This window comes from Thamnophis elegans, chromosome 3, assembly GCF_009769535.1.
Source record: "Thamnophis elegans isolate rThaEle1 chromosome 3, rThaEle1.pri, whole genome shotgun sequence".
In the NCBI taxonomy this organism is placed as follows: Eukaryota; Metazoa; Chordata; class Lepidosauria; order Squamata; family Colubridae; genus Thamnophis; species Thamnophis elegans.
Window position 1 is genome coordinate 130,100,807 of NC_045543.1, and position 244,254 is coordinate 130,345,060.

The 244,254-nt window shown below is 42.1% G+C and overlaps 2 protein-coding genes across 3 annotated transcripts; one reads left to right on the forward strand and one right to left on the reverse strand.

The window, feature by feature from the left end:
- Window positions 1-288: 288 nt before the first annotated feature.
- RAI14 (retinoic acid induced 14) lies at window positions 289-123,080 on the reverse strand. Of its 2 annotated transcripts, XM_032213562.1 has the most exons (19): window positions 122,344-123,080; window positions 107,002-107,072; window positions 50,177-50,307; window positions 27,569-27,657; window positions 25,020-25,084; window positions 23,328-23,385; window positions 21,960-22,030; window positions 19,932-20,038; window positions 17,613-17,791; window positions 15,722-15,750; window positions 14,394-14,483; window positions 13,760-13,843; window positions 11,827-11,884; window positions 10,392-10,510; window positions 6,759-8,300; window positions 5,620-5,769; window positions 4,015-4,080; window positions 2,531-2,606; window positions 289-2,200 (listed from the first exon to the last, which is right to left on the reverse strand). In XM_032213562.1, exons 2-19 carry the CDS (start codon window positions 107,035-107,037, stop codon window positions 2,175-2,177), a joined length of 2,976 nt encoding a protein of 991 aa, XP_032069453.1. In that variant the 5' UTR covers window positions 107,038-107,072; window positions 122,344-123,080; the 3' UTR covers window positions 289-2,174. The 2 variants fall into 2 exon arrangements, with proteins under 2 accessions (XP_032069453.1, XP_032069454.1); XM_032213563.1 differs by lacking the exon at window positions 14,394-14,483 and having other exon boundaries at window positions 289-2,606; window positions 122,344-123,079.
- An 86,457-nt stretch (window positions 123,081-209,537) lies between these two features.
- Window positions 209,538-234,843, forward strand: C1QTNF3 (C1q and TNF related 3). The gene is made up of 6 exons (XM_032213345.1): window positions 209,538-210,285; window positions 215,003-215,111; window positions 221,154-221,308; window positions 224,331-224,460; window positions 229,894-229,993; window positions 234,567-234,843. The coding sequence occupies exons 1-6, from the start codon at window positions 209,971-209,973 to the stop codon at window positions 234,724-234,726; spliced, it is 969 nt and encodes a 322-aa protein (XP_032069236.1). The 5' UTR covers window positions 209,538-209,970; the 3' UTR covers window positions 234,727-234,843.
- Window positions 234,844-244,254: the final 9,411 nt, after the last annotated feature.

A 244,254-nucleotide genomic window follows, 5' to 3' on the forward strand; every position in this document is an offset into this window, starting at 1 on the left:
GAAATTTCCCCTTGGTTCTTCTGAAGTATAGTAATATAAAGCATTACACAAAAGATCTAGAAATGAAAAACATGGACCAAAAAAAACTTTTTTATTTGCTGAATAAGGAAACTTCTGTAAATGTACAAAGGACTATTACTATGCTATAGCATACAATTTCAAAATGTGTCCACAAGGATAATCGTAATAAATACATGTAACAAAATAAAAATGTTAGGCAAACCTACAAAACTGTTCCCCAAGTGTTACACCTGGCAGTGTTTATTGGCCTCTGTTAAGAGTTATTGTGTTTTGTTTGTTTTGCTGGTAAATGCTGCAAAAATTTCCCCACCCCCCTTGAAGTATTAAAACAGGTGCTGTGTGAAGAAATATTGTCTCAAATTAATTATCCAAATACTGAGAAAGACAGAAGAAAAAAAAAAGATTCAGGAGTTCAAAATTCTGCTCATTGTTCAAAACAACAACAACCAGAAAAATAAAAAGTAAAGGAGAGAACTATGTAAGTGCCTGGTGAATGTGGTAGCCCTGAGACACTGAACAATTACTTGCCACTTATTACAGGCCACTGAGGATCTTTGTAGGGGTGAGGCTGTTTATAATTAGTAAGTTATTCCATACACCAAAGACACAAAATGGTTCTTTGCTTTAGGGAAAATATACATTGTTTAGATTTTGGGGTATTTATGATTAACCCAGAGAGAGCTGGAGTGATGCATTTATTCATTTTACAAATTCTGCTTAAAAACTTTAATCAGTGCGGTCTAGTTTTCAAAAATGTGGTATCCACTCTCTGTTTTTGAAATACAAGTGCTCGTGTTTACACTAGATGTGTACATTTGTTTAATCAACTTAATTCTGCAAGTTATACCATTCATCAATTGAATCCTGGGAATCTTATATTGATGTGATATTCTGCCATAAAATGACATCCTTAGCAAGCTCACACTAGTTTGAAATTTGATCACACTATTTTGAAACTGATTCCAGAAACCAATTAGCAGTGTAAACATGTCCTTAAAATAGAAGACAAAAAAGTATCACATATTCCTTCTTGCTATCCCAAAATGATATTCTAATACGGTGTTTCTCAACAAGGCATTTTGAAGACTTGTGTGGACTTCCACACTCCCAGAATTCCCCAACCAGCTTTGCAAATTATGGTTGAAGTCCGTACATCTTCAAGTGCCAAGGCTGAGTAACGCTGCTCTAATACTACCAGTTATCATCATTCACGTTGCTATTAACCTGGATATCTATTACAACTATTACTCATTTTTACTAAAATTTAGCAGCCAAACAATTTTTAGGCACCATTGCAATTTGTAGAATCATCCCTATACCATATTCATTTAATGCAACAAACATTTCTGGGAAACAGGTTTTTCTCTGCTTTAATTGTTACAGCATTTTGGAAAAGAAAACAATGACATATCTAAAATACATGGACAGTTCTACTTCAGTACAAGTTTTCTAGAGAGAGTAGACTACTTCCACCTATTTTATTAGGGGGGAGGGTTAAAGGGAGAAAACGAAGAAAGCAATTGCGTAAATTCTTATTAAAGTCTATCGCAAAAAAGTATTACATAGCAAACACATTTCATTATAAAGGCTTTTCTAAATTCGAGGGCCAGTAAAAATATATCATAGAGAAGATTTTTTTATTTTCTTTACAAAAGTGAGGTTTGGAACTGTGAGATAAGATAACTCACTGTAAACATCATGAATTCAATCAGATCCCTTGCTTGCAATTTGAAATACCCTTTTCCCTCTTCTAAGTTCTATTTCCAATAGAACTGCAAAATTTTGCATAGATAGTTTGATTTCCTGCCTGATAATGAAACTGAGGTTTTAGCAATCAGCTGTTTCAGAAGTATTTACTTGTTTTAGTACAGGGATGGGGAACCATGGCCCTTTTATGACTTGTGGACTTCAACTTCCAGAATTCCTGAGCCAGCCATGCTGGCTCAGGAATTCTGGGTGTTGCAGTCCACAAGTCATAAAAGGACAATGGTTCCCCATTCCTGTTTGGTATATGGCTATATTTTATGTTATCTATTTAATACATATGACAAATCTGGTGCTCTCGCAGTCCATAAATTACTTGATAAATAAAAAGAAAACACTGCAGCTGGCTTTACACAACAAGGTGAAGATGTCTTCCTTACGATTAGCTTCTAGGTTATATTGGACATCTGAAGGCCTAAAAATATAAAGAAGGTAATTTTATCCATTTAAAAATAACCAGGAATTGAACAATTCATTTCTGCCTCCAACCTCAAATGATGCAGCTGCTTTATAATCAAAATGGTGAAAGTTTGCCTCAACTCATCATAATCCAAGAAAATACACAATCACTTTCTAATACTGAAGGTCAGAGGTTGATCATCCCTGATTTATAGTAAACTGTATATCTCTGGAGAATTCTGCATTTATGTCCAAGATGCAAAATTAGCACTTTGGAAATCTTTCTAAGGTGAGCTTCAAATTCTGTATCAGCAGCAAAATCAGGGATCCACAAAAACAGTTTCACCTTTTTTTTGTGATGGGTTTTTACACATTGTTAAAATCTGTTTCAGCACTTTCTGGACATCTTCATCCATCTGGCCCTAGAGAGGGGAGGAAAAACAGTAAAGGCAAACAATATTAATAATATTTGAGCAAAGAGCATTAAGCCAAATTCTTAATTATTGTATTATAATATTACAATCATTACTGCACTGTTATAATAAAACAAGTACTCATTTTATATTAGGATCATCATGCTCTAAGGCAGTGTTTCTCAACCTTGGTGACTTTAAGTGACTGGCTGGGGGATTCTGGGAGTTGAAGTCCACAGGGCTTAAAGTCACCAAGGTTGAGAAACACTGCTCTAAGGTCTCAATTATAAACATTTGTCACTCTGTTACGCAGGTCAAAATGTTGTCCTTTGTAAACACATGCGTTGAGATGGCAATCTTTACTCAATCATTCCAGGTAAAATGATTACGTATATTTCTTTAGTCAAATTACAGTTACCCCTCATTAACAACAATTTGGCCAGACCAACTTAGAAGAGACATTCATTCTCACAAAACAGCTCTGCGCAATGTGTCTTCCTGAAGCATTTATTAGTATTAATAAACCTTAGTAAGACCACACCTGGAATACTGCATCCAGTTTTGGTCACATTGCGAAAAAGATGTTGAGACTTTGGAAAAAGTGCAGAGAAGAGCAACTAGGATGATTAAAGGCCTGGAGACTAAAATCTATGAAGAATGATTGCATGAACTGGGTATGGCTAGTGGAGACTAAGAGTGACATGATAACAGTATTCCAGCATTTGAGGGGCTGCCACAAAGAAGAGGGGATCAACTTATTTTTCCAAAGCACCAGAAGACAAGATACAATGGATGAAAACTAACCGAAGAGAGAAGCAACCTGGAATTAAGGAGAAACTTCCTAACAGTGAGAACAATTCATCAGTGGAATAGCTTGCCTTCAGATGTTGTGGGTGTTTCATCACTGGAGGTTTTTAAGAAAAGAGTACTTATCTGATTTAGTATAGGGTCTCCTGCTTGAGCAGGGGGCTGGACTAGAAGACCTCCAAGGTCCCTTCCAGCTCTATTCAGATTGATTTCCATTTCCTGTACTATCCATTGTTAACAATCGTATGCAAATATAATCAACACCAGACAATATTTATAACTCAGGGTTGAAGTGTGGAGTCCTGGGTGCTCTGTGAGCTTGGTTGTTTTCTTTGCAGATGCTTCACTACCCAACTAGGTAACACCTTCAGTGCAACGGGGCTTGCTGTTGTAGGCATTCATGTAGAAAGGATAACTGTACCCTGATGGAGGTTTACCTACATAAACTGAATATGTTACCTAGTTGGGTAATGAAATGTCTGCGAAAAGAAAACCAACCAAACTCATAGAGCACCAACAACTCTACAAATACAAATCCACAGCTTTCTTTAACCAACTGATGATGGTCCTGAAAGAAATACAAGGAGAACTGAAGGAAAGAGCCTCTCACCTGCACTGCATAAAGCAGGTGTGTTCTGTAGACAGAAACTATCTCCTGATGTTGCTTCTTTGTTTCCTGTAATAATAAAAAAAAGATGATCAATCAACAAATGAACAAGCATGCACTAGAATTCTAATGGAACATGGATGTAGTTGTCTAAGAAGATAATGTAAAACGGAAAGTGATACTAATTCACACGAGCCATAATCTGCCACAGGTACATTGAGGATAGCAATGCAAGGGCATAGTTGCCTCTGTCCATATCCCAGATATTCCCAGCTTCTACCCTAGGGAAAGAATCCCAGACTTGTTTGAGCAAAATGGAAAATAGTTTGGATTACAGCAGGGGTATCAAACTGGATTTCTTCGAGGGCTGGATCAGCACTGTACTTCTCCTCCACAGGTTGGCCGGAAGGGGGAAGAGAAGGGATGAACACCTCCTGCAGCACTTTGCCAGTCAAAATGGGCTGCGGGGAAGGCTGCATGCAGCCCACCCCCTGCAGTGACCTATTTTGGCCAGCAGGGTGCTAGAGGACATCCAAGTTGAAAAGAGGGAGGTGGGGGATGCACACGGGGCCCTTCACGCCCTGTTTTGGTTTCCTGCAAAAAAGGTCCATTGCGGACAATGGATTCATTTAATGACTATGTTGTTTATTTAACAACCACTGAACAATCACACCGATTCACTTAATGACTGCCGCAAGAAAAATCGGATCTGCTTAACAACCAGCACAGCTTACAACTGTAATTCCAGACTCAATTAAAGGTAGTCCTTGACTGACAAGAGTTCATTTAGTGACCATTCAAAATTACAATGGCAATGAAAAAAGGGACATGACCATTTTTCACAGTTATGACCTTTGCAGCATCCCCAAGATGAAATCAAATTGCAGATACGTGGCAATACTTCTGACCTTTGCAGTGTCCTCGGCGTATACGATCCCCTTTTTGCCCCCTTCTGAGAAGCAAAGTGAAGGGCGAAACCAGCTTCACTTAACAACGATGTTACTAACTTAACAACTGAAGGGCTTTGCTTAACAACTGTGGCATAAAAGGTCATAAAATGAAGCAAAGTTCACTTAGCAAATGTCTCACTTAACGACATAAATTTTGAGCTCAGTTGTGGTCATAAGTCAAGGACTACCTATACAATAAAAAAACAAGGAGTATTTGTATTCACTTTCATCCAGGGGTGAAATGCTACTGGTTTGGACCAGTTCGCCCAAACCAATAGTAAAAAAAAAACCTAGTTCAGGCAAGCCAGTATTTCCAACGATCAGCTGTGAAGCACAGAATTTCCTGTTTTCTAGCTAATCTAAATCAATGGCACAGCGGATTCCCCCCCCCCTCTGTTCTGCTTACCTTTGCAGGCGCCCTTGGTAGCAGGCTCTGCCCACCCACCCGGACGTCACCACCTCCGTTTTTGGCACCGTGGATGCCTGGAAAGTCCTGCACATATGCGAAGGTGGTGCGTTTGAGCAAGGCGCACACGTTCACATTTGCCAACGGGTAGCGAAGGTAAGTAGATTTGACCCTTGGTTTCATCCCAAGGAGAATCCTGGTCCCCAACTACAAAAATATGCAATTGTGTACATAAGGAAGTTATAAACTTACAGCCAGTTGGTTCTGTAACTGCTTCACTTGCTGCTGTAACAGCTCCAGCTGCTGACTTTGTCGTTTAGGTGTACCAGTTGAGTAAGACAGCTGGGAAAGACTGTTCAATGCTTCCTTTAACTTGGTAACTTCCTTAGACATGTCTGTTATCTATAAAAGGATAAAAGGAAAAAAAAACCCCTTCATTATTCCAGAGTACATCCAAGTCCTGACACTGGTGAGTTTTTGCTTTAAAGGTGGGAAAACAGCCTTCGTCATCACCATCATTTTGATTCAGGTGGTACGTTTAATCATAATGCAAAGGTAGCCCTCGACTTACAACCATTTGTTTAATGACTGTCTGAAGTTACAGCAGCACTGAAAAAAGTGACAACGGGTCCTTATGCTTATAGACATTACTGCATCCATCCCCACCTGGGTCACATGATAAGGAGAGCTTGGCAACTGGCATGTATTGATGATGGTTGCACCAATCACCTTTTGCAGCCTGATTTTTCTATTAAAAAAAAAAACCCACACAGGGAGATGAAGGACTATTTCTTCAAACTCCCTAAAATAACTTCATGCAAGAGATACTGTACAAAAACCATCTTGGAACATAGGAAACCATTTCTGCATTTACATCATGATTCTGTTATTGGGAACAGATAAAAAAGCCAAAGGAATTGAGCCTAGGCCAGGATTCTGCAATGACAAGGGGTGGGATTCAGCCGGTTTGGACCAGTTTGGGCGAAATGGCAGCTCCGACAATCAGCTGAGAGGGAACCAGTTCGCTCCAACGATCAGGTGGGCCCACCCACTTTCCCCTGCTTTATACTGACCTATATTCCCTTTGTTTGAAACCCAGTTGATAGGCGCAGCAGAGCGGATTCCTGCGCCTCAGCTGTTTTACTCACCAGGGCTGCAGTAGAAGGTAAGTTTTTGAACTGTTTTCAAAGGCACTGCACACGCGGGGAACGTGTGTTTGGCGTGCATGCTCAGCGAATGAGCTGTTACACCGGTTGAATCCCACCACGGGCAATGACGAATCTAGCGCAGTAATATCTTTCAAGTAATCAGTGGATGAAGATGCTTTCGGGGGGCGCATTTGGACCACGGGAAACCCAGCCAATCCCGATAGGGATATCAGAACAACTAACCTTTTTATCTTTGTCTTCATCCATTTTTAAGGCACTCTCAGAAGCTTTTTTCATTTTGAGGAGTTCTTCTTGAGACTTGTGATATTGATGAAGTAGTCCTTTGATTTCTTCTTCCTTGGCTTGGAGAAGAGCTTGGAGGTTCTCCTTCTCCCCCTTCACCTGGGTGATCTCCTTCCTCAACTGGGCAAGATCAGCAGACAAAGTGTCCTTCTCCTTCAACAGATCCTTCAGTTTGGATGACAAGGAGTTGACCTCATTTTCTGAAGAAGTCCGAAGCTCTTCGTACAATACTCTAGGCACCATGGCTTCACACACCGCAGCTTCTTCTTCTAACAACTCCTTCTGCAGACGCTGCACTTCACTCTCTTTTTGAAGGATCTGCTCTTTGAGTGCATTTATTTCTTCTTCCACTTCATTCACTGAGGCCTGGAGAGCAGTAACTACTTGAAGATGTTCTGTGAGGGAGACAGAATTCTTCTTTTGAGTGTCAACCAAGTTCTGGAGTTGTGTCATTTCACTCAGCACGTTGGTGTACTGTGTCTTCATTTCCAACAAAGCCTGTTCTGCTTGCTCTCTCTGTGAGACGGTGGCCTCCATTAGCTTCTCATATTCCTCCAGAGGTATGTATCCTGAACTCAGATCTTCTGGAGTGCTTTTCTTCCTGCAATCTTCAAGTTCTGCCTGGGCTTCTTTGTACATTTGAGAAAGTTCACTAACCTGCCTGTTGAGTTCGTTGATCATTTGGTTCTTGGCATCCTTCACCTCTTCAGCTTCATCACTCTGCCCTAATTCCATCTGAGCCTTCAGCCTGTCTTGAAGCTTTTTGATTTTGTCCTGTCCTTCCTTATATTTCTCAATCAGCAACATCTTTTCCTGGTTGATATTTTCAATGACTGAACAATAAGACTTCTTCATCTCCTCACATTCCTCCACAGACACGATACCAGCTGCATTTCTCTCCCTTTCTTCCAGCTTTACTTCTAGTTCCTTCACCTTCACTTTCAGCATTTCATCATCTTCTTGAGCTTTCTTCAGCTTCTCCTTCAGGAGCTCAACTTCTTCACAGGTCGTTTTGACCTCCTGCAGGTTGGGCTCTTTGCTTTCTGAAGTTACCAGGTCCAGTTTCATTTGTCTCTGGACATGCAGCATCTCCTTCACCGCTTCTTCGTATTTGAGTTGAGATTCTTTGAGTTTCTGGCTGAGGTCGGTGCCATTCTCTGAAATTTCGGAGCTGTTTAACAAAGGACTCCCCTCCTCCAGCACAGTAGACTGAAGCTGTGACTCCAAGTGCAATCTCTTTGCTTCCGAACTATCTAGTCTCTTCTGGACTTCTTCTAAACTTTCTTGTAACTGTTTAATTTTTAATTCATTAAGGCCTGCTTCTTCCCGAGCCTGTGCCAGAATCAGAGGAGATGTGCTTATCTCCTCGGCTGCTACTGTTGAGTCTTCACTCAGCCTATTAGTCAAAGCACCAAATTCTGTGTTTGTGGAACAAGAAGACTCCATTGTAGTGTCGGTATCTTCTGTTTTGAAGGTCCTTGCCTGCAGAGACAGAAGAGGGCAGTATTTCACAATCTAATTTCAATGTAATCCAAGAATTCCTTCCCCATCCAGAAGACAAGGAGCTACATTTTTCCCTCCCCTCTTTGATCATTACTGGGTCAACATTGGATTTCCATTCAACCAGCAAACCTCTCCCTTCACCCCTCTGCTTCTGCCAGAAGGATGATGTTGTGGTGTGGCTGGTCCCAAGAGTTCCCATTTCCAATGCAGTCTGGATTGTATTTCTGATTTCAGAATCAGACTGACGATAACGATACTGACTGCCTAAACCACAAACATGAGGACACAGAAGAGGGGATGGAATCTGAATGTGTTCCAGGTGATGTCATGGTGGGCTTTTAATAAGGCTAAGTCACCTACCCCAAGACACAAAAACACATGCCGTATTTTTCGGAGTATAAGATGCACTTTCTCCCCTCTACAAAAGTGGGTGAAAATTTAGGTGCGTCTTATAGACCGAATATGGGCATTTTTGGCCTCCCGAACCCTCTGCGTGTTGCAGTTTCACCCTACCCAGCCCCTAGAAGCCCTCTGCAGTGTTCCTCATGGCCCGTTTTTGCCAAAATGGGTCCATTTTTGGGCTCCCAAACCCGCGACAGCCTTCTGTGCATCTCGTTTTCACCCTCCCCGGCCCCCAGAAGCATTCTGAAGGCCAAAAACGAGTGCGTTTTGGCAAAAATGGGCCTGGTTTTTTTGTTGAAAACAGGCCACGTGGAGCACTGCAGAGTGCTTCTGGGGGCCAGGGAGGGCAAAAACATGAACACGTGGAGGCCACAAACTATTTTTTTCTTGTTTTTGTCCTGTAAATCTAGGTGTGTCTTATAGGTCTGAAAAATACAGTATATCCGCCCTGTGTTTCTCCATGAAGTAGTAGAGAGAAGCAATATATCTGCTAGTGCATAGAAAGGAAACGAACATGTGGATGCCAAAGTAGAGGACCTAGTTTCTCCCACCGGATCTTGCATGGAGCACTTATCTCCATGTTGCTAAAAGGAAAGAGATGCTGCTTCTGCTTGGTCTAACAGAGGAAAATGAATTTCTCTTTGCAGGGCGGGGCGGAAAAGGATGATTTTCAAGCTACTTGCTTCATGGAGAAAAATGCTTCCTCTCTGTAGGAGCAAGTAAGCATCCATTTGCTTTCCACTTGCAGTTGCACAGAGAATGGAGAAGAGTTGCCCCAGTGTGGGTAGTAGTAAAGGTGTCAATATGGACTGGAGAGATCCAAGTTCAAGCCCATGCCCAACCTCAGCCAAGGAAGCTCACTGGATGATTTTTGAGCCAAACAGTCTCTCTCTCTCTCAGCTCTTTGTTGTTGTAAGGGCAATATGAAAGGAGATTCTCACCCAAGCTACCTTCTGCTTTTCAGAAAGAAAAGGGTGACATGAATCATATACACCAGCTCAAGGCCTGGGGGCTGGATCCAGCCCACGGGTGCTTAAATCTGGCCCATGGGGTCACCCTGGAAAGAGCAAGAGACCGGCCGATAGTGCCTCTGCCAGCAAAAATGGAACTCGGGAGGGCCATGCGCGGCCCTCCCAGGCTCCGTTTTCAGCCACGACAGCCTTCTGTAGCCCTCTGCCACTGAAAAGGAAGTTCAGGGGGACCGCTGCAGGAGGCCATCGCAGCCAAAAATGGAGCTTGGGAGCCCGTTTTGGCTGACAGAGTGCTCAGGCCACCACAGGCACCATCGCCCCCGACAGGAGTGATATCAAGCTGGCCATGCCCCTCCCACCCACCCCCACCCCCCAAGGTCAAACACAACCCTGATGTGGCCCTCAATGAAATTGAATTTGACACCCCTGATATACACAAATAATCCATAATTGTGGGTTATTTGTCAGGGAGGGAATGGGGGCTTTACTAGAGGAACTCTGATTTGGCTTCCATTTGTTGTATGGACCAACTGATGGATCAGAATTTTTTTCCAATCCCATATAATTTCTTAAATCAGCTGCACAAATTCATTTTGTATCCTTCAGATTTCAGTTTAATATTTTTTGATTGCAGCACTGACATCCTTTGTTGAAGACACCAGTTTTGTGCCACTAGAAGCTATTGCTGAACAAATACCTGAAGTTTTTCTTGCAATTTCTTATTTTGTAATGTTAAAGAAGCAACTTTTCCTTGCAACATCATGAGTAAATCTTGCTGTTCTATTCCTGAACTCACATCCAATATACTATTAGCACCTTTAAAAAAAGAAAAGGGGAAAAAAGCACATATATGATTTGAATATTCAATGCGGCTACAATTCTATAACATCTACTTAGCAAACCTTTAAAGTGAAAATAGACAATTATCTTTTACTAGCTAATCAATTTTTGCAAAGTCTCACAAAACTGTTTGGCAGTTAGAGCTTCTGGAAAGTATTTTAATGAACTATATGAATCTGGAAATCTATAAATCTGAAATCTATGACTTTGAGACACCACCACCACCAAAAAATTCTAGAAAAGTAAACTCGGGTAAAACAACAGGTTGTTGTTGGAGTTGAAGCTAAGCTAAGAGAGAGCATACTAAATTGGAATTTAGTTTTAGTGTCAAATTATAACATAAAATTATGACAGGAGCAAATTATGAGTGCACTCATATTAATGGCATTCAGTCTACTTAATTTTAATTTAAGCTAAATGATATAAATTAAAAATCAAAACAATTTCAGTTTTAGTACTTTGACTCCAGGACCTCTATTCTTTCTTCTACAAGCTCAATTGTTTAATGGTCCTTGGTTTGTTGTTCTCAGTTGTGAAGTTGTGTCCAACCTATCGCAACCCCATGGACAACGTTGCTCCAGGGCTTTCTGTCCTCTACCATCCTCCTGAGTCCATTCAAGCTCACGTTGACTGCTTTGGTGACTACATCCAACCACCTCATTCTCTGTCATCCCCCCTCTTCTTTTGCCCTCAATCGTTCCCAGCATTAGGCTCTTCTCCAGTGAGTCCTTCCTTCTCATTAGGTGGCCAAAGTATTTGAATTTCATCTTCAGGATGTGGCTTTCTAAAGAGCAATCAGTTTTGATCTCCTCTTGGACTGACTGGTTTGATTGCCTTGCAGTCCAAGGGACTTGCAGGAGTCTTCTCCAGCATCATAGTTCAAAGGCTTCAATTCTTTGGCCCTCAGCCTTCCTTATGGTCCAACTTTCATAGCCGTACATTGCAACTGGGAAAACCATCGCCTAGACTATACCCACTTTTGTTGGCAATCCTTGGTTGGGAAGGCACACTCAGTGACATTTAGGAATTCAAACAGGGGAGAGTCCAAGAACCAAACCAACTTAAATCAATAAAGTCTATGGGGAAATAATGGAATCCTTCCATAGAGTTGTCATGACAAAAGGAGTCAACACAAACAGTGCCTACTTGCAGAGAAATGGCAAAGGTTAATTCTACTATGGCCATAGCACATGATGTACAGTAACAATATTAAGAGTTTGGTTTTTAGAAGGAAACTTTAACCATAGAAAGAAATGGAGAAAATCACCCTCACACCTTTCCTTCCACTTTACCTGCAGTGCTCTCACTTAACCCATCTTTGCAATCAGAGTGAATAGCACTGGTGTCTTCCTGTTGAAAGACAAATAAACCATGATTGGATTAAAAACAAGAAGCAAGTCCCACCAAACTACTCATTAATAAGCTCAAATATCTTTCAAGTGGAATGCTCCACTTGAAATAAACAACCATAAAACCATCTTTTCAACAATAATTGGTAAAGTGGCAGATGTTTGACTGATTACATGTACACATATCTACACATCATAAATTGTTTGCTATAATTTAGTTGCTGTTTTTTTATTTAAAGTTTATGTACCATTTCAGTCTTGAGACGTCTCTAAGAAGCTCACATTTCAATATCATAAGAAAAGATTAAATAACTATAAATGGACTCAAAACAAACAATTATTACAACAATAATCACTTTCATCTTGCTGAGTAACAACTCTCAGTTAATAACCAATCACCTACTACGGGATGGGGATTCACCGTTCTACCACTCCTAAACTTTCCAAAATAGCCAGAGATTTAGCAAGTGCTCAGCAGGGTTGGTGCTAATCTGATGTTGACAGAAACACAGTTCCAAAGGAGGGAGGCAGCAGTGCAAAGAATATACAGTATCTTGGTGGTCTCTGATGCTAAGACTCTGCAGAGATGAGGCTCAAAGAATAACCTCCCTACTAGATCTTATTGGGCCTTAGCCGGGTCCTGGGCCATTTAGAGGTTTAAAGATGACAACCAGCGCCCCAATTTACATCTAGAACCAAAGCAGTGACCAATGGAGTTCTTTGCATTGCATTGGTGAATGGGTTGGACGGGCCGTTCTTATGTACTTCAGCTAAATATCTTGGATATTTAGTAGACAAAGTTGGGGTAGAAGTGCTTTCAATAAATAACGACAAAATTGGCAAGGAAAAGTGTAGAAGAAAACGAAGAAAGTGTAAAATTCATTGCTTAGTAAGCAACATTATTTAGACAAAATGTCACTTTAATTTTTTTTTTTTTTTTTCACTGCCGGAGGAAATATGCTAGCCAAAGTAATCTTAAAAGCCAGCTGATTAAAAATACTTGGGATGCTTCTTGCTCTTAGCTAAGCCACATGTTGTGAATTCACATGGATTTGTGCAGTGGATGTTGTCATTAGTGCCCCTTTGAAGGAAATTCCATTAGCCCATTTGATGTGTGGCCATCCTCCCACAGGTAATGTCCCATTGTAGCCTTAAGTGACTCATTTAACTTCATGGACAGGTAACATTTCAGAGTCTACTGGAGACTAGAATTCTCTACTTTTATCTATTTCTGTGCAGGCGCCTTGCACAACAGCAAACGTCTCCCCAACTTGAGCTAATTACTGTATTTTTTGGAGTATAAAACACACCAGGATTTTGAAGAGGCAAATTAAAAAAAAGTTTTTGCACTCTGCAGACCCCCCCCCCCAAAAAAAAAACGGCCTGGGTTTTTTTTTTTTAAAAAGGGCATGCATAGCTTTTAGGAGGCTTATAGAGTGCTCCTGGGAACTTGGGGGGGAACTGAGCAAAAAATGGTCCATTTCTCGCTCATTTCTGCCCTCCCCAGCACCCAGGAGCACTCTGAAAGCCTCCTAAAGGCTATGCACGGCCATTTTGGTGAAGGGGGCGGGGTTTCTGGAGGCAAAAAATGCTGTATTCCGTGTATAAGACACACCCAGATTTTCAGCCTCTTTTTTTGAGGGAAAAGGGTGTGTCCTATATACCGAAAAATATGGTAAATACTCTTTCACATCGCTCAATCCTCTACAACAGCATTCCACAATCAGGTGTTCCTCAAATATGCTGAGCACACAACTCACTCCTAGGGGGCAACCAATATATCTGGAAAGCCCAATAGGAGAGGCCGCCCTACAAACAGGGCAATGTTCATATTTCCTTCTCAAGCAAGACTGAAAAAATAACCAGCCAGTTATACCTTGGATCCTTGTTGGGCGAAGAGCTGGCTTTTCCCAGATGCTGGGGTTGAAGTTGTTGCCTGCGATGAAGAACGGTCAGCAAGCTGGAAGAGATGGATGCATTTTAGGGACACAAACTTCCTCTGGCTCACAGAAGTCATCATTCTCTGTTAGTTGGAGATAAGCAGGACTAGACAGCCCTCATTGTTTGTCGGTAGCAGGCATGCAGTCAAACAATCGCCTGAGCAACCACTCGGTTTAATATTAAACTTTTGGTTAAAATGCCATGGGCTCCCATGTGCAAAGCTGCTTATGCATGTCTAAGAGCAAACTTCAGCTGATGGTTAAAAGGCAAGCCAATAGCACTCTTATAAGCTCCCGTAGTCTAAACTTAGATTCCTGTCCCATCTCAACTGCTCTCTCTCTCTGCAAAGTACCAATTAATGTGTGATTCCCCCCCCCCCACAACAACAGGCCGTCCTATTTCTATTCTGATGAGAATTCACTCATGATACATGAGACTCACATATTTAAAAGAGAGAGAGGGATTTGCACCAAGCAAATTTAACCAGATCAATCCCCAACAGGACATTCCTCCACCACCCCTCCCTCTCTATACATAGCAACCCGTTCAAGCTGGACTTGGTTGTTTACCTGGATAGGGCTGATGGGAGGAGGTGGAGGGGCTTTGCGTTTTTTTGGAGTTCCACTTCTTTCTGAACTTAATTTAGAGGCTTGATCATGCTGGAAGTTTCACAGGCCAGAAAAGGGAGGTCTGTTAGTTTGTTAGTAAGGATTGTGTTAACAAGTTATTCAACGACATTAAAAACGCACACACATTCACGCCTTGCCTTACTGCTGTGAGGATGTGACACATGCTTGAGCATGAGCTCATCCTGCTTCCTTTTTAAATTCAGGCCTCTGTGCATTTCGATGAAGTCAATAAAGGCACACCCCTCCCTACTGGGCCATGTTTTCAGAGGCTATTCACAGCTTCAAGCCATTTGTCAAACCTCCTGATCCCTGCCTTGTCTGTCCAGGACAGATAGAAAGAGACAGACAGACTATATCCTTTCAATTCTGTTCCTGAGCCTTTTTAAAAAAAAAATTTGTGGAGTCTCTTGGATCATTCTGCTTTTATTTATATCTATATCTATGCAAAATATATAACTGGAACATTCTGCAGTCCAAATCATCAGTATCACCCACCATCTTCTTCCATTTCTGCCTACCTGCCTTCCAAGCCTTTTGTAAATTTGGAATTCATGAAATAGGAATGGAGGAACTCAACATAGCAAACCAATAATTTATAAATGCCACAATTGGATGTAACTGATACCAGCCCAATTTTAGAAGCTGTACCTGACTTTCAAAGCAAACAAGACCATTTCCTGCAACTTTTTACAATTGTTCAAATACGTCCCTGAAAGCCAATAAAGCTTGAGGAGGTGCTTCAGGACTTTAGGCTTGTTACATTGAAATGGTTTCTAAGCATCATTAAGCCAAGTGGATTATAGTTTATTTGTTATGTGAACAAGTGTGAAACTCCCATTCTGCTTCCTCCTCCAGCTTGACTGCAAGGAGATTAGAATATGGTTTTTTTCCCCAACTTTATTACAAATGGGTAATAAAGTCCAAATGGGTTAAAACAGCCTTCTTCAAAAGGATGACTTCTACATATCCCAAGTCTTCCACAAAACTTTCACAGCGTGGAAAATCTACAATAAGGATCTTCCAGCCGCAAAAGATGGTTAAATGCCTAGGCTGCTTCTTTTGCCAGTTCCAGTGAAACTGTCCCATTTTGACTGAGAGATGGGAGACTCACACAATCATTTAACACACACGTTGGGTAAATTTCCCAAAGCTCTATAAAGCTACAAATAATTTTTCAGCATAATTTTAATTCTTAGGCATTTGTTTATGCTAAACGTAAAATTTATCTTTATTAAGCCACTCTCTTTCTTTCTTTCTTTCTTTTTTACCTGCTTTGACTTGATTGGTGACTTGGCATCTGTGGAAAAGAAAGACTCCATTTAAATTGATTGAGATAGCTAAGACACATAAACCAACACCCTAAGCCGCTGATGGCGAACCTTTGCGGCACAGAGTGGCCAAACTGGAATGTGCATGCATGTGTGTGCGCCAGAGCCCCGAAGACCAGCTGGCTGGCATGTGCATGCCTGTTTTTTGGCTGGTTTTGGCCGTTGTCAGGCCGTTTTTTGGGCCATTTTGGGGTCAAAAAGGAAAAAAACCAAAGAACAGCCTGAAAACTGCCCCCAAAATGGCCTCAAAACTGCCCAACAAACAGCCTGAAAATGCCCCCCAAAATGGCCTGAAAACAGTCCAAAACTGGCCTGAAAACAGTCTGAAAAACAGCCTGAAAATGCCCCCCCCCAAAATAGCCCCCAAACTGCTTGAAAATGGTCCCCAAAAGGCCAGACAGTGGCCTGAAAAACAGCTTAAAAATGGCCTGAAAACTGCCCCAAATGGTTCAAAAACAGCCTGAAAACAACCCCCCAAATGGCCCAAAAAACAGCCTGAAAACGGCCGGAAAAACAGCCTGAAAATGGCCCCAAAAATGACCCCGAAAAATGGCTGGAAAACGGCCGGAAAAACAGCCTGAAAACTGCCCGAAAAAGGCCCGGAACTACTGCCTGAAAATGACCCCAAAACAGCCTCAAAATAATCCGGAACAATGGCCCCGAAAAACAGCCTGAAAATGACCCAAAAAACAGCCCTAAAGCCTAAAAACGGCCTGAAAACGGGCTTTTGCCACACATGCCATAGTTCACAATCACAGCCCTAAGCTTAGCATTATTTTAGTCAATTTCCTGATTTCAGTATAACTTGAGGTGCAAATGGAGACGTTTGGAGTTGGGGGTCCACAGGATATGTTAAAAAAAAAAAGTCAAGATAGAAGCTACAGAGGTGCAATGCACATATGAGACAGGTAGAACTTTAACTTTATGGTTTCTCTTTGACTATTTTTTTTAACCATATCATATAGACACCTGTTTGGAATCACATCGATAATTTACACCAGATGTGTAAAAAAATCCTACTTACATTTATATTTTCAAGCCTTGACTATTTTATTATGCACACTGAGAGTGTGAAGGAAGAAGCAATCCAAGTATAACACTAGAGACACACCGTACTCCATGGCATTTAATTACTCCACTGTACAACAAAGAAGATTTATGTAGATACATAAGATGGCTGAGTCAGCATCTTTTCTTCTGTCAGACAGACTAACAAGGTTTTTTTTTCTTTTGAAAAAAAAAAGACAGCTTAAGTTTATCTGCAGATGCAGAGCTACCTCAGCTTAAACAGACTTTAAAAGCACAGTACAAAAAAGAAAATTTAACAAGAGACATTCTTAATGGGCCTATTAAATATTTAAAATATTGAATTTTTTGGGGGGGTGGGAGGGGGAGAAGAACCCCTCTGCAACAGGAAGGAAGAGGAATTGGTCAGAAGAATTAGAAAAGGGTGGAGGAACGAAGAGGCAGACAGATTAAAAGCTAAAAGAGCCATCTTCCAGACAAAGGGGAGGGGGGAAGATACATAACTAAGTATGTTCACTAGACATAAAATCTTCATAGTTGTAACCATCATTTTCACAGTCATTAGATTACAATTTGGGTGCTTGGCAACTGACTTGCAATTACAACATTGCAAGCGGCATCCTGTGGTCAAGGGTTTGCCATTTGTGACCTTCAATGCTAGTCTTTGACTAGTAATCAGTGGAGAAGCCAGCAGAAGTTCATAAGTGGTGATCACATGACAGTGGGACAATGGGACTGCACTCTATACACTACCTATATGGCCTCATTGTATATTTTAGGAAGTATTTAAGAAGCATCCACATACCAGCATCTTGAACCATTTTGGATTGAAGGAGACGCTGAATTCCTGTATTTTCAGAAAGCATGGAGTAATGTAGGGCATTGTGTCCAAGGGCATCTGCCAAATTTATTTCTGCCCCCTTTTGGATTAGGATTTCGGCAATGCTCAGGTTTCCAGCTTCACAGGCCAGCATCAAAGCAGTTCTACAGAAATTAAGAAAACTAACCATGAAGGGGAGCGTGAGCCTATGGCAAGGTGATACAGCCCCAGAGTAACTGAAGATATGTGATACCACCCCAGATCAGCCTAAGATACGTGTAGGCTGATATTATATACTAGCCTATAACCTGGTATTGCCCGGGTATTTATTCATAGGGGGAAAATGTCTAGCTAAACATAATTTCAGAGGGAGCACCCTTGTGGAGTACTGTGAAACTGTTACCATGGCAACTCCATTGTGCTGCACAGTAGAAACCATTTTATGATAGTACAGTAGAATCCATTTTAAGGCACAACAGGCTGTATCTTAACAGAACACACACACACTGAGGGGTTTTAGGGGTGTCTTATCCGCACAATATTTTTTTTCCAGAGAGTAAGTCAACTGTGTACCAAGTTGTTATATATATAGTTATATATATATTCCTGTATTTTTGATGTTTTTGATGAAAGATCATTAGGAAATCTCATGGCTCCTATAGAATAATCGGGGAAACCAAAATAAGCAAACAAACTCTTTTTCAGAAGGAGAACATGGCAAAAGATTTCCATTTTGTTGCAAAAAGAATAAAAATAAAAATGACTTGGATGAAGTCACAAGTTCAAGTGAAGGAGATTTTGCTTGGAATACATGTAGTTTTAAAATGTGCAGTGCCAATATTGCCTTCCTCATGTAATCCTTTCCCAATTTGGAACTCTCCTGATGTGTTGGACTACAATTCTTACAACATGCTGTGTACAGCTAATGAAAACTGCAATTCAAAACATCTATACAGGGAAAGGTTGCCCATTTCATGCCCACAACCGTGCCCGGCTGGACAAGATATCTCTAAAGGACAGGATCCCATACCAATCATATGTAATATCACACAACATATTTTGACATTGGCCTACTAGGTCAGGAAAAGTCCTGTCTATCTACCATGGCCAACGAGATGCCTTTCAGAAACTCAGAGGAGAGCAAGTGAGAACCAACACTTCCCATTAACATGCCTCAACAACTACTATCTAGATGCATGCCAGAACAGGGGATTATACTGTATGTGCCATGATTATCGGCAATTAACAAACTTTATCCTCTGTCTATAGATTTTTGGCACTGTGTACCTTTGTATACTTTGTGTCTGATGATAGAAAGACCATGGATAGCTACGACAAGCTGAAACATTTCCCACACACAGGTTATGAGAAAATGTTTCTTGTGTATTTCACTAGGGAAGTTTTGCCTTTTATAAAACATGATGTACTACTTCATGTGTCTTTAATATGTATAAATATACGTTGTTTAATTACATTGAAGCCTCAGGAGAAGCTTCAATGGGCGAACTGAGGGAATATCGGTATTTTTCTCATAGCAAAAGAGTAAGATTCCCTTCCTACTTGATTGAGGAAATCGGCAAATATTTGGAAAGGATATAAATGTATCTCTTAAGTTTGATTCTCATGTAAATCTTATATGTTAGGAATATAATTCTAACGGTTGGGTTGGCAATATATAAATCATGTAACAATGTTGTACCTGTTTCTTTAAAGCATACTGTAAAATGTGATTGGGTGCTGTATTTCCTCAATCGGCCATAAGAGGGAGCCAGAATGTCTGTTAGCTCTCTCTCTATTTGTTAGATGCTGGGCTGATCTGGAAGTGCCATGAGCTATTGTAAGTTTTGCAACTGTTAGCAAACTTTGATTACTGGACTGATTATATGATACTGGACTATGTTATTTGGATTATCCCTTAACTGAAAGACATTGATGACTGACTGTCTTATCTGTGTATGACTTGGACTGTTTGATAGACTATGATACCTCTATTTCCACGAAAGTAAAAGCCTATTTAAACTGCAGTGTCTCTGTATGCTGGTTTGTGTGTTCTCCAACACAACTCTAACAACGTTTCTCTGAACGTACTCGCTCTCCCAATGGGGAGCTTACTTAACATTATAAAGTCCTTCGGGATTGGGCGGCATATAAATCCCATTAATAAAATAAATAAATAAATAAATAAATACTATTTGTCTTTTGATTTCAATCCTACTCTAGAAAAAATATTCTGATGGAGTGACTAGGAGTGACAGACTTCTAGTTACTGCTAAAGAAGATTGGGAACATGCCATTTCATCCTACCTTCCATTTTTGTCCCGGGAGTTGACATCTGCCCCATGGTCTAGAAGGTATTTGCATACTTCAGAGTGGCCATTTTGTACTGTCAGGAAGAAAGGCGTATTTCCATCCTGGAGAAAACATTGAAACAAAATTATAACCTATTAATTATTCAATTGAACCCAAAGAATTCCAACACATTTATAACAAGATGTGCACCACAGAAGTTATAGAGCCGAGGTAGCGCAGTGGTTAGGGTGCAATACTGCAGGCCACTTCAGCTGACTGTTATCTGCAGTTCAGCGGTTCAAATCTCACCGGCTCAAGGTTGATTCAGCCTTCCATCCTTCCGAGGTGGGTGAAATGAGGACCCAGACTGTGGGGGCAATATGCTGACTCTGTAAACCGCTTAGAGAGGGCTGAAAGCCCTATGAAGCGGTATATAAGTCTAACTGCTATTGCTATTGCTAAGTTGGAAACATCCAGAAACTGGAAACAATGGAATAATCCTTATTTAGAAGCTAGCTGTGTAGAAACTCTATACACTTCATCAGTTATCAAAAGTCTAGTGTAGAAGTGGTTCTGCTACCGCATGCCATGAGCAACCTTCAGTCCTAGGGTTACATGTGATCCTGAACCCTTCACTTGCTATCTTCAGAAAGCCTCGACTGCAGAAAAAAAATGGATAGGTTTTTTTTGTCATTTTGAGTACATGTTACAACTGTAGCCTAACCCCTAAAATAGATGTATTACTTTAAAAAACAAACCAACAAGAAGCATTCCAATAAAAAACCCAGAGCTCAATTAAAAATCTTATCCATGATATGCAGCTTTATAATCTTATCTCAATGACCTTTTGTACCCAAACGTTACATATCTTTCTTGAATGAAATCTATCCTACCCATTGTCATAGAATTGTCACCCATCCTACAGTAATACACATGGAAACATGAGGTCATTTCAGGTGTTGTGTATATTTATTGTTATTTTTGGAGACCATGGGTGGTCAGAAGAGGGTCTCTGGTCTTATCTGATAAGTGTCTTGTCCAGGTACTAACCAGGTGTGCTCCTGCTTATCTTCAAACCAGATAAGTTGACTTAATATTGTCATCTACCAACCTAAGCAGAACCTCCAAACTGGTCCTGCTGCTCTCATGCTCAGGGGACTGGTGTATATAACTTGAAACTCAACAAAACAACCACCTAGTTACTGGGTTGAAAAGTAATACTAAAGCAAGGGTGTCAAACTCGCCATGACACATTGCAGTCACATGAAGTTTCCCAGCATTTTTCCTATTCGCGGAGCTGGGGTGGGTGTGGCCTGCATGTAATGTATCCGGCCCGCAGGCCACCAGTTTGATACCCCTGAACTAAACAAAAAGTTTTGTGAGATTGTCATCATTGCTGCTCTTTATGCATAAAGGTATTGTTAAAAGAACTGGCAGTCCAGCTTTGCTGGAAAGCTAATTTCAATCTTCTTTCTCTGAATAGAGTTGAATGGATTGCTTTATATAAAACAAGTAAGAAAAATGAACCAAGAAGTTTAATGAAGTTAAGATAGCTCAGACATGGAATAAGAACACCATAAATAAAGAAGTTACAATGGCAATAGTCATCAGATGGAAATAAATATGACCCACAACTGCCAGTTGTTATACACCATCAAACTTGCCTCTAATTATGAAACTTATTGCAATGTTATCCTTTTAATACTTAGATGAACATTTCTCATTTATGCCTTCTGAATTTCTGATCCTGGGACAGAACCAGATATCAAAGTAAAAGCTAGCTGATACTTTATATAGCAGATGGCTTAACAATGCTTTCTTGTTAATAACAGCAGTTCTGAAAGTGCAATTAGTAACTATAAATATCTATGTTGGGATATCTTCAACTGGACATACCTCTTTGCTGCAAAATTATTAAAAAATAGTAGAATAAAGAACACCAAACAAAATTGCTGACTAGGTTTTAATAATATTTCAGGAACTGAAAGGCAATTAAAAGCTTAATAGGATAAAATAATTGCCAGTGAAATCATAATTACATACCTGATCTTTGATGTTAAGTGGACACTTGTGTTCACACAGGTGCTGAGTTATTTGAAGGCAGCCTTGGGCAGCTTAAGTGGGGGGGGAAGAATTGTAATATTAGATCTGCAGTATATACTCTTAAAATTCACCTGTTTGTTAGTTTGTAACATTCAACTGAGCAAAACAGTGTAACAGGCAACAATTTTTGAACCAACACACCTCAAATGGGCTAACTTAAAGAATGTGTTCAAAACCCAAAACCTGTAACTCCTATATTAGGATTAAAATTTGGAGAGGTTTTGGCTGTTTTAGCATCGTTGCATTCCAGCTATCAGTTACAGATCCACGATCATCATTTCCCCGGCAGGTCTGGGGTTGATGAGTTCCCCTCCCCTCTCGACTTGTATGGCTGTATGACTCTTGTGTATTTTAATTACGTGTATTGTGTTTGTATCCCCTTTCCCCTTTTGAGTTGTTCGCTGCCCTGAGTCCCTCCTGGAGAAGGGCGGCATACAAATAAATTAAATCTTAAATCTTAAATTTCCAACGTCCCCTCTCAGCTTCTCCTAAGGAAATTCAATGGGGAAGCCAGCAGAAATTTGGAAGTCGCTCCCATTTCCACAGCTTTTTTGCCCATCTCTTGTCATTCTGCTTGTCTGTTTAGGTCAGGGGTCTCAAACTGACAGTGGTGTCACATGATGTATCACGACTTCCCCCCCTTTCACTAAAACAGGCATAGGCGTGGCCAGCAAGTGATGAATCCGGTCCGTGGGCCGCGAGTTTTGACACCCCTGGTTTAGGTAAAGAAGTATCTCTGAAACAATGACCCAATGGGCCATGGGTTGTCTAGTTCTTTTTTAAAGTCCTTTTAGAAGGTCACTCAGTGTGGAGCTGCACCAGGTGACTACATTTCTCACATTTTCATGGGCTAGACCATAATTTGTTGCTAGAACTATGCAGTACTTCAGATTTGAAGTCAAAAGGATGTTTCAGAGCATATAGCACATTAATGTAGCAGCCTGATGTTTTCCCAGGATAGTGCAACTATAACAGCAATCACGTGATTGAAGGACACTGCAAAGGTTGTAATTTAATAAATAAATAACATTATCTTTTCAGCACCATTGTTATTTCAGTCCTTCACAAATAGTGAGTAAGTGAGGACTACCTCTATCAGGTTCCATTGGAAATTTACTCACTAAACCTCATTCAATCATGTCTTTACTTTGGGAATATAATGAAAGTAATTAAGATAATTAGTGACCTGATGTACTCAATTTGGTCTTGTCCTTCTTGTTTGTCAAAGTTCTTACTGAACTTTAAGCAGAAGGCACAAATTATACTAGATTTATGTTAATGAATGGAAGCAAGATGATTATGTAATACCTGAATAGTGTAAAGCGGTTTTTCCCGAGCTATCTGTGTTCTCCGCTGGACATTTGGACTGTAGAATAAGAAAAAAGAAGTTTTAGTAAAATACAGAACACAAAGGATTTTGAAAGTTAGACTGCTACACTGTACGGGAGTAAAGTTTTTGGTGTGAATATCAAACTACTTTTGAGAGTTATCCAGGATTAACTCGATGTTCAGGACAAAATTAAACTGAACGTTTTTAGAAAGGGATTAAATCCATTTTCCAAGCTTGATCATCCAACACCACTTAGTTGCAAGACTGCAATAGGTGAAGCAATTTGCTTTTGATTGGTTGAAACTAAGAAAGGACATGTCAAAAACAGATGTGAGCAATTAAGATAGCAATAGCAATAGCAGTTAGACTTATATACCGCTTCATAGGGCTTTCAGCCCTCTCTAAGCGGTTTACAGAGTCAGCATATTGCCCCCAACAACAATCCGAGTCCTCATTTTACCCACCTCGGAAGGATGGAAGGCTGAGTCAACTCTGAGCCGGTTAGATTTGAACCGCTGAACTGCAGAACTGCAGTCAGCTGAAGTAGCCTGCAGTGCTGCATTTAACCACTGCGCCACCTCGGCTGTCGATGTTACTAAATGTTTAATAAAAGAAAAAGGTCTATCTTTGACTGAAAAAACCATTTAGATTTCTAGCAAAAGAAAAATACATGGACAAATGGTGCTGTCAGAGATTTCGGTTCTCTTACTGTAGGAAGTCTACAGTGTTTCTAATGTAACTGGTCTGTTCCAGCATGCTTTCAGATTGGACTGGCTACAAGTGTTGGAATTTCCTAAAGATTTCTTATTTGAGTGCTAACCAAGTTCATGCCTGCTTAACTTCTGAGTACAATGTCAGTTCTGAACTTAGTAGGTGGTTTTATGCCCTCTGTATATCAGTCCTATCCAAAAATGCTAATTAAAGACTATGGTGAGTTTACTGAATTAGAAAGGAGGGCAGATATTACAACATTAGACAGAGGACTGAACTCCATTCACAGGAGCCAATATATTGGATTTTAGAGAGTGCCTTTGTCTCCATCTCATTCTGTAGTGTACCACTTTGGGAAAAGTAGAAAACTGTAGATAAATCTGATACCAACTTCTAATTGTGTGAGTCTATACTAGAATCCAGCCAAGAAGATTTTCCCACCCTATTGTAAAAATGAAGAGCTTGATCCATGGCTTAAGCTTTTTGCTATCAAATGTGAAGAAACTGGACAACCGCTACTTTTAACTAACAAATCTAGCACTTCTCACAACAAACAATTTATTTAGGCAATTGCAGCTCTTCTTATTCTCTAGCCTGACATCAAATAATTCTCGTCAGATGTTAAAAGTCAACATTTACCACTCCCAGTACATGCAATTATATGGCATTTTATGTGAATTTACCTACCAGCTCATACAAACAGGAAGAAAATGTAGAGTAGGCATCTTAGTGAGAGCACCATTAAACTGCGGTGCAAAAGAAAGCAGCAAACAACCACATAATCTAAGGATTTATTCACAAGCCCTGGACTTAAAATAATTCATTGATTTAGATAGACCCTGTTGGAAACTCTTAAATTCATTTAATTGGCTACTTACAGAGAAGCTTAATGTAGACTGGCATTTAATCAGAAAACCAGAAGGGTTGGGCCCAGAGGGAGGGGATATAAAGCACCTTACCTGAAGAAGTCTCTTGACGCAGTCAACATGGTTATTCTTGGCCGCAAGATGCAAAGCATTGTGCCCTATGTAAATATTTCATAATTATTTCAGGCCCATTGAAAACAGTACCAAAAATGAAATGAATATTGTTCAAAACCTTAGCTTGAAGTATTAAGTGGGTATGTCTTTATATTAAAAATCTGAAGCATACTGATGAAATATAATAGAATGGTCCCAATCTTAGAGCCTTGATGACTTGGTTCTGTGCTTGAACCCCTGGATTTCTGGTAGAGCGCATTGTGTCGACTGTATGATGTTTCTGGTTGTGTCGACTGTATGATGTTTTTGTAGTTTTTTCTTGGCTGGCTATATACTTTATGTGGCTTTTTAAAAATTGTGGCTTTATTATCTTTAATATTGTGAGCCACCAAGAATCATGTGGTTGAGATGGATGTCCATATACATCTAATGAACAAACTAAATGCAGCTATGATTACTGTGACTGGACCCAACATATCTGTTAGCCAACCCACATTGTACAAATACTGAAATCTGAGGGCAGATTTTCTGCAGACAAATTATAGCCTGCTCTTAGGTTTCCTTCAGATTCTCTGAAGCCCATCTCTTTCTGTAAGATGTCTACGTAGCATTTAAACAAGGTTTAAACCAAGTACAAATGGATGAAGCCAGATGTTTTTTGTTCTCATTTAATGGTAACATGTACTTATTTTTGGAGGTAGGGAAGAGAATATTAGTACATTTGTTGATTATGTCTGGGTCTGCTTATGTCACTCGTATAACTCTGGGAGGAAGGTGGGCTGTTTAAAAGTGAGATGGATGGATGGCTAGATAGATAAGTAGAATCTCCAGAAAGGTAATGTTCCTTAAGATGGATATGTGTCATGGCACAAATAGTTCATCTGCTGGGCCCTGCTAAATGATGCTTTCTAGCAGATGGGACCTGGAGCAAGCCTCTCTCTCCTGTCATACCAAATAGTACTGAAAGAACCAACCAAGGAAAGATAAATTGGCCAAAGCCCTAAAAATTATGGTATATCCCAAAGAAAACAAAATAAACAAAACAAAATAGGGTTGTGGGGCAGAGCAGATACAGATGTAGAACTCATGAGCAGGATGCAATAACAACAACAACAACAACAACAACAACAACAACAGAGTATAGTTCATGCCATTTCTGGTTAAGTCAACTGGGGAGCTTAATTTGAGATACTGGAAAGCTGCTATTAATCAGAAAACAAATATTTACCAGAAAAGGAATAATGCTTTAGCACAAGGCAGCCTTTCTCATTCTTGCAGTCTCCAGAAGTGTTGGCTGCAACTCAAATGTTCAATTAACTGCTCTAGTCTAACATACCTGTGCAGCACTAGATATGGGAATGCTGAACTTATCTCCATACATCCGTATATATCCATGTGTCAATTCAACCACATCCACAGACTTGCTTAATTTTGGAGTATTCAGATGTATTTAAGTAACATGGGATGGGCGGGCAGGTTGGCTGGAAATGAATGTACCTGGAGGGTACTAGACTAAAGTAGGTAGAAGTCAACCTTTCAAGGTAGACCAGACTAAGGAAGCTAAGGAACCAAACTAAGCCTAATACTACTTTCAATGTAAATTTATAGTACATTTTATTATACAAAATCTAGCAAGTCAGAATGTGCCTCTCTCTCCTTCTTTGTGTTGTGGCCCGCCAGCAAAAGAGCATGGCTGTCTAAACTCCTGATCAACAGATGATACTGTTGTGGCCCGCCAGCAACCAGCAAAGCTGGCAGCAGATTCGGACAGTGAGGAGGTTGGGGCCAGTCCTTGAGTGTGGAGAAGGTTCTGATGAGGGCTCTGTGTTGGAGGCAGAGAGGGGGCCCAGAGCTGTATGCCAGTTATCAGCTGCCTTCAGAGTCACACATCAATGAGGCAGATGAACAGCTGGAGCCTGTTCCCAGTGTGCGCATGTGCAGAGCTACCAGACGAAGGGAACAGCTAAAGAACAGGGGTCGACTTGGGAGTAAAGCCACAGGTGGACGATGAATGGCCCCTCCCAGAGGAAATAAAAGAGGAGTGAAAGGGGAGGGGAGTTTGCAGGAGACAATTAGTTCGCTTAATTGGTTCGTGACTCTCAGAGACTCCTTGCCAAGTTTTGCAGATAAGGTCCTGGCAGCTCTCCAAGCCATATAAGGTCTGTGACTGTAAATCCTCCCTTGAAAGACTGAGCAGAATTCACAGAAAATTAATAAAAGGTTTTTTTTGTCAGGACAAGGAGTTTGCTTCATGCTCTTAGGAAGCCTGGGTCAGAACACTTCATGTGAACTCAGAGAAACTTGTCTGAGATGTTTGCATACATAACAGTTTGGCCTGGGCTCAGATTTTCTTTATCCAACTGTTGCCTTGGCAGTGATTCTTCCTTCTGTTCCTAAAAACCATTCCCTCTGCTTCTACAAAAGCTATGTGCCGCGAAATCAAAGAATGTCGGAGGAATATGCCCATCCGCGCACATGCATGCATACAAACGTCATATCTTTTCACATTAAACAGATAATTTGAGTACCTGTTCCATCCAGGATTGTAACCTCTGCACCATGTGAAATCATAAGCCTGAGACATTCACTATATCCTTTAGAGGCAGCAAGATGGAAGCTGAAAGAAAGAATGATAATGTCTTTAGCCAGTTCCATAATAAGTGAAAAGGAAATGTTGTTGGTGGATCACATTGATCTTTGCCTTAGAAAGAGTTTGCTTGAATAATATATGCATCTCAGGGATGGAATCAAACAGGTTCTGACAGGTCCTGAAGAACTGGTAGCGGAAATTTTGAGTAGTTCAGAGAACCGGCAAATGCCACCTCTGGCTGGCCCCAGAGTGGGTGGGAAAGGAGATTTTGCAGTATCCTTCCCCTGAAATAGAGTGGGAATGGAGATTTTGCAGTATCCTTTCCCTGCCACACCCACCAAGCCACACCACACCCACCAAGCCAGGCCCACAGAACCGGTAGTAAAAAAGAATGAATTTCACCACTGATGTTATCTCCTACTTTAATTCTAGGAACTCAAGGAATTGTGCTCACAGTGAAGATGGAAATTAAACTGCAAGACAGTACTGAATGCCTCAGGGTCACCCAATACAATTCAGAGCCAAGGAAGGACGTACATTTAGGTTTCCCCAGGCCCAGTTTGACCCACTTAACAGAATGATGCTCATAAAAAATCATAATTAAAAAGCTTAGAGCAGATGCCTCTCAAAAACGTTCTTAGTACCTTATAATAAGCACTTTTGGAAGCTTTTAGGAATAATGGCAAGCAGCTAAAGGTTTCATTAATAAAATCAGTAAAAATAAATAAACCAGTTAGTAATTTTCAGTATAACAAAGATCTGAAACTTCACTCCGATGATCTGTTACGACCACCAACTTTGTTTATAGCCAAGGAGAGAAATTAACTCTAGGGTGAGTTAAAAGTCTTCCACATTAAAACATTTCAAACAGGAAGAAAAAAAAGATTATAGTCCTACAAAAGTCTAAGGGGAGGGGAGGCTTTCAGAATAACTTAGTTAAAACTTTTTTAAAAAACCAGGATGTTTATGATTGTGAAATGCCTATTCTGACCCTAGTTATAACTGCACATTAAAAATACTTGACATTTCAACATTACAAAAACTCCCAATCAAAAAGATCCATTGATTACAGACCTCTGGAATCTTATGGAAAAAGGATACTTACCTCTCCTTCCTAAAGAAATACACAATTCTCTGCAGAATTTTGGTATAAATCAGAAATAAAATGTTCACATAACCGGAACACCCCCTCATCTGGCAATCAACACCCAGATAAGCAAGGGTTAACTCAAAGATTAACACCAGGCAATCAGTCAAGCAGTAAACATTACATTAATCAAGGAACTTACCAACTCAGATAAACAAAAGCCTAATCAAGGAACTATCAAGGAGAAAACATCAGTCCCGCCAATACTGGCAGGTCAAGCTACTGTATATAAAACAGAAAGCAAGCCCCACTCCCCACTTTCTTGCAGATGTTCTCCAGTGCAAACAGAGTGCAAGCAAAGTACTAAAGACAACTACAAGGAAATAACCAAGTTCAGAGAGCACCACTGATCTAAGTCTATATACAAATATAACCAGGATGCTGAAACTGTATGGCACTACATCCTGAGTTCCAATGAAACGTATCATTCTGAATATCATCATCGTCATTGAACGATCCCATAATCCCTTGCGAGGTGGGAGTCTTGGTAATTGAATGGAGCTAGCAGAGTGTTTTAATGGCCGGATGACCTCCCCAACACCAGTGAGGAGTTTTGTTCAGCAGACATAGAATGATAGGTTTGGAGTGGTGCGGTGGCCTAGAGGTGGCGCTCTCACCTCACAATCAGGAGGCTGTGAGTTTGATTGTAGGTAGAGGCAGGTTTTTCTCTCTCTGTGCACACTGGGAATATATCCACGGTGATGCAGTGGTTAGAGTGTAGTTCTGCAGGCTACTACTGCTGCCTGCCGGCTGTCTGCAATTTGGCAACAATTGGAAGGGACCTTTAAAGTCATCTAGTCCAACCCCCTGCTCACGAAGGAGACCTATACTAGGGATTTGAACCACCGAACTGCCGACCTTTCTGATCAACAAGCTCAGCGTCTTAGCCACTGAGCCACCTAGCTGAGACAATCTCATCAGGCTCAAGGTTGACTTAGTCTTCCATCCTTTCGAGGTTGGTAAAAAGGGGGTTCCAGATTGTTGGGGCCAATAGGCTGATTCTGTAAACCGCCTAGAGAGGGCTGCAAAGCACTGTGAAGCGGTATACAAGTCTAAATGCTATTCTGAACACCACTCCAAACATATCATTCTGAATATCCTGTTGCCAAACCAATTCTATTCTCCAAACAGATATCACTATGATTTCTACGTTATCTTATATGCCGAATGGTTTATGTACACAAGTAAATAAACATTAAAACATTAAACTCCAATAAAAATTGCAAGCTAAAATCTGGTTTATTTTAAAATATATGCTTGCCTGCGATCTCCGCTACCGGTTGAACCGGTCCGAACTGGCTGAATACCACCTTTGATTCCTAGTGCACACAACATGACAAACCTGGGCTTGTGAGAACCTTTGATTTTTATAGTAGTGTGTTTTCAAACATGAACACAATTCACCCAAGCAACTTCGTGCTACACACAAACAAAGGAATTTATGAAATAAATTAGAACTCACTGAAAAGAATGTTTTTACTGTAAATGAGAAATAAGTACCAAGAATACAAACTTGTTTATCAAGACACCAACAGGATGAATTTTTAAAACAGTTTGTTTCCAAGAAATGTTCCCTAAAGTATTTAAACATGGATGGTGAGGGGGGAAAAAGACCACGTTCTCACCAACAGCCCAGCTTGCTAAGACAGAACACAATATAAATCTCCAAACAAACTAAAATATATTAGAATCAAAAGACATATGTAAGACAGAAATATCTTGTCGTAGAAACGTGAAAACCACACTTCAGGAGAGTTTATATTTCAGCCGTATCTGCCTTAATTAAAATACTTGCATAGCAACAGTTTGGCTAAAGCTGTGACAGATTTAATCTTCATGCCAACTTCTCTGTTTGTGAAAGAAACTGTGCCAAGTGTAACACATTTCACTGTAATGAATTTTAGAGACAAACAAAAAGGTTGCTGGTAAAATGTGCATAATATACATGAACTTCCCTTTCTGGAATTTAAAAGACCAGGTAAAAGGTACTTTACTTGTTCATAATGCAAAAATTATTTGGAGGGCCGCATAATGGATAATGAAATCTATTTTCGCACCATAGAGTAGGTGGTCTAAAGACCTCCTAACCAGATTTATCAGTGGAGTCAAATTACTGATGAGAGCTGCCAGAGATTGAGTTATAGAATGCTTTGCTGCAGATGCTAGGAAGGGCAACCTCTTAATACAGTGTTTCTCAACCTTGGGGACTTTAAGTCCTGTGGACCTCAACTCCCAGAATCCCCCAGCCAGCATAGCTGGCTGGGGAATTCTGGGAGTTGAAGTCCACAGGACTTAAAAGTCACCAAGGTTGAGAAACACTGTCTTAATAAAATATTAAAATAAAATCTCACATCATCACCCAATCTTATTCCTCAAATAAGAATTTTTATTTTTTTACATAAGATCTCAGTCAGGATGAGACTCTCAAACTCTATGAGATTTGAGGATCTGAGGGGTTCTTGGTGCTATCTGAGCCTGGTTGTTTTCTTGCACAAGTTTCATTACCCAAAGTAGGTAACATCATCAGTGCTGATTACTTCGTTTGGGTAATGAAATGTCTGCAAGGAAACAACCAAGCCCAGAGATCAACAAGGATCCCTCATTTCAACCCTGAGCTACAAATATTTTCCTTTATTTGTGTTTTAGGAACTTTTTCAGCTCATGGATGATACTAGTCTCTAGACTAGTGTCATCTAGACACTAGCAGAGGAGGTGATCAAAAGCCATCAAATCAACTGCTCCTCATATCCTTGGCAAATGAACTTTTGTGGCCGGAACTCTGCTACACAGATAGTAGTTGCTACAAGGACCCCCAAAACAGTGATGGGTTCCTACCGGTTCAGACCGATTTGTGCCGAACCGGTAGTGCTGCCTTCAAACAGAGAACGAACCAGTTCTAAGTTCCTTTGAAAGTGAGCCCTCCCGCCTGTCCTGTGGGCCCTCCCACTTGCCCCGTGGGCCCTCCTGCTCGCACGTTTAGCGAACTCACCACTGCCCCAAAAGTCTATTCCAAGCTACCAAGCACACCACTAGCTTCACATAAACTACTGATTCAGATATATTTGTTTGCAATAGCTTCATATGAAGCTTAACTAAAGTATTAATTACAGCACTGTTATTTTAACGTTGGCTGCTTGAAGATTTGTGGATTTTGACTCCCAGAATGCCCCATTGGCTAGGGCATTCTGGAAGTTGAAATCCACACACTGGACTAGAGGCTTGAAAACGGCATTATTTCTTCCCTCTTTCTTTGACTTTTCATGATGCAATGCTTCGGACTCTTTCAAGAAATCAGGATTAATTTGCCAACAAGTTAATGATCTAAGCTTCCTGATGGACCCTTCTCTGCACAGACAAATGAAATTGCAGAAATAAAGATGCAATGATGTCAGCGCCTCTCCAGCAGCAGTGATAAAACTCGAGAGACCAAGACCCCCACAAGCATTTCTTTACATGGCTTATCGCTCCTAAAACCATAACAAACCATTTATCAAAGCAGAGGCCCCTTTGACAGCTGCCATGGAGACGGATCTGTTTTATGTGCTCGTGTCATTTCAAGAGAGGTGAATGTCTTTCACTTCCTCTCTCGTTTAAAGTCTCCATTTGTCCCATAACTTCAGAAAAGTCAACAGATTCTGCTGGGCTTCTAATGCAATTATGACTCAACCAGGAGATGCAATAACATGGGACTGATCTTTCTTAGGATCCGTTTACGTAAGTATCTTCCCCCATTCCTTGATCTTGGTGTGAAGAGTTGTCTCACTCATATAAGAGAGTAAATTAACTACAGGTAATCCTCGATTTACAACAGTTTGTTTAGTCACCATTCAAAGTTGCAACAGCATTGAAAAAAGTAACTTACGACTCTTTTTCATAGTTATGATCTTTGCAGCATCCCCATGATCACATGATCAAAATTCAGAAACTTGGCAACTGATTCATATTTATGACGATTACTGTGTCCCAGTGCCTTTCGTGATCTTCTGTCAAGCAAAGTCAATGGGGAAGCCAGATTCACTTAACAACTGGGCTACTAACTTAACAATTGCAGTGATTCACTTAACAACTGTGGCAAGAAATGTTGTAAAATGGGGCAAAACTCACTTAACAAATGTCTCACTTAGCAACAGAAATTTTGATCTCAACTGTAGTCATAAGTCTGAGACTACCTGTAGAGCTAAGAGACTCCAGTTCAATTCAACGTTTTTCACTGAAAACTATCTGGATAGAAAAGAAGGACTAGGGGTGACATGATAGGCAGTATTCCAGCATTTGAGGGGCTGCCACGAAGAAGGGGAGGTCAACTTATTTTCCAAAGCACCAGAAGGCAAAACAAGAAACAATGGATGGGAACTAATCAAGGAGGGAAGCAACCTGGAATTAAGAAGAAACTTCCCAACAGCCAGGACAATTAACCAGTGGAACAGCTTTGTCTTCAGAAGTGAGTGCTTCATCACTGGAGGTTTTTAATGAAAGACTGGACAACACCTATCTGAAATGGCATAGGGCCTCTGATTGAGCAAAGGATTGGACTAGACAATGATGGTGAACCTTTTCGTCACTGAGTGCCCAAACCAGAACACGCGTGTATGTGCGCGTGCCGGAAACCTGAAGACCAGCTGGCCAGCATGTGCATGCCTCTTTTTTGACCATTTTTGGGGCTGTTTTCAGCCTGAAAAAATGGCCTGTTTTGGAGCAGTTTGGAGGCCTTTTTCCAGGTTGTCTTTCACACCGTTTTCCGATGCTCTGGCACCTGCGAAGACCAGTTGACTGGTGTGCCGGAAACCAGAAGAGCAGCTGGTGATGAAACGCGAGCCCACAGAGAGGGCTCTGCTTGCCACCTCTGGCATGAGTGCCATAAGTTCTCCATCATGGAACTAGGAGACCTCCAAGGTCCCTTTTCTAGCTCTATTCTGATTGATTGATTGATTAAAGGGCCTTTCCAATTCTATGATTCCAAGCAAATTACATCAGATTTTTAGGTGATCATCTGGCAGAGACCCAAGCTTCTGCATTGCAAATTGGAATGAGGGCAAGAAAGCTCCGTTTAGATTGACAGGGGGAAAAAATCAAAGCACCAGTTAAAAATAACAACAATCCCAATTAAGATCAAGCCAAAATGCAACATGACTCAGGACCAGTTTGTTCCTATAGTTCCGCCATAACTATAGCATGAATAATTCTGAAATTCAAAAAAATCTACTTCTTTACAGACACAAGTAAGACATCAGAATGTCTCCTTTTCCACTAATCACCATTGTCTACATTTCAATAAATCATGACTGCCTATTCACAGAAATACTGTATTTCATGAAAACCTCAGGCTCTCCGGCTTCCTTCAATGCACCTGAGAAGTTTAAAATGTTTTATTACCAATTGCCTGTGGTTTATGTTACCCAAAGAGAATAAACTGCAGTTAATATGAACTAAAGTTCATCTGAAACACAACTTGCTTTATGGGGCTCTGAAGCTGGCTTGTTTAAAACCAGTTGTTTATCCCTAATGTATAATGGGTAACATTTTTCCACATCTGGAAAAAGACACTCTGCAACTGGGACAATGAACTGTTCTTCAGAGTTAGACCAAGACATGATATGGGCACTAAGATTGAAAATATGTATATGTGCAGGGACGTGCAGTCACTAGAGACAAGGGAGGCGGGGCCTCACCAGTCTCCCCAGGAAAAGGAAAGAATTTTAAAGAATTTTAAAAAAATAATTAAAGCCAAGATAGTTGCTACCAGATTCCAAGTCACAGTGGCTTGGTGTCTGCTTAGTGTTAACCAAAGCAGGAGGCGAGAGAACTCGGGGCCTCCTTTGCATAAGGAATTTTCCCCCTTTTAAAAGTTAAGAAAGAGTTAAAAAGCAAAAAATTTCATATGCAAAGGAGGCACTGAGTCTCCCACTTCCTGATCTGGGAGCAGCGAATCATGCCTTGTTGTTGCAGTTGAGCAAGCTTACGTTGGGCGGGTTATTTAGGAGGGCGCGCTTCAGAGGAGAGAGGGGTGGGGAAGAAGGAGGAGGCTCGCTCTTCACCCCTCCCCAACCTTCCCAGGGTCCAGATTCCCTTTGCTGCAAGCCTTGCGGTCTCTTGCATCCCAAAGGTGGGTGGGTGTGGGAGCTTTGGTGGCCCCAATTCTTCTCTGGAGGGAGTGTCTCCTGGGGCTGCTGCTAGATAGACTCCGGAGGAGCGACCCCTTCCCTCCTAGTCCCCCTGTGGGTGGCTGGAAACGTCCGCGCATTTCAGCCAGCCATAAAACGCTTAGCTAGGGGTTTCCTTGCAAGAGCCAGGCGGGAGAAGCCCTCGCTTCTTTCTTGTGGAGATGGGCATCGCGGGAACTGCCAAGCGCCTTTGCTTCTTGCTCAGCCTTCCCTCAGAGGCGATCCGGGACTTCCAGCGGCAGAGCCTGGAGAAGCCGTGGCCGCAGGCCGAGGCAGTGGGCGGGCGGCGGCACCGGGGGCGGCGGGGCACTTTGCATCACGGGAGCCACCAAGCACCTTTGCTGCAGACCTGGGCACTTGGCGGCTCCCATGATGCAAATTCCCCCCCCCGCCGCTGAGGCCGACCGCTGCCCCGCTGAGCTGCTTCGCCAAAGGCTGGGAAGGAACTCCACTGGAGCTGGCGAGTCTTTGAAGAGATGCCCAGCTGAGCCTCACCAGGCATAAACCTCACCGCACATCACTGTATATGTGCAAGCAAGTGGAAAACTTCCAGAGTTAAAATGGGTTCTATAATCATGGCCTTAAGAAAAGCTGCAGGAAAGGGGAAGAGGAAGGGGAGGGAAAGGGAAAGGGAAAGGAAAGGGGAGGAGAGGAGAGAGAAAGGGAAAGGTGACTTTGGAATTAAGATATTCCTTCCTCCAGGAGGAGGAGCAGGAAGGAAAAACACATTTCTCTACTTCCAAATAATAAATTCCCTGTTAATATATTAACAAATTAATTCACTCTGTTAAAGATAAATCATGGGGGGTGGGAAGAAGGAGAACGTTTAGATAAAAGCAAACCTCTCTGTGCAGTCACATGAACTTAAGTATATATTATTTTAGTTACGAGGCACACAACTAACCTGAGAACATGTTCCACTTTGATTTACAAAAAGATGTTTTTTTAAAAAATCAGCATAATGAGCACATGGAACATCTCCAGAAACTTGATCCCTAACTACAGGTTTAAAACAAAAAAGAGAGGCAACAATTAGCACTAATCCTGACAGATCCAGACAAACAGGTAGGGATGCTGCCCAGCTAATCCTGTGTAGTTTTCCCTAGTAGGATTTTCTTAGCTATCTCAATTTACTTTTTCTTTTAACCTGAACATGTGGAACTATTTTTTTTTCTTTTACTAATGACCTGGGAGGCAGCCAACTATTTTCTAAAAGAACCTATGGAGCTCAGAAACATTCCTGGAAATAAAAGGATGCTGCACTGAGATTGATGTTTTGTTATGTACCCTGCCAACTTCCAATACATTTTTAATTAAGTTTCTTATATTCTTAAATGTACACCAATCTCTTGGACACCAAGTGAGGTGCAAATGGAGACACTGCTGCCCTATGAGTTAAAAATAGTTAACCTACTTGCAAATCAAAACTAAACACAATAATGATACTAAATTATATGACATCGAAATGGAACCACATGAATTGGATAAAATAATTCAAAGCTCAGATAGAAAGATGATAGGGAGAATATATAAATTTCTCTTGAAGTATAAAATGGAAGAGGAAATCGTGAAAGAACCAATGATAAAATGGGCACAGAACTTTGGCTATAATATTGAATTAGATAAATGGGAAAAATTTGGGGGAACAAACTTAAAAACGACACTATCAGTTGCATACAAGGAAAACCAGTACAAAATGTTTTATAGATGGCACCTGGCACCAACAAGGTTAGCTAAAATCTCAGCAAATACTTCCCCAAAATGTTGGAAATGTGAATCAATACACGGAACATATTGCCACTTATGGTGGTCCTGTGAGGAGGCTAAATTTTTTTGGAAAAGGATCAAAAATTGGCTAGAGGCAATAACAGGCATCAAAATAGAATGGAAACCCGAAGTTTTTTTTTACTAGGAATAATGACTGTGAAATACAAAAAATAAATCCAATATTTAATTTTACATATAATTACGGCGGCGAGGATTGCCTTTGCCCAGAAATGCAAAAACAAATTAATTCCAAGCGAAGATGAAATAATAAGAAAGGTTATGGACTGTGCTGAAATGGACAAATTAACAAAAGAAATCCAGGGAAAAGAAGAATCAGAATACTATCAGATATGGGATAAATGGTATAGGTGGATGGAGGAAAGAAACAAGGATCAATGAAGGAAGACAATAAAACCCCAAAATAGTCGTTAAGGAGAATTAACACATATATATGTACCCAAGAGGTTTAAATTTACTAGAGGTAATCAGCCAATATAGCAGACAGATGAGTAAAATAAGAGGGTTAAGAATGGTGAAATGCAAATGAAATATACTAAAGGGGAAATAATATAAGGAGAGCGGTATCGATTGGCAATTGCTATTAGAAAGAACAGGAAGCTCCTGTTCGTATTGTACTGTGTAAATGTGGTGTACGTCTAAGTTTTGTGTGTGTGTGTGTGTGTGTGTGTATTTTACATGTTTGCAAATAAATAAAAAATTATTTTAAAAAATCCTTTCAGTATTATCAATACACAGAAATAAGCTATTTCTTGTTCCTGAAATAACTGGAAATTCTAAGGAAGAGATGCATTGTATTGCAATATCTAAGCCTGACAAAAGATGCAATTATTATGATTTGGTGCTTTGCAGGTAACAAATATTTCCTTTCAGAGGAATTGCTCCAATTCTGTCAGCCCTACAAGGTAGACAAGATTAAGAAACAGACACCACTTAGGCCTAAAACATTTATGAGAGTAAGAGAATTTCGCATGTCTCAATGTGTGTGCTTCCCTTCTTTTTGAGAATGAGACGTTTGCCCCAGATATTTTCGTGTGTGTGTGTGTGTGTGTGTGTGTGTGTGTGTGTGTGCGGGCAACGGATCTTCCCTCTTTCCATCCAGGCTCATCTTCCTTATCTTTCAAATATTTTTACAATCTTGAAATGGATTCTAATTGCAAAATACATAAAACACAAGTCTAATTTTATCAATCTGCAACGTGAGACTTCAAGTGTTGGCCTTATGCTGGGTGAGTTTGGTCATTTCCAGTACCAACATTTACGACTCCGTTTGAAAAAGAAACTTGTAGCACAAATTTCTCTTCCTACTCTATTCTATTTATGATTACTATGATCGTGATTCATCACTTATATATTTTATATACACTGAGAGCATATGCATAGAAAACAGATTCCTTGGGTGTCCAATCACACTTGGCCACTAAAGAATTCTATTCTATTCTATTCTATTTATATTTATATTCTTTTCTTAAAGGTAGTTTAGGAATCAATGATGATTACAGATAGTCCTCAACTTATGACCAGTCACTTTATGATTGTTTGAAGTTACAATGAAGTTTTAAAAAGCTACTTATGGCCCATTGTCAAAATTCTGTCTGTTGCACCCCTCCTAGCACAGTTATATTAATTAGATTTCAGGCCCTTGGCAACCGCTGTGCATTTAGGACTGGTTGTAGCATCCTTACAACCGAAATTCTGGGCTTCACAGTGGTTGCAAGTCAAAGACTAGCTGTAAGTGGTTGAAAACTGGACTGTGGGTACCCAGTCACAAAAACTTACTTGGTAGCTCTGAATCAAACATTTTCATCCTAAATTATCTCACAGGTTTTGTTGTTGAGAAAACTGAAGGAGAACTGCTATCTATGCCATCCTCACATTCTGGAGAAAAGGTGGGATATATTGTAAAGCCAAGAAATAAATCATTAACACCAAGTCCATTCAATGCATTCCACACTGAATTCCCTTCCAGCTTCCAATGAAGTTTTTTTTTAAAAAAAAATACTTCGTATGTGATAAATAATTGGTCCCTTTACAATACTTTCAGGCAATAATTTTAAAAACTCTTAAAGATATTCAACTTCCTAGAAAGAGCCATGTTTGGGCTTCATCTACACGGGAGCTGCTGAGCTGTTGATCTGTATGTGAATCACATTTGTCCACCTTCCTATTTTAATTTACTTTAAAAAGTACATGTAAAGGGCTAGTTCACATGTGGTAAACATAATTTAATTTTAAATGGAGCCAGAACATCCCTCTGAATAATATGAATTACAACACTTTCTGCCCACTTTTCATAGAAGCCAGCCAGTTTAGTTTAGCATAGCATACTTAAAACTGTTATTACATGTTAGCAACAATTTACAATAAACTGAAATCAAACCAGAAAAAAAGCACAAGGTTTGAACCTTGTTTGTTTAGACATTGGCTGAAGGGCTTTTTTTTTAAATGTGATCTGTGGTTCATATATAACAAGCTATGAATCCATCAAATCTAAACTCTGACTTATGCTTTGTAAAATAACCTTAATGCCATTTCTAATTTGTAGAGCAGCTGTGCTACTCTCTACGCCGAAGGAGAGAAATGGATTAATCAGTTTACAGCCTAACAAAAATTTATAGATTTGATCATTGTTGCTTTAACAAAAATTACATCAGAACATGAACCTCTAGTCTCAAATTGCCTTAGGAAAGGAAAAAATTGACTCCCCCGCCCCTTCCAGTTTAACAATCAACCAACCATGTTTGGCAACTGTTTGCCAAAAAAGGACAAGGGCAATTAATTGAAAGCCCACTAACAAATGTTTTTTGTTTGAAAAGTGATTCAAGAATAGAATGAAAAAAGAACACCCTATTTAAGGTATTCTGAAGCTTAATACAACTTTTCCAAATTGCAACTTAAACCATGTGCTGGGTTACACCTCCACCACCAGCATGTTTGATGCCAAGATTGGTTGGAGCTTAAAAACATCATGTTGGAGAAGACTAAGTTAATTTAGAGCAGGGATGTCAAACGTGTGTCATCATGGCATTGTCACATGACGTATCGTGGCTTCCCCCCCCTTTCGTGGGCAGCATGTGACGCATCTGACCTGCGGTCCCCAAGTTTGACAGCCCCGATTTAGAGCTACAATATATATATACCAAGACATTCTTGGTGTAATTTTTAGAGGTAGATCTTGGATGAAGTAGGAACTTCAGTATTATCTGATGTTTGGTCCTAGAAAGTCCTCTCTTGGTGATATCTGTTTACATATAACTAGTCTTCAGAGAGATTCAGAAATGACTCACAGGTTTGCTGGAGTTCTGAATATCTCTAAAGTTCAGGAGAAAGTGAGAAACTAAGGGCTTCATCTCTCTTCCTTTTCAATTCTCTGTGCATACTAGAGAATTGGGGGAACAAATGGTCACAAAACACACACACACATACACATAAAAAGCTGCTGAGAACTAAGATTAACCATAACAGACAAGCTTCTTGTAAACTCATCTCCATGAGTAGAAAGCCATGAAAGAGGTTAGGACACTACACAAAGTTTTTCAGCATCCATGTGAGGAGTGACGTCAGACTCAATATGGCTTCTACTGATCAACCCTGACTGAGACCAATTATTCTTCAAATTAAGAACCTGTTATTCAGGAAAATCTATGATAATTCTATGAAAAAAAAAATTACTGTCATCAGATAACCAGATGCAATGCTTTTACATCATTGAATGGACTATTATTATCAAGTAAATTTATTGCTCACTTTTCTTTTAAGACAATGTATTTCCGTTTCTCTGAATTTCCCCTCACCTGTGTAGCTCAGGTCTTGAATAATCCTATCTGCAATGAATGCTGTTTATTAGAGGGAAAACTTTTCTGGCTATAAATTGGACGGTTTGTATTGTCTGATTCAGCAGCCTCTCTTCCATCCTAAATTTCCAACTCAGTGACCTTGCAAATGTACTGGCACCAGCTACAGAATTTATTGCCAGTGTGTCTTCTTTTTTTGCCTGGCACTAGCAGCTGTGTAAAAAGACTCAGCCCCTGAGATTATGACCATTTTATGGGCACCAGTCGAGGCACCAGGGGAGAATCTGGATGGACATCACTGGATTGATTTTCAAGCTGTTACCCCTGAGGAAGTGGACAAGGCCATGGGAGCTGTAAGTGCCTCCACATGTGTACTGGACCCATGCCCCTCCTGGCTGGTCGCTAACAGCAGGGAGGTGACACGGGGCTGGATCCAGGCGGTTGTTACTGCCTCCCTTCGGGAGGGGTTCTTTCCCCCCGCTTTAAAGACGGCGGTGGTGAGACCCCTTCTGAAGAAGCCATCTTTGGATCCAGCCGTTTTAAACAACTATCGTCCAGTCTCCAACCTACCCTTCGTGGGGAAGGTTGTTGAGAAAGTGGTGGCCTTTCAGCTCCGGTGGTCCTTGGAGGAAACCGATTATCTAGATCCCTTTCAGTCGGGATTTAGGCCTGGCTACAGCACGGAAACCGCTTTGGTCGCGCTGACCGATGATCTCTGGAGAGCCAGGGATGGAGGTCATGCCTCCGTCCTAGTGCTCCTTGACCTCTCAGCGGCCTTCGATACCATCGACCATGGTATCCTTCTGCGACGACTGCGGGAGGTGGGGGTGGGAGGCACTGTCCTACGGTGGTTCTCCTCTTACCTCTCGGACAGGTCGCAGTCGATGTTGGTCGGAGGGCAGAGATCGACCCCTAGGCGCCTGAATTATGGGGTGCCGCAGGGTTCGGTCCTGTCCCCCCTCCTGTTTAATATTTACATGAAGCCGCTGGGTGAGATCATTCGACGGCACGGGATAAAATACCATCAGTATGCGGATGATACACAGTTGTATCTGTCCGCCCCATGCCAACTCAGTGAAGCGGTTGACGTGATGTGCCAGTGCCTTGAGGCTGTTAGGGTCTGGATGGGGGATAACAAGCTTGCACTCAATCCGGACAAGACCGAGTGGCTGGTGTGTTTCCCTCCCACTAATTGGCCAAGTTTTCCATCTCTCAGGCTGGGGGGGTCAAACAGTACGCCCCTCAGACAGGGTCCACAATTTGGGAGTCCTCCTGGACCCACAGCTGACTTTCGAACACCACTTGTCGGCTGTGACCAGGGGGGCATTTGCCCAGGTTCGCCTGGTGCACCAATTGCGCCCCTACCTGAACCGGGAGGCCCTCACAACAGTCACTCACGCCCTTGTGACCTCTAGACTGGACTACTGCAATGTGCTCTACATGGGGCAGCCCTTGAAGAGCATTCGGAGACTTCAGCTTGTCCAGAATGCAGCCGCGCGAGCGATCGTGGGTGCACCTCGGTTCACCCACGCAACTCCGCGAGCTGCACTGGCTGCCTATTGGTCTTCGGATACGCTTCAAGGCGCTAGTCGTCACTTATAAAGCCCTTCATGGTATTGGACCTGGGTACTTGAGAGACCGCCTGCTGCCAATTACCTCCAATAGACCGATTAGATCCCACAGATTAGGCCTCCTCCGAATTCCATCCGCCGGCCAATGCCGGCTGGCGACCACCCGGAGGAGAGCCTTCTCTGTGGCTGCTCCGACCCTCTGGAACGAGCTCCCCGTGGAGATTCGAACCCTCACCACCCTCCAGGCCTTCCGCAAAGCCCTTAAAACCTGGCTGTTCCGATAGGCCTGGGGCTAAAGAGTTTTTGCCCCCCTTCTCGAATGGTATGGTTGTTGTGTGTTTTTAAATTTTGTATTGTTATGTCTTGTCTTTTTTATCCCCCTGTCTGTACCCCCTTCCCTGATTGAATTGTGAGCCACCCTGAGTCCCCTTTGGGGAAAAGGGCGGCATATAAATGTAATAAATCAATCAATCAAATCAATCACCTTTTCTGCAGAATTCAGTCTGATAAAAGTGGCATTTCTGCAGTACCAATAACTTATGAATTATTCTTATTTAACCTGGTGGCGAAGTCCAGGAGAGAAGGACTTTGATCCTCATAATCCCAAAGCAGCATACCTACGCTGGCTGGGAATAATGGAACTGAAATCCAATGCATTTAAAAACTTTTCGGCTGAAGAAAGCTGTATTAATACTTCTCTCTCTGTAACTCCAGGTAGACTTAGAACCATTGAAATTATGGAATGTCTGTTCCCGAACTTCCAGTTTGCATTTTGGGCTGTTTTTGCCCTCCGGAAGCCTGCAGAGGATGAAAATGGGCCATTTCCAGCCTCCAGAGGTCCTCCAGGGGAGGGGGGGCAGGGAGGTTCCCCCCCAGGTTCCAGAGGCTTTCTAGGGTGAAAAATGGGTCCACCATGCCATTGCGCGCCAAAAGCGAGGGGAGGGAGAGTTGCACACAGATGCATGGAGGGGGTTGTGCACATGCACAGGGGAGGAGGGTGCGTATCATTGGTGGGCTGCAGGCGGTACACCCCAGTACAGGCATACCGGAGCCTGCCTGGAGCACTGGGTACCATTCCAGTATGGTGCTCTGGAGGGCCTGCCCACCTGCTCTCCTTACCTGTCTTTAAGCTCTTTTGCACTTCCGCTCACGCCGCGTACAGCACCTGTGCAATGCACCGCCAAGCAACTGGAGCATCGCAGAAGCATCACTGGATGGTAAGATACATGCACGCACTGTGCGCATTCATGTGGAGGACGCTGGGTCCCTTTACAACAGTACCGGTTGCAACAGGATCCGGAACCCACCACTGGCATGCATTAACGGGCATCACATGCACATGCATGGAAGGGGGCGCATGCGCTGGGGGAAGGTGCATAGAATTATAGATGTGGGCACATGCGCGCACGACCCCCCTCCGTTCGCCTGTTTTTAGCATGCGATGGCAAAAAGGTTAGTCATCACTGCTATAGATATACTGTGTTTTCCCCAAAATAAGACCTAACTGGAAAATTCCACCCTTTGGAACAAAAATCAATATAAGACCTGGTCTTATTTTGGGGGAAACATGGGTAATTATACTATGGAAAAGAAAAATAATAATAATAAAAAAATATACACAAAGATATGTATGCAAGTGACCATTCATTCTTCTTAGTCCCATTCCAGTGGAGATTGAATTTGATAAAAAGCAGATGACTTAAAATTACAATACAAGTAGTCCTTCAGTATGACCATCACACAGCCTGTTCATTATGGTCATATGTCATAATGGTTGTAAAATGAGCCTGTCATGTGACCAACCTGATTCTATAACCTTTTTTTGCGGTGGTAGTTAAACCAATCACCACAGTGATTAAATAAATCCAGGGTCATTAAGTGAACACTGCAGTCATTAAGCAAACTAATGGTTCACTATGGGTGTGGTTTTCCAAAACCTGAAAGTGCTGGTTTTTGGGAAAACTATCAAACTATTATTAAAAAAACCCCAGTTTTTATGGGATGCTGCAAACGGCCATATATGCCGCCGTGCTGCTCTGCATCCAAAGTTTGGTCGTGTGACCATAAGGTGGCCTGACTGTCAGAACTTTGAATCTGGGTCCTAAGTCCCCTTGCTGTTTAAGATAGAGGAGAAAATGGAGGCTCTCCTCCATCTGACACAAGATTTATAACAAACAGCATCACTACTCTGGAAAATGAGTCACAAAATCACATAAAATGTTCTTTCCCATTTTGGACTCTAAAATATCTGTACATTATATAACTCAAGAACCTACTGTGTTTTCATGACAACCAAAATCTATTGTCTAAGATGTTTGCTTCACTGTTGATGGCAAGCAGCAACACCCACTGTCTTCAAAACACATTTAGCCTAACCCTGCAGATATTTGGGACTATCACTCCCATCAATAGTAATAGCAATAGCAATTAGACTTATATACCACTTCATAGGGCTTTCAGCCCTCTCTAAGTGGTTTACAGAGTCAGCATATTGCCCCACAGTCTGGGTCCTCATTTCACCCACCTCGGAAGGATGGAAGGCTGAGTCAACCTTGAGCCCGTGAGATCTGAACCGTCGAACTGCAGTTAGCAATCAGCTGAAGTGGCCTGCAGTGCTGCACTCTACCCACTGCGCCACCTCGGCTCTTACATCATTCCCAACCTGCAGTCCAATACATGACGCGGATACATTTAAAGGAAGCTATTACAAGGTCTAGGACAACTTGCCACAAGTAACTCATCACGGTCAACTCACTTGCAGGATAGCTCATCAGGCCAAACTGCGACAGGTCAACTCACCATGGGACAAAAGTTACGCTAATATCAAAGAAACAGTGGAATACAATCTTTAAAGATGAAGCGCCGAAGGAGACGCCTAGAGCACCTTTGGAGGTCCAGCAAATCCGAATCAAGCCGAGCATTTTTGACAACCTGCACCAGAGATTACGTTCGGGCAATCAGGACGGCTAAGAAAACACACATTGCCTCTCTGGTTGCGTCTGCTGAGTCGCGCCCAGCCGCCCTGTTTAGGATAACCCGTTCCCTCCTAAATAGGAGGGATACGGGCGATCCGCTGCAGGGCAGGGCTGAGGACTACGTCCAATTTCTCGCAGACAAGGTTGCTCGGCTCCGGGTGGACCTGGACTCCAATCCCGCAGTACCAGCCGAGGCACTAAGGGATGATCTGGTAAGTCATCGCTGGATTGAGTTTCAGGCGGTTGCCCCTGAGGATGTGGACAAGGCCATGAGAGCTGTAGGTGCCTCCACATGTGCGCTGGACCCGTGCCCTTCCTGGCTGATTGTAAACAGCAGGGAGGTGACACGAGGCTGGATCCAGGCGGTTGTTACTGCCTCACTTCGGGAGGGGATCTTTCCCCCCGCTTTAAAGACGGCGGTGGTGAGACCCCTCCTGAAGAAACCATCCTTGGATCCAGCTGTTTTAAATAACTACCGTCCAGTCTCCAACCTCCCCTTTGTGGGGAAGGTTGTTGAGAAGGTGGTGGCCTTTCAGCTCCAGCGGTCCTTGGAGGAAGCCAACTATCTCGATCCGTTCCAGTCTGGCTTCAGACCTGGCTGCAGCACAGAAACCACTTTGGTCGCGTTGACCGATGATCTCTGGAGAGCCAGGGATGGAGGCCATGCCTCCATCCTAGTGCTCCTTGACCTCTCGGCGGCTTTCGATACCATCGACCATGGTATCCTTCTGCGACGACTGCGGGAGGTGGGGGTGGGAGGCGCTGTTTTACAGTGGTTCTCCTCTTACCTCTCGGACAGGTCGCAGTCGGTGTTAGTTGGGGAGCAGAGATCGACCCCTAGGCCCCTAACGTGTGGGGTGCCGCAGGGTTCGGTCCTGTCCCCCCTTCTTTTCAACATCTACATGAAACCGCTGGGTGAGATCATTCGACGGCACGGGATAAAGTACCATCAATATACGGACGATACTCAATTGTATCTGTCCGCCCCGTGCCAACTCAACAAAGCGATGGATGTGATGAGCCAGGGGCTGGATGCTGTTAAAGACTGGATGGGGGGTCAACAAGCTTGTCCTCAATCCAGAAAAGACCGAGTGGCTGTTGTGTTTCCCTCCCAAGAATTGGCCAAGTACTCCATCTCTCAGGCTAGGGGGTCAAATTATACGCCCCTCAGACAGGGTTCGCAACTTGGGAGTCCTCCTGGACCCACAGCTGACCTTCGAACATCACTTGTCAGCTATGACCAGGGGGGCATTTGCCCAGGTTCGCCTGGTACACCAGTTGCGTCCCTACCTGAACTGGGAGGCCCTCACAACAGTCACTCGTGCCCTTGTGACCTCTAGGCTGGAATATTGCAATGTGCTCTACATGGGGCTGCCCTTGAAGAGCATTCGGCGACTCCAGCTAGTCCAGAACGCGGCCGCGCGAGCGATAGTGGGTGCACCTCGGTTCACCCACGTAACACCTATCCTCCGCGAGCTGCGCTGGCTACCTGTTGATATCCGGGTGCACTTCAAGGTGCTACTTATCACCTATAAAGCCCTTCATGGTAGTGGGCCTGGGTACTTGAGAGACCGCCTACTGCCAATCACCTCCACCAGACCGATTCGATCGCATCGATTAGGCCTCCTCCGAATCCCATCTTCTAGCCAGTGCAAACTGGCAACTACCCGGAGGAGGGCCTTCTCGGTGGCTGCTCCGTCCCTTTGGAACGAACTCCCCGTGGAGATTCGGACCCTCACCACCCTCCAATCCTTCCGCGCTGCTGTAAAGATCTGGCTGTCCCGGCTGGCCTGGGGTTAAGATTATAGCCCCACTCGAATGGTGTGATTGTTGCGTTTTTTCTCTTTTAATATGCTGTATTGTTTACTGTTTGTTGTTTCCCCCCTCCCTTTTGAATTGTGAGCCGCCCTGAGTCCCTTCGGGGAAAAGGGCGGCATACAAATAAAGGTAAAAGTAAAAAAAAAAGTAAAAAAGTAAAAGTAAAGAGCCGAGGTGGCGCAATGGTTAGGGTGCAGTACTGCAGGCCACTTCAGCTGACTGTTATCTGCAGTTCAGCGGTTCTAATCTCACTGGCTCAAGGTTGACTCAGCCTTCCATCCTTCCGAGGTGGATGAAATGAGGACCCAGACTGTGGGGGCAATATGCTGACTCTGTAAACCGCTTAGAGAGGGCTGAAAGCCCTATGAAGCGGTATATAAGTCTAACTGCTATTGCTATTGCTAAAGAAAGGATGCAAAAGGGAGGACAAAACGAAATGCGAATGGCAAAAAATAAAATAATTTTAAAATTAGTTTAAATCATTAAACTGAATTGTTGGAATTGCACTGCAGCAAATTGGCCATGGCGAGTTGGCTAGGGTTCGTTGTCTGTGGCGAGTTGTCCCATTCTGGCTGTTACAGACACTCAATCCATTTCCCATTTTCTCTCCTCTTAAACATAACAAAGGGATAAGTAGGTCCTGTCATGCCATATTATGATGTGGAAGAAGCCTTATTTGGGAAATTTGAAGCTATATGAGAGCTTTCAAGTTCAGGTCACTCAAAGATGTAATTTCATTTCTTCATCCAAACAGAAACTGGACAACGCAGCAAAAGCAAATCCAGAGCAAGTGAGAATTAGCCAAGAACATGGTTCTGTAAACAAAGCGAGCACGCTCCGTTTTTCAGCCTCAGACGGTTCCATAAATTGCCCAAAGTCATTTGGTCTTGGCTGCTTCTTTCTTTCCAACCCACACATTTAATTCAGAGGGCTTTTCTTTTATCAAGGGACTTGAAACCGTAAGCTATTTTTGAAGAGCCCAGTGAAATCAATTACCAGTATTTCTGTAGCTTTCAGCATTAGAACCGTTTATATTATTTTTGTCTTTAAAAAAGGAAGGAAGAAAAACACAACACGCTCTGCACGAGCGATCAGAATTCAAACTGGAACACAAGCAGCTATCAAGGTGATGAGGATGAAGCTCCAGACAGACACAAGTATGTTTTTTTTTTAAAAAAAGCAAAATTAATTTTAATGCTATTTAATACAGACACAGAATGACACATTCCCCATCCTACACATATCTAAAAGTGAATTAGCCTCAAGGCAAAAAGAGTGGGCTCTATTTATTAAGGCAGTGCAGAGATATAGATCTGAAGGCAAAACATGATTTGGAAGATACATGTTGAAAATATCTTAAACCAAATGCATATTTTCCTAGGCCTGTATTGTCAGCTGCAGAGGGAGCTGTAGGAGCCCAGGAATAAATACATAAGTTGAAGATATTTCTGGTAGGTGCTACATGTGTTCCTATGCATACTCCATATCACTTATGTTTTTGCACTTATGCCTATTAAATTAGGCCTTTTGCATAAGCCTAGTTTGAATGCATAAAGAGGAAATGCTAATGGAAGAACGCTCCCCTTTCTAACCATCAAGATTTCATCTCTATGCCTCTATAACTCAGTGTTTCTCAACCTTAGCAACTTTAAAATGAGTGGACTTCAGCTTCCAGAATTCCCCTAGCCAATCATGCTAGGTATGCGGATATGAGCTCCACATATCTTAAAGTTGTCAAAGGTTGAGAAACATTGCTCCAGCAACTTTATCTCCGTGGCTCCATTGTGTTATTAGGTAGATAAGGAGAAAAGTAATATTGGAAAATACCTTGGAGGTGGGGAAGGAACAAAAAATGCCAGAAGATCATCTCATTTCAAAACATGTGTCTCATTTGTTCTTTCAACAATACTCCTTTTCACTTTGCAAGCTATTGTTCCAACTTACTTTTTACAGAATCCAATCTAAGTATTTTCACACATATAACCCGCGGGCAATGTGCGTTTTTACCTACCCCGCATGCCCCCCCCCCGCGGGGTATAAAAGTGGGTGGGGTATACGGAAAATATTTTACACGAATATTTTCACATCAATATAAAACGTTGTCCAATTGTTGTGTGCGCTTAGAAACCCATCTTCATGAATGGAACTTCCCCTCCTCCTCCCTTGTGTGGGCGAGCTCATTCCGCTCATCACCGGGGTCCTTTTTCTCATCGGTGGGGGGGGGGGGCGGCGCAAAATGGTTTCTTCTCCACGGCGCAGTGTTGTTTTTCCTGGAACTGCACCGGCCGTGTAAAAGGGCTGCGCACGGCCGGCGCGCCTCGGGTTCCGCTTGAGATCATCTCAAAGCAACGCTCCCTTCGCGCCGCTTCTCCTCCTCCTCCTTTTCCTGGGGTGGGCGGGAGCGGCGAGAAAACGGGGGCCGCTGTGGAGTTTGCAGCAATGGCAGAGCTAGAGGAGGGGGAGGGACGCAGCTCGGGTCAGAACGGGCTCCCTTCGCTTCGCCTCCAGCAGATGGTCGTCGTTCCTCGCTAGCCGGCCAGACCACCGCTGCGGGTTATATAAGAAGGCGGGGTGTATAAAAACTTTTTTACATAAATCTTGAAAACCTGCGGGTTATTTGCGTGGGCGGGATATATGCGTAAAAATACGGTATCTAGTTTGGCTAACCAAAAACTGAAGTTAAATATAAATGGGATCCAGTCTGGGTTGATCAATGGGACCAGAGGTTTAGATCTTCTGAGCTTACGGACTCATCCTGCAGCTCGTCCTCAGGGACATTCCTTGATAATGGGTTCCAGCACAAGTCCAAAAGATCGGAAAACTAAATCTCTGTTCCCGGTGACTGACCCAGATTGGATCCTGCAACATTATCCTGGGACATGTATGTTTGCTTTCATTTGTAAAAATAAATGATCTGTTCAACTGTAAGTGGGTCATCTTTTGATGGCCAAGTACTCTAATGCAGTTAGGGGGAAAGTTAAGGACTGTAGCAGATGCATCATAGGTCAAAGGGAGTAGCATTAATTCCAGAATTTTCATCCCCCCTCCTTCACAAACTTTTTCCACCAGCAGGGATCTCTTTTTTGTTGCAGTTGCTATGTTTAATTGTCCTATGACTATTTCTCCTTATATTTCAAGCGGCAAAGTGATGGGAAATGAAGCTAGCCAGTTTTCATCAATTTTGTCATAAAAGTTTAGTAGCAGTAAAGTAGAGAATCTGGAGGTCTGGTTCAACCAAATAGCCTTCCCTGGACTCAAACGTGGTTATTCAACTGAGAAGGTGAAGTCAACTTACGCAGTCTTTCCCTCACTGTCATGCTTGGTTGCGTTGGCTCCCTTTTTGCCCAAAAGAGAAGCCACTTTCTCCAGATCTGCGTTCTCCACAGCCTGGAGGAGTCGGTCATCATTCTTATTCCACTCATGAGTCTGTAAAAGAAAAAGAAAAAGTTTAAGGGGATTAAGGAGGTGAATAAAGTATTCCTTATATGGTACTTGTTGGCTTTATAGCAATAGCAGTTAGACTTATATACCGCTTCATAGGGCTTTCAGTTCTCTCTAAGCGGTTTACAGAGTCAGCATATTGCCCCCAACAACAATCCGGGTCCTCATTTTACCCACCTCGGGAGGATGGAAGGCTGAGTCAACCCTGAGCCAGTGAGATTTGAACAGCCGAACTGCAGAACTGCAGTCAGCTGAAGTAGCCTGCAGTGCTGCATTTAACCACTGCGCCACCTCGGCTCACCCTCAGTGCTTACCCTCAGTGGAAAGAAAGTTCCCCACCCAAAAGAAAGTTCAAGTCCCTGCTCAGCTTTCCTGAAGCCTGGGGAGGCTGAAAATGGCATCCCCCTCCGGAAGGCCGAAAATCAACTGGCCAGCACGCACATGTGCACCAGAGCTGATGACTTGCCTGCTAGCAAATATGGCCTCCGCGTGCCATAGGTTTGTCTTCACGGCCCTAAATAATACTTCTGGCTCATACATGTCCTTGTATGGGACAGAATCATGATGAGAATGACAACAATGGTCCCTCTTTCACATTTATCTCTGGTTATACTAATCACAGTGGTTGGAAGTTTATTATAATGAATCTTGGATTGATTAATAAAGCTTGGCTTTGGGAACATTTTGCTTCCCCTTTATGTCCTTAACAGGATACCTTATTATAAAGGTACTTATTTTAATCTGTAGGAGTTTTTATTGGGGAGAGAGACAAAAATCTCCAAAAATTGATAGGAGTTGACGGGTCCTGGATCACCAAGTATGCAACCCAAACACTGATTTTTCTCTTTCTTTAAATCCATTTCTCGTTTAAGCTTTCTTGACTGACGATAGCAATGGGACATCAACTTAATTTTATGTCATCTTCTTGGGTAATTGCAGAAAATTGCACCACAGTTATTGTTAGTGGAGCACTGAACTTCAGTGTAGCAATTTCGAGAATCATAAAGTATCATAAAAAAGGTTTTCGAGCTAATTAGTTGTACATTCCTATCTTAAGGTTACATGGAATTAAATCATAATAAAGAAAATTACTTCTCTACAAATTGTTTGAAGGCCGTATTTGGAAAGTCATAGTAGTGTGTTTTTGAAAGCTGAATCTTGCAGTAAATCTGATATTTTTTTTATCTTGTTGACCTAGAAAAATCCACGGGAAGTGGACTGCCAAAACATGTTAGAGAAGAAACTTCCCATGTACTCTGGCCTTTTGCAAGTTGGTCCACGTTGAAAAGTTAAGGTTGGAGATGCCTTTGTTTGAAAGCATCTTCAATTCACAAAAACAAACACCAAGCCTACATTAAACTCAGCCTTCAGAAAGAAATGTGCCCTTTGGTCGCCTTGATCCAAGTTGGGTTTTCTATAAACAGAAGGCAATGCCAATCTTTCATATGCAGAGACGTTGTAAATATTTATACTAATATTTCCACCATCGCAACATTCAGTGAGACAATGCTGTTTGACAGCTTGGCTTGACTTTAATCCATAAGGGAGTTTCCATCACTACTAACGAACTACAGATTCTGTTGCAGTTGGAAGCCAATCCTGCGGCTTAAACACAAAAGCCAAAACCTGAAAATGAGAAAGTTTTTTGGAACAAGCTACTATGACCCAGATGCTGAGGTTCAACTTGGCCGTTACCTCCAACTATTAAAATGTGGAGCAATTAATGAGCCTTTGGCTGGAATTTGGGAACCTATGAGAGGAAGGCACCCTAGCAGTGCCCAAACCTGCTTCATTCATTAACTTATCTGTTGCAAGACTACCTAATTCCATTTAGCTTATTGAGCACTTTTGCAACTCCTCAACCTCCATCAATGATTCTGCCATCTCTAAAACATGCTCTATATTCTGGAACAAGTTGCCACTTGTAGTAAAAGTTGGCCCTCTTTTTTACAGCCAGTTTAAAAAAATATCTTTTGCTCCAGGGGTTTTCTTTTTCTAAATGCTTCCAGAATTAGTACACTATTTTCAAATGTTTTATGTGTTAAATAGAGCTTTGCTTTTAAACTATCTAAGTCACCTGGATTAGGGGTCACATAAACTCGCCAGATATATTACCCCTGACACAAAGATTGTTGTTTTCTTTTATAAGGCAGGGTGTCAAACTCAATTTCACTGAGGGCTGCATCAGGATTGTGTTTGACCTCGCCGGGGGGGGGGGGGGGCGCAGCCTGCTCGATGTCACTAGTGTTGGGGGCACCTGTGGTGGCCCAAGTGCTCTGCCAGTGAAAAAGGGCTTCCAAGCTCCGTTTTAAGCTGCAACAACCTCCTGCAAATCTCCGTTTTCACTGTCAGAGGGTTGCAGAATACCATCACAGCCAAAAACAGAGCTTGGGAGCCCGTTTTCACTGGCATAGCACTTGGGCTACCACAGGTGCCCCCGACACAAGTGACGTTGAGCTGGCCACACCCCCTCCCCGCCAGGTCAAACACAATCCTGATACGGCCCTTAATGAAATTGGGTTTGATACCCATAAGTTAAACAAGGAAACAAAATCCAGGACCCGTTACTCCCCTGGAATTGAAATTTCAAGGATCTTCAGAGACCAGTTGCATTTGCCACTGTGGTCAATATCAATCATGTGATCCCGATTTCTGGCTTTCCCTGTCATTTTCCTACACGCAAAGTTACTGGAGAAGCAGCAGGAAGTCAGACATCACTCCTAGGCTATTTCTCTATTTACATCTAAATAAATAAAATTTGAATTTTCCTCTTTGGAAGCTGTTCCCAGTCCCTACAAAATCCCAGCAGATTGAATCTATTTGGTCTTCAATGAGCTGGTTGAATGTCATAAATAGGTTCAGCTACAGAATCTTCAAGGAATGATTGTTGAAATATCCTCAAGATTCTGGATAGGTAACCAATTCAGGTACATTTGTTTTAGTTAGCAACGTGTAGTTTTGATTTTTTTTTCATAAAATCATTTTTATTAAATGTTTTCAAGTTTAAAAACAAAACAAGAAAAAATATAAAAGCAAATACAAAACAGATTAAAAACACAAACAACGTAACAATATAATATACTTTTACAGCTTTCCGTATCAGCATATATATTCTGCTTTTGTGGTTTACTATTCAATAATTGCCTTTTCATAGTTTTTAACAATTCTAATAATAATGTGATAATTATATTATAATCTAGTAGTATAGGGAATATAATCAAAATTTACATATATACATTTTTCTTCATAATATATTCAATACTTTTCAAAACTTTTAGTTCTTGTTTTGGCTTCTATTCTCTAGCCATTTGTACAGTTTACTCCAAATTTTATAATAGTCCGACTCTCCTCTTTCTTTTAATTCCATGTAGTTTTGATTTATTTTAAAGTGCAACTAACCATTTCTGACCAGATACTCTAATAAATGTACAAAACTGGAAATTGGAGTTGATTTTCCCAGCCTAGGGTGTAGCCTTATTCATATACCCGTCTGCCAAGTATATGGGCTTATTATTTTTTTCAAGGAAAAAAAATGAAAAGGTCTCAAGGAGAACTTTGTCCTCAAGAGAGAAGCACAGAATCAGGGCAGAATGTATTCACATCAAAATTTAGTCATTGTAAATGACTCACCTTGGAAGTGCATTACAAAAGGTTGACTGCCTGTTTAACTTCTGCCTTGTCGCCCTCCCCATCTAATCTTTCGTCTAGCAGTTCCATATTGAATCATTCAATCTTCTATAGAATATCTTGAAATTAAAATTATGGAGGAACTTATTGGTCAAGATGGCAACTCGTGGCATTAGGATCGCCTTCTGTTGTTTTTTTGAAAAAAGCTGGAAGTTTCAAAACTTTTTGTGATATAAAATATATGAAAAGGCATCGTAAACCTTAAAAGGATGCATTGTACATGGTCCTCGGCTTAGGAGCGCAAATCAGTGGTGGGATTAGATTTTTTTTACTACCAGTTTTGTGGACATGGATTGGTGGGCATGGCAGGGGAAGGATACTGCAAAATCGCCATTCCCTCCCCATCAGCTGGGACTCGGGAGGCAGAGAATAGGTGAGGGTGGGGCCAGTCAGAGGTGGTATTTACTGGTTCTCCAAACTACTCAAAATTTCTGCTACCGGTTCTCCAGAACTGGTCAGAACCTGCTGAATCCCACCTCTGGAGCAATTGGGATCTGAATTGCCATTATTAAGCAAGTCTGTTATTAATTTTTAAACTTTTTTTTGCCATGGTTGTTAAGTGAAAGTCACCATTGACTTTATTTGTCAAAAGCTGGATGAGAAGGTTGCAAATGGTGAAGACATGTTTCCGGAAAGTAGGAACTACTGTAAATACAAGTCAGTTGCCAAGCTGGTGAATTTTGATAATGTGACCATGGGGATGCTGCGATGGTCATAAGTGTGAGGACCAGTGGTAAGTCATTTTTTTCAGTGCTGTTGTAACTTTGAATGATTGCTAAACAAATAATTGTAAGTTGAGGACTACCTGTAGTTGTCTTTAGAAAAGCACAAAAAAGCTACCGTACTCATTTCACACCAAATGAGAAAAACACAAAAAAGCTACTCATTTCACACCAACTGTACTTCCCTTCTCATTGCAGCAACAAACTATAACTATCAGACATGAAAAAGTTATTGATTTAAAGAACAGCCTCCTTTTTTCATGGTCTTTTGAACCCTGACAAAATATTATTAGCTAGATAATAATTTCAGTGTCTAGCTGAAGACTAGTAGTTCCACTTTCCATGTTTCAGCAAGAAGAAAAATCAAGAATTTCAAAACTGGAGGTTATAAAGATTTTAGACAAGATATCACAAGCCAGGGCTATTTACTGAACCGGCAGTAAATGTATTATTTTAGTTCATAGTCAAATTATCATTTGATAAGCACTTATCAATGGACTTTGCTCCCTTTCTTGTTAATTGTCTTCAAGAATCTCAAGAACGCAACTGTTGTAAATGCCAGCTTTCCAAACTTGATTAGCAATGCCTCCCGGAAGTCAGCAAGGGTCAACAAATTTTTCAGTACTCTGTGTGTGCCTGTGTATGGGCAAGCACACAAAAGCACTTACCCATGAACTTGTAAAACCCAGTGACGTGTGGTGAGGTTTATGGCTGGTGAGGCACTGACACAATTTTTTTTAGACTTCTGGACTTCAACTCCCAGAATTCCACAGTCAGGCATGCTCAGTTCCGATTTAAAGTAACAGCATTTGTTTTTCTCCTTTGAGAAATAAGTTTCCTTCTTTCTTTTTCTTCTCCCTTCCCCTCCTTCATCCCTCTCTCCCTTCCTCCCCCCCTCTCAAACACACAAACACACAAACACACACACACACAAAGTTGGATTGGAGGGAATCAGGGAGATCACAGGAGGAGGCAGGAAGCCAGTCAAAGAGCCATACTGGAGCACACACACTTTCCCCCAGCCCCGGAAGGATCCAGCCCAGCTTCACTGATTACAGGTTTGAAAAGACAATGTGGCTCTGCCTGCAATCAAACTACACTTGGGGAGGGAGAGCACTTCCCTCCAGCCTTTGCCCAAAGCCCCACACCAGGAGGATGAAGTTTTAATTCCTCCCCCTCCCTCCGACCCACACGTACCTTTTCCAGCTGTTTCAGAGAGGATTTCAACTCTGCTCTTGCCTGCCATCATGAAAAGAAAAAAAATGTAAAAGGAAAAAGGCAAGAGCTGAGGTCAGGCTGAGCTAGTTGCTGCCAGAGTCACCGTGGATGACTCTGCTTAACTGTTTAAAAAAGCCTCTAAAAAAACGCCCTCTACAGGAGGAGGCAGGAGAACGACATGCCTCATCTACATCAGGAATTTTTCGGCTTTTAACCCTTGCTTAACTCTGCTCAAGTGATCATAAAACGCCTAAAGTCAGACTAGATGAGGCACGTCGTTCTCCTGCCTTCTCCTGTAGAGGGCACTTTTTTAGAGGCTTTTTTAAACAGTTAAGCACTAAGCAGAGTCATCCACTGTGACTCTGGCAGCAACTAGCTCAGCCTACCTCAGCTCTTGCCTTTTTCCTTTTACATTTTTTTCTTTTCATGACGACAGTGGTGAGGCTGTGCCTCCCCTGCCTCCCCTGACTGCACGTCACTGGTAAAACCTCATATAAATTCACTGGGACCTTATGGAATCTGTCTACAGCTTAGTATTATGGATATTTTATTTCATTCTTATTTAATAGAGATCAAAAGCCACTTTTTAAGTCGGTCCCACTTTAGAGTATACCACGTTGAAGAATCTTGCTATAAATAAACAGCAGTGACAAGGCCATTATCATTTTACATTATCACTTTACAGGACAGGTAGACTTCATGATGGAAAAAGTTCAAAAACATTCAATTATCTGCTGGCAGTGTTAATTCATTACTAAACAAATAACTTGGTAAATTGACAGCCCAAAAACCTCACAGAACTAATTAGATAGTAACTTAGCTAAACAAGACAGGCCACAACCCCACAATTTTGCCCCAGTAACCAATTTCCAGTGACTGAACATCACTTGAACCAATTATTCTTACATCCAAATGAGGTGATCAATATTTTATATGAGTATTTAGTGTGCAATATACTTATTATTTGTCCCTAGAGTTGCTTGATATTAAAATGGCAGAAGTCACCCACATGACCATCACATGGTCCAATCACATGGTCCAAAGCTGGAGATGCTGCCCAGACACACCATCGCGGCTGCAGGGCAAGGTGGCCTTGACTCTCTGTGAAAAGAATGTTATTTTGACTATATCGCACCCATACTCCATATTATCCCTCCATCCATTTTCCTACAGTAAAAAATGCGGCAGGTCTGAAGGCCCAAATGTAAAAGATGGCTTCCAGCTCTGACAGCCTGTGCGGTTCAGGAATGGGAGAACCATGGAGTTCTTGGGTCCCATCTGCTCATCTTTCAAGATTTTCAGTCACTTGGAAATGTGCATATACACACCGTTAAATATATTCATAACCCTTCAAGACAGAGTTTCTAACTTTGGCCAATTTGGCCTGAGAATTTTGGGAGGTTTTTCAGAGGCTCCAGAGGGCATGTGAGGACATGGTTTTATCACATGACTTGGGGGGGGGGAATATCCCATTCTACCGTAGCCTCCGCAGTCTCCAAAAATTGAACGAGAATGGGACATACATTCTAGAATAGTTATTGGATGTTGAATACTGGCATGTCACCCAAAACATGGTGTGGCATCTTTGACATGGGTGTCATAGGATCACTATCAAAGGCTTAAGGACACCCTTCAAGTCTGACACTGAGTATTGCAAAAAGGGACTGCAATTACCCCAGTTAAAAAACTCCAACAAAACCTGCCTTGGTATATGCCAATTATTAGTTTGATCTTCCCGTTTTAGATTTGTATATTGAATGATGGTTTTAATCCTAAAGGATTTGCACTGGGATTTCTCATTCAGTATGTTTTTATAGTTCTTTGCTGATCATTATTCTCGTTCAAGCATTAAGATTTCTATTTTTTGTTATGCTTGTAACACTATGTAGTAATTACAGAAGGCTCAGAGATTTATTTTATAAGGCATTAATTTTATTTATCAAATCTCTTAAAAAGTTAAACATAAACCATGCAAGACCTCTCCCCCCCCCCCCCACCTGTTGTACAATTCATCTTAAGCGGGATACTGCAAATGCTTTATTCTGTTATATCCTAAAAGACTGGAATAAGAAGGAATGTGTTTATAAAATAAGACTTCCTCCAAAGTTGAATTATGGAAGCTGAATTACACTAAAACAAACAATTTGGCATGTACTCCAAGTTCTCTTCAAGCTGCTGTTGAGAGCTTATGTTTGTGGAGGCTCATTATACAAGCTTAAGTTGTATCTTTAGAAGGTGCTATAGACATTAACTTAGCAGCATGGAAAAGGTCAGAACATTCTATGAATAATTAACTGTTTTCAACAAAGTGTGAGTGTGCAGAGACTGGGAAATATTTATCTCTTCTAGTTGCCCCAAAGCCAAAAAATATTTGTTTATAAATACACATAGTCTAGATATTAGTCTTCTTAGTATCCTAGTAGCTGGTCTAGAAATCTAATCCTCCATTTTAAAACTCAACCTGTCAACATAAAAATAAAATGACAGGATTAATAATTATTAGACAACCTGTGAGCCAGGGGGTCATGTCAGAGACATTTCATTACCTAAACAGGGAAACAGAATGACCAAAGGGCAAAAATGGAGTAGGAATAACCTCCAACTCTTCCTGCCAACTTGTTGTAGCTGACGGTGTGACCACTGTAATCTGGCCTGTAAGAGGACTATAATGGGACCAGCCAATATGACCTCTGGGGGGGCTGAAGGATCGGTCAGTCTACCTAGTCCTTGCAGGATTGGGTCTACTGAACCTCCAGCTAGTGCCATGGCAGCACTGAAGCAGCCACAAATTTGCCAATTTCAATCCCATGAAAATCAGTGTCTCAGATTTTGGATCGCCCAACTGAAGTTGCAGATGAGAACTAGAGTTTTAGTAACACATAGATAGATAATAGATATGTCAGGCAATCCGATGTCTAAATGAGAGTTTCCCAGGATACTGGAAGACCTCAAAAAGATGGCATTCTGGTTAGAATCAGGAGGATTTAGTTTTAAAGAGGACAATCCTAAATGCCATAAAGACAAATGTAATTAATATCTCTTATCAGAGTACAAAGGAACAATGCTGTATAACTATGCTAAAGTCAGACTGAGGTTCTTTTCTCAATTCAAAGGTCTTGTTGTGACCAATCTGCCCCTTGGTTAGTAAAAGAGAGGCACGAGGAGAATCCTCCTGCCCTCAGTTGTTGCTTCCTTTAGGTGCACTCCGATCAAAAGGACAGGGCTTCTAATATTTGTTATGACTTTCCAAAGTGATTAATGAATTGGAGTGACTTCTGCAAAGATTTTTATAATCATCAACATATTACCATTTAACAACTCAATTCTTCTTAATCACCATGGCTGCAGAATAGGTGCTTTCATAACATAGCCCATAAAGCACTTCCAGCCACCATGAAACTCCCCAACAGTCACATAATTGCATTTCAGGCATTTGCCAACCAATTGCATTCACAACGTTGCCAAGTGTCCTCTGATCACTATTGAGATCTTCTGTCGGCTTCCCCAGAAAGTCAATGGGAAAACCAGCATGGAAGGTTTCAAGCGGAAGGGACATTGAATTTGAGGTCTGTTTCTTTGGCGCGCAAAGGGATTTCCTCCCATCTCCCACAAAAATGCTAACAAATTTCATTGTTCTCACTAGTGAGGCAGTGAGAAGCTCCAGGCCTTAGTCCTCTCTCCAGGGCTCCAGTAACTGCATCTTGGGAGTCTTGGAATTGGGGCAGTTGAGTTAAGCTGTCATATGGCATCTCACTTAAAGACTGCTTTACTCAATGTTTGAGATTCCAAGTCCAACTGTGATCCTAAGCGGGGGATGTGATGTGCATATTAAAAGGAGATCTTCAGACTTAAGAAAGTAAAGGAAGCATGGAGTAATGGAAAGGGTATTAAGATAAATCCAAAAGTGCCCAATTTACTTAAAAATATTTTCCTGTTCAGTTCCTGCCCTAGTTCTTCATCCACCAATAAGTAATTTTGTTGAAAAAAAAGAAAGGAAGTTGAGTATATTACTTTCACATATTCAATATAAATGAGAAAAAAATAACTTCAGAATGTGGTTTATATCTCTGAGCAAAACCCTTTCCCATCTAATATGATTTAGAATTTTTCATTAGGGTTTTAGAAAGGGAGCACCAACAGATAATATGGTAGAATAGAGTAGAATAACAGAGTTGGAAGGGACCTTGGAGGTCTTCTAGTCCAACCCTCTGCTCAGGCAGGAAACCCTATACCAATTCAGACAAATGGTTGCCCAATCTCTTCTTTAAACGTCCAGTGTTGGAACATTCACAACTTCTGCAGGCAAGGTGTTCCACTGATTAATTGTCCTACTTGTCGGGAAATTTATCCTTAGTTCTAGGTTGGTTTGTTCCTTGACTAGTTTATAGCAATAGCAGTAGACTTATATACCGCTTCATAGGGCTTTCAGCCCTCTCTAAGCGGTTTACAGAGAGTCAGCATATTGCCCCCAACAATCTGGGTCCTCATTTTACCCACCTCGGAAGGATGGAAGGCTGAGTCAACCCTGAGCCGGTGAGATTTGAACCGCTGAACTGCTGATCTAGCAGTAGCCTGCAGTGCTGCATTTAACCACTGCGCCACCTTGACAAGAAGCACATCCATTGCTTCTTGTCTTGGTAGTAGTATATTGTTTTTATCGTAGAAAATGAGAGCAAAAGTATGGAAGCTGATGGGAGCTAGAAATCTAGTAAGAGATTTTCCACCTGTACTATAACTGAGATGAGTGAACCACAATTATGCCATTTTAAAAAATGCATAAAAGAAGAAAAAAAACCATGAAAAAGATAAAAGTGTGCTCTTTCTTGCCTTTCCCACATGCTGAAGTTGAGATCGCGTAGTTGATTTGTGAAGGGACCCATGGTTTTAGGATTATTGTAAATGTGAACAATTAAGACAATGCTTTTGTAACACAATTTTCGGTTTCAAAACTATTCTTGCTGGTTAGAACTTGTTCCCTCCAAGGGAAAAAATCAGATGGCTCAGAGATTTATGTGACAACTTCTCCATGTTCCCACATGTACACAGCAGAAAAGATCCTGCAAAGGCAAAAACAACAACAACCCACCAGAAACTGCAGTCCAAATCACAGGTTTTATGCAACTTGAAGATTGCAGAAGCAGCTAGACAGGTTGCTGAAACTGCGAGTTCAGCAACAAAATGATTGGTGATTTATCTCCAATGCTTCTCAAGAAAGGACAGGCGCAATTACTGTCATCACATGCAATTTATCTTTCTCAGCGCATTGGGAAGTAATTAACCTCCCCCCGTTTTATTACTTAGTGTAGGGTACATCATACAAGGACTGGCAATATATATTAACAATTCACTTAGATTAGTAAAACACAGTAAAATATAAATGTTTAAAAAGATATATGTTCAAATACTAGTGTCTACTCTAGGCCATGTAATGATTGATGCGCAGTATCATTTAAATTTTAAAAAAATCAGATATTGCCCTCAGCTTATAGCCCATCATGAGGTGATCTACAATTTATGTAGACCCTGCAATCACACCAGAGGTGGGTTCCTACCAGTTCGCACCTATTTGGTAGAACCGGTTCATCAAATCTACTGAACCGGTTAGAAGAGGTTCCACCAGTGGACCCGGAAAGCAGGCCACACCTACAGAAGAGTTCCAAAAATTTTTGTTACCCACCACTGACACACACACACACAGAGAGAGAGAGAGAGACAGACAGACAGAGACAGAGAGAGAGAGACAGACAGACAAAGACAGAGAGACAGAGAGAGACAGAGACAGAGAGAGACAGAGACAGACAGACAGACACAGAGAGAGAGAGAGAGAAAGAGAAAGAAAGAAAGAAAGAAAGAAGAAAGAAAAAGAGTGAGAGAGATATGAAAGAAAAAAAAGAAAAAAGGGACAGAGAGACAAAAGGAAGGGGGGAGAGAGAGAGAGAGGGAGAGAGAGAGGGAGAGAGAGAGAGAGAGAGAATGGCCGGCAAGCCACTCCCACCAGGTCACATGGCTGGCAAGCCACTCCCACAAAGGAGGCCACACCCACAGAGTAGGTTCCAAAATTTTTTGAAGCCCACCACTGAATCACACTGAGCGGAGGATATTATGCCTGATTTATACAGAGAAGGGTGAGGTGCACATCCTATTCAGGATTGCCCATTGTTAACATGGTACAGGTGGGCCTAGGACTGTTCGCCTCATACCCTTCTCCGCCCCTTGTTCACCTCCAGGGTTCCGCCCCCAACGGTCTCCTGAGCCCAAAAGGCTGGGGTGAGCAGTATTTCGGCGAATGGCCTATGACGAAGGTTCTGGGACGGAAGAGGCTGGATCCCATTTGCCAGGGCTGGGGTTGTTTCAGCGGAGGAGAAATGGTAGGGGTTAATGGCTGGGGGTGAAACCCTGGGGGCGAACAAAGGGGCAACGAAGGGTACAAGGCAAACAGGCCCATTCCGGTACAGGTAGTCCTCAATTTACAACCACAATTGAGGCCCAAAATTTATATTGTTAAGTGAAACTTTTTAAATGAGTTCTGCCACATTTCACGACCTTTCATGCCACATCTGTTAAGTGAATCACTGCTGATGATAAATTAGTCATCCAGTTGTTGAGTGAATCTGGCTTCCCCATTGACTTTGCTTGTCAGAAGGTCACAAAAGGTGAACACATGACCTTGGGACACAGCAACATTCATACATATGCACCAGTTCCCAAGCTTCCAAATTTTGATCACATAATCATAGGGAATGCTGCAAAGGTCATAACTTTGAAAAACAGTGCTGTTGTAACTTTGAACAGTCACTAAATGAACTGTTGCAAGTCGAGGACTACCTGTAGTTCAAAGCCTGGCATCTTTTTTGTGGGCTTATTTATATGTCTTAGTGTGCAATGACCCATTTGGCTTTCCACTAGGAATCAATGTTAAATTTGTCCAAGTGCCAATCGAGGGAGTCCTGGATTCGAGTCTTCTGGCTGATAAATAAGGAAGTCCGGCAGCCACAAACACCCCCAAAACATGTACAGGTAGTCCTCGACTTACAATGTTTCACATAGTGACCATTCGTAGTTAAAATGTCAGTAAAAATGACTTATGACCAGTTTCACACTTATGGCCATTTCACCACCTCCATAGTTCACGTAGTTTACATTTGGATGCTTGGCAACTGATTCACATTTATGACCGTTGCAATGTCCCAGGGTCATGTGATCACCTTTTGCACCCTTCTGACAAGTGAAGTCAATGGGGAAACCAGATTCACTTAACAACCATGTTAGTAATTTAACAACTGCAGTGATTCCTTTAAAAACTGTGACAATACAGTCATATACTGGGGCAAAATTGACGTAACAACATACATTTGGGGCTCATTTGTGGTCGTAAGTTGAAGACTGCCTATACTTTCATGAAACACTATTCAAACAGACGTGTTTGTATTCTATTTTATAGGGGCTCATCAATAATCATTTCCCAAATCTATTCTATGCCCCCCCAACATATGACTTTATTCTCTCTACAAATCTTTGGAGAAGATACTGAAAATTTAACTATCTGTTTAGTAAATGCTGTTTAAAGTTAGCATAATTTTTTGCAGCTGAACAGGAAACACAGAAGAAACTGGAATTGTGCCCCAGGCCTGGCAAGACATCCTCTAATTTTAATAAAATAAAATAAAACTTGTCAGTTCTTTAGTACTCCTACAATACTGCTTAAACCTTATTCTGGATTTTGTAGTTATGGGGTTTCCCGTTACAAAAATCAACAACCACATATTTGCAAATCCTACCCAATTAGCCTCTCAGTAGGAGTGGAAATTGCTGGTAAGTAAGGAAGCAAAAAAGAAAGAGAGAGAGAGAGAGAGAGAGAAAGAGAGAGACAGAGAAAGAAAGAAAGAAAGAAAGAAAGAAAGAAAGAAAGAAAGAAAGAAAGAAAGAAAGAAAATTTCAAACAAATACAGGACAACAGGCATCACACTGGACCACCACATGACTTTCTAAAGGCTGAGTTTTTCATCATCCAATTCCACTGGGCAAGATTTCAAAACCACAAATATTTACATGTTTATTTCTTTATCCCTTTCTGGACTTCAGAATGGGATATTTGGCTTAAGTGATTTTGCAGAGCATGCAGCTAGCCTTGGCAGAAGATGCCAAAGATCACATTTAAATTATATCATCAGTCAGACTGCTTTGATATACTCTGGTTATAAAAAGACCACCAAAGTATTACAAGGTCAACCAATTAAAAATATGCAGATGAGAGATATTAAAGCTTAATTGTATTCCTCAGCATTATAACCTAGAAGTAAACTTGCAGAAATTTTGAAGCAAGAATCATAAATTATTGCTCACTGTGAATAGCTTTGAAATGAGATGAGTGGCAAATAAATGTAATAAATAAAAAAATAATAAATCTACTTCCAAAAATAACTGAAGTCTACAGATCTCCTTCATAAAATGACCTATTTGCCTTTTTTAGTAGTCCCTAGTCAACAACCTCAGTGTAACAATAAATTGATTTTTTTCTGTCAAGGATAGGTAGTCCATTAACAGCCCAGGAATTCCAATTAGATTCACAGAGTCTCCCACTTTAATCTTAATACAGGTAGTCCTCCACTTACTAACACAATGGAGGCCAAAATATCTGTTGTTGAGACATCTGTTAAATAAGTTTTGCCCAATTTTATGACCTTTCTTACCATAGTTGTTAAGCGAATCATTACAATTGATAAGTTAGTTAAGTGACTCTAGTTTCCCCATTGACTTTGCTTGTCAGAAGGTCACAAAAGGGGATCACATGACCTTGGAACACAGCAACAGTCATAAATATGAACCAGTTGCCAAGTACCTGAATTTTGATCATATGATTATGGGGATGTGCAAAGGTCATAACTTTGAAAAACGGTCATAAGTTACATTTTTTCAGTGTCATAACTTTGAATGGTCACTAAACAACCTCCTGTAAGTTGAGGACTACCTCTAGTTCAAAGCCTGGCATATTTTTGTTGGGTTATTTATATGTCTGCCTGACCCACAATTCAATGGTATAGTGTATGTTTTGCACATTGAAGATGTCAGATTCAATTTCTGAAAACTGGAAATACTGAGTAGCAATTAAAGAGAAAAGCCCTCTGCTTTAGAATCTATTGGTTAAAATTTGATACTGCTGGCTAGTAAGTGGATAAATATCCAGCAATTATATTCCCTCCACTGTTTAATTCAGTATGATATAAGGCATGCTTATGATGGTATTAGAGATCTGTTAGTTGGAAATGTGATGATTTGCAAAAAAAAAAACAAAAACCCAGAGAGATGGCATAAGAAGTCTATGTGGCCAAACAAAAAGATACTCTCCGGATTATGCTGATGTGGTTTTGTCGTATAAAATGGGATGAATGAGACCTAAACTACACAATCGATTGAGTTTAGAGGAAGAAGAGTGAAAAAGTTGTAGTTGAAGTTGGTGAGATCTTCAAAGGTAAGAATTTAAAGAACAAAAGCCATTATATGAAGATATGGTAGAAGAAAGGATGATTTGCAAGGACAGAAAGTTACAATACAATACAATACAATAGCAGAGTTGAAAGAGATCTTGGAGGTTTTTTAGTCCAACCCCCTGCCTAGGCAGGAAACCCTATACCGTTTCAGACAAATGGCTATCCAACATCTTCTTAAAGACTTCCAGTGTTGGGGCATTCACAACTTCTGGAGGCAAGCTGTTCCACTGATTAATTGTTCTAACTGTCAGGAAATTTCACCTCAGTTCTAAGTTGCTTCTCTCTTTGATTAGTTTCCACCCATTGCTTCTTGTCCTGCTTGTCCTGTCCTCAAGTGCTTTGGAAAATAGTTTGACTCCCTCTTCTTTGTGGCAACCTCTGAGATATTGGAACACTGCTATCATGTCTCCCCTAGTCCTTCTTTCTATTAAACTGGACATACCCAGTTCCTACAACTGTTCTTCATATGTTTTAGTCTCCAGTCCCCTAATCATCTTTGTTGCTCTCCTCTGCACTCTTTCTAGAGTCTCCACATCTTTTCTATATTGTGGTGACCAAAACTGAATGCAGAATTCCAAGTGTGGCCTTACCAAGGCATTATAAAGTGGTATTAACACTTCACGTGTTCTTGATTCTATCCCTCTGTTTATGCAGCCTAGAACTGTGTTGGCTTTTTTGGCAGCTGCTGCACACTGCTGGCTCATATTTAAATGGTTGTCCACTAGGACTCCAAGATCCCTTTCACACTTACTACTGTTGAGCAAGGTACCACTTATACTGTACCTGTGTATTTTGTTTTTGTTGCCTAAATGTAGAACCTTACTCTTTTCACCATTGAATTTCATTTTATTAGATAGTGCCCAATGTTCAAGTTTGTCAAGATCCTTCTGTATCTTTAGCCTATCTTCCGGAGTGTTGGCTATTCCTGCCAGCTTGGTGTCATCTGCAAATTTGATGAGTTCCCCATGTATTCCCTCATCCAAATCATTGATGAAGATGTTGAAGAGTACTGGGCCTAAAACAGAGCCTTGGGATACCCCACTGCATACTTCCCTCCATGAAGATGCAGTTCCATTGAGGACTTCACATTGAGTGCGGTTGGTCAGCCAGTTACAAATCCATCTGGTGGTGATGCTGTCTAACCCACATTCTTCTACTTTATCTAGTAGTAGGTTATGGTCTACCTTATCAAATGCCTTACTGAAGTCCAAGTAAACTATATCGACGGCATTCCTCTGGTCCACTAATTTTGTCACATTATCAAAGAATGCAATAAGATTAGTCTGGCATGATCTGTTTTTGACAAACCCATGTTGGCTTTTGGCTATTACTTTGTTTGCTTCTAGGTGCTCGCTAATTCGTTGCTTGATTATCATTTTCAGAATCTTTCCTGGTAATGAGGTCAGGCTGATAGGTCTGTAGTTTCCTGGATCTGTTTTTTTCCCTTTTTTGAAGATGGGGCCCACATCAGCTCTTTTCCACTCCTCTGGTAGCTCCCCGGTGCTCCAGAATCTCTGAAAGATATAGTTCAGTGGTTCTAAGATCTCGTCTGCCAGTTCCTTCAGAACCCTGGGGTGTAATCCATCCGGTCCTGGTGATTTGAACTCGTCTAGGGTAGACAGGTGCTCACTTACCATTTTCTTCCTATTTCAACTTGTGTTCCTAATCTGATTTTTGTGGTGCTGTTTTTGATAGGTTGGACTGTTTTATCCCTTTGTGTAAAGACAGATGCAAAACATGAGTTAAATAGTTCTGCTTTCTCCCTGTTGCTTGTCACCTTCTTGCCACTTTCTCCCAGCAATGGACCAATTGTTTCCCTAACCCTTTTCTTGTTTTTAACATGTTGGAAGAAGCTTTTTTTTTGTATTTTTTACTTTTGTGGCAAGCCTTTCTTCATTGTGAGCCTTAGCTTTCCTCACTTCATCTTTACAGGCTCGGGCTATTTGCTGATATTCTGCCTTAGTTATGTCCCGTCCCCCCCCCCCCCCGTTTCCACTTTTTATTCTTTTCTTTTTTGTCATAGGGAACCTAGGGAACATTTTTGTCATAGGGAACATTACATAGGGAACTGTGTTGTTGTTAACTAGATTTTGTTAGACTTCCTTTTCTCTTCTTTTTTGTGCCTTTATTTCTTTAGCTTGCTATTTCTTATTGCCTTTCTATGCTTTGAAAAACATCCAAAGAGATATTCTTGTTTGTTTCAAAGAAATCTTAAAAATTATAATTTTATGATTAAAAGCAAAGCATGGCGGGCTCTATGCACAACAAGCTTATTATGAACAATTCTTCAAAGTCTGTGCATACTTATTCCGCTCCTCAAAGCTACTGGAAAGGTTTTCCAGTTGAGATACCTATCAGGAGTTCCCTCTCAAAGCAACTAAATCTATTTAATCAGGGATGCAAAAAACCCTGATTTAAACATTGAAGCTATGATAATAATATATTATAATACAGACATGATACAACTAGCTGAAAAATTATGAAAGCATGTGTGTCTCCATGGGTTTAAAAACTGGTGTCATAAATAGAAACTTTGCATTGTACACTCATCCAAACACAATAAACTAAGGGCCTCTTTTGAGGTGGAAGAAGCAGAAATGCCAAAGGGTGTGATAGGGTGTGGAGGGAGCACACAAGCAGAGCAACAAAAATCAAGACAATTCCCTCCAACCCCCCCCCCCCAAAAAAAAACAATAGCAACCGGAAAGCTTTCTAAACACTACATTTTGTTCAAGCAGGGTAACAATAATAATAAGCAAGCAAAGGTTGTACCAGTAGTAATAGACATGTTGGGTCGCAAAACAACTGGAGCACCACTTGAATACCATCGGCATTGACAAAATCACCATCAATCAATTGCAAATGGCAGCTTTGCTCAGAACAGTCTATAGATAGCTTTAAGACTACCAAACAACCACATCTGCCTATCCTAGGACCTTAAGAAAGACTCAACAGGTGGATAAAAATGTCAAATCCAGTTTGAACATCTGGCTGTCTGTGGGATGAACAATAACAACAAAGAAACATGAAAAGTGCTATGTAGCATGAATGGGCTCCCAACCTTGTGTCCCTTCTTGATAGAACATTTATAAAATGAAACAGCTGGAAAATGGGAACAATTTCCTTTCCCTCATGAGATAGAGAGAAGATGTTTTCCTAAAATAGCAGCAAGGATGGATAGTCATAGAACTGCTTATTGCACATGATTGCTCATTAAATGCCAAGAGAGATGAGCTTAATACTTCTTAATCCAATATTCTCCATTGGTAGAATCAGTTAACTTGTTTCCTCACATCTATTAAGATTTAATGATAAAAGCAGCCTGAAGCCACTACAAAATTTAAGTCATCTATTTTTACCCTTAAGCTCTCTCACTGGAAAAGAAATATACAGACGAATGCAGAGCTAGCCCTAAAAGATACCAATTTATTTGGGAAAACCTTCCTACAACTATCTTCTCCAATCTAGTGCCCTTTTTATTGTGTTAATGTACCAGGTGTTGATACAGGATGTTGTGAGTATATCTGGAATACAACCTCACAACTCAACAAGATCTTTCTCTACTTTCAGATCCAGTTTAATGCAGAAAGAATAAGAGATCATTTGTAAACTAGGAACAAACTGCTTTGGATAAAGGAAATAAGAGTCACAATATATAATTTGAACTATGAAAAAGTAACACTACCTTAAAAAGGGCATAGAAAAGTAATTTTGAAATGTTAAATTCCCTGTCTTAGAATCTGTGGTATTCTCCAGCGCAACCATTCAGCATTATAACCACTCCAATTTAGCAATTAATTCTCATTTCATTCAGTTATTCTCCATTGGAAAAAGCTAAAAAAAAGGGTGTATCATTTGAGGTTCTTTCCAAACCAAAACTTGAAATGCTGTTAATTTTACCATGTCTGTATAAGCTTAAGACAATAATACAGTCTGATTAATGCAAAAGTTTGGACTCTTTTGTCCTCTAAGGATTTCCTTTCCTACTCCCACCCCAACTGTTTCATAACCATTGGAAGGTTCCACATATAATCCTCCCAAAACCAGGGCCGGAGCAAATGACTCAGCCATATGGCACAGATCCATTTAAAAGCTCTACTCTAATCATAAAATATGCAATGTAGTGTGGCCTCAAGAGACAAGAAAGGCGTCAGATATATGTGACATGGACAAGTATTCCTGGAAGCCAGCTGCTTAGCTATTTTTATAAAAATTTTTGCAAAAGACACACGCTACATTGTAAAGACACACTAAACCCAAAACAAACATTTTTGAAGACTGTTCTTGGAGTATTTATAAATGGCTTGTCTTTAAAGCAAAATTAAAAGCAATTCTGCCTCAAATACTAATATTGCAAATGAATGAGTTAGCGTTGTATACAACATCTGTCATTTTATTGTTCTTTGGCAGCATTCTGCCCATATTGAGAAAGTACTTTCTCCAAAGTACCTCACAACAGTCAAAATGTTACCTCAAAATGCATTAGAATCTGCAGGAGGAAACTTTTTTAAATTGCACATAAAAGTCCTTCCACACAGGCATATCCTGCCTTTAGCCAACAATTATACACACCCTCAAAATGGTACTGTGAGAAGGCTTGAGTACACCTTAGAAGAAAAATGCTAAGTTACTCTGAAAATGCTAACAATTCATTTCTTGTTTTGCCCAGCCAATACATTAACTCCAATGTGAAAATGATTTCAAGAATGAAAGAGTAGCAGGCCATCTGAAATGCTTTGTCAGTAAGGTGGGGTGAAAAATTCTGAGCTGTTATTTGAATTAGGCAAAAATATGCCAGTTTTTATTGGGAAAAGCTGCAATGAAAATGTTTTCTGATGAATGACATACATTTCCTTTACCCACTTGTTATAAAATAACCACCTAAAAACCACTAACAATTCAAGAGCTGTGAAATTTGTGTAATATTTTCTTTATTCCACTATTGCTAACGATTTTATGAAAGAGGAGATTTCCCATAGGGGGGGGAATCAATTTTTCTCCCCTTTCAATTTTTTATATGGACAACTTTCTACAACACACTGATCTTTTTCTGTGTACATGTTCCATATAGCTACATTAATAATCTCAGTTAGCATCCAAGATGAAAGTAAACAATATTTTCTATTTATCCTTTCTTACATTATCTAAATCATTATTTTGATTGTGTTTAAAATTAGCACAAAGGCCCAATACTGATACGAAATCACATCATTAGTTAAATCTTGGAAAGCAACATGGTTATTGTAGTAAAATTCTGATTGTCCCATAATCTAATGCAGAGCACAAAGTACAAGAATGAGCAGCAGAGGGAATAACATGTTCCTCACACAATACTTTTTATCTATTTCTAATCCCAATCAGATCGCAGAAAGTAATAACACTTTTTGCTGGCTTCCTTGAAAAGTAAAACCACTACAGGTGCAAAGGGACACCTTAGTTCGGTGTTTGTTGACCTTTGCATTTTTAAAATATATGGACTTTGTTGGCTGGGGAATTCTGAGAGTTGAAGTCCAGACATCTTAAAATTGCTAAGGTTGAAAAATGCTGCCTTTATTCAGTTTGACAACCATTTCCCATCACCTTCAGTTAGTGCAGCTATTGGCCGGCAGATATGATAGGAAGTCCAACCCATTGTGCCCTGAGGTTAACATAACTGGCATGGAAAAAATGCATGATGTGATAGTATGATAATCAGTTTGAACATCTTTAACAAGTAGATGTACAAGATGGAGGTATTCTTATCCAGGCAGACATAATTTTGAGACAGGAATAAATGTCACATTCTCAATATTTCTTACTTTAAGGTACACCTGCCAGGTGAATGCCACTGTAAAAAGGGGGCATGTGTCAAGACATTAAGCTTGACTACAGTTCTGGGTTAGATCCAGAATTAACCGTACATTAAAGCATGACTATAATTCTGGTTGAATCCAGATGTCATCATGCTTTAAAACTGATCTACTTATAATCATCATGTTTAAGCAGACTCATTCAAACCACAGGAGCAAGGTAATACAATTTAATGTAAATCACTTTAATTTCACTGGTCTACTCTGCACGTGAGCAAGTTTGATACCAAGCCACAACAGTAAAATGAAAAGTTTATTTGAAATGAGAATGCAGTGCCATAAGATCCAGTGCATAATTTTTGTTTAGCGTGAGACACTATGATTTTTTAAAAAGAATAGCAAGACTTTACTACAGCTGTAACCCACAGCACAACCCCATCCTATCTTATCTGTCTTAATAATGAGCCATCTCTCCCTAACTCGCTCCAGCTTGGTACATCATCAAAAAATAAAACCCAAGGAAAGGAGAAACCAAGATTCGGGAAAGGAGAAAGAAGCAGAAGACTATACTAGAGCTATAGTTTAGAAGGTAAAATTTCTTAATAAATTCCAGTTATGTGGTTTCCTCCCCTTACCGAACCTTGAATCCATCCTTTTGAACACATAGTAACCACAAGGTTGGAGTTAGAACGTTGAAATATTTTGCAGCTGATTCCTCCATATTCTCATAATTGAAATTCAATTATATTCATCTCTTCTTCAGGCAGAGGCTGTTCCACCTGGTTCATATAAAGTGGCGCTGAAGATAAATTATATCTATGTAGTGAGAGAACCAGTAACCCCAAAGTACCATATTTTTGGGAATATAAGACGCTCCGGAGTATAAGACGCACCAAGATTTTAAAGAGGCAAATTAAAAAAAAGGTTTTGCACTCTGCAGACCTCCCAAAAACGGGCTGTTTTTCGCAAAAATGGACCAGTGTTTGTCAAAAAAAAAGGGCATGCATAGCCTTTAGGAGGCTTGTAGAGTGCTCCTGGGGGCTGGGAGGCAAAAACAGCCTGTTTTCATTTATTTTTGCCCTCCCCAACCCCCAGGGGCACTCTACAAGCCTCCTAAAGGCTATGCACAGCCATTTTTGCAAAGGGGATGGGTTTCAGGAGGCAAAAAACGCTGTATTTAGTGTATAAGTCACACCCAGATTTTCAGCCTCTTTTTTGAGGCAAAAATGTGGGTCTTATACTCTGAAAAATACGGTATATCCAGCAGACAGCATTTTCCAGATGTATTGAATGAGAGCTTCCATAATGCCAACCTTCTTTTGCTCAATGCTGAAGCAAATATTGTCAACTTCATAAATCACACAAGCATAAACCCTGCTTTAGCTAATAAACCACAAGCGGCTGGGTTTGTTCGCTAGGTGGTTAACCGCAAACTGGTTTTTAGCCACAATGATTTAGTTCACACATCACACTAAGCAGAACCAAACAAACCACATCACGACTTGAATTGATGTGTGAAGCCAGCCACTTAATGAAAAGTTCCATCAATGTTTATTTACCCTTGAGTTAATGCCGGTGACAACTGTACCACATCATTAATAACCACCTCCACACATAGCCACTATTACCTGTAAGCAGAGCCAAGAAATTCTTTGAAAAAGTTTACCTACTGAAAGGGATAAAAAGCATCTCACTAGCAGAATAGACCTGGTTTATGTTATCTGTTTACAAGATGCCCTGAGGATACTCTAGAAGATACCAACATTGTGGATATACTAATAACTGAAATATAGTGACATTTATCTTGCAGCATATCTAAGCATTTAATGAAATGAGCTGCAGTTTATGAAAACTTATGCATTTAAATAACTTTTTAAATTGAAAAAAGAGCTACCAGACTCCTTAATTTTTGCCATCATGCCATTAATTTAGTTCTATTGGTGCATTCTGTAGTAGCCATTTTAGCTTCATCTAGTCTAGGGGTTGAGGCATCAGGCTAAAAATTGGGAGATTCTGAGTGCTAGTGCCATAATAGCATGAAAGCTGTCTAAGTGACTTTGGGTCAATCTCTCAGCCCAACTTACCTCACCTCACCAGGTTGTTACTTTGGGGGGGAAAAGAGGAGGACGGATATTAGATATGTTCGCTAGCTTGAACTGAAGTTCAAGTTGAGCTTCAAGTACACTAGCCTAGGGGTTTGCCATGCTGAACTGGGAATTCATTACCATAAAACTTTGCAGGGAAAGTCTTCAGACATTCTCCACAGTGGCATTTCCAATTGTGTTTCTCTGTCATGTGACAAAATGCCGGATTACTGCAAAACATAGCTTCCCATATACCACTTTTCTTAAAAGAAGGAATAGGATACAGGTAGTCCTCAACTTAAAGCCACAACTGACCCCCAAAATTTATGTTGCTAAGTGAGAAATTTATTAAGTGAGTTTTGCCCCATTTTATGACTTTTCTTGCCACATTTGTTAAGTGAATCACTGCAATTGTGACACAGTTGTTAAGTGAATCTGGTTTCCCCGTTGACTTTGCTTGTCAGAAGGAAGCAAAAGTGGATCCCATGACTTTGGGACACTGAAACTGTCATAAATGTGAGTCAGTTGTAAAGCATCCGAATGTAAATCATGTGATCATGGGGCTGCTGGAATGGTCGTAAGTGAGAAAAATGGTCATGTCACTTTTTCAGTGCTGCTGTAATTTCGAACAGTCACTAAACAAACTGTTGTAAATCAAGAGCCAATATCTCAGGGGTTGCCACAAAGAAGAGGGAGTCAAACTATTTTCCAAGGCACCTGAGGGTAGAACAAGAAGCAATGGGTGGAAACTAATCAAGGAGAGAAGCAACTTAGAACTGAGGAGAAATTTCCTGACAGTTAGAACAATTAATCAGTGGAACAGCTTGTCTCCAGAAGTTGTGAATCCTCCAACACTGGAAGTTTTAAAGAAGATGTTGGAGAGCCATTTGTCTGAAATGGTATAGGGTTTCCTGCCTAGGCAGGAGGTTGGACTAGAAGACCTCCAAGGTCCCTTCCAATTCTGCTATTGTATTGTACTGTAAGATCTATCTGTGTATGATTATTTTCTAACATGGTTTTGCCCACTTTCTTGACCCACTAGATATCTCAAATGTTCCATGCAGCGGAAAGATGCCACAATCTGTCAAATGTTTTTAAGTAAACTTAAAATTGCAAAAAACAAAAACAAAACCACAACAACTAAGCAAAGTTATAAATACAGTAAGAAACATTTTCTGGGAACCAGATAGCTCATTAACAACTTCTTTTAGTTTTCTTTTATGTTATAAACAACACATGCATACTCCTTTGAAGACGATTTCCCCATTTAATGTCAAAACAGGAAGATTCAAATGGAAGATGGATGTGAGCCAGCCTAAGAGAGCTTTATCAACTCTTAGCATACATCCTGACATTTTGCAAGATGATATTCCTGAAAATACAACAGCAAACTCAATGGCAGCTAGATGTTTAAGTGAGGATGTAAGGGGGAATGATGGTCCAGATCAAATAAACCACAGAGTTAAAATAATGCGCTTGAAAACAACATCTGGGGTAAAAAGACGTTCAAGAAAAGCATCAAATAACCTAACCTCATAAATTAAAACAGGCGTTACAGGCTGCTTTTCCTTCACCAGGCCATAACAATTTTGTTTGTGTTTGCAAATAAACCACAGTTATTCCTTGGCTTACGAGCACAATTGAGCCCAAAATTTCTGTTGCTAAATGGGACAGTTGATAAGTGAGTTTTGCCCCATTTTACAACCTATCTTGCCATGATTTTTAAGTGAATCATTGCAGTTAAGTTAGTAACATGGCTGTTAAGTGAACCTGGCTTCCCCATTGACTTTTGCTTGCCAGGAAAAAGTGAACACCTGACCCTGGAACACTGCAACTGTCATAAATATGAGTCAGTTACCAATGTTTTGATCACGTGACCTACAATGATCAAATGGTCGTGTGAAAAATCGCCTTAGTTTGATACTCATTTCATTGCAGTTGTTAACTTTGAACAGTCGGTAAACAAACTGTTGTAAATCGAAAACTACTGTATATTTTCCCCTAAATTAGTAGAAAAGTGCCATACTGAGTTGGTTTTTTTTTTTTAATAAACAAGCTTAGACATAAGACGTTACTGGTTCATGGGGATTTGTTTTAAAAAGTACAAATTGTTAACACACTATGAAGCTATATAAGTTTATTCTCCTACCAGACAAAAAGAAAAGAAATGAGATTTAAAATTTTATTTTATTGTAATTAACAATAGGTCCATAATCCTCCTGGTTTGATTAACTGTTTATAATGAGCAGAATGAATAATCTTAAAAGAGGAGCCAGCAAACAAGGCATTAATCAGATAAAAAAGATATCTGAGTCTGGGTCAGAATTGTAACCTGAGAAAGAAAAAGCTTTTCAGATAAGATTCTCCTAGTTCTCAGGAAGAGAAAGGGAGGGAGGAGGGAAACACATTCAGATTTGCAAGATTCTGTTATTATAGCCTAATAATAAAAATAGTATTAGCATCCATGACTTTGATTTCCTAGTCTAGTCTATGTTGAAAGGCTGGCCCTGTTTAATGCTATTTCTCCCTTGGGTAGTTTTGGAGCAGAAGTCAACACTTAAGGATTTACATGCATAAATTACTATTCAAAGAGAGCTGCAGGAACTTAAATACAACTTGCTTCTTAGTACGATCTTCTCAGTCCCATTAGAGAGATAATAGCTACAGGCCAAAACCAGTTATGGATTTTTTTACAGGAGTAAATTGTTCCTATCTTCTAAAATTTAGGCTCATGTGTTTCCTCTGGCTTTCATACATTCAAAGACCCTCAAATTAGAGAAAATGTAATTAAAACACTTATATGTTAGGGAAAATTGTATGGAATTGCTGCATTACCAGGGAAAATTGCAGATGATATGGATGCAGGTTATTTCTTAGTTCTAGTTTGATTCTCTCTTTAAGTAGTTTCCAATCACTGTTTCTTGTCCTACCTTAAAATGCTGAATGGGTTGACTTCCTCTTCTTTGTGGCAGCCCCCCCCCCAAATATTAGAACATTGCTATCATAGTCCTTCTTTTCACTTTACTTAGACATGCCCAATCCTGCAATTGTTCTTCAATGTTTTAGTCTCCAGTCTCCTAAGCATCTTTGTTGCTCTTCTCTGCACACTTTCTAGAAAATAGTATTTAAAAAAAAATCTATAGCATTTTTCAACTTGGGAGTGTTCTCTGAGTAGCTTACATGACATTAACAGCAAACCTGTCAACAAAACTTTAAAAAATTGTGATAATCAAGGACTGAAAAAGTACTTTGAGAGAACACTGCCAAAAGCCAAATTTCTGGGTGGACATCATTAGCTTAATCTGACAGGTATAAGCTTTTCCCAAAAAAATTCTACCTTATGTCAAGGAGGGAGGAACGGTTATGAGAATAAATTCCGAATGAATTCGGGATGGAAGAAAAAAAATAAAACAGGAATGCTTTTTTGACACATACCTGTGTTATCCACAATGCTATTGTAAGAACAGAAGTGGTCATGTTCTTCTTATAAGAAAAGGGTGAATTGTGACAAAAACTAAAAATGAAAACTCTGTTTATTCTTCTACTCCTCACAGAAGTGAGGACTGGAACATTAAGTTCCACCAGGGAGTATATGGGCAAGCTCAGAAATTATGTGCTGTTGAAAATTCTCTTGGGGGCAAGTAACATAAATCTCGACCAGTGTTCATAAATCCTTCCATTCCCCAGTTGAGGATCAATAAGCCAGAGGTCATGGGGTCATGAAGAGCTAAATGGTGCTCTACATAAAAGGTCACATATGTCCTTCATTCCACATGCATAAACAACCAACCGAGCAAAGATAAGAGCCAAGGGCATAGACCAGTGCTGGCTGGTTTATAAAACAAGTATTAATTTCAGGGTCCTTGCTTTCCACAGGCTATAATGGGGCCTTCTTAGACATGTCACTGGATTATGGCCAAAGTACTTAATGCTTTTCAATTAAAAGACAAACATCGTTGTTGAAAATTGCAAAAGGATAATAATAAAACAGGGATCGTTTGTCATTATGTAGACAATTGTAGATTCTTATTAGAACCATACTAAATGCTTCTAAGATTTTTGTAATGGAATCTATGCCATCAATTCATACTTCCTGCCAGAAGCACATTCCTGCATATAAGGAATTCAAGAACAGACCTGACCACAATACATAGTCAGCAGTATAATGCATTACTTAGGGCCCTACTCTCCCCACCACAAATCCCCCAAGATTTCCTTTAGTGAAACAAAAGTCCATTCAAAATGCTCCAGACAACTGGAAACATCATTCCCATTCAGACATTTGTGTTTGACCAAATCCTTGGAAGTGTGAATGGAAGCAATGGATGGAAACTAATCAAGGAGAGAAGCAACCTAGAACTATGGAGAAATTTTCCGGTATTTGGAAAAATGAATCAGTGGAACGGTTTGCCTTCAGAAGCTGTGGGTGCGCCATCACTGGAGGTTTTAAAGAAGAGATTGGACAACATTTATCTGAAATGGTACAGGATTTTCTGCTTGAGCAGGGGGTTGGACTAGAAAACCTCCAAGATCTTTCCAACTCTGTTATTCTGTATGGGGCAGGAGACTTGCCCTGCCCAAGTTTCTTATCCATTTGCTGTTAGTTAAAGACTAACTAAGGATTATGGTGAGATGCCAAACAGACATCATCACCAGTTGCAAGTTTGTTTAACAAACTTCTAAATTTTACAAAATGTTCATTTCATAAAATCATGCAGTTGAAAGAGGGCTAATTTAGGCTGTCAAGTCCAACTCCTTGCTCAGTTGAAGGATCCAAATGAAAGCATTACATTTATGGTCCCAATTACTCAGTGGAGAACTAAATTTACAGTTTCTTCTAATATTCATTTGAAATCTGCTTCCTTGTACCTTAACTCCATTATTTTCTGGAACAAAAGAGAACAGACCCTGAACCTCTGAACCACTTTAGTATTTAAAGAGTGTGATATCATCTATCAATCTTATCTTTTTAGGATTAAATATTTAAGCATTTTCAATCTGTCTTGCTTGGTCTTAGTTTCTAATCCCCTGCTCATCCTCGGTCCCTTTCCTGAATCCGTTTTAGTTTTTCTGAGTCCTTCTTAAGATATAATGTTCCAGACTGACTCAATATTCAAGGTGGAACTGACTGCAGATCATTCTTGACTTATGACTATAATTAGCGCAAAATTTCTGTTGCTAAGCAAGACAATTGTTAAGTAAATTTTGCCCCTTTTTGCCACAGTTGTTAAGTGAACCAGTGGAACTGTTAAGTGAATGATGTGGTCATTAAGCAAATCTGGCTTCTCCCATTGACTTTGCTTTTCAGAAGCTGGTTGGGCAGGTTACAAATGGTGTAACAAGATAGTGCAACTGTCATAAATAAATGCCAGTTGTCAAGTGCTAGAATTTTGATCACATGACTATGGGGAGGCTTCAACAGTCTTAAGTGTGAAAAATGGTCATAAGTCACTTTTTTCAATGCCGTGATAACTTCAAGTGGTTGTAAGTCGAGGACTACCTGTGTTACAGAATAAAGTGAAAGCATGACATGTTATGATTTGGAAATTGTACTTCTGATGAGCCTAAAATGCGGCCACATTAAAAATTGAATTTAGCAGTGTAAACAACTACTAATCCAAGATTTTATTTTACCAATATAATTACCAGGGTCATTCCATACTTGTTTACTTTAAATGTGTACAATTGCTTATACAGATTAGATCCAACTGCTTAACCAATACATAACTAAGCCTTCACCAACAATGTTTTCTTTTGTTCTCTTAGAACAAAGCCATGTTGTGGCTTTTGCAACAACGAAGAACTCCTCAACTGGTCATAAAACATCCATCTGTATTTTCACCCACCATAGCAAATAGAGGTAGTTACAACCATTTGTTTAACGATTGTTTGAAGTTACAACAGCCCTGAAGAAAGTGACTTAAGGCTATTTTTCGCACTTATGATCTTTGCAGCATCCCTATGATAACTTGACCAAAATTCAGACACTTGGCAACTGACTCATAGTTATGACAATTGCAGTATATCCTCATGTTTTTGTCACCTTCTGTCACACAAAGTCAATGGGAAGCCACTTAACAGTCATGTTACTAACTTACCAACTGCAATTATTTGCTTAACAATTGTGGTAAGAAAGATCGTAAGATGGAACAAAACTCATTTAACACTTAGCAACAGAAATTTTGGGGTGAATTGTGGTCATAAATCAAATACTAACTGTATGTTACTACATTTCAGTGACTATGAGAAGCCAAAGTCATCCATCCAGTACTAGAATTGCAAAGACAAACAATTTACAGTAACAGAGTTGGAAGTGACCTTGGAGGACATCTAGTCCAACTTCCTGCTCATGCAGGAGATCTATAGCAGGGGTCTCCAACGTTGGCAACTTTAAGACTTGTGGACTTCAACTTCCTGAATTCCTCAGCCAAAGCTGGTTGAGGAATTCAGGAAGTTGAAGTCCACAAGTCTTAAAGTTGCCAACGTTGAAGATCCCAGATCTATAGTATTTCTGATAAATGGCTGTCCAGTCTCATCTTAAAAGCCTTCAGTGACGGCACAGGTTTAGGGGTGCTGATCTCTAAGCTCTCCATTCCAAGACTAGGGAAAATTTCCAGAATTTGTTCAACTGTTGATCCGCCTCCCCAGCCAACAAGTAACACAAAAATAGGGATACACTTCACTGAAAAACTTTTTAATCTGGTAGTCTGTGAAGCCGAATGCACCAAATGTGCGTGACAATTCCCATTCCAGTGATGGGATGTTCCCGTTCTGATGTTCTGGTTTTCTCTTGGATCACGCCAATACAAATTTAATGTAAATCATTTGGAACAGAAAGCGCTTTGTAACATTGTGGACATGAAATTGCTTGCACTTGTATGCACCAAAGAATCTGCAGAACTATTCTACAAAATTCCAAAAGATTATATTCATTCATTGCTTCTTCTGACAAAAGAGTTGCTGACCGAACTGCAAGTGATTTCTGACACGCACAAAAGCTCAGCTTTGTAAATAAAGCCGTTTCCACCTGCACAGAAGGCCATTTACGAAAATCTAAAGCCTTCCAGGCTCACTACAAACTGTCCCAATCTTTGGCTCCTGGCCAGAGTCCCACTGCCAAAGACTTTTGCAAATTTGAAAGTAAATGGAGCAATTATCGGATTGTCCTCAAATTGCCTATCTCCTGCCATGACCCTCAAGTTCTTCCTTCCCAGTCAATCCCTGTGAACTGGTCCTGAATTCTTCCAGCTGCCTTCTTCTCATTTCAGCTTTTCTCAATTAGTAATATTAAAACAACTTAAGGTTCCATGATGTCATGAAGGAAGCATCTCAATTGCAGTCTCCCCAAAGTATCACATGATACTAAACGCCAAGCAATCTTGAGTCCTTTTAAGTGTTGGATTTCAAGTTTCCCCCTACCCATAATCTCTGTATCCAAGCTGTTTTTTTCTGTAAACACATTTGTTTGACTTGCTCAATGATCTTCCCCATACCATTTTCCCCTCAAATACTAGAAACAAATAGAGGCAAAGCTGTTCCCAAGACTAAATATTAGTATTTTAGTTCTCACAATCTAACCTACATCACTGTCAATGCTTCACAGTATTTCTTTAGATACTGGTCAGATTTCTACCTCCTGATGAGATATAATACAGTTAGCCTGGTTTGGGCCTAAGAGTGCTGTATTTAAAAGTATTGATAAATAAAACCTTGTTTTACAGCAATAAATCGCAATTGGAAACCATGACTGATTATTGGCTTATTAACTGCTATTGAGACATAGAATGATATAGAAATGTGTGCATGTTGATTAGTCATGTTACTTAGTGTTTGCAATTTGCTTTTTGTGCCCCAAATTTATAAAGAAGCGAAAAGGGTGTTGGTACTTACCTGATACGCCTCTTCTCATAGTGGAGGAGGAGTATCCAGGATGGGTTGACCTTATCCTCTCATTGATTGGACTGAGTCAGATAAGCTCTTGGGATACGCCCCTGGTCCACCAGACCCCGCCCGGCTATCGGCAAAGAACTCTATCCGACTTGTTGTGCCATCCACTCCAGACCTTTGATATGGTTTCAAACTTTTTATTGAGTTATAACTTTAACTTATTAGTGTAACATCTATCATAACACATGTTACATTACCATGTCAGTGAGGGTCTGGATACTCCTCCCCCACTATGAGAATACCATGAGATACTCCTCTCGGCTTCAAGATGGCGCCCTTGCCAGGAGACAAAGTGTACCTCTTTTAAATCTCCTGTTCTGGCGGCTTGTGCTCCGAGGAGCTGCCGCGCGCCTCTGCTGCCGGTTTTCCCTTCTTCTGCCTCTTTCACAATGGCGTGGGCACTCCGCGGCATTTGGGAAGCTGCGGTTCGCTGCTCGACCCAGTGGGGAGCAGCGGAATGCTCCGGCGCCCGGCAGAGGTTTCTGTGGCGAGGCTCACCTTCTGGGTGGGGACCCAGCGCCGCCCTCGCTTGCTGGAGACCCGATTTGTGCCCCACGATGCTTGAGGAAGCCGTGGCTCGCCGCTCGACCCTGTGGGGAGCGGCGGAATGCTCCGGCGTCGCTGGCGCCTATGCGGCAGGGCTTGCCTTTGGAAGGCTTGTGCCCTTTGTTTCCTGCTTGCCTGGCAGATTTCCTTTTCTGAATGATAATTGTCTCAGATGCCTGGGCAGCGTGCCGCCCCCAAGGGGGCTTTTGGAATAGCTTTCTTCCGCTTGGGGAGCTGTCCAGCTCGCATGCGGTTGCTGCTATAGGGAGATGATTATCCTTTTCTTTCTTTAAAATTCATCAAAATTATTGGAGATCCAGAATGGCAAACCGTCCAGTTGAGGGACTGAGTCGATAACTGGGCGGGGCCAGATGGACCAGGGGCATATCCCAAGAGCTTATCTGACTCAGTCCAATCAACGAGAGGATATGGTCAACCCATTCTGGATACTCCTCCCCTCACTATGGAGAATAAGGATAACAATCACCCAGAGAAATTAGAATTTGTCCAAACTAACCATGCCTGCTTTGCTTGTCTATAAGTTTAACACTTATTGGTTTGCTCAATAATTAAAACAAAAAATTATCTTTATTTAGCAAGTTTGCAAATCTTTCAAATGTTGAATTCTTTAGTTTCAGAACCTTTGCCACATGTGAGACTTATTTCCTGAATTGGCTGAAATAACTAGAGAAGCCTAGTGTTTTGTCTCACCTAATCAATATAACCTATCTTCTTTTTCTTATGTTTTGAGCTAACTTTCTTAAATCAAATGACTCTCCAAGTAATATTGAAGACCTAAGTAAAGATTCATCTAAGGAGCTCAAGGACCAAATGCAACTGATTAGTCATTGCTCTAATATACCCATCATAAAGATCAATATTCATGAATTGGCTTATTCAAGACTTTGTAGCCAAAAGCTGTACTAACCAGGATTGACAAAAGTTTATGATGTGACACATCTGAAAGGCAACCTGTAAGGGATGACTTACAGGTAGACCTTAACAACAGCTTAGCTACTGTTAAAGTTACAACAGACCTCTCAGACCAACTTAGGCCCCGTTTTCGGAGTTTCAGCAGCCACACTCATGCATTGCAAATAATCTTTTGGGTACTTCACAAATAGCTCATATTTACAACTGTTTGCAGCATTCTGTGCTTATGTGATCACCATTTTCCACAGTTTCCAGTGTTTATTTCCAGTTTATGGCAAAAAAGGCCTATGGGGGAAATTGACTGATTTAACATCATGATGTTTGCTAAAATGAAGCTGAAGAGTTTGTAAAATTGGGTGTGCTCATGTAGTGAATCTGTCTTTTGGCTGTAATTCTGGGCTCAATTAATTATTGAGGGCTGCTTGTATCCTAAAAGGTTGGCAAAAGTGAAAAGCCCAATTCAACAGCCTCCAACAGAATAGGTTTGCTGTAAGAAGCTAGAAGACATGAACAATAAAATATCTTGGTGCTACCACTTTTAAAGCAAAAATTTTGAAGAAACTTAAGTGCCTCCTTACCAGAAACCCAACTCTAACAGTTTACAGATTACAGAGCCTATCTACCTACAAGCTCCAGGTGCAGCCTTAGACCAACAAAGCATTTACCCTAGAAAAAAATCATTACTTTTTCATGCCAGATCTATTCATAGTTCATATTTTCGCTCTCACAGCGGCAGTCAGGATTTCAAATTTCTTGAATTTGGATAACTTTTTCCCACAAGAATGTTTCCTTTCATGATATTTGAAAATCCTGAGGAAAAACCATAATACTGGACCACGGGCTGTGTATTAATAGAATCCTGACACTGAACAAAAATATTTTAATTTAAAACACACCCTATAAACCAAAACCTGTTGCACAATTCCTGTAATTTTTAGCCTCTCCGTTTTGGCAAGCAAATGTGCAAGTGGCTTTTCAAATTCCCAGAATTTAAAGTTTAGTTTCCCTTTTGCGTTAGAAGTTTTGTACAAAGTTTTGTGTTGTCCTTTTGTACAAATTCTCTGGTTATTCTTTGAAGAGGCCCATTGCATTTACTTTTTAAAAGGCAGAGAAAAAATGAAACTGAAATATAAACCACTGGCTCTGCTACATAAATGTGACTCCAGGAAATGTGTCAAAATAAATACAGTTTAATTCTAAATTCTGATTAGTAATGTATTTGGGTTAATACCATGTTCTACTAATAAATTCGGAACAAAAAAAAAAAACCTTACAATTCTGTTCACACAATTACTTTGAAAAGCCACTTAACATTTTCCCTAAAAGTGGAGTTCACAAAATTGCTAATGTAATGTTTTTGTTTTGTCAAGCAACACCTTTCAGTCCTCACAATATTAAAGATGGTCAGTTCCTGCTTTGCATACTATAATATTCTCAGGACTAAGTGGGCCAGAGTACTTGATATATAGATAGTGTCAGGCACCACTCCATTCCATAATTAGGAAAGAAGACTAAGAGACTCCATGGTTGGAAATCAAAAGTACTTTTACTAATTATAAATGGTAAGCGAGCAGTAGCAAAGCAAAGCCTGCTTAATTTGGCGCGAAAGCAATTGATATATAGAATAGCCCGTTCCCCCCCCCCTTAGGATCAAAGCTCCAGTCCAATCATAAGTCCTTCAAGTGTCAGGTGTGAGATAACTTCAAAAAGACAGGCCGAAAGATGGAATGTCGAGGCCGTTGATGCAGGCGGGAAACACACACGCATGCGCAATCCCAACGTCTGGTACATCCTAGAACATTCCTCCAGCACATCAATTAACCCCTCCCAAATACAAGCCCCCCCCTTCCCGTTTCATGGCAGCTGAAGCAACAGCAAGGCAGAAGCTGACAGATAGTCTTTAACTTAGGAGCACAGCTGGGACCAGAATTTCCATTGCCAAGCAAGACAGGTATTACATGAGACATGCCCAACTTTTTCACCTTTCTGCCCTGGGTTGTTAAGCACATCACTGCTGTTAAGTGAATCATGCATTTGTTCAGCAAATCTGACTCCCCCCATTGACTTTGTCAGAGATCTGCTGGGATGGCTGCAAATGACACTGGTTGCCAAGCATCTGAATTTTGATCACATAACCATGGGGATGCTGTGATAATTGTAAGTGCAAGGACCAGTGGTAAATCATTTTTTTAGTGCTGATGTAACTCTAAACAGTCACTAAATGAATGGTTCTAAATAAACAACTATGTATATACACAGTTAGATATATGTTTCAATGTTTGCCTTTACTTAAGAAGCAGGGGGGGGAGGTGATAATTCTTGGTGAATAATTCCACTAATGTACTGTTATTGAGATGTATGTTTTAAAAAATCCCAAAGCCACACACTTAACCTACTGACTTTATTGCCCTGATGAATGAAAGACAGGATACAAAATCAAATAAATAAGGACTGTTTTAAAAATCTTGCTGCTCCTTGCTGAATAATTTCTAATTTGAGGTCCATTTGTTTGCTTGTAAGATGTAGTTCACTTCTCCTGTTGCAGGCGTACTAACTTACAGACAGTATCTTACATCTGACTTTTTTTTTCCCAGCCAAGGGGACTGATCTCCTTGAGGTGAAGAGGGGGAGTTAATAGAAGTTTTCATTTCCCCCCAGGGACCAGGTCACAGGCTAGGTCATTTCCTGTCTGCGGTAAGGCTATACACATCTGTAGACATGTGTCTTCTGAAAAAGAATTGATTCCTGTCAAAGATAGGGGTCACCGCAATTGCTAGACCACAGTCAGACAACATACTTCCCTTCCACTTTTGGTCTGATCGTTACAGCATTGATTATTTAGAAAATTTATCTTCTGAAGGAGAGTTTTCAGCTGTTGAGGACTTACTCTACCAGATGCTGAAAAGACTAAATTTTGCAAGTTTGGGGCCAGCTTTGACCAGGCAGCAACGCAAAGTAAATTTCAGCATTCCAAATTGCTTTGAACGCATTATATGCTTTTTCTACACAAAGAACCAAGATGTGTTCATCTTGCATAGTATCTTTGGCCTTGAATAATGTAAGCAAGTTATTGCAAGGACAAAGCACATTCCTTGAATATGAAAGATGGTCGGCCACAAGAATTTCTACTCTAGTCTGCCAGTTTCATTCTGAAGGCAACCTCTGAGTAGCAAGCACCAAAAGTGGCTATTTAAGGAAGGCTCATATTGAGGAGTTAATATTGTAGGTACATGAATTCCTTGTTGGAGAAGACAAAGATCACTCCCAAAGCAATTAACTGTAAGACAGTTCCTGTTTCTGAACAGAGGAAGTCTTGCTGGGATGTAGGTCAACAAAATCTTAACAATATCTTGGTGTGGATCTCTGAAGCAGGGAGTACCTGATTACTAAGTCGGTAGTGTGCGGGTGTCAAACCCGTGGCGTCACGTGGCGTAACATGTTTCCCCCCTTTCATGGAGCTGGGATGGGCGTGGCCTACACGGGCCGCCAGTTTGACACCCGTGGTGTAGAGCAGTTCTCTCTCAACCCCACAGAAATTCCAGGAAGCTTGTGAAAATATCAAGTCTAATACTACAAATTTCAGATTAGACCTTTAATCGCAGGCCAATAGTGCTATTTGCAATATTAAGGCTTTAAAAAAGTTTCAACACTAAAATTTAGCTAAACGTTACAAAGGAACATATGTTGCACGTGCTCATATATATCCTGGAAGCACTTGCAGACCTATTCGGAAATATTATACAGGTAGTCAACTTATGACCATAATCGGGATCAGAATTTCTGTTGTTAAGTAAGGTGATTGTTGAGTGAGTTATGCCTGATTTTAAAACCTTTTGCCTTGGTTAAGTAAATCATATGGTCATTAAGTGAATCCAGATCCCCACACTGATTTTGCTTGTCAGAAGTCAAGTTGCAAATGGCGACCACATGACTCTAGGAAGCTACAACCATCATAAATAGATGCTGGTTGCCAAGTGTCCAAATTTTGATTATGTCACCATGGTGTGCTACCTCCGGTCCTTCCGACGCGCCCTAAAAAGTTGGCTTTTCCAGCAAGCCAACCTGGCCGGAACAAAAGAAAATAAATTATTGATCATTGTTCATTTTAATTGAATTTTCTTAAAAATGTCATTGTTAATTCTAATTGGGTTTGTTTGGGATATTCTATTTAATTCTTTTTAACTTTTAAAATATGTATTTTTTTAATGTTGTACGCCGCCCTGAGTCCTTGGGAGAAGGCCGGCATATAAATCTAATTAAAATTTAAAAAAATAAAATAAACATTGTCCTAAGTGCAAGGACTGGTTGTAAGTTACTTTTTTCAGTGCTGTTGTAAATTTGAACAGTTGCCAAACAAATGACTATAATACCAAATTTCTAATCTAGTTGGAGGGCAGGATTATAAAAATGAATGGAAGGAGCTTGATGCATGTATAAAATGGAAACTGAAATTGAAAAAGTGAAAGATGCAGTTGAGAATTAGAAAAATAACAAGTTCTATACAGAGAAGGGCTGTATTTGTATATTTTATTAGCAATTATTTATTAACACATGGTTTATTAAATAAACACAACTGGCTAACTTCCCCATCGTGCTAAATATTAAACCAAATGGCTGGGTCCAACAAGAGGTATTTTTGCAACTATGCAAAAAATTAAATGTATATTATGGGGTATGAAGCCAATCTATTTCACCTCCTTTTATACACTGACTGGGCAAGTATCATCCTATCAACAATTGATAAAACATACATTTATGCAACACTTTATAATCTGCTCCCAAATCAGAATTTTATTAAGAATATTCCAAGTTTTGGTCTAGCTGTTATTAAATAACAACTGGAAGCTCACATAAAAAATACAGGACAGGATAAACTGTGCAGTATGCTCATTCTGGCTTTTAGAAAATAGAGCAAAATTTGCACTTGCATGGCAAATGAGAAAACTGCCATGGGAGAGCTTTCATAAAACACAGTAACTATTAGAACCCGTTTTCAACCTTTGAATGGAAACTCAAGTTTATCTAGAGTTCACTGCAGAAGTTTCCTATAGAAGTAAATCAGTCTCTAAGTAAGAAACAGAACATTCAGTTGCCGCTTCCAAAGACAAAATCTTTCTGAAGACATTTTTTTGGGGATGGGTGGGGAGGAAAGACAACTAATGTTTCAAGGATAACTATAAGGCAAGGTCAAGTAGTAGGATTCATTGTTAAGGCTGAGACACACAGAGAGATGCAATATGAAACTATTCTTAAGCTTCCTTCCATGGAAATTGCCTGGTATGCAGAGGAAAAATACACAATGGCTGAACAATTGCGTTCTAATGTTACAAAAAAAGGGGGGACAAGAGACAAATGCCAAAATTTCCAGGCAAGCGAACTTTAAAAAAATAAATAAATCTGAAAACATTTGTGTGTATGTATGGCTACCAGTGACTGCAAAATGATGCTTTGTTCAGAAGTGTCTCCAGCCCAAGTAAAAAAGCACAGATAAGTTAAAGCGATAGGGGGCAGAGGTGATATTCAGCCGGTTCTGACCAGTTCTGGCTGGCCCCGCCCCCAATCTATTCGCTGCCTCCCAAGTCCCAACTGATCAGCTGTGTCTTCTTTTGTTGCCCTGCACAGGAGAACAGAGCTGGAAAGCAGGTTTGTGGGGTGGGGAAGGAATGGGGATTTTGCAGTAACCCTCCCCTGGAGTGGGAAGTGTAGGAAGTTATCACCCAGCCCTCTCCCAGAAAAATGAAATATCCTAGGAAAAATAGAAAAGATAGAATGTTTCTCTGGATGTGAAAAGAAAGAAACATGTTTTAAAAGACATAATAGCTCCCTGTAGCTTCCTGCCCATCCCCACTTTGTCAATGGGCCATTAAGAAGGCCAAGCTAGTCCCTTTACATAATAAAGAGTTCTCCACTTCAGCTCCAGGGGATGGGATTAAGGCATGATAATACTGGCACTTTACCCAACTCACCACATGGCATCTGAGAACTCAGCCAAACCTGGATTCAAAACGCAGCCTAGAGAGTTGCCCCTGCATGGCCCCATGGGAGTCTGACAACCAATCAGAAAACAAGATCAAGATCAAAGGCAAGAGAGGGCATAAAATCAGGGACTCGGCATCTCAGTCTTCCCTTCTCTTTTCTCCACCAACATTGAAGCATGTGATCACCTTTTCTGTTCAGGGCTCAAGCCATGTGGTCCTGTCCACCAATAAACCATCTTTCCAAGCAGTCTCCATGTCTCCAGTGTCTTTTTCCCCACTTGGAGCCGAACCCAGAAGGACATTTCTTTCATCAGAAGGGAATGGGGATTTTGTAGTATTTTCCCCCTGCCATGCCCACCAAGCCATGCCCACCAAGCCACATCCACAGAACCAGTAGTAAAAAATTTTGAATCCCACTGCTGGATAGCGGGCTGGAAGGTATGCTCAAGAAGTGTTCTAACCAAGAGGTTAAACTGGTATTTTGTGATTACTTGTGTTTGCAATTGCTATCTAGGCCTCCAAATTCCATCCCTCTTGTGACAACATTCAGAACAATTGTCTCCATTAGATCTCCAAGACATGTTCTTGGGATAGATCATGCTAGCTGGGCAATTCTGGAAGTCCAGGTCCACATATCCTATAGTTGCCATTTTTGAAAAACACTGAGATACTGTAGATGGTAGCAAGATTTTTTTAAAAGGAAGTATAGTATTTTTCGGAGTATAAGACACACCTTTTTCCCTCAAAAAAGAGGCTGAAAATCTGGTGCGTCTTATACACTGAATACAGCATTTTTTGCCTCCCCAAACCCTGTTCCCATCACCAAAATTTCCGTGCATAGATTTTAGAAGGCTTTCAGAGTGCTCCTGGGGGCTGGGGAGGGCAGAAATGAGCAAAAAACAGGCCATTTTTTGCCCAGTTTTGCCCCCCCCCCAGCCCCCAGCAGCACTCTATAAGCCTCCTAAAGGCTATCCATGCCCTTTAAAAAAACAACGGTCCGTTTTCCTGAAAAATGGGCCATTTTGGGGAGGTTTGCAGAGTGCAATTTTTTTTTATTTGCCTCTTCAAAACCTTGGTGCATCTTATATTCTTGTGCGTCTTATACTCCGAAGAATACAGTAGTATACAAAAAAGACAGAAAAAATAAGGATAGTTGAAGAGCATAACTAGAATGAATATGCCAGTGTCTCCAATTTACAGTTCTCCAGATGTTTTGATTACAATTTTCATCACCCCCAACCAGTGGTGTGATGCAACCGGCTTAACAACTGGTTGGTGAGCGCACACATGCATGCTTTGTACACAAACGTTTAATGTGCACTTTACGCATGCGCATATTCAAAAACCGCCCATTTTAAGCTTAAAAACTTACCTTCTATGTCAGCGCCAGCGAGTAAAACAGCTGACGTGCGGCAATCTGCAGGGAAATATAGGACAGGAAAGGATAGGGGCAGGTAGGCGGGGCTACCAGAATACCGGTTCTCCTGAACAGGTCTGAACTGGCTAAATCCCACCCCTGTCCCAACTCAATGTTAAAAATGTCTGTTAAAATACATATGGAAGGAAAAGTTTGGGGAGATGGAATTGTACCCAGGAAAAGAATGGAAGATCAATCAGGAGTGACGAATGTCAGATCTGAAATGACTTAAAGGTATTTCTCCTACCATTGTCCTTCAAACCCAAGATCCACTTAGAATGGAGTTGTATGACAAAGATATGAGGAGGTTTAGTGTAAATCTCTCTTTTGGTATACAATTTAACCAGAGCAAACCCCCACCCATCTAGTCTACCCTTTCCCCAACCAGTTGCTTCCAGATATATTGGATTAACTTTGGGCAGCGTGTCTAATGACTACGTTGATTGAAGCTGTGGTCCAAATAAACTGGAGAATAATTATATAAGGAAGGCTCAGTCATTGCAGCATTTGAAGTTAGAATTCTGAACCAGGAACCAAGAATAAGCTAAACGCTTTTGAAATGAAAGGGACTTCCAAAGCTATTTCAGATACAACATATGAATCAACAGCTCAGTCCCAGCATTCTATTAAATTACCCCATGTCCCAGGAGAGAGTCCCAGGTGAGTCAGGAATCTTACCCATTAAACACTGACTCAGGAACCCAAAATAGAAATCTCCTGCTTAGATACTTCAGCATGAAACTGCATCATCTGAAGCACAGCTGCTCTCCCTTGGCATGAACAGGTCGGTAAAGATATATGTGAGAATGGAAAGGAGTAACTGAACATAAAGTTAAACCTGAAGCTATTGCATAATTCTGTAAATCTTTTTAATTGTTGCTAAATAGCACCTTATCCCTTTTTGAAAAGGTTTATGAATGGCTTATTCTTTGTTGAAACAAGGTACCATGAATAAAAATGGTAATATAGAACAGAGAAATGGTCTTACTTAGAATTTCTCTGAATTCATAATAAATGATAATCCTTACTTGTTCAACAACTGAAATTATGAGGGTGCTGAAAAAGGAAATGTATGTCTGGTCCTTGAACTTACGACATCTGGCCAGAAGATTGTAATTCATGTGATTGGCTACCAGTGTGCATTTACAATGGTTGCAGTGTTCTGTGGTCAAGTGATTGCCATTTGAAAACTTCACGGTCAAGTAGTCAATGGGGAAGCTGGCAGGAAATCACAAGTTGCAGTCACATGACATTACACTAAACAATCCGTAGTGATTCACTTAACATCTGGAACTGATGATGTAAGTCAAGCACAGTCGTGTGATCTTTCACTTCACAACTATGTTGCTTAGTGACGGAGCTGCTAGTCCCCATTGCTATTGGGTTTTTTTTATATAAAGCTTTTTATTTTTTCATTTTCATAACATATCACATGTATACTATTACATAGCCAACATCGTACTGTATTATTAAATGTTTACATCAATTCATCTTACCATCAACTCAGAGTTGGGGGGAAGAGAGGAGGAGGAGGAGGACCCATTGCTATTGTTAAGTGACAAATACCCTGTACTAGTTGTTTAATAGAAAGAATAAAAAGGAACATATTTTGTGTAGAGGAGGAGTGCCTTAATGCTAAACCATCTTTATTATTTTTGCATGCTAAGAAACTATTAACTTAATAATCCTGTCTTCTTCACCTTTTTTTTCAATGGTTGTTCTTTTGGAATCTCTACCACTTTACTTCTCAGCTTCTGGCCTCCCGCCATCTGCATGAACTTTAGGAAGAAAAAAATTTAAAAAGCAAAGATGTTGCCTCTCCAAATGCTGAACCTTGCAGCTAAACCCAAACAAAAGGCTTTTCAGGAACAATCACATGCTTGTTCAATGCTACCTGTCATACGCGAGAATTCTAGTAGTGAAGAAATGATATAGGTTTCTATTTAAAGGCACGACTGTAAATAACTTAGCAATCCAGATATCTATACACAAGCTGTGTTTTAAAACTGTGGGGACTAAAGGAAAAACTAAAGAAATATGCTTTCTGGCTATGCTGTTTTTGAGAAGGAAAACATCACATTGCAACTAGGTGTTTCACAGCTATAAACTGCCAGAAAGTTGTCCCTGTGCAACTTGCCACAAATAAATAGTACCAAAAACTCAGCTGTAATGACTTCTTGACAAGCCCAGCATGCAAAATACACACTCAACAATGAAGGCTAAAGGGCCACTTCAGAGGAAATTAAAACTGAAGGGAATATATGTAATTTTAAAAAAAAAACCTGCTACAGCAGATGCATTCCAACCTGGTATTTGTATGTAATTTTCTGCCAATCAGTCAAAGTATAATTATGGCAAATGAATGTATATTTTCCAAGGCCAAAGCATGGCTGGTTCAGTGTTCACTCCCACATCCCAACTCTACATCCCTTTAGCCTATCAACAAAGTGCAATGGATTCCTTTTATGTTGGCTGATATACTTGGTTAAGAAAAAGGTAAAACATAGGCTTAGCACATAGAGAAAGTAGGTTAAATGAAAAAAACCAAACCATTTTAAAGTGATCCAGTTCCTTACAAGGAAAATGTTAGAGGCAGGACATATTTATTTGTAATAAGTGTCTAGCATACACTATTCAAAATGTTAGCAATGTACATTGCTGCTATTCATAAAAACAAACAGGTTGCATGGACATGAAGTAAGTGTGCTCCAGCAATTCCTTGCCCATCACATCAGGCTGCACAAATGACTGTGCAGCGTGGACAGAAGAACATACCAAACATTATCTTCTCAATTAGTTTTTTTCAACCTTGGCAACTTTAAAATGAGTGGACTTCAATTCCCAGAATTCTTTGGCTTGCAGGGAGAATTCTGGGAGTTGAAGTCCATGCGTCTTAAAGTTGCCAAGGTTGAAAAATCAGGGTGGATAAAAATCTTTGATTTAAAAAATAATAATTAAAAAAATGGATTTTTTAAAATTTAAATTGGATATTTTTATTAAATTTATTTTAATAAAATGCTTTTAGTGCAAAAATCTATCTAAAGAAAGCTTTCTATTTAAGATACATTAATAATTTAGTTTATTCAGCATGAAATGGAGCTTAGTTATGTAGCATGAGGCTGTATATTCTGCAATATTGGGACTGTCGGTGAGTCAACAGTGGGCCAAGAGGAGCCACCACTGCAGGCCAGTGATGACAGTTGCTCTTTAAAAATTATGATTTAAATTGATTTGATTTAAATCAAGCCTTTTTACTAGGGATTTAAATGATTTAAATCGTGACTTAAATTGACTTGATTTAAATCAAATCCACCCTTTGAGAAATACTGCTTAAGTGTTCAGAACTAAACAGCTAGATTCTTTCAAGTGATCTCACTTCTATTGTCCCATTTCTGGATGCCCATTGAAAAAAACAGATTGGTGAATTTCTACTCTAATCCAAGACACATTTCAAACCTTGGCTGCTTCCCCCTAGTAACTGCTTATTAATTGCTTACAGCAGTTATTAATTGATACTTACCACCACCTCCTAGAGTTTGCATCACCAGAGAAAAGCATATTGGAAAATGTGTTGCTGATATACAGCATATTTTTAGACAAAGACGGACAATATTTCACATCTGTGAGCTGTGTTCAGACTGCTTTATCTCTAAGCAATAGACTTGTGGATGAGTCAGCACATAGCTGTAGACAAAGATAATAATGCTTCAATAGATATTCTCCTTGGACTTTACACTGCTGACTATCATTTTATTGAGAAGTGAAAACTTTATTGAGAAGTGAAAACTCTACAGAATTTCATCAATCTCAACTAATGATGCCAACTGTTGGCCTAATACAGGTAGCCCTTGTCTTACAACAGTTTGTTTAGTGCAGTGTTTCTCAACCTTGGCAACTTGAAGATGTCTGGACTTCAACTCCCAGAATTCCCCAGCCAGAGAATGCTGGCTGGGGAATTCTGGGAGTTGAAGTCCAGATATCTTCAAGTTGCCAAGGTTGAGAAACACTGATTTAGTGACTGTTCAAAGTTACAACGGCACTGAAAAAAGTGACTGATTACCGTTTTTCACGCTTAAGAATCTTTGCAGCATCCCATGATCAAAATTTGGATGCTTGGCAACTGACTCATATTTATGATAGTTACAGTGTCCCGGGGTCATATGATCATGTTTGCGACTTTCTGACTAAGTCAAAGGGGAAGCCCGATTCACTTAACAACTGTGTTACTAACTTACAATGGAAATTCCAGTCCCAATTGTGATTGGAAATCAAGGACTACATGAAGAAATAGGGAGTTGTTCAATTTCCTATCTATCTTTTGGACTCAACCCGTCCCTTTGTGAAAAAATTAAGTTCGAAAAACCAGTTAGATATAAATTGTAAGTGCTAATCAAGCTAATCAACAATGGTATGATGGTATCTTGCTCTTCTAAATCTTCTAAATCAGGAAGCAAAATGCTTTGGGCTAACTCTGCGCTGCAGCTTTCAGCATTTAGCTTTCTAGTTTAAGGCCTTTAAGTTTAAGGCAGCAGTGCATTTTGGTTGATCCCATGTCGCAAACCTTTGCCTCTAATAGCAACAGAAAGCTACATATTTATATGAATTCCACTGTATTTTTAGAAAGGAATTATGTTCCTTTTGGAAATTCATACACAAAGTTACAATAGCACTGGCTTTTAACTTGTTTCTGAAGGAGTTTTTATAACACTGCTTTAGATGCTGCAGTAGCAGCCTCAAAGAGATAAATGATGAACGCAAGGTTGCCCCAATGCAACCTTTTGTACGTGAGTCACAATGTGGAATACATGTATAAAGCAAGAGAGGACCTGGCATCCTGATGCTGCTTTCATCAGGTTCATGGAAGTGATGGTTCCTACTTCTGCTCAGATAACTTTGAAGTGAGATTTCACAAAACAGATCCAGGAGCCTTGAAATTTTACTAGCAGCCCCATTTCATATGCCTCTTCTACCAACCTGGCCACTGTCCCTCTTGAGAGACATCAGGAGACACTGACGTGACAAGAAACATATTGTCATTGCCCAGAGTCCCTTTCCGAGGGTGACAGGTAGTTCAGAAATGTGAACTATAAATAAATCATAAAAGATTAGCCAAATCCCCATCAGTATTTCCCACTCTTGGTTTCATTTGCTTTTCTCTATCTCACCTAACCATCACATATATGAAGCTATGTCCAAAATGAGTTGCTTCCAAATGACAGTATTAACCACAATCATTCCAATCCAACATCACAAAGCACAGGAAAAAGCCCATTATGAATTGCTAGTTATTTTCTGAAGGAAAGGCTCCTTTGAATGCTTAAAAGGTCCAAACACAACTATGATGGCTATAGTATTTTGCATCAATTCACCTACACCAATATTATCAGAGGTGGGTTGTTCCCAGTTCAGCCTGGATCAGGTGACCCGTTAGTAGCGGTGGCGGGAGGTTCCGCCCAGACCCTTCTGCGCATGCGCACGAGCAAACCAGTAGTAAAAAAAATTGGAAACCCACCACTGAATATGATGGTATGGAATTTGCTTACTATTAATGTATTTTCTTTACTATCATATATTTTACCTATCTAATTATATCTTCAGAGGCCACCAAGTCTCCTGCCATCACCTCTAGGACAATTAGATCATTCAGGTCAAGTTTATAGCGGAAGAATGAATGGTGGGAGGCTCAGCTTTGCAACAGTGATGGAAGATGAGCAATCTCCAACTTTTGAGTAAATAGCTCTTAAGAGCCATTAAGAGAACCCACTCCCCAGCTTGAGTTTTCTAATAGTTTTGACAGAAGGGGTTGGTGTGTTACCCCCAAATTATTCCACATGATTCCAACTGGAATTTCCATACTCTATGTATCTATCATTCATAAAGTATTATATTATGTTCTATGGCAGTGATGGCACCTTTTTGGTGCTGAGTGTCCAAAGCGTGCGCATGCACGCACCCCTCAAATGCAATGTTAGTGTCACCCATGCATATGCGCATGTCCCCCCACACATACATGCACATCCCCCATGCCTTTGCCCCCACCCATTTTTTGCTTCCAGGTTGGTGGTCTTCCAGGCCCAAAACGGGACATGGAGGGGGGGGCTCATGCAGCACTCCTGCACTCCATTTTGGCTTCCAGGTTGATGCAGGAAGCCTTCCAGGTCCAAAACGGGGCACAGAGGTGCATGCATGTGCGCACACCCCCAAAATGCAACACAAGGACCCCCCCATGCTTGCACATGTCTCCGATGTGTGCCCTTTTTCCCGCACATGCGCTGCATAGACCCAAAGATCAGCTGGTCAGTGGGAGGCATGCGCATACGCGGTGGAGCTGGGCTGGGACGATGGCTGGCGTGCCCGCAGAGAGGGCTCTGGGTGCCACCTGTGGCATATGTGGTTCTATGGTAATATGATATAGCAGTGATAACATTCAAAGATTCTCAAAAATAACTACAACAATCCAAATTTTGGGGGAATCTGTGTACTTTAAAATATGATTTATGCTTAGGGCAACTGAGCCGAAAAGTCTATAGTGGTCCCCAACCCCCGGTCCGCGGACCGGTGCCGGGCCATGGAGTACCTGGCACCGGGCCGCGCAGTGGCCGGGGGCCATGCAACGGCCGACTCTTCACTCATGCAGCGCCGTCGCCGGAGGGGGGGAGCTGCGCGGAAGCACAGGAGCAAGTGAGGCGAGGAGGAAGAATCCCCCGCTACTACACCACCTCCGCCCCCTCCCCGAGTCAGCCGTCCCCTCAGTGAACGCCTCCGCCTCTTTCTCCTTTCTCGCCTCAGTCGGCTCGCCTGGAAGCGAGGCGAGGAGGGGGCGGACCATGCGCTGGAAGCGGAGCCCTTGGAGGCCACTCTCTTTCTTTTTTCGGTCTCGGGAGCCTCGGGCGCCTCTCGGCTCTCCGCAGGGCCTTCCCTCCGCCGAGGGCGCCCGTGGCAGGCGGGGCTGGACGGCGTCCTCCCCCCTCTCGCCGCTTCCCCCGCCACAACACGCCCCTTCTCCGCGAGGAGTTTCTGCCTCGTCGCCTCCCTCTCCCTCCCTCCCTCTCCCCGGGCTTCCACGCCGCCTCCTGTTAAGTTTCATCAGCGGAGACTTTGCTCGGCTCTCTCCCGTGGAAATTAAAGGGAAGTAGCGTCAACACGACCAAGTTGGTGCGGGCGACGAGATAATGTGCTTTTATACCCATAAATCCGAGTTCCCTTCGGTTTCCTCCACTGTGGGCTGTCCTTGAATATATATATACACTTTTTGCAGTTCAAGACCTCCCCCCCCCCCGCCCAATCTGTAATATATTTCTATCTTTTGTATATTTTGTACATGCTGATATGTTGCATATGTTGCAACCCTTTTTGCAGCCCACGAGAATGCCTGGTTCTGAGCCTCAAAAAACGAGAGTTCTCTTAAGGCTGCAAAAAAGGAATATACTTTGGTCCTTGAAGCGCTTTTCCTGTTATTTGGACATTATATATATACGTACGTACATACGTACGGTATGTATATATGCATGTATGTATGTATGTATGTGTATGTATGTATGTATGTATGTATGTATGTATGTGTATATATATATATATATATATATATATATATATATATATATATATATATATATATATATGTTTTTTATTTGTGCTGATAAATAAATAAAGGAAGCACAAATAAAAAACACAAATATAACAAAGGCAACAGTAAAAATATTGGGTTTCTGTCTGGATGGTCTCTTGTGACGAGCCTAATGACAGAGAGTGGAAGTGTGACCTTCCTCCCACACTTGGGCATACCAGGGGTTGTGACTTTAAGTATATATATATATATATATATATATATATATATATATATATATATATATATATATATGTCTGTAGTCCATAATATAGTGATGATTTAAAAAAAAATTAGTTGAGCACATGGAATCTTTTTTCTTTTAGTATATTTTGGAGGTGGGGGCTCACTTTGTTATTTAAGATAGTATCTCCTTTTATATATGGTAGTGAAGATACCTAATACTCCCACCCCCTATTTCCCCCACGACAACCTTGTGAGGTGGGGGGGCTTAGATAGAGTGAATGGGCTTAATACTGTATTCTTTTTACATTGCTATCCTCTGGCTTATTTAATTTTGCCCTTGCTCTTTTTATCTTTGACCTTGATTAATTCAGCTGTTTATTCCTTAAAATCTACATACAAAATGGAAGGTGGGATATGATTCAGGTGTTGAATTGGGAAGGTGGATTTAAAAATTATGTTTGTATTCCCCCATTTTTGCCCCCCCTACCCCTGCGCGCGCTCAGCGGGCCACGGTAAAATTATCAAAGGCTGACTGGTCCGCGGCGATAAAAAGGTTGGGGACCACTGGTCTATACTACATGTTTCAATGAAAGCTTTTTACAACCACTTGACTAATGACTTGTTTTTCTTATATTTTCTCATTTTCCTTCCACCACCAGAACTTTGAATTTCTGATACGTAATCAGCTTCCTTTCTATACCAGATTGAGGGACTACAGATTTATTTCGCCTCCACATAACATTGGAATCTTTTAAGGCCAGGAGCTGTTTTAATAAATCAAGTCCAATCTTCAGTAAATAAAAACCAAGAAATTTATTCTGGCTGGATTAAAAGGAAGTCTTTTATAAGAGGTGTCGATAAGATCAGAGCCAGCTGTCCTTCAGACTCTTGCTCTCAAATCAAGCAGGGGGTGGGAGGCGAAATTTGTTTCTCCTATTAAACAGAGAACATTTTTCTTCTTTTTTTTCCCCCTCCTACTCTTCAGTTAAGACTGCTCATTGAAAATTACATACTAGAAACAGATTTCCATGTTCTTGGCCTGAGCATGATTCTTTTTTCTCTGTTATTTTTCTGAAAGTTTCCTGTAGAACAAAATAGGCTCTGTGATTACATTTGGCCCTTCGAATGTAGTACTTACTTCAAAGGGATATGAGAATGATGTGAAAATAAAAATAACCACTACTGCTGGATTCAACATGTTCAGTATCTACTGCTAGTCCTCGATTTTTAATCACAACTGGAATGGGAATTTCCATTGTAAGTCACTACATCTGTTAAGTCAAGTTGAACTTGATTTTGCAACAATTATGGTGGTTGTTAAGCAAATCGTTCCTAATGTGTATGTTTTGTTCGAAATCAGCAAAAAAGGTCACAAACTGTAATCATGTGACTGCAGATTCTGCAATCAGTTGTAAATGCAAGCCAGTTGCCAAGTATTTGAATTAAGATCACATGACCAAGAGCGTGGTGTGACAGTCATAAATATGAGTAAGTCATTTTTTTTCAAGACCATCATAATTTTGAATTGTAGTAAAATCAATGGTTTTATGTCAAGGATTACTTTGCTCATTGCTCACACAGTAGAGCAAGATACATTATTCTTCTCTGAACCATGTAGGTACCACGAAACTGGCTAAGTTCACCCATAATATTTAGCATACTATTAGTATATGTTAAAGCAGCATTGTATATTTCTGAGTTGATCTTGAAGTGTAGTACTGCATTGGTACACTAGACAGAGTAGTTCATAGATTTTCTCCAACCATATTTATTAATATCCATAAAATGCAGAGCGATGCAATTAACCCAACCATCCTTAATCTTGCCCAATTTCCATCTTTATGTTCATATTTTTCAGGAAAAGATCAGAATAATTTACTTTGCAATCATCTAATCCAATGCCATCCATTGCAGGATCTGCTAAAATAGTTTGGATGGATATCTATCCTGTTTCCCTGAAAATAAGACCTCCCTGGATAATAAGCCCAATCGGGCTTTTGAGCGCATGTGTTAAAATAAGTCCTCCCCCAAAAATAAGCCCTCCCAAAAATATTGCAATGCAGCAGCAGCCATGAGGTGACCAGGCTCACTGCCTCCTGCACCTCAAAAATAATAAGACCTCCCAAAAAATAAGGCTAAGTGCTCATTTCAGGGGTCAAAAAAATAAGACCCTGTCTTATTTTTGGGGAAATACGGTATCCAGTCTCTCTTCATGAGTTCCAATGAAGAAGAATGTACTAAAGCAAGCTATTCCACTGGTTGGCAGCTTTTATTATCAGGAAATTCCTCCTAATACCTATCTTGAATGTACTTCCCTATGGTTTGGGTTTATTAGTTCTGGCTCTGTCCTTTTCCATATGAGTGTACAAGTTCACTTCCTCATTTAAATAACAATCCTTGCCATAATAATAAACAATTCACTGGTCAAGAACATTCATCAGTAGGAACCTCTTGAATACAAAGGGACTAGAAGCAATCGGATCTCCTGTTCAACTAAATTCCATACTGTAATATTCATAATTGTACTTCCTACATACAGTTTTCCTTTGGTGTAATATTATATACTTCTGCTTGTACAATGGTATGTTGGAATGATCTTAGAAGTCTAGATCCAGAGATGCTTTGTAGGGAACATGTCAAGCTTATCAGGTGGACTAAACATTTTTGGGAAATTAGAGGGTCTTTTTGAGCCCTTACCTCACACATTATCCAGCTGCAAACTATGCTGCCTCTTATATGACCATTCTATAAAACAGTCTCATTGGCCAGTCTTCAGCCCAGCATCCCAAGGTCATTCCTGCATACCATTACAACTTAGCAAAGTTTGTGGCCTCAAAAGTTGCTAACAGCATCTGAGATTTGTTCATAAATGTTTTTAGAATTTCAGTAACACACCCACATTGCTATCCATATAATCAAATGTATGTGGCTATGGTTTTCTCTGTTGCAATGTATGGCTGTTTAACTTGGACCATAAGAAAGACTGAGCGCTAAAGAATTGAGGCCTTTGAACTATGGTGCTGGAGAAGACTCCTGCAAGTCCCTTGGACTGCAAGGTGATCAAACAGGTCAGTCCTAGGGGAGATCAACCCTGACTGCTCTTTAGAAGGCCAGATCCTGAAGATGAAATTCAAATACTTTGGCCATCTAATGAGAAGGAAGGACTCCCTGGAGAAGAGCCTAATGCTGGGAAAAATTGAGTGCAAAAGAAGAAGGGGACGACAGAGAATGAAGTGGCTGGATGGAGTCACTGAAGCAGTAGGAATGAGCTTAAATGGACTCCAGAGGATGGTAGAGGATAGGAAGGCCTGGAGGAACATTGTCCATGGGGTCGGACACAACTTTGCAACTAACAACATGTGTCAATGTACATGTTTTCAGCCACTGATCTATTTTCCTGAATCATTACCAACAATTGCAGACTTTCTTCTGTCCAGCTGATAGATATGAGAAAGAGGGGAGTTGAGTTGTTGAATGATTTTGTCCAGCCAGATCATACATTTCGGTAAGAGGGAGAAATGAGCAGATCATTTAGCTGATGCAGGTAGAGAGACTGCAGCAGACAACATGGTGGTCTCAAATCACAGTGCGACTAACACTGCTGTAGAGCAACAAATTATAGTTAACTCAATTCCAAATGAAAAAAAATCACTGTTTTTATTCTCAAGTTAATGGATAAGAAAGACCACACATGTGGATGACTCAACCTCTTACTGAGCTAGAAAACATGTGAAACTCCAAAAAAAGACTATTTTATAGCTATTTTTTATCACTCTCCAGACTAATATGTCTGACTACCTCCCTTCAGAAGAGTGATTTTGTCTAGCAGAGACAGATGACACCCTCCAACAAAAGAAAAACAAGCTTTATATAGAAATATGACCAGAACACAAGAAAATTTCACAAGTGAGTATCTATTAAAACAATATTTGAACCTTTGGGATTCTCTCAAAGACAAAGCAACCCAACTTCTATAAATTCATCACCCAGAATGAACTTAACAGAATTTGAACTAACACGTTTAATGACAAAGCAGTACATGGTGAATGAAATATATAAATGTTTTCCCACTGCTTAAAAGCAATAGCACTACCTCCATTCAAAGATAGCTGAAAGAAGCTCAAATATTTGCTATGGGCATTATTCCAAGTCTACAATATATCACAGAATTTAAAAGCCAATGATAATAAGCTAGTCACTATTATCTAAGTTCAAAAGCGTCTCAAGTATTTAAAAACCAGAGTTTGGACTAGCTTCAGAGTCTGCTTGGATAGCTCTGTGGTTAACCTCAAAGATATGCAGCTTTCTCTGGCTATTCCTTGGAACAATGTCGGGATGTTTATGCAAAAGCACAAGCTTGCTCTTTAGATAATACCACTAAGGAGTGAACAAATGAGTGCAAGGAAAAATTGGCCTGAATGTTCATCAGTATAATTTTTGTCTTCTCTGTCCTATTTCATATCAGTACTGATAGATATAAAGTGGTTGTTGGGGTACCTGAAGCATCTGGTTGGACATAGATGGAGTAAAATGCTAATAAGGCATTCTTCTCCAAGCTCTTGATTGTGAGATGAATTAAAGCAGGCCACAATTCTTCTTCTATATTTGCCTGGAATTTGGAATTTATAGTCCTAGCACATCTTGAGGGCACCACACTGAAGAGGGTTAAGATAAGACTATTTACCTGATCTGGTATTCTTAATTTCTATCTGATTGGGTTCCTGTATAGCAAAAGTCACCATTTGCCTAAGTAAGGTTACTGAATTACGGTAACCACAACAGGGTTAGTATACTCAACCCAAACAAGCTAATTTTATTACGATTTAAAAGACTGAACTCAGTCTTTCCCACTCCTCTCAATTTCAGTCCAAATGATTTTCAATGAAATTAATCCTGTTTCATGCCAATCCAAGTAAACAATCAGAACTCAACTCGATCCTAATAATGCCACTGCAGATTTTGTAGAAAATCTGTAACATTGATTTAATTTTATTTACAACTTTTAAGTCTTTTAATCAAAAGGGTAAATGTAACAAAATAAAGATATTTTCTCAAAATGCTTGTTGATAAAGCCACAACTGGATTTGCCTTTACCGATGTGTCTGACATTTTCACTAAGCTTCGTTTGGAAAGATTCCTTTTAAATGAAAATGTCAGGGAATGAGACATCACATTATTATTTTTTCAAGATGTTTATACATAGAGTAGGCAAACTTATGAATTATAGTAGATTAGGAATTTTGTTAGCCTACTGAGAGCACAGTCACAAAGGGTTGTCATGGAGATGGGCCTACTCACAAATTGGGAGCCATTACAAGCATGTGTGTAAATATGAGGAAATTATTTTTGGAGATGGAGGGAAGAGCCCAGAGGCTGGACAACAACCTTTTAAAAAACAGGGACTCTCCCTAGTTTTGTGGAAAGCAAAAGGAAAGGAGGAGAGAAATATTTTCAGTCTTGCAAGAATCTGTTAACTGAACCTTGCAATAAAGTTAAGAATTAGTGAGGATTTCTGGGGGAGGAAAATTGAGGATTAAAACGCCTCCAAATGAGGGACATGGTGGTTCAGTGGCTAAGACGCTGAGCTTGTCAACCACAAAGCTTGGCAGTTCAGCGGTTCGAATCTCTACCGCTGCATAACGGAGTGAGCTCCCGTTACTTGTCTCAGCTTCTGCCAACCTAGCAGTTCGAAAGCATGTAAAAATGCAAGTAGAAAAATAGGAGCCACCTTTGGTGGGAAGGTAACAGCATTCCATGCGCCTTTAGTGTTTAGTCATGCCGGCCACATGACCAGTGAGATGTCTTCGGACAGTGCTGGCTCTTCGGCTTTGAAATGGAGATGAGCATCGCCCCCTAGAGTCGGGAACGACTAGCACATATATGTGAGAGGAACCTTTACCTTTACCTTAAATGAGCAAAGATGGCATTGTGGCAGTCACAGCAGCTGGGTGACAAGACCCTCCGGATAAAAGGGTCCTTTGTGAAATTTTTCCCAAGGTCATTCCTACATACCATTTACACCATGGCCAGTTCCAAAACAGGAAGGTCACATGCATTTTATTCACCAGAGGGAAAATAGTCCTAGATGCTTTCTTCTATCCCAGTGAAAGCTCTGTGGAATCCTGAGGCATTTGTGCAAATAAAGTTGCTGCAGATAGCCAGCATGCAACATGCTTCTATTCAATACTTTTTTTCCCCATTTTAGTTTAGTTTCCTTTAGTTGAAAGAAAGTAAAGGTGGAATAAGAATCCATTGAGATTTGGAGATTTGGGGGGGGGGAACGGGACCCTGGGGTCTGGGTGCCAATTTACTATGCTAACATATGCTAATTTTGTTCATTTCTATAATGCATGTTATCTACTTTCTTTATGGCCAGAGATAAGGAGAAAGAACTCTTTTTCAAGGACTTTACAATCAGAAAACAAAAAACCAACAACAACCAGGGGAAACGGAAAAGTGGAGGAAAGAGTCAACTTGGAAACTATATGCAGATGTTTCAGTTTAGGGCAGATTACAAACAGATATGAAAAGGAACAGGTTATATGCCAGGGGCTTCAGGAAAAGAACTAAGAAGAAGAATTAGAAAGAAGCTGGAAAAATAGCAACAGATAGCTGTAGGGAATATCTTTTATAGGATATTAAAATGCTTTATTTAACAAAAATAAACCAGACTACATTACCCAGACTGATATAATTCCCTATTTCTTTCTCTTTTAACTTAGAAACCGCAAAATTTTACAAATACCAGGCATGGGAACAGACCAGAAAATATCCTTTTTGTTTGTTAGAAGCCTTCTTCTCCAGACATTTCAAAGAAAGCAAACAATCAATCAAGTTAATTTAACGGAATCAGCAGGTTTTGACTTTTCCTTCAACCAAGAAAATAGCATCCCAAAAATTATTTACAAAAAGTTGGTGCCAGAACCTCATCCCAACCAGCCTGAGATACTTTGAAGAAGCAAATGTGCTTGGCTCCATGGTTTTATCATGCACATTACTCAGCAGGAATAACAAACAATAGGGATCTCTATTCATTGGTTGTTTAGCATTGCACCCAAGCTGGACTCACTGGATTACAGCTTTTTTAATAAGCCAACAAGAAAAGAAGCCTTTTGAAGAACTTTGGCTGATTCTTAAGAGCTAGACAATGTTTGGCAGGGACAAATGCCAAAGATCTGCAAGGAAGCATCAATCTGTGACACAAGGGAAAAAACAGCCTGTATTATCACTAAACAGTCTTCCTGCAGACCGAAGGCATTCTCTTTTCCCTTCAGCTATAAAAAAGAACCCTGTCATTCAGAGACAGTTCACATGAATGAATGCAAAAGTGTTGCTCATACTCAAAATAAAAAAGCTAAAATTTACAGAATGCCTGAGATGCATAGCAACAATTTGGAAAGCAACTTTTGTCATATATGGCTCATCAGTTTCCTTTTACAAAGGACCACCCAATAAACTACAGTAATAGCCATCTAAAGGAATCTGATGAGTGAAATTTCAACACAACCCCCCCCCCCTTTAGTCAATGCTTGACCTAAGAGGATGGCTGCTTCCTGACAAGCTGAGGCAGATGGCTAGGACCAAGGCATGAATAGGATAATGTGTTGAGGTACAATGCAGAAGAATCAATATGCCCAGGTCTTCCTCAATAGTCTTATGACTTGTAGAGGATGAAACACCAGCAATTGTCAAAACTAAGTCTTCCAGATACAAAAGGCAGCCAATCGTGAACATTATCAGCTTCTGCAACAAGAATAACTGAGTGTTCTTAAAAGGATAAACACAAGAAAAATCCTGACCAACAGAAACATAGTCTTCTACCAATGTAGTTTTTTCTGCATAACTTTTAAATATGTAACTCCTGCTCTTCATTTAAGATAATCCAGAGAAGTCTAAGTGACTCTGATGCAAATGAATTCAGAAACTAAGCTAAGCTATTGCATGTTGCACTTGGCTTGGACCGAGTCAGCCATTATGATCTCTATACCATGAGTTAAGAGTAAGCAGGATGTGGAGACCTAACCTATTGTGGGCTGCTGAAATGCAGCAGTTTTTCAGGGATTCAAGTAGAAGACTTTCTCCCTGGTTAAAGGTATCACACTGATTATTGGTGTTACCTTTAAGTCCCTAGTTAAAGGTATGCACATGCATTATACAATATATACACCTGTTGTTGTTGTCATGTTCGACCCATCACAACCCCATGGATTGCATTCCTCCAGGTCTTCCTGTCCTCTACCATCTCCCGGAATCCATTTAAGCTCATGCCTACTGCTTCAGTGACTCCATCCAGCCACCTCATTCTCCGCCGTCCCTGTCTTCTTTTGCCCTCAATCTTTCCCAGCATTAGGCTCTACTCCAGTGAGCCCTTCCTTCTATAGTCCATCCTATTTATATACTGTAGACTGTATATAGGGAAGAACTATATAATCCTTCCTCAAACATGCAGTCCTCAATAGTTAAGATTATATCCATATATGATGGATAGCAAAGTTCAGTTGAGCAATAGTAGCTTTTTTCAGATTAATTAATAAAGTGGATTAGTTTAAAAGGAAGGCCTAGTTTGCTGAGTTGTTCAAACCAACAGAAATTATCTTTTTCACACCTCAAGAGGAATGCAACTTATGCACTTGCCAATAAAACTCTCATTAGTGTCAAGTTTAATTCTTGGTGGATACAGATTTTTTTTTGAAACAATATAGAAACAGTTTACTGCCAGTTTCTTCAAGGAAATTTTCTAATCTTGCTCAGTTCTGTGTTTCTTTGGTTGCTTGCTTAGCATGTCAGCTAAATCTCCTATTCAAATAATTAACCAGGTCTGATGCAGCTAAGCTTTTTAAGACCAACTAAAGTTGGCTAGGTGGCCCATGATTTCATCCTAACAATTATTTCATAATATTTGTCTAGAACAGAAGCAATTTGTCATCCTATTACTTCTTCCAGTCTCCTTTTACAAGCTTTGCCACTCCTGCCCTTGTAGTTTATTAACCTTCAGTTTTATCATCTTGGAAGCAAAAGAATGTGGAATGGAAGTGAAAACAGATGAGAGTTAGCCAAACTGAGCCACTGAATACTTACATCACTCTTCCTGAACTTGGCTTTCAAACTCTTCATGTTTTTTCCATTCAAATCTTACACACTTTCAGCACCTATGTAGGGAGAAAAGACAAAAGTGTAAAGAATATGTATGTTTCCAGCTACATTTGGTTGAAATTTAATGAGCAACAGTTTCATTTTCTTATATGGAGTATAGTTAAGTTTTGGCAAAAAACGATACCCAAATCTATTGTTCAATTTCACCTATTACATTAAACAACAAAGAGAATTTATGTGAGCTGGCTTTTCTGTACAACAATGGAGAAAAGGATCTACTTTTACATGTGCATTTTCAAACTACTTATAGCAAAGCTGAATAAGTATGACATAATCTCTCACCTTTTGTTCTAACCATTTTTTTTAACCCAGAAAGAAAAATGCACAATCCTCTTTTGTGATTACAATACCTTGGCATTGTTCTCCAAAGCAGTAAAGAATATATTGTCTGTGTAAAATAATGAAACCTCTAAAAGAATGGTTTTCTATATCCCCATCAAGGTGTAATGCGTTTAATAACATGCTTGGTAAAGTAGTCATTGGTTTTACAGGCCACGCTATAGAGGGTTAGTTGCCTTTTTCTTATCTTGTTCAATTGAAGCAGAATGTACTGTACAACACCCAGTGGCTGCTTCCTTGTCAGCTAAGTGTATGTCATTTGCAGCCACAACTTAGCATGGCCAAGGCTTTTCTCCCACAATAGTATCTCCTGGGTACCATATCACATGATCATAATGAACCTTTCTTATTTAAGCAAAACCTCCAGCATACGTTTGCTCAATCTAATGCCTTCTACAAATACTAGCATTACCAGCTCCCAGAATTCCCCAGCAAGGCTCATATTCTGCATATATTCTAACGGCTGCTGAGATTGCCAAGTTAGGAAAGCTGTTCCAGTAAAGAAGGAAAAGTAATAAGGGAAAGTAATAAGTAACTGTTCCATATATAACCGAAGAATGTACCGTATGTCCACTTAGGCCAGGGGTGTCAAACTCAAGGGCTGCGGGACTACCCTGGAAAATGTAAGGAGCCATCCCATATCATTTCAACCCAGTCTACCTGTGTCGCTTCAGCCCGCTATAACGAATGCGAAGAGGAAACATCGGATCAGTGTGGCTTCGTCCTGGTCTACCCAACGTGAAGAGGAAACATGCCAGCAGTTTGGGGAGTGGTGTCAACCTGCCCATGCCCACCAAATTGGCCATGCCCACCTGCCCCCCCCCCCCCCCCGAGGTCAACCATGGCCCTGATGGGCCCCTCAATGAAATTGAGTTTGATACCCCTGACTTAGCCAGTTTCATCTATGAATATGTCACCTGTGCTGGATGGAATTGCAACGCCTTCAAGAGCTCTAGGGCTGAAATGGATGAGATTTATGACTTGAGAAACATGAAGAGGGTATTTTATAAAAGATCAGGAGGTATCTGGTATTCTAAAGATAAGACTCTCAAAATGGAAACTTAGGCCCTAGGTGCCCACTAAACAATAATTGTTGTTGAAAGGTTTGTTGCTCAGAAATGCATAGCTCTCAAAAATGAATCCCTTTTCCCAATCATTTTTCATTTTAGAGTATAAGAAATAACACAGTATCTGTACCTTTAGAAAGATTAACTTCTGCTTACATTGGCAGTTTAATTCATCTAGACATTTTATATTTGGGTTTTCTTAGCTGATTTTAATGCATAGGGACTTGACTTTACATAGCCTTTTTGAACTAAATGTCTCATTTTTAAATATACTACCCTGAAACTTCCCTTTGAACCAAGGCAAGATCTTTAAATCTTTACAACTGCAACTCCAAAACCAAGGAGTATACTGCAGAACAGTAGCCTTGTGCTGTCTATTCACCAACAGGAATAAAATCTGGAGAGCACGGTGCACTTTTGCAGAGCTGAATGTATACAGGCAAGCTGCAAAAATTGCAAATAGAAGTAACATGACACAAGCTGTGTGTCAAAAGAACTGATTTGTTCATTGCACAATCATTGCAAATGCCTTTAGCTAGAGGTTAGTCCTGTTCCTCTCTCAAAAACAAAAAATAAAAATCCTGCATTGTTAAACACACCAAACCAGTCAAGTGCTACTTGGCAAGGATAACATTTATTCATGAGTTGCAAAACCAACAAGGATAATTCAGTGAAACTAAAAACCTTGTAAGCTTTTGTGTGTGTGGGCGCCAATTGACCTCTAAGAGAAGGAAAAAGCACTTGGAAAGTGGTCCTGGAACTTTCTGGATTTTTAATACATCAAAAAATGAATATTTGCAAGCAGATTCAGCTGTTTTGCAGAGCAAATACATACTATATTCTCAAGTTTGTTTTTATATTTAAAACAGTCTGCACTTTATGAGTGGTACCTCAATACAGGTAGTTCTTGACTTACAAACATAATGGAGTCTACCCATCGTGGTTGTAAGCGGGTCACCTACACGACTAACCCAATTTATTATCTTTTTTTGTGGTCGTTAAATAAAGCAAAAGTCATTAAGAAAACCAACGGTTTGCTATAGGCTGGTTTTGCTGAATAGCTTGATTCCCTCTTCTTTGGGGCAACCCCTGAGATATTGGAATACTGTTACCATATCACCCCTAGTCCTTCTTTTCATCAAACTGGACATACAGCAACCGTTCTTCAAATGCTTTAGCCTGCAGTCCCCTAATCATCTTTGTTGCTCTTCTCTGTACTCTTTCTAGAGTTTCAACATATTTCTTTACATCATGGCAACCAGAACTAGATGCAGTATTCCAAGTGTGGCCTTACCAAGGTATTAACACTTCAGGTAGTCTTGATTCTATCCCTCTGTTAAGGCAGCCTAGAACTGTGTTGGCTTTTTTGGCAGCTGCTGCACACGGCTGGTTCATATTTAAGTGGTTGTCCACTAGGATTCCAAGATCCTTCTCACAGTTACTATTATTGGGCCAGGTACCACCTATATTGTACCTGTGTGTTTGGTTTTCTTGCCTAAATTTAGAACCTTAGTTTTTTCACCACTGAATTTCATTTTGTTAAGATAGCGCCCAATGATCCTTCTGTATCTTAAGCCTATCTTCTGGAGTGCTGGCTATCCCTGCCAGCTTGGTGTCATCTACAAATTTGATGAGTTCCCCATCTATCACATCATCCAAATCATTGATGAAGATATTGAAGAGTACTGGTTGTATCCTGGAGAGTTGGGGTAACCTGGGGAGTACTCTGGGGTATCCTGGGGAGTTGTGTTGCAACTTTGAATAGTTGCCAACTAAGCAAGAACTATCTGTATGGAAGAAATGATAGTGAAAGTAGTGGAATACCTGTGATGTTCAATTCTGCAGATCCTTATTAGCCGACACCAAACAGTAAACATGCATCCAGTGCAGCACAGGGTGTCTCAATCTTGGCCAGCAAAGGAATTCTGGGAGTTGAAGTCCATGCAAGTTGCCAAGACTGAGGAACACTGATGCAGTGACTTTCATGTAGAGATCCTTCTATACCTCCCATGAAGCTCCTCTTTGTTATAATGCTGGATGCTAAGAAGGAATCTGCCCTAAAGCACTTCTAATTATTTACCTATGTGGTCTGATATTGTACTTGGGCAGACAGGACTCTCTATAGAGATCTTTTTTTGACCTGTTTGCAGAGAGCTTTTCTAATCGAGAACAGTAGTGGATTCAAGGAGGCAGGCAGAAAAACATGTTCTGCAACTAAAACAACAGATTGTGGAACCAAAACATGACTTCCCTCCTTAGCAGAAGGGAAAAAGCAAATGCTTCTTAATGGGTTTATTGCAAAGTTAGACATTTGTATGGATCAGCATGTCTGGCCAATGGAAGGCGAAAAAAATAAATCTGGCTGGAGATCTTTCCCCATTCTTTGGATATTTTATTTAGCCATAGGCAAAAGCCTGCACTTAGCATTCAGAGCTCCCATGAAGTAGGGTGCCAATCATGAGCTATCCCAAAAAGGGTAACCAGGGAGAAAAGAAAAAGTTCTTCTCAAGATTTTGAAGAAAGACATGGGGTTCTCCCAACGAGGAATATGCAAAATGTTGAGTTCTGCACATTTCAAGTTTAACAAAGTTGCTTTCCTTTGAAATAAAAATCCAACCATGCTGCAAGTGTTTTAAACTTCAACAGGCTATGCTGAGGTCAAAACATTTCCAAAACGCTGGAAGGAAGAAATTTAAAAACAGTTGCTATTTTAGGTGATGCAATTGTAGAGTATGCAAAAAAAGGGGGCTTGGGAGGCATATGCAGTTGGGGTGAGCTGTTCCAGAAAAAAAAAAAAGAACAATAAAGTAAGGAGCTTTTTAGTAGCTTAATAGCCTTAAGACATAGGAACCAGATTTACACAACACCTCCTTCATCTTCTCCATATAAATTAATTGTTACTATTCTGACAAGTAAAATAATTGTTACTATTCTGACAAGTAAAATTGAGGTTCGAAAGATCTGCAGGAATGGTAAAACTAAAATCCAACAATATGTAATTGTCCCTTCGAGGGCTTGCAGCCCTTTTCGGTATACAGGTCCTCAAGTTACACTTATAATGGACCCTGCCGGTTATGTTATAATTTTAAAATTATAACACACACACTTTTATGTTTTTTTTTGTGTTCATTAAACGAACATGGGAGCTGTAGAATAGAATTATTTATTGGCCAAGTGTGATTGGACACACAAGGAATTTGTCTTTGGTGCATACAGCGTATGTAAGTGCAAATAGTAAGTGCAAATTTGTTGTTGTTAGTTGCAAAGTCCGACCCATCGCGACCCCATGGACAATGTTCCTCCAGGCCTTCCTCTTGAATCCATTTAGGTTCACGCCTACTGCTTCACTGACTCCATCCAGCCACCTCATTCTCAATAGTAAGTGCAAATAACAGGCTTAAGTGAACCCATTGTGGATTATGACATGGTTTTACCGAAAACTGGAAGTGCTAGTTTTCAACAAAACCATCGTAAAATGCAATTTGCGTGACTATGAGATGCTGTAAACAGCCTTAAGTGCAGCTGTGTTACTCAGCACCTGAAGTGTAGTCAGAGACCGCAGGGGTGGGGATGGTGCAACAACTGTCGGAACTTCAGATCCAGGTGGTAAGTCTCTCTTTTCAGGTAGGTCGTAAGTCAAGAATCTGTACAGATGGAGGACACACCCTGAGTGCACACCCAAACCTGTGTTTTTGCAATGCATGTTACTTGGCCATCATAAGAGTGATTTCTTAATCAACTGGAAGAACATCAGATTTCCAAGCTGGTGGCATTATACAGTAGTCCTTGCCTTTCATTCAGTGACCACTCAAAATTACAATAGCATGGGGAAAAAGTGACTTCTGACTGGTTTTCACACTTCTGACTATTGTAGCATCTCTGCAGTCTTTTGGGCAAAACTCATTTAACAACTGCCTTGCTTAGCAACAGATATTTTGGCACAACTGTGGTCATAAGTCGAGGACAATCTGTATAACCAAGACTGACCTGCATAATTTCCATACCTTCCCACTGCAGAGACAAGAAAATTAGTGCTTCACCATTCCCATGATCCTCTTGCTATAGAAAAAGCCTTTTTAAAACAATAAGAGGATGGATTTTTCTGCTCTACATTAGGGAGAGGCTTTTAAAGAATTCAATTCTGGCAGTATTTGTGGAGATGGGATCAGGCTATGAGTTGTGCTGAAGCAGGGCATGTGCACTTGCCAAAGAAAATGAAATATTGTAATCCTTAGCATTCGAGAACAATCAAGCATGAAAAAAACTGATTACATTAGAACAACTCATCAATGGGTACTTCTATAGAGTTGAGCTCTTAAGAACCTAGCACCAGTATCATTACAGTAGAGAAAATACAAGATTGTTTTCAGTTAAAGAGAAAAGCAAGCTATCCTTATCATTTACTCAAATTCAAATACATTTTCTTTTAAAATGAAGTAAAACAGCCAATCTGGAAATAGGTTCCATTAAAGTAGATAAAATCAATCTTTCCGAACCAGTGGTGAAAGTCCAAAATATTCAGAAAACGCCAAGTTGGAAATGGTCAGAGTAAGATTATCACACCTCCAAACAATATTAGTCAATTCCTAAATGATCATACAGTTATTGTGCTTTCAGAAAGAAAATTCCTCCCACAGAAAAATCTATCAGCATCCCATAACGTTGTCAGACAACTGACAGGTTACAACTCATGCAAATGACATAATTCACATCATTTGAGCTATTATGTGACATCACTGTGACTTATCCTGGATACCTATGTGCACTGACTCAGAAGTCTATTAAACACACATCATAAAGTTGCTGCACATCATTCCTTCACAGAAATGCAAATGAGGCATAAGAAGTACATAAAGAAATTAAGGAAACGGGAACTTAGTAACAAATCAACATTTTTAAATTCAGATCCAAAATATGAAACAGCCTCGTGAACCATGGAAATGGAGAACTGGGAAAGATATATTAAAATTAAAACATAACCACACAACCAGGAACAAGAACAAATATCCAGTGAGGCTCTGATGCAATTGTTCCTCTATTTGAGAAAAGCACACACAGTCATAAAATCACATTTTTTATTTCTCAGTGATTTACACAAAAATTCCACAGCATTATTGCTGAGGCAAAACAGGAATTCAGATTCCACATGATTCATCTGATATACATGGGGACATGACATAAAATTGTATTTCCTTGATTTCAGTGTACCGGTAGTCTTTGACTTACAACCACTTGTTTAGCAAGTGTTTGAAGTTACAACAGCAATGAAAAAAGTGACTTCTGCCCATCCTGTGGTCAAAATTTGGATGCAACTGGAATGCATTTACGTTTGCAGTGTCCCAGGATCACATGATTGCCATTTGTGGTCGTAAGTCAAGGACTATCTGTATATGTGTATCAAGGCTTTCTATATATAGGGTAGGACAAGAAGCAATGGGTGGAAACTAATCAAGGAGAGAAGCAACCTAGAACTAAGGAGAAATTTCCTGACAGTGAGAACAATCAGTGGAACAACTTGCCTCCAGAAGTTGTGAATGCTCGAACAACTGAATTTTTTAAGATGTGGGATAACCATTTGTCTGAAGTAATGTAGGGTTTCCTGCATAAGCAGTGGGTTGGACTAGAAGACCTTCAAGTTCCTTCCAACTGTTATTCTGTTCCTCTATTCTACATTTTCTCCTGCAAATACAGGGCCTAAATAGCTTCGAAAGCTAATGTGCTGTTTTTTGTCATTTAAAATGCAACCATCTGTGAGTTCAATTCCCAGGAGAGGGTTTGAATCCATAGAATAGCATCTGGCTACTGACATCTGATGAATCCCGAAGAGGATGAACCTGGTCACATGATGCCTGCCTCTGGTGATCAACATTACATTTTCCCCTAATGTGATCCATATATATATACATGCATGCATGCATGCATGCATGCATGCATACATACATAATTGCTGCACATAGGATAACCAGTGGCACTAAGTTGAGGAAGGTTATTATTAAACATTTTATCTTCCTCATCAGCCACAAAAAGAGGAAGAATTCCAAGAGCTTTACAAGGTCAATAACAAGTCTATAAACCCAAGAGTAGGGATTATCTGGAAGACAAAACACAAAAGGTAAAGAACTCAGTGGGAGGAAAAAGCAGATTAATTGCAGAAGTCTTATGATCTGCTGGAATATTCCAGAAGAGGAGGAGCTGAAGTCTGATGACTCTGCAATAAAATCGCCCCAGTTTTCTCTGCTATATTATTGGAACTATATTTTGAAACCAACAGGAAATGCTTTCCTGGCCATCTATAAATGGGTTAATATCTCAAGGCCATTGTTTAGAAAAGTTACAGAATATATTGTAAATTCCCATTACAGCTAGCTCATTCAATCATGTAGAAGTCATGTGCTTTCATCCATTAATGACAGAGGCAGCATCATGGCAGACCCGTCTTCAAATCTCCATTTCTCAGCCTAACTTTCCTCACAAGATTGTTGCAAGAATAAAGTGAATTGGGCAAAGCCACTTCACAGAACCACAGCTCCTGGTGGGTTCAAGGTACAGTGCATATGGTATCAGTCTAAGAAATACATTCTGAACAAGCAACTTAACTTCCATGTATGCAAACAGGAATACAACGATTACCTGTATAAAAGATCTGAATATAGAATATACCAAAATATTTTCATTACCTCCAACGCTGCTTTCATTTTGAGTTGATATTAAAGGATAATTCTTGTAATGAGTCTTAAACTCTGCTGCCAGTGGGTGGCTCCATCAATTTGCTCTGGGCTTAGTCTTGCGCTAACACAGCTCTCTTGCCAACCTAAATTTCCAAGCTTATCAAATGTAACATGCAGCACCAAATTCTCTTACACGCCTACTCTTCATGTGGGCCATATAAGTTGGGCAGTGTTCATTTTCAATTACATCAGATGGTTCCCTATTTAAGGGAGGGTAGGGAAGAGATCCTTAACCTAGAATTCTGCAATCTCGAAATGTACTGGATTTTAATTCCCAGCATGAGAGATGAATATCCAATCCTCTGGAAAGCAGAAACTCACAGGAAGCAACTATGACCATTTCTATATTTTTCTATATTCAGATATTGTTATTGTAAGAGTAAGTTTGGTGTAATGGTTAAGGCAGGAGACTAGAAAATAGGAGACCATGAGTTCTAGTCCTGTTTTAGGCACACATCAGCTGGGTACCTTGATCCAGCCACTTTTTCTTAGCCTTAGGAAGGAGGCAATGGCAAATCACTTCTGAAAAACCTTGCCAAGAAAACTGCTGGGATTTGTACATGAATCAGACATGACAGAAGTTGAACAGAACAAAAAAAAAATATTTTGTATTTTATTGTAAGTTTAAGATTTAAGATTTAGTTTATTTGTATGCTATGAAGTCATCCAATCTATGACTTATATAATTTAATGTAGTGTGATTATTTGATATTGTAAGTTTTAAGACCCCACTAATGATTGTCCACAAAAAGGGGAATAAAAAGTTAAATAAATCTGGTTCAACTCTGGCCATTATAAAGTATTATACACCAAATATGTTGACATTATACTCTGATACAGCTGAAATTACCTTTTCTTGATCACTTATACTATAGTTCCTCCATCCCCAATCCAATTCTCCTAAAATGCCAGATTTCAACTTTTAGGATTACTAACCATCACAAGAATACAGTATTTTCAGAGGGCACAAAATGCCGTAACTGTATAATAGTGAACAACTAAAAGTGCCATAAACTGTTACAGATTCTCCATTCTGGAAACATTATCACATGTTACAAGCACATGCACAACTTTGATGATGACTGAATGTGTGGACTGGCTACAGAAAAACAGCTGTTGCCAGAAGATGACAATGCTGTAATATAAATTGTAGACAAGCAATATCTGTAAGACAGATATAATCCTTGTTATTAATAATCCTTGTTATTAATCAAAACAATTGGGCTTCTGATGCTCTTCTCAATACACAGTATAAACCCAGTCAAGGTTAATGAACAAACTTTAATTATCTTGCCCATTAGATTAAAAAGCCTGCAAGTCCTATAGGTAAAATTTCTACTGAATTTAAGTCATCTCCAAAGAATACATGAATGTAGCGTATTCTCGATAATAAAAACACAATTTGCTGCTATCCTCTTCCAGAATGTATTTTCTTCAATCTCCTAGTCCAGGGGTGTCAAACTCAATTTCATTGAGGGCCGCATCAGGGCTGTGGTTGACCTGAGGGGAGGGGGGCTGTGTGTGTACGTCAAGCTTGACACCATTCCCCAAACTGCTGGCATGTTTCCTCTTCACATTGGGTAGACCAGGCTGAAGCCACACTGGCCCAATGTTTCCTTTTTGCATTGGGCAGACCAGGCCAAAGCCGCATTGGGTAGACTGAGTTAAAGCGACACGGGCTGGCTCCTTACATTTTCCAGGACGGCCCTGCGGGCCGAATCCAACTACATAGTAGGCCACATTTGGCCCAAGGGCCTTGAGTTTGACACCCCTGTCCTAGTCTAATCTCCACTTTTAGTTTGTCATTCAAGTACTAACAAGGTCTATTCCTGCTTAACATTTTGACATCAACTAAATCTGATAAATCTGATGGAGGGACATAGTGGCTCAGTGACTAAGACGCTGAAGTTGTCAATCGGAATGGTCGGCAGTTTGGTGGTTTGAATCCCTGGCACCACGTAATGGAGTGAGCTCCCGTTATTTGTCCCAGCTTCTGCCAACCCAGCAGTTCGAAAGCATGTAAAAATGCAAGTAGAAAAATAGGGACCACCTTTGGTGGGAAGGTAACAGTATCTGTGCGCCTTCGGCATTTAGTCATGCCGGCCACATGACCACAGAGACATCTTCGGATAGTACTGGCTCTTCAGCTTTGAAACAGAGATGAGCATCGCCCCCTACAGTCGGGAACGACTAGCACATATGTGCGAGGGGAACCTTTACCTAAATCTGATAAGTAAATAACTATAAATAAATAAAAATATATTAACAATCAGTAAAAAGCCCATTCATTCTTTGAACAGGACAATTGGGACTAATCGCCTGGGAAAGGGAAATGATTCCAGCTGAGCGATTTCTTTTTTGTAGAACTTGTAGGCTACTTTCTTTCAATCAGAGAAAAAGAAATATTCATAGTCTGGAAATAAAAGAATTGTCCAAGGGATTTCTTCTACATCAGCACTGTCAAAATGAACAAAATTCTTTTCTAAGTTCAGAAGCCCCACTGATACCTACTCAACAACATTATAAGGGCCCTTTGCTTTGTGTAATTTAGAGAAATATGAAAATAAGTTTTATGGAAGATCAGGTATTAAATTGGAACTAGGAAACCCAGGTCTAGTCCACATGTGACAGTGTAGCTAAGCCACAATTTTCAAAATTGTGGTCTTCTGATAAAATCATAATTGATTACATTTACACACCGTGCAAAGCAACAACCACAGAAACCACACATTGGTTTAGACGCTATCTCTTGTACAACCTATCTCAAAAACTGTTCTTGTGAGGAATAATATTAGAAGAGGCAAACTATCCTGAACCTCTGGGAGGAAAAACAGGTTGTTTATCTAGTGAATAAATGAAATATAACCAAATAAGATAAAGCTGCACCAACTTAAAATGGTTAGGTTTAACAGGTTCATGCAAATACTATATTTCTGTAATTTCTTTAGAGTCAATTTGCATTTGTTATAAAACCACAGGTTACAATTTTTGAATGAATTAATGGTTGACTCACAGGGCAGCAAAAGAAGAGACATTTAAGCTAACTCCTATAATTTCAACCCCTCTCTTAAAAAAAATAATATTCCCGAATCTATTCATTTACAAAGTTTGTATGCCATTTCACAGAGACACTATATAGGTAGTCCTCACTTAATGGCTAGTTGCTTAATGATGTTCAAAGTTGCAACACCTCTCCCCTAAAGGTTCTTATGACATGGTTCCAGAATGGCACCCCACTAGTCACATGACTGCATTTTGGCTAGTTACAGCATTCCACAGTTACATAATGTAAATTACATTGCTTTTGAACAGAAATGCCCATAGGAGTCAACTGGCTCACTTAATAACAGAAGTATTCGCTTCACGGCTGCTGCAAAAATTGGATCAGTCATGTGGGTGCCTTGATTTATAACCGTCATGACTTATGTTGAACAAGCCGGGCTTCATTACAGTGTTAAATCAATAATTACCTGTAGTTTCCAAAGCAATTAAAAATGCTTTGCCAATTACAGAGTAGCAGCAATAGTAGAAAAACTGCTTTTTATACACAATGAATCATCTTTCCAACCACCTTTTCGCATTCACAGATGTAGATTTTTTTAATCAGAAAAACTTAGTTTATTACCATGTTTCCTCAAAAATAAGACAGGGTCTTATTTTCTTTTGACCCCCCCCCCCGAAATAAGCACTTGGCCTTATTTTGGGGGAGGTCTTATTAATTTTGAGGTGCAGGAGGCGGTGAATGTAGTCACCTCATGGCTGCTGCTGTGTTGCAATATTTTTGGGGAGAGCTTATTCTTGGGGAAACAGGGTAGAAGGTTCAACACACATTAAAATTTAGAATACTCCAGCCACTTGAGGAATAATTCAATCAAATCATTGGAAAGGAAATACAAGCTGGGGAGAAAAGCACCCCTTCTCCTCAAAATGAATGAAGCCTACTTTAAAGAAGAAGAAAAAACAAGTGAGAATAAATACAATCACCAATTGTCCTCTGGTCCACTATGGACGGGTGTGTTTCAACTTCAACAGTTACCATCAGAAGCTCTGTATTTTGAACAACACTCTTCCAAAACAAGCTCCCTTTTAGTTTCGCTGTCACTTTGAGCTACTGTATTTGCCAACCATGAAATGCACAATGAAAGGATGGTTGAAAGCGATGCAATTGTGTCCTCAATTAACACAGCAGCCTTCAAGAATTTGCTTTGCAAAAACGTACCAGCAGCACCTCCACTGGCATTTAATAGCAATGGGGAAAAACCGGAGAGAATTTCTCCTGCCTCAATAGACTTGGAATCAAAGAAATTGGTTGAATTTACACATCACTCCTAGCGTGGCTTCCAGGTTTTGTGAATCCAGCTGTTGTGGTTTATTCCACAAACCAAACTCTACATGTACTCAGGCTATGGATACATCTCAGCTTCTGACTGGTTGCTTAGCAACCATTCAACATTCTGGTCCCCGGTACCCACCCACCCCCCCCCCCGCAAGGAATTTAAGACTTGGTTTCAAAGTTGCAACATTGCCCTCCCAGTCACATGGCCAAATTTTGGGTGCTCAGCCTGCATTTATGCCCATTTGTAGTAGTGGCCACATGATTGCAATTTACAACACCATTTTGCCAGAAACTAGTATATTTACTTCCAGTTTCTGGCAAAAAAACTGCACATAGTGAACACTTGGTTCAGTTAATGACAAGGTCTTAATAACAGGTCCGGTCACATGGTAGCCCACTTTATGATCATAATTGTTATGCTCAATTGCTATTTTAAGTCAAGAACTATGTATAAGGAATCACCTTAAACATTGGGACCTAGCAAAGGAATGTGAAAAGTATTCTGAAAAGATATATGCACATCATACAAAACATGATTACATAGGTTATGACTCTCCTGCTCACAAACCAAGATTGCTTCTGTGTAGGGTAAGTAAATAGGAACTCCCCAAGATTAGTGTCATTCTCAGTCATCCAGGTCATGTCCCCAAGATTAGAGATTACAGCTGCTCCTATAAGTCACCAAAGTTTTAATGAAATGAGGATCCGTTTGAAAGCCTGAATCAGCACACATCTCTCTTGCAATCATTGCTGGTTTATAAGAACATATCAGAGAGAGACAAAGGTATCTCCCCTCCACCAACAATTTGCACAAAGCCTGCATTTCTTATTTTAAGATTTCTAATGCTCAAGGACTAGAAGGAAAGCTGGAGGATTCTGCTTTATTAGAACAGAAACTCTGTAGGGCTTACGGATATTTTTTTCATCATGGCAAATATTTTCCTAGTTTCGATAAGCAGAATCAATTAAAAACCAGCAACAAAAGAAACACCATGAAAAAAAAGTTTGCATAGGAGTCATTAAAATGGCAGGAATTTAGAATCTGGGATCGATAAATCATCCACTTAGGCTGAGCAGACGCCTACACTGGAATGGGCTGCCCCACATATTAAATCAAAAGTCGGAGGCTACCTTGGCCCATCTTGAGATGCCAAATCTCAAGAGTGAGCCAGTGTTGGTCACATTACAAAAAGATGTTGAGACTTTGGAAAAAGTGCAGAGAAAAGCAATTAGGATGATTAAAGGCCCGGAGACAAAAACAGATGAAAAATGGTTGCAGGGTATGGCTACTCTAGAGAAAAGAAGGGCTAAGAGTGACAGTATTCCAGCATTTGAGGGGCTGCCACAAAGAAGTCAACTTATTTTCCAAAGTACCAGAAGGTAAGACAAGAAACAATGGATGAGAACAATGGAGAGAAGCAACCTGGAATCAAGGAGAAACTTCTTAACAGTGAGGACAATTAACCAGTGGAACAGCTTTGCCTTCAGAAGTTGTGGTTGTTTCATCACTGGAGGTTTTTAAGAAGAGGCTGGACAGGCACTTGTCTGAAATGGTAGAGAGTCTCCTGCTTAAGCAGGGGGCTGGACTAGAAGATCTCGAAGGTCCCTTCCAGCTCTATTCTGATCCATCTGAATTTCCCTGGAGCTCTCAAAGCTTCCCCAGGAATTATGATTCATGTAGGAAGCTGCGGAGCTGTCAAACTTTTCCAAGAGCCCCCGGCTCGCATTCTCTAGGGCAGTGTTTCTCAACCTTGACAACTTGAAGTCCACAGGACTTCAAGTTGCCAAGGTTGAGAAACACTGCTCTAGGGGAAGGCCGGGCGGGAGGTTAAAAAACAAAAACCTCAAAGGTTGGCCAGAGTCACCCGGGAGGCTTTCTGAGGCGAGGTTCCCCCTTTGGTGGGTCGGGGAGCCAGGAGGTGGGTGGAAGCGGCGGCCAGTCTCTTCCTCGCGACCTCCCTTCCCGCCGAGCAACTTTCCCCGCTCCCACCGGACTTCCAGAGGTGGTTCGCCTCGACTGCCACAGAACAAAAGGGCGAGAGAGAGCGCCTTTCAAGCCGAGGCGCTGGCGGGGGGCTCCTTCGCCCATCCAGACGTCGCCCCCTCCTGTTCAAATTGAAGGAGCCCCCCCCCCGCCCAAAGGGAAAAAGCTCCCTCTCCGCGGGCTCCCATTGCACTACCCTTCCCTAGCTAACACGAAGAGTATCCCGTTCGCTCGGTTTTTTATAATAATAATAGTAGTAATAGTAGTAGCAGTAATAATAGTAATAATAATAATTTGTCAGTGCACAACATATGTACAATTGGTTCCCCTACGAACTCTGCGCCTACCCATATGCGCTGGACCGCAATCGCCATCGTTGCTTTCCAGGATTCCCGGGGATAATGGAAGTTGTAGTCCGAGCTAAAGCAAAGAGCATCTCTCCCCATCTCATATTCCCGGTTCAAAGCCAATGTCTGGAACCGGCTCCGCCTAATTGCACAAATCGCACCGGCGGCTCGGGCATCTTCCCTCTCCTTTTCTGCCCCTCCGGTTCTAGCCACCTTCGGTCTTTTTCTCGAGGACTTGCGAGACAATGCAGCCATTCATAGGCTGGATCGCTCCTTCTCGGGCCGTCAAGGTCTCCCACCCTTTCCCTCTCCCAAATAAGAATCCCAACTACAAAAGAAGGAACGGGATAGGGGTGGGGGGGGGGGAGGTTGAAGGAAAGCTGGCGGGAAAGGACGAAGACTTGTGAAAATCCTCCAAGCCAGGCATTGGAAGCTCGCCCCAAAAGTTCCGGCAAACGCTACTCACCCCATAAAAAGATTTGCTGCACCCTGTTGCTAGTGGATGCCGGTTCCGGCTGCAGAGCCCCGAGCTGCCGAGCGGCGCTTTCGGACACAGGAGGCGGATTTGGTCGCTTCGCAAAATGTAGGAATCGCGTTTGCTTCTTCCTCCCTCCCCCCCCGCGGCGCTCGGTTCTGCTACGGGGCGGTTGTTACTCCTCGCTCGCTTGCAAACTGCTGGCTTGTTCGCTTCTGCAAGCCACGCGCGCGCTCCCATATGCTGAGCCTCGAAAATTACTTCACGGCGTTGTAAATGCCCCGGAGTGGGCGGGGGGATGACGTCACGGCGGAGCCCACGTGACGCGGCGAAAGGCGCCTCCGCCACCGCTGCTGCTGCTGCTCCGCCTCGGGGGACCGGCGTGGCGCCGGGTCTGGGGGCGCTGGCTTGACGGGCGGGAGGCCGGTCACGTGCTTCGCGCGGCCTCTCAACCTCTCGCGCCTCCCCCCCCCCCCACACCGCTTCTTCGTTCCTTTGATGAACTTCGTGGGTTGCTGGGGCCGCCCCGGGATTGGACTTCAGCGCCTCCGGCGGCGGCGGCGGCGGCGGCACCGGGTCCTTAGAATTCGTTTCTGCTGGTAGGGAGAAAGAACCCCTCAAAAACCCCGTTCCTCTGCTTTGGACCCCAGCCGATGAAAACGCCCAGGAGCGCCTGGATTGGTGCTCCTGTAAGGCTATAGCGAAGCAGGTCGTCATGCACCGAAGTTGCCTTAAATCCTTATGTGCCCAATAAAGTATTGTTCGCTCTTGGCCAATAAAGACTTCTGTTCCATTCTCTTGGGTATGTTCGATAGCCATTTGTCTGAAGTGGTGTAAGGTTTCCTGCCTAAGCTGGGGTTGGACTAGAAGACCTCTCAAGGTCCCTTCCAGCTCTGTTATTCTATTCTATCTATTCTACTCTTCCATTCTCCTGTTCCCTTCCATCCCATTTCCATGGCCCATGTTCTGTTCTATCCTATCTTATCCTATCCTATCCTATCCTATCCTATCCTATTCTTTCCCTATTCTTTCCCTATTCCAGTGATGGGTGAACCTTTTTGGCATCCAGTGCCCAAACCAGAACGTGTGTGCATGCACACGCTGGAAACAAGAAGACCAGCTGGCCAGCATGCACATGCCTGTTTTTTGTCCGATTTTTTGGCCATTTTCCAGCTGTTTTCTGTGCCGTTTTCAGGCTGTTTTCCGGGGCTCCAGCATCTGCGAAGACCATTAGCCAGTGCACATGTGCCTGCCAGAAACCAGAAGAGCAGCTGGCAACGGTGTTCGTGCCCACAGCGAGGGCTCTGCATGCCACCTCTGGCACACGTGCCATAGGTTCGCCATCATAGTCCTTTCTCTCCTATCCTTTCCTTATTCTATTCTTATTCTGTTCTATTCCATTCCATTCCATTCCAATTTTCTTTTCTATTCTTATTTTCTGTCTATTTTATTTTATATTCTATTCCATTCCCCTTCTGTTCTATTCTATCCTATCATTCGATTCCCATTCAGCATGTTCTACTCTACTCCATTCTATTCTACTCTACTCTACTTATTTTGCCTAATCTGATGCTGTTCAAACGATTGATTAATCATGTGTCATTAAGTCATTTTCAACTCCTGGTAAGCATACAGATTTTTTCCCCAAGGTGGTCTACCCCTAATGTGCCCCTCAACAGTACAACTGTCATCGTTATAATTGAAGCCATCCACCATGACGGTGGTCATTTTCTCTTTCCTTCCACCTTTCCCAACATTGGAGTCTTCTCCAGAGAACTGGGTCCTTGGATATGTCTGAACTTTGAGTGAGAACTCGGTCAATGTGTTCAATGATTCGTTGGTTTGTTTTCTTGGTTCTTCTGGGCATTCTCAGGAGTCTCCTCCAACATCAATGATCAAAAACAGCAATGCTTTTTCTATCCTGTTTCCTTAAACTCCCAACTTTTGCTTCTAGAAAGCGTCATGGGGTATACCATAGCTTGCAGATTATGATCTTTGTGGGGTTGGAATTCAAGGCATTTAAATATCTTCTCCGACACCTTCATGGCTGCTCTACCAAGTGTTATCTGTAAAGCATTTATTGACTGCTTGTTCCTTTGTTGTTGATAGGTAAAAGGTAAAGGTTCCGCTTACATATATGTGCTAGCCATTCGCTACTCTAGGGGGCGGTACTCATTTCTGTTTCAAAGCCGAAGAACCAGCACTGTCCAAAGACGTCTCTGTGGTCATGTGACCTGCATGACTAAACGCCGAAGGCGCATAGAACACTGTTACCTTCCCACCAAGGGAAGGTAAGGCTGTTACCTACCTTACCTTGACTTCCTCTTCTTTGTGGCAGCTTCTTAAATATTGGAACACTGCTATCATGTCTCCCCTAGTTCTTCTTTTCACTAAACTTGATGTACCCAATTCCTGCAAACGTACTTCGTATGTTTTAGTGTCCAATCTATATTTTTAGAGCTTCCAGTTTTGAAGATCCTACTGGGCCATTTTCCCACTACTCATTTAAAGGACAAGCAAACCACTTCCCTTGTATCAGCAAAAGGGATGGCCTTCATCAATTTCTTCATCCAAGTCATAAGCTCCAACCTGATTCAGTAGTTTTTTATGGTGGTTCAGTGGCAAGGTACTGGTGGATGTGCTAAAGTACAGCCCAGTTCCCAGCCCCTCTGAAATTGACTGCCTTCCCTTTTGTTACTGTCACCAAGTTACACCTTGGGTATAATCACATCTCTGGCAACACCCAGATGGTGCTATCTAGTCTACAATAAAAGGTAACAGTAAAGGTTCCCCTCGCACATATGTGCTAGCCTTTCCCGACTCTAGGGGGCAGTGCTCATCTCCTTTCAAAGCCGAAGAGCCAGCGCTGTCCAAAGACGTCTCTGTGGTCATGTGACCTGCATGACTAAACGCCGAAGGCGCATAGAACGCTGTTACCTTCCCACCAAAGTGGTCCCTTTTTTTCTACTTGCATTTTTACTTGCTTTTGAACTGCTTGGTTGGCAGAAGCTGGGACAAGTAACAGGAGTTTACTAAAAGGCAAAATATGCCCACCACTTTGATACAATCACTATCATTTCTAAGGCTACATATTCTTCCTGTTCAGGTGCATTGGAATTAGTTTTCTGCCTAATTCCTCTTCTGAGTCTACCCTGATTGATACATTTCAGTTTGAAGGAACTGGCATGAGACAACTAGTTCAGGTTGCCTTAAGATGCTGCACCAGAATCCTGGCTTTCCAGATTCAAGTCCATGCTCAGTTGTGGAAGTTCCCCAGATGAGTTTAGGTCAAGCACACCTTAGTTCTACTTACCTCACAGGATTGTTATGAGAATAACATTGAATAGAGTACCCCTATGCACTCCACTCTCCTGCTTTGAAGGAAAGCTCGGATTGAAACTAATGAATGATTAAGCCAAAATAACAAATGGCTGCAAATAAATTACAAGCCTTCGTTGGTAGTACTTCCTATTTAAATCAGTAGGGATTAATTCTAAGTAAACATACATAAGACCAGGCTGCAGAATAACAAAGGCGTCTGAGGCGGTGATAAACATTGAAATAAGAGTTCTTTGGAATTGTTTGGAATGACACACACAAGTGCTGATTCATCTGCAAAAATTTGTATTTTAAATCTGATTTATAAGTTAGTTGGGAATTAGAGTTGCAGAAGATGGATGGATTTAGATCAGTGCAGAGGTGGTATTCAGCAGGTTCTGACCAGTTTTGGAGAACTGGTAGCGGAAATTTGGAGTAGTCCCGAAAACTGGTAAATACCACCTCTGACTGGCCCCGCCCCATCTATTCTGTGCTTCACAAGTTGCAGCTATGTAATCAGAAGGGAAAGGAAATTTTGCAGTAACCTTCCCCTGCCACGATCACCAAGCCATGCCCACGAAGCCATACCATGCCCACCAAGCCACACCCACAGAACTGGTAGTAAAAACAAATTAATGTGCTCTACATGGGGCAGCCCTTGAAGAGCATTCGGTGACTTCAGCTTGTCCAGAATGCAGCCGCGCGAGCGATCGTGGGTGCACCTCGGTTCACCCACGTAACACCTATCCTCTACGAGCTGCACTGACTGCCTATTGGTCTTCGGATACGCTTCAAGGCGCTAGTCGTCACTTATAAAGCCCTTCATGGTATTGGACCTGGGTACTTGAGAGACCGCCTGCTGCCAATTACCTCCACTAGACCGATTAGTTCCCACAGATTAGGCCTCCTCCGAATTCCATCCGCTGGCCAGTGTTGACTGGCGACTACCTGGAGGAGAGCCTTCTCTGTGGCTGCTCCGACCCTCTGGAACGAACTCCCCGTGGAGATTCGCACCCTCACCACCCTCCAGGCCTTCCGCAAAGCCCTTAAAACCTGGCTGTTCCGACAGGCCTGGGGCTAAAGAACCGTGCCCCTATCTCGAATGGTATGATTGTTGCGCTTTTAAATTATGTATTGTTTTGTGTTGTTGTCAAATTGTTTGTATCCCCCCCTTCCCTTGTTTTGAGTTGTGAGCCGCCCTGAGTCCCCCTCGGGGGAAAAGGGCGGCATACAAATGAAATAAACACACACAATCCCACTCAGTGTACCAATAAAGTAGAATATTTGCAGCTCAAGATTGAAGTGAGGGATGGGTCCTTGGTGTTCCTTGAACTTGATTATTTTCTTGGAGAGCACTGATAGTGTTTCCTAGTTTGGATAATGAAATGTCTGCAAGAAAACAGCCACGGTCGGAGTACAGCATGGACCCCTCAGTATTTTCAAACTTGGCAACTTTTAAGATTTCAACTCCCAGAGTCCCTCAGTCTGCATGTATTTAGATTAACATGCTTGTGGGGTAGTCCTATTTGGCTGGATTCACACATTGTGCAAAGCTTCTTGTGAATTATATTCACAGTTCAATCCCCCCAAAAGCTGAAGAACATTTCAGCGGAGTGGCTTTTGTGACTCCAGCCTGTTTCTTTCTCAAAATTGTTGGGTAGTCATTGTTGGCTCTGTGTGAAATTTGTTTTCAGGTTTGTGGTGTATCTTTGCATTCATGGTTGTTTTTATAATGCTGCTACAACTGGTCATTGGCCGGAAAATGTAATTTATGAGCATATGAATAGATATTTTATAACGTATTTTTGGAGTATAAGACTCACCTTTTTCCCTCAAAAAAGAGGCTGAAAATCTGAGTGCATCTTATACACTGAATACAGCATTTTTGCCTCCCCAAACCCCACCCCCTTCACCAAAATGGCCTTTCATAGCCTTTAGGAGGCTTACTGGATGCTCCTGGGGGCTGGGGAGGGCAGAAATGTGCAAAAAAGGGCTAATTTTTTGCTCAATTTTGCCTGCCCCAGCCCCCAGGAGCACTCTACAACCCTCCTAAAGGTTATTCATGTCTTTTTTTGATGAAAATGGGCCATTTTTTGTTCATTTTGGGGGGGGCACCCCCCAGGAACACTCTACAAGTCTTCTAAAGGCTATTCATGCCCTTTAAAAAACAGGCCTGTTTTTGTGAAAAATTGGTCTTTTTTGGGAGGTCTGCAAAGTGCAAAAACTGTTTTTTTTATTTGCCTCTTCAAAATCTTGGTGCATCTTATATTCCGGTGTGTCTTATACTCCAAAAAATACGGTACGTATTGGGCTGCAATGGCCCAAATCTCTCTGAAATCAGTGTGTGGAATTAGTCAGGATAAACCATATGGAATTGTTCTTAGAAATTTTAGGATTAATGTTTCATTACATTGCCCTACATACAATAGCTTCTACATTGTTACATCCGGCCATTAAATTTAATTGTTTTCATATATGCTAATGTTATTCATTTTGTTATGGATGGAAAAGACTGAACCCTGCCATTCCTGATAAGGTAATATTTTTCTATTTCATTTTAGAGCAAGTGACATTTTCTCAAGTACCCTGTTTTCCCCAAAATAAGACCTCCCCAGATAATAAGCCCAGACTTTTGAGTGCATGCGCTAAAATAAGCCATCCCCCAAAATAAGCCTTCCCAAAAATATTGCAACACAGAAGCAGCCATGAGGTGACCATGCTCGCCGCCTCCTGCATCTCAAAAATAATAAGACTTCCCCTAAAATAAGGCCAAGTGCTTATTTCGGGAGGTCAAAAGGGGAAACACGGTAGTTCAAGCCACTAAATCTTCTTAAACCATTGTTTGCAAGTGAAACGATTTCCCAAATACTTAGTAAAATGAAATCTATACTTTCTTTTTTTAACCCAGTTCTTGTTCAATGAAGATCATACAGAGGCTGGCTATCACAGGCTAACTACATAGGCTAGAAGAGATTAACATGATTCTGCTTTTACTTGATTAGAAAAAATGTCTGGTTTGATTTTTTTTCTTTTATTTTCCTCTCAAGAAAGATTCCTAAGATTAGTTCACACACTGTGCTGAACCATCAATTAGTTAGCCACATCTTAGCTAATTTTTCTTCTTAGCAGGCAATTAAGAGACCAGATGGGTATTTTTAAGGCTTAATGGAGCTATCCTCCAACACCTGCTTAACATTTGGTCTCTCCCAATCCGATGACCTCATGGGCAAGCTTTCTGTAGTCTTCAGAGACCACATTGAAGAAGAAAGGGTGGGGCCCACCACAAGAAAGTTGCCCATTGCTTTATCTCAGCAGTAGCTGAGTCCACTGTTCCTTCAAGACAGAAATTCAAAGCTATTGTGAAAAATCAGATGCAAGCAGAAGAATGAAATTTAAGTGCAAACTTTTTCATATAGGAAACAAAAATCAAAGGCTCAGATAGTTGAATGGCCGACAGTAATAGCAATAGCATCTTATATATAACTTATATATCATTGCACAATACTCTACAGCACTCTCTAAGCAGATTGGCAGAATTAGCCTACAATACTGCATTCTAACCACTGTACTACCACAGCTTTTCAATAGAAATAGTCCTCAAGTTACAACAATTCAACAGTTCAAAGCAGAGATGGTATTCAGCAGATTCTGACCAGTTCTGGAGAACCGGTAGCGGAAATTTTGAGTAGTTCGGAGAACTGGTAAATACCACCTTTGACTGGCCCTGCCCCCATCTATTCTGTGCCTTCCGAGTCCCAGCTGATTGGGAGGAAATGGGGATTTTGCAGTAACCTTCCCCTGGAATGGGGAGAGAATGGAGGTTTTACAGTATCCTTCCACTGCCATGCCCATAAAACCATACCATGCCCACCAAGCCACGCCGACAAAACCAGTAGTAAAAAGTTTTGAATCCCACCACTGGTTCAAAGTTACAACAACACTGAAAAGGTGATTTATGACCATTTTTTACACTTGCTACTGTTGCAGCACGTGATCAAAATCCAGACATTTGGCAACTGACTGATATTTATGATGATTACGATGTCCGGGGGGGTCATACGATCACCTTTTGCGCCCTTCTGACAAGCAAAGTCAATGGGGAAGCCAGATTCACTTAACAACTGTGTTACTAATTTAACAACTGCAGTGATTTGCTTAACAACTGTGGCAAGAAAGGTTGTAAAATGGAGCAAAATTCACTTAACAAATGTTTCAGGAACATACATTTTGGGCTCAATTGTTGTCGTAAGTCGAGGACTGCCTGTAATTCTTGTAAAACAGGGTTTGAGATAGTGATTGCTGACTGTATACATATCAACAGTGTGATGTAGTTGCAAAGTTTGCAGTTACCTAAACAATAATAAAGGATATGGAAAGTAATCAAGTATTTTGCTGCGGTGAAAACCTCTCTTAAATACTGTGTCTAGGTCGGGATACAGTGGTGGGTTGCTCATCCCGTTCCAACTGGTTCGGTTGGAACGGGGCCGGCGGCGTCCTCGTGCACGCGCGCAGTTCACACATGCATCTTAGCGCCTGCACGATGCTCCAGCTGCTCGCGGAGAATCACGCAGGTGCTGTATGTGCCATGCGCCTGCGTGGAAGCACAGAAGCCTTCAAAGACCGGTAAGGAGCGCGGGCGGGCGGGTGGGCCCTTCGCCGTTCCCGGAAGTTACTTATTTCCGGGTTCGCTGACCAACCGGTTCGCGGGGACCGCCGCGAACCAGTTGAAACCCACCCCTGTCGGGATACCACACTTTATTAAGGAGTCAGTGAAATAGGAATCGGTTCAGAGAAGGGTAGCAAAGATAATCACGGGACTGAAAACAAAGGCCTATAAAAGTATGAAGGGGGGAAATCTCTTTAGCCTTGAGAAAGGCAACCGAGGAATCATGTTGTTGTTGCTTTTCAGATATATGAACAAATGTCATACAGAATCTCTTATTCTAGAACAGGAGTGTCAAACTGGATTTCTTCGAGAGCCAGAGTAGAGTTCTCTGTGGCCTGGCGGAGGGAATGGGGAGCGGGGGGGGGGGAGATGAGATAGATGCCTCCTGCAGCACCTTGCCGGCCAAAATGGTGCGCACAGAGGTCCCGTGAGGCCTGAAAACAGGCCTGAACAGTCTCCTGGAGCACTTTGCCAGCCAAACGTGGGGTGCAGATTCCCCGTGTGGCCCCTGCATGGCCCGTTTTCAGTTTCCGTGGCGTCCTGCAGCACTCTGCAGTCGTTTTTGGTCGTTCAGGCCAAAGACGGGCTGGCAGGGGCACGGTGGGCCAGTCCTTTGATATTTCCAGGCCGGCCTTGCGGGCCTGATTTAAGCACCCAGCCCACGAGCCTTGAGTTTGTCACCCCTGTTCTAGGATATAAAACACTGGGATTTTGATCTTATCATTCCTCTGTTTCCAGATCCACCAGAAATGTTTCACACTAGATGCATATGCATAAAACAACCTTCTCTCAACCTGCTTCCTTCCAGACCTGTTGGACTTCAGTCCCCATAATCCCAATCCACTATGGCCAACACTTCTGGAAGTCATCAGGTCGGGAAAAGTTGCCCCATACATATTGCGCCATCCTCCTGGTTTCACAGCATGCCTTCCTTTATTCCTTGTTTACTTGGAAGCCCTAAGCTTGTCAACACACTGCACCACGAGCCTTGATGCCTCTCCATTTATGTCTCTAGTCTGCTTTCAGCCTAATCAGAGGAAGTGAGAACTTCCTCCAGACACCCATATGTCATTTAGAAGAACCACAGCCATTTCACAACTACAACCACACTGTGGTACAAGGGGAAATGCATCTACTACACAGACAATTTCGGTATTGCACAGCAACTTTTTTTCCAAGATCACAGGAATGTCATCCGCTAATTGTAGTCTGCCGTTTTATGGCTGATGGGTGTGGGGTGTTCCTTTAAATAAAATCAACTCGTTTAATTTTTATTCTGATGCCTCAGCAGTATTAATGCCCCCATTATGTTATTTTCTATCCACTAACTCATACAAGATCAGTCCAGCCAAGAAACAAATTAACTGGGTGGGGCTGATGTAATATTAAACAGTCATTAAGCAGCAGATGCTAGAAAATATTGGCGGAAAGAACTACTGTGCAGGCAGATATCATGTCCCACAGTTCCTAACTTAACTGTTGCCTTTATATGGAGATAACATTAGAACAGTGGGGAAAGTCATGAAATCTCAGTCCAAACCAGTGGTGGGTTTCAAAAATTGTTCGAACCTACTCTGTGGGTGTGGCCTCCTTTGTGGGAGTGGCTTGCCGCCCATGTGACCGGATGGGAGTGGCTTGCTGCCCATGTGACCGGATATGAAGATGCCGACGACACTTGTCAGAACCACCTTAAATTACCTCACACACAGCACTGGCGTGCATAAGAATATGATGTAAACTTGTTTTTTAAAAGGCATCTTTGGTTTGCGTTAAAACAACTTCAACACACGCAATGTTCTGATTGCACCACAAACGCAGTAGTCATCCTTACCTTTCACAGAGGCACTGAGTTTTATAAATATGAGCATGATAGTGTAGCATAATCATATCCAAGGACCAGTGGTGGGTTTCAAAATTTTTTGGAACCTCTTCTGAAGGAGTGGCCTGCTTTCCGGATCCACTGGTGGAACCTCTTCTAACCGGTTCGGTAGTTTTGACGAACCGGTTCTACCTAATAGGTGCGAACTGGTAGGAACCCACCTCTGGTCCAATCTGAGACTACTGTTCAATGGCCTTGCTGTGGCTTTACCTCATGGCAAGTGTCCAATGCAGGGGTGTTTTTTTTTTAGTATTGACTCTGTGGGTGTGGCTAGATGGGGGTCATGTGACTGAGTGGGCATGGCCAACCTGACATCACTCACGCACACTCAATCACATGACCCACTCTCCAAGCCATGCCCTCTGAAACGGTGGCAAAAAGTTTTGACATGGGAGAGGGGGAGCTCCAGCCTCACTGGAGCTAAGGGAGCACCTGCAAATTACCCAGTAAGAAAAAAAAAGTTTTTGTCCTCCCCACCCCCCAGGAACACAAAAATGCCTCCGTTTCTGCGCAAAACGGCCCATCTCTAGGACCTCTCTGGGACTGGCATGCGCACACCATTTAAAAAGGAAAAAAATCATTTTTTCAATGAAGATTGTTCTGCACATGTGCAAAAGGAGAAAATAAAGATGGTGGTGCCCAGAATAGAATTGGTACGGTCACGTGTCTGGAAGAGTTACTACCTATTCGGCTGAACCAGTCCAAACCAGTAGGAACCCACCTCTGGTCCAATGGTGGAATGGTTTCCTCCTTATCCTGTTCCCAAACTCTTCTGTTAACCCTCTAGATTTTTAGTCTATTCTTCACATGCTTAGGATCAATTGTCCAGCTCATTGTAATGTCTGCAACCATCCACTCTGCTATTGTTCAGGCAGCTCAGCAGATTTGCCCATCAGTAAGTGCTACTGTATGTTGAGTCTGAGTATCATCAGTAATTGTATCTAATCTTCTTGTCTAATGTTGGCTTCTTTTTCAGTTGCCTTGATTTTTTTCCAAGCAACAGTGACCCTTACCTTCACTTTATGTGTTTAAAATGTTCAAGCTGTAGTTTTGCGATTAACAGTTCTGATGACTGTCTGGTTTTACTTCTTCGGGTTTGAGACCTGAGCATTGTGCAACAGGGTGAGCTCCTGTTCCTTGCCCCAGCTCCTGCCCACCTAGCAATAGCAATAGCACTTAGACTTACAGTATATACCACTTCACAGTACTTTACAGCCCTTTCTAAGCAGTGTCATAATCACTATTTGTGACCTTTCCAAATGGCTTCTGGCAACGTCAATGGAAGAAGACAAATTTACTTAACAACTGCATGAGTCACTCAACAAACAGCAGTGATTCACTTAATAACCAAAGCAAGAAAGATCGTAAAATCAGGCATGACATATTTAACAATTGCCTTGCTAACCAACAGAATGTCTGGTCCCAATTGTTGTCATAAATTGAGGACTTCCTGCATTGTTAGCAATAGCAATAGCACTTAGACTTATATACTGCTTCACAGTGCTTTTTCAGCCTTCTCTAAGCGGTTTACAGAGTCAGCCTAATGCCCCCAACAATCTGGGTCCTCATTTTACCCACCTTGGAAGGATGGAAGTCTGAGTCAACCTTCAGCCTGGTGAGATTTGAACTGCCGAATTGCAATCAGCTGGCAGTCAGCAGAAGTAGCCTGCAGTACTCTACTGCGCCACCATGGCTCATTTTGAACCTAGCAGTTCAAAAGCGTACAAATGCAAGTAGATTAATAAGTACCACTTTGGTGGGAAGGTAACAGCATTATTTACGTTTTGGTGTATAGCCATGCTGGCTACATAACCACAGAAAATGTATTTGGACAATGCTGGGTCTCTTGGTCAAGAAATAGAGATGAGCACCATGCCCGAGAGTCAGACATGACTGGATAGGGAAATCTTACATTAGTATTAAACTATATTTTTTTCTTCTGGTGATCCAAGCAAATATATCCAGCAACACAATTAAACGGCATCGGTTTGCTTAATTCAGGCTTTCTGGTGGTATAATTTTCTTAATCAGATAACTGGGAAAACTATCCATGGCCTTGACAATATATATATATTTGTTGTCAGTCATCTAAGCTTTTTTTGCAGCCAATTAAATTCTACAATTCTCTGATGCTTCGCCTGAGTTCAGCCTGATCTGAAGAAATCCCAAGATTCTCAACTGAAAAGTATACCTTCTAGGCATCATCTAGCCCAGGGATTTCAAACTCAAGGTCCACAGGCCACATTCGGCCTGCAGAGTGCTTAGATCTGGCCCATGGGCAGGGGGTGGGGTGCTACGGGTTCACCTGGGTTCGGGAGAACCTGCAGGTAATGTTATGGCCGTTCGGAGAACCTCCAAATTCCACCCCTGGCTGGCTCTCCCCCTCCCACCCATCCCCTCCATAAGTCTCCATGTGGCCCATTTTGGATGCGAGGTAAGTGCAGGGTTCGCGCAGAGGTTCAAGGATAGGGATAAACGGGTCTCCTGGAAGGCCTCCAGAGCCTGGGGGAGACAGTTTTCACCCTCCCACAGGCTCGAGGAAAGCTTCCGGAGCCTGGAGAAGGTGAAAAGCCCCACCCCACCCACAGTGGTGCGGGAGGCTGACCAAGCCACGCCCACCCAGTAACCGGGTAGAGAACCTGTTGATGAAATTTTTGAAGCCCACCCCTGCCTACGGGGACCCCCTGGAAAGAAGTGAAGGGCTGGTCTGCAGTGCTTCTGTCAACGAAAATGGAGCTCCATTTTCACTGGCAGAGGCACTAAGGCTGATCTTTCGCTGTTTCCAGGGCAGTCCTGCAGGCCAGATCTAAGCACCCCGCTAGCCGGATCCAACCTGTGGGCCAGGGGGCGTGGCCAGGCAGCACAGCCCACCAAAGCTCTTTTCGCTGACAGGGCTGCAGGAAGCTGTTGTGACTGAAAATAGAACTCTGACCATGCCCCTTGGCCATGCCCCCTTGCTCCCCCCGACATCCAACACAACCCTGACGCAGCCCTCAATGAAATTGAGTTTGACACCCCTGATCTAGCTAACAAAAATAGCTGAAAATAACATTTTTTAAATGATTTTGTTTAGCATCTCCTCCCATCAGAACTTCCTTTGAGCTAAAAAGATCTCTGTTTGCATTTCTACAGGATGGTGAGTCAATTCCCTTTACCTTGATCTTGCTATGAAACAACAAGCTGCCTCTTGAATGGGAGTTCAGATATGCTCTCTTAAGAGCAGGATCCTTCTTGATTTTATTTTCTGGATAATACTAGACAGATAAGGACAGTTTTCTCGTATGTACATTCCAATGGGGAGAAGGCAAGAAGACATGCTCTGTGAGTGAGATTGGGCAGTTTCTAAATTTGATATATAAATAAAATAATAAATACACAAATCCTATTGCACAAGCAGATTTCCATTTGGTATGTTTACCCCATCACTTCTCAAATGTTTAAACATGAAAAACCATCCCTTGCCTCATTATCTTTTTCAGTAAGACTCTGCACAGAAATCTAGAAATTCCAACTATTTAAATTTTGCCACAAAATCCAGGTTTAGCATCCTGGGATCTTAAGAATATAAGCAGTGCAGGGGTGGGTTTCTCGCCCCGTTCCAACCGGATCGGTTGGAACGAGGCCGGCGGCGTCCTCACGCACTCACGCGGCGCGTGCGTGCATGCACGCGGCGTCCTCGCGCACGCACGCGGCGTGCACGTGCACGCATGTGGCGCGCGCATGCGTACTAGCGTCTGCGCGATGCTCCAGCTGCTCCTGGAGGATCGCGCAGGCGTTCTGCGCATGCGTGGAAAGCGCGAAATTCGAAAAAACCGGGTAAGGAGCGGGCGCGGGTGTGCGGGCACGCGCGGGCACGGGGGGGGGGGGGCTTCGCCGTTCCAGGAAGTTACTTACTTCCGGGTTCGGCGACCAACCGGATCGCAGGGACCGGTGCGAACTGATCGAAACCCAGCCCTGAAGCAGTGCCTTGCTGGATCAGAGCCCTGGCCTAGCTCATCCAGCAGTGGTCAATCAATGAGAGGTCTTGGTGAGCTCTAAACCTGCTGGGTGCGCGTGGCCATGGTGTATGTGGCCTTGTTGGCCTCCTGCACCACAGCGGTGGTGGTGGTGGTGGTGTTGCTCCTGGGAGAACTTCCGGTAGGTTTTAGGTTTAGGTTTTATTAGGATTTGTATGCCGCCCACTCCCTAGAGACTCTGGGCGGCTTACAGATAAAAAAAAAGTGGGGGGACATATAAAAATTAAAAGAACAAACATTAAAATTTCACAACATACATGCAGCTTAGAGTGGGGCTGGATAAACTCAACAGCCCCAGGCTTGCCGGAACAGCCAGGTCTTAATCGCTTTGCAGAAGGCCGGAAGAGTAGTAAGGGTCCGGATCTCCACAGGGAGATCGTTCCATAGGGCTGGAGCAGCTACAGAGAAGGCCCTCCCCCGGGGAGTCGCCAGCCGACATTGACCGGCAGATGGAATCCGGAGGAGGCCTAATCTGTGAGATCTTATTGGTCTCTGGGAGGTAAATGGCAGGAGGCGGTCTCTCAGGTACCTCAGGTAGGCCTATTTTTCACCCTCCCCAAGCTTCTGTGTGTGACCTGCACGTATCTACATCCAAAACGGATTGCGTGGGAACTCCTGGGAAGGGAGGGGAGGGGAGGGCTGGGCGGGGCCAACCAGGAGTGGGATTTGGGGGTTCTCCGAACTGCACAGAATCTTAGCTAGAGGTTCTCTGGAACCTCTGCGAATCCCCAGCAGCTCACTTAATGCCTTTAAATTAAATTAAATTAATTAAATTAATTTAAAGCCCATTTAATGCCTGTGAAAAAACAACCAAGCTCAGAGAGGACCAAGGACCCTTCATTTCAACCCTGTTTTTTTTTTTGGGGGGGGGGTGATCATTCAATGGTCCACCGAAGCCCACCAGTTTGCCAGCACATGGCCCTCAGCGGTAGGCATACTGCCAGTAAGACTGTTACCTATTCATCCTCATGACTTCCATGAATTGGTCCAATCCTTTAAAAAAAAAAAAAGCCAGCACATCTTGTGGTACCAAATTCCAAAGTTTAATTACGGTACACATTGTGCAAAAAAGAATAAAAAAATCTTTTTTAAAAAAAGACTCACACAATAGTGATAGCTCTGCACTTTGGGTAACAAAAAGAGTGCAGGGGCCATACTTTAGTGAAAATGTGGAAGCAGAATCCCCCCCCCATCTCAGCTGACAACAACATGATACACACATCTTTTGTTCCCTTCCTACAATCCTCAGAAGCAGGTTTAGCCCCCTGAATCAAATGGGACTAGTTCTGTAAAGAGTCCTAAGGTCACATTCCATATTTTTATAAATGCTAGAGAATCAGCACATTTGTGAAAATATGCTTTATTTGTACAATAGTCCCATTTGGGTGGGAGGGTAGCTATTCTAAGCACAGAATTTGGGTTACTCCGGTGCAGAATACTGGGGATATACTTAGCTGTGACAGACCCGGCTGTTACCTTCAGTGAAGAAAACAATCCAGGATGCAGAAGAATCCATATGAATTTCTATGGAAAGAATTTGCTAATGTCTACAATTTCTTTAAAATACCTAGTTTTGTATTGGGTATTTCACAGACTCTGTTCATAGACTCTGATACCAACTGGCCAATTTATGAGATGAATAGGAATGTCAACAAATCAATTTACCCTTGGACTTCTTTGAGAAAAGGGAAATTTGATAGTTGGTTGGTTTTTAAATATTGCATGGGGAAATGCCTTTGAATATTAGTAGTTTGGGTTGTTGGTTATGTTGTTTGTTTGAGCTCCGCTTGTGACAATTTGGTTGCAAACATTTCATCCCCATTTGATGAGACAGCTTCACTGTGCTTTGGATCCAAAGTGAACTGAAGATGTCACTGCAAATGAGGACAAAATGTTTGCAACCAAATCGCCAAGCTCGGGGCTCAAACCAACAGCATAATTACATGGGAAATGCTCCCAGGAAGACAGAAAATTAAGGGACACTGAATCACAGAATGAAGGAGGCCAAAGGAAGAGTGCAGTAAAACAACAGAGAAAAAACTGAATCTAAATGAAAAATAGGAAATGAGGCTTAAGCAGGGGTGAAATCCAGCAGTTCTCCCAGGTTCTGGAGAACCAATAGCGGAAATTTTGAGCAGTTCGGAGAACCGGCAAATACCACCTCTGATTGGGCCCAGACTGGGGTGGGAATGGAGATTTTGCAATATTCTTCCCCTGGATATTGGGATGGAAATAGAGATTTTTCAGTTTCCTTCCTCTGGAGTGGGGTGGAAATGAAGATTTTGAAGTATCCTTCCCCTGCCACACTGACCAAGTCATGCCCACAGAACCAGTAGTAAATAATTTTGAATTTCAGCACAGGGCTTAAGTTATCCTACTTGTCAGAGGAGATTCATCAGAGAGCATGCTCTTAAGGTCCTTAGGTGTACTGGAGGTCAAGAGACAGTTGTTGTGAGCAGGGATGGGTTCCTACCGGTTTAACAACTGGTTCACTGAGTGCGTGTGTGCAATTTAGAGAATACTTATAGTATCTTCCAGATTGCTGCTTGGGAAGGAGAACAGCTGAGGCGCGGCAATCCACTCCGACATGTGACTCAGCTGAGAAGATAAAGGTAGGTAAAGTGCAGGGGCGGGCAGGGGGGGGGGCAATTGCTAGTGGGAGCGAACTGGTTTGCTCCCAGCTGATCTTCGGAGCTACCGGTTCGTCTGAACCGGTCCGAATCGGTAGAATCCCACCCTTGATTGTGAGCCACCCAGAATCATATATGAGATAGATGTTCTTAGGAGGGGGGGGGGAAGGAGGGAGGGAGGAAGTTTTACGAGATTACCTGCAAACCCAAAACTCCAAAAAGGGGGTGAAAGCCATATTCAGGCATTTCCCACTATTTATATTTTCCTTTTCTCCAAAAACTCAAAAGTAGCACCTTTTCTTCCATTGTTCTCCACAACAAAAGCTTTTTGAGGCAGGTTGAGTTGAAAGAGAATGGCCCAGAAGTCATCTGCTAAAATGTTTGAGGATGGACTTGAATTTGGGCTCTCCCCCATCCTTGTCTAATCTTTCAACCACTACAGCACAATAGCTCCCTTAAGCCAGTAGAGTGAGAGAGACAAGTCTCCCATTTAATAATGTCAACTCCATGTATACACAAAGACATCATTTATTATAATCATCCTACATTAATTGAACTGAGGAACCACAACATTACCTTTCAATATATTTTGGCAGTTTCTTGAACAATTGCAATTAGTAGAAGAAATTATTGTCAGATTGTCTCTCATGATATCTGAACTAGTTCCCTCAAAGGATGGAAGTCCCAGGGAAGAATGTTTGGTGATTTTAGTCCATTCAAGCAGCAATGGAAAGGCTGAAGATTGAGGCATATTTTAAAACTTCTTTTTATCATTTCTTGTGTCCAGAAAACAAACCTCAAAAACCAGAGTACTTCACCATAAAAAGACAATCGCTTATTTCTGCATGAAGAACCACGTCAGCTTATTTGTGTAAAACTAATAATTAAAGACGACATTTAAAGAAAATGGGTATTATTTTTAACCAATGGTATATTTGAACATTAAAGAATTGCCTGTGGATCCCTTTGAAAAAACAATGCAATCCAAGAATTCTTTTGTGTTGTTTTCTGGACATTCTGTACAAATGCTGGATAATTATTATTTTTTCTTTTTTAATGAGTAGGGCCTGTTGCCAGCCTCAGATTTGCCTTCTTGCTCTTCTAGGGTATAAGCCTTAATTAAGCTTTTTGACTGAGATTTTTTTGGCATGGTAACATCTTTACAACTGTGTCCTCGGAACAGTGGCTCAGACAAATATCTTACTGAGGTCAGTATGAATAAACAATACGCTTGACACTGTCATGTCTTCTTGCAGATTTATCCATGGTCATTTGGCTTTGTCATTGTTTTAAAAATAACAATTTTGAGTGTTATTAGCATGGTATTTATAATAAAAATTGTATACCTAAAGCAGGAAAGAACAATTGTGTAAATGTTAGTTTATTTTAAATTCAGTTTATTTGCTCACTTAGATCATATGGAATGTTATTTTCAGATCTTGCCTCACTTAAAATGAGTTAAAAGACTGAGAGATGACAATTTTAATTTAGCCAAACATTGATAATTACACATTTTTTACAAGAATATCTTATCACTTTTCCCACAACGGTTTAAACACAACACTCTATAGGTAGTCTGTGATTAATAACAGCAATTGGACCTGCAATTTCTATCAGTAAGCTATGTAAATTGAAACATCGCATGTCCATGCTGCTTAGCAACAGAAATTCTATCACTTCCAGTTGTTAAGTGAATCCCGCCTTCATTAGAGTGACCTCATATAGTTGTCATTTGCGATCTCCTGCAGCTTTCCCATTGATTTTGATTGTCAGGGGCAAAATCACATGACCATGGGGATACCGTGAGAGCTAGAGTTTCAAAAACCAGTCATAATTCTCATTCATTCAGAGTTGTCATAAGTTCAAACAGTTATTGAACAAGTGAATAATAAGTGAGGACCACTTGTATATCCAAGGTTTTTAGGTTGACAAATTCCTGTTTGGGGAATATGATTTAACAACAAGTTAATATGTTTAAATCTTACATTCCACTCACAAATTTGGTGGACAAATATAATTGGATCCCGTCAAAATGGAAGTACCAGTGGACATGACCAAAGCACTATGGTGGCACAGTGGTTAGAATGCAGTATTGCAGGCTACTTCTGCTGATTGTCAACTGCCAGCAGTTTGCCAGTTCGAGTCTCACTGGCTCAAGGTTGACTCAGCCTTCCATCCTTCTGAGGTGGGTAAAATGAGGACCCAGATTATTGGGAGCAATATGCTGACTCTGTAAATCAATTAGAGAGGGCTGTAAAGCAATGTGAAACGGTGTATAAGTCTAAGTGCTAAGTACTATTGCTATTTGAAGTGGGATTTGTTCAAATGTGGTACATTTCCAACATACAAAGGTAAATAGCGAACCTTTCTTAAACATTTACTATTCAGTCCAATGACCTGAAAAAAATTGCTGGACTAATCTGATTTGTAAGTCATAGGGGACATGCTGGACATTGTGTCCAATGATCCCACTGATTTTATATTATAGGATATTCCAAAGCAGTGAAAGAAAACTAAACTGTAAAGCTAAAAGAAAAAACAATCGGGGGGAAAAAGGAAAGAAAGAAAAAAGGATAATACAATATGACATCTAATTATCTGTTCAATGTTTTGGTACATCATTCAAACCCAGTTCTTTTAAATGGTTGAGAGAGTATTGAATTGTACATTTTTTCTCTGTAGAAACCCTCTCCAATACATTTAAAGCCACAGAGGTGGCTAAAGCACCCTAACCAAACGCAGAACATGTTTTTGAATTTTATCTACAGTTTAGCGTAGATAAACGAAATCTATGAAATGGTTGCTTTATTCAAATTTGTGCTGTTCAAAGTGATATTTCTATGGGGAATAGAGTAATTGGTTCCATCTCAATGGGAATAGGAAATTAAAAATTTGAAATGTAATTTTATACATTTTTGTGTGACAGTAAAAGAGAGTAAATTCCTATCCAAAGCGTATCTGCTATTTCTTGTATTTTGCTATAGTTCTTCAGAATGAACCTCTCCTTTTTTTTGAGCTTTTCTCAAATGAAATCTTTCTCTTCTCCATTTTGCATAAATGATGATTAGTGCACACGCTACCTTTTCACTCCCTGAATTTTGGATCGCATTAAATGTGACCTGGTACTCAACTTATAAATCACACTGTATCAAATTTCAGACTATGAGTATTCCTCAAATTATGACCACAATTGGAATTGAAACTTCCATTGCTTAGCAAGGTGGTTGCTAAGTAACATGCCTCTGTTTCTTACCATGGTTGTTGAGTGAATCACTGCAATTGTTAAGTGAATCACATGGACGTTAAGCAAATCCAACTTCCCCCATTGACTTTGCTTGTTGGAAGTTGTCTGGGAAGGGCGCAAATGATGATCACGTGACCCCATGATGCTCCAACTACCAGTGTTTCCCTGAAAATAAGACTGGGTTTTATTTCCTTTTGGGTTCCAAAATAAGCACCAGGGCTTATTTTCAGGGGAGGTCTTATTTTTGTCCATGTATATGAGCCCTACTTGTGTTTGCTTGGGTGGGTGGGGCTGTGTGGTGTGCTGGTGCCGCCGCCACGAGGCAGGGGGTAGAGCTGCGTCACGTGGCCTGCATCATCATACCTCAGGGCTCCTGCAACCAGGCCACCAATACCCCGACACCTGCCTCGTTTTGCAGAGTCAGCTCCAGTAGCCCCATCCAGCAAGACCCTGTGTGGTCACCCGCCCACTTCCTCTGCTGGCTTACAGCTACAATGGAGCAGGAGCCCAGGCGGTGCTGTGACCACGAGGCAAGGCAGTGGGTGGAGCCACGCACTGTCTTACCTCAGGATATCCTCAGCCAGGCCATCCCAACACATGCCTCACCTCGCGGCCGTGGCACTAACACCAGCATACCACTTGGCCTCCTGCTCTGTTGCGGCTGCAAGCAAGCAGAAGAAGTGAACCTGCGGCCACGTGGATTCCTGCTGCACATGGTTTTTGGTGCTGCGGCCATGTGGCAGGTGTTGGGGTGTGGATGGCCTGGCTGCGGAGGCCCTGAGGTAAGCCAGTACGAAGTGAGCTCCACCACCACCACCCGGTTCCACCACAAAACCGTGCTCGACTAAACCGCGTCTGACTAAACCACATAGCTGATGTCATCAACAGGGCGACAACAGCGCGGAGACAGAAGCACGCTGTAAACCCTAAACCTAAAATTAACCCCTAAACCTAAACCTAACCACCCTAAACCTAATCCTAATCCTAATCCTAAACCTAAACCTAAACCTAAACCTAACCCTTAACCTAACCCTAACCCTAACCCTAACCCTTAACCTAACCCTAAACCTAATCCTAACCCTTAACCTAACCCTAAACTTAACCCTAACCCTTAACCTAACCCTAAACCTAAACCTAACCCTTAACCTAACCCTAAACCTAACCCTAACCCTTAACCTAACCCTAAACCTAACCCTAAAGCTAACCCTAAACCCTTACCTTAAGTTGAATCGGCTTGCTTTCAAAACGCTATTTAAAGCGCCCTTCTTTCTCCGCGCTGGCTGTTGTCGCCCTGTTGATGACATCAGCGACGCGGTTTAATCAGGTGCGGCTTAGTCAAGCACGGTTTTGATGGGTCACACCACCACCCTGCCTCACGGCCACAGCACTGCAAGCAACCAGATGGAATGGGCGGCCAGGCAGCCGCACAAGCTCTTAAGTATGGCTTATTTGGGGGGATAGGGCTTATATTATGTACACATGTAAAAACATGCTAGGTCTTATTTTCAGGGAAACAGGCATCATACTTCATGTTGGTTGCCAGGAGTCTGAATTCTGATCACATAATTGTGGGGATGCTATAATGGTCATAAGGACCAATTATAAGTCAGTTATTTTCAATGCCCTAGTATTCTGACCCCCTCCTCCGTCCAGTAACAAAAGCCGAGACAAGCTTAATTAGAATGTCCTTTAATAGCATTGTTCTTGACGCCGAGTAGCTCTTTGATGGCGTGCATCCAGGAACAACTCACTGCTGGTTTCTGGATCACTCTCCCTTGTCTCCTCCCCACTGGTCCAAGGCTCAGGTGCCACCTGGTGGCCAAGCAGTCTCTCTTGCGCCCTGCTCGGAGTTGGAACCCTGTCCAGGCTCCTCCAGATCCTCCAGGGCCGACTCATAGGGCCCCTCGCTGTCAGAGTCTGGTGGCAGCTCCAACGGATCCTGCTGGGCCACAACACCCTAGTAACTTTACATGGTTACTAAACAAATGGTTTAAGTCTAGGGCTACCTGTATTTGAACTTGCACTAATTATGATGGACTTGCATTGCTTTCCATCTTTCTGTATTGTACTTCTTTTCTGTTCAAGAGGAAGAGTGATTGGATTTTTAAAATATCTTCTTAGACATATTACAAATTCTTGCAGATAGAAAATCTAGACCTATTATCACATATGGTGGACCTGCCCGGAAACACAAAAATATTGCACAAAAATTTGGAAATGGGTGCAAGAAATTACAGGAGAACAGATAAAATACAAACCCGAAATCTTTCTCCTGGGAATAATACCCCCTCGGACGAATTAGTGATAAAAAAAACCTTTGGATTGTGCAGAGATGGACAAATTAACACTGAAATTAAAAGTTAAAGAAGAGTCGGAATATTATGAAATTTGGAACAATTGGTACAAATGGCTGCAAAACAGGAATAAAATTAATTAAGCCAAAAAACAATATATATAAATATATATAGAACTGTGTATAAAGTGTGTAAATATAGAAGCGAAATATTATACATATTATATACATGTACAGGTATGATGACATAACAATGTTGATGTAATGACTGTAATGTGTTGTAGAAGGGAAAAAATAATTTTAAAAAATCTGCAAAAAAAAAAAAAAAAGAAAAGAAAGAAAATCTAGTCCACTTTTCTGATTCCATTATAAAACCAAGAGTAGATATATTGTCTTGCTGTTATGATTGACATTGGGTTTTTATTTTTGTTTTGCAATTGCTCTGAAGACAAAAAAGTGACCTTGATTAGTATCCCCAAAGCATCACTGCATAATTTGAAATTTTTTTTTTTTCCTCTGCAGTTTCTATCTAGCTCTTGAGCCTTGGTAACCTAATATCTTTTCTTTGCAGCGGCTGACCTAATGATACATATTTCTAAGTATTTCATTCCTAAATTAGTTTCAGAGCAGATCCATCTGTAGGGAAATATAAGATAATAGCAGGCATTCTCCTAGAAATACCTTAAATCTAAATCATCATTAGATCCATCTTGAGAGAAGGGGGGGAGGAAATGAAAAGTGTGTATGTGTATGTGTGTGTGTGTCCCCTTATGTATTAAAAAATGTCCTACATATTGGGTTCACGCACTGTAGTTATCTTAGCATGGGTTCACTCAACAAGAGACTTCAAGATAAATTAAATATAGAAACATGCATAAACTCATTACACTCTGATATATCAAGAACCTCTAGTCAAATCTTTATAGCCCAAATACTATTATCCCAAACAGGATTTAAAGCAGTAAAATGCTGATTTGGATCCAGAAAAAGAGATGAACTCTTCAGAACTATTGTATAAGTAACCATAAAGAATGATCTTCCCTCCTTGCAGTATAAATCTTTCTGTGATTGTAAAAGCATGCCATCTTCATTTCTACACATAGTTCTCAACTTACATTTAGGGACCATTCAAAGTTACAATGGTACAGGGGTGGGCTTCAAAAATTTCAGCAACGGGTTCTCTGCTCAGTTGCTGGGTGGGCATGGCCATGGTGGGTGTGGCCTAGTTGGCCTCCTGCACCATGGTGGGGGTGAGGGCGTTTTCGCCTTCCCCAGGCTCCAGAGGCTTTCCTTGATCCTCTGGGAGTGTGAAAATTGCCTCTCCCGGGCTCCAGAGGCCTTCTGGGAGGCCCGTTTTTCCCCCTCCCCAAGCCTCCACGCAGGCCCTGCACTTACCTCGCATCCAAGGACGTGTGGAGACTAATGGGAGGGGCGTGGTGGGGTGGCAGTGGCAGGGTGTGATAGGTGGGGCCAGCCAGGGGTAGGGTTTGGAGGTTCTCCAAAGTGGCCATAGCATTAGCTACAGGTTCTCCCGAACCCAGACGAACCTGTAGCAGCCCACCCCTGCATGATAGTGAAAAAAGTGACTTATGACTTTTTCATACTTACAACTGTGGTGGTCCCGTGATCCAAATTCAGATGCCTGGCAACTGAATCATATTTATGACAATTACAGTGTCTGGGGCGACGTGATCATCTTTTAGGACCTTCTGTCATGCAAAGCCAATGGGCAAGCCAGATTCTCTTAACAAATGTGCTACAAACTTAGTAACTGCAGTGATTCATTTAACAACTGTGGCAAGATAAGTCATAAAATAGGGCAAAATTCACTTAACAAATGTCTCACTCAGCAACAGAAATGTTGGGCTCAATTGTGGTCGTAGGTTGACTGCCAGTATTGTTGTCAGGCTCCAGAAACCAAGAAAGACACATTGTGACCCTTGCAAGCAGATTTCTTTATTGTTGATTGCCCATATAGACAAAACCTTGCCATAGTACCAACCCTATAAATGATATGCAAATTACCACCTCTATAAAACATATACTTGGGAACTATTAGGGAGGAGCTGTCTTCATCCTCTTTCTCTCACACAAAGTATCTGAACTGAATTGTCTCTCATTCCTCTGGAATGCTCTCCCTCCTTCCTGGGAAACCAGACTACATTCCATCACAATTGTCTTCCTCCTCCTCCTCCTTTTTATTTTATTTTGTTGGTATACACTTAGATATGAAACATTAATGTGAACATTCCAGGGTCAAATTGCTTGCAAGATTCAAAGCTATCATAACTTCCGGAAACATTTTTTGGAGGGTTGCACTCAACCAGGAAGTTGTGCTAGATATGAAGATCCCACAAAAGCCAAGATGCCATTGACTTCACAAGTAGTTACACCTTCTCTAGATCATATCCTCCACAACCATATCATTTTCCATGCATACCGTATTTTTCAGAGTATAAGACGCACCGGAGTAAAAGACGCACCAATATTTTGAAGAGGCAAATAAAAAGAAAAGTTTTTGCATTCTGCAGACCTTCCAAAAATGGACAGTTTTTCATGAAAATGGACCCGTTTTTTGTCAAAACAAAGGGCATGCATAGCCTGTAGGAGACTTATAGAGTGCTCCTAGGGTGGGGTGGGGGGCAAAAACGAGCAAAAAACAGCCCATCTTTCGCTCATTTTTGCCCTCCCCAGCCCCCAGGAGCACTATGGAAGCTTCCTAAAGGCTATGCACAGTCCTTTTTGCAAAGGGGGTAGCGTTTCGGGAGGCCAAAAATGGTGTATTCAGTGTATAAGACACACCCAGATTTTCACCCTCTTTTTTGAGGGAAAAGGTGCATCTTATACTCCAAAAAATATGGTAGTTCATTTAGTGTCAACAGAATATCATAATCAAATGGAGCATCAATGGCTGTGATTGTGAGATTCTCCTGGCTCAAACATTATGTAGAAATAGACTTATGATCATGTTACAAATGCTCAGAAATAAATTAAATTTCTTTGGATTTCCAACATCATCCTCACGAATCCATATCTAAGCTGGATATAATCTTGATTAAAACCAAATCTAACAAAAATGCAGACCAGTGAGAAAAAGGGAATCAAAAATAGCGATGGTAATAATTAGAACATATACTAAGAAGGAAGAGCTTGGAAGAATCTATTGTGATGTAAAAACAACCCACAATTATGTAACATGGGTAAAGGTAAAGGTTCCCCTCGCACATATGTGCTAGTTGTTCCTGACTCTAGCGGGCAGTGCTCATCTCCGTTTCAAAGCCAAAGAGCCAGCACTGTCCGAAGACGTCTCCGTGGTCATATGGCCGGCATGACTAAACACCGAAGGCGCACGGAACGCTGTTACCTTCCCACCAAAGTGGTCCCTATTTTTCTACTCGCATTTTTACATGCTTTCGAACTGCTAGGTTGGCAGAAGCTGGGACAAGTAACAGGAGCTCACTCCGTTACATGGCGCTAGGGATTTGAACCGCTGAACTGCTGACCTTTCTGAACAACTTGGCCACTGAGCCACTGCATCTTCTTCTATGTAACATACAGTATCATAAACCTGGAAAATGAAAGGGAGCACAAGAAATTCGAGGGGGGAGCCCACTACCTTCTCACATATTATGATCTATTAATCATACATTCAGTCTTATTTCCTGTGAGTTATCCAGCTTGCTGGAAAAGGATAAATGAATAGAACTGAACATCTTACAGACCATGGAACGTTCTTTCAGTTGTCTACATAACCAGAGTTTTATAAATGACTTGTGGTGCAAGTCATTTATAATATCTATTTCGTTTGAATTCTTAAGCAAAATGTTCCTCATCCTTTTTTTTTTAAAAAAAAACCCCAACTCCTCCAAAATAAAGTTTTAAAATAAATCAAATATGCCTTTTAATTTGTTTCAGTCTTTGCAATACCAGGATTTTGCATTTAAACACCCCCTCCATACCTCAGCATTAAGAGCTTATCCAAATAATTAAAAAAAAAACAACAACGCCCAGGTCCCCCCCCACCCCCTATTGTAGATCGTATTGCTTCTTTTCATTATAAGACAAAGAGATGTAAAGAAGCTGGTTTTTGTTTCAGCCGAACTGAGAATCGCATTCTTTTTATTTTCTGGGAAGAGATAATGTATATCGCATGTCCCAAAGCATTAGAGGGAAATATCAAAGGGATGGAAAGCAGGATGCTGTCCAAGATTTAGTTTTTGTGATTTAAAGTAGGACCTGGGGGATATCTGCCCTTTGGGTGAGGACAGATATAAACCTTGTGTAATCCTTCTCCATCCAAGAGGCATTAGGACGGATGTAATTACATACAGTTGCCCTGAAAGGAAGACAAAAGTTTTGGGTATGCTTCTCTTATAGACCGAGCACGCCTGATTGCGTAGTAAAAAAATTAGCAACCCACTTCTGATCCTGGGATTCTTTTTTATGCATGATAGTTTTCTAAAATGAGCCACGGTGGTGCAGTACTGCAGCTACTTCTGCTGACTGCCGGCTGACTGCAATTTGGCAGTTCAAATCTCAGTAACAGTAACAGAGTTGGAAGGCACCTTGGAAGTCATCTAGTCCCAACCCTACTGCTCACGCAGGAGACCTATACTAGGGATTTGAACCACCAAACTGCGGACCTTTTTGATCGACAAGCTCAGCGTCTTACCCACTGAGCCACCTAGCTGAGCCAATCTCACCAGACTCAAGGTTGACTCAGCCTTCCATCCTTCCGAGGTGGGTGAAATGAGGACCCAGATTGTTGGGGGCTCTGACTTGTAAGAGCTAAGAAAGGACTGTAAAAGCACTATGGAGCATATATAGGTGCTATTGCTATTACTACCAATCAGTGATGTGCAGTCAGGGGAGGCAGGGGAGGCAGAGCCTCACCACTGTCATCATGAAAAGGAAAAAAAATGTAAAAGGAAAAAGGCTGAGGTAGTTTCTGCCAGAGTCACAGTGGATGACTCTGCTTAGTGCTTAACTGTTTAAAAAAGCCTCTAAAACAGTGCCCCCTACAGGAGGAGGCGGGAGAACCACGGGCCTCATTTAATCTGACTTTATGATAACTCAAGCAGAGTTAAGCAAGGGTTAAAAGCCAAAAAATTCCTTATGTAGATGAGGCAGGTGGTTCTCTCGCCTCCTCCTGTAGAGGGCGCTTTTTTTAGAGGCTTGTTTTTAAAGAGTTAAGCAGAGTCATCCATTGGAGGCTCTGGCAGCAGCTAACCCGGCCTGACCTCAGTAGCTCTTGCCTTTTTCCTTTTACATTTTTACATTCTCATCATGGCAGGCAAGAGCAGAGTTGAAATCCTCTGTGAAACAGCTGGAAAAGGTATGTGGGTCGGAGGAAGGGGGGAGGAATTCAAAATTAATGTCATTTGTAAGTAATTGTAAGTAATTTGTGTGTGTGTGTGTGTGTGTGTGTGCGTGCGTGCGTTTGTTTCTTCACTCAGAGGAAAGGGGGTAGGAGAGGCGGGGGGGCAGCCCGCCAGCTTTCTTTCTCTGTGTCGGGGCAGCCCGCCAGCAGAGGCAGGTCTTTTACCCACCTTTGCTGGCAGGCTGGCGCTTTCTTTCTTTTTGCCCACCCCGCCTCTGTGTTGGACATAGTGACGGGGCGGGCAAAAGCCGCTTTCTTTCTTTTTGCCTCACCAGCCATAAACCTCACCGCACGTCACTGCTACCAATACAGGTAGTCCTCAATTTATGACAATTGGGACCAGACTTTCTGTTGGTTAGAAGGCGGTTGTTAAATATGTCATGCACGATTTTACGATCTTTCTTGCTTTGGTTGTTAAGGGAATCACTTCAGTTTCTTGAGTAACTCATGCAGTTGTTAAGTAAATTTGTCTTCTTCCATTGACCTTGCCAGAAGCCAATTGGAAAGCTCACAAATAGTGATTAGGACACTGCAACTGTCGTAAATACATACTGGGTGCTAAGTCTTGAATTTCACTCATGCGACTGTGGGATGCTGGCCATAAGTGCAAGGACTGGTTGTAAGTAACTTTTTTCAGTGCTGTTGTAACTTTGAATAGTTGCTAAGGAGATGATTGTAAATCAGGGACCACCTGTAAGGGGTAATATCCTCTGAATTTATAATCTGAGTGCAAAATCTAGGTGCTAGAAAAACACACAAATGTTTCCAATAACCTTCTACAACTTTCGGTTGTTGAATCCAGCCTCATAAATGTGAGTCAGTTGTCAACCGTCTGAATTTTGATCATGGGGACGCTGCAATGGTTGTAAGTGTAAAAAATGGTCATTAGACCCTTTTCCAGTGCGGCTGTTTCTTCGAACCTTCACAAAATGAACTGTTGTAAGCCGAGGACTACCTGTATGGCAGTAGATTTTGAAAACAGAGGTTATGCATGTGGTATCATACTTTCACATTAAACTCATGGAGATATTGAATCACAGATTGGGCGAGATGCGGAGTTCAACTGGGCTGCATGGCCGGTGTGATAGGCCATGGTGACGGCAGGCAAGCAGGTGAGGTGCGGAGATCAGTTGGGCCGTGTGGTCTGGGCGAGCAAGCCAGAGAGTAGCTGGGCGTGACTCTAGACACCAGCCAAGGTGCGTGAGGTGAGATAGGGTGGGGTAGGGCAGAGCGGGGTGAGGTGGGTGGGGCCAGCCAGTGGTGGGATTTGCCAGTTCGCCGAACTACACAGAATCATAACAACGGGTGTGCACGCATGTGTGCTGTGTCAAAAATGAGGCTACATAGGATGTTCTGGAGCCAGGGCTGGTGGAGTGGGGTGGGGGTGGGGTTTAGAACTGGTCTGAACTGGCAGCAGCCCACCTCTACATGTACAGCAGGCCAGCTACAAATTTGACAGAGGTCAGAAGAGGTAGACATTGCAAGACATTGTGATTCCAGCAAAACAGAGGCAACCAGGGATATAAAAAAAAACACATTCAGTGGATTTAGATAAGAACCCACTTAGTTAAGTGGATTGCTCTGCAGATATGCCTATGTCACATGTACTCACTTCTCCTGTGGGATCTGGAAACCTCGTTTTTTCTTCCTGGGTGTGGGCAATCTTCATTGGCTTTAAGCTAAACTATAACAAGCTCCAAAACACGGCACAGATATGAAAGATACGCTAATCCCTGTTAGAATGATTTTCCTCCAATATTTCAAACTTGGGAACCTCAAGAAAACTTTAAATGTCAACCTGAATATTTAAAATATTTGGCAGTGGTCATGAACTAACAGAACTATAAATAGTTCTGCAGAACATTCGTATGCTTTGGCTGCCCACTTAACTGGCAAGCATTCACCTTCCTGAGAAGTTCCAAGATACCAAATAGCATTAACAGCGCAGCTCAAGGGCGCCGTTTGGAAGGGTTGGGCGGCAAACAAGGCCTTGCGGGCTCCTTCGTCGTAGATGACCTGACGAAAAAAGCGCTGGGAACCCTTGGAACCAGCTTCTTACCGCCTTTGCCGGGGTCCTCCGGGATGACAGAGATTCGGTTGACGTGTGCGGGCCAGAAGTTGAGGGAGGCCGATGCCTTCTGTCGATCTGGGGCTTCGGATTCTCCGACGTGGCTGGGCGTTCTTGGCGGCGGGTGCAGCGGCCCTATGGTGGCGGTGGAAGCGGAGGCGATTGAGGGCGTTTTGCGGCGGCTTCAGCAGCGGTGGGGTTTTTTAACCCCTTCTTTACAAGTACTGAAGCTTGGTGAACAGCTCGGTGAGCCTAGGGAGCTTATAGTGACTGTGACTGTGTCAACTGTCTATTGCTATCTTCTGGAACCGGGAAATTCGAACGGGGGCTTTACTCGGACTAGGCGAAGCGGGCGGCTGACTGTGTGTGCCGTGGCTGGAGCCTTTTCCGGATGCCTCCCCCCCCTCCATATTTAGCTCAGCTTTTACAGCGATGCTACTGCCCTCAACAGCGCTGCTCCTCTCACCAATGCTGTCCCCTTTACCAACGCTGCCACTGGTATTACTATTGCTCTTTTCAGCAACATAGCCCCCTGCTCCAGCACTGTTTCCTTCACCAACGCTGCCTTTTTCTCCAACGCTGCCTTTTCTACCAACGCTACCTTTTTTACCAACATTGGTTTCCTGCCACTCTGGACTTTGACTGTCTGACTTCCCTCACCCATATATTTAGGGCCTGTGATCCTGTCTTTCTTAGCCCTGACTGTTACCATCATTATTATACTGGTTTTACCCCCAAAAGGAAACTTTGGACCTGGGCTGCGGGTGGACAGTCGATGGCAGCAATCTGAACTCGCACTTTAAATTTTAATCAACTGCGCAACTATTTTAGTTTCTTTCTTTTCTTTCATCTTTCTCTTCTCTCTTTGTATGGGATATGCATGAGATACGTATGAGATGAATGAATGTCCCACTTTTTATTATTATATTGTTGTAAATTTTTGTGTTTTTAACTCTTACGTGGGGATTGTCTGGGGGAGTGCATGGGTATGTATGATTCGGAGGACCTGCCGGGAGATGCGGGGGCCATGGGGGTGGTTGAGGGGACCAGAGACACGGGAGAGGGTCGGGGTATTACGGTCGTAACAGGGAGGGGCAGATACGGCGGGGACTTTAGGGCAGGCCATTACCGGGGAAGGAGGGTTCGCTACATTACAGAGATCCCTCCTTCCGGCCCTATGAGTCCCACTCCGAGACCAGATGGCGCAAGTAATCAGGACCCTGGACTCAGGCTGCTGTCGCTAAATGCCAGGTCTGTGGTACATAAAGCTCCTCTCGTCCGGGACTTAATTTTAGACAAGAGGGCAGACCTGGCATGTATTACTGAAACCTGGCTGGGCCCAGAGGGAGGAGTCCCCCTTGTAGAACTGTGCCCAGAAGGATTTCAGGTGCTGCACCAGCCGAGAGCCCAGGGAAGGGGTGGGGGTGTGGCCGTTGTTATCCGGGAGTCGTTAGTTCCTCGTAGGGTCCCTGCTCCGGAGCTTGTCGGGTGTGAGTCTCTGCTGATAAAGTTGGACCTCAAGGGTCAAGTGGGTTTGCTGTTAACGTACCTGCTTCCCAACAGCGTTGCAGCAGCCCTCCCCTCGCTCCTCGAGTCGGTAGCCGAGCTGGCAATTGAGTTCCCTAGGTTGATGGTCCTGGGGGACTTTAATTTGCCGTCGCTCGGTGAAAACTCTGATGGGGCACAGGAGTTCATGGCTTCCATGACAGCCATGGGCTTGACCCAAGTAATTCGGGGCCCAACCCATTCGGCGGGTCACATGCTCGACCTCGTATTCCTCTCGGAGCAGTGGATTTGTGATCTTGGTCTGAGGGGTAATGACATCATACCCCTGTCGTGGTCAGACCACTGCCTACTGAGGCTCGACTTCCGGAAACCAAACCCCCACTGTAGGGAGGAGGAACCAACCAGGTGGTTCCGCCCCAGGTGACTTATGGAACCGTTAAGGTTCCAGACAGAGCTTGGGGTCATTCCTGATACTTTCGCCCACAGTCCGGTAGAGACTCTGGTTGCTGCTTGGCACTCGGCAGCATCGGAGGCCCTCGACCGGATTGCGCCACTACGGCCCCTCCGTGGCGGCGGATCCCGGAGACCTCCTTGGTTCACCGAGGAACTCCGGGAGATGAAGCGCCGGAGGAGATGCCTAGAGCACCGATGGAGGTCCGATAAGTCCGAATCGAACCGAGCAATGGTAACCACCTGCACCAAGGAATACACCAGGGCACTTAGGGCAGCGAAAAGATCTCACATAGCCACCTTGGTTGCGTCCGCTGAGTCCCGCCCAGCCGCCCTGTTTAAGATAATCCGCTCCCTATTAAATAAAAGGGAAGCGGGGGAACCCTTGCAGGGCAGAGCTGAGGATTATGCCCAATTCTTAGCGGACAAAATTGCTCGGTTTCGGTCGGACTTGGACTCCATCCCCGCAGTTCCAGCCGAGGCACAAGAGGATCAAGTAGAACATCTCTGGGTTGAGTTTCAGGATGTTACCCCCGGGGATGTGGACAAGGCCATGAGGGCTGTAAGTGCCTCCTCCTGCGTACTGGACCCGTGTCCCTCATGGCTGGTTACTAACAGCAGTGAGGTGACACGAGGCTGGATCCAGGCGGTTGTGACCGACTCTCTTCGGGAGGGGAACTTCCCCGCCGCACTGAAAGCGGCGGTGGTGAGACCCCTCCTAAAGAAGCCATCTCTGGATCCAGCTGTTCTTAATAACTATCGCCCAGTCTCCAACCTTCCCTTCCTTGGGAAGGTTGTTGAGAAGGTGGTGGCCTTCCAGCTCCAACGGTCCTTGGGGGAAGCAAATTATCTCGACCCCTTCCAGTCAGGCTTCAGACCCGGTTACAGCACAGAAACCGCTTTGGTCGCATTGACCGATGATCTCTGGAGAGCCAGAGATGGAGGACATTCCTCCATCCTGGTCCTCCTTGACCTCTCAGCGGCTTTCGATACCATCGACCATGGTATCCTTCTGCGACGACTGCGGGAGGTGGGAGTGGGAGGCACCGTGTTGCGGTGGTTCTCCTCCTACCTCTCGGACAGGTCGCAGTCGGTGTTAGTGGGGGGGCAGAGATCGTCCCCTAGGCCCCTAACATATGGGGTGCCTCAGGGCTCGGTCTTATCCCCCCTACTATTCAACATCTACATGAAACCGCTGGGAGAGATCATCCGTAGGCACGGGATCAGATACCATCAATATGCGGACGATACCCAGTTGTATCTGTCCGCCCCGTGCCAACTCAATGAAGCGGCAGACGTGATGAACCGAGGCCTTGAGGCCGTTATGGACTGGATGAGGGTTAACAAGCTTGTGCTCAACCCAGAAAAGACCGAGTGGCTGTTGTGTTTCCCTCCCAAAGATTCGACCAATATTCCATCACTCAGGCTGGGGGGTCAAATTTTATACCCCTCAGAGAGGGTCCGCAACTTGGGAGTCCTCCTGGATCCACAGCTATCGTTTGACCACCACCTGACGGCTGTGACCAGGGGGGCATTCGCCCAGGTTCGCCTGGTGCGCCAGTTGCGACCCTACCTGAATCGGGAGGCACTCACAACAGTCACTCGGGCCCTTGTGACCTCTAGGCTGGAATACTGCAATGTGCTCTACATGGGGCTGCCCTTGAAGAGCATCCGGCGACTTCAGCTAGTACAGAACGCGGCCGCGCGAGTGATTGTGGGTGCACCTTGGTTCACCCACATAACACCTATCCTCCGCGAGCTGCGCTGGTACCTGACGATCTCCGGATGCGCTTCAAGGTGCTATTAGTCACCCATAAAGCCCTGCATGGTAGTGGATCTGGATACTTGAGAGACCGCCTTCTGCCAATTACCTCCCTGCGACCAATTAGATCTCACAGATTGGGCCTCCTCCGCATTCCATCGGCCAGCCAGTGCCGGCTGGCAACTACAAGGAGGAGGGCCTTCTCAGTAGTAGGCCCGACCCTTTGGAACGAACTCCCCATGGAGATTCGTACCCTCACCACCGTCCAGGCCTTCCGCACAGCCCTTAAGAACTGGCTAGCCCGTCAGGCCTGGGGACAAGGATAGCCGCCCCTCCCGAATGATGAATGTATGTTGCTTATTACTTTTATTATATGTGTCTACGTCATTGTTTGTATTCCCCCTCCCTGATTTTATGTGAGCCGCCCTGAGTCCCCTCAGGGAAAAGGGCGGCCTACAAATGTTAATAAACATCTAAACATCTAAACATTGTGTTGACAGTTCTTTTTACCCTTATTGCAATCATAGGTGGGGTATGTTTGAGATGAAAAGGGGTGAGACATTGGGGGGTGGGGGCTTTGGCCCTGTGGCAGAGATGCCAGCCACCTTTGTGGCAAAGTTGATCAAAAATTATTCTCCCAGGCATCTTATAGGGATTGGACTAGATCAGGAGTCTCCACCATTGGCCACTTGAACACTTGTAGACTTCAACTCCCAGAATTCTTCAGGCAACTTAGTTGGGTGATGAACAGAGATGGCATTCAGCCGGTTCGGACTGGTTTGCTTGAACTGGTAGTGATGAACTGCGGGTGGGCCCACCAGCCCCAGCTCCGGCTTCAACTCCACTCCAAAATGTCCTATGCAGGCTCATTTTCTTTTCTTTTCTTTTTTTTTCTATTTTCATTTTCGTACAGTCACATATATACTGTGCATAACCGGGGTCATATAACATTAAACAATAAACACAGCCATTCCTCTTGTCAACAAAACCCCCCAAAATAGAGACCCAATGTACCTCTTCGACCCTCCATACACCCTTTCTTTCGCCCCCCTCTAACTTTCCATCTTCCCTCCATCATTCCCCTCTACCCTACTTCCCCTCCCCCTCTACCACTCCCCTCTCCCGGTACACTCCCTCCCTTCCTTCTCACCCTCCCTCCAGTCCTTTCTCCCACCCTCTCTACCCCTCTTTCTTCTATCCCTCTACTCCTCCCTTCGGTGTATTTCTACTATCTATTAATATATTCAGCTTATCCTATTTTTACAGTGGGATTAAAGAGCAACAGTATACAAGTGCAGTCACGTTACTTTAAAATCTAACACATACTATATATCCCCCCTCCCCCCTAACACCCCACCTCCCTCCCCCCCCCGACTTCCCAGAGCCCGTACACGGTATAGATTTTTAACAAACACAGTCTAAAATATATTAAGACAAAGGAAATTAAAAAAAAAGAAGTTAATAACATCTCTGCATTGAACTCAGCTTCTTCCTGTTACACTAACTTTGAGCAGTTTAGATTGTTCCTAATCTTAAGCATAGGCTATCTGTAATTTCTTAGTCCCATATTTGTTTTGCAGGCTCATTTTCGACACAGCACGCATACGTGCATGCCCCATCTGCGAGCAAAGTGCAGGTGTGGAAGGCTGAAGGCATGCATGGAAGGCCCACGCACATGACATGAGCGTGCGCGCACACAGGCTCACAGTTGCGAACCAATGGTAAACCTAAGTGAATCCCACCATTGGTGAGAGGTTCTGGAAGTTGAAGTCCACAAGTCTTCAGGTGGTAAAGATTGGAGACCCCTTGACTAGATGACCTCCAAGGCATCTTCCAACTGCACGATACCATGATTCATGTTCTGTAGGGCAGCCCGGGATGTTTCCTTTGAGGTAATGGCTGCCAGTTGTTTTGTCTGAGCACAGCTGATAAATCAGATTATACAAGCCACATTATGGGTATGTTTATTCAACGTATTTAGCAATGCAAAGTTACATCTAAAGGTTTAGGCTTAATTATGTGCTCCGAACTCAAATTACCCACCATCTTGAATGTTTTTAATCCTGATGCTGTGTCCAAAATTTCCTAAAAGGAGGCATGAAGGCAGCTGTTTTAAATTTGCAGGGCATGCTCCATCTAAAAGCTTCTGAAAAATACAAAGTCCCCTTGGGGAGGGAGGAAATGGCACTTGCTAAACTCATACCCTCTGAAGGTCATGCTTTAGTTGAGATTCATTATAACATTTTCATCATCTAAAACAGGAGTGGAGAATTATGGCCCCTTTATGTGGGCTCCAATTCCTAGAATTCCTAAGGCCGGCCTGGCTGGCTAAAGAATTCTGGGAGTTGAAGTCCACAGTCATAAAGAGGCCATAGTTCCCTACCCCTGATCTAAACCCATGAAAACGCATTTCTTCTATGATTTCAACCATTTCCACCCTCCCCTCAAGCTATTAAAATTTCGTTGTATCAGGTGTAATGACAATAAAGTAAGCTGAAATAAGTTAAAAGATAGACGGACCACAGAACTTTGCCGGTTGTCACCCACAGCTCAATCATCCACAGCTCAAACTACTTAAGCACATTATTAATAAAGTATAATCCATAATGGACAATAACCTTTTGTCCTCTTACACATTAACAACACCTCAGCTTGAAGCAGATTCTCATAAACCAGAGGAAACAACAGGTCAAGGATGCCTACATGAAAACCAGACCCTGCCACAAACCCAGAGCTCTACTTTGTTCTAACAACAAGCACACACACATGATTAGAGGTGCCCAGTGTTGGGATATTACCAGTTTAACAACCGGTTTGGTGATCGCTGCACGTGGGTACGCAGTTTTGAGAAAAAGTATCTTCCGGATTACTGCTGGGGAGGAAAACAGCTGAGGCGCAGCAATCTGCTCAGCTGAGAAGATATAGGTGAGTTAAGTGCAGGGGTGGGCAGCAGTGGTGGGTTGCAGGCGGTACGCCCCGGTATGGGCGTACCGGAGCCTGCCTGGAGCACCGGATACCGTTCTGGTACGGTGCTTCAGAGGGCCCATCCAAGCTCCTTACCGGTTTTTTAAGTCTTTGGTGCTTCCGCGCACATGCAAGGCCCATACAGTGCCTGCGCAACGCTCCGCTGAGCAGCTGGAGCATCGTGGAGGCTCGCAGAGGCGCTAAGATGCATGCGCACACTGCGCCAGTCCATGTGGATGCCGCCAGGTCCGTTCCAACCGTACCGGATGAAATGGGATCCGGAACCCACCACTGGCAGGCGGGTAGGCACACTTCATCGTTGGAGCAAACCAGTTCATTCCCAGCTGATGGTCGGAGCTACTATTTTGCCTGAAATGGTCCAAACTGATAAAATCCCACCAGGGGTGGGTTCCTGCTGGCATTACTGCCGGTTTGGCGTACAATTTGTTTTGCAATTTTTGCAATGGAGATTGTTCTGCGCATGCGCAGAACCAAAAATCAAGATGGCAGTGCTGATGATAGAACCAGTTCAGGGGCATGGCTAAGGTGACCAGATTTTCAGATTGGTAAAGAGGGACACCTTTGACCGGGGGAGGGGGGGAGGGGGGTTGATTAAAAATTTTATACGGAGCAACAAAAAATTTCATACAACACAAACATAGTATTGTAATGTTTTTTTATTTGAACATAACTACAATTTACAAATATAAATTGTAACTGTTGCCAAACATCCGAATTTTGATCACGTGACCATGGGATGCTGCAACGGTCGCTAAGTGAAAATGGTCGCTAAGTGTGAAAAATGGTCATCAGTCACTTTTTTCAATGCCATTGTAACTTTGGTCATTATATCACCTTTCTTGCCACAGTTCTTAAGTGAATAAATGCAGCTGCTAAGTTAGTAACATAAGTGAATCTGGTTTCCCCATTTGACTTTGTCAAAAGGTGATTATATGACCCCAGGACATTGAAACCATCATAAATACGAATCTGTTGCCTAACATCAAAATTTTGATCGCGTGACCATGAGGATGCTGCAACGGTCGCTAAGTGTGAAAATGGTCGCTAAGTGTGAAAAATGGTTATCAGTCACTTTTTTCAATGCCATTGTAACTTTGGTCACAATACCACCTTTCTTGCCATAGTTCTTAAGTGAATCTTAAGTGAAGATGTTATATCTTAAGTGAATCTTAAGTCTTAAGTGAAGATGTTATACAGTAGAACCTCTGGTCACGAACGCTTCTGACCAAAATATTCACATTCTCCCCCCTCCTCCCCCACTGCTGATTTCCCCTTCTGCATCATTTTTTTTGTAAGCGCCAAATTTCCAAAATTAGGTTTGATTCATGACCAAATCAGTTTGCGACCAATGTTATGGAACAAATTATGGTTGTGACCAGAGGTTCTACTGTATTCATGCCTTTACATACTCTATATCACCTCAAAATGTTGCACAGCCGTCATAAGTTTCTAATACAGATAAAATTAAATACAACATCAAAACCATAAAAAAATAAAATTAACCTGGCTGGAAAATCCTATGCCTGTCTTGCTATTATTACTGACACACTTGCTGCAGTATTTGATGGCTAAAAGAAAAAAAATATTGTTAAAGTGTGTATTATGTTCACTCCCATGTCTTGTCTGCTGCGTTGATTTTGAATTCATTAAAAGAGCTTATTTTACATCAAATCCCTCTCATATTATTCTCCTATGTTCAATAAACCCTAAGAGACAGCATACTATACATGAAATTCCTGTAACTGTATATTTAGTAAATTGTGGAGCTGAGTTTATCCAATTAACTCAGTTTTTGGACTTGAGTAATCACATACAATAAAGGAAATAAAACTATTTAGAATGAAGTGTAGTTGGCTATTTGTGATTAAGGGTGTCATGTAGAAACAATTATAGTTTTGATCAGGAAAATACCCTAAAAAAAACCTTTTGTTCTTTCAGGGTTTTTTTTTAATGATTTTTCCATGGCACATCACATATTGTTTTGAATAAAAAAACAGCAGCTGCACATTTTAAAAAACCTACATTATTTTAAAATGCACTAAAAATAAAAGAAAAAAACCCAGCACACTTACCAGCAGGCAGAAACTCCAAGTCAATATTTTTCAAAGAAACTTTCCCACCATTTTGGAGTCCTCCAACCTCCGTGCCCCTCACCTCCAGAAAATCCAGGAAGTAACACTGGTGACCTCTCTAGCCATTTCCTGCAGCTCTATGGTACTAGATCATTTTTTTCTTATAAAATGAGGTAAACGCGGGGGGGGGGGAGAGGTCCATTTTGTTGCTTTAATGTTTTAATATCTTCAATGAAAGTACTGAGACACAGAGAGAGAGGGATTAGGCAGGGTGTCTTTTGTCTTGCCCCGGTTAGGATTTCTTAAGCAAATCCACTGGGCTTTCAACATGAAGCCAGAAAATCGGGACTTTTTTTAAAGGCGGAGGGACACAGGAAAAATTGTTATAAAGTGTGCTTGTCACGCTGAAATCGGTACATCTGGTCACCCTAGGCATGGCAGGCCAAGTTATTATCTACTCAGCTGAACCAGTCCGAACCGGTAGGAATTCCACCCCTAGAGTAACATCATATGTTATTTCTCCAGTGTGATATGCAAGAAGTCCTTGACTTATAACCGTAGTGGAGCCTGCTCATCAAGGTTGTATGTCAGGATGATCGTAAAGTGGATCACCCATATGACCAACCTTATTTTACATCCTTTTTTGTGGCAATGATTAAACAAATACTATGGAATCAATAATTTACTATGGAACGGTTTGGGCTGAAAACCAGAAGTAAATGCCAGGTTTTGGGGCTGACTGCAGGATGCAGCAAATGATCATAAATGCCAATAAATTTCACAAACAAATAAAAAGTGGGCTGGTTGCCAAGCACCCAAAATGCGGTCATGAGGCCGTGCTGCCACCAGCTGTTGTAAGTTCAGAACCAGGTTGTAAGCACTTCCGGGTAAGTCCGCTATAACTTCAACTGGTCACAAAGTGAGTGATCATAAATCAAGGACTACCTGTATCCTGTCATCTTCCAGCAATGGCCCTTAGTAGTCAGTACTGGAGAAATGGAACAAATGTTGCAGACACAAAAATTATGGACTCTAGAACTCAAATTAAGAACAAAGTAGTATTAGACCATTCCAGGTTTCAGGACATTCTATGGCAGACTTCAAAGTGATTGTTTTGGAAAAACAGGACTTCAAAAGCAACATCCAGGAGAAATGGATGAATCCACCCATACCATAAGGTTTCAGGCAATGTCAGAAGGAGTCAACAAACACAATGGGAATTTTACACACTCCAATTGCTGACTGATGAGATACTTGTAATCTGCTCATTGCATCTGCATAGCCAATCAGTCTCCTCCTCCTCCCTGTCCATCCACAGGACAGGTCATCCAATGGTGGGATTCAAAATATTTAACTACCAGTTCTGTGGGCGTGGCTTGACGGGCCTGGCCTGGCTGTCTGGGCGTGGCTTTGTGGCAGTGGTGAGTTTCAAATTTTTTTAGAACCTCTTCTGTGGGTGTGGCCTGGCTTGTGGGAATGGCTTGCCAGCCATGTGACCGGGTGGGAGTGGCTTGCCAGCATATGACTGGGTGAGCGTGGCCAACTTGTAAAATGTGGTGAAATTCACTTAACAACGCTGTTACTTAGCAACCAAAATGTTGGCTCAGAAACTGGCATTTGAAGCATGCAAGTCTTAAATCTGTCAAATTACAAGACCCTTGCACCCCTAACCCTTTAGAAAAAAAATACCCCAGGGGTGTTCAGACGACAGCTTTAAGACTTGTGGACTTCAACTCCCAGAATTCCTCCTCCTGTAATGTTGGCTCAGGAACTCTGACATTGAAGCACGCAAGTCTTAAAGCTGTCAAGTTACAAGACCTTTGCACCCCTAACCCTTTAGAAAAAAACCCCAGGGGTGTTCAAACTTGATAGCTTTAAGACTTGTGGACTTCAAATCCCAGAATTCCTCCTCTCGCTCTTCATCTTGATGATATGCAGACGGGCGGGGGGAGGGAGCTGGAACCAGTTCTAAATGGCACTGTAGATTTGTGGAACCTCTTCTATAGAAGAGGTTAGAACTGGCAGGAACCCACCCCTTCTTTGTGGGCATGGCAGGGGAAGATTACTGCAAAATCCCCATTCCCTCCCGACCAGCTGGGACTCGGGAGGCATAGAAGAGATGGGGAGGGGGCCAATCAGAGGTGATATTTACCGGTTCTCCGAACTACTCAAAATTTCCACTACTGGTTCTCCAGGACTGGTCAGAACCTGCTGAATACCACCTCTGAGGTCATCCCATCTGAAATCCTACATCAGTCTAGCAACTCGGTGTTTCTCAACCTTCACAACTTTAAGATGTGTGGACTTCGAATCCCAGAATTCCCCAGCCAGCATTTAAGGCAGCTTTGAGGCAGCAATTCTACGAGTTGGAGTCCGTACATCCTGGTCAAACCGTTCTATACATCTGATACAGGTAAAGGTTCCCCTCGCACATATGTGCTAGACGTTCCCAACTCTAGGGAGCAGTGCTCATCTCTGTTTCAAAGCCAAAGATGGTCATGTGGCCAGCATGACTGGAACGCTGTTACCTTCCCACCAAAGGTGGTCCCTATTTTTCTACTTGCAGTTTTACATGCTTTCGAACTGCTAGATTGGCAGAAGCTGGGACAAGTAATGGGAGCTCCGTTACGTGGTGCTAGGGATTCAAACTGCTGAACTGCCAACTTTTTTCTGATTGACAAGCTCAGTATCTTAGCCACTGATTCACCACGTCCCTGATAAAGCTTCACCACCATGATAAAGCTGCAATTCACAAAAGCTGATATCTTTTAATAAAATTTGTTACATAGAAAAAGTGCTCTCAGATTCCTGTGATACGTTTATTACCACTCCCCACACATATCTGAAGAAAGGGAGAGCAAAATGCTGACTGAAGGGAAGTAGAAAGCCTAAGCATATTTTTCACTGAATGCAATGGGACCCAACAGTAAATTTCCTTGGGCTTGCAAATCAGTGTCACTTAGAATAAACAGCTCAATACTCTTAAATTTCCCCCCAGGTTTTACCCTAGCTCACATGGAGTAAGACATGCTGAACAGAATAGCAGCTTATGCATACAGATCAGTGGTGGGTTGCAAGCGGTACGCCAGGAGCACCGGATACCCTTCCGATACGGTGCTCCGGAGGGCCCATCTGCCCGCCCGAGCTACTTACCTGTGCTTTAAGCCTTTGGCGCTACTGCGCACATGCATGGTGCATATACCGAGCAGCTGGAGCTTCGCAGAGGCTTGCAGAAGCGTTGTAGGCAAGTATGTGTGGGTGATGCCAGGGCCATTCCAACCGTACTGGTTGGAACAGAATCCGGAAGCCACCATTGATACAGATAGTCCTTGACTTGACAACCATTGATTTAGTGGTGGGTTCCTAACGGTTTGAACTGGTTCAGCCGAACCAGTAGTGGTTTGGCAGCCTGGGATGCTGGAACCGGCAGTGACCCAGGCCTGCCATGGCCCCGAACCAATTTTCCCGGCAGCGCCATAGGGGCCTCCATCTTGTTTGTTGCTTCTGCATATGCGCAGAGCAGTTTTTATTGCAATGCGCATACGCAGCGCGGCCACGAGCAAACCAGCAGTATTCAAAGTTACAATGATACTGAAAAAAGTGACTTCTAACCATTTTTCACACTTATGACCATTGAAGCACCTCCTTGGTAACGTGATCATAATTCAGATGCTTGGCATATGTTTGACTCATATTTATGACGGTTTCAATGCCTTGGGGGGTCCTATGATCACTTTCTGCAATCTTGTCAGTGAGGAAATCAGATTCACTTAACAACCGTGTTACTATAACTTACCAACTGTAGTGATTCACTAAACAACTGGGGTAAGAAAAGTCGTAAAATGGGGCAAAATTCATTGAACAAATGTTTCACTTAGCCACAGAAATTTTGGGCTCATAAGTCGAGGGTTACCTGTACTCACCTGGAAGTAACTGACATGAACTCAGTGAGCCTTACTACTTAATCGAGGCACCTATAGCTTTTTGTTTGTTGAGCCCAGATATAGTATTCAGCCTTTCACTGTGTGCGCAGGGCTGTATGCACAAGGGAGCTTAAGTTTTAAATTGGTAAAGAGGAGAATGTTTTGTTTACTTTACAGATGGCAGACCAATTAAGCTTGCAAATGAAATGACTTATTTTTACAGGTAATTAACTTTAATCAGTTTTCATTATTTCAGTTAATATTAATGTATTTTTTGTCCTCGCCTTTCCTCCTTTTCTCTGTCTGTCTTTTAGAATATGGCCTCAGGCCTGGTAAATATTCATCTACATGGAGATGAATATGTTCTAGGACAGTGCAACAACTTTGAAGCAGATGTTCCAGAATGTGCGGGAACATGAATGAAACATCTCTTTTGGAAACAATAGAACAGCTACTTGTTTTTCCAGGACAGCTTCCAAAGCAGCCAATAATTACAGAAGACACGGCTGCTTTAATTATTATTCGAGGAGAGGTGTTTTGTTCATGCTGTAACACATCACAGAGAACTCTTTCTGGGAAGTTTTGCACAACTCCAAATATATGTATGTGTACGCACTCAATTGTGGCTGTTGGAGGAAATATCTCTCTGGTTCAGTTCCAAGTGGGGAGAAAGACACTGGAAACATGGAAGCTGATTGGACAGATGGTTTAATGGAGCAGAACCATCAAGCGCATAGTCCTGGTGCAGCTGACCACATGGAGTTGAGAGAGAGAGAGAAGTATTTATACCCTCTCTTAACCTTTGCACTTGAATATCCTGTTCCTGTGCAAGAATATGTATTCTATTGGTTGTTGTAGGGGGTCACAGCTAACCTTGAAAGCTGCCTAATCAAGCTTGCTTGAAGCTTGGGCTGATGCAATGAAGGGGCTTTTTTGTGCAATTCCTATTGTGGCTGAAGGCTAATCCTGCCTTTGTTCAGAGCCTGACCTTGTTGCAGGCAGTAATAAGTTACCAAATCTGCATTTCTAAAGCTGCCCCAGCTCAGTATCTGCTTGGGATGGGTGGGTGGGGCAGGGAACTGAGGTTCTGAGTTTCTGTCTCCAAGAGCATGTTTCTCAATTTCTCATCCAGGGAAATATAATATTCTCCCTTTTAAATATTTCACTCTTCCAGGAGAGGGGTGTGTCTGTGTGCTAACTTTCTGCGAGGCGAACGCAGACACTTTTTTGAAAGTGGGGCAGTCTCCAGGACTAAATTCAATATGAGTTGACAACTCTACTCAGCAAGCTGATCATGATAGGTTGTTTGTTTGAATATAATATTTAGCAGACAAAAATGTTATAAAGATATTGTTGGAAGAAATGGCCATCTGGGTTCAGTTACAAGTGGGGGGGAAAGACACTGGAAACATGGAGGCTGCTTGGAAAGATGGTTTAATGGTGGACAGGATCACGTGGCTTGAGTTCCTGAACAGAAAAGGAGGATCACATGCTTCCCGGTGTTGGGTGAAAAAGGAAAGAGAATGAGATGCTGAAAGTTCCTGGCCTTTGATCTTGATCTTGTATTCTGATTGGTTGTCAGACTCCCATGGGGCCATGCAGTGGCAACTCTTTAGGTTGTGCTTAGAGTCCAAGTTTGGTTGAGCATTGCTTCTTCCCAGGTGCCTTGTGGTGAGTTTCTGTAGAAGGCTAATCCTGCCTTTGTTATGTAGAGTAGACTAGCTCAGGCTTTTTATAATGGCCCATTGACAAAGTTGGGGGCTATTAAGAGTGAGTCTGTTTCCTGCCTAAAAACATGTTTCTCCGTTTCTTATCCAGGGAAATATAATATTCTGCCTTTTCAATATTTCCCAGGATATTTCATTTTTCTAGGAGAGAGGCTGGGTTTTAACTTCCTACAATATTTCAGAGCGCTGCCTTAAATTCAGGCCTATCATTCCTTTCAATTAATTAGGACGACTGCACCAATCCCATTACATGTAGCATTTTATTCTGTAAATACCAGCTATAGTAATGAATTTAACTGTACGCCTCACGGCCCTGATCCTTCAGCCGCTTTACAGTGAAGAAAAGTGGATGGTCAAATTGAATGGAGCCAGTTTCCATTGGCAAAGAAGGTATGTGATTCCTTTACAACGGTTTGTTACAGGCAATGGCAGATGATCCAAAACAAGCATGCAAGTGGGTCACGTATCACCCCAGGGCTACATAAGCCCCTTTCCAATCGCCTGCATGTCACTTTATGAAAGCAAATGCACCAATACACACACACTAAGTTGGAACACATTAAGATGAAGACAACTGAATCAGCCCTTGGAAACAACCTTCTCGCTGTTCCCTGCTGGCTCTTGTAATTCCAGGCTGTAAGCAAAATTAGGACATTTATTATCTTCCTAGCGAGCCATCACACATGCCAGATAGCGCACTTGCTATTTATTTGGTAGCTGTACATTGTGCATGCCTGTTTTAATAGGTTGGCTGGTTTTGTTTTTAAAATTATTTGTCTTAAAGAAATGTCTTCTCTCTCTGCGTGACCCGACAAGAGCGTGCACGACAAAAGCGCGCCGACAAAACCGTGTCGCTAAAACTGCGACGTCATCAACGCACCGACAACAGCGCGCCGACAACAGCGCGGCAACAGAAGGGCGCTTTACAGCAGCGCGTCGACAGAAAGCCAATTTAAGTTAAGGTAAGGGTTACGTTTAGGGTTAGGTTTAGGGTTACGTTTAGGGTTACGTTTAGGGTTAGGTTTAGGGTTAGGTTTAGGGTTAGCGTTACATTTAGGGTTAGGGTTAGCGTTATGTTTAGGGTTATGTTTAGGGTTAGGTTTAGTTTTACAGCGCGCTTCTATCGCCGCGCTGTTGTCGCCGCGATTCAGCGCTCATTCATCGGAGCGCTTTAGAACTCACGGTTTTGTCACCGCGGTTTAGTCGGGCACGGTTTTGTCGTTCGCCCTTTTGTCGGTGAACCCTCTCTCTGTTACGGTGAAAAGAAACGATCTTATGCATGCAGATTGCAGAAGTATAGCTATTATCTCTCAAATTCTTCAAGATTGCTTTTAATCAAAAACACCCTTCCTTTGTAACTCCAGGAGACCTTCCATAAAATAGGGACCAGACAAGGAATTCACAACACGACAACTGATGGTATAGGACAATCCCTAATAAAGCAGGAAGAAAGTCTCTAAAATCCATTTGTCGTAGACAATCCTTTTGCCTTCATGGTTGTAAATCTAATGGGATAGAAATCCATTTTAATGACAAATTAAATGAACCAGACTAAATTATGCCGATAGTTTGCTTCGCTGGTCCGACCATATCTGGGGGTATTCAGCAGAAAAAAACCCCTGAACGAAAGCTTCTCTTTGCAAATCCAGATTGAATAAATTCATTTGAGTCAATTAACATATTCATTTAATGGGATGTGGGGGAAAGGAGGAATAATGGGTTTTTGCAGGATTTGAAATAATAGCCTTATCCTCGTTGTTATCCTGTGGTTTCTATTTTTCTCTTCCCTTTCACCGATCTTACATATTTTTGGTAAAGGGGGAATCAGACTGGAGCAGGAAAAAAACCAGGGCAGCTATTAAGTACCTGGGTACTTGAGAGACCGCCTGCTGCCAATTATCTCCCAAAGACCCGTTAGATCACACAGGGTCGGCCTCCTCCGGGTTCTGTCCACCAGCCAATGTCACCTGGCTACTATCCGGGGGAGGGCCTTCTCTGTGGCAGCTCCGGCCCTCTGGAACGAACTCCCCGTGGAGATTCGGACCCTCACCTCTCTCCAGGCCTTCCGGAAAGCCGTCAAAACCTGGCTGTGCTGGCAGGCCTGGGGTTGATGAGTTCCCCTCCCCTCTCGACTTGTATGGTTGTATGATTCTTGTTTATTTTAATCACGTGTATTGTGTTTTATGTTCCCTTTTTCCCCCTTGAGTTGTTCGCCGCCCTGAGTCCCTCCTGGAGAAGGGCGGCATACAAATAAACTAAATCTTAAATCTTAAATGGCAGCCGTCAGATGCAGAAAATTAAGGCACCAGGTAGAAATCAGGAGATGGTGAGTTCTAATCCCATCTTAGGGATGAAAGCCAGCTAGGTGACTTTAAGGCTGACACTCTCTTTCTCAGCCCAACCTACTTCAGAATGTTGTCATGGTTGTTGTTGCTGTTGTTGAAGGGAAAATAAGAGGAAGAAGGGGTATTAGGTATGTTTCACCACCTTAAGTTACTTATAACAATAATATAGGCTGGTGTTGGAAGCTCCAAGCGGGGAAAAAGACACTGGAGACATGGAGGCTGCTTGGAAAGATGGTTTAATGATGGACAGGATCACATGGCTTGAGCTCCTGAACAGAAAAGGGAGCTCAAGCCATGTGATCCTGTCCATCATTAAATGGTTCCAGATGTTGGCTGAAGAAGAGAAAGAGGGAGAAGGGCTGAAAGTTCGACCCCACCTCTCTGCTTCCTGTTCCTGTGTAAGAAATGTATTCTGATTGGTTGTCAGATTCCCATGGGGCCATCCAGGGGCAACTCTCTAGGCTGTGTTTTGAGTCCAAGTTTGAGTTTCCAGATGCCATGCGTTTCTGTGGAAGGCTAATCATTCCTTTATTATGTAAAGTAGACTAGCTCAGGCTTTAATGGCTCATTGACAAAAGTGGGGGGGGGGAGCTGCAGGGTCTTTAAAAACACGTTTCTCCCTTTTCACATCCAGGGAAATATAATATTCTGCCTTTTCAATATTTCCCAGGATATTTCAGTTTTCTAACAGAGGGGTAGGTTTTAACTACCTACACTGGAAATTAATACATTTTAAAAAGTTTTAAAAAAGTAACCCTATTGTGCACTTTCGGCTTCTGTCTGTCTTTCATTTCCCACCTTTCTTTTCCTTTGTTCGTCTTTCTCAGGAGAGGAACATATGCTGTTTTTCTCTGGCTAGCCCAAAAACATTACTCAATTAACTCTAGTGATTAACTAGTTAATGATGAATTTAATCAATGTCCCTTTGTCTTCTTCTGACAAGTCCATTAATATCAATCTTCTTCTTTTTTTCCAGCTCTCCTTTTGGGCCTCAAAATGCTAACCTTCATCTTAATAATTTTTCTTTTTCTTTCTTTTTTTCGTTTCCGCTATAATTTTGCAACCAGTGAGGCTAAAACCAATTTTGTTGTATTTATTTTATACAATGACAATAAAGACTATACTATACTACTATATTAATATAATTATGTCATGATTTTTCCAGGGGCTCAATTAAGCAAGCTAAAAGTGATAATGGCATGTTGGTCAATGGCTGTGATGGTCAGGTCAGCTGTTGAAAAGGCCCTCATATATTGATATCGGGCCAGGTTTCACCTAATCTGTACCCGAACAGTTGGTTTTTCTTGCCCAAGTGTAAAACCTTACTTTTTGCTCCACTATCTGACAAAATGAATTTGAGGCCCAGTGTTCAGGTCTGTCAAGATTCATCTGGGTTTTGAGTCTTATCTTCTGGGGTATTGGCTCTTCCTGTCAGTTTAGTGTCATCTGTTAATTTGATGAGCTACCCTTCTATTCCCTTATCTAAATTGTTTATGAAGATGTTGAAGAGTATTGGGCCTAAAAGGAAACATTGGAGTACCCCACGCCTTCCTTCCTTCCATGCAAATGTAGTTCCATTGAGGACCTAGGTTTGAGTCAGAGGTAGGTTCCAGTGATGGGTTCGGATCTCATTGCAACCAGTACGGTGCAACAGGGCCCAGCGTCCACCACATGAACGTGCGCAGCGCACGCATGCATACTTACCACCTGCTATGCTCTGCGATACCTCCGCAATGCTCCAGCTGCTCGGCGGAGCATCAAGCAGGTGCCGTGTGCTCTGAGCGCGTGCGTGGAAGCCCAGAACAGCTCAAATCCCAGTAAGGAGCGTGGGTGGGCAGGAGGGCTCTCCGGGGCACCGTACCGGAACAGTATCTGGTGCTCTTGGCAGGCACCGGTACACCCGTACCGGGACGTACGGTAGTAACCAACCACTGGTAAGTTCCTACCGGTTTGCAATTGTTCGGTGGAACTGTTAGTGGAAATGGTGACTGGGTCATTGAACTGGTAGGAACAGCATGCTCGCCACGACCCCGAACCGGTTCCCCAGTCGCCGCGACATCTTTTTTTGACCCTTTTAAATGTTCTGCGCATGCGCAGACCTATTTACAGGCAACTGCTCGCACACACTGAACTAGCAGTAATGCCGGCAGAAATCCACCCCTGGTTTGAGTGCACTTAGTCAACCAGTTACAAATCCATCTAGTGGTCATACTGTCGACAGTACAGTACTACATTTTTTTTAGCTTACCAAGAAGTCGGCTGCTGGGTCCATATGTGAAGCTATTTATTTATACATTTATAAATCATGACTTAGGGCATAGCAGGTTGTGTGAACCCAAATACAAGTTTGTTCTATAAAGCATCATTAAATATACCATGATTGTGTGAACTGTCATTTTTCACAAGTTAGGTTAAGCTATTATTTGCTTCAGTAAGATTTGTGGAACAAACCATTATAGTCTGGTTCAAATATAAGTCTATCATGTCTTGGTTTTGGTATTAAAGTATCTTAACTGTTTGTTGAAAATCCTTCTGAGTAAACTTGCCTGGAATAGAGCTACAAGTGAGGAATTATTTAAGACGACTAAGAAGTAAGTCAAATCTGAATACATTTTTAATTAAGGCTGAGCATCTTACCCGGAAAAACTTTCTTGTGCAATATTCAAAAGGCCATGTTACATAAAATAAGATCAAAGGGAAATATAACTAGCTTGGCATTCAATTTTGTATCCTGAATTTCTTATATAACTAGCACACAAGGCTTTTAAGAGAGTTACAGTTTGGAGCATTCGTTTATTTAGGCCAAAAATATTTCTTTTCTTAAGCACTGGGATTAATTTTCAAAAGTTTACTTTTAAAAAAACTCTTAAACAAACATGCTGGCAGAATTTTGAATTGTAATCCAGAATGTTTTTTTTTAAAATAGGTTTGTAAGGCATTGTTATGTCATTTCTAATTCTGTACTAACTTCATAAGATTTTTTAGAAAAATAATATATACAAAACAGTACCATTAAATCTTCAGTCATCCTTCTTTTTGGATCCTGGAAAATCAATTGAGAGGGAGAGACATTTTCCTTGTGGAGTTAATAAACCAGCAGTCAAGAAATTCCTGTCCCATCTGCATCCTTCATAAATAATAAATCTACCATGATAATGTTACATTTATGTACTTACCCTTTGAGTACCGAAGCTGATAAATAGAACCGATGACAAATTCAGCTGTTATTGTCATTGTTGCTTTCTGACATGCATACAGATTCATGGTTTTAAATGCCTCTTTCTCCCTTTCAGTGTATTAAATAAACCCAGATCCAGCGATATAGAAGTATGTTTTTGTTATTTATATATACATATATCCAAATATATATATGTATATATATAGAAATAACAAAAACATACTTCTATATCGGTCACTCACTTTTGTATTCATCCCACAACCTTTGTTAATTCAGTCTCTTTGTGAGTTTTACCATACATTATTCTTTTTTTTCCTCAAATAACTGTGAGTTTCAAAAGAATAATAAAATACAAAACAGAACAAAGGGGAAAATTTGGTGGTGGTGGGGAGGTAAAAGAGGGAAAAATTTAAAAGATGACAAAATAAGTGAATAGAAAACAACTTCCTACTGTGATCAGTACAGATACATATATAAAACAGCAATCTCTTGGTCTAGACCTAGGCACCCAATTCTAAAATACCTCATTCCTACAAGGTGTACCTTATGTTTCTGTCAAATTCAACTTTCATTTTCATATAATAAAGTGGGCAGAAACACAGCCACATAACACTTTTCATATACAATTTTGTCTATTATCCTTCCACAAGCATTTGTGCTCCTTAAAATCTCCTCTATTTTAATGAAAAGAAGGACTGGGATGACACGATAGCAGTGTTCCAATATTTGAGGGGTTGCCACAAAGAAAGGGGTGGATCAAGCTCTTATCCAAGGCACGTGAAGCAGAGGTGGGTGGCTCCAGGTTCGGCCCAGATCAGGCAAGCGGTGGTGGGAGGCTCCGCCCACCCACCCGGACGCTTCTGTTCATGCAAGTGCACACCAGTGGTGGGTTCTGGATCCTGTTGCAACGGGGCCCGGCATCCACCACATGAATGTGCGCAGCACATGCGTACTTATTGCCCGTGATGCTCCAGCTGCTTGGCAGAGCATCGCGCAGGCAACGTATGCTGCGTGCACGAAAGCCCTGATTGGCTCAAATAACGGTAAGGAGAGCAGGCGAGTGGGTGGGCCCTCCGGAGCACTGTACCGGAACAGTACCTGGTGCTCCCAGCAGGCACAGGGTACGCCCGTACTGGGGCATACTGATCGTATCCCACCACTGGTGCACACATGCGCACAAACGAACCAGTACTAAAAAAAATGGAGACCCACCACTGACCTAAAGGTGGAATAAGAAGGAGTGAATGGAAACTAATCAAGGAGAGAACCTACCTAAAAGTAAGGGGAAATTTCCTGACAAACTAATCAGTAGAACAACTTGCCTCCAGAAGTTGTGAATGCTCCAACATTGGAAGTTTTAAAGAAGAGATTGGAGAACCATTTGTCTGAAGTGGTGTAGGGTTTCCTGCCTGAGCGGGGGGTTGGACCAGAAGAACTCTGAGGTCCCTTCCAACTCTCGTATTCTGTTATTTGCCCTTCTTAAGTAAACATTCTACCAAGGTTCACAAATGCATCTGTCTGCTTTAGTGTTTTACCCTTTCTATATAAATTGATCACTCCATTTTTCTCTGTTAGACAAAATTCTCTGGGTTTTGATGTATTAATTAAAAGTCCACGAGCACAGTGAAAAAATGGTCTAAAATTAACTGTAAGGATGATCAACTAATGACAACAGATAGTATAAGCAGTTTTAGGATTGACAATCAAGATAACAAAGTGATAGATCGCGTCGGCCTTTAGGATGAATCACCAACAGTAAAGGATCATGCAGTCAAGAAATAGTCTGTCGAGAGCACTGCGTAGAGCAGCCATGAAGGTCTTGGAGAAGGTATTCAAATGTGATCTGTCTATATACTTACAAAGAAAGAGCCACATTTGGCTCCAGAGCCACAGGTTGCTGACTCCTGGTCTATACCTACAAAGATAAGAATCATGCGAGCCAGGTGTCCACTACATGAATGCGCACAGCACGCGCACACATGCACGCAGCATGCACATGTGTCCTTACCTCCTACGACTCTCTGTGATGCCTCCGTGATGCTCCAGCTGTTCGGCGGAGCATCGCGCAGGGGCCGTACGCTCCGTGCACATGCGCGGAAGCCCCGAAGAGCTCAAATACAGGTAAGGCCGGCCGGCTGGTGGGCCCTCCGGAGCACCGTACCGGAACCGGTATGCCCGTACTGGTGCTTACCGCCTGCAACCCATCACTAATCAAGCTCAGAGAGCACCAAGGACACCCCATTTTAAACCTGAGCTACAAATATTCTCCTCTATTTCTAAGCCATGGTGACATTCCATGTAAAGGAAAGCTGGAATTTAAAGAAGGACAGGAAATGTACTGAAGCCTTTGATCTTTGGTTCCTCTGATGCTAGGAAAGGTGGAAGGAAGGAAAAGAAAAGGATGTCCAGGAGTAGGGTAGCAATAGCAATAGCAATAGCAGTTAGACTTATATACCGCTTCATAGGGCTTTCAGCCCTCTCTAAGCGGTTTACAGAGTCAGCATATTGCCCCCAACAATCCAGGTCCTCATTTTACCCACCTCGGAAGGATGGAAGGCTGAGTCAACCTTGAGCCGGTGAGATTTGAACAGCCGAACTGCAGAACTGCAGTCAGCTGAAATAGCCTGCAGTGCTGCATTTAACCACTGCGCCACCTCGGCTCTTTTAGATAGATTCAGGGTAGATAGATTCAGTTACAGTGGGGATAACTGCGCCATTAGAATTGAAAGAAGAGGTTAGATAAAGATACACCATCTGTCTGAAATGGTGTAGAGCAAGTTAGATTTAGTTAAATTTTGATTACTAGGGGGAAAAATATATGATGCAGGATATAGTCAAATAAAGGAAGGATAATGATAATAACATATGTATATATAGCACAGGTTCAAATCCCAGTAAGGGTATGGCTAGCTGATGAGAGCTAAATAGCTTGAAATAGATCTATACTAGTCTCCCTTTATTTATTTATCAGCACAAATATAACACAATATATGTATATATTATATATAATACAATATGTATTGTACCCAATATGGGTACAATATAAGGAAATGATATGTGAATTGTAAACAGAGATTTGGAAAGAAGGATAGAAAACTTTGTTATTAAATATATGGATGTTTAGCTAGAATAGGATATAAGGATTTAGTGTCATTGGAGGGTTTTAGAAATAGTAAATGTAATGCCAGTATGTGGTTATGTATTAAACTTTGGTATATTTTATGATGAAAGACATTTAAACAACTATAGTCAAATGAAAATGGAGGTATGATGACAGTAATATGTATAAATATCTGAATTAAAATACTTGAGTTAATATGAATTATGCTTGATGACTGTGGAAGAGATGCACAAACGTTTTTTGTAACCAACTGATACACTTTCTACAGTATGTAAAAAAGGAGGATTTTATGTGTTGTGTTTGTTTTGAAAATTAATTTTTTTAAAAATAAAAATAAAGAAATGGTGTAGAACAGGGGTGTGTCCAAAGTTGGCCATTTTAAGACTTATGGACTTCAACTCCCAGAATTCCCCAGCCGGCCTGACTGGGGAATTCTGGAAGTTGAAGTCCACAAGTCTCAAAGTGGCCAACTTTGGCCTCCCCTGGTATAGGGTCTCCTACTTGGTTGCGGGGAGGGGGGGTGTTGGACTAGATGTCCTACAAGGTCCCTTCCAACTCTGTTAATCTGTTAAGAGATTTCATGGAGAGAATCAATCTATGTAGTCACTCGGAGTTGTAAATGACTTGATGGTACATAATCAATATATTTTGAGATTCATGTTCATGGCATACCGTTTCCCAGCTAACAACACAGTATCATCTAACTACAAAAATACATACTGTATATATTCATATTCCGAAACAACACACCTCTAATGTCCCCAACAAACATTCCTTATACTTTTATCCATAAACCCACCTTTGTATTACTCCCTGCTCAAGGCTGAACCATTCACTAAGAATTCAGTTTACCCCCATCCATTCCTTACTTCCATCATATATTACTTTAAACATTCAGCATCCATATTTAATTTAACAGTCATGTGAAACATCCCATAAGGAATGACAAGCAAGAGACACAAAGCAGGGTTGGAATTGGGGCATTCCTTCCCAGTTTACTCCGTGAATCTCCTCTACATTTATGACTGCCAATAAAGCTACCATGCAGAAACACTGGCTAAGCTGTGTTTTACTTTTATTCCTCTAGAACTGTTTCTCAACCTTCGAAACTTTAAGATACATATATGGCAATGCTTTAAAGCTGCACAGCTTTGCTAAATCAAGGGGCCCCAACCCCTGGACCACAGCCTGTTCAGAAGCGGGCCACAGAAGTGGCGGGTGAGTTCAAAAGCATGTGCAGCAGAGGTGATATTCAGCGGGTTCTGACCGGTTCTGGAGAACTGTAGCGGAAATTCTGAGTAGTTCAGAGAACCGCTAAATACCACCTCTGACTGGCCCCATCTTCATCTATTCTCTGCCTCCCAAGTCCCAGCTGATTGGGAGGAAATGGGGATTTTGCAGGAACCTTCCCCTGGAGTGGGGCAGGAATGGAGATTTTACGGTATCCTTCCCCTGCCACGCCCACCAAACCACGCCCACAGACCCGGTAGTAAACATTTTTGAATCCCACCACTGATGTGCAGCTTCATTTATGTATTAATTATTATTGCTGTTGATGTCTCTTTGGGCCTTTTTTCTTTTGTTAGTGCTTTTTTTTTCCTTTCTAAAAAGGCTTAATAAAATATCAGGTTTTTTTTAATAAAAAAAAAGAATAAAAAAATCATGTGACATGTCATAAGGGTTAGATTTACGTAGCCCATCAAGCCAGAGTGTTTGGGGAATTGATTCTGGAAGAGAAGAGAATGACTGGATTTAAAGCATTCTTAGACTGTCAGAAAACGTTTGGAGAGTGTCAGTACTAAATTAAATTCAGAAAAAATGAATTTGAAAGGTATGATTTTCTTAAGTAATTTAAAACACATTTTATCCGATCTTTCTATTTAAAAGGGACTCAAAATAGCCAACAACATAATATGAAATTAATATTTCTAATTCCAATTAAAAAACTCTATCTATCTATCATCTATCTATCTATCTATCTATCTATCTATCTATCTATCTATCTATCTATCTATCTATCATCTATCATCTATCTATCATCTATCTATCTATCTATCATCTATCTATATCTATCTATCTATCTATCTATCTATCTATCTATCTATCTATCTATCTATCTATCTATCATCTATCTATCTATCTATCTATCTATCTATCTATCTATCTATCTATCTATCATCTATCTATCTATCTATCTATCTATCTATCTTTAATGTGTCTAACAATCAGAAGGGTTAGAAGCGGTTGGAAAAGCTACTCAATAACGCTTGTTGTGCTAAAGAAAAGTAAAAGGCTTTGAACTAAACAAATTTCAAACTAACAACCAAGGTGACCAACTGTTAAAATGGTCTCTTGAATATAACACTTGCAGCATACTCATCTATTAAACCAGTGATGGTGAACCTTTTAGGCACCAAGTGCCCAAACTGTGCATGCGCATGCCCAACCTGAAAAGTGCACATGCACAGGCATGCACGGATGTGTGCAGGCATGCATGGATGCGCAGCAGAGACCCAAAGACCAGCTGGCCAGTGGGAGGCGGGGCATCCCAACACCAGGGGCGCGGCAAGAAGTAAGATATTTTTCTTTCGTGAGATTCTGTTTTGTCGTTTGCAGGGAAATAGAAGCTCACAAAAGAAACGCCACAGAGATCTGATCTCGGATGATGGTGTGCATGCCAGCAGAGCGGGCTCTGTGTGCCACCTGTGGCACGCGTGCCATATGTTCGCCATCACAGTATTAGACTATGCTTTAAATCAGTGGTACTCTTTAGCCTCATCGCCATCTTTCTGGTGGTTTGGGGGCTGGTGGTACCCACAACAACAGTCATTTTGAAGTATTTGTATTTGGTTTATTTGTATGCCGCCCTTCTCCAGGAGGGACTCAGAAGTGACATCCATCGTCTTCTCTCAGAATTTTAAATGTGCCCCTGAGCTGGAAAAAGGCTGGGAGTAAGGCAGTGCATTAGCCAGCATTTGCATCTCACCATCTTCTGCTAATTGTTGATATGCCAAGCCATGACTGAGTGATTGGTTATGGGCCATCAAGTCGGTGTCAGCTCTTAGTAATCCCATAGATTTTCTCCATGACAATCTTGGTTTTTTTTCAGGTTTTCTAATAGTGTTTTCTTCTAATGGTGCTCTCACTTTAAAACTTAGTCTGTCCACCCTGCTGCTGGTTATCTTCTTCTTCATCTCTTTTCTTTCAACTTTCCCAGCATTAGGGCCTTTTCCAGAGAGTGTGTGTGGTCCAAGTAGGATAATTCGAACCTGGATATTTGTGCCTCAAGTGAGACCTCTGGGCTGATTTGTTCAGTGATCCATTTGTTTGTTTTCTCGGCTGGCCTTCTCCAACACCAAGTTCAAAAGTGCCACTGTTATTCCTATCTGGTTTTGCTTCTTCACAATCAAACTTTGAAAGTTGGACTTTGCATGAAGAGTTTTCAACATGCATAAAGAGTTTTCAACATGCATGAAGAGTTTTCAACATGCATGAAGAGTTTTCAACATGCATGAAGAGTTTTCAACATGCATGAAGAGTTTTCAACATACATGAAGAGTTTTCAAATTAATAGGGTTTTGTGGACTAAAGGTTCACTTGGATGAAGTCAGGGACATGCACAGAACACGCAAAGACAGAACACACATTTCCAGAACCTGAAAATGTGCTCTGCGTTGTTCCAAGCAATTCTGGATGATTCTGGAAAGTATTGGAAATATTTGGCCGGCAAAGGGTAGTTCTGTAGACATAAACAATCTAGCTGGAAGGTGAGTCAGTTGGCAGCTTATCTTATAAATGGCAACATAGCTCAAGTGGCAAGAAACCTGCAAAGAACCATTTCCGATTATAAGAGACTCCACCTTAATGAGTTCACACAATAAATGAAGATTAGATATTCCTCCTGCAGTTTCCAAGATTTTGTATCTACCCTTTCCCAGGACTAGCGTTAAAAATAACTGAAATCTCTGTAGTTTTTGCTTGCTTGATCTTGCCCTCTTAAGTGTGGTTTGACAATCTCTTACACAGCATGCTATGGCTTGTCAAGTAGGAGTCTCTCTTTCCCAATACCCTTTAAGGAAGAACCACAGTCTCTTAATTCACATTTGTCATTCATTTCCTTTGGCTACCTTGAAGCCGAGGGAGATGATTGTCCTAAACAAGGTCACACCTTCAGCGATTGCTTAGAATGCATGTTTGGTCAAGTTAGCCTTACACCCTAAAAAATTCTCTGGAATGTCACCAACTTTCTTAAGGCAACAGTCACGTCCTGGACAGCCCTATCAGATTGAATCCGTCCCAAATGAAACAACAAGGAAAACTAACGCCCGCCTGGAAGGAGGGGGAAAAGATTTCAACCGCTCATGGTTCAATCTAGCTGGGCTTAGACAAATCTCTGCTCATACAAGATATTGTGAACTACTGGTGACCCTTCACATTGGATGAACTTTAAAGGTTTGGGGGGCTCATTCACCATCTCTTGCCTGACAATTCCTGCTTACCCATCCTTGTTTTAGCTGTAGTTTATTGAACAAGCCCTAAATTATTGGTCTTGAGGCTGGGTTTGGCTTCATGGCTTCTTCCAGCTGTTTTACTCATCCAATTTGGGCCAGCAAGATGAGTATGATTGGTGGTCTGCTTTTCTGCATGTAAGCTTCCTATTTAATATTTTTATTAAGCACAACCAAGAATGTTCTTTCTGCGCCAACTCAAACTGCCCAAGGAGCTGTTGATACAGTTCCACAGAGGAATTATTGAGTCTGTCATCTACACCTCTATAACTGTCTGGTTTGGTTCTGGAACCCAACAAGACAGACACAGACTTCAGAGGATAATTAGAACTGCAGAAAAAACGATTACTACCAACCTGCCTTTTTGACTGCACGAGTCAAAAAGAGAGCTGTAAAAATATTTACAGACTCCTCGCATCCTGGACATAAATTGTTTCAACTTCTACCCTCAAAATGATGCTATAGGGCACTGCACACCAGAACAACTAGGCACAAGAACAGTTTTTTCACGAATGTCATCACTCTGCTAAACAAATAATTCCCTCACCACTGTCAAACTATTTACTAAGACTGTATTACTCTTCTCTTCCTTGCTAGTATCTATCTCTTCCCACTTATGACTATAACCATGTTGCTTGTATCTTTCAATTTATATTGTTTTATTTGTTTACTAGTACAATTTGATAGCTTATTAGTAACCTTAACTATCATTAAGTGTTGTATCATTTTATTCTTGATAAATATATTTTATTCTCCTCATGTACACTGAGAGCATATGCACCAAAGACAAATTCCTTATGTGTCCAATCACACTTGGCCAATAAAGAATTCTATTCTATTGTATTCTATTCTATTCTGAAAAGATTTTTAAAAAGTCATGAGGGACAATAAACTTGGTGAGCACCAGTGGACTATCAAATGACCTTGTGCCCACTATCACCTCGCTGTCTAGATTTCTCTGATAGCCTCTGTACTGAAAGAGCTTTGACAACAATTACAAGCACTGGTATCTCTCTTTTTTTTCCCCTGCAATCACCGAGCACAGCTTCTCATGTCGGTGAAAGTAGCACTTAAAATGCAAGGTTTATGCCCAATCCAAGCCTTACTCAGAATTCACCGCTAGATTCAGCTTAGATTCTATCCCAAGCACAATCACTCTGAAATAAGAGCAAACATGTCAAAATTCAAGTTTTGTGCACTGGCCAATGCTGACAGCTCTCATTATTTGCTTTATTTGGTCTCACCTTGGCGCCAACTCTTTATGTGGAATGACATTTATCAAACTCCCGAGAAAGCAACCATATACGGCTGGTCATTGGCTGCCTTTGCTTTTGAGATCACAAGTTGGACGAGCTGGGTCTGGAAACGCTGCAGTTATTAGCTTTCAGAAGAAAGTTATTTCTTGTATCAGAGGTAGTCCTCAATTTATGACCACAGTTGGGTTCAGAATTTCCCTTGCTAATCAAGGCGATCGCTAAGTAACTCAAGCCCAGTTTATATCCTCTTCCTCCACCCTTGTTAAGCAAATCACTGCAGTTGTTATGTGAATATTATGATTATTAAGCAAATCATAGCTTCCCTTGTTGGCTTTGCCTGTTGGAGGTCAGCAGGGAAGTTTGCAAATTACAATCCCAGGACTGCCTGGGATAATATAAATACATTCTGGTTGTCAATCACCCAAATACTTATCGCATGACCATGGGGATGCTCTGACAACAGTTAAGTACAAGGGCTGCACATAAGTCACTTTTTTCAACATTGTAATGTTGAACAAATGGTTGTAAGCCAGACTACCGTATTTCCCTGAAAATAAGATAGGGTCTTATTTTCTTTTGACCTCCGAAATAAGCGCTTGGCCTTACTTTCGGGGAGGTCTCATTTTTGAAATGCAGAAGGCAGTGAGTGTGGTCTCCTCATAGCTGCTGCTGTGTTGCAATATTTTTGGGGAGGGCTTATTTTCAGGGGAGGGCTTATTTTAGCGCATGCGCTCAAAAGCCCAACTGGGCTTATTATCCGGGGAGGTCTTATTTTCTGGGAAACAGGGTACCTTTATTTGAACTTGAGTTTGAGTTCCATTCAATTTGTGAATTCGCCTGTTCTGGTTCTACATCATTGGTACTGTTGGAAGAAATGTCCTTCTGGGTTCAGCTCCAAGTGGGGAAAAAGACCCTGAAGACATGGAGGAAAGATGGTTTAATGGTGGACAGGATGCTTGGAAAGATGGTTTAATGGTGGACAGGATCCATGGCTTGAGGTCCTGGGGAAAAAGGTGATCACATGCTTCCAGATGTTGGGTGAAGAAGAAAGAGAGAGAAAAAAGGGACTTGCTGGGTTTTTTATATTCTGTTCGGCCCCACCTCTCTGTTTCCTGTTCCTGTGTAAGAAATGTATTCTGATTGGTTGTCAGACTTTTATGGGGCCATGCAGGGGCAACTCTCTAGGTTGTGTTTTGAGTCGAAGTTTGATTGAGTTTCCAGATGCCATGTGGCAAGTTTCTGTAGAAGGCTAATCCTACCTTTATTATGTAAATTAGACTAGTTCAGGCTTTAATGGCTCATTGACTACAGAGAGCTGCTCTGCCTTTAAAAACATATTTCTCCCTTTTCACATTCAGGGAAATATAATATTCCGCCTTCTTAATATTTCCCAGGATATTTCAGTTTTCTAGCAGAGAGGTGTTTCAGTTCCTACAGTACAATACAGCCTCTATTTTAACACTCCCAAAGAAGATAGTTCCTGCACATCAGTTCATTCTATGACAACATTGGACACCTCTCACTTTTAAAACTTGTTAGGACTAACCTACATCCTCTTCCTAGTAATTTAAATCAATTGTTTCTTGTCCTTTCTAGGCAACAGCTTTGAAAATTCTTTGAACAATTAATCAGTGGAACGACTTGCTTCCAGTAGCTGTGGGTGCTCCAACACTGGACGGTTTAAAAAAGAGATTGGACAACCATTTGTCTGAAATGGCATATTGGTTTCCTGCCTGAGCAGGGGGTTGGACTAGAAGACCTCCAAGGTCCCTTCCAATTCTGTTGTTCTGCCCTGCTTTCTACAAGATTGCCTTTCAGAATCCAAAAAGCCACTACATCTCCCCATAGCTGCCTTCTCTTCCCCAAGTTAAATCTTCCCATCGCCTCCGGTCTATTCTCATATATTTTTCTTTAGCATCTCGCTCTTCTGGAGAGGCTCCAATGTGTCAACATCCTTCCTGCTGAGCTCAGTGTTCTAAGTACAGTCTAACAAATGCAGAATAAAGAGGAATGATAATGCCTGTGACACTATAATTTTGTTGATGCAACCTAGAATTGTATTTGGTTTTGTTGCAGATTGTTGGCTTGTGTTCAGCTTGTGAGTACAATTCCTTTTTGCATGATTACTGCTTAGTATAATTCTCTCCCTCTTATACTTGTGGCTTCGATTTTTCCAAAGAAATATCAGGAAGAAATTCAACTTGCTGGTCTTCATCTTCAAGCTTCTTAGGGTCTTTCTAAATCTACCCCCAGCTATCCCTTACCACCCTTGCATTTTGTTGTAATATACCAATAGAATTTGATGATTCTATTCAATCAACGATGGAGGGCAAAAGAAGAAGGGGATGACAGAGAATGAGGTGGCTGGATGGAGTCACCGAAGCAGTCGGTGTGAACTTAAATGGACTCCAGAGGATGGTAGAGGACAGGAAGTTCTGGAGGAACGTTGTCCATAGGGTCGCAATGGGTCGGACACGACTTTGCAACTCACAACAACAAAGTACTTGAGGGGTTGTCACAGAGAAGAGGGTGTTGTTGACATATTTTCCAAAGCATCTGAGGGTAGGTCAATAAGCAATAGATGGAAGCTCATTAAAGAGAAAACCAATCTGGAATTAAGGAGAAATTTCTTGACAGCAAGAACAATGAATCAGTGGAACAGCTTGATTCCTGGAATCGTGGGTGCTCCATTGCTGGAGGCCTTCATGAAAAGATTGGATATCCATTTCTCCAGTGTGCAGTAAGGTTTCCAGCCTTGGGCAGGGGGTTGGACTAGAACAGCGATGGTGAACCTTTTTTCACACGTCATAAGGGTGGGGAGTGCAGGGGGGTCGTGTGCGGGCGTGCCACATACATAATGTAACGTGCGACACCCCCCAGTGCGCATGCACGTACGAGAGGCGCCACCCCATTTTTTGCATGCTTTTTTCACCCTCCCCAGGCTCCAGAGGCTTTATAGGAGCCGGGGGGGGCAAAAACAGCACCCCCTGCCTCCCCGGAAGCTTCAGGAGGCTTCCCTGAAGCCTCCGGAGGACTAAAAAGAACCCTACGAGCAAACCAGAAGTCCGTTCCCGAACTTCCGGTTTGCCCATAGGACCGTTTTTTTGTGCAGGGAAGCTCCTGAAGCCTCGGAGGGCCTCCGGGGGGGGGGGGGGAGGCTGTTTTCACCCTCCCCAGGCTCCTATAAAGCCTCTGGAGCCTGGGGAGGGCAAAAAATGGCTTTAAAAGAGGCTGAACTCACCTGGCCGGTGCATGTATGGCCTCGTGTGCCCTGACAAATGGCTCCATAGGTTCACCATCCTGGGACTAGAAGATCTCTGAGGCCCCTTCCAGCCTCATGATTCTATGAACGTCTGTAAAGGGAGGTGTATGTTAAATAAAAAAATGACATAAAGATTTTAATTTTAATTAAACAAAATGGAAGTGAATCGAAGTGAATTGAAGTCAAATGTTTCTCTTGGTATTACCCATTAGTTTTTGGAGTAAGTTCCACAGTATACTCTTCAAAGCCCCCAAAGTAGCCTTTAACCTATAAACGTTATATACAGAGGTAGTATTCAGCAGGTTCTGACCAGTTCTGGAGAACCGATAGCGGAAATCTTGAGTAGTTTTGGAGAACCTGTAAATACCACTGGCCCCGCCCCCATTTATTCTCTACCTCCTGAGTCCCAGCTGATCGGGAAGGAATGGAGATTTTACAGTATCCTTCCCCTGTCACACCCACAAAGCTACTACCACAGAACTGGTAGTAAAAAAATTTGAATCCCACCACTGTTATACTCCTTAACTATAATTCATCCCTTCATGGTATTGGATCTGGGTACTTGAGATACCGCCTGCTGCCAATTACCTCCCACAGACCCATTAGATCTCACAGGGTTGGCCTCCTCCGGGTGCCATCTACCAGCCAATGCCACCTGGCTATTACCAGGGGGAGGGCTTTCTCTGTGGCAGCTCCGGCCCTCTGGAATGAACTCCCCGCAGGAATTCGGACCCTCACCTCTCTCCAGGCCTTCCGAAAAGCCGTCAAAACCTGGCTTTGCCGACAGGCCTGGGGGTGATGAGTTCCCTCCCCTCTCGACATGTATGGCTGTGCGACTGTTGTCTACTTTTATTATTTGTATTTTGTCTTTTATGTTCCCCTTTTTTTCCCCCTTGAATTGTTCGCCACCCTGAGTCCTCCCGGAGAAGGGCGGCATACAAATAATAAAATTCTATTCTATTCTATTCTATTCTATTCTATTCTATTCTATTCTATTCTATTCTATTCTATTCTAATTAATGACCATATACAGTTTTCATTTATGTTATAGTTCAGAAGTATATGAAGAAGTGTGAATGAGATATCACCATACATTGGGGGGAAAAATGATCTTAACTTGGAATAGACTGTTTTCCAAGAAGAAGAATGACTGCATGGTTTTCCATGGAAAACTGCTCAGATTTCAGAGAAATGTGTATCACCCATTCCTTAGGATAGATGTTACACACTCCTAAAAGGATGGGGGAGGGGAGGAAGATGGTCTCTTCCCCCCCTTTCTTCCTCTTTCCCATTGTCCTAGATCAAGATCAGTCTCCAACTCTGTGCCAATATATAGACACTGAATCATACCTTGGAAATCCCCCTAATTCACCAGAAAAACCATAATGCAAGCTGCACTGAATCCACGGAAGTGGGAGAATCTGAAGCAACCACCAAAGGAGTCTGGACCACTGTTTCTCAACTTTAACAAACTTTAAGCAACCCCAACTGGGGAATTCTGAGAGTCGAAGTACGAAGTTGCTACGGTTGAACACCAGTGGTCCAGAATCTTAGACTTGGACTGAGAAAGGGACACAGAGAAGATGGTTTCAAGAAGATTCCTCTTCTGTTGTTTGGGAAACAGAGCCTGCATTATTTATGCATGCTTTGTATTCCTAATTTGGGGTTTTAGGATCTCAAGAGGCAGCAGTTCCTGGCTGACTTAGTCGAGATTCAAGGGCTAAGCCAGTTTGGACCAGGTTGGTCTTGGATGGCAGATCACAGCCATAAGATAAACTCAGAAACGCAACAGTTGTAAGTGTGAAAAATGGTCATAAGTCACTTTTTTTCAGTGCCGTTGTAACTTGGAACAGTCACTAAACTGTTGTAAGTCGAGGGCTATCTATAATTTGATATGAAAGAGGACTCCTCACTTCACAGCAAGGTTTCAGGAATCTGTTTTCATTCTAGGCTAAAAAAATCCCCAGACTTTACCTGTCACCATAACTGGGTGCAGGCAATATCAAGCAAATTCACTTTATGGCTTAATTCAGTGATGGCTAATCTTTTTGTCATCATGTGTCAAAAGTGTGCCTGCACCCATAATGCAATGCACACATGAACCCCCCCACTCCCCTGCGCATGCGTGCGCGGCCCCCGTTCTCTCCCCCTGTGCATGAGTATGTGACACCTCCCTGTGGCCAGTTTTGAGCCTAGCAGGCCTCCCTGAAGCCTCCTAAGACCAAAAATGGGCCACAGGGGTGGCGCCACAACCCTCGCAATCCGCCCCCATGCATGACTATGTGACCCTCCACTCTGCACATGCACACACATCTCACACATGCGCCCCGCCTCCCGCACATGCATGGCAGAGACCTGAAAATTAGTTGGTCGGCGGGAGGTGTGCGCGCATAAGTGTTGGAGCTGAGCCAGGGTGACGGCTCGTGTGCCCACAGAGATGGCTCTGCCTGCCAACAGTGGCCACGCATACCATACATTCGCTATCACAGGCTTAATTTAATATGTGAAACTTATCAATCAAGATAGGTTCAGATCAGTGGTGGGATACAACCGGTACGCCTCAGTACAGACGTACCGGTGCCCATAGGAGCACCAGGTGCCGTTCTGGTACAGAACCCACCCGCCCGCTCTCCTTATCTGTATTTGAGCCGATCGGGGTTTCCGAGCACATGCATGGAGTATACGATGCCTGTGCAACGTTCCGCTGAGCAGCTGGGGTGTCGCGGAGTGTCGTGCGTGCATGTAGTGGATGCCCTGCCCCGTTGCACCGGGATCCAGAACCCACCACTGGTTCCGATGCATTTACTTCAGGCTTAAATGAGCAGAGACGCTGTTTAAGCACTTGCGTGTGAACCAGCTCTCTCCGAGTTATGATCTACAACTGTCTCCTGGGTTTCTTTTCTCCCGAAAGGGTTTCGGTGAATTCTCTCGTAAACGGAGGCCTAGTTCCCACTTTGAGCGACCTTCTTTTCGTGACAACATGCTGGTTCCATTAAACAGGAAACAAATGGAGTGGAGAAGAAGGACTTGACAAAAACTACCTTCTGTGAACTCGAGCGTATTTGGGGCTATGAATTACATTCCATTCCCTTTTAGCTAAATACTTCATGATATACAATGCTCTCTCTACGGAGATATAGCTGCTTCAAAGTCCAGATTCCATCTGGAAGCGATCCAAGCTCTTGTTGGCCGGGAAAGAGTAATTTTCTGGAGGTGAAATATGTCTGAGGCCTTCCTCCCGGCTCGCTTGGCAAAGGAAACTAATCTGAAAACAGATTTCTGCATGTAGCTTGTTCGCAGAAAAACTGGGCTGCTTTCGCTTTGTTTTGATTGTGCTGAAGCCTTCCGATGAGCCAGACAAGCCATGCAAACTGCTTGTTTGCAGAAGGCCTTTTTAATTAAGAGTTCCACTAATTAGCCCTTCATGACTATAGATCTCTCCTTCCAAGATGGCTCTGTGATTTAATACCTGGGAAAAGTCATGGGTTGAATCATTATGCACCCCCCCCTTCTCTCCTGCTTTCCTTTTTTGAAAGGATAACTTGATTAGCTTAATTTCGACGTTTATTGATTTCAGGCGCTGAAGATTTCTTACTTCTTACATAATGCCGGGATGTTGGCTTTTGTTTATGTGATGTTTAATGCAGCCATCTCTGCTATGCAACCTGAAGATCAAAGGCAGCATACATTGGCGTAACTGGAATTTTGGGCTATGTTTTAGCAAATCAAGATGTAGAAGGATTTGTTTTCTTCCCTGGAAATAGTCCAAATAACTGAGGAATAGTATACACTTTCCAAAGGACACATATGGCTCCCTTTGTCTCTATTTGTGCATTATTTGCTAGACACTGCAGAAAAAAGGCCTCTAATTGCTGATAAAAGAGAATATGTTACAGCTCGGGGATGAACTGCTGGAAAGCTGATGATGTAACGTAGTTTGGTAATGAAATGTCTACAAGAAAACAACCAAGCTCAGAGAACCAAAGACTGCACAGACTTCTCATGAAGGTTATTTTACAAATACGTTAGCTGAATACAGGTAGTCCTCGACATACAACAGTTTGTTTAGTGAACCAAAATGTGACTTATGACCATTTTTCACACTTACGACCTTTGCAACATCCCCATGATCAGAGGTGGGTTGCTCCTGGTTCGGCCCGGTTCAGCCAAACTGGTAGTAGAATTTAGGCCTGGGTTGCAGAACCGGCAGTGACCCAAGTCTGCGACACCCCCGAACCTCTGCTGGGCCGCCGCCATTTTGGTTTTTAGTGACTGCATGTGCGCAGTTCACTATAATTTGTTTTGCGCATGTGCGAACAACAATTTACATTGAACAGCACGCGTGTTGGAAACCGGTAGTAAAATCGGCAGCAACCCACCCCTGATGTGATCAAAATTCAGGTGCTTGGCAATCAACTGGTTCATATTTATGACCGTTGCTGTGTCCTGGGATCATGTGATCCCCTTTTGCGACCTTCTGACAAGCAAAGTCAACAGGGAAGCCAGATTCACTTAACGGCCAAGTAACTAACTTATCAATTTCAGTTGCAATATCTGGCAAAATTCACTTAAGAAATGTCTCACTTAATAACATACATTTCGGCCTCAGCTGTCCTCATAAGGTGAGGCCTGCCTGTATTAATAAACTAGCTGTTGTAGTTTATTTAGTAAACTCTGGTTAAGCAAACCACAACTTGGTATAATATGTAAGCCCTGATTCTATTGCAGCACCAGGATTGCCACTTATGAATCATAGTTTGCTGAACAAGCTATGGCTGTTAGGTTTGCCCAGAAGCCATGTCATACTGAACAATACCACACAATGTGGCTTATTGATGTATGCAAACTGTAGTGAACTGGTTAACAGAAGTGAGGACTCCGTGGGGTAACCGTGAAACAAGTAACTTTTATTTTAAACAGCAAGCTAACAAGGAAACAAGTAATTCAGCTCCACGCTCTACTTGACAGCTATTTCTGCAGGAGCTGTCAAGCAGAGCAACCAATAGGGAAAAGTCCCGCTTTGAGCCAGGCGCACCATGGATAGCCAATCACGGCTGTCCATTTGTTGCCGCCCGCCTGGTCGTAAATCGAGGACTTTCTGACCAGTCACAAGTCAAGGAATTTACACAAACCAAATTATTATCTTATCATCAAAGTCACTAAAGCCGTGTGACAATGAGATGGTAGCATATGAATCTAATAATAATAATAGTAGCAGTAGTAGTAGTATTTACCCCCTTTGACAAATGCTTCCTGACCTGCTCCTTTATCTCTTCGCCTTGATTAGAGGTGGGTTTCTACCAGTTCGACCGAGTAGGTAGTAATTCGGCCTACCACGCCCCCGAATCAGTTTTCTCTGCGGCGCTGTAGGCGCCACCATCTTGTTTTTTGCCTCTGTGCATGCACAGAAGCATTTTTTAGTACTGTGCATGCGCGCGTGCGTGCATCCCTGAGCAAACCGGCAGTAGCAGCAGCCGGAACCCTCCCTTTGGCCTTGATGCATGACATGCCGGTATTTGTGGGCAGGTCAAATTTTTCCTTGGCGACTTGGGATGCATTTTTGCCATTTCAAAGTTTTTCTTAATCTTGTTTGCACTGTTCCTGCATACTATTTAAACTGGATTATCTCCATGGTGATAGCCCAAACCATCTGGAGTCCCCCACCCCTTCTTCCCCCCCCCCGTGGATTAATTTAGAATTTGAAGAGGCATTCTAAATAAGACTGAGCAAAGGTACCTTAAATAGACTTCAGTATTGGATTTTGTTCTTCCCCATTCTTTTCTCTTTTTCTCTCTTAGTTAAAGGAAAAACTGTAAAAGAAAATGAGAGAAAAAGAAACAAACCGGAGAATAAAAAGATAACTGGAATTTGCATGTCTGGGGTTAGGACAAAGCTGGACATCACTTCAACTCCCTTCTTTCCCTCGTAACCCTTTTCATGGAGTTTTCAAAATAAAGTAGGATTATTACCTATGACATAAAACCCTAAGCAGAAGCCTAATTCCAGATATGGCATGAGATAAGCCTCTGTCCTGGGCACTAAATGATTCTGCATCCAGCTGTTGCCATAGAATAGAGATTTTGCTAAGTAAAGGTAAATATGTCCCCTCGCACATATGTGCTAGTCATTCCCGACTCTAGGGGGTGGTGCTCATCTCCGTTTCAAAGCCGAAGAGCCGGTGCTGTCCAAAGACATCTCCATGGTCATGTAGCCAGCATGACTAAATGCCAAAGGCGCACGGAACGCTATTACCTTCCCATCAAAGATGGTCCCTATTTTTCTACTTGCATTTTTTACATCTTTTCGAACTGCTAGGTTGGCAAAAGCTGGGACAAGTAACAGGAGCTCACTCAGTTACACGGCGCTAGGGATTCGAACTGCTGAACTGCCAACCTTTCTGATCGACAAGCTCAGCGTCTTAGCCACTGAGCCACCGCTTCCCTTTAATTCAAGACATAAAGGATCCTTAAACCAGTTTGGTGTAATGGTTAAGGTACCAGGCAAAAATGCAAGATACCATGACTTCAACAGACCCACCTTATGCACAAAGCCTGTTGGGTAACATTGGGCCAGTCACACTCTCTCCGCCCTAAGAATCAGGCAATGGCAAGGCACTTCGGAAATCTTGCCAAGGAAATTGCAAGGACTAGTCTCGCAGTCACCAGGACGCTACCCTCAGTCAAATGCACAAACAAACGAACAAAACAAACAAACAGAGCTTATTAGGCGCCTTGGTGGGGACTGGAGTGGAAAAAGTAAAAATGACTGAGACAACCATACAATATGAGCCCCGCCCTTTTTACATTCCCCGTATGACACATTTAAAAATGAAGTGGGGCTTCCATTGTACGATCGTGGATGCCATCTTGATTTTTTTTTTTTTGACAACACACCCCTTGCAAATACTGCCGTGATGATAGAAATTTACCACCATAGTGAAAACAGAAGTAATGTGCAATTAAAAAAAAATTTTTTTTTGAGGAAATGGAAAGGTTGTAAGTCCAAGAATACATGCATGGGGACCAGTGGTGGGTTTCAAAAATTGTTCGAACCTACTCTGTGGGTGGGGCCTCCTTTGTGGGAGTGGCCTGCTGCCCATGTGACTGGATGGGAGTGGCTTGCTGCCCATGTGACTGGATATGAAGATGCCGACGACACTTGTCAGAACCAGCTTAAATTACCTCATACACAGCACTGGCATGCATAAGAATATGATGTAAACTTGTTTTTTAAGGCATCTTTGGTTTGCGTTAAAACTACTTCAACACACGAAATGTTCTGATTGCACCCCAAACGCAGTAGTCATCCTTACCTTTCACAGAGGCACTGAGTTTTATAAATATGAGCATGATAGTGTAGAATAATCATATCCAAGGACCAGTGGTGGGTTTCAAAAAAGTTTGGAACCTCTTGTGTAGGTGTGGCCTGCTTTCCGGGTCCACTGGTGGAACCTCTTCTAACCGGTTCGGTAGATTTGACAAACCGGTTCTACTGAATAGGTGCGAACTGGTAGGAACCCACCTCTGATGGGGACAGATGATTAGGGTGGTGACTGATTGGCTAACAGGCTTGTGGGCTGAAAGGAAGCTGTGATTGGCTGGTGGTTCTATGTCACCTCCTACACCCGGGGTGGCAAACTTGTACCATCATGGCTTGAAGTATTGCAATTCCCCCCCCCCTTTCGCTAAACTGGGTGTGGGTATGGCCAGCACTTAACACATCTGCCCCTTGGGCCGCGAGTTTGACAACCCTGTCCTTCCCCATTGTTTCTCAACCTTGGCAACTGAAAGCTGTGTGGACTTCAACTCCCATAATTCCTAAATCACCATGCCGGCTGGGGAATTCTGGGAATTGAAGTCCACACAGCTTCTAGCTGCCCAAGTTGAGTCAGAGACCCTAGACCAGGGGTGGGTTCCTGCCAGTTCTAACCTCTTCTATAGAAGAGGTTCCACAAATCTACAGTTCCGTTTAGAACCAGCTCCCTCACCTCTCCTGTCCGCACATCATCAAGATGATGAGCGAGAGGAGGAATTCTGGGAGTTGAAGTCCACAAGTCTTAAAGCTGTCAAGTTTGAACACCCCTGGGTTTTTTTCTAAAGGGTTAGGGGTGCAAGATTCTTGTAACTTTAAGACTTGCGTGCTTCAAATGCCAGAGTTTCTGAGCCAACATTTTGGCTGCTAAGCAAGAGCGTTGTTAAGTGAGTTTCACCACATTTTACAAGTTGGCCACGGCCACCCAGTCACATGGCGGCCATAGCTCTGGCTGAGGCGAACATGGAAGGTTCGCAGCAGGATAAAAAAAAACTACATTTCTCCTCATCGGTTTGAGCCTGATTCTTCGTGGCTATGAGGTATGTCTCAAACCGCTCCATGAACCCTTCCCAGGATTCACCGGCGGAGCCGAACGAAGCGAAAGGCGGCAAGGGGTTCATGTTAGCCAGGAGTTAGTAACAGGCTGAGGAGAGGAGGTTGTGACAGGAAAATTTTTCCTCAGCGTTCGGTGCCGGCGCGATTTGCGGCTTGTGGCAGCTGGCTGATGGAACCTCTCTCTCTACCCTAGGCTACGCGGAATCGCGATCCCACCCTCGTCGCCAGTTTTGTGTAGCGAGGGAAGGACGACGCGGCAGCCAGGGTTCAACAAACCAAACTACTTTTATTCTAGGATGACAGCGATTCAAAGAACACAACGCGCGACAAAGGTATTTATATGAAACAGTTAACCAATCACCGGCCGGGGACTAGGCAGCAACCGCTGACGTCAGTCCCTCGGCTAATCAACTATAACTCCGGGCCGGCAACACCCTCTGCAGCTTTCAGCCAATCAGAAAGCAAGAGGCTGTTGCCGGCGTCATGAATATTAATGGGGCATGAATATTTAACAGTTAGGGGTGCAAGATTCTTGTAACTTTAAGACTTGCGTGCTTCAAATGCCAGAGTTTCTGAGCCAACATTTTGGCTGCTAAGCAAGAGCGTTGTTAAGTGAGTTTCACCACATTTTACAAGTTGGCCACGGCCACCCAGTCACATGGCTGGCAAACCACTCCCACTCAGTCACATGGCTGGCAAGCCACTCCCACAAAGTAAGTCTAAAGAGGTTCTAAAAAATTTGGAAGAGGTTCTAAAAAATTTGGAAACCCACCACTGCTCTAGACTAAACAACATGGGAACATATCTGCTGTGACTTGAGAGGAATCCAAAAAGAACTGTTGAAACATGAATCAAAAAGGGCCAAGAGAAAATCTGATGGCCTGAAAGTTCTCTTCCACCTTTACCCTTCATCTTGTTCCTTGGCATTTAAGATTCATTGCAAGACACTTATTAATTGCTTAATTACAAGTGGCTCCAGTCAGATGTGACTCTGACTGGCACACAATCCAATAGTCGCATTAAAGCAGTTAAGCCTAACAAAGCGAAAGAAACTGAAACAAAACCCCAAACCACCCAAAATAATCATCAATCAAATGTCCTAATTATCAGCATTCCTTGGCACCTTCAGGAGACATTGGAGAACTCGTGCCAAACAGAAGAGCCAGGAGTGCCAAGGAATCTCTCTTGGTGATATCTTGGGATTTAGCCATGTGGGTTGACTGGTGGTTGGAAGGGAGCTAGGGTGGCAACCCTTGCTGTGGCAGTGATGAACAGGCTGATGCAGCTGGATTGATGAGAGTTGTTGCTGCGGAAGCAGTGGTGAGTGTCAGTTTATTTTACTACTGGTTCTCTCGTGCACGTGCACGCTTGCGCAACACTTTTGCGCATGCACAAAATCATCCAGGTGGGTGGGCAGAGCCTCCTGCTGCCGCCACTACCGGTTCACCCAATCCGGGGCAAACTGGCAGAAACCCACCTCTACGTGGAAGGCTAGGGTCCACAGGGCAGAGGCTCAAGGGTGGACAGAGTGATGAAAACAGGATCTGTTAGTTTGTTGTGAAGGTAGCATCCCACCCCTCTTAGGAGAATGAAATATTTTAGGAAATATTAAAAAGGCAGAATATTATATTTCCCTGGATGGGAAAAGGAGAAACATGTTTTTAAAGACAAAGAGCAGGTCCCTGCAGCTCCCTGCAGCTCCCTGCTCCCAGCAAATATTTGAGACTGGGCCAGCCTATCTACAAGACAAAGGGCCTCCAGCTTCAGGGTGATGGGATTAAGACATGACCCTGCAGGACATAATAGGATTAGCCCTCTACCCATCTAGCAGCAGGGCTCACTGCGTTGCAAAATCACCTGGGGACATTGCATCACCCAGCGTAGTTCAACCAAATTTATCTCAGACAAACTCCTAGGATTTGCACATGACCCCTACAACAGTCAATAGAATACATGCCCTTGCCACAGGAACAGGAAGCTCAAGTTCAAAGCCCAAGAGAGGGTATAAATCCCTCTCACTCTCCACTCCATGTAGACTCCATACCCAGAATCACACTTGCTTGGTGGTTCTGCTTCATCATTAAACCATCTTTCCAATCAGCCTCCATGCTTCCAGGGTCTTTCACCCCACTTGGAACTGAACCCAGATGGACATTTCCTCCAAGAGGTGTAATGGTCAAGGTGCTGGCTTAGAAACTGGGAGGCTGAGAGTTCTAGTCCTCCCTTACGCGTGAAAGCCAAGTGGGTGACTTGAGGCCTTGTCACTCTTTCTCAGCACAACCCACATCACACAGAGTTGTGGGGAAAAGAAGAGGAAGAAGGAGTATTATGTATCATTCCACTTTGAGTTATTTATAAAAAATAAAGGCGGGATAAAAATCTAATAAATAAATAAATCGCAGTGCCATGACATAAGCCCCACCACTTTTCTACATGCAACTTAGTGAGGTTTTCCCAATCTAAAGGGGCAAAGCGTCTGTAGACACCAGGAAGAAGGTAGTAGTGCCTTTCTCTAGACAAATAGTACAGATGATTTTCCTGATGTATAAACACAACAGTCGGGCCAAAATACCAAGAATGTGGGGCTACTTAAAACTAGTTTCCTTTGTTGTTCTTCACCCATAGACAGAATCTTGCCAGACTAAAGCAATTATTTGCATAACGATAGAGGTACTCTAGGAATAGCCAGGGAGGAGCTGTCCTAATCTTCTTTCTGCTGACCAAACTTTCCAAATTCTGCTGCCTCTTTGCCCTCTGGAAAGCAGCCCCTCCCTTCTGGGAATCCAGACTACATTCCCACCAATTTCATTTGCTTAAGCCTTTGAGCCACTGTCATTAAAGAAACAAGCCCTTTCCTAACAAACATAATCTATCCATAATGGGGGCCATAAAAATGTATTTCTCAGTACTCCTGTCTAGTTAATCCGCTGCTAATGGCCAGCATTAGCAGGAGCTTTGGTGGCTCAGTGGTTAGGATGCAGTATTGTAGGCTAACCCAGCCCACAGCAGGAGTTCGATCCTGACAAGCTCAGGGTTGATTCAGCCTTCTGAGGTCTGTAAAATGAGGAGCCAGGTTGCTGGGGGAAATATACTGACTCTGTAATCTGATTAGTTTTTACTTCGTTTTAGTTGGGATGCAGTGGCTCAGTGACTAAGACGCTGAGCTTGTTGATCAGAAAGGTCGGCAGTTCAGTGGTTCGAATCCCTAATGCCGCATAATGGAGTGAGCTCCCGTTACTTGTCCCAGCTTCTGCCATCCTAGCAGTTCGAAAGCATGTAAAAATGCAAGTAGAAAAATAAGGACAGCGTTGTGTGCGCCTTTGGCATTTAGTCATGCCAGCCACATGACCATGGAGATGTCTTTGGACAGCACTGGCTCTTCGGCTTTGAAATGGAGATGAGCACCGCCCCCTAGAGTAGGGAACAACTAGCACATCTGTGCGAGGGGCACCTTTACCTTTAAACTGCTTAGAGATGACTGTAAAACACTATAAGTATATAAGTCTAAATGCTATTGCTTATATTAGCAGCAGCTCACCACCAAAAAAGCAAGGTACTCACAGGGTCTTCTTTAATCAGATTTATTGAAAGAGACACAAATCTTGGAGACTGTATGTATAGTTTACCTGGCTCATGTTCCTTCTTTCTCTCACAACTAGTGATAAAAGGCAATGTCCAATTTTTGCTTGCCAAAGAGACACTATCAAAAAATCAGTGGGTATAATTGACCGGTGCCAAAACCTCTGTGGTGATTGCAGCATTGGTACATAAATACACGGGAGAAAATTGCCAACCATTGATCAACATCATTAATCTTAACCCATTTGGCAGGGAAAAAAATTAAAAGAAAGCTGAAATAAGCACAGGTGACGTGATCCCCTTTTACCACCTTCCAACATGCACAATCAATGGGAAATCCAGATTCACTTAACAACCATGTTACTAACTTAACCAATGCAATGGCTCACTTAACAACAGTGGCAAGCAAGTCGTAAAGTGGGGCAAAACTCACTTAACAAATGTTTTACTTAGCAACTGTTGGAAGAAATGTCCTTCTGGGTTCAGTTCCAAGTGGAGGAAAAGACACTGGATTCATGGAAGTGGCTTGGAAAGATGGTTTTAATGGTGGACAGGATCCCATGCCTTGAAGACGTTGGGTGAAGAAAAAAAAGGGGGAAGAGATGCTGAGAGTGCCTGAGTTTTATACCCTCTCTGGGCTTTTGAATTTGAGCTTGTATTCTGATTGGTTGTCAGAGTCCCATGGGGCCATGCAAGGGTAACTCTGTAGGCTGTCCTGAGTCCTAGGCTTGGTTGAGCCTTGCTGGGTGATGATGTAATGAAAGGGTTTTGGGATTCCTATTATGGCTGTGCTTGAAGGAGGTAGATCTTTGTTTTGTAGAATAGACTGGCTCAGACCTTAATGGCCCATTGACAAAGGTGTGGGGGGTGCATAATCTCGAGCCTTAAACTAATAATCAAGACGCAATGGCTGGAACAGAAGAACTCTTTATTTAACTCAGTAAACTTTAACAGAACAAGAAGTGACAGCAGCCCGCCTGACAGCTATTTATACCCTAGTTGTCACACGGGTACCCAATCAGAGAGTTGCAGCATCGCAGCCAATAGGAACAGCTTCCGCGATTCTTGCCTGGCGCCAGTCATAACTCTGAAGACTTGACTGGCGGGGGGAGGGCTGAGTTTTTGCTTCTCTTTTAGGGAAAATATTCTGCCCTTTTAATATTTACTAAAATATTCCATTTCAGGAGAGTGGTGGGTGTCTAACTTCCTACACAGCATAAATTTGGAGCTATAATTGTGAACATAATTTGTGGGCTACCCATACAGGTTTTCTGCAGTTGTAATATTTAGTAAAGCCCCCTTCTCAGCCTTGGAGAAGACCCATCCCATTGCCTGTGGCTCAGAGATTCGCTCTGCCTTCTTGGGGATGGGCGGGTTTGTGCAGCCGCTCTTGCCAATATCAAAGCCAAAGATTTGAGGCTGAGCATCATTCTCAGCCCTCTGGCATTTCCCTTTCGTGTAAGCAAGCTGCTTCAGCTCTCCAAAACCGTCTTGTTGATTCTGGACGTGGTTACGGCTGGGCAGGAGACTAGAAAACGATATTTCCTCTCCACTCCCTTCCTGCTGCATGCCAGAGGCCAGGAATTAGACTGTGCAGGCAATTCAGGGCAATTTACTGGGATGCAAGGCTCAGAATATTCTAATCATTTCTTGGAGACAATTAGAAAACAAAACCTAGGAAGACGGAGGCTCATACATGTGTATGAGGAATACAGGAATGCTGTGTACATTACGCTGTTGGAAGTTAAAACCCACCCCTCTCCTAGAGAATTGAAATATTTTGGGATACACTAAGAAGGCGGAATATTTCCCCTAAAACGAGAAGCAGTGCCTCCACCTTTGTTAATGGGCTATTACGAGTGCCTCCACCTTTGTTAATGGGCTATTAAGACCTGGGCACAATTACTATATATGTATGCTTTTTTCTCTCTCTCTTTTAAAAAATGAAGGAGGAAGATATATGTTAAAATTAAATATGTATATTGAAAAAGAATTATAAATACCATCAACATAAAAAGGAGCTTGCTCAGAAGCTGAAATACACCAAGTAAATGAGATGAAGAGTGGGAAGTAGAGGAGAGAGGTAAGGGAAGAAGAGAGGGATAGGAGAGAGGGCAGGGGGGGGGGAAGTAAAGAAGAGAAGGACGACAGAGGGAAGAAAGGAGGTAGGGAGGAGGAGGAGAGAGGGAGAAGAAAGTGATGGATAAGGTACAAATATGGCGTATGGAGAGCAGAAGAGCCAATAATTGTTTAATTGTTTTTAGGACTTGATGGTAAGACAAATTGATGTAAACATTTAATAATATAATACGATGTAGGCTATGTAATAGTATACATGCGGTTATATGTTATGAAAATGAATGTGTGTGTGTATGTATGTATGTATATATGTATGCATGCATGCACGCACACACACACACGCATACATACCTGGGTTAGTCTATTCTACATAACAAAGATCTATCCCATTTCATTTGCCTTCATTGTACCATCCACCAAGTTTCAACCAAACTTAGCACATGGACAGCCTACAGAGTTAGCTAAGACCCCCTGGGAGTCTGACAACCAATCAGAATACATTTCTTACACAGGGACAGGAATAGGGAAGGGGGCCCAGGAGAGATCATAAAACTCAGGGACTCTCAGCATCTCCCCCCTTTTCTGATTTAGATTTAGATTTGATTTAGATTTGATTTGGTTTGTATGCCGCCCTATTCCCGAGAGACTCAGGGCAGCTAACAATAAAAAGGGGAGGGGATACAAAAATAAAACAAAAAACAGCAATTTAAAATTCAACAACAGTCGTAACCTCGAATGGGGCTGGATAGTTCAACAGCCCCAGGCCTGCCAGAACAGCCAGGTCTTAGTTACTTTGTGGAAGGCCGGAAGGGTAGTAAGGGTCCGGATCTCCACGGGGAGATCGTTCCAGAGGGCCGGAGCAGCCACAGAGAAGGCCCTCCCCCGAGGAGTCGCCAGCCGACATTGGCCAGCGGATGGAATTCGGAGGAGGCCTAGTCTGTGGGATCTGATAGGTCTTTGGGAGGTGACTGGCAGGAGGCAGTCTCTCAAGTACCCAGGTCCGATACCATGTAGGGCTTTAAAAGTAACGACTAGCACCTTGAAGCGTGTCCGGAGACCAATGGGCAGCCAGTGCAGCTCGCGGAGGATAGGTGTAGCTTGGGTGTGCCGAGATGCACCCATGATCGCTCGCGCGGCTGCGTTCTGGACAAGCTGAAGTCTTCGAACACTCTTCAAGTGTTTCTGCTTAGGAACTCAGGCCATGTGACCCTGTCCACCATTAAAACCATCTTTCCAAGCAGCCTCCATGTTTCCAGTGTCTTTTCCCCCACTTGGAACTGAACCCAGAAGGACCTTTCTTCCAACAACACTAAACAAATAGAGAGCTAAGCATATTAGGTGACATGCTGGAAAAGAAAAGCCAAACAGTAGATGTGCACCCAACATGCTATTCTGTTGTATTTCATTTATTTGGTTTTATCAACAAGTCTCGCAAGATATTTGGCTATAAACATATTGTGAAGAAAAGCTAAAGTGACTTACTTGCCCAAGTAGTGGTAATATTGCTAACGATAAATTAGATGTGACTGCCCTCTAGTGGTCTGTTGGATTTCTCAAACCAGAGGAAAAATATTCCTTCTCATATATATGAGGAATAGAAAAATGCTTGTAATTAGGGCTCTGCCTAGTTCAGTGATGGCGAATCTTTTAGACAACGAGTGCCAAAACTACGCGTGCATGCCTCCCGAGGGCTCCTGAACGCTCTAGAGGGCTAAAACCAGCTCTACGAGCAAACAGGAAGTCACTTCTGGTTTGCTCATAGGGTCATTTTTTGCCCTCCAGAGCCTCCAGGGAAGCCTCCTGGAGGCCCCTGAAGGCTCTGGAGGGCTAAAGCCAGCTGTACGAGCAACCAGAAGTCAGTTTCTGAACTTCCAGTTTGCCCGTAGGGCTGGGTTTTCGTGCTCCGGAGACTTTAGGGAAGCTCCTGAAGCCTCCGGAGAGCCTCCAGGGGGTGGGGGAGGCTGTCTTCCCCCTCCCCAGGCTCCTATAAAGCCTCTGGAGCCTGGGAAGGGCGAAAAAAGCATGCCAAAAATGAGGGGGGATCACTGGTCGTGTATGCATGTGCACTGGGGTCGTGCACAAAGCATTATGGGTGTGGAACGATTCACCGTCAAAAACGCGCCGGACAAAAGCGCACCTGAAGAAACCACGGCGAGAAAACCACGCCGACAAATGAGCACAGAAGCACGCTGACAACAGCGTGCTGACCGAAGCGCACTCTAAACCTAACCCTAACCCTAACCCTAACCCTAAACCTAACCCTAACCCTAAACCTAATCCTAAACCTAACCCTAAATCTAACCCTAAACCTAACCCGGAACCTAACCCTTACGTTAACTTAAATCGCACTTCTGTCGGCGCACTGTTGTCGGCGCGCTGTTGTTGGCACGTTGATGGCATCGCGGTTTTCGTGCCGCGGTTTTGTCGGCACGCTTTCGTTGTGCGCGCATTTGTCGGGTCACGGTGTGGCACGCCCGCGCACAACCCTCCTGTGCTCCCCTGCTTTTGGCACGTGAGCCAAAAAGTTTCGCCATCATTGTTCTAGGAGAAGGGTAGATGCTAACTTTCTACAGCTTGATGGGGCTGAGCCCTTCCGGTTGGATGGATCATCTAAGGAAGGCTCCCAAAAGTCCATCGCTGATCTGTTGTAGAGATACGTAAGAAGAAATTGAATACACACAACCCGAACATTTTTTTCCCAGCCTTCTGTTCTTTTGAAAGGAATTCTGTTTTAAATCAATTCTTTTCCTCAGCAAAATGTCACTAAATCAGCCTGGAAGCAGATGGCAACCTAGAAAGCTGACACTCGCGGGACATTTCCCAGATGCTGCCTTGTTCAAATGTGTGTCAAGTGGTGTTCATAACAACAAAAAAAAGGGGGATGTCTGATCCTGTGAAAAGTTGCATGGTTGAGACCCTGCAGGCCAAACAGTTTTCTCAACTCTTGCACTTGAGAAGGCACCTTTGACAAATTCTGACATGTTTTCTGGCTGCATTCTTGTTTCTCCTTACTCAACTGCAGTAAGAGACAAAAAGGCCATTATGTTAAAGGTAGAAGGAATCCGTGGGAAAAAAAGTTGGCAGTCCTAAGAAAATCATGCGATCTTTTCTGCCAACATTTTATTCAGCTTTTTTTTTTCTTTTGCAAGACAGCTGATTTGTCAGCGGCTGCTATACCCTGATATTCTCAAGCTGGATCTTGAAAGCTAAACATCTCACGTACTCCAGCCTGAGCGTACAAGGCAGTTTTTCCAAAACCAGAGTGTCAGCTTCTGCTTTGCTGTCGCTTCAGCTGCCATGAAACGGGGAGGGAGGGCCTGGTATTTGGGAGGGGTTACTCATTGTGCTGGAGGAAGGTTCTGGAGTTCCCTGACTGATCGGTCTACGCATGCGTGGGTGTTTCCCGCCAGGACTAATGGCACCAACATTCCATCTTCGTGATGCCTTTTGAAGTTATCTCACACCTGACATTTGGAAGACTTATGATTGGACTGGGACTATGATGCCAAGGGGTGGGGAATGGGCTATTCTATATATCAATCGCTTTCGCGCCTAATTAATCAGACTTCGCTACGCTTTGCCTTTAATCATTCTTAATTAGTAAAAGTACACTTGATTTCCACACATGGAGTCTCGTGGTCTTTCTTTCCTAATTAATTAATGGAGAGGAGCTGACACAGAGCCTTCCTGCCCCCTCTGTAGAAAGTTAGCACCCACCCCTCTCCTACAAAAGTGCAATATTTTAGGAAATATTTAAAAAGGCAGAATATTATATTTCCCTGGATGATAAAATAAGAAACATGTTTTAAAGATAGAAAACAGCTCCCTGCCCCAGCAGATATTTGGTGCCCATTAAGAAAGACCGGGCCAGCCTATCTACAAGACAAAAGAACTTCAGCTCCAGGGTGATGGGTTTAAGACATGACCCTCCAGGACATAACCTATTTCCATGAAAATAAAACCCAACCAGAAAATAAACCCTGGCATGATTTTTCAGGGTGCTCGTAATATAAGCCCTACCCCCAAAATAAGCCCGAGTTAAGATTGTCAGGCAGATGGATGCGTTTAGTACCGTATTTTCCCCAAAATAAGACCTAATCAGAAAATAAGCCGTAATGCATATTTTGGAGCAAAAATTAATATAGGACCTCCAGGGCAATGGGGGGGAGGTCGTGCACACATGCGCAGGGGGCACAGCATGGGAGTGCATTAAATTATGCAGGTGGGCATGTTTTTGGCACCCGAGGTAAAAATGATTTGCCATCACTGATCTCGCAGCAGGGCTCACTGCATTGCAAAATCACCTGGGGACATTGCATCACCCTCCAGCCTTCAACCAAACTTGATTCAGACAAACATGGCCCCACATGGCTCCAGGGGAGTCTGACAGCAACCAATAGAATACAAGCTCTTGCCACAGGAACAGGAAGCTCAAGGCCAAAGCTCAGAGATGATTTAATAACCACCACTCTCCCCTCCATGTGGTCAGTTGCTCAGGACCTCAAACCCATGTGGTCCTGTCCATCAGTAAACCTTCTTTCCAATCAGCCTCCATGTTTCCAGTGTCTTTTCTCCCCGCTTGGAACTGAACTAGATGGATGTTTCTTCCAACACCTCCAAATAATTGAAAACGCAACTCCTGGCTTCCCACTCAGACCAAGCTAATTTAGAATACTAAGAATGAATTGCAGAGCGAACATATCTGGGGGAGTGGGGTGACCAGTTGGGGAATGCTGGCATACAGCAAAGTGGAGAAGTAAATTTATTTTCTGGTGTGATTTTTATATAATGACGAGATAGGACACCTAAATATTCTCTAAATGGTCAATTTATACAAGTTTCACAAATGGTCTGAAATTGAGTATTGGACTCCTGGCAGATGTTTAATAGTAACCATTATTGCCTGAGCTATATTGGCTCAATTATTCTAAGGGTGCAGCTGCTAAATCTCATTTCAGTGGGGAAAAAGATGGAACTATCCTTATACTAAGATCTGGCTTTTTATAAACTAGTTTTTTGTTCCTGGAAAAAAATGATACAAATCAATAACACAAAGCTATTTAAAAATTTGAAGTTTCTTATCTGCCCACAATATTACAAATTAACTTTAATAGCATACTGTGTTTTCCCTAAAATAAGACCGGGTCTTATTTTCTTTTGACTCCCCCCCCCCCGAAATAAGCGTTTGGCCTTATTTTTGGGGAGATCTTATTATTTTTGAGGCGCAGGAGGTGGCGAGTGTGGTCACCTCAGGGCTGCTGCTGTGTTGCAATATTTTCAGGGAGAACTTATTTTGAGGGGAGGGTTTATTTTAGCGCATGCGCTCAAAAGCTTGATTGGGCTTATTATCTGGGGAGGTCTTATTTTTAAGGAAACTGGGTATATAAGTAAACATGGAGGATGAGGAGGAAAGGAAATGGCATAGCTTTATTTTGGGAATGACTAAAGATTAATACCATTAAATATTTCAGAATTACAATGACTGAATAGATTTGTCAGCTTCCTTCTTTTCTCTTTTCATGGTTTAGGCACTTTCAGAGTGCTCCATGTACATTAAAAGTCAGTCCGTGGGATAGTTTAGAGCAGTGATTCACAACCTGTGCTCTGCAGGCCGCTGTGGGCTGCAATATTGTCAAAGTTCGACCATGAAGACTTGAAAAAAAGTTATGATTTAAATCTTGAATTTAGTCTCGTGGGGTCCCTGGTCACAAAAAGAATTTAAAGGAGGTCCGTTGTGATAAGGAAAATATTTCTTATCAGCCTGCAATATTGCATTCTAGCATCTCACAGCCACAGCTCGGTAATATAGAGTGACAACAGTTTTATTAAGGGAAAACTAAGTATAAGTGTTACCGTATTTTTTGGAGTATAAGACGCACCAGAGTATAAGACGCACCAAGATTTTGAAAGGCAATTTTTTAAAAAAAAGTTTTTGCACTCTGCAGACCTTCCCAAAATGGTCCGTTTTTTGTGAAAACAGGCCCATTTTTTTTTCAAAAAAAGGGGCAAGAATAGTCTTTAGGAGGCTTGTAGAGTGCTCCTGGGGAATGCCCCCCCCATGAGCAAAAAACGGCCTATTTTTCATTAAAAAAATTGCATGCATAGCCTTTAGGAGGCTTATAGAGTGCTCCTGGGGGCTTAGGGGGGGGCAAAATTGAGCAAAAACCGGCCGCTTTGCCCTCCCCAGGCCCCAGGAACACTCTGAAAGCCTCCTAAAGGCTATGCACGGCCATTTTGGTGAAATGGGGAGGGTTTCTGGAGGCAAAAAATGCTGTATTCAGTGTATAAGACACACCACGATTTTCAGCCTCTTTTTTGAGGGGAAAAGATGCATCTTATACTCTGAAAAATATGGTAGTTTAGGCCTGATTAGGCAATGAATTCAGGGCAGTTTTTGATACCAGCTAGAAACTGATTTTGGAGACTCAAAATAGCTGCTAAAGATCATATAATTTTTCTCTGTAAGTCAAAACACCTGTTCATTCAACAAAATGACCAGTAAATCAATCTGAAGCCAAATAATGAAATAAATATGCAAATAAAATACTTTATTTAGTCATCTCATGTTCCATTTCCCATGCCATGGGAAAGAAGATTTGGCTCCAGTAGTTTTTAAAGCTTGGTTGTTAGTTCTTGTTCAAATATTATAGAACCAAAATGATTAAATAATTAGAATGATGGTAGTCAAAAAAAGAACCCGGGGGATTTTCAATTGACAAATATAATTAAAAGGCAGAAAAGATCAAAGTTTTGGAATAAAACTGTGTTTATTTCAACTTTTGCTCAAGCAATAAAACCATGAAACCACACCTTCTTTGATTTTTCCCTTGTCCTTTCCAATGTATGTCTGCTGTGAATGGGCATTACTCATCTGGAAACATTTTACACTTAATGTCACAGGAAACTAGAAAATCTCTACCACCAGCTGAAAACAGCAGGGCTGTCCTAGGATTTGCTGAATCAAACCGTAATGTGCCAAGAAGTTTTTCCCCCCTAAATTGTATCTTTCAAATCCCAGTGTTAACCCATTTGTCTACTAGGAAAATGTTGTCCCTATTAAGAAAACAAAAACACAGAGATAGGATAGCAGTAGTTCCATATAGGTAGCTCTAGCACATTCACAGATGGTGTGCAAGGATCCGTATGTCCATTAGATGACAATAGAATAGAATAGAATACAATAGAATACAATACAATAACAAAATTCAAAGGGACCTTGGAGGTCGTCTAGTCCAACCCCCTGCTTAGGCAGGAAACCCTACACCACTTCAGACAAATAGTTATCCAGTCTCTTCTTATTCAACTTCCAGTGTTGGAGCATTCACAATTTCTGGAGGCAAGTCGTTCCACTGATTAATTGTTCTGTCAGGAAATTTCTTACTAGTTCTAAGTTGCTTCTCTCCTTGTTTACATATACATATGCGGAGAGAGAAACAGAGACAGAGACAGAGAAAGACAGACACACAGAGAGAGAGAGACAGAGAGAAAAAAGGTATGTATGTATGTATGTATGTGTGTGTGTCTTCCACAATCTCAGGTCCTTGACCACAAACCTGGGAGTTTGAAGAATTTGCATAGTGCAGGGGGTCTTTGACTTACGTTGCTAATTAAGACAGCTTTTAAGTGATTCACTGCAGTTTTTAAGTTAGTAACATGGTTGTTAAATGAATCTGGCTTGAGAGTTGATAGCTTCCCCCACCATGAAACTGTCTACATTTCCATGTCTCATAATTTATTGAAATATGGTGTATTGAATTAATTTGCTTATCTGTGATCACAGAACAGATTGAATTATATACTTCACTGGTTGGGTGGGTCTAACATTTTGATCCACAAAACACATCTCAGTTCCTTCTTTATGTCTGTTGTTTTTAAGAGACTAGGGTCAAGTTAGTAGGCATCAGCACATTCCTGTTGGTAGTAAATTCTGTAATTTAGTTATATCCCTGATATAGCATTAGTAAAGGAAGTAAAAGTGTCTCTTCCTCCACTTTTCTCATACTGAATCCTCTAGTAGTTCAAACTATCCCTTTTTTCTAAACATTAGCAGAGTTCACACATTATAGTAAGCCTGGCTTCTTTTACATGTATTTATTTAATGTTAATTTTGTGTGCTGCCTGACTCCAATGACTCTTGGGGATTCACCAGTTTTCAAAATTTAACTGCAAACGTGGAGGATATTTTCTGAATCAGGGTCCTAGAGTATATTAAGAGCAGAGATGGGTTGAACCGGTAGTGGCAGCTGAGGGGGAGACTCTATCCACCCACCCACCCACCCGGAAGCTTCTGCGCATGCGCAGAAGCATTGCGTGCACACGCACGAGCATAAGCAAACCAGTGATAAACTGGCTAACAACCCTCCACTGATTGAGAGGGATATAATATTTTCTTAAAACATTGGTTTCCCCTCTTCTCTTTCTTACATCTATTGCATTTGGAATCAGCAACATATTATAGTTAGATTATCCACTTGTAGTAGCATATTAATACACCTTTTATTAATAATTAATTAATTAATAATCAATAGATTATTTGGAGTGATATTAACAGAAGCTCTTTTAGGTTTCAAGCTAAAGTCTACCAAGAGTTGCAGTATGTTTTATAATTACAATCCCTTCCAACTTCTCTCTCAGAAAGTCTGTCTTGGGTTTTCTATCTCAATTTGGTGAAGGAGACAAATCCTGTAAGATTTGCAGGAGTTTATTTTTCACAGAGATGTTTTTCTACAGTTGATTAATATTCATGCCTTTTTTTTTATTACCGAATAGAAGATTTATTCTGAAAATGACTATCAACAAGGTGCCATGTCCAGAAGTGAATTCCAAAAGGCTCTCTTGTCAAGCAATCCGTTGAATTCCTTAGCAGAAGAGCAAGTTCAAGGAAGCAAGATCATATGGATTTTCTTTCATGAATTATGTTCAGAGGGTTCTCAAAGACCTTGAAAATTGAGATAAAAGTCTTCCAGCCCTCCTTTATCACAGATGTCATGAAGGCAGGATCTCTCTGAAGCTTTTAAAACTTTTTCACAAGCTGTTTATACTGTATGACAAGCTAAGAACCAATTTCTTCGATATGTCTGGAGTAACTTCTCCCGTCTGTTAATTCTTTGTTTCTGGAGATCTCCTCCTTTCTGAGTGTCAGGCCTGCAGCCATCTTTTCTTTTGGGTTTTTGGCCTGCCACACTTTCTATTATTCTGCTATACATTTTTTATTGTGGGGAAATGGCCGGGGGGGGGGGGCGGGAATTGTACGGAGTTAGATGCTATGTAGCCATAACATAATTCTTTCTAGAAAGCCAAGGTCATCCTTTGTCTCTGCACCTGACTGGAACTGGATGGGAGGAATCTGTCTTCGTGGCAGTGGGAGATTGGACCATGGGATGGACTTGTGGGTGTGGGGGCAAGATCTCGAACTTTCAGTTGGGTGGGGAAAACCGGGAAGCTTTCAGATTTGGGTTTTCCCAAATGTGCCAACATGACTCTCTTAATAAATTGGAACTTTGAGCAATACTTTGCCTTGGACTCTGAGTTACTTTTGGATGCTATTTGGAACCCTGACACTGAGCTTCAGAGCAATCTCTCACACAACCCATTCAATGTCCACCTGGGACTCCTCATCTGATAGAATAGGAGGGCACCAGTTTGGAGAAGTCAGTTCTTAAAGATCTGGGGCTGCATGTCTCTCTTTTGCTCTATCTATGCATTTTTGTTGTTGTTAGTTGCGAAGTCGTGTCTGACCCATCGCAACCCCATGGACAACGTTCCTCCAGGCCTTCCTGTCTTCTACCATCCTCTGGAGGCCATTTAAGCTCACGCCTACTGCTTCGGTGACTCCATCCAGACATCTCATTCTCTGCAATCCCCTTCTTCTTTTGCCCTCAGTCTTTCCCAGGATTAGGCTTTTCTCCAGTGAGTCCTTCCTTCCTCTGGCCAAAGTGTTTGAGTTTCATCTTCAGGATCTGGCCTTCTAAAAAGCAGTCAGGGTTGATCTCCTCTAGGACTGACCAGTTTGATTGCCTTGCAGTCTAAGGGACTGGCAGGAGTCTTCTCCAGCACATAGTTCAAAGGTCTTATGCATGCATGTGTAGAGAGTTAGTACCCACCTTCTCCTAGAAGAAGGAAATATTCTAGGAAATATTAAAAAGTCAGAATATTATATTTCCCTGGATGAAAAATGGAGAAACATTTTTTTTTGAGGCAGGAAGCAGACTTACTCTTAATAGTCCCCATCCTCCTCAATAGCCCACAGCAGATGTCCGCACTTAAGAGATAAAGAGATGGCTAGGTCTATTCATAAGCAAATACCCTCACCCAAGATCCAACAAAGGTAGGATTAGCCCTCATCCAAAACAGGAATTGCCCAAAGCCCATTCGTTACATCACTCAGCAAGTTTCAACCAAGCCTGGGACACAGACAGCCTACAGAGTTAGCTAAGACCCCGGCCCCCTGGGAGTCAATAGGATACTTGCCTTTGCCACAGGAACAGGAAGCTCAAGTTCAAAGCCTAAAAGGGGGGGGGGTACAAATAACACTCACTCTCCACACCATGTTGTCAGCTGCCCAGGCCCTAAAACCCATGTGGCCCTGTTCACCATTAAACCATCCTTCCAAGCAGCTACTAAGTTTCCTGGGTCTTTCTCCCCACTTGGAACTGAACCCAGATGGATGTTTCTTTCAACGTATGTATACATATAAATATAAATGTGGGCATTTAATAGATTTGGAACAGAAGGTAGTGATTTTCTTGGTAGCTTCAAGACAGATGATGTCCTAAAATAGAAGGGTGTAGATGATCGGTAAAATAGAGGACTGTAGATGTTCAGTGAAATTGCTCTGTTAGGATAAATTTCTTAAGATGGAAATATTTAGAGTGTCATCTCTTCTATTTTTAGGGTCATAGGTGTTCATTTGTGGATAAAAGTTACAAATCCAAAGACCAGGATAATTTTATAGGGCAATATTATTCAACCACATTTCTTAAGTTTATGGTCTTTTATCTTTATTTGGCAGGAAAACCAAATTTGGTTTGGCAATTGCCTTTAGGAAAACGTTAGAAATTAGAATAGCCCAGATGGTTTGGTTGGAAAAATTACGTTTTATTCTCAGAACTGGGAATCAGTAAATGCCTAATTCTCCTGCAGTGCACTGAGAAAGAACATGTCAGGTAAGACCAATGTTCCATTTAACTGTTTTTAGGTTGTTTTCCCAATATTTTCTGAAGTCATTTAAACACAGTAAGAAATCTAGTTGATAAGTAAAAATCTCTCCTCCACCCCTTCCTTTGTTTCTTAATTGGCAAATCAAATGCACACTTGGTTTGAGATTTGCCTGTAGCTAGTAAATAAATGCAGCACTATTTCCAATCTCGCTCTCTCTCTCTCTCCCTCCCTCCCTCCCTCTCTCCATATATAAATAAATGCAGCACTGTTTCCAAACTAACTAACTAACTAACTAACTAACTAACTAACTAACTAACTAACTAACTAACTCTCACTCTCCCTCCCTCCCTCCTTCTTCCCTCCCTCCCTCCCTCCCTCCATATATTTATATATATAAATCTTGAGTGGCTATCCTCTCTATATCTAATCAAGAAGGCTAAGACATTTGCCATATGGGCTTCATTTCATCACACTAAAACAAACAAAAAAACCCTCCCCCATTTAAAAAGAAGGAATAACATTTGTCAGTGCCCCCCAACAGGAACCACATCTGTCCATTAAATGTGGCGGGCATTTCCAGCATGCAAATCAATTTTTCTGGTACTGGGGGATGTGGTGAATAATGACTGGCTTGTTTCCGGAAGCATGACTGATTTGGGATTGAAGGTTTCTGCCCCTCTGACATTTTCACAGGGTAATTTATTACAGGCAGCATATAAACTGATGGCCACCAGGTCTTGCTGGCAGACGCCGTAGAAGGAACGTTCTCCAAGGCTCCATCACACCAACAGCAGGGCTTTTATTTTTCTCCGAGCAGAAGGATCTCACTCTAAAGGAGCTAGCAATGTTGTGTCACATAGCCCCAAAGGACAACCTCAACCGGAGTCTCCTGCTTTTGCTTCTCTTTCTTCATTTTTGCTTGGGCCAAGAAGAAAACTTGGAGGTGAGCAGAAGAGCTAGTAGTCCAGTAGCCAAAGTTTTGGAGAGCCACCACCAGACGGGTCATAAAGGTTCCAGCAGCAGGGAAACCTTGAGACAGCGGAGCCAACTGTATAAGTGGACGGTTGAGGCAGTTGATGGTAATAGTCCTTCTACTGACCAAAGTGTCCTGAAACCAGACGTAGATGATGTAGGACAGACTACTTCAGACAGAGTCCAGGTACTCTGAATTAATCTTCTAAAATGCTATTAAGAAAGTATGTGAGCTTTTTTTAATTAACATTAGCGCTATCTTTCTCAGAAGCAACTGGTTCCTAACCATAGGATGACCATGCTATGCACAGATGTCTTTCAGAAGAGGACTTTTCTTTTCTACGAGATTAATTTTCCATGCAGATGTTTTTGCCCCTTTATGACATCAGATAACTTTAATCTACCAATAATCCAAACTTATGCATGTTTATTTAAATGTAAGTCCCAGTGTATGGATTTACATCTTAATGAGGCAATCCAGTCAATGTTTTAAGTATTTCAGATCATAGTAAAAATTAGGGACTAAATTTTAACTTTCCACAGATTATGCCATACTGATAACATTAGAAATGTTGTGAGAAACGTATCTTGTATTGGAGAAAATTTTATTCAAGATGCATGGGATAAACCCTCATGTTATAAACAGATATCTTTATCAAAGAGGCTGTCAGACGTGAAGGAAAGACTGAATACTTCACTGAGATAAGGAAAAACTTTCTGTATCTCAGTATTTTTCAAGGCATCTTATATGTAAATTTGTATAGGATTATAATTTGCACAAACATTTACAGGAGATGGTTCTTAATTGCAGGTAGAATTTATGCAGACGATTCTTTTTATAAGAATGGCAAAAGATAACACTTATTTTTAAAGTCTCTGAGTCTCTTTGAGAGTGGGCGGCATACAAATTAATTAAATAAATAATAAATAATAAAGTAGAGAATATGCTTTATAATTGAAAGAAGAGACTATGCTTTATAATTTAAATGATTAAATGCACTACCCTATAATAATTTATATTATATAATTTAATTTTTTTAAATTAATTAATTAATTAAATAAATAAATAATTTTTTTTTTGTATTATGTGTTTCTTTTAATGTTGTACGCCGCCCTGAGACCTTGGGAGAAGGCCGGCATATAAATCTAATAAACCAACCAAACCAACCATAATCCTTTCTGTGCTCAACAAATGTTAGACACCAGAACTACAGTGCTTATTGATGTTGTTGTTATTAAATTTTTAAAATCACTAAATTAAAACCAGTTTACCGTATTTGAATCTACTTCAAATAGAAGTAAATAGTTCAGGCTGTTCTATACATGAACAAAACTATTTTATAGAAGAATTTTCAGATAATACCCTGTTTCCCCGAAAATAAGACCTCCCCAGATAATAAGCCCAATCGTGCTTTTGAGCGCATGCGCTAAAATAAGCCCTCCCTAAAAATATTGCAACACAGCAGCAGCCATGAGGTGACCACGCTCGCCATCTCCTGCACCTCAAAAATAATAAGACCTCCCTGAAAAAAAGGCCAAGTGCTTATTTCGGGGATCAAAAGAAAATAAGACCCTGTCTTATTTTTGGGAAAACACGGTAGGTATTAGAGATGGGCCAATGAGTGTGATCAATGCATATACTTTAATTTAGATATGAGTAAAGAGACAAGCAAAGTACTTTTCTTGTACTGATTTTGAATTGTTTCCGTGTTTAAACCAATGTTTTTCTTGGCAGAAAAGGGGTTTCCAATTGGAATGTCATTGCACTTGTGATAGTTAGTATTCAGCACCTACTGTAGTGCTTTAAGTTCAATTAAAACAATGACAAACTCCAACTTTAGATGTACATTACAGCCAATATCTTGACTTTCTGGACTATACCCTGTAGATACTCTCTGAGGTGGTCTAACTGTGAAAGCAATTGTGCCAGGCCTGTTCTTTAACTAGGGTTTCCATATCTGGGCTACAAAAAGATAGATGTTCATCTGCATTCCTTTTGCTGTCATTCTGTCAGTGATAGCTCTATATCTCCCCTTGATTGGTGGATGGAGAATGGAGTTTGCTTGGGAATTTAGTCAACTGTCCCCTGGGATTTTTTCCTAAGAAGGAATAAGTTATTGTCAATTGCAGGTGCATATTGTTCTCTGAAGTACAAGTAGTCCTCAGGTTATGACCACAACTGACCCCCAAATCTATGCTGCCATGTGAGACATTTGTTAAGTGAGTTTTGCCTCATTTTATGACTTTTCTTGCCACAATGGTTAAGTGAATCATTGCATTTGTTAAGTTAGTAATCCAGTTGTTACTATATTTTTCGGAGTATAAGATGCACCTTTTGGATGAAAATATGAGTGTGTCTTATAAACCGAATGCAGCATTTTTGGCCTCCCAAAACCCTGCCTCCTTCACAAAAATCGAAGTGCAGAGCAGTGGCAGGTTTCAAATTTTTTTTAGAACCTCTTCTGTAGGTGTGGCCTGCTTTGTGGGAGTGGCTTGCTGGCCATGTGACCGAGTGGGAGTGGCTTGGCGGTCATGCGACTGGGTGGGCATGGCCAACTTGTAAAATGTGGTAAAACTCACTTAACAATGCTCTTGCTTAGCAACCAAAATGTTGGCTCAGAAACTCTGACATTTGAAGCACGCAAATCTTAAAGCTGTCAAGTTACAAGACCCTTGCACCCTGACCCTTTAGAAAAAAACCCCAGGGTTGTTCAAACTTGACAGCTTTAAGACTTGTGGACTTCAACTCCCAGAATTCCTCCTCTCGCTCTTCATCTTGATGATGTGTGGACGGGCAGGGGGAGGGAGCTGGAACCGGTTCTAAACGGCACTGTGGATTTGTGGAACCTCTTCTATAAAAGAGGTTAGAACTGGCAGGAACCCACCCCTGGTGCAGAGGGTTTGGGAGGCCTGCAAGTGTTCCTTGGGGCTGGGGAGGGCAAAAATGAGTGAAGAACAGTCTGATTTTTGACCCCCCTCCCTGCCCCCAGGAGCAATCTACAAGCCTCCCCAAGCTTATGCATGGCCTGGTTTTTTTTTTTTTGCAAAAAATGGGTTTGTTTTTGCCCCCCCAGGAGCACTTTGCAGGGTTCTCAAACTCTCTGCATTACCCATTTTTCACAAAAAAAATGAGGCGTGCAGAGGATTTGGGAGGCCTGCAGAGTACAATAACTTTTTTTAAAAAAATTACCTCTTCAAAATCTTGGTGCGTCTTATAATCCAAAAAATATGGTAAGGGAATCTGGCTATCCCATTGACTTTCCTTCTGAGAAGTTCTCAAAAGGGGGACCGCATGACCCTGGGGACACACGCTATAATTGTCATAATTGGGAACCAGTTGCCAAGCATCTGAATTTGGATCATGTGACCATGGGGATGCTGCAATGGTCATAAGTATGAAAAACAGTCACAAGTCACCTTTTCGGTGCCGTTGTAAATTTGAACAGTCACTAAACGAACTGTTGTAAGTCGAGGACTATCTGTATTCTGCTCTTGGCTGTTAGTGAGAGCCTTTATTAAAATGGGACAGCGGATTTAATATGCTATTTCTTTGATCCAATCTTTGCCATGCCTCGTTTTTCAGCTGCAAGTCACAAGCATTTCTCTCTATAAGTGATGAAGCCCTGATTTGCTATTGATGGACCTGAAAGAAAGGCTAGTATTTATCACCAGATAGAAAGCTTATAGAAAAATGAGGCTCTACAGAAATGGAACCGTCTCTTTATGCAACAACGAAAGAATGGGGTCCCAAAGGTGCTTTTTCAAGAGGCCACAAGACGTTCTGTTTTTTTTAAAAGACATTTTGCTTCTCATCCAAGAAGCTTCTTCCGGAATGGGGGTCTATTGCTGCAAATAATCTGTAATAGGCAGTCCTTGACTTACAACCATTTGGTTTAGTAACCATTCAAAGCTTCAAAAGTGCTGGAAAAAAACCCTGACCTACATACACTTCCTTGCACTTATGACTGTTCTGTCTGAGGCTTCCCAAGAGCCTGAAGCAAACTCCTTGTCCGGGCAAAAAACCCTTTTATTGATTCACTGTGAATTCTGCTTATTCGCATCCAGCAAAGGCTTTCTGGGGAGGATTTACGGTCACAGACCTTATCTGGTTTGGAAAGCTGACAGGTCGATATCTGCAGAACTTGGCAAGGAGTCTCAGAGAGTCACGAACCAATTAAGTGAACTAATTGTCTCCTGCAAACTCCACTCCCCTTTCACTCCTCTTTTATTTCCTCTGGGAGGGGCCATTCATCGTCCATCTGTGGCTTTACTCCCAAGTCGATCCCTGTTCTTTAGCTGTTCCCTTCCTTTGGCAACGCTGCTCATGCGCACACTGGGAAAAGGCTCCAGCCTTTTGTCTGATTCTGAAGGCAGCTGATAACTGGCATATGGCTCTGGCCCCCTCTCTGCCTCTGGAACAGAGCCCTCATCAGAGCCTCCCCCAGACTCCAGGACTGGCCATGTTCCTCCCCAACCTCCTCACTGTCTGACTCTGCTGCCAGCTCTGCTGGCAGGCCATAACAATGACCATCATAGTGTCCCTGTGTACACAGATGATTACAATTTGGACTCTTGGCATCCAATATGGATTTCTGGTGATTGCAGAGACCCTGGACCATGTGATTGTCATTACAATCTTCCCAGTTGACTTCTGACAAACAAAGTCAATGGGGGGGAAGCAGGGTTCATTGAATGATCACATGTTTCACTTAACAACTGCATTGATTTGCTTAATGACCATTGAAAAAAAAGGCTGTAAAATCAGGCACGACTTGCTGAACAATCATCTTGCTTAGCAATGGAAATTCTGGTGCCAACTGTAGTTGTAAGTTGAGGACTACCTATATTAATATATGTCATAACGCTGATATCCTATAAATTGTTTTTGAATGATGTGTTTACAGACAACACAGAGTGGACCTCACAGCCCACCGGAATGTGGTTGCCGGGGAGATTTTGGATTTCGAGGTTATCAAGGCCCGCCTGGACTTCCAGGACCTGCTGGAATCCCAGGTAAATAATTTGAAAGCAATTTTCTAATGATGAACCCTTGAAGGGATTGCTTGATTTCTGTGGCAGTTTGCATAGGAGAGAAGATTTAGAGAGCTTCCTGCTGCATCAAGTCTCGGTGCTCTGGGACCATTAGTCTAAATGGTGCACCACCTGGAACATCTGGAACCCTGTAGTGGCATTCCTTATCCTGCTCCTTTCCTACTGTATTATTCCTTCAGTCTCTTGAATCAAATGATGTCGAGACTCTAGAAAGAGTGCAGAGAAGAGCAACAAAGATGATTAGGGGACTGGAGACTAAAACATATGAAGAACGGATGCTGGAATTAGGTATTGTTGGAAGAAATGTCCCTTTAGGTTCAGTTCTAAATGGGGGGGAAGACACTGGATGCATGGAAGTTGCTTGGAAAGCAAGTTTATTGATGGACAGGATCACATGCCTTGAAGATCTTGGGCGAAGAAAAAGGGAAGAGTGGCTGAGAGTGCCTGGGTTTTATGCCCTTTAAGAGCCAAGGTGGCGCAGTCGGTAGAGTGCAGTACTGCAGGCACTTCAGCTGACTGTTATCTGCAGTTCAGCGGTTCAAATCTCACCAGCTCAGTGTTGACTCAGCCTTCCATCCTTCCGAGGTGGGTAAAATGAGGACCCAGATTGTGGGGGCAATATGCTGACTCTGTAAACTGCTTAGAGAGGGCTAAAAGCCCTATGAAGCGGTATATAAGTTGAACTGCTATTGCTATTGCTATTATGCCCTCTCTAGGCTTTTGAATTTGAGCTTGTATTCTGATTGGTTGTCAGACTTCCATGGGGCCATGCAGGGGCAACTTTGTAGGTTGTGTTTTGAGTCCCAAGCTTGGTTGATCCTTGCTGGGTGATGTAATCTTCCCAGGTGCCACGTGGTGAGTTCTGTTGCTAGATGGGTAGAGGGCTAATCCTACCTTTGTGTATTTGCCTATGAATAGACCTAGCTATCTCTTTATCTCTTAAGTGCGGACATCTGCTGTGGGCTATTGAGGAGGGTGGGGGGCTATTAGGAGTGAGTCTGCTTCCTGCCTAAAAAACATGTTTCTCCATTTCTAATCCAGGGAAATATAATATTCTGCCTTTATAATATTTCCTAGAATATTTCATTTTTCTAGGAGAGGGGTGGGTGCTAACTTCCTACAATATGTTAGGTACAGATTGACTTCCGTGGACCTTACTTCATACTTAAGTGGTCAGTAGAGGAGTCGTGCATGTGCACTAATGTGCCTATTGTCCCTGTCATTGTATTTTTATTCTCTTATTCTTATTCTTGTTCTCGATTTTGTTTGACAAATTCAAACAAACAAATAAACAAATGTCTGGTTTAATGAAAAGAAGGACAAAGGGAGACATGATAGCAGTGTCCCAATATCTCAGGGGTTGCCACAAAGAAGAGGGAGTCAAACTATTTCCCAAGGCACCTGAGGCAATGGGTGGAAACTAATCAAGGACAGAATCAACTTAGAACTAAGGGGAAATTTCCCCACAGTTAGAACAATTAATCAGTGGTACAACTTGCCTCCAGAAGTTGTGAATGCTGCAACACTGGAAGTTTCAAAGAAGAGATTGGACAACCTGCTATGCAGTCTCCCTGCATACCTTCCGGCTGCTGCTACTGCCAGTTCGCTTAGGGACTCAATGCGCGCACTTGATGCACACTGCTCATGCTTGATGCTTGCTGCTCGCTTGATGTGCACTGCATGCTTGATGCACGCTGCATGTGCATGCACACTGCAACAAAAATTGCTCTGTGCATGCGCAGAAGGCAAAAACAAGATGGCAGTGCCTACAGAGAATCAGTTTGCGGGCGTGGCAGGCCTGGGTCGCTGCCAGTTCCAATGACCCAGGTCGCCAAGTTACTACCGGTTCGGCTGAACCATTCCAAATGGGTAGAAACCCATCTCTGGTACCTTGCCACCAGCTGAACTTCCTGGTCCCGTCAACATTTGGCCTTCTAAAAATTAAATCTTAAAACCTTGTTGAAACCAATGTGCTTCAGTGCAAAATGCCAAATAATGGTTGACTGCATCGTTTTGCCCACCAGCAGCCAAAAGGATGGGGGAATAGAGAGGATGGCAGCAACCATTCTTGTAAAACACTTTGTAATTGCTTAAATTATCCATGCCAGCAATTCCGCAAATGGCAAACTCCCCATGTGTCATTTTGCAAGCGTGCTCTCAGTTTGGTCTCAGAACTCCGATGGTCTACCAACCCTCCAAACATTTGAGGATCCATATTGTAATTTAACACCAGTTACATGGCCGGAAAGGGATCGGAATATCCTCCTAAGGCTAAGCAACGTCTTGATGTTAATATAGGTAGCTGTGACAGCTTTGCTTTTGCAATACCCTATTTCAGGGGTGAAATGCTATCGGTTCTACCTGGTTCGCCCAAACCGGTAGCAAAAAAATTGCTACTGGTTCGGGCAAACCGGTATTTCTGAAGATCAGCTGTGATGCGTGATTTATATTAGCTAGAATTGTCAGATTTCCTGCTTTCTAGCTAATTTATATTGCGTGTCACAGCTGATCATTGGAAATTGACGGTCCTGCGCATGCATGGAGGTGGCATGTGTGAGAGAAGCGAGCGCACGCTCACATTTGCAAATCGGTAGCGAAGGTAAATTGATTTTGTTAAGTCCTTGGGGCTACAATACTGCCCAAAGATATTGCCAGCTGCCAGACCAGGGGTGGCTGGTATGGCCGTACCGGTGCCTGCTGGGGGCACAGGTACCATTCCGGTACAGTGCTCCAGAGGGCCCACACCCCCTCCCTCTCTCCTTACCTGTATTTGACCCAACCGGGCCATTTGCACACGCGCACAGAGCATACGGCGCCTGCGCGATGCTCTGCCAAGCAGCTGGAGCATCACGGGCGGTGGGTACGTGGTGGACGTCCGGCCCCGTTGCAGCATACCAGCTGCAACGGGATCAGGAACCCACCACTGTGCCAGACCCCCCTGATTGGCTAAGACTCAAGCAGCCAGCCGGCGGGAGAATGCATCCTTTCTATTGGCCCAGCCGTCTGACAACTGCTATATAAAGAGCTGTAAGATGGCAACTGTTGTTTTTGCCAGTTCCGGAGTTGCCTTGAACTTTGCCTGGTTAACTTGTTAGAATAAAGGTTGTTTGTTACTGTTCAACCTGCGTTGCCTCAGTTCCTGCCTGCCTAGTTCTCCCTACAGAGCAGATTTCCCCCCTGCTCTGTTTGTCTGAGAACCAGGTGAACATTCAAAGTTGCAAAAAAGTCTTTGGATTGTGCTAGTTTTTTCTTCTACTCTTTTTTTTTAAAATTTGACTACTGACAGCAGCATCAGTTTAAATTCCTGCCATGCAGGGTTTTTTTTTTAGTTCACTGTAGCCCTTCTAATAATTCTTTTCTGAGCTGAATAAAATGTTCTTATAAGAAGCTTTGGAGGGCAACAGGTTCAAATAACATTTTTACCCAAAGTGAAGACCAATTATTATATAGCTAAGCTGTAAGCCTTCACCAAAATGCAATATTATATTTCATTTATGTGAACAGCAATGCCCATAAATTCTATGAATTTCTTCTTTCATACCATATGTCCGTAAATGACTGAAGGCATGAGAAAAAAAAAGTAATAAAATGATGTAGTGTATTAAGTTAAAAAACATGAAAATGTTCTTCACGAGATATTGATATAATTCATCAACTACAGTAATTAATTAGGGACTTTAATGAGACAGGCAAATGAAGAAAACTTAGTTCTGTTGTTATTATGCAATTTTAAATAAGTTGTAACTTATTTACTATATTACACAGATGTAAGTTACAACAGCACTGAAAAAAGTTACTTATGACTGCTCCTCGCAGTTATAACTGTCGCAGCATCCCTACAGTCACATTATCAAAATTCAGGCACTAGCATGTATTTTTAATGGTTGGAGTATCCTAGGTTTACGTGATCACCATTTGTGACTTTCAGGCATGAGGAATGGGGACCTCACATTAAGTTCCAATTAAGATGATTGTTTTTGCTCATGCCTATGCACAAGAATCAGTCAACTGCCGTATTTTTCGGAATATAAGACACACTGGAGTATAAGACGCACCAAGGTTTTGAAGAGGCAAATTAAAAAAAAAAGTTTTTGCACTCTGCAAACTTCCCCAAAACAGCCCATTCCCCCCCCCCAAAAAAAGGGGCATGAATAGCCCTTAGGAGACTTGTAGAGTGCTCCTGGGGAGTGCCCCCCAAATGAGCAAAAACAGACCATTTTTGCAAAAACAGCTCTGTTTTTTGTCAAAAAAAGTGCACGGATAGCCTTTAGGAAGCTTATAGAGTGCTCTTGGGGTCGGGGGGGGGGGAATTTAGAAAAAAATGACCCATTTTTTGCTCATTTCTTCCCTCCCTGCGCCAAAAGCCTCCTAAAGCTATGCACGGCCATTTTGGTGAAGGGGACGGGGTTTTGGGAGGCAAAAAATGCTGTATTGTGTATAAACACACCCAGATTTTCAGCCTCTTTTTTTGAGGGAAAAAGGTGCGTCTTATACTCTGAAAAATAGGGTAATGGTTAGTACTAAACTGGTGCTAGATTAGAGTCAGTGGAATTCAAAAGGGGTTGGACCAGGGGTGAAATGCTATCGGTTCGGACTGGTTCATCCAAACCAGTAGTAAAAAATATTACTGGTTCGGGTGAACTGGTAGCTCTGACAATCAGCTGTGTGACAATCAGCTGTGTGGCACAGCTGATCGCCGCACAGCTGAGCGTGGAAGGTGTGCGCAAAGCAAACCGGTAGCAGATTTCAGAGCATTTCACCCGTGGGTTGGATTTAGACCTTTTGTGCAAATGTTATGATTCTAGGCTGATTACTTGCTTGACTCTGCCTGCTTCTCTTCTACATCTTTTCAGCTGACTTACAATAAGCAAAGTCAATGCTATATGTAGAAAAAAAGTCCTAGGACAGAAATGAAGGAAATTCCCCTATTGTCCAAGAAAGCCATCGTTATTACAGTTTTGCTTCTCACCGTAATTTTTTTTGGGGGGTGGGCACTGTTTTTCAACCTTGGCAATGTTCAACTGTGTCCACTTCAATTCCCAGAATTCCCCAACCAGCGTGTTCAAAAATCCACCTCCTACCAAGTTGCTTTTAATCTAGCCATGTCCTTTTTCCTACTATTTTAGAAAGGATATCCAGTCCACAATACATACTAGTGCTCCAGATGTATTGAACTATAATTTCCATCATTCCCGGTTGCTGGTGGTTAGGGAAGATGGATGCTGTAATAGAATATATATCTAGAGGATACCAGAATTTGTTGTTGTTAAGTTGCGAAGTTGTGTCTGGCCCATCATGACCCCATGGACAATGTTCCTCCACACCTTTCTGTCCCCTGCTATCCTCTGGAGTCCATTTAAGCTCATGCCGACTACTTCAGTGACTCCATCCAGCCACCTCATTCTCTGTCGTCCCCTTCTTCTTTTGCCCTCAATCATTCCCAGCATTAGGCTCTTCTCCAGTGAGTCCTTCCTTCTCATTAGGTGGCCAAAGCATTTGAGTTTCATCTTCAGGAGCTGGCCTTCTAAAGAGCAGTCAAGGTTGATCTCCTCTAGGACTGACCTGTTTGATCGTCTTGCAATCCAAGGGACTCGCAGGAGTCTTCTCCAGCACCAGAGATCAAAGGCCTCTATTCTTTAGCGCTCAGCCTTTCTTATGGTCCAACTTTCACAGCCATACATTGCAACTGGGAAAACCATCGCCTTGACTATACACACTTTTGTTGGCAGGGTGGTGTCTCTGCTTTTTAGTATGCTGTCTAGATTTGCATAGCTTTCTTCCTCAGGAGCATCTTTTAATTTCTTGGCTGCAGACCCCATCTGCGGTGATCTTGGAGCCCATGAAAATAAGCTTTGTCACTACCTCCAGAATACCAGATACCAGAATGAGAAAGGTTAAATCAAATTTTGCCTAAAGAAGTCTAGATTAAAAATGAAAAAAAAAAACAACCTTGCATGGAGTCTTTTAAAGCTTGCATTTCACCTATTGATTGACTGTCCAAAGGAAACCATGGGAACAACGGGAATAATGGATTGCCTGGCACAGAAGGATCAAAAGGCGACAAAGGAGACAAGGGGGATTTGGGACCCAGAGGCGAGCGAGGCCCTCAAGGACATAAAGGAGAAAAAGGTTATCCTGGCATCCCGACAGAGCTTCAGGTAATTTCCCCCTAATTTTCATGACAGCATGATTTTTCCAAAAGTGACTGCCTGTTGCAATTCCATAAATGTATGTATGGGTTTGTTTGTTTACCTGGCTATGATCCAGAGGATTTCGGCAGTCTGCTGGGTCAGCCCTTTGAGGCAGTCCGGACAAGAAGCGCCTGTTTTGATCTAGGCTTCCCGAGATCATGCAGCAAAGTCCTTGTCCCGACAAACACCCATTTCAGTAATTTACTGTGAATTGTGTTCATTCACATCCAGCAAAGACTTTCAAGGGAGGATTTACAGTCACAGACCTTATCTGGCTTGGAAAGCTGCCAGGCCGATATCTGCAAAACTTGGCAAGGAATGTGGGAGAGTCAGAAACCAATTAAGCGAACTAATTGTCTCCTGCAAACTCCACTCCCCTTTCCCTCCTCTTTTATTTCCTTTGGGAGTTTGAAGTTTGAAGTTTCATTTTATTTATATGCCGCCCTATTCCCTAAAAGGGACTCAGGGCGGCAAACAACTCCAACGGGAAGGGGAACATGCAATACAAACTAGACATTTAAAATAACCAACAACCACACCTGTCGAGAGGGGAAGGGAGCTCATCAACCCCAGGCCTGCCGGCACAGCCAGGTCTTAACGGCTTTTCGGAAAGCCAGGAGAGAGGTGAGGGTCCGAATCTCCGTGGGAGGGGCCATTCATTGTCCACCTGTGGCCTTACTCCTAAGTCGACCCATGTTCTTTAGCTGTTCCCTTCGTCTGGGAACAGGCTCCAGCTGTTCCTCTGCCTCAATGATGTCTGACTCTGAAGGCAGTTGATAATTATCAGATGGCCCTGGCCCCCTCTCTGCCTCCGACACAGAGCCCTCATCAGAGCCTTCCCAAGACTCCAGGAGTGGCCCATCCTCCTCCCCAACCTCCTCACTGTCCGAATCTGCTGCCAGCTCCTCTGGCTGCTGGCGGGCCAAAACAGCACCAACAGAAGTACTACAGGTAGTCCTCAATTTACAACGGCAGTTGTAGCACTACATTAATGACAAAATTACATATTCACAGAATATTTGCAACTCTGAAAGTAACTCACCTTTACAACCGTGCAGACATGTGATTGAGACTCTGGCACTTGGCAACTGACTTGCAGTGTCTCATGGTCACATGATCATCATTTCGAGTTTTCCTGCCGGCTTCCCACAAGCAAAGTCAGTGGGGAAGCTGGTAGAGAAGGTCAGAAATCTCTCCCATAAGTTTCTCCCATTGCTTTTTATCCTGAGGAGAAATTATGACAGGAGTGTCAAACTCGATTTCATTGAGGGCCCCATCAGGGTTGTGTTTGACCTTAGGGGGAGGCGTATGTGTGGCCAGGATGGGCATGGCCAGCTCGACATCATTCATGTCGGGAGTGCCTCTGGTGTCCCTAGTGCTCTGCCAGCGAAAACAGGCACCCGAGATCTGTTTTTGGCTGTGATGGCCTCCTGCAACCCTCTGCCAATGAAAACAGAGTTCGGGAAGGCAGTGTGTGGCCCTCCCAAGCTCCATTTTCACTGGCAGAGGCACCATGGGCCAGTCCCTTGCTGTTTCCAGGGCAGCCCCATGGGCCAGATCTAAGCACCTGGATCCAGCCCCTGGACCTTGAGTTTGACACCCCTGGATTATGAGATCCATTATGAGATCCAGGGATCTCATGCAACATAGCACGGGCCTGCTTACAGCACCCCACCTACACACTGTAGTGTGTATCTGCTCTTGCGTGGCATTGCAGCACTCCTTCCCACATCTGGCCACCCTTATGGCACGCTACATACAATAATACAAAAGCAGAGTTGGAAGGGACCTTGGAGGTCCTCTAGTCCAACCCCCTGTCTAGGCAGGAAACCCTACACCACCTTCAGACAAATGGCTATCCAACATCTTTTTTTTTTAAAGTTTTTTTTAATTTTAATTGAACAAAAACACACAAAAAGAATCATCCTTCATTACATCTTGTAGAAAGCGTGTCGATTGGTTACAGATAACTTTCGTGCCTTTCTTCCACAGTCATTACTTATAGTTCATATTAGATTATACACTTTAAATCAAAAATCTTTGTATATCTTACTATCAATGTACCACAATTCTCATTTGACTACAATTTGAACGGGCTTTTACCTCAAATCATTCATACTTAAAGACACAACCACATAATGGCATTCATTAGCTATTTCCCAAAAAATTCCTCCAATAACATTACACCTTTATGACATCTTCTAAGTAAAAGTCAATTAATAAAGTTTCTAAACCTCTCCCCCACTTTTCCCCCCCAACTCACTGTTTAGAATTTGTATCCAAGTTACTTTTGCCAATACCATAGCATGTATATATTATTAAACAATATCCATTGACATTTCCTTGTTGTTATTATAATTGGCTAAAAATCATTTACAATTTATGTCCTATCTCCTCTTGTCAGGACCAACCCCCCCCCCCAAAAAAAACACCCTTACACGTTTATGACAAGATCTAAATAAAAATTTGTTAATAAAATTTATAGGTCTTTTTCCCAAGTCACAATTTGCAATTTATATCCAAATTGCTTTTACTAGTTTGCCAGTACATGTATATATTACTAAGCTGTATCCATTATCATTTCATTATTGTTATTATAGTTAATTCTTAGCTAGAGGTTCTCCTGAACCACTGCGAACCCCCAGCAGCCCACCCCTACACCCCAGCCTCCAAGGTTAAACACAACCTTGATCCAGCCCTCAATGAAATCGAGTTTGACACCCCTAATCTAGATGTTTTCCTTTCTTCATATGAGTGGGTCTTTGTTCATGCATAAATCGATGGCAGTGTTGTTAGTCAGGTAGGCTAAATGCTGGCTCAGATCTTAGTGCTGCATTTAGGAAATTAAAGCTTATCTCCCTTTCTCTCTCCCCTCTCCTCCTTCCCCAGCGAAACTGGGAAAGAAGTTGATATAGAATTGATTGCTTTCAACCATGTCTTCCAGTCTGTTTTTCTCCTGTTTTTCAAACGCTAACTCTATTTCGCTTAGGTTGCATTTATGGCTTCAATGGCCACCCACTTCAGTAATCAGAACAGCGGAATAATCTTCAGTAGCGTGGAAACCAACGTTGGCAATTTCTTTGATGTAATGACTGGACGATTTGGAGCTCCAGTGAATGGTGAGTACAGCAGATAATATATTGTGAATGGCGAGTACAGCAGATAATATATCCTGTGCAAATTTTGTGCAAAAGAAACAATAATTTGCCTTGGACTGATGAAAGAAATGTCCTTCTTGGTTCAGCTCCAAGTGGGGAAAAAGACATTGGAGACATGGAGGCTACTTGGAAAGATGGTTTATTGTGGACAGGACCACATGGCTTGAGCCCTGAACAGAAAAGGTGATCACATGCTTCAATGTTGGTGGAGAAGAAGAGAAGGGCTGAGGGACGGGCTTGCTAGGCTATTTATAACCTGTTCAGCCCCACCTCTCTGTTTCTTATTCTTGTGTAAGAAATGTATTGTGATTGGTTGTCAGATTCCCATGGGGCCATGCAGTGGCAACTCTCTAGGCTGTGTTTTGAATCCAGGTTTGGTTGAGTTCTTAGATGCCATGTGGTCAGTTGGGGCGATATTATCATGCTTTAATCCCATCTCCCTGGAGCTGAAGTGGAGAAGTCTTTATTATGTAAAGTGGACTAGCTTCGCCTTCTTAATGGCCCATTGACAAAGTGGGGATGGGCAGGAAGCTACAGGCAGCTATTCTGTCTTTTAAAACATGTTTCTTTCTTTTCACATCCAGAGAAATATTCTGCCTTTTCAATATTTCCTAGGATATTTCATTTTTCTGGGAGAGGGCTGGGTGATAACTTCCTACAGGACATTTCTTGATTCAATCAAGTAGAATTTTTTCCCCCTTGAAACTTCAGACTGATGTTGTGTTTTACTTCAGATCAAACACAAAGATAAACATTCTGACTTTTTCAAAAGATGGCTTCTTAATTGATTGAAATATGATGTCCATTGCTGATTAATTCTTTTTGCAGAACTGAAATGTAACATTTTGATTGTGATTGCTGGGTCAGAAAGGATGCATTCTGCCAGATTCTATTTAAAAAATGACAACCAATTCTGTTTGGACCCTGTTTAAAAATAATTGGAATTTTTTTCCTTAATTGTTCTTGCGTAGGCAATTTGCATGAACACAATTTGCAATTGGAAAACATCTTTGTTTAAGTTGCTTATAAAATTTCAACAGGAAATGATGGAAGGTATAATAAGGAGAATAAAAAAGCCAATATTTGATTTTTGCAAATGTATTTATTTCTGTCCTTTATATACTGCTATACTCTGTATGGATTCCCAGCACTTTACAATAAAGCAATAAAACAATACTGAATTAGGATAATAACATGGTAATACAGTAGAGTAATTCAGATGGCATTCATAATTTCTTGAGTACATTTTGAAAAAAGTTCTTATGGATTTTTTGGAAAAGAAGTGACTCAATTTTACTATACATATTCAGTAATCTGATTCTCCAGGCTTCAGCAGACCAGTAACGAGATATTGATCAGGTTCTTTGTCTATTTACAAAGCTTTGCTGGCATGCTGGGCAAAATATCTATAGAAAAACCTGAAACCCAGCTGCTAAGTATATTAAGTTGTTTTATTAGTTTCTCATAACTAAAAACAAGCTGAAGACAATATCAAAACAGAAGCTGTAAACAGTCCAAAAATTAAAATTGGGAAACTTAGAAAATAATATTTTTCTTAAAACTTTTTAAAGGCAACCTAGTTAAATGAATATTGCTTTTACCACACTATAATAAATTTAAAAACATGTCTTTATTAATCGCTGTTCTTTCAATATGTCCACATTCACTGGTAAATTTAATAGTAGACTGGAAGCGAGACCTGTCAGTTGCAAGAATATATCCATCTTTTTATACCTCTCTTTCCACCCACATCTTCAATTTATGGAAAATTTGTGGAGCTTACAAGAGCTTAAAAATTGTGCCAGATTGGCATTAAAAAAATAATGATAGCCTTTTAAGGTCCCAAAATAGATTCTAAGCTTTAGGAGCAGCTTACCTCATCTTGGATTGTTTCAAAGAGGAAACATAATATTTTGCAAGTGTGGCTATTAATCTTGGACAAGAAAATGAAAGAATTCTTAACAATTGTGACTAAATGTGTGCACTCTTTAAGTTTGGAGGGATTCTTATTATATTTGGTAAGGATTAGTCCTGAATATATTTACAAGTAGACCTTGACTTACAACAGTTCATTTAGTGACCATTCAAAGTTACAGTGGCATGGGAAAAAGTGACTTATGACTGTTTTTCACACTTATGACCAGTGGTGGAATCCTGCCGGTTAACAACCGGTTTGGTGATTATATGCTTTGCGCGTGTGTTCTGAGTGCATCAGCATGCATCAAAATTACTGTATTTTTTGGAGTATAAGACCCACCAGAGCATAAGAGGCACCAAGATTTTGAAGAGGCAAATTAAAAAAAAAAAGATTTTGCACCCTGCAGACCTCCCAAAAATGGCCCATTTTTTGCAAAAACGGGCAAAATAAATAATAGCCTTTAGGAGGCTTGTAGAGTGCTCCTGGGGGCTGGGGGGGGGGGGCAAAAACAAGCAAAAAATGGCCCTTTAAAAAAAAATTGGCATGCATAGCTTTTAGGAGGCTTGTAGAGTGCTCCTGGGGTCTGGGGGGGGGGGGCAAAAACGAGCAAAAAACAGCTCATTTTTTGCCAATTTTAGCCCTTCCCAGACCCCAGGAGCACTCTGGAAGCCTCCTAAAGGCTATGCATGGCCATTTTTGCAAAGGGGATGGGGTTTCAGGAGGCCAAAAATGCTGTATTCAGTGTATAAGATGCACCCAGATTTTCATCCTCTATTTTTAGGGGAAAAGGTGCGTCTTATACCCTGGAAAATATAGTACCTTCTACATTACTTCTGGGGAGTAACACGGCTGAGACACGGCAATCCGCTCTGCTGCGTGAATCAGCTGAGAGGATATAGGTAAGTAAAGAGCAGGGGCGTGCGGGCCCACCTGATCATCAGAGCGAACTGGTTCGCTCGCCAGCTGATCATCGGAGCTGCCGGTTCGCCCGAATCGATCCGAACCGGCTGAATCCCACCCCTGCTTATGACCCTTGCAGCTCCCTATGGTCACATGATTCAGATGCTTGGCAACTGACTCGTATTGATGATGGTTAAGCTGTCCCAAGGTCGCATGATCCCCTTTTTCGAACTTCTGATGAGCAAAGTCAACGGGGAAGCCATTCATTTAACAACCATATTACTTACATAACAACTGCAATGATTCGCTTAACCACCGTGGCAAGAATGGTCATAAAATGGGGCAAAACTAGGGCTGCGCAACACTTTTGAAGCATTTGTTTCAGAATGTGCAGAAGGTTCGACTGACGCATCTCTTTTGTGTAACCTTTCATCACAAATGAACGCAAAATTTCGGTTGCCAAGTGAAACCGTTGTTAAGTGAACAACGGTTTGCCCCGTTATGATCTTTCTTGCCACTGTTATTAAGGGAATCACTCTGGTGATTAAATTAATAACACGGTTGTTAAGTAAACCTGGCTTCCCCATTGACTTTACTTGATAGAGGATTACCAAAAGGTCATCACATGATCCTGGAACACTGCAACCATCAAAAATATGAACCAATTGCCAAGCATCCAAATTTTGATCCCATGGGCACAGGGATGCTGCAGTGATCGTACGTTTGAAAAATGGTTGTAAGTCACTTTTTTCAGAGTCACTGTAACTTCATATAATATATATAAACTTTACTGTCTTTGTATGTATATACACAGTATACACATACAATGTGTCAGGCCTGCAGTTATATTCCTTTTAGGATCTTTGGCCTGCAACACTCTCTCTTATTTCATTATGCTGTTTCATTAGTGTAGTAGTTGGGAGGGGAGGATAGAAAGGAGTAGAATTGTGGAATGTGTTGTTGTCATTCTTTTCTAGAAGCCCAAGGTCATCTTTTGTCTCCGCACCTCTGCTCCCGACCAGCTGGGTGGAGATGCCAGCGTGGAAGAAGATTGGACCATGTGATGGATTTGTGGGTGTGGGGACAGGATCATGAACTTTCAACTGGGTGGGAATCCGATGTAACTTCCAGAATTGGGATTCCACAGATGTGCTAAGATGTCTGATTTATTAAATTGGAACTTTAAGGATCATTTTGCCTTGGATTCTGATTTAATTCTGCATGATACTTGGAACGCTGACACAATGTGTTAGATACTAGCAACTGTTATAATGGTTTCCACCAAGGTCCTCTGTTCCGGCAGGAACAGAGGTTTAACCTCATTGATTGAAGTGTCTGACAGCTCCCTATAAAAGGGCTGCTGTCAGACTGAACCTTCGCTGGATTGTACATACTTGTTCTGTTACAATAAAGAGCTGTTGTTGCCTTTAGCCTGAGTGTGCCTTTCCATTACCTGATCTAACACAATGAAATTCACAAGAATTTCACAAGAATCCCTCTGGAATGAGCTGCCCCTGGAGCTTCGCATAATCCCTGACCTCTGGTCCTTCCGACGCACCCTAAAAAGTTGGCTTTTCCAGCAAGCCAGCCTGGCCTGAATAGAATAAAATATAGGATTAATTTAATTGTTAATTTTAATCTAATTTTTAATATTTAATATTAATTGGGTTTGTTTTTGGATACTTTATTTAATTCCCTTTTTAACTTTTGTAATATGCGGGTTTTTTATTTGTACGCCGCCCTGAGTCCTTTGGGAGAAGAGCGGCATATAAATCCAATAAACAAACAAACAACAAGACACCCAGAGACCAGCCCCAATGCACATGACAATCCCCAATCACCCACCCACCCCAAAATTCCCCGACCCTAAACCACAAAAAATACACAAACAGTAAATGAATTAAAAAATACTGGTCTCTGGCGTGTCGAGCAGCTGCATATAGCAATAGCAATAGCATAGCAGTTAGACTTATATACCGCTTCATAGGGCTTTCAACCCTCTCTAAGCGGTTTACAGAGTCAGCATATCGCCCCCACAGTCTGGGTCCTCATTTTACCCACCTCAGAAGGATGGAAGGCTGAGTCAACCTTGAGCCGGTGAGATTTGAACAGCCGAACTGCAGAACTGCAGTCAGCTGAAGTAGCCTGCAGTGCTGCACTCTAACCACTGCGCCACCTCGGCTCCTTTATATGCACCGCCATTTTCTTCACCTTTTCATCCACCTAATTGTCACTAAAGGAACTGTTGAAAGTCAAGGACTACCTGAACCAGGCTAAGGTGAGGAGTGTTCTTCTACTTTAAAAGTGCACTTGATGCCAATATTTGCACAATCCCAATTCTAATACACAAGCAAACCATTGATTTTAGCCAGAGGTTAGCTGAATTATGCATGTTTCCTCCAAGATCGTTCACTGCCATTGAGTTGTGATTTGTGTATGGGGGGGGGATGACAAGGGGGAGGGAATGGAGAAAGAGGAGGTTATTGAAGCTGCTGCAAAGGAACAGACTGATTTATTTTGCATCTGTGCCACTGAATTATTCAACTGTACTACATATTTTCTCTCTTCCCTTCTAGGGGTCTATTTCTTCTCCTTCAATATGATGAAGCACGAAGATGTGGAGGAGGTCTATGTGTATTTGATGCATAATGGCAACACAGTCTTCAGTTTATACAGGTGGGTGGGGTGCATTTGGGGCTTACAAATATCTTGTTGGAAGAAATGTCCTTCTGGGTTCAGTTCCAAGTGGGGGAAAAGACGCTGGAAACATGGAGGCTGCTTGGAAGGATGGTTTTAATGGTGGACAGGATCACAGAGCCAAGGTGGCGCAGGGGTTAAAAGCAGCACTGCAGGCTACTTCAGCTGACTGCAGCCCAAACTTTCTCTTCCCAGCAACTTGGCCTGTTGGATACAGTGGTGGCGGGGGAAGAATGGGCTGGGTGGGCTGGCTGGCTGGGGAGGGGGGAGCCCTTTAAAGCCTGCTGCCGCGTCTTCCCAGCAAGACTTCCTTTCAGCTCGCAGTTTCCCTTGCCAAGCATTTTTTTCCTCTTTAAAAGAATTTTTGGATTTCTCCTCACCAAACCTTTAAGACTGAAAGAGAGTTGAAATATAAAGAGATTGTCAATCGCCATACAGTTAGATTGATAGGCAATTATGGACTATCTTGATTAGATCCTCCTTAGAAAGAATATGCTACTGTATGGTTGAGAAAAAGATCAAACTTCATTCCATGGAAACCCAACAAAGTTCATAGGGAGCGTTTCTTTCTATGATGGGCTTTTTGGGTCAACGTGAATATCAGTTATCAAAAATGTAGGTAGAAAATTAAGCAGGCAATAGGCAATTACAAAAAGGGAAGCCAAATTTCTGAATCTGTTTCTTTGCACTTAATGACTTATAAATAGACTAATGTTCTGAAAACCTGACCTAAATTACTATGTATTTTAAATAGCTGTAAAGCTATGCTGAAAAAGTTGTTCTCATGGTATTGTGATAAATTCAATAAAAAGACGGGAATTCTTGATGAACTTAAGGAGAAATGAGAGTATTGGATAGTAAATGGACAAATAAAATTACCAATCAAAGAGAATATTTGCACCTCGGGGTTGAAATGAGATGTTCTCTCTTACTCTTTCCTCTTCCTCTCTCTCTGTCTCTCTCATCCTCTTTCTCTTTGTCTCTCTTCTCTTTCTCTCTCCCTCTTTTCCATTCTTCTGTCACTTTCTCCTTCTCCCTTCTCTCTCCTCTTTGTCTCTTTCTGTCTCTTTCACCCTCTTTCTCTTTGTCTCTCTTTCTCTCTCCTTCTTTCCCACTCTTCTGTCACTTTCTCTGTCCTTCTCTGTCTCTTTCTGTCTCTCTTCCCTCTTTTTTTCTTCCTCTCTCCCACTCTTTTATCACTTTCTCTCTACTGCCCAACCTATCCCCATACTTATCTTTGATTGATCATGTTTGCAATAATTTACCTTCTTTCCTAAATAGGCGCAGTTCCCTTACTGGATCCCTCGCTCACTCAAACACACACACACACACACACACTCAAGCACAAAACCATTTTTCTCCATTCCAATTCGGATCCTATAAATCAATTGCTCTGTGAAACATCCGTGAAAAAAATTCAAGTGCTCAGGCATGAAAATGTCCTGCTCAAATACTATACTTTTCCGCACACACTGAAAAAAAATTAGAGGGAACATTGACGTAGAGTAGCTCAGGCTTTTTTTTAATGGCCTATCAACAAAGGTGGGGGCTATTAAGAGTGAGTCTGCTTCCTGCCTAAAAACATGTTTCTCCATTTCTTATCCAGGGAAATATAATATTCTGCCAATCCCCAGGTTCTGGCCCACTACCTGTTTGAAATCCGGCTGCACAAAGCTCCACTTCCACAAGTGGTGGGCCTTTGCACTCATGCACGAAGCTCCATTCGTGCTAGTGAAGGGCGCTTGAGCGGAGGCCACTCGTGCAAGTGGAGCTTCACGCATGAGCACAAGCGGCCTTCACTTAAGCGGCCTCTGTTCGCACAAGTGGAGCTTTGCGTGCAAGTGCAGGCACCCTCTGCTTGCGAGCGAACCTCCGTTTGTGTGAGTGGAGGATGCACGCACCTGTCACTCACACCAATGGAGCTGTGAACGCGGGTGTGTGCCTGCCCATTCACCTGAGACCCCCACCACCACCCTGCACTGAGCCGGGCCGCCAAGTCAGAAAGGTTGGGAATCACTGCCCTAAGGCCTCCAATTTTGCAAAGAAGTAGGTTATGGGTAAAGTGACCAGATTTTAAGATGGGTAAAGCGGGACACCATTGACGGGGGGGGGGGGGCTCGGAGCACCTGAGCTGTAAAAAAAAAAAAGCTTCCCCCCAATTGCCTTCCCCCAATGCCTCCCAACCTTTTCAAAAGCCACCCCCATCGCCAGCCTCTCCCAACCGGATCCCCGCCTGCCTCCCGTCAGCTCACCCAGACCAGGTTGCTGACAGCGGCTTGCATGGCATGGCTGCAGGGAGAGCGGCGCCTGAGAGAAGCGGGCAAAAAAAAAAACTTCCGACGGCTGAGCTGCTTGGCCCGGGACCGAGCCTCCTCCTTGCCACGCTGCCGCTGCCAGAAAGCCTTCCCACCCGAGGCCACCGGACGTCTGTCCCAAAATGTCGCACGTTGGCACGCGCACGCGCAGGAGGGGAAAGAGCCTCGCCCCTCGTCGGAGGCTTCGAGCGAGCCGAGCGGAGGGAGAGAAACCACTGCTCTCTAAAGGCCACATCGGGAATGACACTTTAGAGAAATAAAAACTTTTTTTTTAATGGCGTCCTTTTTAAAATTGATGATTCAGCGTCTTTTCTTTCTTTTGGAAAATCGGGACTTTTTGAACACGCTGTGGGACACGGGGCAAATTTTGAAAAATCGTAACTGTCCCGCCAAAAGCGGGACATCTGGTCACCTTAGTTATGGGTGTGGGGACAAACCATTAGGGAAATAATAGATTTTATGAAGAATTCACTTTGCGCGATATAACACTGCAAGTTTCCTAAAAATATAAGTTGGCAAGTAATAGTTTGGTTGTATTGTCTTTCGATGAAGTTGGTACCATCCATTACTACTGCCTATGGTGAAATTGTCCATCTGCTGCTTTAGGCCTGCCAAGGGGTACAGGTAGTCCTTGATTTATGACCAATTGCTTAGCGCCTGAAGTTACAATGGAACCTGAAAATGGCACTTTATGAGCCGGAGTTGAAATTCCAATTGCCACACCTCCCATAATCACGCGATTTTGGGTGCTCATCAACCGGTTTTCATTTACAGCAGTGGTAGTCAACCTGGTCCCTACCGCCCACTAGTGGGCGTTCCAGCTTTCATGGTGGGCGGTAGGGATTTGCTGTAACTCTGCTTTATAAATTTTATAAAGTAAAGTTACTTCCCTACTTTATAAATCACCATTACTGTGGAACCGGTGGGCGGTTAGAAAATTTTACTACTAACAGAGATACAAAAGTGGGAGGTAGGTATAAAAAGGTTGACTACCCCTGATTTACAACTATTTGCAGTATCCCATAGTCATGTAATTCCCCCTCAACCCACCTGAAACATGTTTACTTCCATTTTCTGGCACAAAATGCCCATTGCAGACAATGGGTTCATTTAATGACTGCAACATTCACTTTGCAACCAACAGAAAAAAAGTCTTTAAAAAAGATGCAGTCACATGATGATCTGCTTAATAAACAGCATGGCTTACAATCGTAATTCCTGGCCCAATTATTATCTTAAGTTGAGAATTCCCAGCTCAATTATTATCTTAAGTTGAGGACTAGCTATACACAGAAAAAGGTGATTTGCAAATAAGAGGCAAGGACAATTCTTTAATTCATAATTCCAATAGTTTTTATTTCCTTATTCATCAATTTCCCTTTGTTAAATCTTCCTCCCCACCTCCCTGCATCCCAACCTGCTAGACCGTCTTTTGGCATTGCAAGTAGTCCTCATTTCATTGGGGATCAGCAACTTGGTCGTTAAGCGAAGCAGTCTTTAAATGAAACTGGAACTGTGCTTATTATCTTGCTTCAGGTTTTTTTCACTTTAGGTTCCCCCGAAGATCATAATTGCAAGGATTGGTTGTAGAGTTATTTTTTTAACAGTCATAACAGCAAATGGTCTCTAAATATGGGAGTTGCTAAATGAGGAGTACCTTTAGAGAGCTACAGTGGCGCAATGGTTAGAGTGGTTAGAGTGGCACAGTGGTTAGAGTGCAGTACTGCAGGCTACTTCTGCTGACTGCCGGCTGCCTGCAATTTGGCAGGCCGAATCGCACCAGGCTCAAGGTTGACTCAGCCTTCCATCCTTCTGAGATCGGTGAAATGACTGATTGTTCATTTGTTGGGGGCAATAGGCTGACTGTGTAAACCGCTTAGAGAGGGCTGTAAAGTACTGTGAAGCGGTATATAAATATAAGTGTTAAGTCTAAGTGTGATTGCTATTTAGGGATTGCAACAAAGCTTAAAATGGGTAGAGGGGGATGATGGAGGGAAAATAGAAAGTTGGTGGGTGGTGGAAGAAAGAGGTGTATGGAGAGCGGAAGAGTTATATTGGGTTTCTATTTTCTGGGGCCTTGTTGACAAGAGGAATTGATGCAATTATTGTTTAATGCTGTATGGTGTTGGCTATGTACAGTATACATGTGACTGTATGAAAATGAAAATAAAAAATTTGTGAAGAAAGCTTAAAATGTGAAGAACAAACCCGTTTGCCTTTTGTACCTCTGTTCTTAGCTTCGAATCCAAAGGAAAATCGGACTCATCAAGCAACAGCGCAGTGCTGAAACTCGCCAAAGGAGACGAAGTGTGGCTGCGCATGGGCAACGGGGCTCTGCATGGAGACCACCAACGCTTTTCCACTTTTGCTGGGTTCCTTCTTTTCGAAACCAAGTAGATCTACTCCCTGGAAATGCAGTACAACGTCACTACTCGGTTTCCCTGCTCTTTGGATCCGCATAGGAATGTACAGGTAGCCCTCGACTTACCACAGCTTGTTCAGTGACCGTTTGAAGTTACAACATCAGTGAAAAAAGTGACTTATGACCGTTTTTCACACTTATGATGCTTGAAGCCTCTTCACAATCACATGACCAAAATCCAAACAGTTGGCAATGGACTCATATTTATGTCAGTTAGTGTCCTGGGATCACGTGACCCCCCCTTTTGCAACCTTCTGGCAAGCAAAGTAATGGGGAAAGCAGATTCACTTAACAACGGTGTCAGGAAAAGTCATAAAATGGGGCAAAACTCACTTAACCAATGTCTCCCTTATCAACAGAAATTTTGGGCTCAACTGGGGTCGTAAGTCAAGGACTACCTGTATTAAAATCCCAAGATCTGTCTTGATACCAGTATGTTGTGAACGATGAAACGTGATAAGGCGGCCTGAATTTATATGATGGCACATTCTTGCCTTCTTGTTAATGGATACTGAATAGTTACCAAGCGCCTATTCCTGGTAATTTAATAGAATGATTATAGCCTTTTCTTTTTCCCTTCTAAGCCAGCAATTTTCATCGGATCTGGGGTACTAATGAATGTTGCATGTGCAAAGCATTCAACGGGATGTCATTGGAAGCTCCTGAATTTTTAAATACAAAAATATAGGTAGTCCTTCATTGAAGTTCACAGTGGCAGATAAAAAGGGGATTTACAACCAGTTCTTGCATTTATGACTATTGCAGTATCCTGGATCAAAATTTGGGTGCCAGGCAACCAGTATATACCGTGTTTCCCCAAAAATAAGACCTATGCCAAAAATAAACCCTAGCTTGATTTTTGCATGTGTGCCAGTGGTGGATTCCAAAAATTTTTTAGAATCTCTTCTGTAAGTGTGGCCTGCTTTGCGGGAGTGGATTGCCAGCCATGTGACCGGGTGGGAATGGCTTGCCAGCCATGTGACTGGGTGGGCGTGGCCAACTTGTAAAATGTGGTGAAACTCACTTAACAATGCTCTTGCTTAGCAACCAAAATGTTGGCTCAGAAACTCTGGCATTGAAAAGTGCAAGTCTTAAAGCTGTCAAATTACAACACTCTTGCACCCCTAACCCTTTAAGAAAAAATACCCCAAGGGTGTTTAAACTTGACAGCTTTAAGACTTGTGGACTTCAACTCCCAGAATTCCTCCTCTCACTCTTCATCTTGATGATGTGCAGACAGGCAGGGGCAGAGAGCTGGAAACGGTTCTAAATGACACTAGATTTGTGGAACCTCTTCTATAGAAGAGGTTAGAACTGGCAGGAACCTATCCCTGATGTGCGTCCAATATAAGCCCTAATCCCCCACAAAATAAGCCCTAGTTAAGACCCTGCCCACTCTGGGATGCACAGGTTGAGGCGAGTTCCAAAAATCAAGCTAGGGTAGGGATGGAGGGGTGGTACTTACCTTTGGACAGTTGCAACCAAGCCTTGCCCACCCCAACACTTGCCTCACCTAGCTGGCCCACATCTTCTGCCTTTCCTGAAGGCCTCTGACAGTGAAATGGAGGCCGGGGGTGATGCACACAAGCGGCAGCAAGCAGCCACAGAAGAAGTGGGCCAGTAGTGGGCTCCTGCTGGGGGGGGGGGCTGCGCTGTTGATGCCACCACCGCAAGGTGAGTCATTGGAAGACTTCTCCAAAAAATAAGATCTGGTGCCTTTTTTTTGGTGGGAAAAAAATATAAGACCAGGTCTTATTTTCAGGGAAACACGATATTTTTGACTGTTGCAGCATCCTGGGGTCACATGCTTGCCATTTGCAACCTTCCCAGCCAGTTTTGACAAGCAAAGTCAATGATGGAAGCTGGGTTTGCTTAACAACCGCATGATTCACTTAAAAACGGCAATGATTTGCTTAGCAACCACTGCAAAAAATGTAATATAATTGGGCATGACTTACTTTACAACCACCTTGCTGAGGAACAGAAATCCTGGTCCCAATTGTCAATTGAGTGTAACAGGGGGATATGCTTGCAGTCTTGCACTATATACATTCCAGTCTATAAAAACAGAGAGAAACAAACATTGGAAGGAGACTAGCTGCATTTTTCAGACAGTTTTATGAAAAAAACAAAAGCTTTCCAGATTAATTCAGTGAGTCTTGAATATTGTTAGCAAACAACTCTTAAAATACCAAACAAACAACTGTGAGATTTTAAACTTTTGGTTTAAATAATGCATTTAAACTTTTGAACGTGTTTAAACTAGGTAAAATTGAATTAGTTGGCTTCAAACAGACACAACAATCTCAAAATGTGCATATTTGTGTATTTGTGTGTGTATTCTACGGAAAGTGATGTATACCCTGCTTTGGGTACATTTCCCTTTGGCTGAAAATTTGCTAATTTCCACTTCTGCTCAGTCTTTGAAAAATAAATAGTTTAGGGCTGATTTTTATTTTCATCCTGTGTGAAAGTATGTTTAGGAAACAAACTGACTTAGATTTTGATAAATTACCCATTGGCCGAGTAATAAGGTATAGTCTTTTTGAAGCTGGCAGACTATATATTACTGCAAGACTTAGTCTTTTAAAAATATTAAATATACATTGGTACATTGAATACTTTAGACTTAGCAGGAGTTGCAATCTGTAGTAGATGTCATTAAAAAAATGAAGCCTTGTTTGGAATGCACCAAAGAAGTATGTAAACTTTAAAAAGTATATTAGCAAGATGATGGCATGCTTTCAAAACGTAGTTTTACCCTCATCGCCATTTACTAATAATATATTCTGACCCCTGTTCTTAGTATGGATGCCTTTTGCCTTTTGTTATTAGAAATGTGTTTTGAGCATCTGGTTACTGTATTTTGTACAGAAGACATACTAATTAAAGACCATTTTGAATATGTATTTTGCGCACCAAAAGAAAAATAAAATTCTGTATTTTAGAGTGGATTTTTTAAAAAAATATCTTTAGAAATAAAGAGGGGAAGGGCGAGAATTTATGCCTTATATGATTTTATCTCCTGGATGTGGCAGAGGCATGGTGGGGTGTTTTGACATGCCATGTTGTGTTCAGTAGCAAATATCTTCGTGATTATTGCCTGATTATTGGAGTCATTTTAAAGCAGCAGCCTGAGCCTGTGATCCATTGCAAACTACAATTCAGGGGTCGGATCCTATCGGTTTAACAACCAGTTTGCTGAGCCAGCCTGCGCTGTTCCGAGAATACTTACCTTCTGGATTGTTGCTTGGGAAGGAATACAGCTGAGGTGCACGACTTAGCTGAGAAGATAAAGGTAGGTAAAGCGCAGGGGTGGGCGGGCCTACTTGATCGAATCAGTTCACTCCCAGCTGATTGTCAGAGCTACCGTTTCGGGCAAACCAGTGCAAACTGTTAGAATCCCACCACTGCTACAGTTGGCTGGTGATCATAGATTTTGATTGGGGTGTGGTGGCTCAGTAGTTAAAGATACTGACATTGTCAGCTGGAGAGCTGGCAGCCCGAGGTTTGAGCTCCGCGTAACGGGTGAGTTCCCGTTCCTTGCACCAGCTCCTGCTCACCTAGCAGTTCACAAGCATGGAAATTGCGAGTAGATTAATAGGTACCACTTCAGTGAAAAGGTAACAGCATTCCGGGCACCTTTGGAGTATAACCATGCTGGCCACATGACCATGGAAATTGTCTTTGGACAACGTTGGCTCCCTCAGTCAAGAAACGGAGATGAGCATCATGCCCTAGAGTCAGACATGACTGAGAGGGATACCTTTACTTTTATGATAGATTTTGAGCTTTTGCACTTTTAGAATTGGGGAGTTTTGTTCTACAAAAAAAGTTATAAAGCACATTTCGCACAAAGATGGAACCTGTAATTTCATTAATCAGGGCTTTTCTGCCTGTTAAAAGGATTTCTCCAAATTGCAACTCAACCTCCCTTTTTCATCTCTATCACAATACAGGAATATATGCAGTCCACCTTTTCTGAAGTTTTGAGAACAGAACCTCTGCTATACTTCTGTTAAATATTATATTGTCTCATGCCACCGTACAGGGCGATTTCTTTAATTTTACCTAATATATAGCATATCCTATGTGGTGTTATAAGGGACGTGGTGGCTCAGTGGCTAAGATGTTGAGCTTGTTGATCCGAAAGGTCGGCGGTTCAAATCCCTAGCGGCATGTAACGGAGTGAGCTCCCGTTACTTGTCCCAGCTTCTGCCAACCCAGCAGTTCGAAAACATGTAAAAATGCAAGTAGAAAAATAGGGACCACTTTGATGGGAAGGTAACAGTGTTCTATGTGCCTTTGTCTGTTCTATGTGCCTTCGGACAGTGTTGGCTCTTCGGCTTTGAAACGGAGATGAACACTGCCCCCTAGAGTCGGAATGACTAGCACATATGTGCGAGGGGAACCTTTACCTTTACCTATGTGGTGTTACTCTGACCACTAGGACGTTTTCTTCTCCAAACGATCTTCTCACATTCTTTCTTTCTTTTTTTTTCAAATTTTCCTTCCAGTGTTTTGATCAGGACTCCCTAGTTTTCATCATTTAAAAAAATTGCATGCTTATAAATCTACATTTGAATATTCAATTTTGTCCCACTGATTCCATTTTTCATCTTGTTAATTCCATACAGTGTGTGCAAAATAAGAATAAAGTGCCATAAATCCTATCTTCAATTGAGGCTCAATGCTCAAATAATGCTGTAAATATTCTACCTCAGTCTCCTCCATAATTGGTTATTCACACATCCTTGATCCCAAATCTTGCAGAACACAACGATTTGTTGAACTTATTGTAAGGACTTTATTTTCTAATGTTGCATGATTAGAACTTAATATGAACATATCTACACCTGATCTTTAGGTGTTACATTCGCATTATTGAAATTATACCAAGCACCTTTTTTGTTTCTTCATTCATTGCATAAAATAGCATATCCCAACTTCAACATCTGTCTCGTCAGATCTGTAAATGAATGCTTGTCAGAACATAGTAAAGGTGGTATTCAACAGGTTCTGACCAGTTCTGGAGAACCGGTAGCAGAAATTTTGAGTAGTTCGGAGAACCAGTAAATACCACCTCGGACTGGCCCAGCCCACATCTATTCTTTGCCTCCCAAAACCCAAGTGATCGGGAGGGAATGGGGATTTTGCAGTATCCTTCCCCTGGAGTGGGGAAGGAATGGAGATTTTACAGTATCCTTCCCCTGACACGCCCACCACGCCATGCCCACCAAGCCATGCCACGCCCGCCAATCCCACCCCCAGAACCGGTAGTAAAAAAAATTGAATCCCACCCCTGGAGCATAGGTAGAACTCCACTTACAACCGGTCACTTAGTGACTGTTTAAAGTTATGACGAAACCCCCAAAAGGTATTTACCACCTGTATTTGAAGTTCAAATAGTGACCCCCACTTTTGTGATCATATGATCACATTTTGGGTGATGGCAAGCAGCTTGCATTTGCGGCTGTTCTGATGTCATGTGACCATGATTTACATTTTTGGTGAGAAACTAGTGTTTATTTCTGGCAAAAAAAACAACCATGGCAGACAAGCAGTGGTGGGTTTCCATTTTTTAAAATTACCAGTTTAATTACTGCAGAAGCATCTGGGTGGGTGGGCAGAGCCCCCCACCACCACTACTACCTGTTCGTGCAATCCGGGCGAACCGGGAGCAACCCATGTCTGCAGACAATGGGTTTGCCTAAGAGCGATTATGACTGAAGTTTTTCTTAATGACTGCTGCAAAAAATGTTATGAAATCAGGTCAGTCACATGTTGCTTAATGACTGCAACAACTTATGACTGTAATTCTAGACTCAAACATGGTTATAAGTTGAAGACTATCTGTACCCAGTGGTCTGAAACATGTTAAAGAGATCTATCTTTAAATACCAATGTCTAGGCCAGTGATGGCTAACCTTTTCTGGACCAAGTGCCCAAAGCGCATGTGCGTACCTCCAAAATGCAATGCGCATATGGCCCCCGCACTTGCTAGCATGCAAGCAGGCGCCTGTGCATGCATGCACCTCCTGCATGCACATGCCCTGCATGCACGTGCGCCCCTGAATGCGTGGCAGAGACCCCCAAGGCAAGCTGGCCGGCAGGAAGCGCACATGCATGCACGACAGAGCAGAGTTGGGACAACGGCTCACATGCCCACAGAGAGGGCGCTGCATGGCACCTCTGGCACGCATTCCATAGGTTCGCATCACGGGTCTAGGCCATTTAACTATTGGATCAAAATACATGGCAAGAAAACCCTGGGGGGGGGGAGCCCTGTTTTCTGCCAACTAAAGGACACATCTACAGGCACATAAATATTCATATTGCTATAGCACACTCTTTGTGAAAACACATTTGGCTTGGTTTAAACCATGTTATTGGCAAGTATTGAATTTTACAGTGAGTAACGCTCGTCCAAAATATTTATCTGCCTGAGGACAGGCAGCAAATTTAAGCTGCAAATCCAGGTACGTCTAGAATCTCCTTCTGAAAATAAAAACACCATAATTATAAATTAAAATGGTGGACATTTTTCTGGGGGGAAATGAGGAATTGGCTTGGCTGAATGAAAGGGCCAGTTTTTTTAAATAGTTGGCATTGATTGAAGCTGGAGTTTATTAAATTGTTTTTCCTCTCAGGACCCCTTCCCATTTTTAAGAAATAAGAGAAACCCAAAAGAGGTTTTGTCTGTATGGGTCAGTGATGGCTAACCTTTTCCGGAGCAAGTGCCCAAAGCATGTGCGTGCACGCCCAAATGTGTGTGTGTGCGCCCAAACCTCCAAAATGCAATGCACATGTGTTTCCTGTACATGCGCCCTGCCCCCCCATGCACAAACGTGCATCCCGCCTGCATGCCCCCGCCCTCCCATGCATGCGCATGCTCCCAGCTGGCCGATGGGAGGCCCGTGCGCATGCGTGGCAGAGCTAGATTGGGGCAACGGCTTGTGTGCCATCAGAGAGGGCACCGCGTGCCATAGCTTCGCCATCACGGGTATAGGTTATTTTTATCAATACAGGTAGTCCTCAACTTACAACACAACATTCAGTTATAACATTCAGTTAAAATTCCATGGTTGAGAATCCTCAAGGGGAAAACAAGTCAAGAAGTTTGGGAAATTTTGAAAAATGAGATTACAAAAGCCCAGTCTAGCACAATACCAATGAAGAAGAAAAATAACAGCTCCCAAAATAAACCAGCATGGCTGCATAAAGAACTCTCTGACAAATTGAAAGACAAAAAAGATAAGTATAAAAAGTGAAAGGGGGGGGGGGCATAACTAAGGCAAATATCAGCAAATAGCCCGAGCCTGTAAAGATGAAGTGAAGAAAGCTAAGGCTCACAATGAAGAAAGTAAAAAATTACAAAAAAAAGCTTCTTCCAACATGTTAAAAACAAGAAAAAAGTTAAGGAAACAATTGGTCCATTGCTTGGAGAAAGTGGCAAGAAGGTGACAGGCAACAGGGAGAAACCAGAACTATTTAACTCATGTTTTGCATCTGTCTTTACACAAAGGGATAAAACAGTCCAAACTATCAAAAACAGCACCACAAAAATCAGATTAGGAACATAAGTTGAAATAGGGAAGAAAATGGTAAGTGAGCACCTGTCTACCCTAGACTAGTTCAAATCACCAGAACCGGATGGGTTCTGAAGGAACTGGCAGACGAGATCTCAGAACCACTGAACTATATCTTTCAGAGATCCTGGAGCACCGAGAAACTACCAGAGGACTGGAAAAGAGCTGATGTGGTTCCCATCTCCAAAAAAGGGAAAAAAACAGATCCAGGAAACTACAGACCTATCAGCCTGACCTCAATACCAGGAAAGATTCTGGAAAAGATAATCAAGCAACGAATTAGCGAACACCTAGAAGCAAACAAAGTAATAGCCAAAAGCCAACATGGGTTTGTCAAAAACAGATCATGCCAGACCAATCTTATTGCATTCTTTGAGAATGTGACAAAATTAGTGGACCAGAGGAATGCCGTCGATATAGTTTACTTGGACTTCAGTAAGGCATTTGATAAGGTAGACCATAACCTACTAGATAAAGTAGAAGAATGTGGGTTAGACAGCATCATCACCAGATGGATTCGTAACTGGCTGACCAACCACACTCAATGTATAGTCCTCAATGGAACTGCATCTTCATGGAGGGAAGTATGCAGTGGAGTATCCCAAAGCTCTGTTTTGGGCCCAGTAGTCTTCAACATCTTCATCAATGATTTGGATGAGGGAATAAATGAGGTAATCATCAAATTTGCAGATGACACCAAGCTGGCAGGAATAGCCAACACTCCAGAAGGTAGGCTAAAGATACAGAAGGATCTTGAAAAACTTGAACATTGGGCACTAGCTAATAAAATGAAATTCAATGGTGAAGAGTAAGGGTCTACATTTAGGCAACAAAAACAAAATACACAGGTACAGTATAGGTGGTACCTTGCTCAACAGTAGTAAGTGTGAAAGGGATCTTGGAGTCCTAATGCACAACCATTTAAATATGAGCCACCAGTGTGCAGCAGCTGCCAAAAAAGCCAACACAGTTGTAGGCTGCATAAACAGAGGGATAGAATCAAGATCACGTGAAGTGTTAATGCCACTTTATGACTTGGTAAGGCCACACTTGGAATACTGCATTCAGTTTTGGTCACCACGATGTAGAAAAGATGTGGAGACTCTAGAAAGAGTGCAGAGAGCACCAAAGATGATTAGGGGACTGGAGACTAAAACATATGAAGAATGGTTGCAGGAACTGGGTATGTCTAGTTTAATAGAAAGAAGGACTAGGGGAGACATGATAGCAGTGTTCCAATATTTCAGGGGTTGCCACAAAGAAGAGGGAGTCAAACTATTCTCCAAAGCACCTGAGGGTAGAACAAGAAGCAATGGGTGGAAACTAGTTTGTCCCATTTTGAAACAAAAATGTTATGGTGGATATGATGAAACTTGCTGAGATGTCCAAACTGACTTTGATCAGCTACAAGATAATTACCGGTATCTACATTTCGTGCTGATTGGAAATCCTTATAGACATTTCAAACAAAACAGAAAAAAATGAAATTATGATTTCATATAGTTTGATGATTAGAAAAAATATATGATTATAGCAAAAATGTTAATTATGCTACAGCTACAACCATAGAATAAGAGGCTAAGTTACTTATAATGGCTGTAAATAAAATCAGAACTGTCTTTATATTTTCTTTTATGCATTTGTATCTTTGTCTTCTTTCTTTTATTCTAAATATTTTTTTTAAAATCCTACCTTTATTACTTCCTAAGCGACAAAACATGGAGAACATATCGTATTCCTTTCTCCTCCTACTTAAAATATTTAAACTACTAAATTGAAATATTATTTACCTTTTTTAAAAATAAAAATAAATACATACATTTTAAATATTCGTTTGTTATTTTTTAATCTTAAAAAATAATGAAGTTATTAGAACTTTAGTCAAAGTTTCTCTTTATTCAAGGGAAAAAATGT

Bases quoted from the DNA above. Each gene is read 5' to 3' on its own strand.
- RAI14 (XM_032213562.1), bottom strand. From the start codon at position 107,037: ATGAAGAGTTTGAAAGCCAAGTTCAGGAAGAGTGAT. The intron at 50,308-107,001 runs GTAAGTATTCAG...TTTCTTTTACAG, and splicing joins CCAAGTTCAGGAAGAGTGAT to ACTCATGAGTGGAATAAGAA. The intron at 8,301-10,391 runs GTATTTGTTCAG...CTGTCTCTGCAG, and splicing joins AATTGCAAGAAAAACTTCAG to GCAAGGACCTTCAAAACAGA.
- C1QTNF3 (XM_032213345.1), top strand. From the start codon at position 209,971: ATGTTGTGTCACATAGCCCCAAAGGACAACCTCAACCGGAGTCTCCTG. The intron at 215,112-221,153 runs GTAAATAATTTG...GACTGTCCAAAG, and splicing joins AGGACCTGCTGGAATCCCAG to GAAACCATGGGAACAACGGG. The intron at 224,461-229,893 runs GTGAGTACAGCA...CTTCCCTTCTAG, and splicing joins ATTTGGAGCTCCAGTGAATG to GGGTCTATTTCTTCTCCTTC.